The 277,390-nt window shown below is 38.2% G+C and overlaps 2 protein-coding genes, 1 non-coding gene and 5 pseudogenes across 4 annotated transcripts; 3 read left to right on the forward strand and 5 right to left on the reverse strand.

The window, feature by feature from the left end:
* Positions 1 to 1,281: 1,281 nt before the first annotated feature.
* On the reverse strand, positions 1,282 to 140,977 carry TEX11 (testis expressed 11). Its single transcript, XM_019747905.2, has 29 exons — positions 140,852 to 140,977; positions 136,921 to 137,076; positions 127,190 to 127,274; positions 124,629 to 124,708; positions 114,776 to 114,856; positions 114,565 to 114,684; positions 109,154 to 109,234; positions 97,539 to 97,624; positions 89,358 to 89,412; positions 85,870 to 85,965; positions 77,111 to 77,192; positions 74,661 to 74,739; positions 72,678 to 72,829; positions 70,310 to 70,395; positions 67,128 to 67,265; positions 58,317 to 58,419; positions 54,168 to 54,292; positions 48,342 to 48,427; positions 45,673 to 45,729; positions 42,986 to 43,026; positions 41,691 to 41,777; positions 40,222 to 40,292; positions 38,468 to 38,584; positions 28,756 to 28,828; positions 13,752 to 13,901; positions 12,188 to 12,296; positions 11,092 to 11,212; positions 1,980 to 2,147; positions 1,282 to 1,353 (listed from the first exon to the last, which is right to left on the reverse strand). The coding sequence occupies exons 1-29, from the start codon at positions 140,975 to 140,977 to the stop codon at positions 1,282 to 1,284; spliced, it is 2,883 nt and encodes a 960-aa protein (XP_019603464.2).
* LOC109455950 (keratin, type I cytoskeletal 18) lies at positions 8,034 to 9,267 on the reverse strand (annotated as a pseudogene).
* LOC109455951 (putative ribosome biogenesis protein RLP24) lies at positions 130,469 to 131,014 on the forward strand (annotated as a pseudogene).
* A 4,318-nt stretch (positions 140,978 to 145,295) lies between the features above and the next one.
* On the forward strand, positions 145,296 to 146,383 carry LOC109455973 (large ribosomal subunit protein mL39; annotated as a pseudogene).
* Positions 146,384 to 154,223: 7,840 nt separating this feature from the next.
* LOC109455955 (actin, cytoplasmic 2) lies at positions 154,224 to 156,101 on the forward strand (annotated as a pseudogene).
* Positions 156,102 to 161,167: 5,066 nt separating this feature from the next.
* On the reverse strand, positions 161,168 to 166,908 carry SLC7A3 (solute carrier family 7 member 3). Of its 2 annotated transcripts, XM_019747918.2 has the most exons (12): positions 166,221 to 166,908; positions 164,841 to 165,240; positions 164,368 to 164,526; positions 164,021 to 164,198; positions 163,727 to 163,839; positions 163,378 to 163,600; positions 163,066 to 163,205; positions 162,866 to 162,968; positions 162,470 to 162,636; positions 162,118 to 162,284; positions 161,667 to 161,775; positions 161,168 to 161,530 (listed from the first exon to the last, which is right to left on the reverse strand). In XM_019747918.2, the coding sequence occupies exons 2-12, from the start codon at positions 165,208 to 165,210 to the stop codon at positions 161,400 to 161,402; spliced, it is 1,860 nt and encodes a 619-aa protein (XP_019603477.1). In that variant the 5' UTR covers positions 165,211 to 165,240; positions 166,221 to 166,908; the 3' UTR covers positions 161,168 to 161,399. The 2 variants fall into 2 exon arrangements, with proteins under 2 accessions (XP_019603477.1, XP_019603478.1); XM_019747919.2 differs by lacking the exons at positions 163,378 to 163,600; positions 163,727 to 163,839.
* LOC109455956 (charged multivesicular body protein 1B2) lies at positions 166,032 to 170,624 on the reverse strand (annotated as a pseudogene).
* On the reverse strand, positions 170,096 to 170,169 carry TRNAK-CUU (transfer RNA lysine (anticodon CUU)). Its single transcript has one exon. It is a non-coding gene; the product is annotated as a tRNA-Lys (tRNA).
* Positions 170,625 to 277,390: the final 106,766 nt, after the last annotated feature.

Consider the following 277,390-nt stretch of genomic DNA (forward strand, 5'->3'; position numbering starts at 1 on the left):
CTTGTTAAGAGCAACATGCTCTAACCAACTGAGCTAACTGGCTGCCTCGGTACTAAAATATTTTAAAAACACGAATCAATAAATGGAGAAGAAAATGCTCTACCTAACAAATGCCAGTAAGTGAGAAGGGAATGATGGAAATTTAAATATCCACCTTTAGCAACCATCACAGTAAAAATGAATTGAAGCCAAAAGTGGTGAGTGCAAGTTTAATGAGAGACACAGGAGTTGGTCTCAGAGTATCTTCCACTGAGTACCTCGTAATTACTTACTAATGAATTACTAAGTACCTGGTAAACACCATCTGAACTTTAACCAGTGGTGGGACAACGTGACATTGTGTCCTATTAGCATGCTGCACTGAGAAGAATGCCTCACTTTTGCGGTATGTCTCCCCAAAATGCATAAACTGAATTTAATCATTAGGAAACGCCAGACACATGCAAGTCAAAGTTCCTGCTACAAAGTAGTTAGCCTGTACTGTTCAAAAATATCAAGGTCATGCGGGACAGGGAAAGACCGGAGAAGTGTTTCCATTTGCAGGAGATGAAAGAGACATGACAACTAAATGCAACTTACGAGGGGCTTTATTAGGACAACCGGTGAAATCTGAATGTGGCCTATAGATTAGATGGTAGCATTGCTTCATTGTTTATGTCCTAATTTTGATGGTTGTACTGAGTCTCAAAGGGCATCTGGGACAGAGAAAGCTGACTTGCTATAGGGAGACAAGCTCCTGTTCAGTGTGAGCAAGGGCTTTTTGCCCATCAGACAGCAATTTCGGAAGTTCCCTGTCATAGGATTTGTTCTGATAGGGACCAGACAGCCAATTGTCAAGGATGCCACAGAGAGATTTCCTGAACCCAATCAGTGCTGGGCCCAGAGGCCACTGAGGTCCATCTGATGAGGAGCCTGTGGTTCCCTCTTATCTTCAGGTATTGGGATTTGAGCATTTGTAGAAGAAAATGCACCTGTTTTGGACCGGGATGGGCATTCATTTGTGTTCAAATGGGGCATGAATCATCTTACTCTCACAGGGGCTCTTTCAACATGTAATTATTAGCATTTTGGAAAATTCACTTGTCCCCCAGGAAAGAGCTGGTCACAGCAGTAAAAGTCAAAGTGCTTTAATTTCAGAAAATGTCATTTTATAACATGAAACTAGAACTTGAGAAGACAGAAACAAAGCTCAGAGATAGTCTGACAAGAATTTAAACATTGAACGCCGCAGGACCATGCAGCATCTTGCAGTCGCTGTCGGCTTGTCTGCTCGCACGCCTCTCACTCTTCACGGAAACATGAGCCCTTGTTTTGTTCTAATGCTCTCACGAGCTGACTATACAGAATGTTCATCTGGGGAAAAGAGTGGCAAATAGATTTCTTGAGAGGAGAGGAAATGTGGAAAAGCTTTCCCATCTCATGGCGATGGCATGAGAGTAAACCCTCCCCCGAGCCACACTGGGGAAGAGGGATCCCACAGCACCAGGTCCGTTTACTCGGGACAGGCAGATACGCAAACCATTAACAATCCGTTGCTCTATTCAGTAACAAGACTTTCTCTCCATCAAGCCTCTCCTGGTTAGCGAAGGGCTTAGAAGTCTGCCACTCAGAACAGTTCCTGGAGAAAATTGCTTTCCCAACAGTCACCGTTTGCACAGAGGCCAGTACTTCCCTACATGCACTGGCATGGGCAGTGAGTGATGCATCTTTCCAGAGCCCATTCCTGGCACCCCTTTTAATTAGCTTCCATTTGCTACCCCTAAGTCCGCCCCTGTTCACCATGCTTCCTGCTTTTCACTCTAAGAAATGACTCTTCACAGCCCCCTAAGTTTTGCAGTTCTCTGGAAGCACTGAGAGGAACAACCACCCAAATCCTTTCCCAGCCAAGGAGGGTAGGATTGAGTCCTTACTGAGGGCCCAGATGGACCTCTCTGCCTCGACTCATGCCACCCACCACCGCGAGCCCTCTCCCTCCTCACCTGAGTTTCATAGTTTCCCTTGAGGGGGGGGCCAAGGCGGGCAAGGAAACGCAACCCCAGGCCACACCATTTTTCAGCAGATACACACATGCCGCTGCCATACATATATATTCCAGTGTTCCAGGACTTGACCATGAGCATGAGAATCTCCATTTCTGGGTAGGCTTCCTGAAATCCAAGAACAGTGGGTTGACAGTTATCACGGTCACAATCATTGCACCACTGACTATACCTGTGCTGCATCCCATTATTATTAAATAAACAATGGGAGCCACAGCCTCCACGAGCAATTCTGTGCTCCTGGAGAGCAGGAGGGGAGCACCTTGAAGGTTTGGCAGCTGCAGAATGCTCCAAAGCAAGAACTCATGAAAAGACAAAGTGAAAAAGCCATGCGGCCCCCGTGGTCTGAGGCCTGGTCTTCCTGTGTCCTGTCTGGGGTTTCCCTTGGTGCTGTCCTCTGTCAATCACCTCCCCAGTACCTACCTCTAATTTGCAGAAGGTTGTCAAGAAGCAGTGTTATTGAATCTCTTAATTTCCTTGACCAGAATCAGTCTGTGTTTGGAATAGAAATTATATTAATCTTTATTGTTTGCATGTATGTATATATAGAGATAGATAGGTAGGTAGGTAGGTAGGTAGGTAGGTAGGTAGGTAGATAGATAGATAGATAGATAGATAGATAGATAGATAGATAGATAGATTTCATCTTAAGGAATTGGCTCACACAATTGTGGGGACTGGCAAGTTTGAAATCTGTGGGGTAGACCAGTAGGCTGGAAATTCAGGTAAGAGTTGATGTTTTGATCTTGAATCTGAACTCTGTAAGGCAGGCCAGCAGGCTGGAAACTTGGGCAGGATTTCTAGGTTATAGCCTTGAGGCAGAATTCCTTCTCTAGCAAATCTCAGTTTTTGCCTTAAAAGCAAAAACTCATTGTGGAGGGTAATCTCTTTTACTTAACGTCAACTGATTGTCATTTTTAAGAAACGTTAATCTTTAGTGTTGACAGTATTTACCTAGATATGAAAAAAGGGCACATTGCTATGCCGGTCCCTTCACTTTCTGAGTGGCTGATCACAAGATTCTGCAGTAGTGAGAAGGATTAGTGTAGCGAGCCACTTCCTCAGTTCTTGTCTGAGCTGGATGGCAAAGGGAGCATTTATGTGCTCACCCTATGTGCTCACCCTGCCCCCCCCTTAAAGCCCTTGGAAGGGGAAATGCAATATGAGACTTAGGCAGCAGGGGCAGTGTCAATGACATTCTCTCAGCTGTATTCCTTTCCCTCTTTTGGATCTATAAAAATCATCATGCAGAAAAGACTATGAGAATGAGGGTGTTCGGAGGGACAAGACAAAGCTCTGAACCTAAAGGACACACAGCGCCTTTGGGGAGACCGGGCATCCACGTGGAAGGACTACACCAGGTGCACGATTAGGGGCCAGAGCGACACAGCAGTAGGTGTTCTAGTTCAGTAAAAGAAACAAGCATGGGGTGACGTCAGAGGAGGTCTATCCAGTCTTTCTGCTTGAAATGCCACCCCATCATGGTTCACTTGGCAAACTTCTATTTTTTCTTCAAATTCACAAGCAGAGTGAGTTACTCCTTTCTCTCTGTTTCCAGAGCAAGTGTAACATTCCTCTAATACAACTTCTCAGGTTGTTTTGAAACTGTTTATATATTTATCTCTTGCAGACTGTTGAGCTCCTAGAGTTTCAAGAAATTTCTCTTGATCATCTTTGTATCCTCGGAGTCCAACACTGTGCCTGGCACACAACGGGAGTACAACGTATGTTTGCGGAATGAATCAATGAATGAATGAACAAATGGATAACTATCTAGTCAAATGCAGCCTCCGCAGTGAGGCTTCCCCTGACTCTCCACAACTGCTGAGCCCCACCACGCTGTTCACAGCACTTCAGACACTGTACTGGCTGTGTCCTCCCAGAGGCTGGGCGTTTGCTCCTCCAAGGCAGAATGCATCTACCTTTGTGTGTTCACAGCCTGGCACAGTGTCCGACAGTGTTGTGATTTTAACAGAATGAGTGAACACACAACCGAACAAGAAACATGTTCTTGGGACCGGACCGGTGGCTTAGGCGGTTAGAGCTCCATGCTCCTGACTCCAAAGGCTGCCGGTTCGATTCCCACATGGGCCAGTGGGCTCTCAACCACAAGGTTGCCAGTTCAATTCCTCGACTCCCACAAGGGATGGTGGGCTCTGCCCCCTGCAACTAAGGTTGAACACGGCACCTTGAGCTGAGCTGCCGCTGAGCTCCCGAATGGCTCAGTTGGTTGGAGCGCGTCCTCTCAACCACAAGGTTGCTGGTTTCAACTCCTGCAAGAGATGGTGGGCAGCGCCCCCTGCAATTAGCAACAGCAACTGGACCTGGAGCTGAGCTGCGCCCTCCACAACTAAGATTGAAAGGACAACAACTTGACTTGGAAAAAAGTCCTGGAAGTACACACTGTTCCCCAATAAAGTCCTGTTCCCCTTCCCCAATAATCTCTTTAAAAAAAAAAGAAACATGTTCTTAGGGTAGACTACATACCAAACTAAAGAGCTCCTGCACAGCAAAAGGAACCATCAACCAAACAAAAAGGCAACCAACCGAGTGGGAGAAGACACTTGCAAACCACATCTCTGATAAGGGGCTAATATCCGAAACATATAAATATCTCATACAACTCAACAACAAACACAAACAAATAATCCAATTAAAAAATGGGGAGAGGACCTGAACCAGACACTTCTCCCAACAAGACATACAAACTGCCAACAGATATATGAAAAGATGCTCAACTTCAGTATCTATTAGGGAAATACAAATAAAACCACAATGAGCTATCACCTCACCCCAGTTAGAATGGCTATTATCAACAAGACAAATAACAACAAGTGTTGGAGAAGCTGTGAAGAAAAAGGAGCCCTCATACACTGTTGGTGGGAATGCAGATTGGAACAATCACTATGGAAAACAGTATGGAGTTTCCTCAAAAAATTAAGAGTAGAATTACCATATGACCCAGCAATCCTTCTTTTGGGTATCTACCTGAAAAAGCTGAAGACATTTATCCATAAAGATGTATGTACCCCTATATTCACTGTAGCATTATTCAACAGTGGCCAAGACATGGAAACAACCAAAGTGTCCTTCGATAGATGAATGGATAAAGAAGATGTGGTATATATACACAATGGAATACTACTCTGCCATAAGAAAATATGAAATAGTGCCATTCGCAACAACATGGATGGATCTTGAGACTATGCTAAGTGAAATATATCAAAAAGTCAAGACCCATGTGGCTTCACTCATATGTGGGGTATAAAACTGAAAGCAACAAAGGAACAAGTCAAAGAAACAAAAACTGACACAGACAACAGTTTAGTGGTTACCAGAGGGTAAGGAGGGAAGGGGGTGGTAGATGAGGGTAAAGGGGATGGAAAGAGAACTGACTCTGGGTGAACACACAATGTGATACATAGATGATGCATTACAGAATTGTACACCTGAAACCTATGTAACTTTACTAACAATTGTCACCCCAATCAATTTAATTTTTAAAAAATAAAGAAAAAATTAAACAAAACAGAAACAGACCTATAGATACAGAGTACAAAACTGATGGTTACTAGATGAGAGAGGGGTTGGGGGCTGAATGAGTAAGGGGAGGGGATTAGAAAGTATGAATTGGTAGTTATAAAATAGTCCCAGGGATGTTAAGTACAGCATAGGGAATACAGTCAGTAATATGGTAATAACTATGTATAGTGGTAGGTGGGTACTGGACTAATTGGGGGGATCACTTCATCAATTACATAGATGTCTAACCATTATGCTGTACACCTGAAACTAATATAACATAATACTGAATGTCAAATGTAATTTTTTAAAAAGTCCCAGGAATATACAATACAGTATAGGGAATATAGTGAATATTATTCTAATAACTATGTACATTGTCAGATGGATAATAGACTTATTGGGGTTATTTGTGAAGTGTATAAATGTCTAATCACTATGTTGTTTTGCACACCTGAAACTAATTAAAAAATTAATAACAGGAACAAAAACACTCGTAGACACAAACAGAAGTTTAGTGGTTACCAGAGGGAAAGGGGGGATGCGGGATGGTAGATGAGGGTCAAATATATGGTGATGGAAGGAGAACTGACTGGGTGAACACACAATGTGATATATAGATGATGTATTATATAATTTTACACTTGAAACTTATATAATATTATTAACCAATGTCACCCCAATAAATTTAATAAAAAACAATCTCGAAGGGTTATATACTGTACGATTCTAAATCTCAAGTTATATACTATACGACTCAATTTATATAACATTCTTGAAATGTCAAAACGATAGAAATTTGTAATAGATTAGCGGTCACCAGGGTTTAAGGAGGGATTGGGGGCAGGTTGGAGAAAAGTGCGTAGAGGTATAAAAGGGCAACGTGAGGACCCTTTGTGGTGACAGAAAAGTTCTGTGTCTTGACTGTAGTAACGTCAACGTGCTGGTCGTGATACGGTACTGGAGTTTTGTAAGATGATACCACTAGGGGAAACCAGGTAAAGGGTACATGGGATCGCTCCTGCTGTTGCTTATAACTGCATGTGGATATACACTTATTTCAAAATAAAATGAAGAAAAACAACCAGAGCAATCTACTTTCTCTTAAAACTAATCGAGAATATATACGTACTCTCGACTCCGTAGGCTCGCCTGCTCAAGCGTGCAAGTCATCCTTTCTGCCTTTCCATCGGCAGAAAGTTCTGAATACCAACGGGGGCCTCTCCTTAGGACTGAAATTTCCTAGCAAGTACAGGCCAAGATGTGTCCTCTGGTTGAGAGAGTCCCGGAATTGAGGTCAGAAGACCTGGGTTCTAGTCCTGCCTCTCATTCATTAGCCACATGAACTTAGGCAAATTGGTAACTTGACTTTTTTGAATCAGATGATGATATCAGCACTCTCTCCTTTGTAGAATTGCTGTGGGTGGAGGAATCGTATGAAAGAATGGATGTAAGAATGCTTTGTAAAATGTAAGGCTTGGTACTGGGAGGCAGGAGATTTTATATTTGTGCGATAGCCATTTTGCCACTGTGTGGAGGCACTTGATAAAGGTTATCTGCTCAATAAATAATGAGTGAGTGTCTGGCCGTTAGAAAAGTCAAACAAGGGCAGAATTTTCTCGCAAACATTTAAAACAAGGGAGATGCACAGCACATTCAATCAAACAGGGAAAAGCAGCATACACTATGTAAGAGTCAAGAGGTTTATTAAATTAACCTCTGCATAAAAAAGCTAACTATCCCATCAGGTTTCAGGCGATGAGCAATAATGGATGGGAGACTTTGCAAAAAACCAGAAAAATATTAAGCTGTCTAGGAGGCAACTTAAGAGCCAGAGAGATGGAACAGTAATATATCAGACACAATAAAAGTGGCAAAACCAAAATACTCAGAGTCGTTTTGGCCTTATATAGAAACTATGGGAATCAATCCATTTGGATTTATAGTGAAGTTTAATTTTAGTTTGCATGTTACTATGGCGAACACATCTGAAGGTCTAGATGAGGCTCATGGCTCAGAAACTGAATTTTCTCCTCTTCCCTAAAGAAAGTAGAAAAATGCATATCCAAAATGTTCATTGCTAAAGTTATTTTGTGTGTTTTTTAACTTCCAGTTCCACAGGCCATAACCACACAGCTCCAGGACACTTCAGGGCGGTGCACGTTGATGCTGCTTTGCAGCAGGTTGTCGCCCTGATGCACTGTCTTCCCACCTGTCAGGCTTTGCACGTAGTTATACATGAAGAAGCGGTTGAGCATAGAGCAGAATCGCAACCTTGGACACTAACACAAACTCAAGTAATGCCTTTCTATGTGACTTGAAGCCAGCCATTTAACCTTCTTAATATGTCACAGCTCCCTTGTAATGACAATACCACCTGACAGGCAGACAACCTGTTCAAGTTTATAACACATTATTTTTTTGTTTTTGATATTCATTGACCTCTGAACATTTTATTGACCTACTACTCCCCTAAAAGGTGCCATGCTTCTGCTGCCTCAGCACCTCAGACCCCACTTTGCCGTGCACAGTCCTGCGGGTGCTGGGCCTTTGGATGGACTACATGGAGTTGCTGTGCAGGGCGTCACCAAGATCCCAGTCTTCCTCTTTTGCCAGCAGGCTTCCAGCAGGTGGTGACGTCAGCCTCCAGCTTGCCCCTGACATTCAGCAGGGCCGCGCAGTCCTGGGTCTGGAGCAGCTCTGACTCCAGGTACAGCAGGATGCCAACAAGCGGTTCCCTGTGCATGGCACAGCGTGTCCCCACCTCCCTCAGGCTCTGCTCCAAGCTGGCCTTCAGATTGCTCATCGAGTCCAGGGGGATCTCCAAGGACTGGCCTGGACAGGACGTCTCAGCGCCGTGAGTGTCATCTCAGCAGCTCCTATCTCAGCAGTCTGTGAGGTGACCACTGCGGTGCTCTCCTCAACCCACTGGGACCCGCACTTGCCTAGCTCCTCTCGGTTCTTCTGAGCCAGCTCGTCATACTGAGTGTGGATGTCGGCCACGATCGTGCTGAGGTCCTGAGATTAGGGAGCATCCAGCTCCATGGCCAACCCAGCGTTGGCAATCTAGTTTTGCAGACCATTTACTTCCTTCTCATGGTTCTTCTTCATGAAGAGCGGCTCCTCCTTGACAACCTCAATCTCCGTCTCCAGCTGCAGCCGAGTGATATTGGTGTCATCAGTGACCTTTCGGAGCCCACTGATGTCACTCTCCACAGACTGACACACGGCCAGCTCTGTCTCATACTTGACTCTGACGTCATCAGCAGCAAGAAGGACATTGTCAAGCTGCAGAATGATGCAGGCATTGTCCACAGAACTTGCAAAGATCTGAGCTCTCGGGTCCTCGGTGGTCTTGAAGTAACAGCCCCAGTCTCTGACCTGGGGCCCCTTCTTCTCCAGGTGTTCCCAGATTTAGCTCTCCAGGCTCCGATTATCAGCCTCTAGGCCCCTCACCCTCTCAGGCAAGAGGCCAGGCGGTCATTCAGGCATTGCATAGTCTCCTTCTCAGTCTGGATGGCCCCTGGCCATCCTGCAGCCAAGCCCCCAAGCCCCCAGCCACCGGTGGAGTGGGATACAGAGATCCGGGAGCCTGATTCCCTGCGCCTGCATACACGCTGGCTGTGCTGTGCTGCTGCTTGGGCGACTACTCAGAGCCTAGGGGCCAAGAGTTGGTGGAGAAGCTGGAGCGGGTGCTGAAGCTCATGCTGTTCTGGGAGGAAGGCGAGGCCAAGCCTCAGGTTGAGGATGCAGCAGCACACACAGCATTGTTTCAAGTGATCTTAAAACCCCAAATGGAAAACTGAAGTCAAACAGCAAAAGAGGGATATCCATACGCTAAAACAGACAAGAAGCCATTAGACCCTTATCTCACACCACAAACAAAAACGAACTCAAATGGATCACAGACCTATTTGTAAGAGATAAAAGTATAAAAATTTCTACAAGAAAACTCAGGAGAAAAACTTTGTAAGTTTGGGTAGGCAAAGTTTTCTAATCATGACCAAAAACTTGACCCATAAAAGAAAAAAATGATAAATCTGACTTCATCAAAATCCAGAACTTTTGCTTTTTAAATGATGCCATTAAGAAAATGAAAACACAAGCCAAAGACTTGGAGAAAATATTTACAAATTATATATTTGATAAAGGATTTGTATCTGGAATATATAAAGAACTCTTATAGCTGAATGAGAACCCAATTTTAAAAATGGAAAAATAATTGAATATACATTTGTCCAAAAGAGACATACAAATGGCCAATAAGCTCATGAAAAAAAATGATCAATACCACTCACCATCAAGAAAATGCGAATCAAAACCACAATGAGCTACGACTGCACACCCACTAGGAGGGCTGGATTAGAAAAAGAGGGACAGTAGCAAGTGTTGGTGAGGACGTGGAGAACGTAGAACCCTCATCCACTGCTGATGGGACTGTAAAATGGTGCAGCTGCTTTGGAAAACAGACGGCAGCTCCTCAAAAAGTTACACACAAAGTTACCATATGACCCAGAAATTCATTTACTCAAGAGAACTAAAAACATGCCCACACAAAGACTTATATACACAAATGTTCACAGCATCATTATTCATAATAGCAAAACAGTGGAAACTCAAATGTCCACCAACTAGCGAGTTGATAAACAAAATGTGGTGTATCCATTCAACAGAATATAATACTATTTGATTTATTCAGCAATAGGAAGGATTAAAATGCTGACACATCCTTGTCACTCCAATACATTTTAATAAAAGAAATACTGACACATGCTACAACATGGTTGAACCGCAAAACACTAAATTGAAAGAAGTCAGACAAAAGAGGTCACACATTGTATGACTGCATTCATATGAAGTGTCCAGAGAGAGAAAATCGATAGAGACAGAAAGCAGATCAGTGGTGGCCTGGCCCTGAACCTGAGACTGACCACAAATGGCAAGAGGAAACTGTTTTGAATAATGGAAATATTCTAAAACTGGATTGTGGTGACAGTTGCCTAACTCTATGAATTTACTGCAAATCACTGAATTGTACACACACCATGGGTAAATTTTATGATATGTAAATTACACCCTAATAACACAGGGTGTAATTTACCCGAATTACATGCACCGAACAAAACAAAACACACACATACACAAAAACATCAGAGGGACCAAAATACAGGTCTTCAGTGTTTCTTCTACTCTACTACCTCCTCTGAGAAATGGCGGAAATATCCATGAGCTTTCTCAAAGAGTTAGTATCGTCACGGTGGAAGCAACAATTCTACCAGGTTTTAAAAAGACAAAATAATTCAAAAAGCCCGGTGGTACTGCTATTTTGACATAATTCACAGTATACCTGCATTAAAAATGTTCTACTTTGAACTATTTCCATTTCATAAACTAGGGAAATTTTGTAGTGTCTAGCTACACTGTAATAGGATTTTATTTACCCTAAAACTTATCAGAAAGCAATATTCTATATAACGTCTAAGACACAAAACAGCTCAGATCTTTAAAATTAGTTGAAAGTTTGACTTACGTTTTGGTTGATAAAGCTCAGAGCATCTTCAAAATAGCCCCAAACTTCTTCGAGGGGACAGAGTTCTGCACTTGGGGCCCCATCTGGTACTAAGAGGTTAATCAAGCTGTGCATACATTTGCTGAAATAAAAAAAAGAGAAAACTCATCCCACAAGGAAAGAAACCATTGGCTTCACGGCTAAGATAAGTGAAGTCCAGATCTCATCTCACACTAAGAACCTCAATGTCTGTTCTTCCCTCCAACTTCAGAAGACAAGAGTTTTGAAGCCAGAAATGGGGCTGACCAATCCTTCCTTTTATTATGCCTGTGGTTGTCTTTCACTGGTTTTCTTAGTTTCCTACACTAAGGAGTTGAGGGTGTTTACTACATTCTACGAGCTGGTTCAATCGGCAGGCACTTTAAAGCATCTTGTTACATCCTCAAATGGGCAATGGATCTGGGATTTAAATTGGGAATAACTCCAGGAGAACTGTCTCTCAAATCTCAGAAAAGGGAGATTGCAATACTGTTTTCCAGAAAAAAATCACACATCTATTTTTTCCCCATGTCTAGGGATGGAAAACATAAAATCTCCAATAAATAATATTTTATATTATGTACAGCATTTGTTGGCCTTTAAGGAAAGGTGCTTAGAAATAAAATCTGAGGCAAAATAGCAAAATGTTAACACTTGTTAAATTTGGGTGGTGGATACTTTGTTGTTTGTTCTATTAATCTCTGTACTTTTCTGTACTTTTGGCATTTTTCGTAATGAAACGAAGAAAAAAGGTAGAAGAAAAAAGGTATTTTAGTAGATACATAAACTCACACAAAGAAACAACTTTTCCTCATTTCCTCCTTTGGGAAAACCAGACTCCTTGACACAGCTAATTAATTCTTGGTCCATAATAAATATTATATAATATTACATACTATATAATACATAATATAATATGGAGCTGTGCTGAAGACTTTCCAGTCCAGGAGTTACAGGAGTGCCTCAATCACCTTTTAAGTTGGGCCAGTTGAGTAGGACTAATGACGTGTGAGGCACCGACTACAGCTCTTTCCGCTATCAAACAGCCTGGATACAGTGTTGAATTACAATTACTAACCTGTATTTGAAAACATCAAATGATTCTTTCTTTTTGTGGAGCAGTAACGCCATTTTCAAGGCCTTCAGAGCGATGGAAGGATAGTATGCAGGCGTTTCCATTGCTAATGCTATAGGAAGGGAAGATAAAAGGTTGTGAATCTCATCATAATCTCATGCATCACAGTTTTTATCCCAGGCTACAACTTGCTTTCTCTCAAACAAAAATGACCTCAAGTAGATGAACAAAAACAAACAAACGCAAACAAGGAATTGTATAAAACAATGAATCCATGGTGGCTTTCAGAGATAGCTTCTACTTTCTGGGCAGTAGGATCACTAGGTCGTCCTATCTGTTTCTGTGACCCTGAGCACAGTCATACAGGTGAAGCAATAATCTTATGAAGCAGAGTCAAGGAGGGCACACTGAGAAGGAAACAGAAAGCAGGTCAGTAAAAGGGCGGCCATCAAAACCAGATTTAGACGACAATATACTGTTTTTATCTGATACTAAAAACAGGAAACACTTGAGTGTCCAAGATAACAAGGCCTAAAAATACCAGATGCATTTACCCGGCCTCTAGAATTGGAACTCCTTCCTACAAGGAGCAGTGGTCACCATCACATGCCCATCAAGTATACGCCATCTGCTCCATGTGTCTAGGAATTCTGCCTTGGCAAGACAAAGAAAGGCACAGGTGACTTCTGTGCACTTAGGACTACCTAGGACCTTTATGAAACACACTCAGGCTCCTGAGGAGGGTGACAGATAAAAAGAGAATAAGGCCACTTCTGGCAGGACGTCCCTGTAGAGGCTCTGGCCCCCCAATACTACTTACAATCCAAGCAGAAATTAGAGGGTGGCAACTGTGTTACAAAATCTCCCCAATATTTCTCTGTACACTTTAATAAATCGCTATGGTTGCATCACCTCTGATTACTGAAGCGGTCCATTATCATTTCTAGCAGCTGAGCAAAACTAAGTTGGAGCTCCCCCTACTGTGTAGTTATACAGGGGTGCCAAAAAATGTACACAAGTGGACAGTTTGGTCAACATTGCTCAAGCAGTAGTTCGCCGTCATCAGAAGTGTCTGGACATCGATGGGAACTACTTTGAGCACCTCTTGTAATTGCAGAAGTCAAACGTGACTTGTATTCATCTTCTGTGATCGGTATATATTGAGTATTACAATTTTAATACAGTTTTCCTTTCTTAAAATGTATATGCATTATTTTGGCACCCTCTGCATAATTCAATTGCATGCATAGAATAAAAACTTATCACTACTGATTGTTATTGCCTGTTACAAGCAATGGACTTCGCCAGGGTTTATAAGTACAACGAACAGAAGTGATTATGGTTCATGACCCCAAAGAGCTTATAATCTTATATAAAAAAAAGATAAATGCACAAATGATTGTAATACAAACTAGTTCAATGATGCCATTAGAAAAGGAAAAACCAAGTGCTATCAGGAAACGTGTTTTTTTCCCCACCTGGAGGTAATAGAGGAGAACAGAGAAAAGAAATAGTAGTACAATTTCAATGGGTACTAGCCTTCCAAAAACATCAACATAGTTCTTACATGCGATTGTTTCCAGTGTTTTACTTTCTATGTCAGGCTGTTCCCACACTGGCTCCAGGAAACTGTCCAGTAATGGATCATTCTGTTTGACTTTAACTTCAAACTCATACAGGAGAAGCAACGTCTCACATGGATCATTTGGGAAGTTCCCTAAGAAAGAGGCAAAAATGCAACATTTTCTGTGATTACATTTCATTACTCTCTCCTATTCTAATCTCTCTTCTGGGGACATTTTCCTGTTGAGGAAAATTAATTTGACTTACAATTTGGAGGTCATCTCAACTTCTGTAGATACTTTTTTTACATTTTGAAATCTAGAAACTCACCAATGTTTTCAGCACCCTGTATTGCAATCACTAGCATTGCCTACATTTCCTACAATTATTGCCATGGGGTTCTGAAAGTGCCTGGAAAAGTCCTGCTGCTGCCTATTTCAAGTCCAATGTTTCCCTGTCTAGCTTTGATGACTCAGTTAACCAGAAGATGCAGTGTTGTACAAACTAACTATGGTTTTATTTTAAGCAAAGGGGAGTTTCCAAATTGTTTCATAGCATCAGTCAGCAATATTTCTTGGGTATCACCATGGGCAGTGTCTTGTATCAGGTGACATATACCATACTATATGAGATGGTTTCCATTCACTGTTAGACTGAACTTGTAAAAAAGTGCTGAGGTATAGCATACATACAGTGAACTGAATGAGGTGAATTTGTCTTAAACAGATGATGAATTTTCAGATGTTTAAATCCATGTAACTACTGCCCTGATCATGATATAGAACAATTCCAACACTGTGTTCCTTTCCAGTCAGTACCACCTTAGCAGACTTAACAGCTATTTTGACTTTTGTCACTATTGATTGTTATTGCCTGGCCTTCAACTGCATTGCTAGTACATATATAACCAACTTCTGAATATTGACCTTGTATCCTATAACTTGCTAAAGTCATTTAGTAGTTCCAGTAACTTTTTGTAGATTCTTTGGGATTTTCTATATAGGCAATCATGTCACCTGCATGTAAATAGTTTTATTTGATTTTTCACTCCACAAGCATACCTCGTTTTACTGCGCTTCACTTCAAAAAGTGAAAACTAATTAATGTAATACACCAGGTCAATAAAATAAGAAATAGAAACTACATAATGAGAAAACTACAGACGAATATCTCTGATGAATACAGATGAAAAAATCTTAAACAAAATTCTAACAAATCGAATGCAACAATGCACTAAAAAAATTATTCATCACAACCAAGTGGGGTTCATCCCTGGGGCACAAGGATGGTTCAACATCCGCAAATCCATCAATGTGATACATCACATAAACAAAATAAAGGACAAAAATCATATGATTATATCAATTGATGCAGGAAAAGCATTTGACAACATACAACATCCATTTATGATGAAACTACATAACGATCTATCTCAATAGGGTCAGAAAAGCATTTGACAAAATCCAACATCTTTTCATGATAAAAAAACAATTAACAAACTTGGAATAGAAGGGAACTTCCTCATCCTGATAAAGGGCATCTATGAAAAACCCACAGTGCGGTGGCCGGTTAGCACAGTTGGTTAGAGTGCAGTGCTGGTAGCACCAAGGTTGCCAATTCGATCCCTGCATGGGCCACTGTGAGCTGCGCCCTCCTTAAAAAAAGAAAAAGAAAGAAAAAAAAAAGAAAAGAAAAACCCACAGCTAACATCATACTTAATGGTGAAATACTGGATTTTTTCCTTTTAAGATCAACAACAAGACAAGGATGCCCACTCTCACCACTGCTATTCAGAACTGTTCTAGAAGTTCTAGCTAAAGAAATTAGTCAAGAAAAAGAAACAAAAGACATCAAGACTGGAAAAGAAGTAGTGAAACTATCTCTATTCACACGCAATGTGATCTTTTAAATAGATCTCTAGGGAGTCCAGTAAAATACCATTAGAAACAATAGACAAGTTTAACAAGATCAGTATACAAAAATCAATTCTATTTCTATACAATAGTAATGAATAAACTGAAAATAAGATTAAGAAAACCCATTTTCAATAGCATCCAAAAGAATAAAATACTTAGGAATAAATTAAACATGTACAAGACTTGTGCATTGAAAGAAATTTTAAAAGATGTAAATAAATGGAAAAATACTCCATATTTATGGATTAGAAGACTTAACGTTGTTAAAATGGCAATATTCCCCAAATAATCTATAGATACATCACAATTCCTCTCAGAATTTCAGCTGTGTTTTAAATTTTTTCAGAAACATTAAGAGTGATCCTAAAATTTACATGAAAATTCATGTGAATTTTAGGGGCCCAGAATAACCAAAACACTCTTGGAAAGGAAGAACAAATTTGGAGGACTCACACTTCCTGGTTTCAAAACTTAATACAAAGCTATAGTAATCAAGACAGTGTGATACTGGCATATGGACAGACATATAGGTCAATGGGATAGAAATGACAATCCAGAAATAAAATCGTGTGCCTATGGTCAACTAATTTTCCCCAAAGAGGTATAGACCATCCAATGGGGAAAGAATAGTTTTTGTTTTTGTTGTTTTAATTATTTAAAAATGGTTCCAGGGCAACTGGACAGCCACATGGAAAAGAATGAAGTTGAACCCTTACCTCACACAACATACAAAAATTAACTCAAAATGGATCAACGACCTAAATGTAACAGCAAAAACTGTAAAACTCTTTAGAAGAAAACCCAGGAATAAATACTCATGACTTTAGATTTGGCAGGTGATTCTTAGATATGATACCAAAAGCACAAGCAACAGAAGAAAAATAAATTGTACTTCATTAAAGTTTTAAAAAATTGTGCTTCAAAGGATGCTATCAAGAAAGGGAAAAGACCACCAACAGAATGGGAGAAAATATTTCCAAGTCATGTACCTGATCAGAAACGTGTATCTAGAATATATAAAGAACTCTTATGACTCAATAATAAAATGACAAATAACCCAGTTAAAAATTGGGCAGAGGGTCTGACCAGACATTTCTCCAAAGAAGATATACAAATGGCTAATAAGCATATGAAAAGATGCTCAACACCATTAGTTGTCAGGAAAAGCAGTCATCAGGATATCAAAACCACAATGAGATATCACTATACACTTACTAGGATGGCTAGAATAAAAAAAATCAGATAATACAAGTATTGACATAGAAGTGGAGAAATCAGAAGCCTCATACACCACTGGTGACAATACAAAATGATGCAGACACTTTGGCAAACAGTCTGGCAGTTATTCAATTGATTAAACATAGAGTTACCAGGGCCGGCCCGGTGGCTCAGGCGGTTAGAGCTCCGTGCTCCTAACTCCGAAGGCTGCCGGTTCGATTCCCACATGGGCCAGTGGGCTCTCAACCACAAGGTTGCCAGTTCTTCCTCGAGTCCCGCAAGGGATGGTGGGCTCTGCCCCCTGCAACTAAGATTGAACACGGCACCTTGAGCTGAGCTGCCTCCCGGATGGCTCAGTTGTTGGTTGGAGCATGGGCTCTCAACCACAAGGTTGCCAGTTCAATTCCTCGAGTCCCGCAAGGGATGGTGGGCAGCGCCCCCTGCAACTAAAATTGAACACGGCACCTTGAGCTGAGCTGCCGCTGAGCTCCCGGATGGCTCAGTTGATTGAGTCGTCCTCTCAACCACAAGGTTGCCGGTTCGACTCCCGCAAGGGATGGTGGGCTGTGCCCCCTGCAACTAGCAACGGCAACTGGACCTGGAGCTGAGCTGTGCCCTCCACAACTAAGACTGAAAGAACAACAACTTGAAGCTGAACAAAACCCTCCACAACTAAGATTGAAAGGACAACAATTTGACCATTGTTCCCCAATAAAGTCCTGTTCCCCTTCCCCAATAAAATCTTAAAACAAAAACAAAAACAAAAAAAAACATAGAGTTACCATATGACCTAGGTATATACCCAAGAGAAATGAAAACATGTGACCACACAAAAACTTGTGTACAAATGTTACATCAGCATTATTCATAATAATCAAAAGATGGAAACAACTCGTGTATCTATCAACTGATGAATAAATAAAAATGTGGTCTATCCATACAATGAAATATTATTTGATCATAAAAAGGAAGTACTGATACATGCCACATGTATGAACCTTGAAAACATTATGTTAAGTGAAAGAAGTCACAAAAGTCCACATATTATATGATTCCATTTATATGAAAGTGCAGAATATGCAAATCTACAGAGATACAAAGCAGATTAGTGGTTGCTTAGGGCTCCTGGGAGAAATGGGGGGGATAGGTGATGTGATAGATCAAGGGTGTAGGGGTTTCTTTTTGCGGTGATACAATGTTCTAAAATTTACTGTTGATAGTGGTTACACACACCTGTGAATATACTAAAATCCATTGAATTATACACTTTAATGTGTGAACTGTATGGCATATGAATTATATCTCAATAAAGCTGTTTTTAAAACTGAATTTATACTGTTAACATTCCTCTGTGCCTGACTTCTTTTGCTCGTGATGTCTGATATTCATTTATATTTTTGTATGTGTCAGAAGTGCATTCCTTTTTTTGCTTAGTAGTATTCCATTGTGTGAATATACTGAAATGTATTTAACATCCATACATGCTTCTATCGCAGCAATGACCCAGCAACGCCACTCCTAGATATATACTCAGGGGAAATGAGTGTACCTGTTTACCATAATATGCACCAGGATGTTCAGGACAGCTCTGTTCATAAGAACTAAAGATTTGAAACAATCCTAGTGTACATCAACTATACCAAATTCATTTATTTTAGAACTTTTAAAAAAATCAAACAGATACAGAAAATGTGTGTGTGTGTGTGTGTGTGTGTGTGTGTGTGTGTGTATTTTCATATTGAATTCCTGGGATAAACCTTACTTGGTTATATATTGCTGGATGCAATTTCCTAAAATTTTGTTTAAGATTTTTCATCTGTCATTTAAGACATTGACATGCATTTTTCTTTTCCTGAAATGTCCTTGTCAGGTTTTGGCATCAGTCATGCTGTCCTCATAAAATCAATGTTACCATTTTTTCTATTTTCTATAAGAGGTATTTTTACAGGATTGCTATTATTTCTTCCTTTACATTTGGGAAAATTTATACCAGTGAAGCCATTTTCTTTGTGGGGATGTATTTGAGATCAAACTTCTTTAACAGGTATAGGACTATTAAAATAGTCTAAATACGACTATTTAGACCCTCTATGGGCCAACTTTTATAGATATACTTTACAAAGAATTTGTCTGTTTTGTCAACATAGTCAAATTTATTGATATAACGTTATTCACAATGTCCTTATATTGCCATTTTAATGTCTGAAAGGTTTGCAGTGATGCCTACTTTCGAACTGATAGTAGTACTTTGTGTTCCTTCTTTTTATTTCTTGATCCAGCTCACTTGGAGTTTTGCAATTATAGTAATCTTTCTGAAGAATCACCTTTTAGTTTTGTTGATTTTCTCCATTGTATGTCTTTCCTAGTTCATTGTTTTCTGCTCTTATCTTTGTTTGTTCTTCCTTCTACTTTCTCTGGTTTAATTTGCTGTTCTTTCCCTGGATTCAAGCTGGAAACTTGACTGTCAACTCTATCTTTTCTAATATATGCATTTAAAGCTATAAAGTTTCCCTTATTTAAGTTGTATCTCACAAATTTTGATGTCATATTTTCCATTTTTGCTACGTTCGATATATTCCATAGTTTCCATTTTGATTTCTTTGACTGATGGGTGATTTAGAAGTGTTTTTTAGATTTTCAATAGTGGGGGTTTTCTAATCATCATTCTGTTGTTGACTCCTACTTTAATTCTACTATGTTCAGAGAATATACTTTACATGATTTTAACCCTTTGAAATTTGTTGAGACTTGCTTTTTAGCTCAGCACATGATCTACTTTGGTAAATGTCACAAGTGAACCTGAAAAGATTGTGTGCTCCATAGGTGAAAGGTATAGTGTTCTATATATGTTATCAACTAGGGGTGAAGTGAAGTTTAAGGTTTGGGAAACCTTCTAGAAATCAATAATGAATGTTTGTAGATGAACTATAGTACACACCTAACTCTGATCAGGAGTTACTGTGCTAAGATAATTGTACAGAAAAATTTCCAGATTCACATCTGTACTTTTACAAAAGAAAAATCACAATGTACAAAAGCAAATATGTTAGCAACAGGAACACATGACTGACACTTGGTCAGGCACTTGGGAGAAGGAATAGTATGTCTCACCATAATGAACCTGCCTCCTGAACCTGTGACCCTGACTCAATTTCTTCAGTGACTCTATAGACCTGGAATCGAAGTCCTTCCTCACCGCCATTAGGGCTTCACTTTGTATTATAGGGTCAGCTTATGTTGCCTACGAGCATAACTGGAATGGAGTGCTACCCAAAACGAAGATTTTTAGGAGCAATTTCTATCAGAGATACTTGGGTATCTTTAGATAATTGTTTAATTTCCTTTGGGGAAAAACGTCCTAAATTCACGTTCTTCTATTTCTGTGGCCTAAGTCCCGGCCCAAAATGTACACCAGAAAGTCCACTCAAGTTTTGTCATTCTGTTTAATGTGCCTTAGGATCAGCTCCAATTGCCCTTTTCCTTGGGTAATCTAAAAACTGTCATCTCTGAAAATTTCTAATCCATTGAGAACTAATCTCTGAGCCAAAAGTAATTCATGACTGGTTGGTAGTTATTAAGCCAATGGAGGAGCCCAGCAAAAATTGTCTGCTGAAGGAATAGTCATTTAATTATAGTTTTGGTGTTTACAACTGAACAGGTAAACATGATTTCTAATTCCAAAAATGGTATCTTTTATCAACTGCATCTGGATAAATTAGAATGACCATTCCATTTCTGGGCTGAGGAGACCATAATATATAAGTATGTAATATATAAAAATGTAGGCAATGCTCGACCTAGCCAGCTAAACTGATTTTCTGCTGGTAGAAGACCCATGTTGGGTTATGTTCTAAAGTGCTTAGGTTCGCCCTGTTTGCCATAATCACTAAGACTTCTGACGATGACACTAGGTGAACACTTTAGAGCCAGGTCAAAATTGTAGAACTGGAGGTAAGTGAAATTCTTCCTTGCAATGACTTATAAAAACAACCAAAGGCTTTTCTCCATCTTCATGTTTTTGAGATAAAAAATTTACTATATTACAAAATAAATAGCTTAAAGAAATCTAATCACTAAGATTACTTCTAGCTTTAACTTTTGATGACTCTTCATATACAGAGTATGACTCCTAGGAATAAGTGGTGATGTGTGTTGTAAAGAAAAAAATACAGATTATGAGGGCAGATAGTGATGAGAGTTGCTATTTTAGAAAGGGTGTGCTTAGACAAGACCTCCCGGAGTGGTGTGACATTTGCGCAGAGGATGTAGGGGAGCAAGCCACAAGAATATCCAGGAGAAGAATGTTCTGGACAAAAGGAATGGCAAATACAAAGGCCCAGAGGCAGGGACATACTAGTTATCATTGAGATATAGTAGGGCTAGAGTATAGTGAGCTGAGAGGCACAGTGATGGGAGATGAGGTCAGAGAGGTAACCAAGGGTCAGATAGGTAACCAAGGGTCAGATAACCTATGGCCTTGTCGATCAGGGTAAGGACTTTGGATTTCATTTTAAGTCCAAGTAAATGAAAAGCACAAGAGGACTGACATGACCTGACTTATAATACTCCAGCTGCTGTGTGGCTATTGCATTTATAGGGCAGCAAGACGGAAAGCAGAGAGGGTAGAAGGGAAGCTAGTACTGGCCTGACTTATTGTTGGGAAGGGACACACCACAAATCACACTACTTCCAGCCTCACCTCCCACAGATAACACTTGAATAACAAATAATTCCAGAACTAATAATGGTCTCATACTCCTGGCTTTTGTTTATTCACTTCCCACAGCTTTCCCTACTCACTCTGCAAGAGTAAGCTCAAATACTACCTTTTAGAATGGATCGTTTCTTCCTCAGTGGTCCCACATACTTTGTTTTCCTATTAGTGAAGTTATTTTGTTTTGCTTTGTATACATGTAATAGATTATGTTTCTGACTCCCTTTCTCCCCTGTAAATATCTTAAGGACAGAGACAGAAACACATTTCCTTATGTTTCCACAATACCTAGTAGCCCCTAAGAGTTTAATAAGGACTTTGTAGAATGGATGTGGTAAGCTGCTTTCCTTAGGTCACTAACATAATGGCATATCAGGATTAATTATTTTGTAAAAGCCAATTTCCATAGCAGTAAGATTTCAGTCACTGTTTATACAGTTCTTAATTAACTTTGATTTGGAATCGATTTTTAAAAGGTTGGCATTTTCCAATTTTTCCCCAGGAGCTTATGATTCACCAGCTTTGCACTTTCCCTTAATTTGTCTATTTACCGTTGGTAGCTTAATGATTTATTTACATTACTCACATGCTGGGCTTATAATTTTAGGCATTATTTTATTGGAAACACTCAAGCTTAAAAAATATAAACCTTTAAAAGTCTGATTCATTTTTTCTAAATGTATTTTTGTTTTAATTATTAAAATACTACATGTTCATTGAAAAATTCAAACAATGCAAAAGTAAAATAAAAAGTATAAGTTTCCCAAACTCACGAATTCTTGTTCTAAGAGGTAGAAAATGTTGAGTTTGGTGTGTATCCTTCCCAGACATTATATATGACATGGGCATTCAGATATATGTGTGTATATATGTATATATATATGGATGTGCTAGGTACTGGGTGTGCACAGGTAAGCAAAAGCAGACATAGTATCTGTCCTCATGGAGCTTACAGTCTAGTGCATATGCATACAAATACATACACATATGTTTTCAAAATAAAAGTGGAATGAGAAAAGGCCACAAAAAGCACAATATTCCAAGTAAGGAGCACACCCCAAGGTGTAAATCCTTTATCAACATGAACAGAGTTCATAGGCCGGTGGAAGGACTGGGTCTGGATTTGGTTTGGTTCTGAGAAGCACAGGAGAAAGGGCTGAAGAGTGAGCAGCTAGCTAGTCAGTGAAGCAGTGGGGAAGAAAGAACCTTTGTGCTATGAGAAGTCTTATGGGTACCCATCTCCCCTGGTTGGGAAAATGTAGAGATTCTAAGAAATCACATGCACAGCAACCCTTGATCATAAGTACTGTTATAAACTTCTGTTAACCTGGATCATGGCCCTTGCCTCCTCTCCACATGAACCTGCTGCAAATAGCTGGTCTAAGGAAAAAGTACCACAATTAAAGATAAGTTATCACAACTCAGTAGCAAAAAAACTAATAACCCAATTTAAAAATGGACTAAAGACTTAATAGACATTTCTCCACGAAAGACATCCAAATGGACAACAGGTATATGAAAAGGTGCTCAACATGACTAATTATCAGGGAAATGCAAATCAAAACCATGGTGCAATAGCACTTCATACCTGCTAGGATGACTATTATAAAAAAAATTTTAAAAGAGACAACAAGTGTTGGCGAGGATGTGGAGAAAGGGGAACCCACATACACTGCAGGGGGATTGCAAACTGGTGCAGTCACTATGGAAAACAGTATGGAGGTTCCTCAAAAGAATTAAACATAGAACTACCTTGTGACCCAGCAATTCCACTTCTGGTATTTAGCCAAAAGAACTGAAACCAGGATCTCAAAGAGATATCAGCCCTCCTAAGGTTCACAATAGCTGAGACAGGAAAACAACCTAAGTGTTCACTGAGGGATGAATGGATAAAGAAAATGTGGTTTAGACATATAATAGAATACTATTCGGCCTTAGAAAAAGAAGAAAAGTTCTGTAAAATGTGACAACATAGATGGACCTTGAGGACATTTTGCTAAGTGAAATAAGACAGTCATAGAAGGACAAATACTTCATGATTCCACTTACAAGAAAAATCTAAAATTTGATCTATCACATTCATAGAATCAAAGAATGGAATGGTGGTTGCCAGGAGCTGGGGGGAGGGGAAATGGAGAGTTGCTAATCAGTGGGCATAAAGCAACAGTTAAACAAGATGAATAAATCCTAAGAGATCTGTTTTACAACACTGTACCTATAGTAAACAATACTATATTGCACACTTAAAACTGTTAAGAGCGTAGCTCTCATGATAATTGTTCTTATCACAACAAAATAAAATTTTAAAAAGATAAGTTATCAAAAAAGCCCAATATAAGATACTACATGAAAATGGGATGAGAGGAACAGGAAGAAAGAAGGGTAGGTGGAGAATTCTCACCAGAGAAATGTTGCCATGAAGCAAACGAAAATTGTGACATGTCACTATGAATTTTAAAATACTAACCATCCCTATAAAGTAAGAATATGAAGCAGGTATTCAAGAACTCAGGGAAGAGCTGGTACACAAAAGAAAATGAAATATGAGCCATTTTAAAGATAAAGAAGAAAATGGGAAGAAAAAAATAAAACCATCACAGAAATAAAGGTAAAACTGGATGCAGCAAAAAGAGACACCACTTGATAAATAGTAAGGGGTATAGAAAACAAGAAATAGGCAAGCAAAATGAAACAGAAACTGAAATTGGTTCTAACATTTTCATGTTAAATAAAATCTGACCCTTGTTCATTTTATATCTGTATGAGAGTCATGGTTATAGCTTTAAAAAATTATCGACCAAAATGCCCAATGAACACCTTTCCTGTTGACAGAAACAACAGGAAAGTTGTGTTGCTGCAGAAGTGCAACACATGGAATGCTTAAACTCATCTTTTCTTGGCTCCTAGATTGAACTGCCAATAGAACTTTGATGGATCACTTTTTTTCTTTTCTATTGACTTTATGTTTTGTTTTTGGTTCTGGTTTGTATATACTCAGTAAGTTATTCCCTCTTGGTAGCAGCAATGACTGGGAATGTGGTTTTATGGTCTGACCATTTGGCCATTTCTCTAAATGGATTAATGGATTATCTAGCCTTTGGGTAAGAAACAATAGACAACTTAATTTGTTAAGCTTTTTTGTTGTTCTATTTGACCATTTTAAGCGCAAATTATTTCATGCCTGCTGGACTGGTGAGTTTTGTGTTTACTCTTGACATGTAGCTGAAGTTGCAGATCTGAACCTATAAAATCTCTGTATGTCTGTGTCTACGTGACAATAATTGAGAAGGCCTTCACCTTACATTGTGTGAGTGTGAATTATTTTCCTATCTCTGGAGGATATTCATAAATTATATTATAAAATCTCCTACATTAAAGGAGCTCTGTTCTACTTGGTTTACAGACATTAATAAGCACCTACATACAAATATTCTTAAAATTTCCACGAAAAGAAACTTAACTTCAAACTAAAGGTTATTCTTACAAAACACTTCTAACTCAGAAACATTTTTAGAATCCAAAGTTAAGGTAGATCTTTGGCAAGTGAGATTATCTTAATAATTTTGGTTTAAATGAAAGACGTATCTTTTTTTGGTGATTTATTTGTGTCAAGTATAAAATAAGCATACATTTTATTTTACTTGGGTCTTTTTTTCCTAAATTTATACAGGTTTACTGATTAAATAATGTTATATATTACTCATATATAACATTATGAAAAATGCAAATTGTGTTCAACTAAAATTAAATCATTATTCTAAAACTTTTTATTTCAGCAGTAACTGTTTTGTAGTATGTTAGGTTTAATTTAAGTTGATTTCCAAGATATTGAGTTAATTTAAAATTTTGGACTGATACTGAGTTAATTAGTGAATAATCACTGATACTAACATACCTTTCAAGTAAAATAGAATACTTAAACATTTATTACTAAGCATAGCTTTAAGTTTATATACTTATTGCTTCTTATTTTTATATGCTATAGGGAGACAATATCTTTGAGGCATGTTAATGAGTGTTCATTTTTCTCTTTAAAAGGGATGGGTGTGGCCATAGAAAGCTGTGTTATTTGTGTTCATGTTCTCTCCTAGTCTGCTATAAATGCTTATGGGTGAGCTATAGTTCTCAATTACAACCAAGTTTTCTCTTTGAAATAGAAATTACTTTGGTTAAAAGTTACAATTAAAACAGAGACCAAAAGGATGGTTACCAGAAAGGAGGAGGTGGGTGGATGGGTGAAAAGGGAAAGGGGAATATAGTCAATTATATCATGGTAAGCTTGCACGGTGACAGATGTTAACTAGAGTTAGTGGGGTAATCACATTGTAAGGTATGAAAATGTCAAATCACTATATTGTACACCTGAAACTAATAGAACCAATATAAGACTGCATATCAACTATATTTAAACACAAATAAATTTAAAAAAACAAGTGGTCGAGATTGTATTATGAGAAATAGTGACAAATGGATATGTGATTTTGTTTTTAAAGGAAAATGTAGTTTATTCTTAAATCAGTGGTTCTCAAACTTTGTTTTTAGGATGCCTTTGCACTCTGAAAAAATAATCAAGGACTTCCAAAGAGATTTTTCATAGGTATGGTGTAACTATTGACATTTACCATATTAGAAATTAAAACAGAAAATTTAAATATATTTACTGATTGAATTAATTTAAGATGAACCCACTGCATAACATCAATTAAAAAACATTTAAAAAATTAAGGAGATTGTTTCACATTTTTGAAAAGCTCCCTAATGCCTGACTTACTGGAAATAGCCAGATTCTCATATCTGCTTCTGTATTCAATATATTATAGCACCACACATCACGTAGCCACTAGAAAACTACGTATTTTAGTGTTATTATGAAAATAGTTTTGACCTGACAGATCCCCTAAAAGGTTGTCAGTTTGTTCCGGAATATAAAAGAGCATATTGAAGGACAAACTTGGAAGATAAATTTTACTTGCCTTGGTTTAAACCTGAGTCTGATGTAAAGCTCTGTAATGTATTATAATGTAGCAATGTTATCTTGAATTTGATGGGCTTGCTTCTTTACTGATTAATGCCTTTACTTACAATATGAGTATAATGACATGTATCCACCATTATAGTCTCATTGCCCTAAAAATTTTGTTCTATCTATTCATCCCTCCCTCCCCAAATAACCCATGGCAAGTGGCGATCCTTTTATTGTCTCCATAGTTCTGTCTTTACTTGAATGTCATATAGTTGGAATCATATGGTATGCAGCCTTTTCAGATTGGCTTTTTTCACTTAGTAATATGCATTTAAGTTTCCTCCCTGTCTTTTCATGCTTTAATAACTCATTTCTTCTGAGTTCTGAATTACATTTCATTTTTTGGACATACCACAGTTTATATATTCATTCATCTACTAAAGACCTCTTGTTGCTTCCAAGTTTTAGCAATTTGCATAAGGCTGCTGTAAACATCCGTGTGCAGGTCTTGAATGGACATGAGTTGGCATTTCATTTGGGTAAATACCAAAAAGCACGGTTGCTGGATTGTATGGTAAGATTGTTTTTAATTTAGCAAGAAATTGATAAACTGTCTTCCAAAGCGGCTGTCACACTTTACATTCCTGCCATTAATGAATGATAGTTCCTGCTGCTTCACATACTCGCCAGCATTTGGTGATGTCGTGTTTTAGATTTTTGCCATACTAATAAGTGTGTGGTCATTTCTCATTGCTGTTTTAATTTGCCATTCCCTAATGACAAATGGATAAATGGATGACAGAGACACATATCTAAATATATAGAAGAAATGGATTTTTCAGTAGACAGCTAGCATTCTCACATACTTTTAAAATAAAAGTCATTGAAGTTTTATGAATTTCACTCTAAGTACTTACTACTTTAGCACTTCAGATTCAGTTATGAGGAATTTTCATTATTATTTTCTAGATAGTCTGTAATTTCCCATTTTTAAAATGTCCAAGTGGCAAAGGGTTTTGTTTCTTGATTCCATTATTAATTTCTACTGTTATTGCACTGTGATCAGATAATGTCATGTTTTATTTATATGTCTTGGAATTTATTCAGGTTATTCTTATGATCAATTTTGTAAATGTGCAAAGGTCACATGAAAAGAAGATGAGTTTTCTATATTCAGGCTATAGAGTATATTTCTATTAAATCTTCTATACTAAGTATATTATTTAGGTATTCTCTAGCCTTTCTTTTTGTTGTTTTTATTCTTTAAATCCTAATCAAAGATTAAGAGAGGTGAATTAAATTTTACGTGTTTATGTTCTTCCTTATAATTTCTATAGTTTGATACTGAAAATCTATCAAAGATATCACACAAACAGAAAATGACAGACCAATAATTTAGAATTATGAGGAAACCAAATTCATCAATATTTTAAAAATAATAACACACTGACCAAATAAGGTTCATTCCAGAAATGCAAAGATGACTGAATTTTAGGACAACTATTATAATTCAACATATTAATACTTCAAAAGAGAAAAACCATGATTATCTCTATAGAACCTGAAAAGGCATATACTTCAATTTGATATCTGTTGATTTTTAAAAATTCTAACTCAGACAGGAATAGACACAATATTTAAAAAGTTTACTTTATGAGTTGTGAATGTCTAATCACTATGTTGTTTTGTATACCTGAAATTAAAAAAAAATAAACAAAACAGAAACAAACTCATTTAAAAAAGTCTATCTAAACCGAAAAGCCAGTACTATCCTTAATGAGGAAACAGCAGCAAGATACTACGTAATTTTGAAAAATTTACTACTTTGAGTATTTCATAACAAAATGTTAGCAGTATCTGATATCAAGTATGTGGTTTGGAAAACTACGGCAGCCTACACTCAGTGTTAAAGGCTGATTAAATTAGACATTAAAATCTACTGGCATAAGAGCAATAACATCATATGGAACAATAATGATCCTAATTTTATAATCAATACTATACTTCCATAGAAAGCAAGGTAAAAAATATTGTTACTCCAAGCAGTGTGTCACGGAGTCAAAATACAGACATCCAGTGGGGAAAAATTAGGTCTCAGAATTATTTAACTAGTTATCAAATAACCCAAATTTGTGGGTTATTCAGATTTCAAACACCATTCATAACTGCATTACCAAACTCCCAGTTCCCACTATACCTGTTTCTTTCAGGAGATTCCAGATTTCTCTGCATTTATGGATCTGCTCAAGTGCACGATTCAGTAACAAGGTCTATTGGGCAATAATGTAACAAAAAATTAGTTTCAAGCAAACAAAACTTTAAACAAATTAAAATAATTTTGATATCATTTTCATTAAAACAGTTAAAAATAAAGTGATAGAAAAATTATAGTTTGAACATTTTGGAATTTATATAGAAATATTAGCCTGTATTCGTACTTTTCCTTAATGTACTGAGAAAATAAAGATTAAACATAAAATCTGAGTATTAATTTCTTTCATAATCTAGGTCAGAAGAGAAGCGCTTCCAGAATGGTGGTATGAGAAACCACGAACCCTCTCCCCATTAAACAACCGTAACTGAAAATTATGGTGAAAATTATAAAACACAATCATGTAAAGTCTCAGGAAATTGCCCTAAGGGTAGGGCATATAGCAAATCTATTCCAAGAAATATACTAAGTCTCAGAACAGTGAGCATCTGTGGCAGTTGAGCCTCAATCTGCTTACCAACCCCCTGCTCAGTGTGATGGAAGCGCTACTTTAGGTGAGTGTGGCCAAGAAGATGGGGCTTCCTTTAGCGTCAGCTTCCAGGCTGCCAGCACTTGTCATCTCCCCTAAACCAGTTCTGTACTGCAGACGCTCTATTATAAACAAGCGTAACTGGGAGGCCTGGAGCTCTCTTCCTCTACCCCGTCCCCACTCCATCCCAGGCACGGCAAACTGGGAATATTAAGTCTCAATTGCCCTCACCTTAGCTTGCTTAGAGGACTGGGTTTCCATGCTGGGTGAGGTAAGCCAAGAATGCCAGGGACTACGAATCCTGCCCAGCCCCCCATTCATAGAGCTGGACTGTCACTCTGATAGAAATGGGCCACTGTCCCTGCCTCCAGCAATAAAACAAGGGGTACAGAGTTTCTGCTCAGGAGGAGAGGCCATTAGAAGAGTGAGCATTGTAGATCTCCCAAAAAGGACACTGACTTTAATTGGAACAGAGCATGGCAAAGTTCACATCTAAGGGCACATGGAGATTTTAGTGTTGAGTAATTAAGAGGACGCTGGTAGCTCAATGACATCAACAAGCAAAAGAGTAGACCAGCTAGAAGTTTACAGAGAGAAACTTCTACCAGGGGAAGAGAAAGCTAAGAAGATCCCTTCCCCTTCAAAGGGGCTTTACTTTAATTGGATTAGACTGTGGAGCAATTTATGTCAAAGAGCATTTTCAATCTCTCTCTCTCTCTCTCTCTCTCTCTCTCTCTCTCTCTCTCTCTGTCTCCAGAAGCTTAACAGGGAGATCAGGGAAAGTCAGTCAAAAATAATACTGTTAAAAACCACTTTATCCCTTTGGAGAACAGAGGTCAGGGTGACTGACCATACAGGCAAAGACTGTGACCTCTGAGGAGTGATGTAAGGAGCAGTACTGCTGGGGAAAATAGACTTCACTGAACTAGCCCAGCCAGGTCACTCAACAAGTCAACAAGCAAATACTAACAACAACAAGCCCCCAAGGGGGAATTAGTATTCAAAGATGCTCCAATATATGATCTAAAATGTCCAGTTATCAGCAAGAAAAATGAAGAGATATGCAAAGAAACAGGAGCATCTGACCCATATGCAGGAAAAAGCATAGGCAACAGGAACGGACTTTGAAGGGGTCCAGATACTGAACTTAGCATCCAGATTTCAAAGCAGCTCTTTTAAATATGTTCAAACAACTAAAGGAAACCAAAGAAAGCTCTGATGACACTGTCTCAGCAAATATAGACTCTCAATAAAGAAGGTAGTGCGATGACACATTCAAGTGATGAAAGAAAATAACTAAGAATCTAACATCCACGAAAACAATCTTTCAGAACTGAAAGCAAAATAAAGAAATTCCCAGATAAAAGCTGAGAGAATCTGTTGCTACCAGAACCATTTGAAAAAACTGCTAAGAGAAGTTCTTCAGGCTGAAAGCAAGTAACACCAGGTAGCAATTTGAATCCAAATGAAAAAAACAAAGTCCACCGGTAAACGTAATTGTGTAACTATAAAAGACAGTAACATTTATTCTCTTAACTTTTAAAAAGCAATGGTATACACTCCAATAAATTTAATAAAAAATTTAAAAAGCAACTGTATAAAACTATATATATATACACACACACATATATACATATATATGGATGTGTCTATATGTGTGTATATATATATATATATATATATATATATATATATATATATATATATAAAATAGATATCCACAGACCATTACACCAGCCCAAGAAGAATACAGTCTTCTAAAGCACATATGGCACTTTCTCTCGGATAGACCATATGTTAACTAGGCCACAACATAAATTTCAAATAAATTGAAAATATCTTGAAGTTACCCAAAGTACGTACTCTGACCACAGTGGAAAAAGATTAGAAATCAGTAAGAGAATAAAATCTGGGAAATTCACAAACATGTGGATATTAAACAACATTCTTAAATAAACAACAGGTCACAAAAGAAATCACAACGAAAATCAGAAAGCACTTTTGAGATGAATAAAAACACAATGTACGCAAACTTAGGGATGCTGCTTAAGCAGTGTTAGGGTCCGAATGTGTCCCACCAAAATTCCTGTTAAAATCCTAACCCCAAAGGTGAAGGTATTAGCAGGTGGGGCCTTGGGGAAGTGCTCAAGTCACGAGGGTAGAGCCCTCATGAATGGGATTCGTGCCTTTTATAAGAGCTCCCTAGCTCTTTCCACCATGTGAAGACATAGCAAGAAGGTGCTGGCAATGAACCAGGAAGAGGGCCCTCACCAAAGAAGGCACAACCACTGATCGCTGGCACCTTCATCATGGACTTCCAGCCTCCAGAACCGTGAGAAATCAATTTCTGTTGCTTCTAAGCCACCCAGACTGTGGTGTTTTGTTACAGCAGCCCAAACAGACTAAGACAGAAAACTGGTACTGGGTGGGGGGGCGCTGCTGTAACAAATACCTAAACATATAGAAGCAGATTTGGAACTGGGTAATGGGTGGAGCCTGGAAGTGTCTGGAGGTGCATGCTAGAAAATGTCTAACACTCAAATATATGGTGATGGAAGGAGAACTGACTCTGGGTGGTGAACACACAATGGGATTTATAGGTGATGTAATACAGAATTGTACACCTGAAATCTATGTAATTTTACTAACAATTGTCATCCCAATAAATTTAAAAAATAAATTAAAGGAAAAAAAAGAAACTGTCTAACACTGCTGTGAATGGACTAGTAAGGGCAATTCGGGTGCAGGCCAAGAAAGAGAGCTGTAGAGAAAGCCTCACTCAATCTTAGACAATACCGAAGTGGTTGTAAACAGAATGTTGCTGGAAATATGGACAGTACAGGTCATTGTGACATGGTCTCAGATGGAAATGAGGAACACTGGAAACTGAAAGGCCATTTTTTTTGTTATGAAGTGGCAAAGAGCTTGACTGAACTGTGTTTGTGTCCTAGTGTTTTATAGAATGTAGCACTTATGAGCAATGGAATTGGATATTTGGCTAAAGAAATTTCTAAGCAGTGTTGAAGAATCAATTTGGTTCCTCTTGAACGCTTATAGTAAAATGTGAGAAGAGATTAACGCTTTAAAGGTAGAATTGTTAATCACCAAGGAAGCAGAATATTAAAATTGGGAAAATTCTCAGTGTATCAATACAGAAGGAAAGAAGAAAGCTTGTTAGGGAGAGAACAGCAAGGGTATGGCTGAGTTTGATAAGAAGATTGCTGTGGATCCAACACCTTAACAGAAGCTAGGAGTTATTAACCAAGATGATGTGGACATTGGTCAGCCATCTAAACAGAAGCCAGGGCCTTACTGGCCAGGGCAATAAGAATAACTCTGAAGGCCGTTCAGAGATCTTTGGGGCCAGCCCTCCCATCACAGGCCCAGTGTGCAAGGGCTAGAGGGGCAGAACCATTTCAAAGGAGGGCCCACTGCTGCCCAGCACCATCTCACCTCCTGGGCGCTGCCCCTCAAATTCCATGCCATGCTCCTCAGCTGCCCCAAGTGTAGCCCACACTGCTGTGGCTCCTTCTCCAGAAGGCACAGGTTGCAAACCTCTGAAAGGCATCAGCTTGGTGCCTTCTCCTTGGTTTGCAGAGTGCAAGAGCCGGCGCTGTGGCTGCCTCCACCTATATTTCAAAGGATGCCCCCTGTGGGGGTGGGGCCATGGCAGAAAGCTCCTACTAGGGCAGTGCTGGTGGAAACTTGCACCGGTGACTAGGAGAGTTACGGTGTGGGATTCCAGCCTGAACCCTAACCGGTGAGAACTGCAGTGTGGGCTGCATCTGGCAGAGCCCCCTAGAGGCTTGGGGGCTCAACCGCAGTGCCAGTGGACCCTGAATGTACGGTAGGGCACCAAGCCAAGGAGGATAGTTCTCAAGCCTTGGGATTTAATGTTGTTTGCCCCATTCGGATTTAGACTTACCTCGGACCTGTTACTCCTTTCCCCCTATATCTCCCTTTTGGAATGGGGATGTCTATGCTATATCTGTCCCGCCATTGTTTTTGTGGAAGCATATAACCTGTTTGGTTTCACAGGTTCACAGCTGGAGAGCAATTTGCCCGAGGAAGAATTTTACCTTGTGTCTTACCCACATCTGCTTTAGATGATATTAGATAACACTTTGGATTCAGACTTTTGAGTCAATGCTGGAATGAATGAAAACTTTGGGGATATTGGAATGGAATGAATGTATTTTGTATGAGAGAAGGACATGAATTTTGGGGGAGCCAGGGGTGTAAGGCTAGTCTCAGTGTGTGCCCCCAAATTCACATCTTGAAATCCTAACCCCAAAAGGTGATGGTATTGGCAGGTGGGGCCTTTAATAGGTGTCAAAATCAGGAGGGTGGAGCCCTCATGAATGGTATTCGTGCCTTCTAAAAGAGGCTCCCGGGAGGTCCCAAGCCCTTTCCATCACGTGAGGATACAGCAAGAAGGTGCCAGCTGTGAACCAGGAAGAGGGCCCTCACCAAAGAATGTGACCATGCTGGTACCTTGATCTTGGACTTCCAACCTCCAGAACTGTGAGAAATAAATTCTGGTTGTTTATAAGCTACCTACTCTGTGGTATTTAGTGATACTATCTCAAACGGACTAAGACATATTGCTTAGAGGGAAATTTATAGCTGTAAAAGCTGATATTACCAAAAAAAAATCTCAAATCAATAACCAAACTTCCACCTTAAGAAACCGGAAAAAGAAGAGCAAACTAAACCTCAAGCAACCAGAAGGAAGAAAATAATGAAGATTAGAGTGGGACTTAATGAAATATAGACTAGAAACATAATAGGATAAAAATGAAACCATAAATTGGTTCTTGATAAAGATCAACAAAATTGATAACCCTATATAAAAACTGATCAAGATAAAAAGAGAGAAGACACAAATGACTAAAATTAGGAGTGAAAGAGGGGGCATCACTAAGACCTTACAGAAATAAAAAGGATGATAAAGGAATACTATGAACAACTGTAAAACAACAAATTAGATAACTTAGATTGTAATGGACTCATTTCTAGAAACAAACTACTGAAACTGACTCAAAAAGAAATAGATAATCTGAATAGACTACATAAAAGAAGTAAAAAATTTATACTTTGAAAACCACAAAACATTGTTGAAAGAAATTAAAGAATAGAATAGAAATATGTATGGAAATATATTCCATTTTCATGGGTTAGAAGACATAATATTGTTAAGATTGCAATAAATAATCTTCAAACTAATCTACACATTCAGCATAATCCTTATCAAAATCCCAGCTGGTTTCTTTGCAGGAATTAACAAATCAATCCTAACATTTATATGAAAATTCAAGGGAACCAGAATAGCCAAAACAATCTTGAAAAAGAAGAACAAAGTTGATGGACTAACACATCACTACTTCAAACGTTATTACAAAGCTACAAAAAATCAAAACTGTGTGCTACTGCCACAAGGCTGGACACAGACATCACTGGAATAGAACTGAGGTTCTAGAAATAAACCTTCTTTACGGTCAATTGATTTTCAACAAGGGTACCAAGATAATTCAATGGAAAAAAACAGTTTTCAACAAATGGTCCTGGGACAACTGGATTTTCAAATGCAAAAGAGTAACATTCGACTCCTATGTCATACCCCACACAAAAATTAGCTCAACATGGATCACAGACCTAAATATAAGCACTAAAAATAAAAATATAAAACTCTTAGAAGAAAACAGGGTGAATCTTCATGATCTTGGATTAGGCAATGGCCTTAGACATGACACCAAAAACACAAGCAGCATCAAAATTAAAAATGTTTGTGCCACAGCTAGTAACACCAAGGTTGCCAGTTCTGTCCCTGTATGAGCCACTGTGAGCTGCACCCTCCCTAAAAGATAAATAAATAAATAATAAATAAATAAATAAATGTCTGTGCTTCATAAGGCACTAGCAAGAAAGGGAAAAGGCAACCACATAATGGGAGAGAATAATTAAAAATCATTATCTGATAAGAGTCTAGTATCAAGAATACATAAAGAACTATTACAATTCAATAATAAAAAGACAAATAACCCCATTAAAAATGGGTAAACATCTGAATAGACATTTTCCAAAGAAGATATATAAATGGCAAATAAGCACTTGAAAAGATGCTCCACATCTTTTGTCATTAGTCATTACACCATTAGGAATGACATCATTAGTCCTTAGGGAAACGCAAATCCAAACTTCAATGAGCTAGCACTACATACTCAGGAGGATGGCCACAATCCAAAGGACAAAACAGCAAGTGGTGGCAAGGAGGTGGAGAAAGTGGGACCCTCATCCACTGCTGGTGGGAATGTCAAATGGTGCAGCTGCTTTGAAAAACAGACTGCAGCTCTTTAAATGCTTCAACACAGCTACTATGAGCCTAGCAATTCCACTTCTAGGTATGTATTCAAGAGAAATGAAAATACATATCCACACAAAATTTGTATATGCAGCATTGTTCATAATACCTGAAAATTGGAAAAACCCCAATATCTGTCAATGGATGAATGGATAAACAAAACGTGGTATATTCATACAATGGAATATTATTCAGCCATAAAAAGGAATGAAGTACTGATTCATGGGAAACCATAAAATACTATTGAAAAATTATAAAAGGAGCTGGTCAGAAAAGACTATAGGGGCTAGCCCAGTGGCTCAGGCGGTTGGAGCGTCATGCTCCTAACTCCGAAGGCTGCCGGTTCGATTCCCACATGGGCCAGTGGACTCTCAACCACAAGGCTGCCAGTTCGATTCCTCGAGTCCCGCAAGGGATGATGGGCTGCGCCCCCTGCAACCAGAAAACGGCAACTGGACCTGGAGCTGAGCTGCGCCCTCCACAACTAAGACTGAAAGGACAACAACTTGAAACTGAACGGCGCCCTCCACAACTGAGATTGAAAGGACAACAACTTGACTTGGAAAAAAGGCCTGGAAGTACACACTGTTCCCCAATAAAGTCCTGTTCCCCTTCCCCAATAAAATCTTTAAAAAAAAGACTATAAATCATCTGATGACATTTCCATGAAATGTCCAGAAGAGGCAAATCTCTAGGGACAGACAGTAGATGAGTACTTGCCTAGGGCTGGTGGCAGGGACGGGGAGTCACAGCTAATTGGTAAGGGATTTTTAGAGTGAGGAAAGTTCTGAAATTATATTGCGTTGATAGTTGCACAACTTTGTGGATATTCTAAAAACCATTAAACTGTATAGTTTAAATGGGTGAATTATAAGTATGTGAATTATACCTCAATAAGTCTGTTAAAAACAATCTGGGACAGGGGTCAGGATACTCTGTGTAAAAGGTCAGAGAGTAAATATCTTAGGCTTTGCCAGCCACATAAACTCTCTTCCACATGTTTTTTTCTTTATTTTAATTTATAACCTTTTGCAAATGTAAAAACCATTCTTAACTCTTGGGGTATAGAAAAACAGGCCATGGACTTGATTTGGCCAGCTAGCAGTAGTTTGTCCATCCCTGTTCTAGGAAAAAGATGTGGTTCCTTGATAAATTACAATTACTTTATTTTTTAAAGAATCCCTCACTTCCTCCTGACTCATACTCAGGAGAGTAGAGACAATATTGACAGGATTACGCAGTCTATCCCTGGTCCTTCATCATCTACTTATTTGGAAATACTCCAACTTATGAGGATTTAGAGAACAAGGAACAGATGTATTTAAAAGAATTCAATAAATCCTCATTAGAGAGACAGAACATGATTCATAGGGACAAGACTTAGATGGTGAAAGGCAGAAGTACATCTATAATTATCTAAATAGATATCCTTTCAAAAGCAAAGAAGATTATAGAAAGGCTACTAGGTTAGAGCGTTCTTTGGAAACATAAAGGTGTGCAAGAGAAAGAAAACAGAAAAAAAGAACAGTCGTTCGAAAAACAATAATTTAGGGCTGTACTTAAGAGTTGGAGAAATTTCCCTCAATTTGGTCTCTATTCACCGAGATACAAATTTTAACAAAGTCAGAACTGCCAACTTAAAGAGAAAACTTTTAAAAAGTGAAAAGCACTATGCAAAACCAAGATGTTATTAATATTTTTCAGTAAAGCAAAAAACCCTACTGAGAGTAAAATTACATTTGCCGTTACTTGTTAAGAAGCAAAATGGTTGATTCTGGTTTTGCTCTGGGGCACACAGATTCTTTTCTCATCTTCTTTTACAATGCAAACGTTTCTACAAAGAGGCCCCTGTACTCCGGGGGTTATCCCGAGTGCTTAGCACAGTGCTTGGTACTCAAATGGTTTTTGAATTGAACTCAACAAGGGAAGAGAAAAGATGGAAAATGCGTTGGCAGAGATCTGTGAGAGTCTGTTCCAGGTCTAAGGAATCATACGATAGAAGAGATGAACAGAAGGAACAGAAGAAACAGCAAGAAGGATTTTATACCAATTGGAAAGAAAAGAAGCTGGCAAGTATGGGAAATTGGGAAGGCTTTTTTTTTTTTGCCTAGGTAAGAGAAAAAAGTAGAGAGATCTAAATCTTAAAATCATACCAAAAAATGCTAGTGGGCCAACCTGGAGACAATTTTCTTGTCTAGAAAGAAGGAAGGTAAAGAATAAAGGCCAAGCAACACACTGGCGTATGGAACACTGAGATGGTGACATTGGCATCTCCCCAAAGGGATGGGGCTTAGGAAGCTGAGAGTGGAATTCAGGCAAAGGTGGAAATTCCATCTTCTTGCTGTTAAAATTGAGTTAATGACAAAATATTTAAGGATGTGGGCCAAAGAAAGCAAATGCAATTAAGTGAAGAACCAGAAGCCACATAAATAAGTTCACATGGCTGTCAAAGCTGTGGGTTCTTACAGAATGTGTGAAAGGAAAAAAAGAGAAAAAGTCCTGTGGACCACATATGATCACAGGGAGATGATGAAGATAAAGACTATTTAAAAACAGACTCGGAAAGAGTGGTCCAAGGGAAGGGACATTTTAATAGAAGAGATTTCAAACTTGCTGCAAGAAGAGACCAAGCCACATGCAACCTTTCCGCAGGAAGGAATTGGCCATTACAAACCTTTGAAATGCAGATGCTGCTGGAAGGGAGGAAAGGATTCTCTACAGAGAGTAAAAAAGGAGCGCAGCAGGGAAGGCAAACACACCCAACAGCACACTGAACTCCTGTATTTTACTTGAAGTTTGCACATTACCTGTTCAAACGGTGTTGAAGCTCTTCTCCCTTGCTGTAGGTCAAGTGAAGACGCCATCAGTAAACATGTTTTCTGTGAGGTCAGAACTACTTCATCACAAGGACAAAACTGGGATATCTGATAAGCAATAACCAGGACACCAATGAACAGTGAGAATTCTGCCAGGTGAACACAAACAATCAGAATGAAAATCAGCAACATTCTGTCTGAATGAGAAAATTCAGCTGGAAAAACACATCTCACCTTAAAAATGATATAGACTACAACACCGATTTACGGTTTTAATTTTATATTACTTTCCATTGTTTTTAGCACCTTTCTAGAGGTAAAATGCTTCATTTCTTCACAATTTTCCTACCTTTTCCAGTGATAAGTGTTGTCATTTGGCTCTGCATTTCTACCTAGTGATCTACTTCTTGGTTTATGTTGTAATTTCTGTGTTTTTTCCCCTTTCCATTATATAGAGCCGAAATGAGTACATATATTGTCATCATTGAAAGAGACGACGTCACATCTTGACAGGCATTAGACATAACCTCACCATTAAACCGTGTTCTCCAGCTTTCGAAACGAACTCCCTGCTTTGTACTTAAAGAAAACTCTAGGCCACTTGGGATTCTTACATGGAATCCTACTATTGCTATCACAAATGTCAAAACTAAAACTAATTCATTCACCTAATTAAAATGGCAATTATACCTGAACTTCCACAGACTATTTCTTAATCTCCCCAAATGTTTAGTGATCGTAACCATCACCATCACTGAGAATTAACAGCATTTCAAGACACCCAATGTCTCAAAGTCTCAGGTTACTCGTATATAAGATGAAGAAGCAGGTGGCCAGATGGCTCAGTTGGTTAGAGCGCGAGCTCTGAGCAACAGGGTTGCCGGTTAGATTCCCACATGGGCCAGTGAGCTGCGCCCTCCACAACTAGACTGAAGGATAACGACTTGGAGCTGATGGGCCCTGGAGAAACACTATTCCCCAATAAAATTTATTTTAAAAAAAATGTAAAAGACAGATGAAGAAGCTGTGCTAAATTCTCTCTATAGCTCTTTCCTCTCTATAGTTCTTTCCAGGTCTAGAACCCTTAACATCTAATCTATCTCAATAGATCAGACTGTAGACTCCCGAATGAGTGATATTCCTCAGCCCTTCTGCCTCTGCCTTTCTTCTCTTCAATACTTGTTCATCTTCCTGGCATTTACCTCTACCTTGGAAGCTAACAACTATTTAAAAATGCTTAAAATTGCAAAACAAGCTCACAATCTTACACACAGAACCTGCTGTAGGAAAATTATAAAGGGGGCCCAAGCTTCTTAGCATCCTTTTCACCCCCTGTTGTCCCCAGATACCTATTCTCTATTCCTATAAACTTGTACCTATAACCCTTCCTAATGTTTTGATAGGGACAACATTTTAGAGTACTCCCTTCCTAAAGATAGTGTGTTTTAACATAGGCCTCCAGGAGACTGAAATTCCTTCAAAGGTAAAGGACTACGTCTCCTGTGGTAGAACTTCAGGCTCTATGATCCTTGTTAATGACATTTTGGTACAGGGATGCCTGCCTCATGTTCTCACATTATACCCCATAGGGATCAAATTGTCCTTAGGTCATTCCTGCTTAGACGTGTACTGAAAGTTCCTAGATTAAGAGTCAATTCCACTCTATACTTAGCCCTTGACAATAACCATAGTGGTGATCTCCTTGTTGTGGGCTATATACGAGACACTTAGCAGAAGAGACTTACCTTGTAAGAAAGCATGAAAAACTCTCTCATTCTTACCAAGTCTTTGGCACATTGCACAGCCAAGTTCCAAGCTGAAAGTTAACATGAAATAATATAGTTACGAAAATCTACTGTTTAATCTGCACCATTATAATCCCTATACCTATGTCTTTAATATTAATATTCTAATGAGGGGTTTCTCAGAGGTTAAAAAAGCTAAGTTTAGGTTTTTAGAGAAATTTTTTCCAGGTAAATTTGGAGACTTCTATCACTTTCAATCTTCAGTTCTAGGCCAATGACCAGTGGAGGTAGTGCTGATTAAAATAACAAAACAAACAAACAAACAAAAACTGGGGGACATACAATAAATTCTTAGCACAGATGCATCTAAAAAATGAGGATCACCAAGGAGCTCACCAACAGGAATTGCTGAACAAAAGTTAAAATTTAACAAAGATCATGGTACATTAGAATCAAACATTGAAGAAAACTGCTGGAAAGATTTACATCTTCCATAGAGCAGTGAGAACCCCCATTAGGCAACATTTGGCATGATCTTCACCTTGGAAAATCAAGATTGGAATTCAGTAAAAGAAGTATTAGAAAATAACTTTTCAAACTTCCAAAAATGAAAGTCATTAAACCTTTCTGCAGTTCAAATGTTTGTTGTTTTCCATGATTTGCCTAAGTTTCTTCGAAGTCAGATTGCTGTATCTATTCCCTTTTCTCCTAGATTAGAGCCCCAGTAAAGGCCACAAAGTAGAAAAAGGTCCATGCGGAATCAGTCGTTTGTGACATTGCTGCTCAGTTTCTCTTGCTTACTTATCACTGTAGTAGCTGCTTCCACAAAGCTCCTAATTGTACAGATTGATGAATTTTCACAAAGTGAATACATCTACGTAACCAACCCAGATCAAGAACGGTCTTGATCATTACCAGAAACACAGAAGCAATCCCACCAACACTCTATAAAGTCCAACCCCCTTCAAGGCTAACCACTATCCTGAGTTCCAACATCGTAAATTAGTTTTGCCTGCTGTCATATTTTTTACTATATATAAATTGAATCATACAATATGTACTTAATGTATGGTTTCTTTTGCTGAACGCTATATTTGTGAGATTCATCCATATTGTTGTATGTAGTTTTTTTTGATGAATCACACTTAGAGATAAATTGGGCATTGTAGATCAAGTTTAGGGGCATAACCTTGGGGACCTGCAGCTATAATTCATCATTTTATTCTTAGACCCATTTCTATAGAAAAAGAAGAAAACTAATCTTTATTGAATACCTACTATGTCCCAGGTACATACACTATTTCTTTTACAACCCTTAATAATCCTACAAAGTATATACTAATTGTTCTCATTGTAAAAATAATTACCCTGAGATTAAACAAGTTATCCTTGTACCCACAGAAAGTAGAATTTGAATCCGCATCTTGTGATTCTACTACCCCAGTGTTTCCCACAGAATTCCCTTTTACCTATTTTTCGAAACCAATGAGCTTCATTAACCATCGAGTCTGAAGGCGGAGCTGTTCCAGGAAAACACTGACTAAGTTTCAGGAGTGCTGCATCAAACAGGAAAATTTCATATTGAGGTCTTTAACTTTATACTCTAGCAAAGTTGTTAATCCTGCTTTAAAAACAGTCGACCATAAGTTTGAATTTAGAAAGTTCTTTTGTGCGTATGTGCATACCAAAGGTAAATTAAAATGACAAAAAGCATTATTAAGCCCCCAAGAACTTGTTAACCCAAACTTGGAGGAACAAACACGTCTTTGGAGAGATTTTTAATTTTAATTAGAGCAATCGTTCAACACCAGAGGTAGAAAGATATGATTTACATATAAGGAAATAAAGAATCCAAATAATCTCATTAAAAAGGCTGAAATGGAGACAGAATTGGAAGAGTATGGATAGGTTGGCTATGGGTAGTATGGATGATATTTACTGAGCTCCCGTGGCAAGTACAGTACAGAGCCAGAGGTGGCATCATCAGAAAGCATTTACTACATACCACATGCCCATCTGAGAGACAAGAGTGCCAACCAGCAACGTTTCTCTCCTTTGAAAAGCTTTTATTTCTAAACCACTTTGCTACATTTAACACCTGTTGACAGGTATTTGAGGTATAAAATTGAACTACTGCAATAAATGGAATAGAGTTTCTAAGACAGGGAGTTTGGGGTACATCTAGGACATAAGGAAATAAGTGTGAGCAGCAGAAATGGGAAAACCTGTTAGGCAAAAGGGGCATCACTTCAGAGAGCATGGAGTTAGTAAAGGAATGAAGGGGACAGGGAGGAATTATTAGTAGACAGGGAAGAGGCCATAGACTTGGGTAGATAGATGGATAGCTTCAAAACAACAGAGGAAACCATCTGATTTGATTCAAGGGACATGACAATTAGCAGGGCTCAGAACATTTTCATTTGTCTTTCACCTCTTCAACTACTAGCTTAGGACCAAGTAGCAATAGGGAAAGGAGGGAGGGAGGGAAGGAAAGAGGGAGGCAGGGTCTTTAAAACAAACTGGAAAAAAATTGGAATAAAATCAGAGCTGAAATCACATTTGGAGATGAATGCTAGTGATGAAAAATTTCTCTGAGCTTGTGAATAAAGAAGCCAAGGTAGACTGCTGTGAGAAATGTTAACAAAAGCATGAAGCTTAACTCAAACGTGAAGTCTGCGTCAGTGTATGCAATGTACTTGAAGAATTCAATAGAGGACAGAGGCAAGATGGACTAAAACAACCAGTGGTCCAAGGAGATATTTACCTGTATTCAAGCAAGTCAAAAGTCGATCCATTTCTTGCATTCTAAAAAATAAAGAACAGAGTGCTTTGCTACTGTTCCAAAGCTTTACTATAGAAAAGTGCCACAAAGAGACCCTACTTGTGCCCGAGAGCTGTGCAAAAATGTAAAGTTGTGAAGTTTGGTGGTCAAGGCTCCAACCTAGCAAACCCTCAACACTGTTTCCCCATCTAGGATACCATTCCTCATGCCGTCCTGAGCTTTCCCTCTTCCTGGTCTACACTACTCTCAGCAAAGCATTTCAATGACTGATAAGGTTTTACATTACAGAGCCACAGAATTTGAGAGTAAGTAGTGATCTCTGTGATCTTCAAGCTTCTTTTTGAAGAGGGGAAACTAAAACCCTTGTTTCAAATAAAATTTTATAAAGTCTAATATGCAAGAAAAACAGTGCAGCTGTTCTGGTTAAACCGGTGGCGGGTGGAGGCCTAGAGCCTCACCTTCCTGTAAGTCCCTGAGGCAATGACACAGAATTTCCAGGGTTCTGAGGAATACAATGTAGAAACCACTTATTCATTCCAGACTCTTCATTTCACAAATGAGAAAACAGATATGAAAATTAGGAGATGGTTTGTCCAAGATCATGCAAACTACTACTACCCAGGTCTCTTGACCCTTTGTCAAGCTTCTTTAAGGGGCAAATAAATTTTAACAGAGGAAAACATCCCATTTTACTTAAACAAAAGAATGAATATGGAAGTATTGGCAAACTCAAGTAAGGATGGTTACAAGAAATAGGAAAGAGCATACTGTAAGACTGGCCTTATCAGGAGAAGGTCTAGTATTATGTAATAAACACTGCTTCAACAAATGTAGCAGCTTTCTCAGGGATAAACATTAGAATTCTCATTTATATAAAGTAACTTCTTAGAGTAAATTTTATTAATTTGAATTTCAGCTGAGCTTAAGTTCTTCACTATTAAATTCAGTGACTACATAAAATAACCTAGGAAGTGTCCATTAATGCAAATAAATAGTGCAAATTAGAATGAGGATATGAAAAGGGGATGCATAGTTTACTTAAGAGACAAAGTGCTTTTAAAATTTTAGCACACAAGTTGTTAATACTTAGGTAGATACTGCTAATTAAAAACCATAGTATTTTTAGAAGAGAAAGGGACTTTAGAAATTACCCAGTCCAGCAATTTTTTTTATTTAGCAGATGAAAATAAAGCTTAGAGTTCAATAAATTTGAATTGCCTAAGGTAAACCAGAAGTTAGTGAAATAGCTGAAATTAGAGCTCTTTCTTTGTCTCTACCCATTGAATTAGGCGTTTTAAAAACAAGTTAGTCTAATCAATTTGTTAAATCAGGTCCTGACCTCTACTAGAAAACACTGCTAGCAGATGCTCTTTATTACTATATTTACTTGAAAACAATAACGGTACACTTAAAAAATATTCTGTAATTTAAGTGTATCATTAATTCAAATAGCATCTCTTTCCTTTTCCCCATCTCCGTATTAGTTTTAATGAGTGGGGTTTGACTGTGCTTCAAAATTACCTGGACTATGAAATGAAGCGCCTTAAGTCCAGAGATAAAGATCTTCTTGTAAAGAACTGATATTCAGTCATTTAAATAAACTGAGTGGCTATTATGTGTCAGATACCACGTGAGGTTCCAGCCAGGAAAGATAAACACAAGAGCCCCTTGAGGGCTAGGACTATTTGTAGTTATCTTCGCAAAAGCAAAGTAGAGATACACGAAAAGCAGAGTTTTTGTCCAAGTAGAGAAAGTGGAGATACTGTGTTTCCCCCAAAATAAGACCTAGCCGGACAATGAACTCTAATGCATCTTTTGGAGCAAAAATTAATATAAGACCCAGTCTTATTTTATATCATATCATATCATATCATATCATATCATATCATATCATATCATATCATATCATATCATATCATATCATATCATACCAGGTCTTATAGTAAAATAAGCCTGGGTCTTATATTAATTTTTGCTCCAAAAGACGCATTAAAGCTGATTGTCTGGCTAGGTCTTATTTTCAGGGAAACACGATAGGTGAGATTTCTCTGAGTGTTATCCCTAATCAAGACCTTGAATAGACTTTTCTTTCCAGTCATTAGGAGGCAGTGAATTTTGTGAATGAAAACACTGGTGACCCAATTCTTCCACTAATTGTTAAGTTCTTGGTATCTTATGCCAAAGAAAACTGTGAGCAGAAAGATGTTTAAATATTCCTAGCTGAGCTGAAATAGAATAAGAGTCAACAAGCCAACCAGGTAATATGTTTCTGTAGGAAAGTAAAGGATAGGTCCATGTTTAAGTCTCCTGTTAAGAAAGAAGGAAACAGACGCAATATCATAATGAAATCATAGCTGACATTATTGAGGGCTTAGCTAAGTGGCTGGCACTCTTCTTCTAAGTGTTTTACACATGTCTACTTATTGAGTCATCACAGCAACCCTGTAAGGTAGATATTATTATTATTCCCATTGTACAGATGGGGAAACAGAATTCCAGGTTACACAACTAATAAGTGGCAGAGCCAGGATATAAACACAGGAAAACTGGCTCCAGAGCCTATATTGATCTTACCCACCGTACTATACATCTCTCAATATAAAATTTATATTGAAAGTTACTATAATTTTTCTAATGGTGAATATATTGCTTCTGTTGAAATAACTTACTTCTCTTCAGATTCCGGCATTTCAGAAACTTTTGGATAAGCAAGACGAAACAAACACCTGTATGATAAAATATGAAAAGATCATGCTTAGGAAGAAACATGTGGAAGAAAATACACAAGTTACTAACCTTCACTACCCCGGGAGGCAGAAGGGAGAAAAGAGAAGGTAAGGAGGAGATTAATTTTATTTTATTTATAGATCTTTGCATTGTTTTAATGGTTATAATGAAAACATACCAATTTATAATTTTGGAAGAGTAACTCAAATAATTTAAAACAAATGTGTTGCTTATGACAAATTAGTAAATAGTCCCATAGTTTATAGCATTGTCCCAAGTCACCTGCTAGAACATCAAGGTATGGTATACAAGTCTTTACATTTTTCTTCCTATAATGGAACCTGGAAGTAGCCTTTGGGTTCCACATAAACTGGGATGACTAGTCTTTGAAGGGATCTGGCAGCATAATGACAAACTGACAAAATGATCTAGTTTGTGAAGTTTCAAACCCTAAACATCTTTTTTTAAAAATACCACCTATCCTGAATGATTTTAGAGATGTATCTGACTGAAGGCATGCAAGTATCTCAAGACTCCTGATACTTTTATTTCTACGACTCCATTTCCCTTCAGAAGTGTGTCCTCAAGTGCAGTTGACCAACAGGAGAACCACTATAGAACCTTCTGGCATCCAATTTTTCCCATGTCCTGACCTCACTTTCTTCTGTTTCACTACTGTATGTAAAAGTTCCCTTTTGATAAACCATTTACCTTCCTAAAAACAGAAAAGGGGGAAAATCAGGTTCAACAGATATCTTTTTTTTTTTTTTTTTTTTTACTTTAAGCATCAAATTTCCAATGGCCTTTTTTACAGAAATAGAACAATCCTAAAATTTGTATGGAACCACAAAAGACCCCAAATAGCCAAACCAATTTGGCTATTTGAGAAAGAACAAAGCTGTAGGGATCGCACATCCTGATTTCAAACTATATTACAAACCTATGTAATCAAAACAGCATGGCACTGGCATGAAAACAATCGCACAGACCAATGAAATAGAGCGGAGAGCCCAGAAATAAACCCATGCATCAACTAATATTGCACAAGGGACCCGAGAATACTCAATAGGGGAAAGACAGTCTCTTCAATAAATGGTTTTGGCAAAACTGGATATTCACGTACAAAGAATGAAACTGGAACCCCATCTTACACTCACAAAAAGTTCACTCAATATGGATTAAAGACAAATGTAAGACCTGAAATCATAAAACTCCCAGAAGAAAACATAGGGAAAGAGCTCCTTGACAATGAATTTTTTGGGAAATGACACCCAGAGTACAAGCAACAAAAACAAAGTGGGAATACATCAAACTAAAAAGCTTCTATGCAGCAAAAAAAGAAAAAAGAAAAAAAAAGCTACCAACAAAATGAAAGCCAACCTATTAGAGTGGGAAAAAATAGTTGCAAACCATATATATGATAAGGCGTTAATAGCCAAAATAGGTAAGAAAATCATGACTCAAGAAGAGCAAAATGAACAAACAAAAAAACTCCAAATAATCCCTTTAAAAAATGGGCAAAGGACCTGAATAGACACTTTTCCAGAGAAGACACACAGATGGCCAACAGGCATATGAAAAGATGCTCAACAACACTCATCATCAGGGAAACGCAAACCAAAACCACAAGGTATCACCTCACACCTGTTAGAACGGCTATTACCAAAAAAGTAAAAGGTAACCCGTATTGGCGAGGATGTGGAGATAAGGGAACCCTCGTGCACGGATGGTGGGATTGCAAATTGGTGCCACCACTATGGAAAACAGTATAGAGATTCCTTAAAAATAAAAAAATATACAATTATCATATGATCCAGCAATCCCAATTCTGGGTATACATTCAAAGGAAAAGAAATTACTATCTTGAAGGGATGTCTGCACCCCCATGTTCATTGCAGGATTATGCACCATAGCCAAGACATGGAAACAACCTATGTGTCCATCAATGGATAGATGGATAAAGAAGTGATACACACACACACAATGGAATATTATTCAGGCCTATAAGAGAAGGAAATTCTGCCTTGTGACAACATGGATGGACCTTGAGGGCATTGTGCTAAGTAAAACAGAAAGACAAATACTGTAGTGTCTCACTCATATGTAGGATATTAAAAAAAAATTCACAGAAACAGTAGAATGGTGGTTGACAGGGGGCTGAGGGAGGAAATGGGCAGATGGTGGTCAAAGGGTACAAACTTCCAGTTATAAGACGAGTAAGCTCTGGGAAGCTCATGTACAGCATGGTGACTGGAGTTACTAATACCGGACTGGATACTTGAAAGTTGCTGAGAGTAAATCTTAAATGTTCTCACCACATACACAAAAAGTGCAATTTTGTGAGGTGATTTTGTGCACTAACTTTATTGTGCTAACCATGTCTCAGTGTTTCAAATGATCAGATTGTACACCTTAAATTTACACAATGTTATCTGTGAATTATATCTCAATAAAGCCGGAAATTTTTAAAAAAAATACAAAACAGTTGGTATAGTAGGCATTGACTCAGCCAGATCCCAACAGCACTATTTCAGCAAAGCTTACTGGTATAGACCAAGAGTAAGATGAACAGGGGAAATCTTTTCCCATCCACAGAATAAGGATTACTCACTTTAAAGATGTAAGGGCTTGTTGTACGTCTTGTGAATATTTAGCCAAATATTGCAAAGCTTTTTCCGCCGCAGTTTGTTGTCCATTCTAAAAAGGACAAATACGTTAACATCTCAAAGTGATACTTACAAAATGTTATATATATTCCTGTCCACTAAGGACAAGAACAAAATCTAAACTTGTTTATTTTGTATTCTCAGAAGTACTGCTACTGCAAGATGGTAGAAGGAACATAAACCTTGTTGACAAAAACAGAGCAGGCTAGTACTGGCCCCGATCCAGAGACACTCCCAGCCTTGCCAACCTTTGCATCCACTGCACAGATCTTATGGTGTTCTGTATTCCCGCTTATTATAAAGCAGTAACCAAAGAACCCCAGGCGCTCAGGTCACTCTCATTTTCAGTACCCTAATCTCCCTGTAAGGCTCTGTAAATCCCTTCTTTTGTCCTCCTTTCCCATTGCTCCCCAACTCCTCCAATCCTTCCACAATGCTTTCTGAAATTCAGTTCATTATCAGCAAGATCTCATCTGAGAATCCTCTTCCCTAAACGTTCCTTTCACATTCTTTCTCTAATGAAAATCTAGGTTTTGCCAAGGACACAGCTTCCAATGAGGCCCCTCAAGGGGTAGCTGTTTTTTGTTTTGTTTTTTCACCTTGCAGGCAATTTCTTCTCACTTCCTGATGACTTATCTACTGCTCACAGCTATTTTCTCCAAAAGCTACTCATGTCTTAATTTGTGGCATTTTCAATATATAGACAGATGATGATTGTAATATCCTAGTTTCTTATTTCCTTGAGTTCCACCCTGCCAATTACCTTAGCCCTTCACGGGACCCTGGCTTACAAATTAATGCAATGTCTTCATCTCAGGGCTGGGACTAGGGTGAGCCAGGTGAGGTGAATGAGGCTCCCAGAGTGTAAGATTTAAGGAGGCGCTCAGCTCAGGGCTCAGGGTGTGCAAGGACCGACTGGGCATGTGCGTGGCCCTGCGCATGAGTACCTCCAGAGGTGCTCACTTCCTCACTCCCTCCGCTAGACCTGTACCCCGCTGTTTCGGGAGTTCTGCTTTCTGACCACCGACTCCTACCTTTCTAACTCACTTCCTCTATTACTCCAGCAATCTGTCAACTGCACTAAGACCTCCAATCCATTGAGGCTACTTATTTGTCACTGTCCCTCATCCCCTTGATGTCCTCCTCTGTACTATTTTAAATTCCACAGGGATTAATCAGAACCACTCCCTCGTTCCTTGATTTGCCTGCACCTCTTTTGCTTCACTGTATTCTTCCGGAAAAACCACAAGCCTGGCTAAATCCAACTTTCTACTGACTTTTGTGCCTGCATCCATGGAGCTGAAAGTGGCTGGATAAAAACACATACAACTATTTGCTTTATTTTCAAACTCCATCAAATGATCCTTAATTCTGCCAGGCAAGCATACCACACTAGCCTTGTCATTCACTTTCTTGCTTTTCTGGATGATTAGTTTATACCTTAGCCTCTCTTCTCAACCCCCCCCCCCACTTCCGTTCCCATTCTTGCTCTCAGGTGACAACCTGTTCCTACTTCACTGAGAAAACTGAAGCAGTCAGGAAGAGAACTTCCAGATTCCCACTACACCACACCCACTCACACACCAGGAAGCACATCACATACTCTGCCTTCTCGGCTGCTATCATAGGTGAATTATCTGTTTCTTCCTAAAGCCAATCCCTACTTGTACACACTTGTGTCTGTCACCTCTTGCTGGTTTAAGGACATTGCCCTAACGATTCTCCTATTTCCCTCTCACTTGTGAACTTTTTGTTCTCCCACTGGGTCATTCCGATCAGCATATAAACATTCTCATACATCCCATCTCAAACCTCTTGATCCTACTTCTCTCAACAACTACTGCCTGATTTCTTTCCTTCCCTTTGTAGCAAACTCCTCTAAAGAACTGTCTATACTTACTGTATCTGATTCCTTTCCTTCAATTCTTTCTTGAGCCTACTCCAGCCAGGCTTTTGTCCTACCACTCTACCAAAACTGTTCTTTTCAAGCTCACCAATGACCTCCATATTGTATACTCCAATGGTCAATCCTCAGCCCTCATTGCATTTGAACTACCATGTTTCCCCAAAAATAAGACCTAGCCGGACCATCAGCTCTAATGAGTCTTTTGGAGCAAAAATTAATGTTAAGACCCGGTCTTATTTTAATATAATAACACCGGCTCTTATATAAGACTGGGTCTTACATTAACTTTTTGCTCCAAAAGACACATTAGAGCTGATGGTCCGGCTAGGTCTTATTTTCGGGGAAACACGGTATTAACAATATTCAACATAATGATGGCTCTTTCCTCCTTGAAACACATTTGGCTTCCAGGACACCACATTATCCTTGTTCTCTCCTACGTCACGGGTCACTCCCTTTCCTTCTCCTTTGTTGGTTCCTCTTCTTTTCCCCAAACCATTAATGTTTGAGGGCTCCAGGCTCAGTCTGTGGTCCTCTGCTCTATTCTGTATATACTCTGTTGGTGATTGCACCCAGTCTTATAGCTTTATATACCATCTATATATTAACGACTCTTATTAAACTTTTCTCTCCAGCCCAGACCCCTTTCCCAAACTCCAGTCATGTATCCACATAGAGACTCATAGATCTCTGTTTGGAAGGTCTAATAGATACCTCAAATGCATCATGTCTAAAACTGAACTCCCGATTTTCTTCCCAAACTGCTCTATTTGCAGCGTTTCCTAGTACAGTTGATGGCAACTCCATTTGACGACCCAGTGTCTTCCTCTTATACCCTTCATCTAATCTATCAGCAAACACTGTCGGTCTTACATAGAAAGAAAAACTAGAATCCAACCATTTATCATTTATCTCCATTGTTAGCTTCCTTATCTGAGTCACCATCACCTTTTCCCTGAATTACTACAAAAACTTCCTAACAGGTCTCCTTGCTTCTACCTCGGCTCTCTTCCGGTCTAGTCTCAATACAACAGCCAGAGTATTTCTGTTAAATGAAAGTCAAATCATGTGACTGCGTTAAAAACCCTTTAATGGTCCCCCATTTCATTCAGAGTAAAAGTCAAAGTCCTTTCACTGGCCTATAACCATCTACATAATCCAGACTCTCCATTCCTCTCTGACTTCATCTCTCACTAACCTCATTTCATCCTGACCATACTGGCTTCTGTGCTATTCCTGGCACCTACCTTATGGCCTTTGTACTGGTTGTTATCTCTGCCTAGAATACTCTTTGCCTTCACTACGTAACCCTGTATATCTACAGGGTTAATGCCCTCACCAATTTTAAGACTGCACAAATGTCATCTTCTTGATGAGATCTATCCTCACTACCCTATTTAAAATAACTCAACAATCCCAGCTGACACCCACTCCTGGTCCTTTTTATTCTGCTCTATCTTTCCTATATCACTTATCAACCTCGAACATATTATACAATTTGCTTACTTACTATTCTTATTGTTTATTGTCTTCTCTCTTCCTTCTTGAATGTAAGCTCCAAGAAGACATATCACTGTTTCATTTAATTATTTAACCCAAGATGGCAGAACAGTGCCTGGCACATAGTAGGTGCTCAGTAAGTGTTTGCTGAATGAGTGATATCCTCACTAGCACTTCAAATGCCATTTATAAAGCAACTGTAGTGAGTGAAAACTGGATTCCATACTTGTTTTTTTGTAGGATACATTCCATTTCCTGGGTTTCATCATGCATCCTGCCTTCCAACCTCTAATTCAAACTAGTTTTTTCCCCCCCCGATTCTTTCTCCTCATTAAAATCATTTTCATTTTCAGAAACACAGTTCCATAACTCTTCCACTGGCTTTCATCTGCTTTCCATATCAAATGCCAACTTGTAAACCTTCCTTTAAAAAGATATTTGCCTCTGGGTTCCCCACTACTGAGTTTCTCTCGTTTCCTCCTCCTCCCCATTCTACATAAACATACCCTGTATCTGCATCTGCCAAATATTTTTCTTCCTCCAAGAGTTCTATTATCCTAATTATTACCTCAAAACATATATCATTCATACTGTATTTACCAAATACTTTGGGCAAAATATTGGGCTAGGTGCTAGAAATATGGTCCTCAAGGATCTCACAAGTCAATCTGGACAGACAAACCATGCATTAGCAACACAAGGAAGTATGCATGATAAAGACAAAATAACTAGCATACATGTTAAAAATTACTGAAATTAAGAATAGGAAGAGAGCACTGAAAACTGGAATTGATTTGGGAAGTCTGTACAGTGGAGGGAAATCTTAGATTGATTGGGCTTTGAAAAGGATAGTGTTTAAATTAAGTAAGAACATTTTTTAAAGGATTGGATGGTATGAACAGACATGGAAAAAGGAATGTGATGGGCCTGTTTGAGAGACACTGTGTTTGGCTGGAGTGATGGAGAGCTTATGTCTCCGCCATTCTAGATCTTGTGCCTAATGTAATGGTGGCTTATATTACTATGATGTACAGATGTAGATGTGAACAAAACCAACTCCAGCTCTGTGTCCTGGATTTCATTTCATTTTTTAAGTTTCATGCTGTGACCTTTGACCAACCTCACTGTCCTGAGTAAGCATATCAAAGCCTTCCTAGTTGATGATTATCTATATTCCTTAAAACGTAGCCATAAATACTTTTTTTAGTAACAGCCAGCCAGAATGGCATGATAACTGAGATAAATATTAAACTGGTAATAGTATGAATTACAAACAATCCTCTATCACAAGACCACCAAGAGGTATGGCCCCTGGCACTATTTCATTCTTTGTCCCTTTGTCCTGTCAATCATTAGTACCCAAGTGATACCACAAAAAACTACTGTAACAGGGTTCTAGTAGCAGAGAATAATCTACAGAATTGCTGGATCATCTGTTCTGCTCTGACACAACCTTCCCATAAGTAAATTACCCTATAATAAATTCTGTTATAGTCTATGGAGTTGCCTGCACCATATTTTCGGTCTTAAGATACCTTCTCATTGTGGTGGCCATTAACCTTTACCTCACCATTGGATATAAAATGATGACACAGGAGAGTGATATAAGATAAAGCAGAAGAGATAGCAGCTGTGGCCCAGTTGTACATACGTTAATAAGAACAGAAACACTATACCTGTAGATCAAGCTTCACAGATTACAAATCACACATTCAGCCATCTTCTCAGTTAATTTTCACAAAAATTCTGGATAGGTATTATCTTTATTTTGCAAAGGATAAAATTAAGAATCAAAGAAGTGAAGCACTTAAATGGCAGAGCCAGTACTCCAATCTAGTCTATCACCGAGTCCAAGAGCTCTCCACAATTACTGCAATGCTTTTCCTAATCCCATGTATTATGAAGACCAGGATTTTGCAAATAAAAAAAACTTGGGTGCAAGTATTTATTACTTCTAAAGTTGTTTTGTGGTTAAAACCTAAAAAGGTCCACAGGTCTTTAAACTGGATATTTCCCCCTCGAACAGATGAGAAAGAGAAGTTTCCAAATCATAACTAACATATTTGTTTGCATGGTGTACCATTTTAAATCTGGAGTTTCATTTAAAACTTAATGTTTTGCTATATTTATTGTTCCTGTAGTTTTAAGCACAAACCTGTTACCTCACTTTGTTTCATTTACTTTATATTACAGTGAAATGAAGAGAAATAAAGCAATTCTGCAACCAAGCTTGGTGTGATATGAGGCAAAACAGTAAAGGAAGTCAAATAAGGCCTCTCCTGTGACTAACTGATGATGATTCCATTAAATGTCTCTCAAAATGAAAAGGAGGTAAAAATCTCATAAATGGATACATAAGAATTACCTCTAGCGCAAACTTGGCAGCCAAACTGAGGAGCATGATAGATGCACTTCTATCTGGAAGTAGTTCATTCTTTTCTGGATCTTCACTTGCCAATAAATTATCTAAAGTAGTAATTGCCTGCAAAGCTGAAAAATAAGGAAACAATTCAAAAAATGAGATATTCTTATCAAAGATAATAGCTGTCAGTGGTTAATTATATCACAATGATTTTGGAGCTCAATTTATGAGCACTAGTATCTTTAAAATATTAGTTAATTTTCATAGTCATCTAAATTGCTAAACTGTCAAGAAGGACTTTAATGTCAGAAAAATGCCCAACTGAGCAATTCACCTCTATGAATTTATCCCATAGATATCTATGCAAACATGAACAAAAACATGCAAATATGTTCATATAGCAATATTTATAAACTATGAAAGCAACCTAAATTCCATCTACAGTGGATGGGCTAAATAGTTTTTGGTACATCCATAAAATGGAATATAATAAATACAGAATGAAGTTTAAAAAAAAAAGAATGGTGGTACTATATTCCATTATGTCTTAAAGGTAGACTATGATAAGCTAAATACACGTACTAAAGACCTTAAGTAACAAATAAAATAACAAGGCAGTTATAGCTAATAAGCCAAAGTAAAATAAATGTAATCATAAAATTCAATTAATCCAAAAGAAAGCAGAAAAAAGGAAAATGGCAACAAAGAACAGATGGGACAAATAGTAGACAAATAATAAGATGCTAAATTTAAACCTAGCCACATCAATAATCATGTTAAATATAAATGGTCTAGATGACCCAATTAAAAGGCAGAGAGATAGTCAGACAGGATTAAAGAAAGCAACTTTTAACTGTGTGCTACCTACAAGAAACACACTTTAAATATAAAAACGAAATTGGTTAAAAGAAAAAGGATGGGCTAATAAATACTGCAGTAAAGGTAATCAAAAGAAAGCTGGAGGGCTATATCAATATCATACAAAATAGATTTCAGAGCAAAGACTTTTACCACTGTTAAAAGGTGATTTCATGATGATAAAGGAATCAATTCATTATGAGGACATAACAATCCTAAATATTTATGCACCCATTAACAAAATTTCAAAATACAAGAAGCAAAAACTGATAGAATGGCAAGGACAAATGAACAAATCTATAATTATAGTCAAAGATTTCAAAACCCTCCCTCAATAAGTAGAACAAATAGACATAAAATAAGCAAGAACATAGTGCATTTAACACTATTAATCAACTTGACTTGGTTGACATTTATAGAACGCTTGACCCAACACCAGCAAAATATACATTCTTCTCAAGTTCACATGAATATTTACCAAAAAGACAATATTCTGGGCCATATAACAAGCCTCAATATATTTAAAAGGATTCAAGTTATACAAAGTTATGATCTTTGACTACAATAAAGTGAAATTAAAAATTAAAGTTCTCTGGAAATCTTCAAATGTTTGGAAAATAAGCAGCACACTTCTAAATAACACAAAAGAATCAAAAGTCATATTGGAAAGCATTTTGAACTAAATCAAAATGAGAATACAACATACCAAAATTTGTGGATTGTCACTAAAACAGTACCTAGAAGGTAATTTATAGCATTAACTGTTTATATTAGACCAGAAAAACAGGTCTTAAATCAATGACCTCAGCTTTCACCTTTGGAAACTGAAAAAAGAAGAGCGAATGAAACGCAAAGTAAGCAGAAGAATGAAAATGATAAAAATCAGAACATAAATAAATGAAATCAAAAACAGAAAAAAAATAGAGAAAAATTAATAAAACCAAAAGCTGGTTCTTTGAGATCAATAAAATTGATCAACTTCTGGCCACTCTGACAAGGTGAAAAAGAGGAATGAGAAAGGTGACATCTAGCTTTTATAGATGTTAAAAAGAGAATATTGAAGATATAATGATTAACTTTAGATTAATAATTTCAACTTAGATGAAACTGACAAATTTCTTGAAAGACGCAATCTACCAAAGCTCAACCAGAAAATAATAGATAACATGAATAGCCCTATATCTATTAAAGAAAATGAGTTAATGATTAGAAACCTTCTCATTAAGAAAACTCCAGCCCCAGATGGCTTCACTGGTGAACTCTACCAAACATTTAAGGAAGAGATTAATACCAACTGCCCAACACAAACTCTTCTAGAAAACTGAAAAGGAGGGTATTTTCCAACTCATTCTATGAAGTCAGCATTACCCTGATGGCAAAACCAAAAACATTACAGGAAAACAAAACTACAGACCAATATCACTCATTGGCACAGGTACAAGTGTTCTTAAACTATTAGCAAATCAAATCTAACATTATATAGAAAGGGGAGTACATCATGAGCACGTGGAGCTTATCCCAGGAATGCAGTGGTGGTTTAACAGTTGAAAATCAATGTAATTGATCATATTAGCAAACTAAAAAGCAAATAAACAAACAAAAACTGACCATTTAAATAGATGCAGAAAAACCATATGACCAAATTCAACACCCATTCCCGATTAAAAAAGAAAAAACAACCAAACAAACAAAGAAAACTCCCAGGAACTGGAAACAGAAAAGAACTTCCTCAATCTGATAAAAGATATCTATGAAAAACCTCATATTTAGGGGTGGCCAGATGGCTCAGTTGGTTAGAACACAAGCTCTGAACAACAGGGTTGCCAGTTTGATTCTCACATGGGCCAGTGAGCTGCACCCTCCACAACTAGATTGAAGGACAACAACTTGACTTGGAGCTGATGGGCCCTGGAGAGACACTGTTCCCCAATATTCCCCAATTTAAAAAAAAACCTTCATATTTAATAGTTAAAGACTAAATGTTTTCCCTCTAGAATCAGGAAAAAGCCAAGAATGTATGCTTTGTCAAACTTACTCAACACTGTATAGGAGACACTAACAAATACAATAAAACAAAAAATAATAAACTGCACCCAGACTGGACGGAAGAAGTAAAATTGTCTTTATTTGCAGACAACACGATTATCTAAATAGAAAATCTGACGGTTATGTACAAGAAAGCTACTGGAACTAATAAGTAAATTTAGCAAATTTGTACAATATAAGATCAATATACAAAAATAATTTCAAGTGTGGCTGGTTAGGTCAGTTGGTTAGAGTGCGGTGCTCATTGCACCGGGGTCGCCAGTTCGATCCCCACATGGGCCACTGTGAGCTGCGCCCTCCACAACTAGATTGAAACAATTACTTGACTTGGAGCTGATGGGTCCTAGAAAAACACACTTAAAATAAATAAAAGTTTTTTAAAAAATCATTTCTATTTCTACATATTAGTAGTAGGAATCTAAAACTGATTTTTTTCATAGTGCCATTTAAAACAGCATAAAACATGGTCTACTTAGGGAGAAATCTGAAAAATGATGCGTAAGACCTGTGCACTGAAAGAAGAGATCTCTAAGAGTAATTAAAAATTTAAATAAGTGGAGGTATATAATTTGGTCATGGATTGGAAGACGACAATTCTCTCCAAACCAATCTATAGATTCAATGTATTCTTAATTAATATTCACCTTTGCAGAAACTGAAAAACTGATTTTAAATTTCATAGGGATATACAAAGGACTTAGAATAGCCAAAACAATTTGAAAGAGAAGAACAAAGTTGAAGGACTCACAGTGCATGATTTAAAATTTATTACATAGCTACACTTTATATATATATCGGGGGGTGCCAAAAACTGCATACAAGTGGACACTTTGGTCAGCATTGCTCAAGCAGTAGTTTGCCGTAATCAGAAGTGTCTGGACGCTGATGGGAACCACTTAGCGCACCTCTTGTCATTGCAGAAGTCACACGTGACTTGTATTCATCTTTTGTTATTGGTATATATTGAGTATTACAATTTTAACACAGTTTTCCTGTCTTAAAATGTGTATACATTTATTTGGCACTATATATATATATATATATATATATATATATATATATATATACACACACACACACACACACACACACACACACATATATACATATATATAAACACATATATATGTATATATATAAACACACACACACATATATATAAACGTTATTGTATTTCTATTATGGTCAAAGAGGATTATTTATTATTTGTGTTAACAGTCAAATGTAACTCATAAATAACATTTATACCTCTGTCAGAGTTGCCATCTATAATTGCAATCTTGAATGAATAAAATTGAGTGAAAACATTTGCAGGATCATATTGTTCAGCTTCTGCCAGTGCTTCTTTAGCCTGAAAAAAAAATATTTGGTCTCTTTTATAAAAGCTTTAAGGAAGACCTTACTGTATTTTACTAATATTATTAACATAGTCACAATGGCTGAGCGATGCTCGAAAAGACATGAATCTAAGAAAAGTCTTTATAGAACTGTTCTGTTAAAATGCTAAAGAGACAATGAGTTCTACTTCTGAAAATAGGGTGCATTATATATGTCAGACCAACTCTCCTACTGAAAACAAACATGTTGGATAACATTTTTTTTTAAATTTCCTTCTGGTTTTTTTTTCTAAATATTGTTTTATATAGTTAAGAATATACCATACATGTAACTTGCATTCATACACACACACACGCACACAATAATCTCCATAAATATTCACAAGTATTTTTTCATATCATAAAAAATCCTCTATGAAACATAACTTTTAATAACACATGTTCCCTCATCAACTTTACCAACATTATAGCCAACATTTTTAAAATCCCACAGGCCACTGAAAATACATGCAAAGTAATTACCAAGCAAAATCTAAGAAAAAGTGAATTCTCAGAGAAGTAATCAGAGAATTAAAGCCATTTTCCCCCCCGTGGGCTTTAGTAAATCTAGGCAAGTATTATTTTTAGTTTTAATGGACCTTATTAGGCCAGGGAAACAGACATCAAGGCCCAAAGGGTCACACTCTTAGGCTAAGGGCAAACCAGAAGTAAACCCACTCCTGCAGACATCATCAGGGACTGCAAAAAAGTTACCTTGGTTGTAAGAAGAATGCAGCAAAACAGGGTGGAGAGACCCAATCCCTTAGGGATTACACAAACAGACTCTCGCATGAATTTACAGCCCCAAATTACATTATATGGGAGGCCAAAAGACCTCAAGCCATGGATTTAGATAAAACTAATTAGTTTTATATAATCCAGACAGAAAATTAATAAAGAAATAGTGAACTTGATTAACACTATAGACCAAATGGGTCTGACACAGAGAACATTCTACCTAACAGCACCAGAAATCAAGCCAGTAAGTAAGGAGTCTATCCTTTTAGGACAACCATTATAAGAATAGTCACAGTAAATAATTTCCACTGTAGTAGAAATGAGTAGCCAGAGCTCAGGAAAAATTAGAGATAGAAGATATAAAGCACCTCAGAAATGAAGGCTAACAAGAAGAAACATAAGAATAAATATAGCCAATAATACCATAAGAGAACAGAAGGCAAAAAGAGGAAAAACTTTAAAGTTAAGGAGAAATGAAGATAATATATATTTTACCACAATAAAAGATAAGCATTTTGTAAAGAAACAAAGATAAACAAAGTGATCTACAGATTCAATGCAATCCTTATGAAAATCCCAATGGTGATTTTTGGTAGAAATTTAAAAAGAAAAAAAAAACCCATCCTAAAATTCGTATGTAATCTCAAGGGACTCTGAGTAGTCAAAAACAATGTTGGAAAAGAAGAACAAAGTTGGAAGACTCACTCACACTTCAAAACTTGCTACAAAGTTACAGTGATCAAAAGAGTGTGCTACCACGTTAGGCATTAAGCACAGACATATGAGCCAATGAAATAGAATCAAAAGCTCAGAAATAAACCTCACATACATGGTCAAATGGTTTTCGACTAGGGTTCCAATACCATTCAATGGAAAAAGGACAGTCTTTTCAAGAAATGATGTTGGGGAAACAGGACATCCACATGAAAAGAATGAAGTTGGATCTTTATCTTGTATCATATACAAAACTTAACTCAAAATGGATCTAAAAACTACATGTAAAAGCTAAAATTGTAAGAGTCTTAGAAGAAAACATAGGGGAAAGTCTGCATAACACAAGATTTGGTAGTGATTTTTTTTTGGGGGGATGTGACACCAAAAGTACAGGCAAGTGTTTGTGCTTCAAAGAACACTACCAAAAAATGGAAAAGACAATCCACAAAATGGGAAAAAGTATCTGCCAATCATATATTAATAATGGGTTAATGTCCAGAATATATGAAGAACTCCTATAACTCAACTACTGAAAAATAAACAACCCAATTTTAAAAATGGGCAAAAGAACTTGACATTTCTCCAAAGAAGATACCCAAATGGCAAATGAGCACGTGAAAAGATGTTCAACATCATTACTCATCAGGGAAATGCAAATCAAAACCCCCAGAGACCACTTCACAGCCATTAGGATGGCTATAATAAAAAAACTAGAAACAACAAGTGTTCATCAGGATGGAGAGAAACAGGAACACTGGTTGCCAGGGGCTGGGGCTTGGGGGAAGTGCTGAGCTACTGTTTAATGGGCACAGAGTTTCCGTTTTGCCAGATGAAAAGAGTTATGGAGATGGATGGTGGCAGGGTTGCACCATACTGTGTATGTACTTAATGCCACTGAACTGTACACATAAAAACTGTTAAGATGGTAAATTTTCCCACAATTTAAAAGAATCAATTGTATTTCTGTATACTAGCAATGACCAATTGGAAATTGAAATTAACAAAGTGAGATCTTTTGCAATATTGTCAAAAACATAAATTCTTTGGGATGAAGTTAACAAAATATGTGCAACATTTTTATGCTCAAAACTTCAAACATTGATGAGAGAAATTAAAGAAGACCTAAACACAGAGCTATGTTGTGTTAATGGAATGGAACACGATATTGTTAAGATGTTAACTGCCCTGAAATTGACCTATAGATTCAATGCAGCCCTAATAAAAATCCCACCAGACATTTTTGTAGTAATTAACAAGGTGATTTTACAATTTACGTGGAACTCTAAAGGACTTCAGAGTAGACCGAAGGTTCTGAAAAACAACGAAGTTGACGTACAACTTAATGTTTAGAGAATCACTCATGTTCTTGCATATGTCAATAAATTATTCCTTTTTATTCTTGAGTACTATTCCCTTGTATGGATACACCACAATTTGTTTATCTATTCATCTGTTGATGGTCATTTGGTTGTTTCCAGTTTGAGGCTATTATGAATAAAGCTACTATGAACATTCAAGGTAGAAGTCTTTGTATGAATATTTGTTTTAATTTCTCTTGGGGAAATATCTAGAAGTGGAATTGCTAGGTCTTATGGTAAGTGTATTTCTAAGTTTATAAGAAACCATCATGCTGTTTTCCAAAGGAGTGGTGCCATTTTACGTTCTTGCCAGCAGTGTATGACAGTGCCAATTCATCCACATCCTTGTCAACATATGGTACTTTCAATCCTTTTTAATGTTAACGATTCTAGCAAGTATGCCATGGGTTTCATTTTAATAAAGTTAAATTTATTGTATTTCTATGGTTTACATTTATTGTGTGCTAAGAAATCTTTGCCTGCACCAAGATGGTAAATTTTTCTGCTATAATTTATTCTAGAAACTTTATAGCTTTAGCTTTTGTGTTTAGGCCTATGATCCATTTTGAGTTAATGTGTGTGTGTGCATGAGAAAGGGGGGGGGGAGAGGGAGAGGGAGAGGGAGAAAGAGAGGGAGAAGAGAGGATGAGGGAGAGAGATCAAGGTTCATTTTTCCCATATAGATATCATGTTGTTCTAGCACTAGTATTGAAAGACTCTCCTTAGCTAATTGAATTAGCCAGACCCCAAAAAAGTACATACTGTCTGATTCCATTTATATGAAATTCTAGGCAAGATAAATCTAATTGATAGTGATAGAAAGCATACCAGTCATTGCCTGGGGCTAGGACTGGAGATGGGAACTGACTGGGAAGGAGCACAGGAAATCTTTTGGGGTGATGAAAGTATTCTATATCTAGATTGGGCTAGTGGGTGCTCTGGGGTATATATTTGTCAAAATCATCTAAATGCATACTTAAAATGAGTACTTTTTTATATAAATTATACTTCAACAAATTTGATTTTTAAAAGGAATTAATGATTTCTAAGAGTCCCTTTAGTTCTAAAATTCAATGATCTAAGAATTTACAAACTACACAAAGTGTTTGCCTGTTACAGATTTTATCAGATTATACTGACATCTTAGGACAATATGGTTGGAAGAGACCTCAAAGTTCTCTTAGTCCAAAAACTCTTCTGATGCTTGAATCTCCTCTATACCATTCACACCAAGAACTCATTCAGCCTCTGCTTAAATACCTTCAGGGAGAAGAAATTCACTGTATCTTAAGAAAATCCATTTCAGTTTTTGAACAGGTCTAATCATTAGACAGAGTTTCCTTATGATGACCTGAAATCTCACTCCTTGTAGTTAGTTCTCGCCCATAAAAACATGCATGAAATAAACTTAATTCTTTTATTCCTTGACAGCCATTCAGTTATTAGGAGGAAGCTATCATGTTCCTCCTAAATGTTCCATTTTGCAAGTTTAACATCCATGTCTCCTTGAGCTATCCTGCAAATAAAATGGTTTTGAGTGCTGTCACCATCCTGAGTGCCTCCCTCCCCCTTGGCACATTAGGGTTTGTCAATATCCTCTTTCAAAAGTGTTGCCCCCCAGTCCAACACAATATTTCAGATATGCTGTAACTAGAGCAGAACACAAGGTGATTACCGGTCTTCTTTTATATATTCTATTTCTATTGACGCAACGTAATTGAATGAACTTCCTCAGCATTATTGGCTTATGTTGAGTCTACAGTCAACTAACAACCCCAAATGTTTCACAATTGCTGTTGTTAAGCTACATTTCATCTACTCTGTTCGTGTCTAGTTGGTTTTGGGTACAGGATGTTTGTTGTTCCAGGTTTGTCTTCATCTTGTTAGAATGAACTCATCATTTCACCCAGTGAGGTCCCTTCAGATTTGACTCTGTCTTCTAACGTATTGGTTACTCTTTTTAGTTTCAGGTCATATGAACATTCAGTCCATATTCATGAATCCTCATCTACATATTTTTATTCTAAATTGATATGGAGTATACCATACAATTTGATATTTGACTGTACACTTTTATTACTTTCTAATTATTTCATACTTGTAAATCCTGTTTCCACAATAATATTTTAAGCTTATCTATAGAAAGAATCGTGTCTTCTCCTTATTCTATACTACCAGGCACAGATTAGGCATTCCACAAATATTTGTTGAACTGAAACCTCAATTATGGTATTTTTACTGTATAGCTGTATCAAGAATGAGCCACTACTGACCTTCATCTCATGTTTACTTAAGTGCTAAGTTTCTTTACATCCCTCTGTACAGATACATTTGTGGCAAAGCCTGTACCTGCCGAAGCATCACAAGATCACTTCAAAATCAATGACAAGCTGTTAGAGCACAAACAGAGGCCACAGTGCCATCTAGTGAACATTACTAGTTTACTTCTGTTGATCACAAGTTCATTCTCAGTTCTGTAATGGAAAGGCAAGCTTTTTAGAACTTCACATAGTAAACAGAACAGCTATAAAGCCAGCACATGAGACATGGTTGTTCTCACTTTAGGTCATATAACTATTCTATAAATAGCCTCATCTTGTGGCTGCTGTCAGTCTTATTCCCATATTGGCCTTTGGGGTTGTGCTTTGGTCTTACCAATCTACAGCAGTACTAATGACACTCGTGGACCTAAACTACAGTTGCAAGCTGAGGACGGGATTTCCGTACTCAGTTACAGGATACTCAATTGTACATTACCATGAACTTACACAGACTATCACAACAACAATCTATTACCCATCTCTTAACAAAGTTAAGGTTTTTATTATGATTTACAGCAAAATCCCATTATATCAAGTTGTGATGAATTGCTTCTCTACTTAGAACCCAAGTTCATTTTCCCCATACTAGGTCTGTCCTTTCAAGCCTATGACCTGCACAAACCAAACATTTAAAAATCCTCAAAATAATATAATAAAATTAGGGCACTGGACTTAAGGTACTATGACCTCCCTCAAAGGCAGAGTTTACGTCTATGAAACTACGTAGTTTAATACCGTCTCATATAACATACAGGGGATCCTCAACGGATAACTGCAATTGAAAATTTACATGTATGCAGCTTAGAAAAGAACAAAGAAATTACCTATATTTGATGCATTATCTCAAAACAATGTTGCCAAATGGATAAATGAATCTGTAACATGATCTACTGAGAGTTTAGAGCAATATATTATTCAACTGCTTAGACTTGCCCAAATATGATTCAATATTTAATTTTAAAGCAAAATAAAATGAAATATGTTTCCCTCTTCTCAAAGAAAAAGGAACTAAACTAGAGAAAAGAATAATGGGGTAAATTTTTAAACAATATACTCTCATTCAGATCTGATAATCGAGGGCACGCACAGATCTTTATCACTTTTAATTTCCAGTTATTCACAGTAGCAAGGACAGAAATAGCATGAACAAATGGAAGTTATATGTCAGAGGAAATGGGCTGACAGGTATTTATTGAGTCTCTATAACTATTTCTTAAAGTAATGAGTGTTTACTATGCATTAGGCTTTGCATTAGGTTTCAGGGAAAATAAAGACACGGTTCCTGTCCTCAAGGAGGTGGTAATCTAATAGGGAGCTAGGCACGTATACAAATAACTAGAATACGAGGCAGAACATAAGTGCCTAGGTATAAACAGCAGTGTTACAAAGTCTTAGAGGAAGAGCAAGTCTCAGAAATTTCCTTAGGAAGCTAAGACTGTCATTAAGAGCTAGATTTTGAAAACAGAATTTTATAAGGTAGGGATGCAGGGAAGAGGTAATTTGCAATGGAGAAGCATAGGAAAAGGCAGAGAGGTAGAAAAGCATAGATCATGGTTAGAAAATAGCAGGTACTCCAGTTGAAGTCAAACAGGACACATGTAAAGGAAATAAAATAGGATTGTTTTATTTAAAGATTATGGAGGACATTAAGTAGTAAGGAATTTGGTCTTTACTTACAGGGAACCAGCAAACATTACTGAGAAAGAGACAATCAGAAGATTATTCCAATAGTCTTAGAGTTAATGAGGGCTTGGACTAGGGTAGTGAGGTGAAGATGGAAGAGGAGATAGCTGGTAAAAATATTGCAGAGGTAGAATTGACCAGACTTTGGCACACGATTGAATATAGGGGGAAAAGAAGGAATCCATGAATCTAAGATTTCAGTCTTCAATAGCTGGATATATACTCAAAGACAGTAGAGGAGTGAATGTGGGCAATGAGAGAAATCAGGGCTAGAGATACAGATTCAGGAATGAAGAATCGAAGCTAAGAAAACCGTGGATGTATTACTGAGGGGAGCATGTACAAAAGATAGAAAAGAAGGGAACAGAGAATAAATTCACTCAACAAATTTTTACTGAACACTTACCATGTGTCAAGCATGGTTGTGAGTATTAGGGATAAAATGGTAAACATGATAAAAATAGTACCTGCCCTCATCCAACATTTATTTGGTGAAAAGAGAATAGCCAGTAGCAGAAATAGAAAAGGAATAGGCAGAGCAATAGGATTAAGAGAAGATGTCATGGAACCCAAAGACAAAGTTTCCAGAGGTAAGAAGCGGTTGACAGTTATACTGTTTTGTGCTAGAGAGATCAAAGGGCAAGGAGGACTGAGGAAAGATCATTAGACTTAATCATTTAAAGGTCGCTAGTGATCTTCGTTAAGAGCAGTTTACAGAATCATAGATGCAAAAGTCATCCTCATGTCTTCTTTCTTTCCTATCCTACATCTGGTATATCAGAGAATTCTACCAGATTTACTTTTATAATCTCTCCAGAATCTGACCACGTCTCAGCATCCACACTTCTTCCACGCTGGTCCATGACACCATTGGCTGTTGCCTGGATTATTGCAATGGCCACCTAACTCGTCTCCCTGTTTCCACTGTAGCGCCCACCACAGTCTATTCAACACAGAGGCCAGAGTGACGTTATTAAAATACAAGTCAGATCATGTCACTCCCCTGCCCCAAGCCCCCCAATGGCTCCCCATCTCACTTGGAGTTAGTAACATAAATCTTTACACTAAACTATAATATGTCTTTCTTACACAATCTGTTTCCACTACTTCCCTGAAAACATCTCCTACTTTCCCTAATATTCCCTCTGCTCCAGTCACACTAGTATTTGTGCTGTTCCTCAAATAACCCATGTATAGTCCTACCTTTGCACTTGCTATTTCCTCTGTATAGAATGCTTTTATTTTTTTTGTCAGATATCCACATAGCCAGATCCCCCATTTTCTCAGGTCTCTACTAAAAAAACACCTTACTGAGTTCTTCCCTGGCCACCCTGTTTAAAATTTCAACCCTTCAGAGGCTTTGGTCAAGATGGTGGAGGAGGTAAATGGGGTGATCACTTCCTAAGTTATACAGATGTCTAATCACTATGTCGTACACCTGAAAGTAATGTAATATTGTATGCCAACTGTAATTGAAAAATAAAAAATGTATTAAAAAAATAGATAGGGCCAGCCTGGTGGCTCAGGTGTTTGGAGCACCGTGCTCCTAACGCCGAGGTCACCAGTTTGATTCCCACATGGGCCAGTGAGCTGCACCCTCTACAGCTAAGATTGTGAACAACAGCTCTCCCTGGAGCTGGGCTCCCGTGGGCTGCTGTGTGCTGCCATGAGCGGCCGGTGGCCAGCGTGAGCTGCCGTGAGCAGCCAACCAGCGACCGACTGCCTCAGCCAGGGGGACCACAAGGCTCATAATACCAGCATGGGCCAGGGAGCTGTGTCCTACACAACTAGACTGAGAAACAACGGCTTGAAATGGAGTGGGGGGTGGGGAGGCAGAAGAAGGGGGAGAAAATAGATGAATCAAAATACCTTATCAACTTGCTTCAAACGCAGGTAACAGGAAGCTATGTTCCTCTTCAGCTTGGCCAAGTTCAGATCCCTTTGGTCACATTCATAAACTCTCAGAGAATAACAGTACCAGATTAGGGCATCAGCGTAATTTTGTACCTGAAGTTTAAAAAGAAATAATACAATCACACATATATCTCTACATTTAACCCCATTTTTTCCAAGTCACCCCTAGAAACAAAAAATGGTTTTGTTTTCTTTTTCAGGCAACTAAAACACAACAACCTCACTAGTTGAGTTCTAAGTACATTTAATTATCATTTCTTCCTTCATATTAGGAATCTCACAGAAACCATTAACAAAATTAAAAGACAACCTACGGTATGGGAGAAAAATATTTGCAAACCACATATTCAATAGGGGGTTGATATCCCAAGGAACAACTGCAACACAATAGCAAAAAAAAAAAAAAAAAAAAAAAAAAAGGCAGAGGATCTCAATAGACAACATACAAATGGCTGACAGGAACACCAAAAGGTGCTCAACATCACTGATCATCAGAGAAATGCAAATCAAAACCACAATGAGATACCACCTCACCCCAGTCAGAATGGCTATCATCTAAAAAGACAAGACATAACAAATGCTAGTGAGGATGTGGCAAAAAGGGAAACCTTGTATGCCATTGGAGGGAATGCAAACTGCTATGGACACTTATGGAAAACAATATGGAGGTTTCTCAAGAAATTAAAACTAGAACTACCATATGAGCCAGCAATCCCACTTCTGGGTACACATCCAAGGAAATGGGAATGGGAATGGGAATGGAATAGAGAGATGTCTGTATTCCCATGTTCACTGCAGCATTATTCACAGTAGCCAAGGTATGGAAACAACCTAAGTCTCTGTTTACTGATGGATGCATAAAGAAAACATGGCATATATAATGGCATATTGTTCAGCTATATAAGAGGGAAAACCTGCCATTTGCAACAGCTTGAACGAACCTGGAAGACATAATGCTAAGTGAAATAAGCTAGACAAAGACAAATACTGCATGGTATCATTAAGTGTGGAATCTAAAGAAAAGAGTCTAACTCATAGAAATAAAGAGTAGAATGGTGGTTGCCAGGCGTTAGGGAGAGGTTGGTGAAGGGTACAAATTTTCTGTTGTAAAATGAAGAATGCCTGAGGATCTAGTGTATAACATGGTGACTATACTTGATAATACTGAATTGTATAATTGAATTTTCCTAAGAGAGTAGAACTTCAGTGTGTAGGATGAATTATTTCTCACTACTGAGACGAGACTTTTCTCAGTTCTCTACCCAATGCCCCACGAATTAGAGGTTTTCTAGTCTGGCTGGTATGGACAGGCTCTATGCCCAGAACTGTGTGAGCCCCAGGGACTGTTATGTCTAATAGTTTCAGATGGTTATTCCCCTGGCTTCCGACATTTTCATTCCATATTGCCCTGGTCAGTACTCTGTTCAACACTGGAGGAGGACTCTCTGACCACTGGCATGTTCTTTCTGTGTTGTGCTCTCCTCTCTGCTATTCTGTGCTATGGACTCTAGCTGCCTTGATCTCCTCAGACGCTCAGCTCCATCTCCTCAGATTTGAAAGCCTGCTAGGATCCACTTCAGTTCTTCCTATACTGCAGCCTGGAAACTCAAGGCACTAAGCTGCACAAATGCGGTGCTCAACTTGTTTATTTCCTATCTCCCAGAGATCACGCTCTGTTGTCTGATATCCAGTCTCAAAAAGCATTTTCAATGTATTTTGTCTTTTGTTTTATTGTGGTTTTTTTTTTGGGGGGGGGTGTTCAGGCAAGGACATGAATGTGGTCTGTTATATCTTGGTTAAAAGGGAAGTCTATTGTAACTTTTTTAAACAATATATCCCATGTTTTCACACAAACGCACAAAAATTAGAAGGAAATATACCAAAATTTTATGAGTGATTAGAGTAGGCATGTCTATACAGGTACCCCCCATATAACATGGTTCTTAGGTTCCTAAAAAATGCCATGTTATTCGAATCCATGTTATACGAAACAAAGAACTAAGCCCCCAAAAAGGGGGTTAGGTTCCAAAAAAATTTTAAACATACTATTATGTTTTTATAGTTAAGAGAAATATCTTTATTAAAGCAATTTTCACCAAAAGTGTAACATATTAATATGTATTAAATAATGTTTTCTTTGTCATCACTACTAAGCTTTTACTATGTTCTGTGTTTTTCGGGGATTTCTCTAATTCTCAAACCGTGTTAGAGTGAAACCGTGTTATAGAAGTGCCATGTTATACGGGGGTTACCTGTACTTTTAAAAGCTTATCTGTAGTTTCAAATGTTTCTGCAGTAAACCTGGATTATTTTGTAAAGAGAAAAAATATTACTACTTCCCCACACACACTTTTTATTGAACCATCACTTCTTTTTTTTGATGTCTGCAACTTACTTTTATTTTCATTTATTAATTATTTTAAATTAAAGTTTATTGGGGTGACAGTGGTTAGTAAAGTTACATAGGTTTCAGGTGTACAATTCTGTGACACAATATCTATATATCACATTGTACCACAACTTCTTAAAGGTTTTTTAAGAGCAGTTTTAGGTTCTCAGCAAAATTGAGAGGATGTACAGAGATCTGCTATGTGCGTACCCTCTTCCCCCCTCCCATCATCCAAATCCTCCACCAGAGCAGCACATTTGTCACAACTGGTGAACCTACATTGACACATAATCACCCAAAGTCCATAGATACACTAGGTTTCACACCTGGTGTTGTATATTCTACGGGTTTAGACAAATGTACATCACTGCAGTATTATTCAAAGTATTTTCACTGCCCTAAAAATCCTGTGCTTCACAACACAATATTTAAAGGGCATAAAACCCCTATGAGTTTCTCATTCCTCATGTTAAAATAAATTACTTCTCTACATCCTTATATCAGTTATATCATTTCCCTATACTGTAAGTTCCCAATGGGAATGAATCCCATCATAGTATTTTAAAATAAACTCTTGTCCAATGCCCATTAACACTCTACATTATAAATATTTAATGAGTAAATGGTACCCAAACAAAGAGTGATTATTATTAAAGTATTTGATGCTCTATGGTTTTTATAGTGAACACATTATTTTATTTGTTGGAGTGGATAAAGAATATAAAGAATGAAGAGATTATTCCCAAACCTCAAAACTTCTGGCAGCTTTTTCCCACAGAATGTCATGTAAATAGCCTAATGCTTGTATTGTCAGTTGTCTTCCTGTTTGGTGACCTGAAAAAAAAAAAAAAAACAATCTTAAAGCAAGAATCAAGATCTATTACATTAAATAAAAAGAGCTAACTACATTCAGAACCCATAATCTTTAAGTAATAGCTACAAACACAATCACTTTCAGACAGGTTTTCGTCATCATTTGTAGGTTTGGTAGCAAAATTGATTATACAACACAGAGTTTGGTAGAATCACAGTAATTCACGCATCACTCTGTGATAGTTTTCCAGCCTAGTCTCCCTTTAACATACTTTCCGCGTCCCAAATTTGGTCATCATCTGGTGCCTTAATGTTATTGTGAATGAACAGGCAGCAATACTAGCAATCATTAAACAGAAGTGCTTATATTATTATGTACTAACTAGATCAGATCAAGTTCACAAGAAAGGCCAATTATACCTTAAAGCCTTTGTAAAATACTTTAAGACCATGTTTACGCATAAACTTTATTTCTTTAAATTGTAACTTGTGCCTGATTGTTTTTGGTCCAGACATTTACAATGTTCAAATATATTGGCACACATTAAGGTGAAGTGTAAAACAATAATAGAATTCTATACCCACTTCTCTTTCACCCCTTTGGCACTATCAATTTCCACAAAAGTCCTTATTAAAACAGAGAGTCTCTGACCCCCACACCCAGACAGCAGATGTAGTTTGCTCCATGACTTAGTTAAAAATACTCACATGCAATTTACAGATGATGTATTACAGAAGTGTACACTTGAAACCTATGCAATTAGACTAACCAATGTCAACCCAACACATTTAATAAAAATTTTAAAAATACCCACATGTGAGTAAAAAGCTACTTAAGGTATCTACTTAAATTATTATAATACTTTGAGAGCATAAATGTATAATCAGCTATCACAATAAAACTTTGGTTAACTGTAATCTTCAGAGAATTAGTGATGCCGGATAACCAAGTTTTCTAGTTAGCTGACAGTTTACTTTCACTAAGCAAAACATTGTTTATTTTAAAAAATCTAAATCATTTTATTAATTTCATAATTTTTCTAAAAATGTTTTATGAATTATGCTTTTCCAAACGTACCTTCTAGTTTTCTGAAGCACAATTTAACCTTTGCTTGACCATTCAAGGCCAACAACACTAACAATTATTATGTTTTATTGTACTATTAATATATCACAGTGACGCCTTTGGGAATTATTATAGAGTATAGTACAGATTATTACATATTTTTTTAAATATTTGAAACTTTTATAAAATTTGTAGTTTTTTTCCTTACCTCACGGTCAGGTTAGCTGTACATTTCCCTGTAGACCCATTCATTCTTTGTAATATGCTACCATTAAGATGATAAGGTTTGGAAAACCAGATGACCAAGCTTATTAAAATTGGGTCTAAAAATAACTGGATTCTTAGTGAGGGTCTGCAGGGAGGGTGGCATCAGTAAAATATGGTTCACGGACTCTAAAGTTCAAAAGGGTCTTAGAGATTATCTAGTCAAAAGATTTCCTTTCAAAAAATATCTATAACTTTGTTTTTATAAAAACATGGCACATGCTTATAAAAATTCAAGCCGTCTGGTAAAATACAAAGAGAACAACACATCACCTAAAATGCCATCTCTCAGAATAAATCCCAGTGTTAACACTTAGTGACTATCATTCCAGTTATATCTCTATACATGCATAGAGTTGGAAGAATACATTGGGGCAAGAATTTTCTAAGAAACGGATCATACTATCTGTGCTCTTCAGGATATAGGGCTGTACAGAAAAGTGGGGGTGAGGAGAATGCTAACATGTGGCTCTACATCTCTGCTTTAACCAGAGCAGCTCCAGTGTATTTTATTTGAGGCAGGGTTCATATAAGATTACACCATAAAATGATGTAAAAAGAAGTTTAAAACCACGAATGTAGCTCACAAACTTCATTTCAGTTGGAAAAAACCAGGATCCAGAGATTATTGACTTGCCTGAAGGTACACAGCTAATTTGAGATCACACTGGTAACATGAAATTGGGCTTCTAAACATCACAATTTCCCACTACAAATGAGTTTTAAAGCTCAGAGGTTTGTCTGTTTTTGTTGATGTTGTTATTTTTGCTTAGTTTCTCATTCTAGCTTGCCAAACAAGTGGAATATGGATAGGTGAGGTGTTACAGTTAAAGGTTATTAGAGAAAAAAAGAAGGGAGTGAGAAAAAGGAAAAAAATCTGTTGACCTGAGAATTTTGCTACTGTTTTGATATCTATCTTAGAATTACATGCATATTAACACCTTTCTAAAATACCTATAGAAATCCTACTGACCTATAATGATTTCTTCAATCTTGTCCTTGGCAAGCAGTTCTTCCTTCCTCTGAAAAAGTATGTCAATGTGGAACAGTAAAGCTTTTCCAATATTTTCTGATGACTTAAAACGTTCACAGACAATCTTCAGGAAATAAAAGCCAAGAGATTCTCTGTGGGATGAGACACAGTTGTAAGTGGTATGAACAGAGTAACTTGTTTCTTGATCAATGGAACTAAAGTTTATTTGAGTATGAGCAAAACAGTTAAGATAAAACTATATCTGGGCTTAGGTAATATTATTAAAGGTTTAAGCCTGTTTGTCACAATAAATGATTTTATTCCATTTCTGTGTAAAAATGTAATAATGATAATCCCCTCTTCCACAGGTATTCCAGAAGCTGAATGACGTTTCATCCAAGAAGTCATGTGTCAGGTAAGAGACTGGTCATACAAGCAATGGTTGGCAAGCTATAGCTTGCCTGCCAAAGCCAACCAGCCACCAGTTTTTGTAAATGAAAGTTTTATCAGAACACAACCACTTTCACTCATTTATCGATTGTCTATGACTGCTTTCACACTCCAACAGCATATTCAGTAGGTGTGACAGAGACTTTAGAGCTCACAAAGCCTAAAATACACTATTTACCACCTGGCCCATGGTCTAAAATAGTGGTTCCCAGAACCACCTGGAGAACTAATCAATACAGAGGCCTGCGCTTGTGGAGTAAGGTGGGGCCTGGCCTCTATATTTTTATCTAGTTCCCTAGTGATTGTATTTTTAATAGCTTTATTGAGGTATAATTCACATACCACACAATTCATCCATCTAAAGTGTACAACCCAAGGGATTTTAGTATATGTGCAACCATTACCACAGCTGTGCAACCACCACCCAATCAATTTGAGAACACTTTCATCACCTCAAAAAGAAATCGAATACCCATGAGCAGTCACTCACCATTTTCTCCCAACTCCCATAGCCCCGCACAACCACTAATCTACTTTGTGTCTCTATGAATGTGCCTATTCTAAAACTATCATATAAATCGAATGATATGAAATGCAGTCTTTGTAGCTAGATTCTTTCACTTAGCATAATGTTTTTAAGGGCTCATCCATGTCGTAACATGTATCAGTACTGTTTCTTTCCATTGCCAAATAAACCAATACTCCACGGTATGAGTATACCACATCTGTTTATCTATTTATCAGTCGACATTTTGGTTGATTCCACATGGGAGTATTAAGAACAATGCTGCTAAGAGCATTCCTGTACCAGTGTTTGTACGGACATATGTTTCTTATTTAACTCAGGAGGGGAACTGCTGGGTCATATGGTCCGTGACTCTCTATTTCACTTACTAAGGAACTCCCTGACTATTTCCAAAGCAGCTGCACCCTGTTACAGTCCCACCAGCAGTGGATGAGGCTTCCAATGTCGCCACATCCTTCTCAGTATCTGTTATTATCTGTCTCTTTGATTATAACCACCCTAGTGGATGTGAAGTGGTATCTCATTGTGGTTTCAATGTGCATTTCCCTGCTGGCTGAGATGTTGGAGCATCGTTTCAAGTGCTTTTCCCCAGTAATTCTGATGCACACTGATGTTGGAGAACCACTAAGAGGTCTGCAAGTACTTTTGACATTAATGAGCCCACGAAGATAGTGCACTTGACTGTACCTTCCTGTTCCACCTGACACTAGCCTGCAGGTTAACCTAGCATAACTCCTGTTTTATACAGCTGTGACTATCATATTCCCTTTTCATTTTATTTTTTTTAATTTAATATAATTTTTAAAATTAACTTGACTACGGATGCTTTAAATCATTAAGCAAGCAGTTTCATCTTCTAATTTGATCAGCACAATGGCAAATATTGTGCTCTGTGAACGTGGATGCAGACAGACAGAGTATACATATAGATACATATTCAATATGTGTTCATGGAAACCTTAGAAAAACGTTAGTCTTTAGAGAACAGAAAATCAATTCTTCTGTACCTTTCATGATCCATCAGCAGTTTAACAATGTTCAGATAGAAGTCTAAAGGCATTGCAAGATATAGCATGTCCATGACAGCTAACAAAGAGAAAAAGTGAAATAGTCATATCAGTTTCATTTTTTAAGAAGCTTAGCTATTTTCAATCATTGTTCTCTGTTCAAAATGTCTTTTCTAAATGTTTGCCATATACCATGTCTTGCCTAACAATTTATCAGAGTCTTTTTATGAAGTAATAATACCCAATGCTAGAGAGAGTGCAGTGCCACAGGCACTCTGAAACAGATGGCAAAGTAACCTGGTACAATCCTTTAGAAAGCAACGTGGCAATACTATATGATAAGAACACAGTGGTTAATAGCTTGAGATCTGAAGTGAGACAGACCTATATTTGAAACTACCTGCTACCTGTATGGCCATAGGCAAGTTACTTAGATTTTTCCACACCTGAGTTTTGTCATGTGTAAAATGGGGACTATATCACCAATCTCTTAGGGTGATTGAGAGGGTTACATGAGATAATATATGTAAATCACATGTCAAAGCACCTAGTACTTCTTAGTAAGTATTCAATGACAGCTGCTATTACTATTATTCCCTTTACCTCAGAAATTGTACTTCTGAAAAGTCATCTGAAATAAATATGGGGAAATGTTCATAAAAAAGATATTAAAAGCAGTGTCGATTATAATAACAAGAAAAAGGAAATACACTCTGAGCGTACACTGTAGGGCCAGGAATGGTGCTTGGTGATGGGAACCCAGCAGTGGACAAAACACAAAATTCCTGCTGTCAAGGAGCTTATATTCCAATAGATGATAGACTATGGATATTTTCCATACTTACCAAAGAGTTCCTTAATGGGTATGTGCTATCCTTTCATAATTAAAAAAAACAAACTGTAGTTTTTAAAAATGTCTACTTTTTCTGCAACAGAAAATACCAGTGAAATTCTAATGCCAACAGTTAGGTTACCATTCTAAGAGTAAAATACTTTTGTTAGCAAAGAAATGAACAGATAATAAAAATGCAAGTTTCATACATTCTCTCAATACAACAAAGTAAGAGATAATTTTATTATTTTAAACTATAGAACACTTAGATTCAGGGAGGTCTCCCAATTCATAATCTGACATTGCAACTTCATTACTCTGAATATCAAGAGTATCTAGATTGAGTCAAGTAAAAAGAATGTGGGAGTAAGGAATAATTTCACTTTAAAGTCTGCTTCTTATCTACATATTGATAAAAACTGTAATGGGGAAATCCAGTCCAAAATTAATTGACTTCAAGCTAGGCGACTCCAATAATCTCTCTGGTCTTTCCACATTGTATTAGTTTGGGTAAGCCTGTTCCTTTAAGTGGTCAGTTGGTTTGTTTATTCTCCTAGTGCAAAATAAAGTGGAGTTGTCTTTCTGGTCCCTAACATTTTTGACCTGTGTATACTGCGAGAATGCTGTTACCTAGAGCTGCAGAATCCTCTGTACATTTCAGCTGCTGAGGTCTCTTAGTGATTGGTTAAGATTCTAGAGGTCACAGAAAAGTTTCAGCAGTACTCAATTAGCACTAAATTTGGAGCTACTTCCAAATTTGATTATTGCCCTACTTATTACAAATTATTATTATGTGTTGCATAATCAGTTATAGACTAACAACATATCATGCTACACAGTAATAATGCAGCTCTATAATACTATATTTTATATAGTAAAAACTAAAGCATGTATACATTAAAAGAATTTAGAGTAAGCTATTTTTATGACTAAACATAACTGACATACTGTTAAGGTGCCAGTATGCACAGAGAGATTCTTTTGCCTCACTTAATACATCTATATAGTAGTAATAACAGTGATAATAACTACAATATTATTACACACTATGCACCAGGTATGGTGCTAATTGCTTTATATACATTTTCTCATGGATTCTCAAAACAATACAATGAAGTAGACATTATTATATCGCTTTGAAAGATAAAGAAACTAAAGCACAGAAAAGTTAAGTAACTTGCCAAATGACCTACAGCTGTATATCAGGATGTTTACTTTGCTTTGTGATGCGTATATTCTAGTCCTTTGAGAATTTTGAAAAACAAATAGCAATGTTTATAGAAGTAATTACAAAGAGCACAGCATTACAGAGGCCTTTTCCATCAATAGCTAATCTTTCTTCATGGTAATGGACAACTTCAGGAGGTTGCACAGTTGCAACTCTCTGCTAGACTAAAAGAAAACCATTAGCTTTTATTTAGCTCTTTTTAACTACGTATTAAATTTGCTACTATTCTCTCTTCTTTCTCTTTTTCTTCCTGGTTAACAATCTTCTTCCTTTCCTATATGATCAATTCCCTTCTCAGTCACCATCAAATTATACTATAAAAGATCTTATATTTAACAAATTGGGGGTGATATTTCAAAATTGTGTGCTCTTCACACACAGAGATGATACCTTCGAGGAGTTCTTCATTAGTTGTTTCGCCGTTCAAGATGATTTTCATCTTTAAGAGAAGCCCAGCTGGGTTTACATATTCCTATTTTAAACAAACAAATCACAGTGATGTTAAATTGTAGAATGTCAAAGACAATTCTCAAGTAATTGCCTGTTTTACTCAACCACAGCAGGATGACTCATGATCAAAGGAAATCAAAGTTATAAAAAATCAGATCATAACATCCGGTCTATCCCTGAGGATATTTTCTAATATTTTATTCAATCTAAATGAAATAATACAAGGAAGAGAACATAGAAACATTTCCACCAGTGGCAAGCACTTAATGGCAAAGTCAATACTTAAATTGTGTGAATGTAAGCCCATATTCTTGTCTTGGTAAGCAAAACCCCACCATCAATTACAACTGTTTTCTTTTGAGATTTTAATAACAGCTAAGGTACTTTGCAAACAATGGTTGAATGAAATAGAAAACACTGTTTTTTCTATAGGCTATGCCTGTCATATTTGCTACTCATAACAATGTACTCTGAACGGTTTTCCAAGTCCTTGTTAGCTGGCCCTAAGCCATCTGTGATCTCTTGCCTGGCTCCACTTTTGCCTGACGGAGTACATCTTGAAACAGCTGGCTAAGATTAGAAGTGCAGTACAGGCCCTCAGAAAAGAACTTTTCTCTCTACGAAGTCAATTAACTTCTACGCGAACACTGCACTCACTAGGTCCAAACTCTACACATGATTATAGTTATTCATATGTGCAGTGCCTTAAGAATGGAAAGTTAGGGAAAGCCAGCACTGGCGTTAAATGGTTTTGCAAATATAGATGACATTAATACAAAGAATAAACTAAGTTTGCAAATTGTAATTGATTGCATTACTACGCTTCCTAACAGGCATGTTGAAATACCGTTTCCCCGAAAATAAGACCTAGCCGGACAATCAGCTCTAATGCGTCTTTTGGAGCAAATATTAATATAAGACCCAGTCTTATAGTAAAATAAGACCCGGTATTATAGTATATTATATTATATTATATTATATTATATTATATTATATTATATTATACATATTATATGTTACACATATTATAGTATACATATTATACTATGTTACACATATTATATTATATTATATTATAATGTTATGTTATATTATATTAGACCCAGTCTTACAGTAAAATAAAACCAGGTCTTATATTAATTTTCGCTCCAAAAGACACATTAGAGCTGATTGTCCAGCTAGGTCTTATTTTCGGGGAAACATGGTATGTCTCAGGTTCAGTTCCCTTTTACCTTCAGAGATGTACAGGTCTCCCAGATCTTGGCAGGACCTGTTTTCCTTGAGCCTACTATACACACACAAGTAAACATTTTGATTTCATTACCAAACAACTCCAGAGAATGGACAATACTTTGCCTTCACTGTATCATCATCTATTCCACTTCCACAATCATTTGCACTGTAGTGTCCATCCTTAATGTCTCTTGAAACTACACTTTCAGAATTCATGACCAAGTACATGTTAAATCCATCAGCTTTCTCCCTACCATCAATCTCCTTGTCTTATCTGTCATTTTTCTCACTGTTGCTTCTCACCCTTAGATTTCTCTTTGCTTTTTACATTTTTTTCCTTTTTACCAAACAGTTATTGGAAAACAGGATCCAGGTATAACAACTTTTCAAGGCAAGTACTGTCAATATTGTTTTGCAGATGAGGAACCTGAGGCCCAGATGAAGTAACTTACCCATGGTCACAGTTGGGAAGTGGCAGTGGAAATCTGAATTCAGATGTCTCGGACTCTAAGGGCCACAATCTTTCCACTACAACATGCTGCCTCCCTTGAAGCTCTTTCTACCGTGGCCTGCCTATCACTGCACTGTCCACTTCTCTTGCAAGCTCTAAAGATAACTTCCATTTTTTGAGGGGGAAGTATAACATGTACACACACACAATTATATAAAACATGTATGTATAGTTGACAGAAAAATGATGAAACAAACACCCATGTGCTTACCACGTAAGAAACAGAACACTATCAGCACCTCACAGGCCTCCAAGGTACTCTTGCCCATTTGTATCCTCCTCACTTCCCCACAGAAGTAAACATCACCTTGAATTTATGCAGTAATTTCCTTGTTCTTCTTTATAGGTACTCAACATATTGTTTCATTTTGCCTACATGTCCACTTAATTCAAACAGAATCATAATATGTATAAATTCTTGTGTGGCTTGCTTCTTTCACTCAGTATGATGATTTTAAGATTCATTTACGTTGATGCATGAAACTCACTTATGTGTTTTCATTACTGTACAGTGTGCTCTTCAAACAATATTCTCTACACTAGCATCACCTGGAAACTTCTGAGAAACGCAGGCCCCACTCCAAACCTACTGAAACTGTGGAGGTGGGGCCCGGCAAATAAAGTGTGTGTGTGTGTGTGTGTGTGTGTGTGTGTGTGTGTGTGTGTGTGTGTGTGGTTTTAGGAAAATGTGTAAAATCATTATTATTGATTTGCATCAGGAAAAATTTCCATTTTGACATAAATTCTAGTACCTATTTAGTCAGGATTAAATAACAAAATTGTGTTTTAACAGTCATTCTAGTTAATACTCAAGCACGCTCAAGTTTGAGAAGGACTACTCTGTTGTATTCCATTGTATTACGATAGTTTATTTTCCTATTCTACTTTGGACATTTGAGTTGTTTTCAACTCAATTGCTATTATGAACAATCCTGGCATCAGCTTTCTGCATATGTCTGCTGGTATACAAATTCAAGAACTTTTCCCCCAAAGTATATAACTAGGGGTGAAGTTGCTGGGTGGTTCAACTTTATCAAGTAATGTCGAACTGTTATCCAAACTAGTTGTATCAACACTCACAAAACTACGAAGAGAAGGGAAACTTCCTCAACCTAAGAAAGGGCATCTATGAAAAACTCAGAGCTAACACCATACTTGAATGGAGAAATACTGCAAGTTTCCCCCCTATGATCAGGAACAAGACAAGGATGTCCATTCTTGCCACCTCTAGTGAACACTGTAAAGGTCATTCTCTCCAGGGCAATTAGGAAAAGAAAAAGAGATAAAAGGCATCCAGATTGAAAGGAAACTTTCAATTTGCAGATGAAATGATCTTGTATATTGAAAATCCTAAGGAATCCAATAAAAACCTATTAATGCTAAAAAAGGAGTTCAGCATCAGTACTAGGCTTATCATGGTGATCACTTTGTAAGTTATATAAATGTCTAATCACTATGTTGTACACCTGAAACTAATATATGTCAAATGTAATTTTAAATTTTAAATAAATAACGAATTCAGCAAAGTTGCAACATCAGTATTTTTTAAATCAAATGTATTTCTATATACTAGGAATGAATAATCCAAAAGTGAAGTTAAGAAAATAATTGCATTTATAATAGCATCAAAAAATAAAATACATAGGAATAAATTTAACAAAAGAAGGGCAAGAGTTGCAGACTGAAAACTAGAAAACGTTGTTGAAAAAAAATTAAAGAAGATCCAAATAAAAGAAAACACATCCTATATTTCTGGATTGGAACTTAATATTGTTAAGATGGCAAACCCCAAATTGATCTACAGATTCCGTGCAATCCCTACCAAAATCCCAGATGGCTTCTTTGTGGAATTAACAAGCTGATCCCAAAATTCATATGAAAATGCAGGAGATCTAGAATAGCCAAAACAATCTTGAAAAAGAACAAAGTAGGAGGACTCATATTTTCAATTCCAAAGTGGTATACCATTTAACACTGATATCAGTTGTGCATAAGCATTCCCAATGTTCCACATACTTGTCAACACTTGGAATTATCAGACTCATAAGATTTTGCCAATCTGATGGGTATTTCACCTTCTACTAAAGACAGCTTCACAGGTGAATTCTACCAAACATTTAAAGAAGAATACCAATCCTTCTCAAACTATTCCAAAAAAAAATTTGAAGAGTAAGGATTGCCTCCAAACTCATTCTATGAAGCCAGCATTACCCTGATACCAAAAGCAAAGACACTGCAAAAAAAAAAAAAAGAATCATAGTCCAATATCCTTGATGAACACAGATGCAAAAATTCTCAACAAAATACTAGTAATCCGAATTCAACAATACACGAAAAGATCATACACCATGATCAAGTGGGATTCATACCAGGGGTGCAAGGATGGTTCAATATCTGCAAAATAATTAATGTGATACATCATATCAACGAAACCAAGGATCAAAATCATATAATCATCTCAATAGATGCAGAAAAATTATTTGACAAAATTTAACATCTATTTATGATGAAAAAATCCTCTCAATACAGTGGGTATAGAAGAAACTTCTCTCAAAATAATAACATCTGTATATGACAAGCCCACAGCTAACATCATATTCAATGGTGAAAAGCTTTTAAAGCTTTTCCTCTAAGACCAAGAACAACACAAGGATGCCCACTCTCACCACTATTATTTAATACAGCATTGGAAGTTCTAATCACAGTAATCAGACAATAAAAAGAAAAGGCATCCAAATTGGAAAGGAAGAAGTAAAACTATCACTATTTGCAGATGGCATGATACTATATATAGAAAACCCTAATGAATCCTCTCCAAAATTAATAGAATTAATAAGTGAATTCAGTAAAGTTGCAGGATACAAAATTAAAATACAGAAACCTGTTGTTTCTATACACTAATAACGAACAATCAGAAGGAGAAATTATGAAAACAATCTCATTTACAGTTGCATCAAAAAGAATAAAATACCTAGGAATAAATTTAATCAACAAGGTGAAAGACCTGTACTGTGAAAACTGTAAGACACTGAAGATAGAAACTGAAGAAGACACAAATAAATGGAAGGATATACCACACTCATTGATTGGAAGGATTAATATCATTAAAATGATCACACTACCCAAAGCAATCTACAGATTCAGTGCAATCCCTATCAAAATACAAATGGTATTCTTCTCCAAACTAGAACAATTATAAAATTTATATGCAATCACAAAAGACCAAAACAACCTTGAAAAAGAACAAAACTGTAGGTATCATGCTCCCTGATTTCAAACTATACTATAAAGCTGTAATAATCAAAATGGTATGGTACTGACCCAAAAACAGACACACAGATCAACGGAACAGAATAGAGAGCCCAGAAATAAACCCCTTTTTATATGGCCAATTAATCTATGACAAAAGAGGTAAGAAAACGCAATAGAGAAATGAGTCTCTTCAATAAGTTTTATTTGGAAAACTGGACAGATATATGCAAAAAAGTGAAACTGGACCACTTTTTTACATCATATACAAAAATAAACTCAAAATGGATTAAAAACTTAAATGTAAGAGGTAAAACCATAAAAATCCTAGAAGAAAACACAGATAGTAAACTATTTGACATCAGTCTGAGTAATATCTTTTTGGATGTGTCCCCTCGAACAAGGAAATAAAAGCAAAAACAAACAAATGGGACTTCATCAAACTAAAAAGCTTCTGCACAGTGAAGGAAACCATCAACAAAATGAAAAGACAATCTACTGAATGGGAGGAAATATTCACAAATGATATATCCACTAAAGGATTGATACTGCCCCCTAGAAGAGGAACTCATACAACTTAATAACAAAAAGTAAACAATCTGATTAAAAAATGGGCAGAGGACACGGAGAGACCTTTCTCCAAAGAGGACAGACAGATGGCCAAAAGAGATAGGAAAAGAGGCTCAGTATCACTGATCATCAGGGAAATGCACATTAAAACTACCATGAGATACCAACTCACTCCTGTCAGAATGGCTATCATCAATAAATCAACAAACAACAAGCGTTGGCGAGGATGTGGAGAAAAGGGAACCCTCATGCACTGTTGGTGGGATTGCAAATTGGTGCAGCCACTATGGAAAACAGTATGGAGGTTCCTCAAAAAAATTAAAAATAGAACTACCGTATGATCTAGCAATTCCACTTCTTGGTATTTACCCAAAAAAATCCAAACCACTAATTTGAAAAGATATATGTACCCCTATGTTCACTGCAGCATTATTTACAATAACCAAGATATGGAAGCAACCTAAGTGCCAATCAATCGACTATTGTATAAAGAAGAGAAGCAACAAAAGAACAAGACAGACAAAGACAGAAACAAAAACTCATAGACACAGACAACACTTTAGTGGTTACCAGACAGTAACGGAGGGGGGGGAGGATGGTAGAAGAGGGTAAAGGAGGTCAAGTATATGGTGATGGAAGGAGAACTGACTCTGGGTGGTGAATACATAATGCAGTATATAAATGATGCATTATGTAGAATTGTACACTTGAAACGTATGTAGTTTTGTTGACAATTGTCACCCCAATAAATTTTAATAAAAAAAAAAGAAGAGGTGGTACACATATGCAATGGAATATTACTCAGCCATAAAAAAGAATGAAATCTTACCATTTGCAACAAGATTATATCTATTATTCACATCTCTTTTAAAATAAAAATCAATGATTTAAACAAAAATAGTAAGATGGTATTATGGATTTTTACAGCACATGTAAAAGTAAACAAGATATCAATAGCATAAAAGCCAGGCTAGGAGGTATGCAAGTAAGCCATTATGACTTGTAAAGGTAGACCAAGATAAGATATATAGTAAAAACCCTAAAGAAACCACTACAATAACAAAGCAAAGAGTTATAACTAATAAGCCAACAAAAGAAATAAAATCAAATCTTAAAAATTACTCAAATAATATGTGATATGACAAGGCCCCTATAATTACTCTTCTTTTTCAAAAGTTCCTTGACTAGTCTCACTGTTTGTTCCTCCAGATGATCCTCAGAATCTTTTCATCATATTCCAAATAAATTCTTCAAGAAGTTGGAATAAAAATTACATTGGACTCAGAGCAGCCAGATGGCTCAGTTGGTTAGAGCACGAGCTCTGAACAACAGGGTTGCCGATTCAATTCCCACATGGGCCAGTGAGCTGCCGCTGAGCTTCCGGAGGGGCGGCCGGATGGCTCAGCTGGCTAGAGCGCGAGCTCTCAACAACAAGATTGCTGGTTCAATTCCCATTTGGGATGGTGGGCTGCGCCCCCTGCAACTAAAGATTGAAAACAGCAACTGGACTTGGAGCTGAGCTGCGCCCTCCACAACCAGATTGAAGGACAACTTGGAGCTCATGGGCCCTGGAGAAACACACTGTTCCCCAATATTCCCCAATAAAAATTTTTTAAAAAGATAAATATGTAAAAGATCAACGTTATTTCTTTAAAAAATTACATTGGACTCATAAATTATTTTGAAAAATAATTACTCAAATAATCCAAAAGAATGCAGAAAAACAGGAAAGGGAGAATAAAGAACAGATGGGACAAATACAAAATAAATAAGATGATAGACTCAAATGTAAACATAACAATAATCATGTCAAATGTAAATATTCTAAACACCCCAATCAAAAGGCAGAGATTGTCAGATTGGATTCGACAGATGAATGGATAAAGAAGTTGTGGTATATATACACAATGGAATACTATTTGGCGGTAAGAAAAGATGATATAGGAACGTTTGTGACAACATGGATGGATCTTGAGAGAGTAATGCTGAGCGAAACAAGTCAGACAGAAAAAGCAGAGAACCATGTGATTTCACTGATATGTGGTATATAAACCAAAAACAACAAAAGAACAAGACAAACAAATGAGAAACAGAAACTCATAGACACAGACAATAGTTTAGTGGTTGCCAGAGGGTAACGGGGGCGGGGGGTGGGGGGTGGGAGATGAGGGTAAGGGGGATCGAATATATGGTGATGGAAGGAGAACTGACTCTGGGTGATGAACACACAATGGGATTTATAGATGATGTAATACAGAATTGTACACCTGAAATCTATGTAAGTTTACTAACAATTGTCACCCCAATAAATTTAATTAAAAAAAAAAAAAGCAAGACTCACCCATATACAGTTTACAAGAAACATACCTTAAACTAAACAGAAAAAAGTGGAGCAAGATACCCCATGTTATCACCAGTCAGAAGAAAGCTGAAGTAACTATATTAATAAATGACAAAGTAGATTTTTAAAAGCAAATGCAGTATCTCTATAAAATGAGATATTACTCTACACTAAAGGCCTCAGACATACACACATGAATGACTCTCAGAATAATTATGCTGAGTGAAAGAAGCCATACAAAACAAGAGTATATTTTCTATGATCCCATTTGTATTCGTTTCCATTCATTTTCATGCTTCTAATCTTGTTGAAAAAATTCTTTCTAAAATGTGTATATATGTCTTATTGAGTAAAACATATTGATCTTAACTGAATCTCTCTTTGAATGGTCATCAGCCTGACTATTGGTGTTCCTTATCCAGGAGTGTAGAGGTATGTATGCACGTACGTACATATGTATGCATGTACACATGTACGTGTGAGCATGAGTGGAAAGAAAACCATTTTTAAACTTAATTCCATTATCTGCCTATTTTATCATTTCCTCCTTTACCCTAAAAAGCTCACAGCAGAGAGAAGCCTTTCTGTTTTATACAAAATAATATTTTTTAAGTATCTGTTGTCAATGAGGTATATTTTATTTTTCTTTTCTGTGCTGTAGAAAGAGTGTTACAATCTTTTGTTAAAAATACCCTAGGAATACTGAAGCAAACGTCTAAACTGGATTTCAAAATGTGAACCAAAGCTTTAAAATATTCGTTAAGCTAATATTCAAAGGTTAAAAACCTCTTATACCTTGTTTGCTAGGTTTATAGCGTGGAGAGCCTTATCGTAATATTCTCTGTCGTCCCAATCCAAATAAGCAGTAGCTAGTAACCGTAGAGCTTTGGCCTATAATTACAAAAAGAAAAAAGTACACAATTGCGGGTTAAATTGCAATGCAACAGTTAACTAATACTTACACGGGGACAGGCATCTCCTCAAAGATAAGTCATCATGAAATAGCATTTCCTTAGGTAACCATATAGTCTTGGGATATGTCTCCTCATTATGCTTCCCACACCAAATACTGTCTAAGAATTTTATAGTAATAGCTTATTTAAATTTAATATTGTGTTAACTGGATTATTTTCTTAACAATGTTTTAGCATTAAAGTACTTTATCATCCCTACTTTAAAAATAAAGGAGGCTAAGGCACGGCAGTATTTAATTTAGTCATCTTACCACCTACTATATAGGTAGCATTTTATTAACCCCATATCCAAAGAAGTAAATAGAAAGACATAATCCCTCTCTCAGACTTTATAGCTTAGCTGACATTAACCAATTGGACCAAGGCACACATACCACCATGGCAGTAGGAACAGATATACTTTCCTACAGAGAAGATTTCTCCCAACTCAGCTAAGTTTTAAAAATAATAAAGTAGTGCTGAATTAAGTCAGTTTCTCCAGCCAGGTCTACATTGGTAAGGGGAGTAACTCTATTCGGTGTGGACATTTTAACTACAGATTTGCATTTTGAGCAAAGGAGTGCTCTTTCCATGAAGAAGCTGCCTCGAAGTATAATAAGGACAGTAGGGACATGCAAAGGTGATCTTCTAAGAATAAAAAATACTTATGTTAAGCACATTAAGGCTGTGAAACCAGAGAAATGACATTTAGGGTGCCATATCTCTGAGTTTTTTAATTCAAAAAGCAAGATAGTGGGGCTGGTCCGGTGGCTCAGGTGGTTGGAGCTCTGTGCTCCTAAAGATGAGGTTACCGGTTTGATTCCCACATGGGCCAGTGAGCTGCGCTCTCTACAGCTAAGATTGTGAACAACTGCTCTCCCTGGAGCTGGGCTGCCGTGAGGAGCCAGCAGCCAGCGAGAGCTGCTGTGAGCGGCCCACTGGAGACCGACTGCCTCAGCCAGGGGGAGCGCAAGGCTCATAATACCAGCATGGGCCAAGGAGCTGTGTCCTACACAACTAGACTGAGAAACAACGGCTTGAACCGGAGTGGGTGGGGGAGGCGGAAAAAAGGGGGGAAAAAGCAAGATAGATCAAGTAAGATGAATATAATGTACTTAATATCATCATTATTGTGGAACAACTCTCAACTTATAAACACTCCCCAAAGGCTTTTATAAAGCAAATATGCCATCTCTGAGCTATTTCATAATAGTAAAATGGTCAAATAATCAGAAAAACGTAACAAAATGGATGAATCTCAAAACTATTATGTTAAGCAAAAGAAGGCAGACATGACAGTACATACTGTATGATTCCATTTATACGAAGTTGAAGAAAAGCTGAAAATAATCTATAGCAATAGAAGTCAGAATAGTGGTTTTATCCCGGGGGTAGGAATGGCTATTAACTGGAAAGGGATCAAGAGAAATTTTGAGGGTGATAGAAATTTCTGTAACTTTGTGTAGCAGTTACAAGTTACAAGATATATAGATATATTAAAGTTAATCAGACTGTACACTTAAGATTGTACAATTTAGTATATATAAATTATACCTCAGTAAAGTATTGCTAGCATGAAAGAAAAACTACTTCACCAACCATACTTTAATAAAAATACTTAAAACCAAAAAAAAAAAAAGAAAAGAAAAACTACTCCATAAACTACCTCATAATCTTACACCTCCATACTTCTCAGTATGACTATTACATTTCAATCACAATTAAATACTGTCTTCTGTCATTTCCTACTCCAAACGTCTTCTCATCTAGACCCCCTGCCTGGTCTTCCTTTCCCCATCCCTTTTACCTGTGTGGACCCCATCTACTTTTCAAGGTTTCCACCACAAGGCTTCTTCAACTGCTCTGCTCAACCTTCACAGCCCCCTTTCTGCATAGCCTTCTACATACTCAGGTAGGTACCACACAGTTTATCGCTTATTTTTCCCAAAATGTTTCACTTGCACTCATTTTTTAAATCTATTTTTGAAATTTTAATTGAATTATGAAGTACAAAAAAGTCCAAAATCACAAGAGTACAGCTCTAAATTTTCACAAAGTCAACACATGTATGTCAACGATACAGAAATCAAGACATAGGACGTTGACAATAACAGGCTCACCTCACGATTCTTTCCAGACACTATTCAAACAAGGGTAACAAATCACCTGACTCTCCAACACCATGTATTAGTCTGCCTGCTTTTGGCATTTCCATTTATGGAATCACATAGTATGTACGACTTCACATCTTGCTTTATTCAACACTGTATGTCAGAACACCCATATTGTTGCAATTTTTGTATTAATAGTTCATTTATTCTCATTGCTATATAATATCCCATTCTGTCACACTATCACAATATATTTTCATTTATTTTTCATTGTGATAAAATACACATAACATAAAATTGGTCATCTTAACCATTTCTAAGTGTATGGTTCAGTAGTATTAAGTATACTCACATTGTTGTGCAACCATCACTACCGTACATCTGCAGAACTCTTTTCATCTTGCAAAATTGAAACTCTGCACCCATTATACGATAGCTCCCATGTTCCCCTCCCTCCAAACCCCTGCAGCCACCCTTCTACTTTCCGTCTCTATGAATTTGATTACTCAAGGAACTTCATCTAAGAGGAACCTTACACTATTTGTCTTTTTTGTGACTGGCTTATTTCACTTAGCACACTGTCCTCAAGACTCACGTGTCAAGAGTTTCCTTCCTTTTCAACACTGAGTAATATTTCATTGTATTCACTTCATTAGTTTTATACTTTAAACATAAGCTATTTAAGGGTAGAGGCCATGTTTTATACTTCTTTTTTATTCCCCATCTATCAGATTGCTAGATATATATAGGTATTCACTTACATTTGATTGATACTATTGTGGTAAGGAGCAGAAATGAATGAAACAAATTCCATTTTGCTATGGTGTGTATTTAATTGGTTTTACATCAGATTTGTTTACATAACCACGTTTTTCTTGATTAAATATTAAAATTAACTCTCATACCAAGCACGTTCTATCTGGGGTGGTTAGGGGAAAACCTAGAATTTTGTAACGTGCAATAATAAAAGCTAAAACTTCTATATAGCCAAACATTGTTTAAGCACATTATATATATATTAATTCATGGGTACAAGACTCTATCTGTAGGGTAGATTCTATTGGTATATTGATGTTACAGAAACTAATGCACTGAGACATTAAATGATGTGCCCAATAGAAACTCTACTCACAAATGAGGGATAAACTTTTAATTCTATAACAATAACATAAACTGTATTTCTTCAACCTACTTACGCAACATTTAACATGATCCTTACCAGCATTTCTGGCTCAACAGAACTGTTTTCTATCTTCCCAACATCATAGCTTTGGCTATCATTAGAAAAGAGAAAAAAATACATAGATACATATTAATTTCAGATTATATTTTTTCAAGATTATATATTACTAAGAAGGCATGAAATAATTATCCTTTATTCCAACTTTTCTATTTTGCACTACAACAGATTAATACATGAAAATCAATTATATAAAGCAATACTTGTAACTGTAAAAAACCACAATATCCTCAGGCTATAAATCAACATTATAATGATATTATTGCTCTTTTCCATTTTGCTATATATAAACATACTACATTAAACTAGTTTACATGTGTATATAAGCTCTTACTTAACAGGCACATTTTAAATTCTAAGAAACATAAATATGTTTTAAAAATAAAACAAATACAGGAGTTTTCACAGAAACAAATGCTTAGCAATATTTATTAAGCTTCACAACACCCTTATGAAACACTACTAATTCCATTTTGTAGCTGAAAAAACCAATTTAGCAGTTAAGTGATTTCTAATATTTCCTAGATTGGTACTGAAAATGAGAGTGAGAGCTTGGGGAGTAGTGTAATTTGACTTTCAGTTTTCTGCTTTAATTACCAAACCATATTATCTATGGGACATTCCGATAACCACAAATAATATATTAATGTGAGCCTCAGGGTTTCAAAACCTAAAACTTAAAAAGCAAAACAAAGATCACTCACCATGAAATTGGTATTCCAAGGGAGAATGTCAATAAAATTTTGGTGAATCGAACTAAATTGAAGACGTTACTTTGAAATATTCCTTTTTCAAAAACTCAAACTGAGTTTTCAGCTTGCTAACAAGGAAATTATAATGCTGGCCTAGTCTCTGTAAGCCCTATCTCATAGAGGTCTCCTTTGGTCCATTAAACCTTCCACATCCAGTTTTTAAATAACCAATGAGGATGGAACTTTTATAATGCTGGTATAAGGAGTTCTTGGACCCTCTCCCCAGTGAAACAACCATTTTCCTGGAAAAATCATTAAAAATAAAAGACCATTTAAAGTCTCTGGAAAGTGTCCGAAGGGTATATACCAAATGGGAAAATATTTATTTTTTTAAAAATCAACTAAATCTCAGTAAGAACAGGGAGAGTCTGTGGCATTTAAGCTCCTGTCTCCTATCCACACCTGCTATCCACACCAGCTCCCTGTGATGGAAGCTACTCAGCTGTGTGCTCTCAGGAGGGTAAGAATTCCCTCTCTCTCCAGCTCCTAGACTCCTGGGCTACAGTTTCACCTTGGGAGGGACAGGCTGTGAGCCTCTTCCCCAGGCCTATGCAGTGTGAAGTGCTATTAAGAAGGCAAAACACCTAATTTGAAAAGACAGAGCAAGCATCAGAACCAAACGTGGCAGAAATGTTGGACTTCAACACCCCACTTTCAGTAATAGATGGAACTAGGCAGAACATCAAAAAGGTTACAGAAAATATGAACAATACTATAAACCTACTAACCTAACAAACATCTATACCACACTCCACCCAATAATAACAGACTATACATTCTTCTCAAGTCCACACAGACCATTCTCCAGAATGGAATATTCTAGGCCTTAAAAAGCCTCAGTAGACTTAGGATTGAAATCAGACAAAGTATGTTCTCTGCCTACATGGGATTAAATTAGAAATCAAGAAAAGAAGTTACATGGAAATTAAACAGCACACTCCTAAATAACCAATAGGTTAAAGAATAAAAAACACAAGGGAAATTAGAAAATACCTTATGCTGAATGAAAAGGAAAACACAACATACTTATGGGATGGCACTAAAGCACTGGTTTGGGGAAATTTTATAGCTATGAACAACAATGTTAAAAAAAAAAAGAAGAAAGAGCTCAACCTTCCACCTTAGGTAAATGAAACAGAACAAACTAAACCTAAAACAAGCACAGAGGGGAAAAAGTCATAAAGATATCTATTATTGTTTTTCGGTTATCTATTTCATTTATTTAAAAACTCAAGAAAACCAAAATGTGGTGCTTTGAAAAGATCCAACAAACTGATGAACCTTTAGCTACACTAAAGGTTAGCTAAAGTGTAACTAACCTTTAGCTAATAAAGGTTAGCTAAAGTAATTTGTAGCTAAATTTGTAGTAATTTGTTAACTAAAGTATTAAAATCAAATTACTAAAATCAGGAATCAAAGAGAGGACATCACTACTGACCTTTGTAAAAGACTACTCCTAAAAGACTAGAGATCTAGTGCCACAGCTATGTGCCCTTGTATAAATCTCTTAATATCTCTAAATTTCCATTTCCTTATCTGTACAAAATGAAGTTGATGCATTATCAGTCTTTTTCATACTACAAGCAGGAGAATCACTTTTTCAAGCAAAACCTTACAAGGACATACTACACAAGAAATTGATTAAAGCCTAACTTCTCTGAAGCAAGACGGGGATCTTAGAGAAGTGTGGGTAAGTCTCCTCTTCCTCTTAAAGGAGATTCTGAAGCTCTGCTGGCTGAAGCTCTGAACATAGTTTCTAAATTATTGAACTAGATGATCTGTAAGGATTCTTGTAGCTCTAAAGTGTTATTTATAATAATAGCATCTTCCTATTAAAATTGCTATTTGTTATATTTCCACCAGATGGTGCTAATACATTTTCCATTAAAACAGGTGGTATATATGAGCATTTCTAGTCAATAATTTTATCTCATCCATGATTATATAACACCCTTAACTTTCAAAGTACTGTTGTGTTACTTATGTTACTTTCATTACAAGCCGGTGACACAGATAACATTACACCCATTTTTCAGATGAGGACATCCCAGTACACAGTACTTAGGTGAGTGACACAAAGTCACACAGTTCATTAGGAACAGATTTTCTACTGCTAGCTCTGTAATCTTTCCCTAAATCACATTGTCTGACTATCCAAAATATTGTCAAATTCTCAAGGTCTCAGGGTAAGAACAGAAGGGAAAATAAAGAAATGAACATTAACTAGCCTTAAAACTGATAAAAACTTCCTTTGGGCTTATATATTGAAGCACTAATGCTTGTGCGTACAAGTACATTTGTATTTCCTTTGTTCTTTCCTTTACTTCTTATTAGAAGACCTCTGGTGACATATATTCCTATATTACCATAGTAAAGGCTAAATATTGATAAATAAATGCTCTCCTTAATGTAAACCTAAGAGCTATTTTTAAATCCAGCATGGAAAGTACCTAATCTGGGTTCACTAACTCTAAGCACTACGGATTTAGAAAACGACACTATAATTTTTGCTGAATTCTTCTCTTCTGATTCTGTAAGAAATTCAGAAAGTTTTATAGAAGAAAGAGACACACTTCTCTTCCCACTTGAGGATACTACATCCAGGGTAAAAACTATTCCCAACTAATAGAAAGGAACTCACATTAGCTACCAACTCAGACAGGTTAAGATTAGTTTTAGAGAAATTAAAAATACTGTTCGGAAAGGGGCTCAAAAATTACTCCTCCTCTAACAGACTGCCAACCAAATTATTTATTTTCATCCCCAAAATCTGGCAACATTAAGCTTAGGTTGCTGGGGGTTTTTAAGAAAATATAACCTGTAACCATGTTCTGAGAAGGACGCTGAAGAAATCATGCTTTCTTTGGATCCTGAGGAAAGAAAGGCAGGACAGAGTTCTCACACAAGTTGTTGAGAAGTACTCTCATTTTTGTTAACCTACAAAGGACTCTCCTCTTCAGGAATTTATAAGCACTCAGTCTGACCTGTAGGTCAAAGAAGTAGGGTCTTTTAAATTTCATTTATTAACTGAAGGCAACAAAGGAACAAGACAAAGAAACAAAAACTCATAGACACAGACAATAGTTTAGTGGTTAGCAGAGGGTAAGGGGGGTGGGGGGTGGGACATGAGGGTAAGGGGGATCAAATATATGGTGATGGAAGGAGAACTGACTCTGGGTGGTGAACACACAATGGGATTTATAGGTGATGTAATACAGAATTGTACACCTGAAACCTATGTAACTTTACTACCCATTGTCACCCCAATAAATGTAATAAATAAATAAATTTAAAATGAATAAAAAATTTATTAAGATCAATGTTAGATTATTTTTTACAGAACACCTTCAGAGTGTTATGCAATTCTCCAGGTTTTTGTCCAAATCAAAGATCTTCTGTCATTTTCCTAATTTATCTCACTGTCTCTAATATTACAAGAGATTACCAATTAGGAATTTCCCTGTGTATACGCTTTGAGTTGGTTTCATTTCATTAATCTTCTTTATTTACAATCCATTTTGAAAAAATCCTCAACTCCTTCAATCCTCCAAATACATTTCAACAACTCTCACGTTTTTCCTGTCATTTAATATATTAAAAGAGCTTTTTAAAATTGTTTTTGAAAAAATTTAAAAACAAAGTAAAACGTTAATACTGAGCATTTATGAGTGTGGGATTATGGGGGACTTTTTCTTTCCACATTACATATTTTGTGATGTTTAAAATTTTATAATTAGCACATATAATTTCCTTAATCAGTAAAGAAGTTTTCAACATTAATTTAATATAGCCATGGGTATTGCCTTTCATTTTGACTGTTCTCCCCTAAATTTAATTTGCCATAGAAAACAGGTCTTCCTATAGCAAAAGGAAAAATGTGAGCCTTCCAAGTGTTTACCAGTCAGAAGCTCCAAGGAACACAGTTAAGTGAATTAGAAAGAACTACTAGAAGTAAAAAATAAAATAAAATAAAACAAAAAGTACCCATTATTAAGAATATGACTAAGGTTTGGAATTAGGGCATTTTCCTCCCCGGGGGTGGGAGGGGGCCGGGGGATGTGCAAAATCTCTGCAGTAAATCAATGTAACCCCAAAGCCTTTGGAGACGGACTTATTTGTATTTGTTTGGTTTACAGTGCTTCTTGTAGAATACTAATTAGTTACAGAACAATTTCTGTACACCTTTTCTAAAAAGCCAAGTTCAGCATAACGTATGTTCAAATTATTAGTTAAGACTTCCAATGATAAACAGTAAATTTAAATTCCACCAGGGCAACTGAGAGGTCACTAACAAATCCCCTAGATTGTGGAATAAAGTTCTGTATCAACAGTCTCTTCCCATTTAATTATTCTTGCCTTCTGCAAACAGAGGAGCTCAACATAGCAAGAACTACAAAAGGCAAGAAATAGGAGAAAAAATTACATTTGATTAAACAGAAAGCCTCTTAAACGTATTTATAAAGCTGGCATTCTGATTTCAAAGGCCTGAAATTTTATATTCTAGAGAGTCCTAACTGAATTTGTCATTGAATACATCAAGGCAGGGACCTTGACACCACAGTTAACTAAAGGACTCCCAATGTCATTCCCACGTACAGTGACCTTCTCTTAATCTGTGACATCTCTAATAAGGGGACGTGATCAAAAGAGTGTGGCAGAACCACGGAGAGCAGCAGCTGTTCTTGAACTTTTCTTAGCAAAAGAAAAGGCAGGGAAAAGACAAAAACCGAGAAAGGTCTAAAACAGATCTGTTAACAAGAACGGAGGGGAAGAAAAGAGCTTTACAAACCATACCCACTTACCACCCTTTGTGTTCTAGGCTTCTATTTCAACAAAATTGTAATATATTACAGCAATGTTGATACCCTATCATTTGTGTGAACATGGGGTTTTTCCTTTTAGACTGAAAGGGTACTTCCAAATTACATATAACCTCTCGCTTAAGATATTCACTGTCCTCAAAAGAGTTAAGCTTGTAGGAGGAAGTACACTCACTTTCCACAGCCTCCTTCTGGTATAAATTTTACAGAGAAGGGTGCTTAATTAGCAGCTATTCATTCCTGCTTGTATCAGCAACACTCCCAATAGTTTTCTCAACACATGGACGATTAAAGCATGAAGAAAAATTGTTCTAAAAATTATTAGCATATGATAGAAGATGTGGATGTTTATCCTTATGATAGATTTACCTGGGAACTCAACAAGTAATCCATGTTAGATTTCAATGTGATCAATTTTGGAACAAAGTAGTGAACTAGCCACATCAGTGCCCATTTGCAGTAAATAAGCAACATATTGCCTAGAGATAGCAGCAGCAGCTACCATTTACTGGGCAGTTTCTCCTTCTCACACATGTTGAACATTACAATACATGCATCATTACATTTAAGCTCTAAAATAATGCTAAAAAGTAGATATCACAACAGTCAATTTCACACTGATGTCATAGGTAATTAAATTTTGACTGAGAGTTGATCTAATACTAGAAAAACTACCCATTCTGCTAAAATTCCTATATTAATACTGATAATTATTTTGCCTCTTTTAAAACACATTAAATTTTTTTCAAGGCATTTGAAAATACTTTTAGCAAGTCATTTATACATCTCCAAAACATGTGGAAAAATAATCAGGCAAAGAGATTAAAATTGTATATACTAATTAGGACTGGAATTCTTCTTGTTTTCCCCAATCTCATTCTAGTGAAAAGAACACAAAGATTCACAAAATAGTGATGCTCTATAAATCAGTTATTAGAAAGATTTTTTAAAAAATTTTATTTTATTAAATTTAGTGGGGTGACAATTGTTAGTAAAATTACATAGATTTCAGGTGTACAATTCTGTATTACACTATATGACTGCAGATCAAATTATATTCCTAAAAACATAGCCACTAAATATGTAGTAAAAATGTGATATAATTAGCTTATGGCATGGCTATCAGTCATGTCCTGTCACCGTATTTTCCTTCTATAAGGTTTTCTAAAACAGGATGACAGGCAAGAGGCCAATATCCCATGGCATCTGTGGAAATATCCTACATGTCATGCCACTTCAAGCCTCAGCCTACTCTTATGACCCATTCCCAGAGAACATTCACCCTCATTCTTGGCATAAACTTCAAGCTCACCTCCATAGACTTAAGCTTCCAGAAGCCATCTATGCACCAGCATGCTTTTATTATTATTATTATTGCGCTTCCCATTCCTGTCTTCTTGACATGCTAGTCTTTTGATAGGTTGGTGCTATAAACTCTGCGTGCTCTACCCTCAAATCCTGCCAATCAGAGCTCACTCATCATTCGCTTTATAAAAAGGTTGTTCACTTAAAGGAAACCTGTTGCAAAACCTATGCTAAACTAGTTAGCTCCTACGGTATATTTTAAATAATTCAATTTATAAAATGATTTATACTACAATTTCAGGTATATTGCATTCTCAGTTGAGACATGTATAGCTCTTATAACTGCATGAGCTTGTTCTGTTAGGCATAGTTCTTTTATAGCGTTTGATCAATCTTTGAGCACTAAAGTCTTTTACATAAACAAGTTATTTGCATAAACATTTTGTTAGAGATATATATAGCTGTGAGTACTATAATCTTAATGACCATATTTGTATTTATTTCACTAAGGGCAAATGTAAATTTCCACGATAGTTAAAGTAATCATGGGAGTAGCTCCAAATAACCAAAACTAACCCTATTCTCAGAAAAGGAAAACATTCAATGAATTGATTTAATATATTTTACTCCATGATGCCCTGATATGAAAGCACCTTATGGAACATCTCCAGAAAAATACATTTTTCACATAAAATCATTTATTTAACTAGAAATTATTGAGTGTCTATATGTGTGAGAATCTGTGCTGGGCATAGGTATTCAGTGAAAGACAGGGTTATTGCATGTAGTTGCTATAGTTTTACCCTATTCCCTTGGTATTTCCAGATTCAACACAGCAGTACAAATTTTAGTATAGTACTGAGCATATAGTAAGTGCTAAATATATACTTACTTGACTGATATTAAAATACCAAAATTCATTTAGACTAATAATTTTAGCTGATCCTACTCCCACCCACCACCGCTTCCCCCTCATGCTCTGGGGTTGGCAGACAGCAGTATGTACCAAGGCAAAGAAAAACATTCCATATTCTTGATGGAGATACCAAGGAGGAATGGAGGGAGAGCACAGTCTTATGTTATGTTAAGAATAGAATACACTTTTCTATCAACTGGCAACATGTAAGAATAATAAACAATACATGTTAAAGGAGTAAATAAATTGAGCATGTCGGCTTTGAAGTCAGACAATGTTTAAACTGCCAAGGCACCCTACAGTAAGTATAAACTGAACTTTACGATAATATCCCTGTATTTACATTCATTATTTTTGTTTATGTTACCTCAGCCAGAAAGCACACTCTTCAAATTTATTCTGCAAGTAGGTTTCTACTCCAAAGTTGTAACAGAGAATATGAAGGTATCTGATCTGCAATATTAAAAAAAAACCACATGTCAGATTCATGATTTCAGGAACATTAAAAAAAATCTACAGCAGTTCAGAGTCTTTAGACATACTTAAAGAGTTCTATACATCAAAATAACCCACTATTCCTTGTGAAAACCTCTCTATTTAAAGAGGAGCTGAAAAACATTCAGGTTGGCATTAGTTATGTATGGAAAAGTAATACAATATACTAGTAACAGAACTTGAAAGGTCCTTTATAACAGCAAGTGGAAAACCTAATCATTGCCAAGCAAAAGGACAGGCTAAAAAAGGCATTATGTTAGGGAATATATTCAAAGCCCCCAAAAATTCACTGAGGGGAGGAAAAATTATTTTTCCCCAAAATTAAGACAACTTTAAATAATTCTAAAGTTCTGAAATTTGCCCAAAGCATTTATCTAGCCACAAGACTTATTTAGAAATAATTATTTTAATGGACCCTCTTTAACAGAAATTTTCTTTACATAAATTACCACTGAGCTAAAAGTAGGAACAAGTATGTGAATGATGCCACAGGAAAATACTCTTTTATGGATTAATGAGCACCTCAGTCCCTGCATCTTCCAGAATTTTCATCTGTCAAAATACTGGCAAATGGTGTACGAGAAAAAAAATTAATCTAATAATTTATCCAAATATCCCCTTTAGAAACCGTCTACCCAGAATCTGATTAGACCCATGTAAAGGAGTCCTTTATAAGTTTTACCTGAGTAAGACTACAGAGCAGATCCTCAATTAGGAATCCAAGATCTGAGGCAAGTTATTCATAAATAATATGTAAAGACCTGTCTTGCTTCTAAAAAAGTTTCCCTTTGAATTACAGTACATTCAGAAGTTCAATATGCATGCCTGAGCACATCAGACCTACTGTATATTTGAATCTAAAATAAAGAATAGTCTTGGTAATGTGCGTCTGGCAAGAATCCAGAAGTATTTCAATGCATTCTTGACATTTCAGCAGAAAAAGCTTAACTCATTATATGCCCCAGATCCCACAGGTTCACACAGGGACACACCAATTATGGAGCTAGACTGGAATAATGCAGCTCACACCCACTTGCTGCAGAGAGGCCTGCGACTAATTGTACAGAGGAAAATGGAAAAGAAAGCTTTTGATGAACATTTAAGTGTACTGAGTCTTTATTCAATTTCCTCAGTACTTGTCTCTGTCCTCATAAAACCTGCAAGTGGACCCATATTAAATGCTACTTCCTAGGAGAGAAAAAAATACGGAATAATAAACATGACAACATACCTGCAAAATACGAAAATATCTTTCAAGAGACCCACAGCATATTTTCAACATAATGACAAAAAAAATTTTCTAACTACCAATTCTGCCCCGTTCACTCATTCATTTATACCTTCAGCAATATTTACTAAGCATTTCCTAACTATTAGGTAGTATTTTAAGCATTAGAGATACATCAGTAAACAAAACAGACATAAATCTCTGCTCATGAAACATTTCTAATGGGGTATGAAGTGCTAAGATTCATGAAAGTATCTCTTTAAAAAATATGTTTCTAGCCTTTTATGGAGTGCTAACATCTCATTTTGCAAGCAATATACAATAGCAAAAAAAATTCAAAGAAGGTAGCTCTGTAAGGTTATTGTATATTGGGTTTTACTAATGCATTATGGGAGCTCCAGGACCCAGGGGATCTCTAGGACCTCCAGCTACTGCTACATCTCCTGCCCAGAAATGATAGCTGCAACCAAATACCAATGCCAAGATGAGATTATATAGATGATTTTTAAAACTTAATTAGATACTGATGCTAAAAATGAGTTTGATCACTAACTACTCAGTTTGTTACAAGGCCTTTTATTTTTAATTAACTAGATAACTTCATTTTCTGAAAATTACTTTGTAAATTGGGTTTTTAAAATTCAGAAAAAGCAAACCTCCTATTATTTTTCCAGTCTCAAATTCCAAGCTATTTTTCTTTGTGATTTTGTTGTTGTTTAAACATTTATAGGTCATATATTTTTACATTTTTTTTCTATTTATAATAGTGTAGCAATAATTGAATGTAATTGCCTGGCTTTCTTCCTTATTGGCTTTAAGACATTCACCTTCCAATCCCTCCCTCCCTCAGCTTTCTCTAACCCTCAGATATCTCAGTAATGATCAATAGGTCATTAGTTATTTTTCCTGGCATTCTAAGATACAATTTTCCAAACACTTTATTTGCCTCTGAACAATACAGCATTACCTTCTGCCTTCATGTCAACACCTTACAGTAATTCCTAATCTAGTTTTGGGATACAGGAAGGATGTCTTCAGAAAAAAAGTTAGTTGGTTACTTAATTAAGTCCTTTTAAGTGAATAACACTATGTTAGCTTTTCCAACCTTTTTATCCAATCATTTCCTGTCATTATAAGATTTCCTGCTCTAGACTTTCAGGTCCCTTGTCTAAACCTTAAGCCCATCAAAAACACACTAAATACTTTCACTGACCTTTAAAATTAAAAATCATGAGTTTCCTAACACTATAGTTCTATCAAAAAAGTAAAATAACTCTTAACTGTCCAGACTAAATGGTCTTTTACTAGTAGCCCCATCCTGATGTAGGCTTAATTATTCTTCTATCACATGGCCTGTGTCCTCTAACTCAGCTCTTTCCTCTCTCCTTTTCCTCTTCCCTTTATCAGCTTTAACACTGCAATGCTACCAAAAGTTTTCTCTCCTTACACACCACCTAAGAATCTCCTCTCATATCTTTCAATATACAATTCAATGTCCATTAACTCTACAAAGCTTATTCAAGAAAGGTCTCTGTCCTCTAGCAATTTATAATGTGAAATAGACAGCAACCGAGGCAGAAAAAAGAGACAGTAAAAACATGCAAATGCAAACAATCCAAGAAACTTCACAGATAAAATTATCAGAATTACTAAGAGAGTTCAGAGAAGTTGCTAGATATTAAACAAACATTTATAAACAACTGCATCTTATATACCAATGACAAAAAACTTTTAAATATAATCTTTAAGTATCACTTATGACAGCAACTGAATGCGAAATATCTTTATACAGAAAATTGTTCATCAAACTTGATAAGCTGACTCTACAATGAATATGAAAGAATAAAAGGCCCAGAACAGCTAAGACAATATTGAAGAAGAACAAAGTAGAAGGACTTGTCCTATCAAGACTACACCAGGTTGAATAATGTCCCTTCTCCCAAATTCATGTCCTCCTGAAACTAGTGAATATTACCTAATTTGGAAACAGGGCCTTTGCAATGTAATCAAGACTAGGTCCTACTGGATTAGGGTGACCCCAAATCCAATATGACTTGTGTGCTTATATCACTGAAAAATCAAAGTGTAATTCTAAACATTCTACAGCATTCCTCCAACCCACAGGAAGGTGGGAGAAAGTAAACAGAAAGAAAAAGCAGGAAAAAACAAAAGGAAAACCAAAAAAGCCAGTATCAAGTTCCTGTTAAAGATGCCAGACTGAGCACACACAGTTACTCTGCTCTCTCCTGAAAACCCCAGTAAAACGATAGTGAAGGGAAAAAATGAATTGTGGTTAAAAAAAAAATAACACGACAAAATTTACCTCTTAACTACATTAAGTGTACAATTTAGTAGTGTGAACTATATTCACGTTGTGCAACAGGTCTCTACTTTTCATCATGCAAAACTGAAGCTGCCCACTGAACTCCTCATTTGCCGACCACCCAAGCCCTGGCAACCACCCTTCTACTCTCTGTTTCTATGAATTTGACTACTTTCAAGACCTCATGTAAGGGGAATCACACACTATTTGGCTTTTTCTGACTGGCTTGTTTCACTTAGCTTAGTGTGTTCAAGGCTCATATATTTGACAGGATTTCCTTCCTTTTTAAGGCTGAATAATATTCCACCGTATGGATAGACAACATTTTGCTTATCCACCGATGGACACTCAGGTGGCTTCCAGCTCTTGGCTGCTGTGAATGTGGCTGCTGTGAGCATGGGGGTGCACAGAGCTCTTCAAGAACCTGCTTCAGTTCTTTCGGGTGTATGCCCAGAGGTGGGATTGCTGGACTACACAGCAATTCTATTTTTCAATTTCTTGGGGAACTGCCATACTGTCTTCTAGAGCAGCTGCACCATTTCACATCCCCACCAACAGTGCACAGGGTTCTAGTATCTCCGAGTCCTCATCAACACTTGCCATCTTCTGTTTCTCTGATAGTGGCCATCCTAATGGGTGTGAAACAATATCTCATTGAGATTTTTATTTGCATTTCCTCAATGACTAGTGATTATCTGCATCTTTTCATACACTTGTTGGCCATCTGTGTATCTTCTCTGGAGAAATGTCTATTTAGGTCCTTTGCCCATTTTGTAAATCAGGTTATTTATTTCTGTTGTTAAGTCGAAGTTCTTTGCATATCCTGGATATTAACTCCTTATCAGATATAAGATTTATAAATATTTTCTCCCATTCCATCGGTTGCTTTTCAACTACGTTGCTTGTTTCCTTTGATGCACAGAAAATTTTAAGTTTGATGTAGTCCATCTTGTCTATTTTTGCTTTTGTTACCTGTGCCAAATCCAATGTCATAAAGTTCTTCCCATCTTCTTCTAGAAGTTTTATAGTTTTAGTTTTTATAGTCTTACATGTAGGTCTTCAATCCACCCTGAGTTAATTTTGATATATGGTGTGAGGTAAAGGTCCAACTTGACTTCCCCATTGAGCGGCCTTGGCACCCGTGTTGAAGATCATTTGACCATATATGCAAAGTTTATTTCTGGGCTCTCTATTCTGTTCCATTGGTCTATATTTCTGTCTTTATGGTTGTACCACAGTGTTTTGGTTGCTGTAGTTTTGTAATATGTTTTGAAATCAGGAAGTGTGAGGCCTCCAACTTTATTCTTCATTTTCAAGATTGTTTTGGCTATTTAGGTCCCTTGAGATTCCATATTCATTTTCGAAGTTTTTTTTCTGTGTCTGTAAAAGATGCCACTGGGATTTTGACACTGACATGACACTGAGTCTATAGATAGCTTTGAATAGTATAAACATTTTAACAATATTAAGTCTTCCAATCTATAAACACAGGATATCTTTCCATTTATTTGTTCCTGCTTTATTTTTTTCATCAGTTTGTTATAGCTTTCAGTGTACAAGTCTTTCACCTACTTAGGTAAATTTATTCTTCAGTATTTTATTCCTTTTGATGCTATTAAGTAAAAATTTTTTAAAAGGCACAAAACCACTAGGATAAATACAACAGGACAGCATAACAAGATCACATTATTTTAGAAGCTGGAAAATAAATGGATAAATTAGTAACTGACTTAGTATAAATGAGATAGCAGAATACTATACTAGCAATGTGGAAAGCTGAGAAGCAACCCAATTTATATTGCCATAACCACCTCCCAATTACAGCAGTTGGCACCCAAGATACCTTGCAAAGGTGAAGAATTGGTTGAAGCTATGTTTGAGATGGATTTAGACCATCATGTCCCCTTCCTCATTCAGATAAACAACTGCAACAGACTGCAGGTTGCAAAACAGAGGATCTCTGACCTTGGGGAGATGAGGCACAATTGAGGGTAGTGGTGCTGTACTGAATAGAGGGTGATTAAGGAAAAATGTACAAACTGAGTATCAAGACCCAAGTCTTTGTTCCCTCCTCCTTGACCCCCAGAACCCAAGAAGCCAGGTACTGGATCTCTAAGGGATAGACTGGAGGAGGCTTCTATGGGAAATTTGACCAGCCCAAGAGAAAAGATCCAAGGACACTGAAATTAGCAAGCAGCCTACCCTACAGAACACCTCATCCACATGAAATTACAGAGAAGACCTAGGAACAGAGCTTCCAATGAGATTTTTAGTGTTTTGTTATTAAAGATAAGCAGCTAGTGATCATTGGACATTTGAGGAAAGCATCTAATAGAAAGGCAGAGACAAAACACACATGCACACAACACAAAAAATCACCTTGGAGAAAAAACAGATTATGCAGAGAACAAATATGGGGGAGAGAAATTTGTCAATATCTTCTAAGAGAGAAAATAATATATTGCAAGCCTGAAATAATAACAGGATGCTATGCAACAAATAAGTGCTGGCAAGGATGTGGAGAAAAGGGAACCCTCATGCACCGTTGGTGGGATTGCAAATTGGTACAGCCGCTGTGGAAAACAGTATGGGGGGGTCCTAAAAAATTAAAAATAGAGCTACCTTATGTCCCAGCAATCACACTTCTGGGTATTTATCCGAAGAAAACAAAAACACTAACTTAAAAAGATATATGGACCCCTATGATCACTGCAGCATTGTTTACAATAGCCAAGATATGGAAGCTAAGTGTCTATCAACAGATGACTGCACAAAGATGTGGTGTGCTACGCTGTACCTGAAACTAATACAATAGTAAATGTCAACTGTAATTGAATCTTTTTAAATAACCACCTCAAAAAACATAATACAGCATAGTGACTACGGTTAATAATACTGTACTGCATATTTGAAAGTTGTTAAGAAAATGAATCTTAAAATTCTCATAACAAGAAAAAAAAATTTGTAATTATGTATGGTGACAGATGTTAACTAGACTGATTGTGGTGATCATTTTGTGGTGTATACAAATATTGAATCATTATGTTGTACACCTGACACTAATACAGTGTTATGTATAGATTATACTAGGTTGGTGCAAAAGGAATTGCAGTTTTTGCAATTATTTTTAACCTTTTAAACCTCAATTACTTTTGCATCAACCTAATACCTCAATTTTTTAAAAAATAAATCAATTGACAAAAAAGATGTGATAGATATATGTGCATGTATATATTCATACATGCGATGGAATATTACTCTGCAATAAAAAAGAATGAAATCTTACCATTTGCGACAACATGGATGAACCCAGAGGGTATTATGCTAAGTGAAGTGAGTCAGACAGAGAAAGATAAATACAATATAATTTTACATCTAGTTAAACTATAAATGTGATGGTAGAATGAAAATATGCTTAGACATGCAGAGTCTAAATAAACCTATATCCCTTGCTACCATTGTCAGGAAGCTACTGGAGAATATGCCCCACAAAAATGAGGGATTAAAACCACAAAAAGAAAGACACAAGAATCACAAAACAGAGAGCAAACTGAGAGAGAAGTGAGGGGAGTTCCCAAGTAAATGGAGAAGGAAGATCTCAAACCACAACTGTGTAACATGACGAGAAGAGCAACCTGCCCACATTAGAGCAGGTCAGAAACCGTGGGGCAAATTCCTTCAAGCAAACTGATAAAGTAACTAAAATATTTCAATATATTCAAAAGAAGTTTACTTAATTAGGGGAGAGAGAATATTGGAGAAGAGATCATATTAAGTACATGGAAAACTAATTGATTAGGAAAACCAACGCAATTATTAACTCCAGAGGAAACAAAATGCTGTTCAGGCAAGAAAAAGTAATCCTAGTACCCTATATGGTTCAAATGAAAATAGCATTCACATAACATAGCAGTATAAACACTGAATAGTAATCTAACCAAAATTATGGTATAACCATGTAGAGAAAATAGAGTGGCAGGAAGTAGGCATATGTGTGGTGGGGTAAGGGGAGACTGAAAAAGATTTAAATTCATCTTTTAAAGTGGCAAGTCAATAGATGATACCTAAAACTGAAAAATCAAGAACTGGCAGTGTAAGAACACTATTTAGAGATATGGAGGTAAATATAAAAAGACCCAGCTGAAATAACTGAAAGTAGCTATTCTGCAAGATTAAAAAAAAAAAAAAAAGTGGAGGGGTATGGGACTAGTGATTTTGTAACAAGAATTGTAGAATTATTTTTTCTCTTTAAACTATGTGTTAGTGATAAAAATTTAAAAATTACATGTAAAAGCAGGCATAGAAAGTAAACCACACACATTTAAAAGCAACAATGATAGAAGGAACTAAAAATAAACACAGATTTGTTAGAAGCATTAATATTCGAATGGCTATGCCAAGAGCCTGACTGCAGCCCAGAACATGAAAAAGTTGATCAAGCTTTCCATATGCTGTAGGTGTTTAGTTAAAAAGTATATAACTCACTTAAAATTTAATGGAACATGTCATTACAAAGATTCCAATGAGTCATTTTTAAGGCTCAAGTGATTTTGAGTTTGGAATGAAAGTCGATACCTTAAGTAAGTTACGCTCTCCCAGATACACAAAGCAGTGGGTGGAAAGGGTCAGAGAAAGTAATTACATCCCAGCTAGCCATGACAGGCAGAAAACTGAATTTTACTTCCAGAGAAATAATTCATTTGTGTGCCATGAGATTAGATTTTACTACAGAGAGAGGTATACAAAGTCTTATATAAGTGTTAAACATTTGGCTACAAAATGGTAAGTATAAATAGGCAAAAGAGTGGTAATAAAGTCTAGGCATCCTAGACTTCATTTAGAAGCTTTGTGCCTCTACAGAAGAACAGGAATGAAATCTAGCTGAATCTTGATTTAATTACTTCAAAGGGTTTAAGAGACTAATCAGCCATTTTCCTTGTGTAAATGAAGTTTCAGTGAAGTAAAACTCTACACAGAAAATAAATTCTAGAGCAAACTAAAAATAGAAAGATAAAAGCAAGGCAAACACAAATCAACTAATGAAAATAAAATTCTAATTAAAGTTTCAAATCTTGAGGAGAAATAGGGAAAAACTAAGAAAACAATCTGCTAACAGGTTTTTGCTATAAAAATATAAACAGACACACATACACTCTGGGCCATGGCCCAGGGTTTCGGTAAATTGAAGACTAGGCATTTTTGTACTGAAGGGACATTTGAGACCATGTTGTCATACACTCATTTGACAAATGAGGACACTGATTATCAGAGCAGTGAAGTGTCTCACCACTAGCCACACTGGTAAGTATCTCCTTCTACAATGCTGTACCTATATCACAAAACTTGTTTTGAGTAATTATAAGTCTTAAATATCAAAGAAAGTCTCTCTGTTCTACTTACCGAAGTAGGTAAACATATGCAAACATTTTTTTAAATAATTGTTCATATAGGAAGAATTTTCCAAGTCTCACTAAACAAAGTTCAGTTACACAAAATATCACTACGACCCAATTATTCCAGTTAACTGATTTTTCACTATGTACCTATAGAATCTAGGCACTAAACCAATTATTTCCAACCATCTCATTATCTGATTTCACGACACCTCCATCAAACTCCTAGAAGTGTTGTGTGGCATATATTTACTTTAACATAGACGCTAACTTTAACTTGCTTTAGAGTAGGTTTTTCGGTTTCTGATTTTTAAAATAAAATCAATTTCATAAATTCCTCTTCCAAGGACTAGAGACATCGTCATGTTAAGTCAGCCATGCCTCGTACCCAGTTTTCATGCACTTTCTCTTCTTTGTAACAGTAGCCAGCTGAATTACATACAGGCTTGTTAGGAACTTCTTTTTATAGTTCTATAATTTTCCAGAGGGGAAAATTACAGAGACTCTGGGGGCTACATGGTTTCCTTGATAAGATTCTACGCAAGCATTCTAGTATAAGAATGTATTGTTCATCTACACAGGGGACGAGCATAGAAAGTCAGAGCCCAAGGAGGGTGAGAGAACATCTGTTAGATTGGTGCAAAAGTAACTGCAGGTTGTACAGTATTGTGAATGTACTTAATATCACTGGATTGTACACTAAAATGGTTAAAATGGATAATTTCATGTTTTCAGGGAATTGCAATAAAAATATATTATAGAATATCAAGTAATAAATATAGAAAGATGAAATTATAAAAGTAGCCAGTTGTCAACCATCATATTACTAATTTAGGCAATAAATATCCATGAATAGTAAAAGTGGGATGAGAAATTGGATTTTAAATAGTCTCAAAGTATCACCCCACAAAAGACTTATGAATAACAAAGAGAAAATACGTGTGTTTACCATAGAGAAACCTGTAAGATCCCATTTTAATCAAGAAATCAAAGTTAGCACCACCAATAATAGAATAATGGATCCTGTATGCCACTCAATTGGAAGCCATGAGAACACAGAATCACTTCTGTGATTTTCTGGCCCCAAATTCATAACCTGGTTTAATCAGGAGGAAACTTTGAACAAACCCAAATTAAGTGTGGGGGAATCAGGGAGATGTTGAAGGGTACAAATGTGAAACCAGTCCTGGCCATCTAATGCACAACATAGTCAACAGTCCTGTATTATAAATTTCAACATTGCTAAGAGACTAGATCTTAGCTGCTTTCAACACAAAAAAGAAATGATAATTTGTGACCTGATAAAGGTGTTAGCTAACGCTATTACAGTAATCATATTGCAATATATAAATGTATCAAACCAACACACCACACACCTCAAATTTACACAACGTTATGTGGCCAATTTATATGGGAATAAAACAACTTTTTAACTAAAAATAAAATTTAAGCTATGTTCTATAAAATGACTGGTCTGTAATCTTCAAAACTGCCAAGATCATGAAAGTCAAGGCAAGAGTGAGGAGGTGTTACAAATTGAAAGAGACTGGAGACCAGGTACAGTCCTAGATTGAACCCAGTTTGTATCAAGGACAGTACTGGGAAACTTGAATGGGGTCTCTGGACAAAGGGTGTACAGGAGTTCTTTTTTTTTTTTTTTTTAGCCCATCAGTAGATGACTGGATTAAGAAACTGTGGTACATTTATACAATGGAGTATTACACAGCCATAAAGAAAAATGAAATCTTACCATTTGCAACAAATATGGATGGACCTAGAGAACATTATGCTACGTACAGCAGTTCTTTGAAGTATTCTTGTAACATTTTTGTAAATATGAAATTGCTTTAAAAATTTTAAAGCTGAGAAGAGTACCTAGCATGTAATTGGCAATATAGTAATATTTACGGAATCCAGTTCTATATTATAACACAGAACTTAGAGAAAAAGTAAGGTCAATATCACAAGCAGGTACGATTTACGGAGCCTTGGGAACATTCTCCCTGTCTCTGTTATCTCCCAAAGATATTCTTGTTATCGATTCCCTCTGTGATAGTAAACACTGAAGTAGGCATGGGCACTGAAACAGGGGAGAAAGAATGGAAAAGGGAGATAAAGTAGAGAAATAAAAACTTATCAACTCTGGAATTTTGATGAGATGCAGTCTGGGACGCAGGCTTTATTTATCCTATCAAATCTCTGACACCTCCAAATCCCAATATAGAAAAATACTATGGCAGTGATCTGATTAACTGCTGTCAACCTTATCAGCAGGGAAATAAACTCATTTTTTTCTTTCATCTCAGAGCATGAAATGTGAGGAAATATTATCAGAAAGGTTTGACAATAAAAAGGAAAGCAAAGAAATGTTAAGAAATAACCCATATTGTTTTTTAAAACACCCTTTCTAGTAAAGAAGCACACAAAATATTTCAAAGATCAACGCAGTGGAACTGAAAGGGTTGCAGAAGGCAGCAATAATTCTTCCTAAAACTTGATATATTTTCAAACTCTTGAAGAATAAAAGCAGAGGTTTCCCTTACCATTTTAGGGAGCCTCATCAACATATCCTTACAGCGCATGACACATGCAGATGCTCTTTGAAAATCATCTTGAGCAATTGCCTGGGAAAGGAAAAAAAAATGTCAATAACTGGTTAAAATGAAACAAGCTATTTGTCTATAAGTCAATTTTAATGTATTTTAACTGGTGTTAAAAAGCCTTCATTTGTTTTCTAATTCTTTTCGCAACACTAGTTGGTCTAGCTAAACACAATAGCCAGGTCAAAATACAGAGAAATAAGTGACAAGAATCATGGGTAACACAGAGTTGACACTGAATGACTGGGAGTCACTTCCTTTTTCTGGAAACGCCAGAAGTGATGTAGAATCCTATGTTATTATATGATGGTATAATGCCATGTCTAGTAGACGCTTCCACAGCTTGAAGAGCTCTTGTATTTATCTCCACATTAGAAAACAGAAGAGTGTTGTCCTAAAACAGGCTCACAATAACCTCATGGTCTCAACTGCTGTGAACGAATGTCTGCTATGAAAGGCAATTTAGTGCTCTCTGGTCTTGGATTCTGAAGAGCTCCTCTGATATTTATTATGCATAACCTTGAAGCTCTGGCTGCAGTTTCCTCATCTATAAAATGAGGACACTGTAGTAGCTTATCTCTAAGAGTCCTTTCAGCGCTACCATTCTATGACTGAACACCCTCAATTGAACAAAAACATCAATTTCACATTATGTAGGCACTTGTCAAAAAGGCTTGTTTTAGTCATTTAAGAATTTAGCTGCAAATATATGGTGATGGAAAGATAATTGACTCTGGGTGGTGAACACATGATGTGATATATAAATGATGTATTACAGAATTGTACACCTGAAATCTATATAACTTTACTAACAATTGTCACCCCAATAAACTTTAATTAGAAAAAAAAAGAATTTAGCTGACAAGGCCTATTTAAAAAAAAAACAAACCATGGACATATGCAAGAAAATAATTTTATAGTGTACTTTGTAGGAGAAAAATATCCCTACATTTGCTTTTTTTTCCCTCTTCCTTATGTGGTGTCAAATATTCTTGTGCTTTAGATAAGAAAATTAATTGAGTAGAGAAGAAAAATTTCAAAATATAAGAAGCCAGCTTCTCTCCAGTTTTCTCCTCTACCTGCTAAATATTAAGCTTGACATCTTACTAAGTAGATTCTCTCCTCTAAGGCTTCAATACTACATTATGTTAAAGGAGAAAATAAATCGCAAACACAAGAGTCTCAAGAAGCCAAATTTCAATTATCTACAGATATAAAATAATATTCGTATCTATACAAATAAATGATGAATACTTGGCTGATTGATTCATTATTCAAGGTGGAGAAAATCTTTTGATAAAAAACAAATGCTGAGTGATAAACCCCATATTGGAGGAGGGTGGTTTCTGTTCGTATAACATATAAAACAATATAAGCCTTTAATGCTCAAAGAATCCGTAAGGTGTCTATCATTAACCAGATTTTAGACGATATCAAAGCTCTATAATTCAAACTAGTTTTGAAAATTCATTCACATGTACGGCCAGAAATCAACAATTCAAATCCCAAAGATTGAGAATTCAGACAAAGAAGTCTTAAGGAAAAGGCAGCATAATGTCTTTAAAAATCACATGCGCAGGTCCCATTACTGGGAGAACCTGGTTCACTAGGTCTGGGATGATGCCCAGCCTATGCTGATATCATACAAAGAAAACGGGCTTTGCATTCCCAGCTTTTCCACTTCATTGCTCAGTGACCCTAGGCAAGTTACAACCTCTTGGAGCCTCAATTTCCCTAAATGTAAAATAGGGATAGTAATTTCTACCACATAGGATTGATCTTAGGAGGATCAAATGAGACCACAGATGTAAAATATTCTGTAAACTGTAAGGCAACATACAAAAATGTGAACAATTTTAGCAGTCAAAACTACCACCAGTGCCAAGAATTGGAACCAAGGAGGTTATTTGCTCTTATGTGGTACACCTCTGTGAAATCATAACCTAGCAGATCTGTAAAGTACCATAACTTATACTGATGGATTAAGGAACTTAGGCTTGCCCTTCCTTGGAAGAGAAAAGAAAAGCTCCAAGGTTGGAGATGCTCCATCATGCAAGGAATTAAATGCTAGACTGACCATCACCTACTATGCTGCTAAGTGATGATGACAACACAGTCAATCTAAAGACAGTAAACTCTGCCGAATGGACCTACTAAAAGTTTATGCTAACTTCAACCAGACTATCGCTTCAGCTCAGCAATCAAAAATGTTACAGCTCCCGGTGCATGTCAAGTGTATTAGTAGGTACAACTTAGTTTCCTTCTCTGTTGATTTCCTTGGGTCATTTTCCACACACATGTGCAAGCCCTTTTTCATATTCTTCAAGCGCTCCGTAGCATGCCACATCCTGCTACTGCAGCCTGCCCAAAATTACTCCACCTCCCACCTTAATAGAAAGAACTCATGAGCTCCATTATCCAACATCTAATTCTCCTCTGCAACTCAAAATACCTTATGTCCCTTTCCTTACCAGAAACAGTTAGTCTTGTTAATTTTCACAGCAAAGATGGATGTTCATCCTTTGTTTTACTGTGGAACTTCATTCATATTTCTTTTAAAGCAATTACCCTGTTGTAATGCATCTGTTTCCACATCTACACCTCCCACAAAAGTTACCTTAAGTTCCTAGGAGAGAGGTACCACATATGACAGTTATTGACCTTTTTGTCTCTAGTGCACAGAGCACTGACTCATCTAGCAAGCACTAAATAAATGTTTAGCCCTCTCTACACACACGTGATCAGATTTGTTTCCATCTCCTTCTGGTTTATGCCCCATCGTTTAACCTCCCTCCTCTTTATCCAACTCCTCCAATCTTCTTCTCCCTGTTTTTTTATGTTCCACCTATAATATGCTCATACAGTGGTTTCTATTTTGAAAATAAACTTTCTTTGACCATGCTTCTCTCAGTAGCTACAACTCAATTTTTCTTCTCATTGTCAAACATCCTGACACAATATACTTTATTAATGGCTCTCAACTTTTAGCATATAACAGAATTATTCAGAAGGCTTGCTGAAACACAGATTATTGGGCTTTTACCTCCCGGATTTTGAACAACTGGGCCTGGGGTGGCACCCAATAATTTGCATTTCTAACAGGTTCCCAGGTGATACACATATTTGTGCTGCTGGTCCAGGGACAATAGTTTGAGAATCACAGCTCTTGAACAATCCTACACGAATAGTTCTGAGTTTTTGATTTCAGGACTCCTACAACTCCTAAAAATTATTGAGGACTCAAAGGGATTTTGTTTATCTAGGTTATAGCTATCAATATTTACCATATTAGAAATTAGAATTACATACACTTTGAATGGCTATTTTACCTACGCATAATTTTGTCTAACAACCTGAGTTGGTAATTTGGAATACATTGGTTGACTAGGTTATGTAGATCCACCAAAGGTTGACACATCCCAGTATAACATGTCTAAAAAAGAAAAATCACATTCGTCCTCACCACTCTTATTCAATATGGTATTAAAAGTCCAAGCTGGCACAATAAGGCTGGAACAGGAAATACAAGGTATACAAATTGTAAAGAAATAAAGCTGTCCCTATCTATGGATGGCAGATAGTCTACACAGACAATTCATAGATCAAAATACTTAATATTCCTGCAATGGAAATAGTCCTCAAATTGACCAGATTCAATGCTATCTCTATGAAAATCCCAGCTGGCTTCTTTACATAAGTGGAAAAGCTTATCCTAAAATACATATGGAAATGCAAGAGACACAGAATAGTCAAAATAATCATGAAAAATAACTAAGTTGGAGGAATCACACTTTCTGATTTCCAAAACTTTACTGCACAGCTACTGTAATCAAGACAGTGTGGTACTGGCATAAGGACAGACATATAGATGAATGGAACAGAATCAAGAGTATAGAAATACACTCCCACATTTATGATCAACTGATTTTTGACAAGGGTGCCGACACCATTCAATGGGGAAAGAACAATCTTTTCAACAAATGATGTTAGGACAAATGGATATCCACATGCAAAAGAATGAAGATGTACACCCACCTCACACCATAACCAAAAATTAATTTGAATCAGATCATAGATATAAGTATTAAACTGTAAAACTCTCTTAGATATGGAGAAACTGGAGCCTTCATGCACTACTGGTGGAAGTCTAAAATGGTACAGCCACTGTGGAAAACGGTCCAGCAGTTTCACAAAAAGTTAAATATAGAGTTACCATTTTATTCAGCAATTCTACTCTGAGCTATATGTCCAAGAGAAATAAAAACATGTACACAAAAACTGTGTACATGAATATTCAAAGTAGAATTATTCATAATAGCCCCAAATTGAAAACAACTCAGATATCCATGAATATATGGATAAACAAATGTAGTCTATCCATACAATGGAATATTTGGCCATAAAAAGGAATGAAGTACTGATACATGCTACTCCATGGATTAACCTTGAAAACATGCTAGTGAAAGAAGCTCATCACACACTAGTATTTATTGTTATGATTTCATTTATACGAAATGTCCATAACAGGTAAACCTATACAGATAGAAAGCAGATTAGTGGTTGACAGGGGTAGGGTCGGGAGGAATGGGGAGTGACTGGTAACAGGTAGGGGGTTTCTTCTTGGGGTGATGAAAATATTTTAAACTTAGATGGTGGCAAAGATTGCACAATTCTTTGAATATACTAAAGCCATTGAACTGTACATTTTACATGTGTGAATTTTATAGTATATGAATTATATCTCAATAAATATGTTAAAAATAGAAATAAGAGGATTATACTAAATGATGTTTAAGGTCTTTCATTTCTAGAATTTCATAATTACAGAACACAAACTCATCACAGCTTACATTTTATCAACTAAAAATGCACACCTAACTGTATAGAGATAAATGGAGGAAACCCAAAAGCCAAACAGAGGTAAAGTACAACTTTGAACACTGATAGCGGCCGACTTTTAGAAAACATCAGCAAAAAACTCAGAACAATTGCAAATGAGAAGGCTCATTTCAGGCAAATATTTTAGGCAGACTGTGAATGTAAGCGAGTCACAAACAGAGACAGGTGTTTCAAATAGAGGCTACTGCCATAGATAAATGATAAACATGACATGCAGTGTTAAAATGATATTTAGTTATATATCAGTTTTTCCAACCTCACCCACCCCCACACAGATAATCAATCACTATCAGTAATGCTACCTTCAGATATGAAACGGAGATAAAAAGGGTCAAATAACATCTTCGAAAATGCCAGTGACACCTGACCTTTTTCTAATAGGTTACATCTCATCACTTTTGCATATATACGTACAAAATGCCTTGCTCTAAGGTCCTGGTGACTATGATACCTACCGACTCTGCTTGGTACGAAAGCACTTTGAAAACGTCTCTCTCCACAGCAATCTTCTGCGCAGTCAGGTGGGCCTCAGTGGAGCTCTTCTGCATTATATTGTTATATAATTGTTCCAGACCCTGGAAAATAAAACAACAACACGATAAAATAATAAAAATCACTGCAACTATTACTAATAATTGCCACAACTAAAAATAAGTGGTAACTTACAGCCATGGTAGCTTGAAAAAATTCATCAGCCATCACAGGATTTCCAACATCCACCCATCCTTTTCCTGTTTTCATAGTCATCTGGAAGACAGAAATTAGAAAATAATGTTTTTTTTAACTTCTATTTATTTTTTTAAGTGTGTTTTTTCAGGACCCATCAGCTCTAAGTCAAGTAGTTATCTCAATCTACTTGTGGAGGGCGCAGTTCACAGTGGCCCATGCGGGGATCGAACCGGCAACCTTGATGTTATGAGCATTACGCTCTAGCCAACTGAGCCAACCAGCTGTCCCTAGAAAATAATTTGTTTTAAAAAAATTACACCTCCTCCAAACTGGTTGAGGAGAGTACTAGGGAAAATATCTAACTTTCTCTCCATATTCAGTAGTGTAATCCACAGAAAACAAAAAATGTAACAGCATTTATTACAGTTCTGTGTTTTGCTTTGAACTCTGTAAGAGAAACAGTCTTAAGAAAAGCAAGAATAAAAAATTAATAGACTTGAAAACATCTTCTAAGGAAATATTAAAAGACAACATTGGGATAATTTAGATAGGAAGATAAAGTTTTGAAAAATTAATGCTTCACATACTTGAAGAAATATGTTAAGCCTTAAACTACAAGTCAACACATGTGGGATCTAGTTTTTAATTACATCTCTAATAAAATTTTTATTAATCCAACAAATGTTCATTAAGTATCCTTTATATGCCAGGATCCCTGAAGGAACTCCCAGTATCACAACTGACAGACATCTAAATAAATAGTTGATATGTACTATGCACAAATGCTATAGAAGCAAACAAGGACTGAATCAAGATATAGGCAAGATGGAGGATTGAGCACACACTACAGCCACCCTTTCTACAGTAAATCCCTAGAAATTGTATGGATATATTTACATATATAATTTTACATACTATACATTTTATGATAAATTTTTGTATAGTATATAAACATATTATAAATTTTACTATAAATTTTATATACTACAAATCCCTACGCAGGATATATGTGATATCACATACACATTATAATATGTATATCACATATTTTACATATATATGTGATTTTTAGGGATTTATATATATTCTCTACAAATAAGGGAAAATGTATACGTATTTTTCTTATTCAATAAGAGTCCTGGAAAATAAGGGGCATTTTCAGTTGACCTGCATGAATGAGAAACTTCTGAAAAATAGACAGCAAATGGGATGAAGCTAAAATTCACTCACATACCAAAATTCACAAAAATGCAAAATGTGGAAATATTCTGGATGTGAACAGTAGGAGTATCAGGCAGCTCAATTCCCCACAAGAGGTATCTTCTCCCTCCTCCCCAGGGGGGAACAGTGAGTACAATCACTAAGCCTGGAGAAAAATAGAGTTCCAGGTGGCTAACAACCCAGGTCAATGCAAAACATCCAGTCCTATCTCTCTCCATCAGTAACGGGATTCAGATTATAGTAACTTGTGTGACACGATATTTGCAGAAAGCTACCAAGGAATTGAGTGAAACCAATACTATGAAAGGACATCATACTCAACAAACAGAAGAATACCTGAGGAAATAAAATTAAGAGAGCAAGCATATGGAAACATAAAGAGAAATATCATTATTATCCACAGAATTAAACAGTAGTCACAATCAATAAAATGTTCCTTTTAGTTTTCATTCTTTGAAGTCAACAAAGCCAAAAATGCAAGTGTTAGAGGTGACAAAAGTTGGAAGGTTAAAGGCGAGTAAAAGTAGAGAGAATGGTAAAGGTACTAATACTTCAGAGTGGAAAGTAAAGACACTCTCCACAATTGATGGAAAAGGAAATAAAAACTTAAAATATGTTATTTAAACTTTCAAAAAGTAGCCATCAGATAAATTAAAAATAGTATAATTTAACTAACAAAAACAAAAGGGGAGAGTAAGGGGTAATATAAGAAAATATGAGATAAATCTTCATCTATCATACCACAAAAAAACAGATCATATAAGCTGATGAAACAAGATTTGAGAGTGATTTAAGCACCATGATGACCCCACCTCTTGGGTTCTCCCTTTAAAGTTACAGTAAGTTGGACAACTAAATTCAACAAAGGATTCCCTGCTAAACACACAAACACATCTGAGGGATCCACAGATTGAGATAAGTGCAGGTAGGCAATTCAGAATGAGCAGAGGAGGCAGGATGAGGGGAAGGACAGAGATGGGAGCTGCAGATACAGTCCAGTGCTAACTATGGCCCCAGCTGACATGGTTGTGGAAGTGTTGGGTTGCAGCCTATGCTGAGAATCACAAAGGTCCATAATGGCAGAACTAGAACCCAGCCTCAGTGGCCAGCACCTCCTGCAGCTAAACCCAGTAACGGGGCAGAGAAGCAGCACAGAGGTGTAGTGGCCACGATCTAGCAGCCACCCATTACCAGGGAAAAAAACAAAGCTGCAAAAATTCAAGACCTGAAAAACTCAATAAATGAGATGAAGAATTAATTAGAGAGCAAGAGAAATACAGAAGACCAGATGAAAGAGAGAATCAGTGATCTTGAAGACAGAAATAACTGAGGTGGAAGAAGAGCGAACTGAAACTTTTTTCAAAAAATGGAAGAACTCTCTGAGAACTATCTGACTCCATTAGAAAGAGAAATATAAGAATAATGAGTATGACAGAGGAGAAGAGAAGAGAAGCAGAAGGAGAATGAGAAGAAGAAGTGAACTGACAGCCTATTCAAACTAATCAATTAGAACTTCCCAAACCTAGAGAAAGAAATGAACCCTCAAATTCAAGAGGCTAACAGAATACCTAATTGTCTCAATGCAAAAGGACCTTCTCCAAGACACATTATATTAAAACTGTCAAAAGTAAATGACAAAGAAAGACGTCTCAAGGCACCAAAGGAAAAAAATTTGTAACCTATCAAAGAAATCCCGTTAGTTTATCATTGTATTTTTCAGCAGAAACTTTACAAGCTAGGAGAAAGTAGAATCAAATATTCAAATTACTGAAAGAGAAAAATCACCAGCCAAGAATAGTATGTCCAGCAAAGTTATCCTTTAGACATGAAACGGAAATAAAGGCTTTTCCAGATAATCAAAAGCTGAGGGAATTTACAAGACCCGCATTACAAGAAATGTTGAACGGAGCTCTTCTACTTGAAACAAAAATATAAAAGGATATAAAACTGTGAGTGAGATGACAGACAAAAGCAGGAAACAACAACTTTATTTCAGAATAGGGTATTAAACACTTAATTAAAACATAAAAGTTAAAGGGGGGAAAGCATTTTTAAAAAGACTACAGCTTCTGCAATTTGGAAACAAACACATAGCATAATAAGGGATAACTTATGACAACAAAAACATAAAAGGGGAGAGGGAAAAGGACTGAACTTGTACAGGTGAATGAAGTTAAGATGCAAACATCAGAAAAAGGACTATAGTAGGTATGAAACCTTTTTATATAAACCGGATGATAACCACAAAACAAAAATCTAGAACTGAGACAGATAATGAGGAAAGAGGAAACAGAAGAAAAAAATCATAGAAAACCACCAAACTAAAATAGCAGACAGATGGAAGGAGAACTGACTCTGGGTGGTAAACACACAATGTGATATATAGATGATTTATTACAGAATTGTACACTTGAAACCTATGTAACTTTATTAAACATTGTCACACCAATAAACTTTAATTTTAAAATAATGTTTAAAAAAATGAAAAAGAAAAATTTAGCAGGCAGAAACACAAGGGAAAAGTAACATTGGAGATACAGAACAACCAGAAAACAAAAGGTAAAATGTCTGTAGTAAGTACTCATATAACAATAATCACCCTAAATGTAACTGGAATGAACGTACCAATCAAAAGGCACAGAGTAGTGGGATAGGTTAAAAAAACAGACCTTACTATATAAAAAACAGACCTTACTATATGTTGCCTTCAGGATGTGCATGTCAGCTACAAAGACAAATATAGGCTCAAAGTGAAGGGGTGGAAGATGATACTCCAATCAAATGGCATCGAGAGAAAAGTGAGTATAGCTGTACTTGTATCAGACAAAATAGATATCAAGATAAAAAAGGTAACAAGAGACAAAGGTGGACATTTTATAATGATAGGACAATTCATCAAGAAGACGATATATATACATATATATGTATGTAAATGTATATGTATGTATATATACAGAGGGTGCCAAAAAATGTATACACATTTTAAGAAAGGAAAACTGTATTAAATTGTAATTCTCAATATATACCAATAACAAAAGGTGAATACAAGTCACGTTTGATGTCTACAATTACAAGAGGTGCTCAAAGTTGTTACCATCAGTGTCCACACTTCTGATTATGACCAACTACTGCTTGAGCAACGTTGACCAAAGTGTCCCCTTGTATACATTTTTTTGGCACCCTCAGAATATATGAACCCAACCTGGAAGCAATATATATAAAGCAATTACTAACAGACCTAAATGAAGAAGCTGAGAAAAATACAGTTATAGTAGGGGACCTGACTACCCCATAGATCATCGAAACAGAAAGTCATTTTAAAAGATGGAAGAACTGACTCTGGGTGATGAACACACAATGGGATTTATAGATGATGTAATACAGAATTGTACACCTGAAATCTATGTAATTTTACTAACAATTGTCACCCCAATAAATTTAATTAAAAAAAAAAATAAAAAAAAAAATAAAAGATATTAGCCTTAAATGACACATTAGACCACATGGGTATATGCTATATTTATATAGCTCTCCAACCCAAAATGACAGAATACACCTTCTTCTCAAGTGCCCAAGGAACACTCTCAAGGATGGACCACATTTTAGGGCACAAAACTAGTCTCAAAAAATTTAAGAAGACTGAAATCATACCAAGTATATTTTCCAACCACAACAGTATGAAACTGGAAATTAATTATAAGAAGAAAGCTGGAAAAACAACAGATATGTGGAGTTAAACAACATGCTACTGAACAACTATTGTGTCAAAGAAGAAATGAAAGGGATCAATCAAAAGATAGACAAATCAAAATGAAAATACAACATATCAAAATTTGGGGGATGCAACAAAAGCTGTATTAAGAGGAAAGTTTATAGCATTAAAGGTCTACCTCAAGCAACAATAAAAATATTACATAATCAATCTAATATCACACCTTAAAAAACTAGAAAAAGAATGAACAAAGCCCAAAGTCAGTAGAAGTAAGGAAATAATAAAATTAGAGCAGAATGAAATGAAGAACAAAAAGATAATGGAAAAAGTTAATGAAACAAAGAGCTGGTTCTTTGAAAAGATAACTAAATTGAGAAACCTCTGGCTAGACGCACTAAAGAAAAAAAATGACAAGACTCAAATAAATAAAATCAGAAATAAAGGAGAAGTTACAATAGACAGCACAGAAATACAAAGGATTATACAAAAATCCTATGAAAGGCAATATGCTACCAAATTCAATAACCTATAAGAAATGGACAACTACTTAGAAATGTATAACCTTCCTAGACTGAATCATGAAGAAGTATAACAGAGAATCTAAATAGACCAATTAATAGTAATGAAATTGAAACAGTAATCAAAAACCTCCCCAAATAAACAAAAGTCCAAGACCAGATGGCTTCATTAGTGAATTCTACCAAACAGTCAAAGAAGATTTAATACCTATCCTTCTCAAAGTCTTTTAAACATTGAAGAGACAATACTTCCTAATTCATTTTACAAGGCTGACATTACCTTGATATCAAAACCAGGCAAGAACAACACATACAAAAAATTACAGGTCAGTGTCTCTGATAAATATAGATGCAAAAATCCTGTACAAAATGCTAGTAAATCAAACACAACAATACGTTAAGAAAATAATATATCACGATAAAGTGGAGTTCATCCCAGGGGCATAAAGATGGTTCAACATATGCAAATCGATCAATGTTATACACCACATTAACATATAAAAGATAAAAATCATATGATCATATCAATAGATGCAGAAAAAGGATATTATATATTTGGCAATATACAATACCCTTTCATGATAAAAAACATTCAACAAATTGGGTATAGAAGGAACATACCTCAACATAACAAAGGTTGCATATGACAAACCCTCAGCTAAAACCATACTCAATGGTAAAAATCTGAAAGTTTTTCCCCTAAGATCAGGAATGAATCAAGGATGTCTACTCTTGCCACTGTTACTCACACAGAACTGGAAGTTCTATCCAGAGGAACAGGCAGGAGAAAGAAATAAAAGGCTTTCAGATTGGGAAGGAAGAAGTAAAACTGTCACTATTTGCAGATGACATGATTCTATATATAGAGAATCCTAAAGACTCCACCAAAAGACTATTAGAAATAATAAACAAATACAGTAAAGCTGCAGGATACAAATTCAATATACAAAAATCCATTGGGCTCTTATATACTAACAATGAAATATCATTAAAACGAAATTTAAAAACCAGAAAAAGAAATCCAATTTAAAATTGCAACAAAAAGAATGAAATACCTAGGAATAAACTTAAAGGATGTGGAGGACCTATACACTGAAAACTACAAGACATTACTGAAAGAAATTGAAGACTCAAAGAAATGGAAAGATATTCTGTGTTCATGGATTGAAAGAATTAACATTGTTGAAATGGTCATATTACCTAAAGTAATATACAGATTTAATGCAATCCCCATCGAAATCCCAATGGCATTTTTCACAGAAATATAAATAGAACCAAAAAAAAATCCTCAAATTTGTATGGGACCACAGAAGACCCCAAATAGCCAAAATAATCTCAAGAAAAAAAGAACAAAAACTAGAGGTACCTGACTTCAAGCTATACTACAAAACTATAATAATCAGAACAATATAATATTGGCAGAAAAACGGACACACAGACCAATGGAACAGAATTAAGATCCCAGAAATAAACCCACATAAATATAGACAACTAATTTTCGACAAAGGAGCCAAAAATGTACAATAGAGAAAGGAAAGCCTTTTCAATAAATGGTGCTAGGAAAATTGGAAAGCCACATGCAAAAGAAAGAAACTAGACTGCTCTGTCGCCGTGTACCAAAATTAATTCAAAATGGATTAAAGACCTAAACATAAGACCTGAAACAATAAAATACATAGAACATAGATACCAAATTTATGGACCTTGGTCTTAGAGATGATTTTAACAATTTGACACCAAAGGCAAGGGAAGTAAGAGCAAAAATAGATGAACAGGACTACATCAAAGTAAAATCTCCTGCACTAAAAAGGAACCATCAACAAAACAAAAAGGCAACCAAATGAGTGGGAAAAGATATTTGCAAATAATATTTCCAATAAAGGGCTAATATTCAAAATATATAAAGAACTCATACAACTCAGCAACAAAAGAACAAACAATCCAATTAAAAAACGGGCAGAGGACCTGAAGAGACATTTCTCCCAAGACGACATACAAATGGCCAACAGATACATGAAAAGATGCTCAACTTCAATATCTATTAGGGAAATGCAAATAAAAACCACAATGAGATATCACCTCACCCCAGTCAGAATGGCTATCATCAACAAGACAAGTAATAACAAGTGTTGGAGAGGCTGTGGAGAAAAAGGAACCCTCATACACTGTTGGTGGGAATGCAGACTGGTGCAGCCGCTATGGAAGGCAGTGTGGAGGTTCCTCAAAAAGTTACGAATAGAATTACCATATGACCCAGCAATCCCTCTCCTGGGTATCTACCCAAAAAATCTGAAAACATTTATCCATAAAGATATATGTGCTCCAATGTTCACTGCAGCTTTATTTACAATGGCCAAGACATGGAAACAACCAAAGTGTCCTTCGACCAATGAGTGGATAAAGAAGTTGTGGTATATATACACAATGGAATACTTCTCTGCCATAAGAAAGGATGAAATACTGCCATTTGCGACAACATGGATGGATCTTGAGATTATCATGCTAAGTGAAATATGTCAGACAGAAAAGGACAAGAATCATATGATTTCACTCATATGTGGGATATAAACAAAAAGCAACAAACAAGCAAACAAACAAACTCATGCACACATGCAATTTGGTGGTTACCAAAGGGGAAGGGAGGTGAGGGGAGGATGAAGAGGACAATGGAGGCCAAATAATATGGTGACAGAAGATTAGAGTGGGTGTTGAGCACACAATGGATATACAAATGATATATTATAAAATTTTACACCTGAAAGTTATATAATGTTATTAACCATTGTTACCCCAATACATTCAATTTTTTAAAAAAAAACACATTTAATTATGATGGTCTAAATTGTGCCCCCTCAAAATTCCTATGTTGAAGTTCTAACTCCCAGGACCCCAGAATGTGACTGTATTTGGAGATGGGCCTTTAACAGGGTGATGGAGTTAAAATGCGTACAGTAGGGTGGGCCCTAATCCAGCCAGACTGGTGTTTTTATAAGAGGAAATGTGGACACACAAATGGACGCCAGGGATGTACACACACAGCGGAAAGGCCATACAAAGACAAGGCGAGAAGACTGCCATCTGCAAGGCAAGGAGAGAGGCCTCAGAAGAAACCAACCCTGCCAGCACCTTGATCTTGGACTTCTAATTTCCAGAGAAAATAAATTTGTGTTGTTTCGGCCACCCAGTCTGTAGTATTTTGTTATGGCAGCTCTAGCAAACTAAAACAGTAATACAAGCATACATATGATTAAGATAGATGGAGATAACCAGGAGAAATGAAAGCAGAAATGGTTACAAGTAACAACCTTAAAATGGGAAAAGACATACGCATGAGGCACTTTGTTACAGCACACAAATGGCCATCGAAGAGGGCTGGTTGAATATAATAAGGTACATGCACCAATTAAACATTAGGTGACTGTCAAAAATGAGGACTGTCTTTTTGTACTGCCATGGAGTAATCACTAGAATGTAATGTTTAAAGAAAAGTGTATATATGGAATGCTATCATTTATCTAAGAACCTTGGGGCTTGGGAGATATGAATACATACCTGTTTGCTTATATTTAAAAACCAAAAGGAAATAACTATACATGGTGTCAGGGGGCTGCACCTATTGGGGGGATCTCTTCGTAAGTTATATAAATATCTAACCACTATGCTGTTTACCTCAAATTAATAGAATATTGAATGTGAACAATAATTGAAAATTAAAAATTAAAAATAGGATAAACAATAAAATAAAATAGTTAACTACAGGGACAGGGAGAGAACAGCGTGGAGAAGACAGAGATAGAAGCTAGACTTATCTGAATATACTTTCTTGACTAGATTTGACTTCAAAACCATGGAAATAGTTTACATAATTACAGAACAAAATTCAATCAACATGGGGGGAAAGCAATTGCTAGAAATCAAAAGCAAATAAAAGAAATTGAACTTAACTATATATCAAGTCGATGGCTTAATCACAGAGAAAGAAATTATTTCAAGTAATTTTAAAACAATATTTTAATAATACTAAAACAATCTTTTGACTGTAAATCCCTAGTGGGATATAGTCTAAGAATAAAAGAGCAAAAAATTCTTAAACTGTTTTTGAAATCATTTTTCCAGGGTAAGGAGGGATGGAGCAGAGAACTATTACCTTTTATTACTTTCATTACTTTTCATAAATCCTGAATTATAAGTTCAATATTTAGTCCACTGAATCACTGTAATGACAACTATAATACTGCTGAGACCTTTCACTGTAACAGATATAATCATCATAAAAGAAACCGGGATAGCACTAAAGGATACAGACTCCCTCCAGGTTTACACCAACTCCAAGCACCTTCAGAGGACTAACCACTAGCTCACTGCAGCGGCATGTTCTCGTCACTTAATCAGGACTTACCAAAATCTGTCTTCGAAGAGCTTCTTCGGAAGCAGCTGAACCTTCACACATCGACATCAACCTGCAAGCAACATGCCGTACTGCAAAACAGTAATTAGATCATGAACACAAAACATTCATTCTCCTTTCCTATACACCTATAAAGAGAAAAGAGCAGTGAAGTGAAACAAGTTTTGCTGCTAAAAATACGAGTTTTAAAGGCTTTAAAAAACACCAATTATCCAAAATAAATGACCTGAGATTTATCAAATGAGTCATTTGCTTAATGCTCCAGTCAGACAGATATTTGATTTTCAAATTTTAATTTCTGCAGCTCTTGAGCCCCAAAGACTCACTGAAGACACCTGATGCCATGTGATGCTCTTGTATGAACCTGGCAGCAAAATAATTCTAAGTGAATTGAAATCTAAAGCTATTCAACATCTGATGAAATTTCTGAACATCATGAGTTTTAGACTATTCTCCTAAATTGAAACTTTCTAAATACATGCTATGCTGTAGATGACGTAAAAGTTCTTAAAGTATAACTTAGAAAATACAGATGTCTTCATGATACGGTTCAGTTCCCCTAAAAATAGAAAAGTCTGAATAACTACAACCTCTTTGTGTAGTTTCTTTGATCATAAAACATATCCAATTTTTTTAAAAGATAAGCTCACATATAACTGAACTAGTTACCTTGATGTGAGATCTCAGCAGCCATTACTAACACTTACGCCAATACCATTTTTAATGAATATTCGTTTGAAAAAAGATTTGCCCAGCTGAAATTACAGGGCAACTGAAGGAGTCAGATTTTTATTAGCCATCATGAAATGTAAAATCTATTCATCCCTTACCAAAGGTGATTTGTCTCTGGAAAAAACTTTCAGTAAAACAACTTGCAATCGTGTATTTACATTGTCTTGCATTTCCAGTTTCTAAAAGTTTATTTTTCCAAAGTTTACTTCTACTTCAGTATTCTCAAAGACACTGATAGCTCAATTATTTCCCCTCCCCAAAGATATCTTCAGCACCTCCCTCTCAATTTACTGCTCTCCTTACACCTTCAAACACATCCATCTCCCTCCCTTGGAAAAAAAATCAACCCCACTGTTTCAAGCCTCCATCTCGTTTCTCCTCTTCGTTTCCTTGCCTAACTTCATGAATTCAATGGTCCATCTCCATCCCAGTTCTGCTACTCACTCATCCCCATAAGCCCCTGCCATATTGTTGTATCCTTACCACTTTACTAAAATTGCACTACCAAGGCTCACCTTCCCTGACTTCAAAGCAACATTTCACAATGATCATAATAACTTTTTTGGAAAACACTACTTCCTTGGCTCCCCCCATCCTGGTTCAGCTTTGAGCAGTGTCCCGCTGTGGGAAATGTCTGCGTCTAAGAACTTTGCTCCCATCCCCACGTTCTTGATCCAGCTGTTTATAGTTATCACCAACAAGCTTTCAGGCCAAAGGCAGCAGAGGGCGAGACAGAATGCTACTCCAGTACCAAGATGTTTCCTCTGCGGCTGCTGCTCTGCCCTTGTCTCCTCAGCAGCCTTTTCTGGGCCCTTCTATGTTATAAACATCTTGGTTAGACGCCTGCTGATTGACTCCTTACACCTGCCTTACTCTGCTCCATCAGTGCCCACAGCTTGATCCTTGAACTGACTTTAGACAACACACAGTGTTGTATCCTCTGGCATTTGTGAATTGTTTTCCTTGTTCATTTAGCTTTAACCCATTCCTTCCCTGATTCTCAAGCATAATGTTGCCTGGAATTTTTTATCCTGGAGTCTAACAGGCAAAATTCATTCATCCTTACAAAGCCAAGCAGTCCAGAGAGTCACCTTTTGATTTGTTGCCTCAATGTATCCTTTATAATTGAGCAACGTAATTTCCAAAATTGCATTCACTGTCACCATCCTTGCTGGAAATCAGTAACTGTGACCACACTAGACCATGACCATTTAGCTAAAGCACTGGAACTTTGCCAATGAACCACATTTAATGTAGCCAAGCAGATGAGTTTGGTTTGGGGCTTTTGTTTTGTTATTCTTATTTGCTCTCACAGGTTAAAAAAAAAAAATTTCTCAGTAACTCAGTCCAGTGTTCATCAACCAACTTCATGAGGAAACTATTCTTTACAGATTTTTAAATCTAAATCCCTCAAGTAGCAACATTTTTCATTCTATTATTAATGGAGAGAGGAAACTACTACATAGTTGACGGTCCCTCAGAATCCAGACCTTCTCTTCTCTGGGGAAGATAATCTGTGTCCTTTAACATTTCCTCAAGTTCTCATTTCCCCATCCTTTAATTATCTTTGTTGTTCACCAGCAGCCTATTTCTTGCAGTGATGCTTTTAAACTTTTATTAACATGGAGCTAATTTCTGAAAAATCAGTTAAAACTGAAGGAAGCTGTGTGCTTGAGAAACCACTAATTATGGGTTGTTTCCCTTACTCTTAACAAATTTCTATGTGAGAACTGGTCAAAATATCATTTAAACTGCAAGAACACAATCTGATATATAGTAAGACTACTTCTCACAATATGAATCACAAAATATATACGTACATTTAGCTTTGTCATCGACAGTTATAACCAAACCTACTCTCTTGGTAACTGCCCAATTCCACAGGTTCACTGCCATTTCTTCAACCTGGACAAGAGAAACAGTTTCTTAGCCAGTTAAAACACTGTCCACCTCCAAAGATACATTCTTTCTTGCATGTTTTATGCTTAGTGACTATTGTGGGTCATTTACAGTTCCTCCATAATCTAATCACATTCCCCCTTTCCTCCCCTAAACTTCCCCACTATTGAGTGATGATCTCACTGTCCCATGAACACAACGTGTTCACTCCTATCTGTGCACCTTTCTTCATACTGGTGGCTTCACCTGGTTCACCTCCCCCATTCTCTTTATGTAACTCAAATCCAGTTCAGTCTTACCGGGAACACCATGGGGTTTTCAGCAACCACTACAGTCTACACTGTAGCTATTCCTTGAATTCTTATAGTCATTAAGTTTCACATAATTGGAGCACATGGTTTGGTGGTTGCCAGAGGGTAAGGGGGGTGGGGGGTGGGAGATGAGGGTAAGGGGGATCGAATATATGGTGATGGAAGGAGAACTGACTCTGAGTGATGAACACACAATGGGATTTATAGATGATGTAATACAGAATTGTACACCTGAAATCTATGTAATTTTACTAACAATTGTCACCCCAATAAATTTAATTTAAAAAAAAAGTTTCACATAATTGAACAAGCAATTATGCTACTTTGTATCATTTATTCTTTAACTGTTGAGTTATACTCTTATTTCCCAACTAGGCTCCTTGATATCAAAGCTGATGTCTCATACAACTTATGCAGCACTTATTGTACCTGCCAAAGCACTAAATAAAGAATACATACTCAAATAATAAAATTTATTTTCTTATGTTTTGCTCAAGAGACGAGGGGGCAAAGTGTCTAGCAGCTTCTTTTGGGATTTATCTTTTTACCATGTGGAACCTAGTCAGCTGGACGCAAAAATAAATCAAGCTCAAAGCCTCTCAAGGATAAAATGAAGACACACAAAAAATGTGTAATTTGGGACAAGTTGGTTTCTGGCAAGAGACCTCTGAAGAAAATAATTCGTCCCGGGTAGTACTATTGCCTGAGACCAATATGGCATAGCTGTGGCCAAAATCTCCCAGGGTGCTATGGTGACTATAATAGAAGCTATATACCATTATCTGACAATAAACATATTGGTAGTAATATGACTAACAGGAGTACTAACTGGATAAACCAAAAAAAAAACAAAAAACATACTTTATATACAATAAAGGTACACAATTGTATTTTAGTTTTAATTATTTTCTCTAGTGTCACTTTTCTCACAGTTCCACATTTTTCTGATGAGCTTCCCTTTAAACAGATTAGTTAGCATTGCTGTCATTTCACTAACTATTCTGGGGCTAATTCTAATGCTCATCTCCATCTCTCTCACAGTATCCCCATGCCACAGTCAACCGAATGATGACTTTCACATCAAGTACTATTTGATGTGTTTCATCAAAAACACATGGAGTTTGGGGAGGCCGGTTAGCTCAGTTGGTTAGAGCGTGGTGCTAATAACACCAAGGTTGCTGGTTCGATCCCCACAAGGGTCACTGTGAGCTGCGCCCTCCTTAAAAAAAAAAAAAAAAAACCACACACACGGACTTTGATTCCAAATTTCCCAGAGGAACAAATGGTATTTAGGGGGGAAAAGAAACATCCACAGTAAAACAGCATAAAGAAGCTGCCATTTTTGGTATTTCAGAAAGCAATTTGACAATATGTAAAAAAAAACAGCCAAAAAATGTTTGTATCTTTTGATAGAGTAATTGCTTTTCTGAGACTATCCTACAGACACAATCCAAAATGTTCGGGGGGTAATATTTGCACTTAATAGTGTTCCTCCTATCATTTACAATAGTGTAAAGTTAGGAACAATATAAATATGCAATAACAAAGAAATACATAGATGAATTATGAAAAATCCACTACATGGAATATTATTCAGCCATTAAAAATAGTGGTCATGCAATCTGGAAGAAATGCATACATTCCTAGAAACATACAATCTCCCAAGGCTGAATCAGGAAGAAACAGAAAATCTGAACAGACCAATAACCACTCATGAAATCAAATCAGTAATCAAAAGCCTCCCAACACAAAAGCCCTGGACTAGCTGGCTTCACAGGTGAATTTTACCAAACATTCATGTAAGAATTAATACCTATCCCCAAACTATTCAAAAAAGTTAAAGAGGAAGGAATGCTCCCAAACTCATTTTACAAGGCCGGCATTACTCTGATAACAAAACCAGACAAAAACATTACAAAAAAGCAAATTAAACGTCAATATGCCTGCTGAATACAGAGGCAAAAATCCTCAACAAAATTAGCCAACCAAATTCAGCATTACATTGAAAAGATCATACACCATGAATAAGTGGGATTTATTCCTGTGATGCAAGGCTGGTTCAACATTCACAAATCAATTAATGTGATACATCGTATAAACAAAATGGAAGGATAAAAATCATATGATCATATCATCGGATACAGAAAAAGCACTTGACAAAATCCAGCATCCATTTATGACAAAAATTCTCAGCAAACTGGGAGTGAAGGGAACATACCTCAACATAATAAAAGCCGTATATGACAAACCCACAGCTAACCTCATACTGAGTGGTGAAAAGCTGCAAGCATTTCTTCTAGATCACAAACAAGACAAGGATGCCCATTCTTGCAACTTTTATTCAACACAGTACTGGAAGTCCTAACAACAACAATCAGACAAGAAAAAATTTTTAAAAAGGCATCTGTCACACAGTCTCAGCTCCCGCTCCCCGCACAAGAACGCAGGACATGGTGAGGCCAAAAAGGAACACCCACGGAGCCACAGATAGGGGAGTCATACCACTATAGTCTCGCTGGTGGCTGGGCTGGAGACACAGGAAGCAGGAGCCACACAATATGCTGTCCACTTCTCTGCCAACCAACCCACCAACCCCCTAGTGTAGCCACGGCAGTTATATTAGTGGCTAATGGCTAACCGGTAACAGCTGATGGCCAACCAGTCACAGCTGATGGCCATATACTACCCAAGCTAGCACCTTTCCACGTGAGGCCGAGAGCCTGGAAACTGCTCTCTGGGACCCTGTCCCCACAGCATCCAAATTGGAAAGGAAGAAGTAAAACTCATTATTTGCAGATGACATGATACTACATCTAGAGAACCCTAAAGAGGACACAGAAAAGCTTTCAAACTCAGCGTCTGGATGGTGGATCCCCATGCGTGTTCAACATGCATATCGAGAAGTGTTACTTCTGTTAGGGGCCCATATACCCCAGCCATAGTGTCATGTTCATCCACAACAACTGCAAGGTGTTCGGATTCTGTAAATCCAAGTGTCATAGAAACTTTAAAAAGAAGCACAATCCTCGCAAGGTCAGGTAGACAAAAGCATTCCATAAAGCGGCTGGTAAAGAGCTTACAGTGGATAATTTATTTGAGTTTGAAAAACGTAGAAATGAACCTGTCAAGTACCAGCAAGAGCTGTGGAAAAAAAAATCTATCGATGCAATGAAGAGAGTCGAAGAGATCAAACAGAAACGTCAAGCTAAATGTATAATAAACAGGTTGAAGAAAAATAAAATACTACAGAAAGTTCAGGACATCAAAAAAGTCAAGCAAACCATTCATCTCATCCGGGCCCCTTTTGCATGCAAAGGAACGCAGCTGGAAAACAAAACGGTACAGAAATTACAACAGGATGTGGACATGGAAGTTGTTTCTGAAAATCTTACTACTGTCTGTAAACATTTCTATGCATTGGAAAATCTCTCTTAGAACTTCTAAATTATTGATTTTTCATTTAAGGTGACTCAAATGAAAAGATAATTAAAAATACATCTCTTCTATTAATACATTGCTATCTACAAAACATCACATATCATGGATGATAGATTGCATCTCAATGTGAAACATTCACTGATGCCCTTAGGTAAATCATAAAAATTCTATAAATACAGAAGTGATTGTGGACATAAAATAGTCATGCCACTTGCATAATGGCACTAAGCAGGATTTATGCAATAACTAATGACAAAAATTCATGGCCAGTGATACATAAAATAAAATTATCTTTGCACTATAAAAAGAATCCACAAAAAACTATTAGAACTAATAAATGAATCAGTAAAGTAACAGGACACAAAATTAATATTCAGAAATGGATGACATTTTTATACAACAATAATGACCTCACAGAAAGAGGAATTAAAAAAGCTATCCCATTTATAACTGCATCAAAAAGGATAAAATACCTAGGAATAAATTTAACCAAGGAGTTAAAAGACCTATACTCAGAAAACTATCACACTAAAGAAAGAAACTGAAGAAGATACAAATACATAGAAGCATATACCGGGCTTACGGAGAGGAAAAATTAACATCAATACAATGTTCATACTACCCAAAGCAATCTACAGATTCAGTGCAATCCCTATCAAAACACCAATGACATTTTTCACAGAACTACAACAAATAATCCTAAAGTTTATATGGAACTACAAAAGGCCCCAAAGTTGGAGGTATCACATTACTAGATATCAAACGTATACTGCAAGGCTACAGTAATCGAACAGCATGGTACTGGCATAAAAACAGACACATAGATCAGTGTAACAGAATAGAGAGCCCAGAAATGAACCCACACCTATATGGTCATTTAATCTATGACAAAGGAGGCAAGAACATACAATGGGGTAATGACAGTCTCTTCAATAAATGGCATTGGGATGACTGGACAGATACATGCAAAAAACAAAACGAGACCACTTTCTTACACCATATACAAAAATAAACTCAAAATGGATTAAAGACTTAAAACCATAAAACTCCTAGAAGAAAACATAGACAATAAATTCTGACATTGCTCTTAGTAATATTTTTTCTAATGTATCTCCTCGGGCAAGGAAAACAAAACAAAACAAAAAAATAAACAAATGGGACTACATCAAACTAAAAAGTTTCTGCACAGCAAAGGAAACCATCAACAAAATGAAAAGACAGCCTAATGAATGGGAGAAGATGTTTCCCAATGATACATCTGATAAGGGGTTAATATCCAATATTAATAGAGCTCATACAACTCAACACCAAAAAAACAAACAGTCCAATGAAAAAATGGGCAGAGGGCTTGAACAGACATTTGTCCAAAGAGGACAGAGACCGTGTTTCCCCAAAAATAAGACCTAGCCAGACAATCAGCTCTAATGCGTCTTTTGGAGCAAAAATTAATGTAAGACACAGTCTTATTTTACTATAAGACTGGGATTTATAATATAATTATAATATAACATAATGTAATAAATATAATACCAGGTCTTATTTTACTATAAGATGGGGTCTTATATAATGTAATATAATATGATATGATATATGATATATGACATGACATGACATGACATGACATGACATGACATGACACCGGGTCTTATATTAATTTTTGTTCCAAAAGATGCATTAGAGCTGATTGTCCAGCTAGGTCTTATTTTCGGGGAAACACGGCAGATGGTCAATAGACATGAAAACATGCTCAACATCACTAATCATCAGAGAAATGCAAATTAAAACCACAATGAGGGCGGCTGGATGGCTCAATTGGTTAGAGCACGAGCTCTGAACAACAGGGTTGCCGGTTCGATTCCCACATGGGCCAGTGAGCTGTGCGCTCCACAACTAGATTGAAGGACGACTGATGGGTCCTGGAAAAATACTGTTCCCCAATATTCCCCAATAAAAATTTAAAAAAAAACACAACCACAATGAGATATCACTGCAAGTCTTTTTTCTGTTTGAAGATTTTTACAATAAAAATGTTAGGAAAAGAGAAGAAATTGCCTTTTTAACAGTGCCAAAAATACTACATGTACACTATAATTATAGCTATAAAAATTTTAAATATGGAAATTTTAAAAGAAACTACATTAAAATGAGTGTAGTAATATTGAAGTGGTGTGAGTTCGAGTGATTTTTTCCTCCATTTTTCAAACTTTATATAAAGTTTTATTACTTTATTTTTTTGTATTTTTTCCATATTATGTTTCAAAGAAAGGATAAGATTAATTATGACTATAAACACTTCATATTCACAAAATTCAGATTTATTCAGCAAATATGTACTGGGCACCTGTATGGCAAATGTGCTAGGTATATATAAATGTGTAATGATAAACACCGTAAATATACGTAGTGAACAGAAGTAAACAATATGAAAGATTAGGCTTTCCATAACCAACATGCTGTATACCTAAAACTAATATAAAATGATATTGAATGTCAACTATAAAAAAGTAGTCTCAGGGATATAAAGTACAGCATAGGGAACATAATAAATAATACTGTAATGACTACGTACAGTGTCAGATGGGTAACAGACTAATTGGGGTTATCACTTTGTGAGGTATACAAATGTCTAATCACTATGTTGTTTTGTACACCTGAAACTAATAAAAGAAAAGGAAAAAAAAAGATTAGGCTTTCTAGAAAGTAAACAAATTGAAGGCACTTCCAAAACCAAACAGACCTTCTTGTAAAATAAGATGAGACTCTTTCCCTGAATCTCATAATCTTGTTTCACTAACAAGCACAGTAAGAAGTTATAATTTAAAAAGAGACTTACACATAAAAGAATACACTAAAAACTTTAGAACTAAGACAAGTTCAGCAAGGTTGCAGAATACAAGATTAATATACAAAATGAACTGTATTTCTATACACTAGCAATGTAACCTAAAAATTAAATTAAGAAAACACACTGTGATATATAGATGATGTATTACAGAACTGTACACCTGAAAGCTGTGAACTTTACTAACAATTGTCACCCCAATAAACTTTAATTAAAAAAAGAAAACAATTCCATCTACAATAATACCAAAATAAATAAAATATGTAGGAATAAATTAAATAATAAAACTTACACTCCAAAAATAAAAAATTGTTGGAAAAAATTAACGAAAACTTAATAAACAGAAAGACTTAATAAAAAACTTAATACCAATATTATTAAGATGATAATACTGCCCAAAATGATCTACAGATTTAAGGCAATACCTACCAAAATTCCAGCTAGCTTCTTTGTAGAAATCAACAAGCTAATCCTAAAATTCATACGGAAATTCAAGGGATCCAGAATAGTCAAAACAATCTTGAAAAACAAGAACCAAGTTGCAGGATCACACCTCTGAATTTCAAAACTTACAACAAGCTACAGTAATCAAGAGTGTGGTACTGGCATACGGACAGACATAGATCAATGGAATAGAAGTGAGAGTCCAGAATAAATCCTTGTGTTTATGGTCAACTGATTATTGACAAGGGTGCTAACTAACATAGGGAAAAAATAGACTTCCCAACAAATATACTGGGACAACTTGGTATCTGCATGCAAAAGAATGAAGTTGGATTCCCTTAGCCACACTATATGCAAAAATAAACTCAAAATAGATCATCAATGTAAAGGTAAGAACTAAAACTACAAAACTCTTACAAGAAAATATAGCAGTAAATCTTCATGACCCTGGGTTAAGTAAAGCCTCCTTAGATATGACAGCAAAAACATAAGCAATAAAAGAATAGATATTAGACTATAGAAATTTAAAACATGCTTGCTTCAGAGGATACAATCAGGAAAATGAAAAGACAACACACAGAATGGGAGAAAATATTTGCAAATCATGTATCTGACTTGAATCTAGAATACATTTAAAACTCCTATTACTCATAGTAAAATGACAAGTCAATTTAAAAATGAAGGCAAAGGATCTTAAGAGACATTTCCCAGAGAAAATATACAAATGATCAATAAGCACATAAAAAGATTCTCAACATCATTAGCCTTCATGGAAACACAAATCAAACTTCAATGAGATACCTCCTCACACCGATGAGGATAACTACTATTAAAAAAAACAAAACAGAAATAACAAGTGTTGATGAGGATGTGGAGAAATTGGAACACTTGTGCACTGTTGGTGTAAATGTGAAATGGTGCAGCCACTATGAAAAACAGCATGGTGGTACCTCAAAAAAAAAAAAAAAAAAAAAAAAAAAATAGAACTACCTTATGACCCAGCAATTCCACTTCTAGGTATATATTTTTAAAAAAAATGAAAACAGGGACTGGAACAGATATTTCAACATCCGTGTTCATAGATACATTATTCACAATAGTCAAAAGGTGGAAGGAACTCAAGTGTCCATGGAGTGATGAAAAAACAAAATGTGGCATATACATACAATGGAATATTCTTCAGCCTTTGACAGGAAGGAAACTGACACACGCTACAACATTGATGAACCTGAGGACATTATGCTAAGTGAAATATACCAGTTACCAAAGGACAAATATTCTTAAGATTCCACTAATATGAGATACCTAGAAGAGTCAAATTTATAGAGGCAGAAAGTAGAATGGTGCTTGCCAGGGGCTGGGGAGGAAGGAGAATGGGGAGCTGTTCTGTAACAGATACAGAATTTCAGTTTTGCAAGATGAACAGAGTTCTATAGATTGGTTACACAACAATGTGAATGTACTTAACATTTAAACTTTTTACATTTAAAAACAGTTAAGATGGTAAATTTTATGTTATGCATATTTTGCCACAATTAAAAATAAAACACAAGATACTAATTCACACCCACTAGGATGATTATAATCAAACAGACAGATAATAACAAGTATTGGTGAGGATGTAGAAAAACTGGAACCCTCAAACACAGTTGATGGGAGTGTTAAATGGTACAGTCACCTTTGAAAACAATCAGGCAGTTCCTCAAAACTTTAAACAAATTTACCATAAAAAGATTCCAAATTTACCAGCAGTTTGACTCATAGGTGTATACCTAAGAGAAATAAAAACCTGTACATGAATGTTCATAGCAGCATTATTCACAATAGCCAAAAGGATTAAATAACCCAAATGTTCATCAACAGATGAATGGATACACAAAGTGTGGTCTATCCAAAGAATGGACTATTATTCAACCATAAAAAGTAATGAAGTACAGATCCCTGCTACCACATTGAAGAACCTTGAAAACATTATGCCAAGTGAAAGAAGTCAGTCACAAAAGAACACATATTGTATTACTCCATTTATAGAAAATGTCCAGAATAGACAAACCCATAGAGACAGAAAGTAGATTAAAGGTTACCTAGGGCTGGGGGAGAGGGGAAGAAATGGTTCTTTGGTGGGGGGGTGATGAAAATGTTCTCAAATTAATTGTGGTAATGGGTGCACAAATCTGTGAATATACTAAAAAAATCACTGAATTTTACACTTGAAATAGGTAAATTACATGGTTTGTGATTATATGGAAATAAAGCTATTATACGTTTAAAAAAAGAGGGAGGTTTACAATAAACTTTATTCTCACTTTTCCATATGTGAAGTTACCAAAATGTAAGGCTTTGCCCAAAGCAAACGTTCCAAAAAGTATTTCAAATTAAGTGACAGACCCTCATTTAAACACCAGAAAAAATACTCTCCAAAAAAGCACCCCTGAAGGCTTATATTCAACCTAGTTCTCCACTGGTTTCTAAAACTATTTTCCCTAAAAGCATCATTAGGCTTTAAAATCCAAAAATGACTTCTATGTACTTAGCAATGGTTTATCAAGACTACTTTTTTTACTTATACATTAATTACAATGATCAAAACGTATCAAAGAAAATTATTTGTACCAACCTGAGCATCCTGTATCTCAGCCATAGATTCCCTGTTGATATTTTCTACATCCATGAAGAGTCTATCTATTGCCTCAGGTATGCCAGGTGAATCTTCACTTGTAATCAGCTTTTCAATGACCTCTGAAAGAACAATAGAGGATAAAAGTGCTATGAACTATGACCATCAGGGAAAAGTAGAAAATCATTGAAATCTAGCCCTAGATCTTTGATCAAATAAATATAGCATGAAGAAACTTTGAATGATTACCTTAGAATAAAAATCAACTGGAGAAAACATTTCTTTTAGCCAGAAGTACAGTACAATTTTCAAATAAAATTTGTTTCCTTGGAATCACTTGTTTATAACAATCATCATTGTTGTACTAAGAAAGCAAAATGCACTTCACAAATAGTAATGTTATCATAGATCATCTTAAAACTACAAAATAAAAATTAATAATGTCTTCAAAACTGGAAAATGTAGAAATTCTAAAGGCAGATTCAGATATGTGCCCTGTAAAACTGAAATACTTAATACTTTGAAGCATTAGACAGACATAGCTAACTTATCCTGTCTCTGAAGTCTTGACCTTACTTTGTGAGAAAAAAATGACAAGTTCAATTAGTGACAACATTAGCCAGTCACTGAATCTGTACAAATGATGTCACCATTTTCTGAACAGTGTTAGAGAGGCTGTGGAGAAAAAGGAACCCTCGTACACTGCTGGGGGAATGCAGACTGGTGCAGCCGCTATGGAAAACAGTATGGAGGTCCCTCAAAAAATTAAGAATATAATTATTATACCTCCCACCAATCCCTCCTCTGGATATCTACCTGAAATATTTGAAATATTTTATTCCTAAAGGTATATGTAGCCCTATGTTCACTGCAGCATTATTTACAGTGGCCAAGACATGGGAACAACCTAAGTGTCCTTCAATGGATGAATGGATAAAGAAGATACGGTACATATATACAATGGAATATTACTTGGCCATAAGAAAGGATGAAATACTGCCACTTGTGACAACATGGATGGATCTTGAGAATATCATGCTAAGCGAAATAAGCCAGACAGAAAAAAAAATAAAAAAACAAGAACTATATGATTTCATTCATATGTGGGATATAAAACAAAAAGCAACAAACAAACAAAACAAACTCATAGACACAGACAACAGAGGGTGGTTATCATAGGGGAAGGGAGGTGGGGGTAAGATGAAGAGGGTAAAGGGGGCCAAATAAATGGCAGTGGAAGAAGACGATACTTGGGTGGTGAACACACAATGCAACATACCCTTGACGTATTATAGAATTGTGCAGTTGAAACTTATATAATGTATTAACCAATGTCACCCCAATAAATTTAATCTAATTTAAAAAAAAGAAAATGTGGTAAATATATACAATAGAATATTACTCGTCCATAAAGAAGAATGAAATCTTACCATTTGTGACAACATGATGGACCTTGAGGGTATTATGCTAAGTGGAATAAGTCTGAGAAAGATAACTACCATAGGATCTCACTTATATGTAGAAATTTAAAACAAGCAAAGAAACACCAAGCTCATAGATACAGAGAATAGGTTGGCTGTGGCCAGAGGGCGGTGGGGGCTGGGGGGGGAGGTAACATGGGTGAAGGGAATCAAAGGTACAAACTTCCATTATAAAATAATTCATGGGGATATAATATACAAAATGGCAACTACAGTCAATAATACTGTATTGCATATTTGAAAGTTCCTAAGAGAGTAAATCTTAAAAAGTTTTCATCACAAGAAAAACAAAAATAAAAATAAAAAATCTTTGCAACTATGTATGGTGATGGACTTACTGTGGTGATCATTTCCCAATATATACAAATATCAAATCACTATGTTGTATTTGTGACAACATGGATGGATCTTGAGAGTGTAATGCTGAGCGAAATAAGTCAGACAGAAAAAGCAGAGAACCATGTGATTTCACTGATATGTGGTATATAAACCAAAAACAACAAGAGAACAAGACAAACAAATGAGAAACAGAAACTCATAGACACAGATAATAGTTTAGTGGTTGCCAGAGGGTAACGGGGGTGGGGGGGTGGGAGATGAGGGTAAGGGGGATCGAATATATGGTGATGGAAGGAGAACTGACTCTGGGTGGTGAACACACAATGGGATTTATAGATGATGTAATACAGAATTGTACACCTGAAATCTATGTAATTTTACTAACAATTGTCACCCCAATAAATTTAAAAAATAAATAAACAAAAAAAAAAAAAAGTCAAGGCAAGGAAAAAGGCTGCAAGTATAGGTATTAGATAAAAACAGTCGGAAAGTGCTCAATGTATTTTTTCTCTAAAAGAAAGGTTTATAATTCTATGATATCTTTTTTAAAGTTGTCTGATTAAAGGTAATAAATGTTTATTGAGGAAAGCTTGGAAAATATAGAGATAAATAAATATTATGGTATCATCTTTAAAAAAAAAATCACTATGTTGTATACCTGAAACTAATCTAATGTTGTAAGTCAGTTATACCCCAGTTTTTTTAAAAAACTAGGAAAGTTTTGAAAATGATGTTTTAAAAAATCCATGTAGCGTTTAAAAAGATTTTTTGAAATGTTCTGAAAAGAAAAAACATTTTTTTTTAATTTGAGTTCCTTTTTGTAAAAAAAATCCAAAGGTATTTTAGTAGAATACCAAATACAACTTCTGGTCACATAGTATATGAGATTGTGAAGACATTAATTTTGATTTGTGCGTGTTCTCTTAATCTTTTATATAATTCATTCTTTGTAAAATAATTTGGTCCTTTCAAAACGTATTTTCAGTGTCATTCAGCTGAGCGATTTGATTGACACCAGGTGAGGCAATGACAGAAAGGGTAAGATGCAGTCAGCAAAGCCAAGTAAGGAGTAGAGATCACATAGCTGAGTAGCTGAGTTACGCTGTGAAGAAGTCTTGCTTCTGGCAGAAGCTCAGAAAAGAGCTTCTCTAAATGCAGCCTATTCCTGAAATCTGAACACAACAAACATGCTGTATTAAGGTTATATCAAGCAAGATGGTACATTTGGAAAGAAAATGATTAAATTATCTTCCTGGCTACTAAAATAAACTATGATTTACAATATGATTTCAGTCAATATAATTTAAATGAGATTCATCCTAGTTAAAACTGGGAGAGGTGAGGTGTCACACGATTGGGACAATTAATTCTGATCGGGTAGACAGCATTGTAGGTACAGTACAATAGAAAAGAAACATTTTCCCTGTCCTTGAGGAAAGGAGCTTCTGCTACAACGTGGAAAAAATCTATCAACAGTCCTGCCAAGTCTCTCCGTGTGATCTCCGTCAGCTCAACCAGTCATTCAAATGCCAGAGCAGCTCAAAGACCAACCAGGGTCAATTCAAGATTTTACTCCCAGTCACAATGATTTTCTGCAACTTCCTTTGTGAGAAAAGAACCAAAAATGAGAATAAAATGAACATTTGCATAGTGCTTTGTAGTCTCAAAGCTTTTCACATGCATTCTCATTTAGTCATCAATCTACTCTGGAAGCGAGATATTTTTATTTTATAAGATGTAGAAACTGAGGCTTAACAAAGTGTCCTGACTTCTCAAAGGTGACACAAATAGAAAGTTAAAGTAGCAAGCGAGGACCTGAACTCAGGCTTTCTAATTTGAAATCCTATCCTTTCCACTATACTAGTTCTGTCGGGAAGAGCCTGGTACGAGTGACATGCCAGGGCTCTGAGACAACAGCAAAACAGCCAGGAGAGAACAATCATAGTGCTGTAATTCTGATTGTGGGCTAAGAAAAACTACCCCAGCAGAGGCTGGTTTGAATGAGGACTGCCGAAATATCCAAAGCAGTGTCCAAAGAGCAGGGCAAACTCTTGGCAAACAGGTTTAGTCACAGACTAAAAATCACATTGTAAATCATACTTTCTACATACGGTCAGAGAGACCGTCTTTTTCATATACAATGTTCCAGGAGATCCCCACCGATGAACTGGGTCCGGTACAAGAGAATACACGCAGCAAGTCATAAGGAAGAAGTCAGATGCAAGAGCATGCACCATAGTTCCGAAAGAATGGCCACAGCAGTGTACTGCAGCTCGGCACAGCATCTTGGTCCTGGAGGGCAGCTAGGAAAGGACGCAGGGCAATCTAACTCGGTGAAAATCATGGCAAGCAGAAATGCCCACAGCTCCAAAGCTCAACGGGTACCTAGAGCATGTCCTTAGCACATTAAATCTCAAATCTGATGGCCAATGTGACTTCATTCCAAACCACCCTCTTCCCTACTCCACAATACTGCTATTCTTTGTTGCCAGGGACAGAACTGGCTCAGGGATGACAGCAAACCTAAACCCGGACTCATCAGGAGCTAAATCTATGTCAAGTTTTGGAGGGAAACGCTGGGAGGAACAGAAAGATCTGACAATAGCATGCTAACCAAAAGGAAGCTGCAGCTTGATTCTGGTGAGGAAACACGTCCAGTCGCATTCAAGGCACTATACTTTAGAGAATAAAGGACAGAATTATACTGACACTGAATGTATTACATCAGTAGAACTCTCAAAAGAGCCACAATCAATCCTGTCAACCAAACACACAGTGTGTAGACACAGCAATGAGTCCAGGCATTTTATATCTTTCACAATCCTGCAAATGCAAGGCCCATAACCCAAGTCACTTTGCCAATGCATCCAACCCTACCCCTAAGCACCTACTTCACAAAGTATCTGTATAGATTACTCTTTTACTGTCATTTGTAGCTGAGCCCTGCTTTTCCGGACTAAGAATCTTCTATTCAGGTAAGACCTGGTTTGTTTTAGTACCATGGTTACCAAAGGCTATTTCTATCTATTTAAACAATTTTAATCTATTTCTGTTTACTGAGTGTTAACAATGTACTGGGCACTAGAAGAAAGACTTATCCAAGACACTTGCTCAGTAGATTCACATTTAATCAGACCAGAAACAAGTGGAAAGTTTGGGGATGCAGTAGAAAGACTGTAACAACACAGCTGGATTAAGGCTGAATGGATTAGCTAGCCTGAGTATTAACATTGTAGCAACTCTTCCCAAAGAGGTATTTGAAGGAAAAAAGAAGTCTAAGCCTACTCAACTGTCTCTGTGGTTTCTTATCTCTATACTATTGTAAACTACACACAACACACATAAAATAAAACTTGCTTGCAAAAGAGGTCAAAAGTTTAATAAAATCAAAAGACGGCTCATTTTCCACACAAGATATCTTTAGCCTTTCTATTCCTAATAGAATGCACTAGTTATTTAGAAGATTGCTAAGCAAAATGTCAGAAACAATTAGGCATCCTATGAATTGTTTTTGATGGTGATGAAATAATACAGGAAAGCTTTATGTGCATTTCCAAATCATTATCAGAAATAGGGTCATCCCTGTGATAGTGTCGCTGTTCTTGTGGGCAACACGAATGAAACAGACAAGAGCTCTTTCCTTCACTAAACATTTAATGATAAGGTATTTGCTAAGCACCAAGGATACCAAATGTAAACAAGACATAGTTCCTTCCCTTGAGCTTAGTCATTTCCACACAAGATATTCAGGGATACACATATATCACTCCTCCGATTTTTCAGTTATAAGTCACCTTAAAATTCTAGTAACACTCTAATTTGACAGTTGATGAAAATAAAGCATAGATAAGTTAATTAACTTGTCCAAGATCAAAGCTATTGGTAGCACAGCGTGAACAGAATTCATGACAACTGCAGTCTCTACTCTGGCTGGTGTCTACATTTCTCCTTTTAAAATTCAACAAACATTTATCAAATGCCTGGTATCAGGAAAATACTGGGCATCTTGCTAGGAATACAAAGATAAGTGAGGCAGTCTACGCCATTAAGTGGCTCACACTATTAAAGGAAATTAAAATGAAAAACTTTACAATGTAATGTAGTAAGTGCTGTGAATACAAGATGCTACAGGAATGAAAAGGAAGAATTGAGTAACTGCCCATTTGAGAGTTGGGCTATAAGGCTTCGCTGAGGTGCTATTTGAGGTGGGTCTTAAAGGATGAGTTGGAGATTTGCCAGGCAACATACTAGAGGGAGAAGCACAGAGGCGTGGAAAAGCACAGCGGGTTCAAATAACCATACGGAGTTGTGTACGGCTGGAGAAAAGGGTAAAGAAAGGTTCCAGGAAACACCATTAAAAAGGTACAGAGAGGTCAGAGCTTGAAACATATTGTATAACATACTATGAAGGTTAAATTCTGTTAGTTATTCCACCTCTTTATTTCATAAACTGTATTATTTCTACCTATGTATATACCAGGTGACCCCACCAAGTACCTCAGTGAGATTTCTGCACAGGTCATAGAGAAATTATGCTGATGACTCAGAACTATGTGGCCCTCTCTTGGGACATTTCTTAATAACTTTGCTATTCCTAAGCTGAGGCTTCCATTGTAGCATTTAAAGGAATGGGGGGGGGGGGTTCAGGAAGGCTTCGAAGTAAATCAAGTCCTTTGAAAAAGGCAAGAGTTACACGATCTGAAGGAAACCAGAGTACATATAAAGTCCTTTGAGATTCAATGAAAGTCTATTATCTTGAGTGAATTTTCCAACTGAAGTTTTTAGTCTAGATTTGCAGTCTAACATGGCAGCCACCTGCAGCTACTGAGCACTTGTAATAGGGTTAGTCCAAGTTGACATGTGCTATAATTGTAAAATACACACCAGATTTCAAAGATTTAGTATTAAAAATAAATGTAAAATAGCTCAGTAACTTTGTATACTGATTACATGTTGAAATATTTTTGATATGTGGGGCTCAAAATATAGTATTAAAAGTATTATTAAAAATAATTGCACTTGTTTCTCTTTACTTTTTAAATGTGGCTACTAGAAATTATTTTTAAATCACATGTGTAGCTCACATTATATTTCTACTGTACAGGGCTGGTCTAGAATATATTTTGTGACTGACTTCTGAGGATTTGAGGAAATAAACTAGTTAATATCTACCTCCCTAACAGTCATCACTGATTTAATAAAAAAAAAAGTATAAACTTGGATATTTTAACGGACCATAAGGGTATTTGTATAACAGCAAAAACAAAGATGTTAAAAATCTAGAATGAGATTTCTCTCCAAATTAACCACAGCAAAGGGAGTTACAAAGGTTGATAAACAGTTGCCATTCTTTAAGAATAACCCTAATGTTGAAAAGGAAAACTGGGCTAAATTATCTTGGTACAAATATTCTTCCAACACCACTCAACTTTTGGCTTTTCCCATGTTACCTCACCTTCTGTTATGGATGGCTCTGGTGCTTGCCAAGATGAGAAACTTTTTCTGAATCAGGAAGGACAGTTTTAGGAAACCCAGTTTCCAGCCCCTTTGCTATTGTTTCGTAAATTAAGAATGTGGCCTTTTGTAAATCTGTCCTCCAGGAAGGAAATACTCTAGACAATCTGTTGAAACCTGGTTACAAAGGCACTTTACATCTCAGCAAATCCACTCCTAGGTATTTCCCCGAAGAAAAATGAAAACCTAAGTCCTAGGTATTTCCTCCAAGAGAAATGAAAACCTAAGTCATTTTTTAAAAATGTATACATGAATATTCTTACCAACTTTATTCATGATAGTCAAAAATGTCCATCAAATGACACATGGATAAACTGTAATATATTCATTCAGTGGAATGCTACTAAGCAATAAAAACTAGCTACTCATATATGCAACTATATGGATGAACCTCAAAATAATTAGTTTAGTGAAAGACACCATAGAAAAACAGTACATACTATATGATTTCACTTATAGTCTGCAGTGATAGAAATCAAAACAGTGGCTGCCTGGGGTGCACAGTGGTGGGGGGTAGATTAACTACAAAGGGCCGTGAGGGAATTTTCTGAGATAAGAATATTCTATTTCTTAATTGGAATGGTGGTTATGTGAGTTACAGTTGCCAAAAAAAAAAGGTATCAGCTATACACTAATACTGTGTGACTTTTCTTACATATGTAAATCATACCTCAATAAAGTTGATTTCTGAGAGAAGGAAAAAGAAAAAGGAAGGAAGGAGGGGAGGGGAGGGGAGCGAAAGAAAGAAAAAGGACTATAGAGATGAAATCCCTAGAGATTGGAGGTCAGGAGCAGGAGAGCAGTGTGGTGTCAAACTTTGTTCAAAGTCAAGAAGGCAACCTTCAAGGTCAACAGGAGGTTTGTCCCCTTTGACCACCTTCATTCATTTTCATCACTCCCCATCACCCGCCAAAAAAACTGTAACCATGTCAGGTGAGGAATGTGGTAACTAACCTTTGCGTGGTGATCCTTTTGCAATATATACATATACAAAATCACTATGCTGCATACCTTAAACTTACACAATGTTACATGTATAACATGTTATATCTCAATAAAGCTGGAGGGAAAGGTGAACTGGGAACGGAAGTGCTTATACAGAGAGACCTAAGAGCCCTTCCAAGAAATGAACTAGAAATTCTAAGTCTAGGGATAAAGCCAAGAATGGAACAAGACAGTTGCCAGACCTTGGATGCAACTGGTGGCGGGACTGGCTGGAGAGTTATAGTAACATTGCCAGCTTCTCAGCTATCACCAACCAAAGTGATAGAAATGCAAAATGGTCTCTTCAATAAGAGAAAAACAGGCAGGTATCACTAAGTCTCCAAACTGAGAAGACTGAAGTTAAACACGTTGGAAAACTAACCCCGGCACTGTGTTTGTGATGAATAAAAACATTTGAATTCCTTATAGTTGTGCCATGCATTTAAGTGAGTGGTACTGCAGGGAAGTCCATTCTGGCCCTTGTGGATGGACAGCCGTGGGACATGTACAAGCCTTTGACCAAGTCCTGTGAAATTAAATTCTTACTTTCAAACATCGTGATCCAGAAGTTAATAAGACTTATTGGCGGTTCTTGTGCCATGATGAGGGGCTGTGATATAGAGGGCATTCAAAGACGAAGATATGGTCAGTTTGGTCAGAGCACCAGAAGTTCCTGTAATTGCTGGAGCCTTCTGCTATGATGTACTTTGGGATAAGAGACTTATTGAAAGGATGCCAAAATAGAGAACAAAAGATGTGTGTGCTTTAATTTACAGAGATCTTCCATTTGAAACTCTGGAAGTTGATGCAAAAGTGGCATTAGAAATATTTCAACACAACAAGTATAAAATAGACTTCCTAGAAGAGAAGCCATCTCAGAACCCTGAGAGAAGAGCCAAGCTGCACAGTTTTGGTGATTTCAATGATGTGCGTGAGGGCCCTCTTGTTACAAGGACAAGTATTTGTTTCCAGTATGATGTGTCAGCAGTTCACAATCGTCAAGTCTTGTTTGAAGATTCCAAGGTCTCTCTTTACCTGTTCACTTAAGAGCACATTTTTCGAGATGGGATAATGTACTGGGAAGGTCTTGGAAAATGGTAACTGAAGATCAAACTAAACCTACAGAGGGAAGTGCATCTACTTAGTAACTTCCTAAAATTTAAACAAGTATCGTAAATTAAAATAAAACTTTTCTATGTAAAAAACAATTAAATCTCCAATCACAGAATGGGATTAATGTAAGAAAAGGAATCAGATTCTTGCATTTATGTATTCAAAACTAACTGCACTAATATATGCAAGGCAAGATGTAGCTTAATAGCAGCATGTATTTAAAAAAAAAATACTGAAGGTCTTTCAGTAGCAAATTGGTCAAAATGAGTCATTAGTGTGGTTTAACTACCTCAACCCCAAAAAAGAGAAAAATTCAATCTTAGCTCCATCAGTATTTAAAGAGAATGATGATCACTCCCAAATCTGAAGAGAAAGATTATTTTGTACTGATCATATCAAACCTAGAGAACTGTGTTCTGTTGTGGGTACCACACTTTAAGGAATAACATGAAAAGAATAGAACATGTTTGGAGAACAGCACACAAAATGATGAGGAGACTAGAAACCATATATGAGGAATGAGTAAACCAACTAAGAATGCTTAATCTGAAGAAGAGACTTCCTAGGGGACATAAGTATCTTCAAATAGTTGAAGAGCTGACCTCCAGAAAAGGAGCTAAATGCGCCAATGGGTATAACTTAGACCAATTTCTATTCCTTCTTGGCCATGAAACTGATTGGAATTGTTGGTACAAAAAGATGGATGTTGGGGCGGCTGGTTAGCTCAGTTGGTTGGAGCACGGTGCTCTTAACAACAAGGTTGCCGGTTTGATCCCCACATGGGCCACTGTGAGCTGCGCCCTCCACAACTAGATCAAAACAATTACTTGACTTGGAGCTGATGGGTCCTGGAAAACACACTTAAATAAAAGTTTTTTAAAAAAAGATGGATGCTAAGTCAATTGTCCCTATGAAGACAATGAGCTAAGGCTATCACATGGCCTTTTGTGGTCCATTTTCACAAAAACCTGACTAAAAGGTTATGTGTACAAAAGACAAAACTCAAATGGCCAATAAACCTATGAAAATACACCCAATTTCACTAGTTATCAGGGAAGTGCAAATTAAAACAACATCCACATAAGATGATGTTGTAACATCATCAGGGAAAATGAAGCTAGCTGAAGGGTATATGGGAACTCTGCACTATCTCTGCAACATTTCTGTGAATCTAAAATTATCCCAAAATATTAATTAAAACAACACCCCTCATACCTGCAAATTTTTTTAAGTCTGACAATACCAAATATTAGCAAGTATATACGGAAAAGAGAAAGAGAGAGGGAGAATAAATTGTTAAAAACTACTTTGGACAGCAACTTGGCAATATTTATAAAGTTCAAGATGCTCATGGCTTTTGACCTGGCAGTTCCACAGTCAGCAGTTCCACCTCAATGTAGACCCTAAAAGACCACTGTCACTATAGGGCTGTTGAGCATTTGAAATGTGGCAAGATATACTGTAAGTACAAAATATGTACCAGACTGCAAACTTTGTACCAAAAAAATGTAAAATATCTCATTAACAACTTTTGTATTGATTACAGGTTGAAATGATAATATTTTGGATATACTGAGCTAAATCATTTGTGTTGTTAAAATGAATTTCATCTGTTTAACCTTTTTAATGTGGCTACTAGAAAATATAAAATTGTGTTTGCACTATGTTTCAATTGGACAGCACTGCCCTGAAGCCTCACCTACCAGTGCTCAAGAAATAAATCAGTTTAGTGGGTAATCATTACCAGCAGTTTTTAATGAAAAAGCATAGAACAGAACATATTATAGTCTACTGCATGTAACAAGGGTAAAATTGCTTCATTAACTTTTGATACAGCATGTATGTACTGGGATATGATGTAAAATATCTTTCCTTGCCATGGGTGGTGGTCAAAAATGTTTGAAAAGGGGGAGGTCAGTTGGCTCAGTTGGATAGAGTGCGGTGTTCTTAACAACAAGGTTCCCGGTTCGATCCCTACATGGGCCACTGTGAGCTGCACCCTCCACAACTAGATCGAAACAACTACTTGACTTGGAGCTGATGGGTCCTGGAAAAACACACTTAAATAAATAAAAGTTTAAAAGAAAAATATTTGAAATGCTCCCACTAAACTCTCCAAAACGCAATGTTCATTGTTGTGTTGTTTGCAATAGCAAATATCTGAAACACTAATACACCCAATAAAAGAGACTGAATAAATAAATTGTGGTATACTTTTTATATTCAATGTAGTACTAATCAGCAGTGAAAAATAAGTGAACTAAAGCTAAAATATCCATATGGGTAAATATCCAAAAAGATAATGCTGAGCAAAAAAAGACAAGTTGCAGGAAAAAAATCATATGATACAATTAATGTAAAATTTTAAAAGATGAAAAACTAGTATATAGTGATCTTTTAGTTCTTTGAAACATGAAATATCTGAAACATATGGCAAACTGTTCAGATTCAACAAAACTTACTGATAGGTATACAGGTGTTCATTATATTATTCTCTATACTTGCCTGAGTTCTTCGAATATTTATGTAAATAACATACTTAAAACTCATAATCCCTATTCCATGTTTATATCTTTAAGATACTATATCCTAAATTAAAACTTAAGATAGGTGGTAGTGGGCTTTGCTGTTGTTTTAAAATGACAAGCATTAACAAAATATTGACCTAAACTTTTTTAAATCATAGATTTGTAGCCACCCTGGTTAAAAGGAAATGCCATAAATTCTCCCATATCTGGCATGGCTGAGGAATCTGGTGTTCTGGTGAATCAAATTGCTTTTGTTTATTAAGAATTCCCATAAATACCCTACATGGATTACCAATTTTCAAAAGAATTAAGATACAATAAAATGCACTTAAACCTGAAATTACACAGAATTTATTTTTCACTGATGATTATGGAAAGTCACTTCAGGATCTTGCAGTTTTTTTTTAATGTACTTTTGATGCAGTAGATTTCTATTTCAGATTAAACCAGTGTTATTTTGCATGCCATAAAAACCCTGAGAGAACAAGCTATGAATTGTGAAGTCTGTTTCCCTATACTACTTTATAAAAGGGTCCCAGTGTCTTAAACATCTACATTGTTTTCCTGGTACATTAATGAGAAAACTTGGAGCTACGAATACTCCAGGGAGATAAAATTCAGAAACAAAATACATTTAGAAGATCTTAGATAAAGCAGAAAAGTTTGACATTTTCGTCACTATCATGTAAAGCTATATACCTTTAAAGTCCATGGAACGAAAATCAACATTGTCCATTTTTAAATCTCTGGCTCAGGCCTATAAAATAAGAAAACATTTTAATATTCTGTTCTTTATCCTCCGATTTTTCAATAAATTTCTTTTCAGTCAAATTTTACCAGTTACTTGTTATTCAAAGGGAAAAAAATGCTGAGGAAATGAAAAAAAACAACAACAGAAAAAGTAGTTAGTGAGGGGCAGGGCCAGGCCTTCAGTGACTTCAACATGCCTGAAGGAAATGTTCATCCTAAATTTTTTCTTACCATAATCTGCCCAGCCAAGTGGAAACCAGAGCTCAGGGTCCCGTGATTGGTCTGGCTGGTGCTCACTGCCTCCTTCTAATTGGTTCAAAATCCCCCTCCCCACCGCCAACCGTCCAATCACTCACGGTTCTCCCCTCCCCCACTTCGTCAGCCCCAAAGGTCAGCTAGCGCCTCAGCGCCCCTCCCCCAAAGGTCACCAACCGTCTGTCATGCTTGGATGGAATTTCACTTCCAAACTACCAGAAGTACTATCTCCCGCCAACAGTACTCACCCACCAACTGCTCCCCATATTTCACTCAAGTCAAAAAAACACTGTCTTTGCCCGTCTTCTGTCGCTTGAGAGTCACCTACGGCCGGGCGCTCCGTGATTCCAAATCATCGCCTCTGGGCCACTCTTAAAAAGTGTTGATCTAATGGCCACATCTTCTTGCTAGTTATAAACCACTCAACTAACTGGTCCCTGACCCTCCTCTAAGCCTTCCTACCTACTAAAGCACTCACCTCAGCCGAGACCGCCAACATCACAACGTCTGTCTTCACCACGAACAACGCTGCGCTCTTCGACGCTAGTAAAGCTCCTCCCCCGTTGTGACGTCAACCAAAGGCCACGCCCATTTGGCCTTTGCGCCCTGTCGTAAAGCTTAAACCCTAAGGCACACTCTAGGCGTTACGTCCTAGGGATGTGGGTCAGAGGGCCAGGGTGAGAAATCACTAAGTATGGTGCTTACTGCAATTATTGAGGGAACATTGTGGACGGCCAGGAAGGATTACAGGAAAGAGGAGAGCAGGCCTTTAAAAGAAAGAAAAGGGGAGGAAGAATAGAGAGAAGGGGAGGAGGGATGGAGAGAAGGGGAGGAGGGATGGGGAGAAGGGGAGGAGGGATGGGGAGAAGGGGAGGAGGGATGGGGAGGAGGGATGGAGAGAAGGGGAGGGATGGGGAGAAGGGGAGGAGGAAGGGGGGGGAGGGATGGAGAGAAGGGGAGGAGGGATGGGGAGAAGGGGAGGAGGGATGGGGAGGAGGGATGGAGAGAAGGGGAGGAGGGATGGGGAGAAGGGGAGGAGGGATGGGGAGGAGGGATGGAGAGAAGGGGAGGAGGGATGGAGAGAAGGGGAGGAGGGGAGGAGGGATGGAGAGAAGGGAAGGAGGGATGGAGAGAAGGGGAGGAGGGATGGAGAGAAGGGGAGGAGGGGAGGAGGGATGGAAAGAAGGGGAGGAGGGATGGAGAGAAGGGGAGGAGGGATGGAGAGAAGGGGAGGAGGAAGGGAGGAAGAAAGTAAACAATGTTGCCCACTGGTTATTCAAGACTGCAAAGATCAGAAATATCAGAAATTGAGACAGAAAAACCCTGCAGTTCTAACACTGTTTCTGCTACCTTCTCTTGTCAAACCTAAAAGAAACTGGGTAGTGTGGTAATTCTATTCTTAAATTTTTGAGGGACCTCCATACTGTTTTCCATAGTGGATGCACCAGTCTGCATTCCCACCAACAATGTATGAGGGTTCCTTTTTCTCCACAGCCTCTCCAACACTTGTTATTACTTGGAGAAGAGGGTAAAGGGGGTCAAATACAAGATGATGGGAAGGAGATTTGACTTTGGGTGGTGAGCTCACAATAGAATATATAGATAATGTATTACAGAATTGTACACTTGAGACCTATATAATTGTATTAACTAATGTCACCCCAATAAATTTAATTTAAAAAGAAAAATAAAGGAAATGACCTAATGAATCCCCCACAGGCTCACAGTCAGAACAGGAGTCTGTCCCATCTCCAAACAAATTGTTTTGGGGATGGGAGTGGAATAAATCAACAAGTTTGATTGCTGCTAAATTTGTGGGTGATGCTTGCAGCCAAGGAGTTGGCTTCTACTGAAATCTCCATTCAGAGGCAATAGTGTTAAGGCATAATGCCTCCAAATTTGGACAGCAACCCAAAATCAAAACATTAACAAGCCTCCCATTTCTTAACACACTCCTCTTTTAAGCCTGGTGGAAAGGGCAGTAGAGTATCCCATAGTTGACTGAGTCCTCATGCACCATATGCTGTATGACCCAGTGCTAGCTACTTAAAATCTCAGCTCCTCAATTTCCTCATCTGTAAAATGGGAGTAAAAGTAGTTCTAGCCTTCTAGTTCAATGGAATAGTGTACATAAATCATCTAGAACAGTGGCTGGCATGTATAGATACTTAACAAATGTTAGTTCCCATTATCATTCCCTATTTCCTGGTTGGCAAAACCAGGGCTCCCAACTTCCATCATCCCACCCAGGCCCCTAGCTCTACCATGACTTCTTTGTTCATGGCTGAACAGATGAACAAACAGGGCAATAATTAGACCTCAGTTCTCAACTCCAGAGCGGCCCTTTCACATGCATCTGAGAGCTCCTAGTGATTAACAATGTCTGTAGTAGAATGCATGTTATATTATCCAAGATTATATTAGGCATACAGGAATTAAATGACTCTACTGATTAATACTGATTGTAAATATGACTCCAAAGTGAGGAGTACGGAGCTGACAGTACTACACTGAAAGAGCCAGTGAATAAAGGAAAATATGCAGAAATAGTGAAAACTCTTATGTTGTGTGGGTATCTCCAATGCTTTTTTTTTCCCAACCAAATGGCCTCCGTAGATGTTACAAGTAAGTGAGAATTAAAAGAGACCAAAAAAAGAAGTAAAAGAAAGAGAAGAGGAAAGACGATGAAAGAAGCAGGTGCCTATTGAGGAGGATATGCAAGAGTGAGTGCAGTAAATGTAGTTAAGTGGCGCTCGGCATGCTGGAGGTATCCTCCCTTCCCCTGGCATAAACTACAATTTTTCTGCTCCTACCCTTTAACAAACTGATGCAGAAATGGTGAAATAGACAGTGCTTAAGGCAGGTGAACAGCTTGGACACTAATAAGAGCTGATTAAGACTCTCATTAATAGAATGGATTAAAGGGGAGAAAGCAACCAAGAATGCAAATTAGTTAATAAGGTAGCATTAAACCTTGTTAAAAGAAGAAAAATACTTTCAGAATAAATATGCAATTATAGTCAGGAAAAGTCTAAAAACGAAAGTAATAATGCAGTAAGGGAGAGGGGCTTGTTCTACCAGATATTAAAACTACCATAAATAAAATTATATGATAATACTGCAGACAAATGGAACAAAATAGAGTCCAGAAACAGACCCAAATATATACAGAAATGATTTGGATCAGTGGGGGAAAGAGTTATTCAGGAAAAAAGGATTGAAACAACTGGATAGTCATTTAAAAAAATAAAACAAGCTCTCGGCCTTAGCGTCATCTTCTTGGATAGCTCCGCACCATGAGAGCCAAGTGGAGGAAGAAGCGAATGCGCAGGCTGAAGCGCAAAAGAAGATGAGGCAGAGGTCCAAGTAAACCGCTAGCTTGTACACCAGTGGAAGCCACAGGAGCAGAAATGAGGAAAGCCAGAGGCCAGGGATACTGGAACAAATTGTTGGACTGCATGCCTAATATCTAGGACTTCTCAATGGATCTAGAACATACATTGCCATCTGTTCCCGGCTACCACCTTTTGAGAAACCCACTTTGCTCGTACAAAAACAGTCCTTTGCTCTGGACATGTGACATTCTGGACAAGTTCTATTCTCAGTTGTGGCTGAATGTAATGTGTACAGTAAATCATCTGCTGTCTTAGCTGAAGAAAAAATAAATAAATAAATAAATAAACAAACAAACAAGATCCCTGCCTGACTTCACATACCAAAAAAAATGATGTATTAATCTTAAATTTCTGAAAGAAAATGTGGGTGAATATTTTATAAACACAATGGCAAGATCTAAACATGACCTGAAAACTAGAATAAAAAGGAAAAATAATGATAAGTTTTACAACATAAAATTTTAAATCTTCCGAATGGCACTATAAGCAAGGTTGAAAGACAAACCATAGACTAGAGAAAGGACTTTTCAACATATGTAATGGATAAACCGTTAACCTCTCTAACATACTAGGAGCTCTTAAAAAGAAAAAGGCAACACTCTAGCAAATAAATCTACAAAGGACATGATCAGACAATTTACACAGGAAGAAATATAAATAGCCAATAAACACATGAAAAGATATTTAACCTCACCAGTTATCAAAGAAATGCAAATTAAATCAAGGTAATTTTTTGTTTCATTTATCAGATTGGCAAAGGTTAAAAAGATTAACAAAACCTCAAATTGGCAAGAGACACAAAACAGGCACTCTTATGCGCTACTGGTAGGAGTGCAAACTATTGCAACTTTTCTGGGCGGCAGGTTGGCAATGCGCACCAAAATCTTCAATGAGTGGCTCGCTCGCTCGCTGGCTGCAGCTGGCTCCCGTTCCAAGTCCTCTCACCGCTCACAATGGAAGAAGAAATTGCTGTGCTCCTCATTGACAATGGCTCTGGCATGTGCAAAGCTGGCTTTGCTGGGGATAACGCCCCACAGGCGATGTTCCGGTCCATCACCAGGAGCCCCTGACACCAGGGCATCATGGTGGGCATGGGGCAGAAGAACAGCTACGGGGGCCAACGAGGCCCAGGCAAGCGCTCCATCCTGACCCTCAGGTACCCCATCCAGCATGGCACTGTCACCAACTGGGACGACATGGAGACGATCTGGCACTACACTTTCTACAATGAGCTGCATGTGGCCTCAGAGGAGCACCCTGTGCTGCTGGCCAAAGCCCCCTGAACCCCAAGGCCAACAGGGATAAGATGGCTCAGACCACGTTCGAGACCCCAGCCATGTACGTGGCCATCCAGGCCGTGCTATCCCTGTACTCCTCTGGCCGCACCACTGTTGTTGTTATGGACTCTGGGGACAGGCTCACCCACACTGTGCCCATCTACGAGGAGTACGCTCTCCCCCACGCCACCCTGCGTCTGGACCTGGCTGGCCAGGACCTGACTGACTACCTCATGAAGATCACAGAGCATGGCTACAGCTTCCCCACCACCGCAGAGCAGGAAATCGCCCTGCTATGTAGCCCTGGCCTTTGACCAGGAGATGGCCACCGCTGCGTCGTCGTCCTCCTTAGAGAAAAGCTACGTGCGGCCGGCAGGACTGGCAGGTGATCACCATCGGCAACGAGCGGTTCCGGTGTCCAGAGGCCCTCCTCCAGCCCTCCTTCCTGGGTAGGTGTCAGGAGCTCCACTTGAGGCTGCTGAGAGGCCTGCACTGTCTGCCCTTCAACTTGAAAGGGAGGCACGCATGCTAAAGGAGAGTTTTGTCTCTTAGGTATGGAGTCCTGTGGCATCCACGAGACCACATTCAACTCCATCATGAAGTGTGACGTCGACATCCGGAAGGACCTGTACGCCAACACGGTGCTGTCTGGTGGGACCACCATGTACCCCGGCATCGCCGACAGGATGCAGAAGGAGATCACGGCCCTGGCCCCCAGCACCATGAAGATCAAGGTGAGTCAAGTGTAGCTGTGGCGGGCTGGGAGGCCTTGTTGGGAAGGCAGTGCCACGAGCTAAAGCCACGCTCTTGTCTCCCCAGATCATTGCCCCGCCGGAGCGCAAGTACTCGGTGTGGATCGGCGGCTCCATCCTGGCCTCGCTGTCCACGTTCCAGCAGATGTGGATCAGCAAGCAGGAGTACGACGAGTCGGGCCCCTCCATCGTGCACCGCAAGTGCTTCTAGGCGGACTGCGAGCGCATGCGCAGCGTCTGCTGCAGGAGTTGCCGGAAGTCTGTTTGCCCTGGCAGACGTGCTAGCCTCATGAAACTGGAATAAGCCTTCGAAAAGAAATTGTCCTTGAAGCTTGTATCTGATGTCAGCACTGGACTGTAGACCTGGTTGCTGATTTTGACCTTGTATTCAAGTTAACCGTTCCCTTGGTACATGTTTAATACCCTGTGCATATCTTTGATTTAAACCCCTAGTGCACGCGGCTCGGTCACTTGCTGGCTGAAGCGAGGACATGTTTATGCGAGAGAAGCCCAGTGGCTTGGTGATCTGCGAGACCATGCGTTTCTGGATCTGTGCAGGGTATTAATGTGCAGAGCCGCCTATTCCAGGATTTCTCCAGAGGCTGGCAAGAGTCCTGAACCAGTTGTCATTTCTGTCCTGCCGGTCTGACGGGGGTTGGGAAGGTCCAAGTATTAGGACCCCTTTTCTTTTCTTAGCTGATGTTTTCCTGCCAGAACACGTGGGTTGTTACTTCCCTTGAGTTGGAAAACGGTTTGCATTTACACCTGTAAATTTATTCATCCTTTTAATTTACGTGAGGTTTTTGTACGCAATTCTCAATTCTTGAAGAGATGACAACAAATTTTTATTTTCTACTGTCATGTGAGAACATTAGGCCCCAGCAAACACGTCATTGTGCAGCACTTAGAAAAAAAATCCTAAATGCGTGTACCTTGTTACCCAACAATTCCTTTTCTAGGAGTTTTCCTAAAGAAGAAATTGGAAAATTTTGCAAAGGTAGATTAACAAAAAAGTTTACTGAAGCATTGTAAACCACTTAATGTTCACCTAGTTAAATGTGGACTCGTTATACAGTTAGGATGTATTAGCACCATGGAGTGGAATACTTATACAGCCTTTAAAAACACTGGCAAATGCCTATATCCTACAGTTGAGTTTCAAAAAGAGAAAAGTTAGCAACTGCTTAAAAAAGATGTAATTTGAGTGGCTAAAAAAATTCTTGGGATGGTTTCCACCTGGGTATGAATGGGGGAGAGAGACGGAAGTGGCCACAGGGACCAACTAATCCCACTAATATGTAAATTGGGAAAAAAAGAAAGGAAAAAAGTTTACTCAGGAGGTATATAATTAAGTCAAATGGTATGCACATTTGAACATTGTCCGGAAGAGCATTTACCAAAGTGTTATCAATGTTTATCTTTGAGTAGTGGGATTTGGGAGAATCTTTACTTTTGTCTTTATATTTTTCAGTTTTTCAATTTCCTACAATGAACACATTTTTATGATTAGGGGAGAAAAAGAGAAGCTATTTTCATTTTTAGAAATCCACAGGAAGATGAGGGAGTTTTTATCTGATGGGCATGTGTTTTCGCAATAAAATGTGAGGCAAAGTCAACAGCAGAGTAGGAGGGAGAGATTGGCAGAATGTGACTAGGTAAGAAACGGTTGTTTCAGAGAGCAGGGGACTCTGAGAAAAAAAGGATTCCCAGCACAATTGAGGGCTTAGTGAAAGTTGTCTGATTGCCTCCACCAATCACGTGAAAATATGGAGATGTTTGGATTCCTCCGGGTGGGGTGGAGGGGCATAGTTCTCTGGGACTATTGACTGGAAAGCTGAGGGTATTTGCAAGAGAGATAATGGTAATATATTCAGGAATTAAGTGGGAAAGGGAGCAAGCAAAGGCTGGAGGAAACTGATAAAAAAAAGACAGAAAATGTATGTCGGGGGGAGAGAATGAATTGGAGGACTCATGAGGTCAAGGAATGGTTGCCGTGGGGATACTGGAGCAAGGGAGCTGGGGAAGCTTGGGGACTTGTGGACAGAGAACTTGATGTTTGAATTAGTGATTTCTGAGGTGTACATTCTGGCAAGATCTAGGGTACAACCACGTGAATGAGTAGCTGAGGTGTGATTCCTTGAACCAAATCACAGACACTCTCTCCCTCACATATTATAACACACTCATCCACACACTCCTTGCTCTTCAATTGCAGGTCCTGGAATTATGGCCTTCAAGAATCTGACTGGGTGGGGAGGGGCTGGTAGATGAGGGTAAAGGGGATCCAAGATATGACGATAGAAAAAGAACTGACTCTGGGTGGTGAGCGCACAGTGTGATATATAGATGATGTATTACAGAATTGTACACCTGAAACCTATGTAACTTTAGTAATATTGTCACCCCAATAAATTTTAATTAAAAAAAAGAGCCTGACTGGAATCTACATTTCCTGCCTTATTTTTCCACTTCACTCCCTCAAAATCCTAGACTCTAGGCAAACTGAATTATAAAATTTTCCATCTTCTTGCCTTTGTGCATAAGGTTCCCTCCTTTTGAAATGCTTTCCCATTTCTCAGATTACACATTTCACCTATCCTTTAGGCCACAGCTTAAAAGCCTCAACCTCCATGAAGACTTCCCAGCACTCCCTTGTGTGAATTCTTATAGCACTTCTCACATACCTCTATGTTGTGTCTTTGTGGTTATTTGGGCCAATTTTATCTCTGACTCTTTGAGGAGATTAAGATTAGACTATGCCTAAAGCAATTTTCTTTTCCATCTCCAAGCACAGCGTCCTACAGAGATTCTTTACTGTGTTAACTGCCTAAGTGTTTCCAAAGTGTGGTATACATGACTGTTTTAGGTTATTCACAGCCAAATGTTTTAAAACAGTTGGATATTTCTTTTAATGTGCATTAGGAAAATATTTTGCTTTCTATTTATGATACCAGTAAAATGTTTTCTTTTTAAAATAAGTGTATTTAAGCTAAACAAAAGCAAGGTCTTTTTTAATAGTACAGGAATTACACAAGTGGAGAATTCATGGAGATTAGACTAACCTGTCGGACAAACACCTCACTGAATGAAAGAAGGCTAGAGAACCAAATCACACAACTACTGCCTCCTTCACAAGTGGTTTATTGTTCACTGACAATTTTCTTTAAGTATATAAATACAATTGCCCATCTTAACAAACAAACAAATCTGTCCCTCCACTCTCTACAGCTGTTGCCCTGAAATGCTCGCCTATAGCCTATGTCCCCTTCCTTACTCTCCATTCATTCAAGCCCCTGCAATGAGGCTTCCACGCCCACCATCTGACCATTATCCATTAACAAAACCCATGACCCCTCCTGTCCTCAGTCATTCCTTCATCTCCTGCAGAGTCCTCCTCCCCTATCCCTTAAATGTTCGAGTTCCCCCAATCTTTTACTAGTATTTATGATGACGATTGTACTGTAATCATCATAATAGTGATAAAAGTAACGTTTGTACCTCCTGAAAAACTGGAAAAGTACAGAAGAGAAACCAGAGGTGAACAGTTTGTCTACTTTCCCAGAAAAGAAAATTATGAATACTTCCTCTGGTTCTTTCACATAAATGTTTCGCACCTTGGGGTTTTGGTCTCATTTTGTTGTTTCTACTTAACAGGGTACCTTGGAGATCTTTTCACATCACCTCTTGGCATATATGTCTATTTAGTTTTTTAAATGGCTGTACAAGGTGTTCCACTGAATGAAAGTATTGTAACTCAGTTAACGTTCCTTGCTGGTGCCCATTAGGTAGCTTCCAAATGTCACACAATTATGAGTAACATCGTAGTAAATACCCTTACTATATGTAAGATTTTTTTTAATTCCTGTAAGTGGAATTGTCAGCTCAAAAGGAACGTTTTTAATTCTTGTATCATCAAATTACCCTCCACAGAAGTTACAAGAATGTATGTCCCCACCATGCATAAGACTGCCTGTTTACCCTCACTTCTGCCAACCCCTAATCAAGGAAATATGTTTTGCCAGTCTGTAAGGTGAGAACTGGGATCTCACGGCTCTTTTGATTTGCACTTTTTTAACTTATGAGGTTGAGTGTTTTTCTTATATTTGTTGGTGTTTTATCTTCTTTTTCTGAAAACTATTTATATCCTTTACCCATTTTTCTATCAGGTATTCATCTCTTTCTTACTATTTGTCAGAGTTCTTTGAATATAAAGGAAACTACATAATTTGTTCTACAAGTTTTTATTTTGCCCCAAGGCAGTCTTTAGCCCTACACAGCTTCTGTCCTGAGTTGATGACTCCTGAATCTGTTGCCCCACTCCATGTTTCAATTGATTACGTATCTTCACTTATTATGAAGCTAAACTCATGCATGTTTATAAAGACAACATATCTAGAACTGAATTCATCTTTCCCCAGATATGCTCTTCCTCTTATGCTATCTTGGGTAACAAATTTGATTATTTACCCAGAAATATAAATCATCCATTTCTATGTAATCTCTTACATCCAACTGATCCCAAACCCTGGAATATTTTGCCCAAATGACTGTAATGCCCTCCTAACTAACTTCACTGGCAATGTCACACAGTGGTTAGAGTAGACTGCAGTCAGACAGAACTGGGTTTGTGCCCTGGACCTGACTGTTCCAAGTTATGTGACCTAGAGTGTATTTCTTACCCAAAACCTGTTCCCCCTCTGTGAAAAGTAATGATCATAACATCTACTTCATTATTGCGAGGACTAAATGAAATTCTATGTACAGTATCTGGCATATAATAAACTCAATAAATGGTAGCTATCATCTCACTGCTCTAGCTGTCACCACCCTCCTCCAAGCCATTCTCCTCGCTGCTGCCAGACTAACAGATCCAACCATGCCCCTTGCCTGGAATCCTCCACTCCACACACATTTAAGAAATCTGCATTTCTTGGTAGCATATACAAGGCCATTCATGGGGTCTGTTATCCTTTGCAAGCCCATATACACTACCCTCCAGCCACATTAACTGTATGGCACATCCCGGAACACAGTATGCTTTTCACATTTCCACTGGTCCCGGCACACTCTTCACTGCCACACAAGCCCTTCCCAGCCTGTCACAACACTGATTCAATACTCTGTCAAGCATGTCCTTCTTTGAGTTCCCGCAGTGCTCTGCACTCACCTTGCCCTGCTGCAAATCACTGCTTTGTTTACCTGTGTCTCTCCCACTAGACAGTGAGATCCTTGAGGGTAGGGATGTTTTATTCATGCTTGTGTCCCCAGCAACCCAGCTAGGACCTAGCATTTCATAGGAGCCCCGTGTTTGTTGAATACATGACTAGTTCTTGGTCTGAGCAGTTCAGACCTGTTCCCTTACTACTTCTGTAGTGATCATTGTCTATACATATATACAACTCTTTACCAAGCCCCCCCCCCATTGTCCACTTCTCCTCTCGGGCAGTGCCAAACACCCCAGCCAAAATTTTTATTGCTCAGGCAGTCACAGGAGCGTGGGACTGGTCCAACTCCAAGGGGTGGAACAGAAGACAATGGCCTCAGTGTAGGCCCTGGCCAATGCCAGTGTTGAGGTTAGAGCCCAGCCCCAAATCCCAGAGACAAGTGTTTCTATCTACTTATTCAGAACCTAACCTTTAGTATAGGGAGGGGAAACATCTCAAGATCACTCCTTTAAGTGACTAGACTGGATGGCTATTTACACCACCCTCCTCCAACCCTGAGCCAACAGGAAGCACACACACACAGGCACAACAGATACTTCTGTGGTGACTGGAGCAAACATGCCACTTATGTGACACTCTCCACACTGCAAGTCGGGCTCCACATCATCTCTAGCAAGCACAGAACAAGACACAGTTTTTCTAGTTTCTTTTAATAATTTTTAAAAGGCCAGTGAGCAGCTACAGACACAGTTGAAAAGTAGACAAGTTTCCAAACAAAGATAAGAAACAGGAGACACATCCTTCACTCCACAAAGCAAAGCTCTATTAATGTCCTCCCACCATCTCATTGGAGGCCTAGCTCTCCATGTGGTCAGGAGTTCTCTCCATTATTGTGCAGGGAGACGAGAGAGCATTCAGGAGAGATGTCAAATCGACGGTGTACAGGAACGGCTGAGATCAAGGCCTACAGTGGGGGCCCTAGACTTGAGTGGGGGTTGGCCACCCTTAACCTCTTCCAGGCTGTGCCGAATTCCATAGCCGAAGTAGATAACAAACCCTAAGTGGGGAAAGGTAGCTATGAGGTGGGGAAATAGTGACCTGTAAAGGCTAACAGGTCTCCTACTTGAAACCAAGAGGGAAAGGAGTTGGGGTAGGATACCCAAGAGGCCAACTCTTCCCAAGTGGATACCTACCAATCAGCATCCAGACCCCAAATCGGGCCCAGGTGCCAGCTGTCATCTGCATCATAAGGTAAATATTCACAAAGATGCTCAGTAGTGGGAGGAGAGGCAAAGCAGGGACCTGGGAACAAAAGCAAAATCTTCTTTGTACATAGCGCTCCGCCAGGTGACCTAAATGAGACCCCTGACGACTACTCAGGCCGGGAAACAGTGCAATTCCTACCCAACTGTGTATTTCAGTGTCCACCATTCAGTGTGCCTCAAACGGGACTGCCAGGAACATGCAGAGTTTGGGGAAAGGAACTAAGGAGGGTCAGAGAAGAAGTCTTTGGCCTACGTGTCTCCTAGAGCCTTCCTTCCTTGTCCAATTAGAGAATATCTGTGAACTTTTTCAGACTACAAGGTATCTGGAGCCTATTTTCTTCCAAGACAGGTTGTAGGGGGAAAGAGGGAGGTCATTTACCTTAAAGTGAAGGGGAGTAGAGCTCTGTGGCTGTCTCCAGATGACCCCAGTAATCCCAGTAATGAGCGTCAGGAGCACCACAACCACTGCAATCCACACGAGGTCTCCAGACAGCAGCGGAACCGACCACTGGGCTAGCACCAGGCAGAGGACACTCACCAGTAGAGCTTCAAGAGTCAGGTTGAGAAACATCAAAAACAACTCTTGAGACCAACGTGTTAAGATATCAGGCACGCCATTCCAAGAAGGGTCACCCTCTCCCTAGTTCCCCCTCAGTCACCAAATGCCACACACTGTCTCCTCACATCATGCCAACCTCAGAGACACCCCAGAGAAAAACTCCATTGCTCACCAAGCAGTGAAGAACAAACATAGACAACTTGGCCAGAGAGTGGAGAGGGGATGGAGTTGCGTGGACAAAATAGTCCCTGTAAGGTCAGCTTTTCCGCTTCAGGGGGCGTCTCCTCCTGCAACTCCAATTCATCTTCCTCATTCTTCATCTCTGGGTCAGGCTGATACCTGGGGTTAGAGTAAGAAGGCAGCAGTAAGAACAACCCTTAACCACGTCATCATCTCCCACGCAGCTTAACCGTCCTCGTCACCGTGAAAAGTAGCTCTTTGGGGCAGGGAGGGACATCCACAGTCCTCAAGGAGAGTCAGGATGATGGAGGCAGAGGAAGGAGGAGCAGATCTCCATCATTCCTCCTCCAATAAAAACCCAAATCACAGTATGCGGAGGGAGTCTCACCTGAGGATGAGAACACAAATAGACACCAGGGAGTAAGCAAGCAGGGTCCCAATTGACATGAGGTCCACAAGGTCAGTGAGTTCAAAGAGGAACGCCATTAATGCTGAAATTGATAAGCAGAAAATAAATGAGAAAAGGGAAGAGGCAAAGTTAAGCAAGTTGGCAAAACATCTAGGGGAAGGGCAAAAATGATTTTTCACCTGCGATAACGCCAGAGACCACAGTGGCCACGATGGGGGTGTGTGTGTCGCTGTGGATCTGGGCAAGGACTCGGAACAGGAGGCCGTCCTCCGCCATTGCGTAGATCACCCGAGGCATGGGGAACATAGAGCCCAAGAGGCTGGAGAGAAGAATGGCCAGAGTAGCATTGAGTTGACTGCGATCGCTCTCCCCAAGCCTGTGAGGTTAAGGAGTCTCCACCTTCTCCTCACAGCCCTTTTAGGGACGCTCTCTGGTCCTGAATGCCATAGCCTGAGACTCGGACAGCACAAGGGAGCACATTTGACACTGACCTGGTAGAAAGAGCACACAGGGATCCAACAGCCACAACATAGCGGGCAGGGGCCCAGCCAACATGGAGAAATGCCTCAGGCAAGGGGCTCTCAGGTTGAAGCTGGTAGTAAGGCATCATTAGCGTGAGTGCCGAAGAGACACCAAAATATGCCAAAAAGCAGACGAACAGTGAAACGACAATGCCCATGGGGATGGAACGCTGGGGATTCTGGGCCTCTTCCCCTGCAGGAAGGGGCACAAGGTTCGGAATCAGGGCAAAGGCTCACCTCTACCACCCCCAATCTGCATGCGGCCTGAGCGCACACGCACTGTGCCCAAGCCCCCGACACAAAGCAAAGACTGTGTTACCAGTGGTAGCAATGCAGTCGAAGCCAACAAATGCATAGAAACATGTAGCTGCTCCACGCAGAAGCCCCTGGACCCCGAAAGGCACAAATCCGCCAGAGCCCAGAGGGCCCAAGCTGGAGGGGAAGAATGATGACAAAGGTAAGGGCGTGTCCAGCCAGCTCCCTGCCCTTTCTGGAATGTGCGACACTTAGCTAGATGTCCAAGGCCTGGGCTCCCACTCTTCCAGTCGCTCAGTGTGTACCCCCTGGCCCCATCATATTCACAGGTCTGCATCTCCTGAGGGAGTCTCCTAACCTATAGGTGTCATTGACTCCAGCCACAGCCAGTTCGTAGTCCTTTTCCGTGAGCTTCCAGTTGTGCAGGTCTCCCTTAATGAAGCCAGAGACGATGACAAAACCAAGAACCAGAAGGTTCACGGCTGTGAACACTTTGGTCACCAGGGCCGACTCACTAGCCCCCAGAGCCAGCAAAGCTGTGGGAAAAAGGCATTCGGGACTCAGCAGGTCCCCAGTCCACACTTTGTTTCCCCACCTCTGTGCAGACTGGTCCTTCCCAGCTTCTCTTTTTTCCCCACCGAGCCCTTTTCTCAGGCCTAGTCCCTCCTAGCCCCGCCCCGATCGGTACCCTGTCCCTTGCCTCACCGGTAAGCAACAACACAAGGCCCAAAGCAAAGAAGTCCGGATACTCTGCGAGGACGTGAGGGACGTTCAGTGAGATGCTTCCTTGCAGGGCCTGAGAGATGTGGTTCCCAATCAGGTTGTCGAAAGCCGAGCTCCAGGCCCGGGCCACACTGGCTGTACCTGGTGGAGCAGCGGGAGAAACATGGGGTCAAGTTTTCTCCTTCCTCTCCTCCCTCTCCCATACCAGTCTCGCAAGAATCCCGCTGTTTTCACCTAGTCGTACTTTGTAAGAACCAGAATTAGTCAATGAAGGAAACCAGGACAGAGGTAAGCAGAACAAACAAGTTCTCCACACCTTGAACCCTCCCAGCGCCCCAGCAAACACACACATTTAAGGGTAATGGTTCCTGCGATGACTTCACATTCCACCCCAATTTCCTGACTAAAAAGCCCCCTCATTGGCTGTGCAGTTTCCAAACTGCCCACCATCTCACCGATGACATAGGAGAGGATGAGATTCCAGCCGGTGGTGAAGGCCCAGAGTTCGCCCACAGTGACATAGCTGTAGAGATATGCAGAACCAGACCGAGGGACGCGGGCACCAAACTCCGCATAGCACAGTCCAGCCAACACAGAAGACAGGGCGGCCACCAAAAAGCAGATGACAATGGATGGTCCTGCTTTATCTTTGGCCACCTCGCCAGCCAGGACATACACGCCTGCACCCAGTGTGCTGCCCACACCCAAGGCCACTAAATCCAGAGTGTTCAGGCATCTGGCAAGGCGAGACTCAGCCATGCCTAGGTCCAGTGAACGTCTGCGTACCAGCTTTCGACCAAATCTGCGAAGTGCCTTCCACAGCATTCTAGCTGGAATTCAAGAGGATGCTAGGATCTGGTGAGAAACCAGACAGAAGCTCTTCAGTAGGGCTCATTATCCCTAAGCTCTAAGAATGAATTACAATACCCCCTCCACAAGCACAAGTGCTAAGGGGGGTATGGGGGGGGAGGCTACTGAAGAAACAAAGGCAAGTCACTTTTCCTCTAACCTCAGTTTCTTCCTCCACAGGAATAATACCGCCCAGGTTTGTGCAAGGACTCATTTCAGGAAAGGCATGTGAAAGCCCCCTATAGGAAGTACCGTGGCCTAGTACCTCCTAAGTGCTCCGTGAATATTAGACTCTTCTTTCTCACGGGGAAACTGGGGGATTTATCCTAGACCCCAACTCAGGAACCATGGAACCTAATATTAATGTCTGCTCCCTGGCCTGTAGCTCCTTGGGAATTAAACAGAGGGGACCTGGGAGGGGCCGGCCAATGTGGGAAGAAGCCCAGCATCCACCTTCCTTGCCCCCAGGGCCACTCCGTAGGTGTGGTTCCTAGCTCCCCGGAGGAAGGGGGAGCGACCTGGTCAGCAGATCAAAAGTGAGCAGAGTCTCCATTCCATCCCTCCCCACCAAGCCCACACCGCGGAACTGCGTGGCCATGGCCCTGGGGAGTAAGCAAATGTCCCCCCATTTTCTCCCGCCCCGCTAAGGCTGACCTGCTAGCATCAACAGTGAGGCGGGGCTTCGACATGTAAAGATTCGGAGACGCGCCCCGAGACGGGCCCCTGAGCAGCCCGAAATTGTTCACACCGGAGAGGAGGGGCTCCTCACTAGGCCCCCCGACTCAGCTCCCAGATGCTCATGCCCCATCTAGAAACGTTCTGGGGCGGAGGTGGAGAGGGGAGCCTTGGCCCCGGGGCCGGGGTCTCGCCAGCAACAGGTCACGGCCCCGTTGATGCAACTGTAAGCCATGGTTGCCAGAGAATCCTCGGCGTGCCCTGACCTTCGCCGTCCCCCTCCGACGCACGTGTCGGCCCCCAAGGCTTACCAAAAGCGGCTGCAAGCCGGGTCGGCTTCGGCGAGGCTGAGTTAAGGCGAGTTGGTTTGGAGGTGCAGAGTTATGCTGCTCAGGCTTCAAGCTGCTGCTTGGGGTCCTTGCGCGCCAAGAGCCCCTTATATACCCCCGGAGGCGGAGCCAGTAACGTCATGGAATCCCACCCCCAATCCTCCTCCTTACACACAACACACACAAACAAACGCGCGCGCACACCCACATGCACGCACACACTCCTCCGCTTTGCAAAAGGGATTGCGTGGGGCCTGACCCTGTTTCCCACTTGGTACAGCAAGACCAGCGTGGCGAGGAGCGAGAAAGGGGGAGGGCAGCCTTTCCACGTCGCTTACCTTGAGCAGGACAATGAGACGCTTCCTGGCCTGAGACCCCCTGGGATTTTTCTACCTTTGTGCCTTGATAGTCGGAATCAGTGATTGGCGGGGGTGGGGGAGGGAGAGAGGTGGAGAGGAAACAACACGGGAGAGAGCCCCCGACTTCTTCTCTCTCAGCCTTCCTTAACTTGCTTTCCTTCACCAGGTTCCCTCACCCCTGCAGTTTTTCCCAAGGACCCTGTCAGATGATGGACAGCCATCTGACGCTGGCCCCTCAGCTCTCACCTTCAACTGTGGGTGTTCCTTTTTTCAATTTATTTTTTATGGAAGAGGATTTCAACCCCTACCTGTACACAATCCCATTTAGGCTTCTAGGCTCCATCTCACCACAGTGCATCTCTGGCTACGTGTAAATGTTAAATTATTAAATATGAAATTCTGACAATATTGAAATATTGAAGGAGGGAGCTTATTTAATTTCGTTTTACTAATGAGTAAGCCGAGGCTCAGATGCATGGCTTGCCTGACATCACACCCTCATTATTTATTCACCACCTTACTGATAAAACCTGGCCCGGTGGACTTCACTACCAGCCTCCCGTAGGTACCAAACCTCATTTAAATGCGCAAGGAGAGGAGGTGTGACACCAAGCGAAGCCTAACAGGGAGAAGCGCCAACACAGACACAGGCCCTTTTAGGTAAGGAGTTTCTGGGGACCACAAGAGGAGCGGAGGAATCAAAGAATGATCACACCGGGGGTCAGACCCATAATGCCTTCCAGCCCAATAACTTCTTAGTCGGAAGGGAGCGACAAGGGGTGTGAAGCAGTAGTTCTCCACCAAAACGTCTCAGGGATCAGAGACGGACCCAAATATCCTTGTTTCCTTTCATCCATTATGAGTATGTCACCAACGAACTCTGTCTAAAATCTGAATCTTTTTTGAAGTAATTGGTTATTTCCAGCTAGCTACTGCTCCATTTGGGCATTCCTTAAGTATTTATTGAGCACTGACTGTGTATAGCATCTTGAGCAGCAATGAAGCGACTTCAAAGGAAACAGAGAATAAAATCCTTGCCTTCCTAATTTTAAAACCCTAGTTAGGGTGAGAAAACACAGTAGAATTGCAACAGCATTACATAGTGGTTAGGAGTGCAGTCTTTGGAGTTAGACCTACCTTACATTTCAGGCACAGCCACTGTAACCTGGAGCAAATTTTCTAACATCTCTGAGTCTCAGTTTCTGGATATAATACGTACATTTCACAGGGTTTTTGTGCTGCTTAGATGAGATCACGAAGTCAAGTCGTCCTGCCTGGCACAGGGGAAGCATACAGTAAAAACTGAATACATATTCAGAATAATATATTGGTGTGTATGGTAATGATTTGGTTGCTTAGAGTAGGTGATGGATTCAATTCGGAGACTAATTGACAAAATGGTGGTGTAAATATTCAAGGAAAGAAGCCATCGGCACAGATTGGAGTACATCAAGAGCAGAGCCCTCTTAGATTATAAGGGGTTGAGGATAGAAGTTGGCAGAGACTTAAGCTGAGCCTTGAAGCATGAAGGGGGATGAGCTGCGGACCTACAGGGAGGCATGAAGTCAGGGAACCATGTAGAGACCAGCTGAGCAAGTGCAGTGTTTTATAGGCAGCAGTGGACGATTAGGTCGAGTAATGGATGACTCCCTCTTGGAGTAATAGGTGTTATAAATTTAAGCCCAGTATGTAAACAGTAATTCTTATCATTGGTCATACACTCACACCATTCAAGTCTAACAGTGGACTTAACAGGCACTCTGTTATTCAATAAAAACTTGGTCAACTACTTAGAAGCATCAGGAGGTACCCTCCAATTCTAGCATTCCAACATTTGTGAACAGCTACTCTCACTCACCTATCCATCCCTTTCATGAATTTGTACACAGAATTTAACCATATTTTCTTCCTCAGCTCTTATTTTGTCAGAAGTTCCACAGTGTGTTCAATCACTGTGGACTTTCTCCTATTTCAAAATCTCTTGTGGTACAATGGCCAGGTGCAAAACATTGAAATTTTTATTTGTTTTTATTATAAAACAATGTAGCAGTAATGCAAACTGCAAAAAAAGTCACGTATAATTCCTAACAAACCAACTATTTGTTTTTGCATGCTCTGTTATGGTGTGTGTGTATGTCTGTGTGTGTGTGTGTGTGTGTATATAGCATAGTCTATATACATATTTGTCTATATATTATATATATATGATATTGAGACAGTTTAGCTAGCATGTCTTTAGGTAGACAGCGAGGTCCCTAGTAGAATAAACGAAGACAGCCATATCCTAAAACTCCAGATTTTGAAATTCCTCCTTCACTCCAGGACAAAATGTCACAAGGCCTTGAGGTTAATCATAAAATTCCTTTTGGCCTGACAAATGGAGCAGATCTGATAGATAAGAGTGGGTTATTTTGCTAATTCCTTCAGGATGGGCAAGCAGAACAAACCTGGTAGAGGAATTTCATTAGAAGGGGCCAGTTCCCTTCTTCAAACAGCTCCCCTTCCCCAAACAGGCAAGGGACCGTACAAAACTAAGAGCTTTTGCCTCAATCACTGGGCAACCCCATTAGGGAACCTCTCCCGCTCGGGAGCTCTGACAGTTTGCTTTCAATAAACTATCCTTTTTTTAAAATTCTGTGCCTCTCCTGGGTCCGTGTTTCCATTCTTCGGTCTCATGAGACACGATCCTGGCGCTCACTCATTCACTCCAAAGTCCCCTACATCATTTGGGGACTCACAGAGACACATTCCCCCTTCAGTATCACATATTAAATTGACATATAATTGTACATTCCCTTTTTCATGATCGAAACTTTTTTCAAATTGATACTCGTAATTTGAAAACATGTGTTAGTGGGTGTATAATATTCCATAGCAGCGATGCACCATTATTTTTTTCTGTATAAAAATCTTTATGCTGTAGTACTTTGGTGCTAGATTTTTGATGTAATTTTTTAGTAAGATGTTTTATATACAACAAGCTAGTGCTATCTTGGTTAAAGACATCTACAAATAAAAACACTCCTCACGCTTTTCAACTTAATATACAAACCCGTAAAATCTGTTATGGTGGAAACTCCTTGGGATTTCTTAAAGTATTAGAAAGTGCAGCATGTCAAAAGAAAAGAGTTATATATTAACAGCATTGAAGCACTCCGTAATATATGGTGGTCTTACTGTAATTGGAGGGCAACTTATCCATATACACACACAAAATCTTTCAGATGCAGGTAAAGTCAACAAAAGCACCAGTTCTTTAAATTACACGTTACCACATAGATAAGAAGTCTCTCTGATAGTTCGTCCTGTGGAAGTGACAATTGTGCCAACAGACCCTATCTGACCTTGTGTAGTTCCATGTTGAGATCAAGGTCAGCTTCATCTGCCATTTCTTTTTTATTTATTTGTTTATTTTTATTTTAAACGTGTTTTTCCAGGACCCATCAGCTCCAAGTCAAGTAGTCGTTTCAATCTAGTTGTGGAGGGCGCAGCTCATAGTGGCCCATGTGGGGATCGAACCCACAACCCTGTTGTTAAGAGCATCACACTCTAACCAACTGAGCTAACCGGCCGCCCCCATCTGCCATTTCTTGAAGTAGTATATCCACGTGGTTTTGTGGTTGTGGTGTTAGGGTTGTAGCACTACTCCTTGTGTCTTCCATTTGCTGTGTTTGAACATCAGTGCTTCAAATTTGTCCATCAAGGCCAAAATCTTTTCAAGGTGCTTACTCCTCTATGTAGAATCCATGGACTTAACTACACTTGCTGTGGACTTGGTTACCTTGCCCATTGTGACTGCAGCTTGGACTGTGGCTGCCACAGCATCAACCCGAACACTCATTCTCAAGAAATTAATGGCTTGGTTCTGCTGGCAAACCGCATTCCAATGTGTGTTCTTGTAACTTCTGTATTGCCTTTCCGAATGGCCTTATCAGCCTTTTCTCCTTTATCGCATTTCTTGGCATGCCTATTAAGTTCTTTTGCTGCCAGACTTCAAGTTAAAGAGGTGTGTCTCCATATTGGACATGGTTCTACAAGTTTCCTCAGGAGGCGACAGCCCAGGGCAGCAACGTGGATTTGCTGGGAGGGCTCTCTGAGTGCTCTCTTAGTCCCTACCTGTGGTAGCCGGGCCTCTAGGTTTGCCTGGTGTAGCATTATTTATTTAAACATTTATTCATTGTTTTTCCAGTTTTCCTTTATTCTGAGAAACACCTTCATTAGTACCCCGTCACTATTTAGTTGAATTACTTTCTTAGGCTTCATTCCTAAGAGTGGGATTATTGAGTCAAACATAATGGACATACTTATAAACTTTGATACGGTTACGGTGCTTCGCCAAAGGATTTTTATCAATTTACAGTGCTATCAGCCATGTTAGAATAAATTTCTAACATAACTATCATTTAAACAAGTTGTTTGCTAATAAAATAAAATAGAAGTAGAAAGAAGTTCATTCTTGTGTAATTAATCTTTCTTTTGGAAATTGTTTATTGGTATATTTTCTTTTTCCAACTTAGTCATTTGGGTCTTGATGCTTTCCTTATAACTTAGAATGAATTCTTTATGTAGATATTAACCTTTCTTCTATAATACTTGATTCAAATATTTTCCAGTGTTTGTTGCTTTTATTTACAAAGTTTAAAATTTTTTAACTTTTTATTGAGGTATGATATACAGAGAGAAATGTGCACACTGGTATCATAAGTACACAGCTCAACACATGTTCACAAAATGAACACACCCATGTAACAGCACTCACATTAAGAAACAAAACATTATTAGTACCCCAGAAGCCTCCTTCATGCTTCCTTCCAGTTACTACTCCCCACCTCCAACAAGGGTAACCTCTGTCCTGACTTCTAACAGCCTACACTTTTTTTTAACCTGTTTTTGTACTGTATATAAATGGAATCATACAGTATGCACTCTTTTGTTAGTTGAGCTAAAATTCATATACCATAAAATTCGCCCTTAATTGCAAAGTGTTTGTAGTTTTTAGAATGTTCAGAGTTGTGCATCCATCACTGCAATCAATTTCAGAAGATTTCTATCATCCCAAAAAGAAACCTTGCTCCCATTCTCAATCGTTCCCCATTTCCTCCCAACCCCCTTACCCTTAGGCAACCACAATTCTACTTTGGGTCTCCGAACACTTCACATAAATGGAATCATACAGTATGTGGTCTTTTGTGAACTGGCTACTTTCATTTAGCATAATGTTTTCAAGGTTCATCTATGTTGAACCATGTATAAGTACTTCATTCTTTTTTATTGCCAAATAATATTCCACAGTACGAAAATATTGCATTTTATTTATCCGTTCATCGGCTGATGAATATTTGGGTTTCTATTTGTTTTTTACTATTATGAATAATGCTATGAACATTAGTGTACAAGTTTTTCTGTGGATATATGTTTCAAATTCTTTTGAGTGCATACTTAGGAGTGGAGTCCTGGGTCATATGGTAACTGTGTTTAACTTTTAAGGAGCTACTAGATTGTTTTCCACAAAGGCTGCACCAATTTACATCCCCACTAGCAGTGTATGTGGCTTCCAATTACTCCACATTCTCCCCGATACTGTTATACTCCATTATTTGATCATAGCAAATAATGGTTTTGGTTTGCATTTCCCTAATAGCTAGTGATGGTGAACATCTATGCATGTGCTTATCGGCTACTTGGATGTCTTCTCTGGATAAAAATCTATTCAAATCCTTTGCCCATTTTCACTTGGGCTATCCTTTTGTTTAGTTTTAAGAGCTGTTTATATAATTTGGACACTAGACCCTTACCAGATATAAGATTGGCTAATATTTTTGACCATTCTATGGGCTGTTTTTCACTTACTTTACAGTGTCTTTTGATGCACGAAGTTTTTACTTTGATGAAGTCTAACTTAACTATTTTTTCTTTGGTTGCTTCTGTTTTAAGTGTCATAAGTGAGAAACGACTGCTTAATCCATGGTCACAAAGATTTACAGCTGTTTCCCTCTAAGAATTTTATGGTTTTATCTCTTATATTTAGGTCTTTGATTCATTTCGAGTTAACTTATGTACATTTTGTGGGGTAGGGGTCCAAATCCACTCTTGTGTGTGGATATCAAGGGTTCCAATAACATTTATTGAAAAGACAATTCTCTCCTCCGCTAAATTTGTCTTGGCACCCTTGTCAAAAATCAATTGATCACAATATGAGGGTTTATTTATGGACTCTCAATTCAATTTCACTGATTATATATATAATGAATGCACACACAGAGGGTGCCAAAAAATGTAGACACATTTTAAGAAAGGAAGAAGGGAAAAAACTGTATTAAAATTATGCTGATGGTAACCACTTTGAGCACCTTTTGTAATAGCAGAAGTCAAACGTGACTTGTATTCATCTTTTGTCATCGGTATATACTGAGTATTACAATTTTAATACAGTTTTTGCCTCTCTTAAAATGTGTATACATTTTTTTGGCACCGTGTGTGTGTGCGCACGTGTGTATCCTTCTGCCACTACCACATTGTCTTGATTACTGTAGCTTTATATTAATAGTAAGTTGAGAAATGTGAGTCCTCTAACTTTGTTCTTCTTTTTCAAGATTGTTTTGACTACTCAAGTTTCCTTGAATTTCCATATGAAATTTAGGATCAGCTTGTCAATTTCTGCAAAGACAGCTGGAAGTTTGATGGGTATTACCTTAAATCCATAGATCAATTTGGGGAGTAGTGCCATTTTAACAATATCAAGTCTTCTGATCCGTGAACACGGGGTGTCTTTCCATTTTCTAAAGGTCTTCTTTAATTTCTGTGAACAATGTTTTGTAGTTTCAGAGTGTATGTTTTGTGCTTCCTTAGATAAATTTATTCCTAAGTATATTATTCTTTATGATATTGTAAATGGAATTGTTTTCTTCATTTTCAGTTTGTTCCTTGTTCCTATAGAAATATAATTGCTATTTGTATATTGATCTTGCACCCTGCAACCTGACTGAACTCACTTACTGTTTCTAACAGTATTTTAATGGATTCTTTAGGACTTTCTGCATACAAAAGCATGTCATCTGCAAATAGAGTTTTACTTCTTCCTTTCCAATTTGGATGCCTTTTACTTCTTTTACTTGTCTAATTGCTCTAGCTCAAACTTCCAAGTACAATGTTGAATAGAAGTCGTGAGAGTAGACATTCTCGTCTTTTTCCGATCTGAGGTCGAAAGCCTTTAGTCTTCACCATTAAGTACGATGTTCACTGTGGGTTTTTTGTAGGCGTCCTTCATCAGATTGAGGAAATTGATTCAACATTAACTTTTTGAGCTTCATCCATATGGTTGTGTGTCACTGGACATCGCTCATTCTCCGCTGTATGAACATTCTACTGAATTTTAATTGCTGAACACATGTGCACATTCCTGTTAGGTGTAAACCTAGCAGTGGACTTGCTGAGTCACATAATGTGAATATATTCAATTTTTGAAATTTTATGTTCAAAATTGTCAATCTTGATTTCCAAAGACTATTAATAGCATGGGATAATACACTGAATTTTAAAAGAATTCATAAGTTCATAGTGATACATAAAAAGGCGGGGAGAATCTCTTCTTTATAGAAGAATGCCAGCTAATAAACGTTAGAATTAGGAAATCACCATCTCACACTCATCAAAGCAATAACTGACACAGAGAGCAATAATCAATAGATGACCTTTGAGTATAGGGAAATGGGAAATTCAGACTAACTATTGATTACAAAGGGAAAGATCCTTGTATTAGTCTGCTATTTCTGCCATAACAAATTATTACAAACTTATCGACTTAAAACAACACAAATCTATTATTCCACACTTTATATAGGTCAGAATTCTGGCACTACATGGCTAGATTCTTTGCTCAGAGCCTCATGGGGATAAAATCAGTGTATCTGCATTCCTTTTTAGACCCTCTGGGGAAGAATCCACTTCCAAGTTCATTCAAGTTGTTGGCAGAACTTAGTTCCGTGCAGTTGTAGGATTAAGGTCCCCATTTCCTTAACATGTATTCTTCTCCATCTCCAAGCGACAGGGCATCGAGTCCTTCTCCTCCTTTGAATCTCTTTGACTTTCCCTCTTCTACTTTTAAGGGCTCATGTGATTACATTGGAGATAATCCAAGACAGTGGTCACCTTAATTATATTTGCAAAGCCCTTTTTGCCATGTAATGAAACACATTTGTGGGGAGAGAAGATCATGGGGACCAAAATTCTGCCTACAACACAACCTCTACAGTGAAGATATTTGGGGGGATCCACCTTAGCCAAATGATCAAATGTAGCATCACCGGTAATGGGACAAACTGACATTAAGCGCCTCTAGTACAATGTTGAAGTAGTGAGAGTAGACTTCCTTGTCATAAATGCAAAGCATTCATTTAATGTAATGAGAAGTACATTGTCATCCATGATATATTTTTGTCAAAAAATTTTAACCTAAATCTAGTCATGAGGAAATAATCAGTCAAATCCAGATTGTGAGACAGTCTAGAACACAAAAGACACTGGCCAGAACTTTGCAAATGTCTTCAAAGATATTATAAAAGAAAAAAAATAGGGGGACTATTCTAGATTAAAGGAGACTAAAGAGACATGGCATTAGAAACAAAAAACTCATAGACACAGACAACAATTTAGTGGTTACCAGAGGGTAAAGGGGGAGGAGGGTTCTAGAAGAGGGTAAAGGGGGTCAAATATACGGTGATGGAAAGAGAACTGATTCCGGGTGGTGAACACACCATGTGATATATAGATGATGTATTACAGAATTGTACACCTGAAACCTATGTAACTTTACTAACCATTGTCACCCCAATAAGTTTAATTAAAAAAAATAAATAAAGTATACATTCCTCAATGGAACTTTGAAATGAAAAAAACAGCTATAAAGGATATTATTGGGGTTTTGGAGGGTAATATGAATGTGTTAGATGATGATACAATGTGGACCACCCATATGGTGTCAATATTAGCTTCTCTGCATGATAATGGTATTGAGGTTACGTAGGAGAATGTCTTTGCTCTTAGGAGATACGTGCTGAGTATTTAGAAATGAAGTGTCGCAAACCCACAAACAGTTCAGCATAAATAATGTGCGTATGTGTGTGTGCACATGGACACACATGAAAGTGTGTGTAGAGGGAGACGGGGAAAGCAAACATGTCAAGTGCTGAAAACTAGCGAATCCAGGCAAACGGTATTCATTACACTGCTCAAATGATCCACAAGTTTGATTTTTTTTTAATTAAAAGTTTAAAAATGATCAGCTTTTTGTAGATGACATTTCCCTTTTTCTACATAACTCTAATCCATTTGGAATTTACTTTGGTGTGACAAATGTATACGTATATGTAATATGTACATATGACATTATATATAATATATAAATAATTTGAACTTTTGTCAAGATACAAATCAATAACACAATTCATTATTCATTCTTTTCTTAACTGTTTGATGATGCCTTCTTTATCATATAAATTCTTAAATATATTAGCATATAGTTCTGGATTTTCTATTTGCAATTGATTTATGCCAGCACATTTAGTTTTTAACTTAAAAATAACAAAAACAAAACGTGTTTATGAGAGAGGAAGTAAAAGTCCACTCCCACCCAGTGTGATACCCCACCGCTAACAGTTTATTTTGCTTTCTTCCAGATTCTGTGCTTATACAAGAAAATATATGCATAATATAAACACATATATGCTTTTAAAAATACAAATATGATTACACTATACATACTTTTCTGCTTTTTACTCTTTTACTTTAAAAGTTATTTTGGGCTGCTTTCTAGATCAGTACTCATAGACCCCCATTCATTCCTTTAAATTGGCTCTAGTGTTTTACAGTATGGATGGCCCATCATCTATTTAACCAGTCTCCTGTTTATGGACATTTGTATAGTTTCTAGTTTATTTTCCCAGCACATTTAAACAATAGGTACTTGACCATATTTTAGCATTTGCTAAGGCAAGACTTGCTCCTTTCAAAAAGTACTCCAAACAGTTTCTTTTTCAAAGTGAAACAGTCATTTTACAGTCATTTCTGCTATCAGGCTTGCTTTGAAAATGAGAATTTGTTCCAAAGCGATTGATATATCAGGCAACCATTTGAGCAGAATGTGAATTTCACTTTTGCTTATGTGCAATTTCGTCTGTGGGAAACAGTAAAGGAATGCACAAAACTGCCCCCAGATAAAGCTAGCTGCGCAGGAAGACTCAGAGGAACACAAGCTCACACTGCAGACAGCGACCAGCTCCATCAGCTCACCGTGTGTGCGATGAGTCACAACCATCAACATCTGGTATTCCAACTTTCCCTCAAATTGCCCATTCCTCTCCTTCCACCAATTCACAATAACTCCCAAGCTAAAACCATTCAATGCCCACTTCCACAAACAAACTAGATCTTTTTCAAGGTAAAGTGCCATATTTACTGTAGTATTTATGTATTTCTTATTTAACACGTATAGAACTGATACCATTTTTATTAACTTCCTATCTTTTCTTTTTTGTCACTGACAAAGATTCTCAGTGCTGTCCCTCTGTGATATTGTGATTTAGAAGACATATATAGTTAGTCATTCAGATGACCAGTTCTCATATAGATTTGGTCTTCCTCCACAGTTCCTGGCTCACAGCTCCCTAAACCCTAGGAATTTCCCAAGAGTTTAGAGTGATAAAGGTGTCTTTTGTTATGTTAACAAGGTGACCTTTGGAAAGCTCCTAAGGATGGGGGCTGGTTGCCCACGGAGCCAACCCAAGATTAAAGTGTTGGAACTTTCAGTCCCATCCCCCACCTCCAGCTCCGCTGTGGGGAGAGGGGCTGGAGGTTGAATCAATCGTTATGACTTCTTAATGAAGCTTCCATAAAAAAGACAAAAAACTAAAAAGGACGGGGTCCTGAGAACTTGCGGGTTGGTGAACACTTGGAGATGTGGGGACAGTGGTCCCCAGCGGGCATGAAAGTTCCACACCGCTTCCCACCTACCTGGCTTTAAGCATGCCTTCCATTAGCTATTTCCGAGTTATGGCCTTTTACAATAAACGGGTGATCTAGTAAGTAACGTTTCTCTACATTATATCAGTCACTCTAGCAAATTAATCACAAGGAGGGGTATGTGGGAAGCCCTGATTTATAACGAGTCGGTCAGAAGTGCAAGTAACAGGGCGGATTTGAGATTGACATTCTGAGTTGGAGGGGGTCGTTGGAACCTCCAATCTATATAGAACCATTTGGTCAGAAGCACGGATAAGAAGTGTGTGTGGTAGGGGGCGGGCAGTCTTGTAGATAGTGTCAATGTAAGAACATCAAACCTGTAGAGAATTTGTATAAAAATGTATTTGAGCCAAACAAAAGATACACCTGGAAGCAAGATCTCAACAGACTGAGATCAACGCTTCCTACAAAACCAGTTGGCAGCTTTTTTCATGCATTTGAGATTAGGGAGGAAATGTAAGGAAGATTACACGGAGGTGTGAAAGAGCAAGGCGGAGATGGGATTACAGGATAGTTAAGATTATGTGCTCTCTTGACGGTGGTCAACCTTTAGAAGGAGGGTTCTGAAGGGTGATCAGGTATTAGAAGGAGGGGTCTGACCCGGGGCATTTCAAAGGCATGTTAACCTAGATGCACAGAAACAATGGACTTGGCTGCTTAGGGCAAAGATAAGCCTTTTAGTAAGGAAGTTACATGCCTGGGGTGTGACTGCCCACCGTGACCTGTCCAGTGAGGGGGTTATGAGCAGATCCCCCAGAAGGTTACATTCCACAGAACCCCCTTTTCGTCCACAATAGCAGCAGAATTGAGTTGAATTGTTGTACACCCGGCTGGCTACTAAGAATTGCTTGTTGATGTGGGTGACCCGCCCCCCCTTCCCATCACGTTGGAACTGGATCTCAACACAATTTAGCCTCTACCCCCATCTTCCCATAAGGCATGTGGTTTTTATGGCACAATTTTGCATAGCTGGGTGATTTTTAGAAATGCATACGTTGCTTATAGCAGAACTGACTGTATTGAGTTTCAAAAAAAGTTTGTTGAGGTTCTAAATGGAATTAGTTTAAAATTAATTCATTTTAAAACTAATATTCTTATTTAGCTTTTCTATCCAGAAACAAAAGATGTCTCTTTATTAAAGTCATTTTATATTTCTCAGTTAAGGTTTGTAGTTTTTCTTAGGCCATACATATCTCTCATTGAGTTTATTTAAAAATATTTCTTGCTATCATGCACCAGATCTCTTCTACTGTGTTTTCTATCTGGTTATTCAAGGTGTACAAAATTGCTACTGATTTTTGTATATTTCTCTTATCTTGGGAATACTTAGTCATACAACCACATCATCTGCAAGTCATATTTTTGTCTCTTTTCAAATATTGATTTTTCTTATTTCTGTTCCATATCTCATTGCACTAACCAGAACACCCAAGACAATATTAAATAATAATGACAATAACAGGCATCCTTATTTTATTTCCAATTTAAAAGGGACTAAGTATGGTGACTGTTGGTTTGGGATTCTCTCGACCACTTTAAGAAAATGTCCTATTTCTATTTTTAAAAATTATTTTATTAGTAATGTATGTTTACAACATTGTCGCACACAAGACGTTGTCTTTCATTTTCAATTCTCTTTTGTTTGGCATTATGTTAGCCACCAGTGAACATTTCAAACCTAGGCTTTTGCCCGTGCTGTCTCATGCGAAGTGCCCCTCCCTTCTTAGTTTAAAAATGCCTACTCATGTTTCAAGACTGTATTACACAGTCTTATTGCAAGTGACAGAAATCTAACTCAGACTAGCAAAGCAAAACAAGGGACTACATTGGTTCATCTAACTGGGGAGTGCAAGGAAAGGTTTCACTCTAAGAACAGGGTTCAAACAATGTCATCAGTGCTCTCTCTCTCTCTGCGGGCCCTGTTTCTCTCTGCTTATCTCCTGCCACAGGTTCTATCCATGTGGCAACCTGTGAGGCAGATATATCTATCAGATGAAACAGGATTCTTTGGAAAGTAACCTCACAGGGTGACCTGATCATAAATTCCTATCTGGGCAGCTCAGGGTGGGTAGTCACGCCCCAGGCCTGGAACTTCTTCAGTGAGAGGTTTTAAACCAGTTCTGTCCATTGTTTCTGTGCTTCTAGGTTAATACACCTTTGCGATGCCAGAAGTAACATCCCTTGAAGGGGGTATTCACCCTCAAGAGAGCACACAATCTTAACCATCCTGTAATCACTGCCATTATTATTTAATATTGTCGTGGGTATTCTGGCTAGTGCAATAAGATTTGAAACAGAAATGAGAAAAATCAATATTTGAAAAGAGACAAAAATATGAATTGCAGATGATGTGTTTGTATGTCTAAGTATTCCCCAGATAAGAGAAACAGACAAAAGTCAGTAGCAATCTTGTACATCTTAAATAACCAGTTGCTTTCTCCCACTGCCATGGACATCCCCTCCTTAATCTCAAATGCATAAAAGAAGCTGCAAAACTGTCATACCCAGAGCATTTGAGATCATGCTCCCCAGCATATGTCGTCAGTTTGGCTCAAATATACTCTTATAAAAGTTCTCTATGGCACCAGTATCACAGAATTGTACACCTGAAACCTATGTAATTTTACTAACCATTGTGACCCCAATAAATTTTAATAATAAAAAATCCTCTTTGGGTCTGGTTGTTTCTTATGTCGACAATATGCATATGGTGTATCCTCACAATTTGTAATCTAAGAAAGACTCTCAAGAGCCCAGTGTCTTTGTCCATATACCAACCTCATAGGATGACTCTGGCTGGTCATACTTATGACCTGTGTCCTCACCAGGGCTATGGGGCACCATGAGTGGTCAGGCATGGGTCATGTGCCCACCTCTGCACTCAGGGGTAGAGTGGAACTCATGCACAGTCCCAAGAGAACTGTATGTGACAGAAAGAGGGACAGGTCTCCACAGGTCAGAGCAGGCAGGTGTCTGCTGTTAGCGAATGAACATCTTCTCTTTGTGCGTCCTCACTCCTCCTCTCAAGAAAGAAAACCAAGCATCCTGACTGATGACTTTGACAGAAAGTACTGGGTATGCATGGCTCTGCTGTTCCTGCGTTCCGGCTTATGAAGCCATGCTGCCTGCAGAGAGGGTGTGTCCTGAGTTGCTCTGTGAGGGTCACGTGGATGGGTTGCCCAACTAGGTGAGTAAGTGTCCCTAACTCGGGGAGTGTTTAAAAGGCCCACTTGGGGGGAGGGTGGCGGTGGGTTAGTTCAGTTGGTTAGAGTGCGGTGCTCTTAACAACAAGGTTGCCGGCTTGATCCCCACATGGGCCACTGTGAGCTGCGCCCTCCACAACTAGATTGAAACAACTACTTGACTTGGAGCTGATGGTCCTGGAAAAACACACTTAAAATAAGAAAAGTTTTTTTTTGAAAAAAAGCACCACTTGGCCAAGGAGCTAAAGCTAGGTCCACTCACAAGTTTCCTCAGTAAGAACGCTGACACTTTCATTTCCATTTACTGGTCTCCTCTGCCTTATTTCTCAATTGGTTAGAAAGTATGATAGGGAAAAGGTGACATAATGTATTGGCTCCTTAAATCCTTGACATGCACTAGAGTCCAATCTGAAATGTCGCCTCAGCGGGGCTGTTCCTCCTACGCCTCAGGTAGTGCTAAGCTCTGTTCTGTCTCAACAGCTGCACAGCTCTTCAGATATAAAAGAACAACCGTGTTCCCAGTGTTTCTTTCCCACACGAGGCAGGCCTTCTCAGATGCAGAGCCCATTTTATTCCTCTCCTAACCCCAGCACCTAGCATCTTGCTAAGTTGGTGGTGTTTCAGAGGGGAAAAAAAAAGGATATTTCCTTTTCAATTACCTTTGCTATAAAAGCTTCTCAAAAAGTTTATTGAACTTTACTTGGATTCCATTCACTAGTTTCTCATCTATATGCCTACTTATTACCTTTTAATAAACTCTTAATATTAGGAATGCTAATCCTCTAATAAAAACCATAGTGCCCTTCATCTAGATTGTCTCCTGAAGTACAGATTCTACAAGTTTGCCTCATGGAAGGAGTTAGTGTGACCCCAGGACCCTTGAACCAGATAAGACAATGCACCCAGGGTTGGTGGTAGAGGTGAATGAACCAGTTCCTTCTGAGGAAAGGGCAGAAGTACGCAAGTTTCAGAGCTGAGAGCTCTGTGGGAAGAAATAGCCCCGGAAAGACAACAATAAGAAGGCATAAAGAGACCACTGTGTAAGAAATGGAGGTAATTATAAAGGTAAGTGGAAACATTCGCTTCGTATCTGTGTGCTCATACAGTGAGACAAAGCATCATAGCAGGGAGAACCTGGTGCATAGCAATACCTCGTTCCTGCTTTGACATCTCTTCTAGCCTGGTCTATTAGAAAGCAAAAAATAGCAGTCTGAAATACATGATACGGGTGCTGTAATTTAAATATCTTCGCAGGATGGGGATTTACAGTTAGATGTCAAAGGAGGGGCCAGATGAAAGGTTCTCGAAGGGCTTCATTGTTGGGCAGTGGAAGGTGGCATATTCACAGTCCAGAATCTAATCCCCAGGTTTTCAGGTTTAAAAACAAGTCATTTTTTTTGGTTTTGGCTTACTTTTATTGAGGTATAATTAATGTAACATTATATTCATTTCAGGTGTACCACCAATTCTATATTTGTATATATTGCAAAATGACCAGCACAATAAGTCCTGTTAACATCTGTCACCATACATAGTACAAAATTGTGTTCATGTGATGAGAACTTTCCAGACATACTCACCTAGCTACTTTCAAATATGCAACATGGTATTATTAACTGTAGTCACCATATTGTGCCTTATATCCCTAGGACTTATTCATCTTATAACTGGAAATTTGTACCTTTTGGCTCCCTTCACACGTAAAAACAAGTTGTTTTTAACCATTTTACTCAAAGGAGAGCCAATCAAAATAATCAACCTCACTAGTGCTTGACTTAGAACAGAAAGCAACTTATAACTTAACAATTGATACCAATTATTCTGACACATCTATCCTTCTTTTCCCTTCTTAAAAGTAAGTTGACTTAGTAATAGAATTAGAGGAAAAGGCGAATTTTTAAAATGCAACTTTTATCTCATTTTCTCTTATAGAATGAATACATGTTCATGGTAGAAAATTTGGAAAATAACAGAAACGCATATGAAGAAAAAGTTTAAGATATTCATAACTCCCAAACCCTATAAGAACCACTGCTAATATCTTTTAGCATTTCCTTCCAATCTTTTCCTGCATATATTTATGCAATTAGGGTCACACTAAATATTTTATCCTGCTTTTTAAACTCATATTATCAAATATTTCCCTTGTCGTATGTATTGAACTCTGTTCCTCCAGAATCCCTATGTTGAAGTCCTAACTCCCAGGACCCCAGAATGTGACTGTATTTGGAGATGGGCCTTTAACGGGGTAATGGAGTTAAAATGCGTACAGTAGGGTGGGCCCTAATCCAGCCTGACTGGTGTTTTTATAAGAGGAAATGTGGACACACAGAGAGACACCAAGGATGGTCGCACACTGAAAAAAAATAACCCCAAACCTAACTGCTGATTTTCACAGCCAACTGTGGTGGGCACTCCTCTTCCCAGCACTGGTGCTCTGGGCTGAGGAGGCCTGTGTGGGGCTGGGACCTCTCACTCCTCCAGGATGACCACCACAGCCGAGATATCCCTCCCGATTTTTAACTGCCACACATAAGTGTAAACCAGCCCATTCCATGCCTCTTCCCCTCCTACCAGTCTCAACGTGGTTTCTTCTGTATGTCCTTAGTTATAGGGTTTCTGTTCAGCTAGACTTCGGATCACTCTCAATGATGGTTGTTCTGTGGTTCAGTTGTAATTTTGATGTGGTTGGGGAGGAGGCCAGCACAGCATTTACCTACTCCACCATCTTGACTAGACGCTCAACATACCTTTAAAATGAGAAAATAAATCATGACAAATTAAAAAATATATATTTTTCATGCAATAATGTAAGCAAAGACCAAAAATTGTGATAATACACTATCATGACCAGAGTATGAGGAAATAGATACTCCTTTATATTACTGGTGGAAGCAACTTGGCAACATCTATCAAAGATATTTATATTCACACTATTTGACCCAGCAATTGAAATTTATCTTACAGATAAACTAGCATAGACAAGGGGTTATTAACTGCAGCACCATTTTTTTTGGGGGGGGTACACTTTCTTTTTCATTATTATTATTATTAGTTTCAGGTATACAAAACAATGTAATAGTTAGACATTTACACCCCTCACAAAGTGATAACTGCCCTCCCCCAATATATTGCCCCTCTGACATCGTATATATCTATTACAATTCCATTGACTCTATTCCCTATGCTGTACTCCATATTCTGTGAATATATATATATATATATATATATATATATATATATATATATGATTATAGTTGACATACAATATTATTCAGCTTCAGGTGTACAGTGCAGTGGTCAGGCATCTACATCATCCCTGAGGTGGTCTCCCTAATGAGACAAGTGCCCATCTGATACCCCACAAAATCTTTACATTATTGATTACATTCCCCAAACTGTCTTTCATATCCCTGTGGCAATATTGTGGTTACCAGTTTATGCTGTCTAATCCTTTCCCCTTCTCCCTCATCCCCACCACCTCCCATTTAGCAACCCTCAGTTTTTCCTCTATATCTCTGAGACTATTTGTTTACTTTGCTCATTTATTCAGTTCTTTAGATTCCACATATAAGTGAGATCACGGTATTTGTCTTTCTCTAACTGACCTATTTCACTTAGCATAATGTTCTCTCGGTCCATCCCTGTTGTTGCAAATGGTAAGATTTCATTCTTCTTTATGGCTGCGTAATACTCCATTGTATAAATGTACCACAGTTTCTTAATCCAGTCGTCTACCGATGGGCATTTCGGTTGTTTCCAAGTCTTGACTACTGTAAATAGTGATGCAATAAACATAGGGGTGCATAGATTTTTTCGAATTAGTGTCTTGGATTTCTCTGGATAGATACGTAAGAGTGGAATTGCTGGGTCACAAGGTAGTTCTATTTCCAGTGTTTTGAGGAACCTCCATACTGATTTCCATATGCAGCACCATTTTTAATGGTAAAGTATTTTAAATAACCTAAATGTCAATCAGCATGGAACTCATTGAATAAAGTGTGGTCCTTCCAGTGGAACACAATGGAGTTATTTTAAAGACGAAGGAGGTTCCAAATGGTAGTGAGAGGAGTTCTGCAGATTTACTCCCAAATGAAACAGCCAGATCCCAGTCAAAGATTATGGTATCTTCCAGGGCCAAGAAGACCAATGGCTACCCTTTCCAGTGCTCTGCTCATAAAACACGGCTCTCACTTCAAGAGGCCTGTCCCCACCCTCATCTCCAGAGTAGAGGCTCAGAGATTTAGCGTCGGAGGAGAGGCAGTCTCCAAAAACTATACAAAATCCAGTGAACATCATATTTAATGGTGAAAAGCAGAATGTGGGGGGTGGGAGATGAGGGTAAGGGGGATCGAATATATGGTGATGGAAGGAGAACTGACTCTGGGTGATGAACACACAATGGGATTTATAGATGATGTAATACAGAATTGTACACCTGAAATCTATGTAATTTTACTAACAATTGTCACCCCAATAAATTTAATAAAATAAAATTTAAAAAAAGAAAAAAAGAAAAGCAGAATGTTTCCTCCCTATGATTGGGAACAAGACAAGGATGTTTATTCTCACCACTTCTATTCAACATTGGAAATGTGAAATAGAACAATTAAGCAAGGAAAGGAAATAAGATGCGTCTAGACTGGAAAGGAAGAAGTAAACGATCTTTACTTACAGATGACATGATATTGCATAGAGAAAATTCCAAGAAATCTACTAAAAACCAATAGAACTCATAAGTGAGTTCAGCCAGATTGCAGGGTACAAAATCAATATACAAAAAACAATTGTATTTCTATATAGGAGCAATAAACAAATGGGAAATGAAACTAATTTTAATTCTATTTATAACAGCATCAAAAAGAATAAAATACTTAGGAATAAATTTATAAAAAGAAGTGCAATACTTACACTTGGAAAATTACAAAATATTCTTGAAAGAAATTAAAGAAGGCCTAAAACATGGAAAGATATCCCATGTTTATCAATCAAATAACTTGGCGTTAAATGGCAATACTCTCCAAATTCATCCATGGATATAGGGCAATACCCATCAAAATTCTACCTGCCTTCCTTGCAGAAATTGACAAGCTGGTTCTAAAATTCATAAGGAAATTCAAGGGACCCAGAATAGTCAAGACAATATTGAAAAAGAAAACACAAAGTTAGAGGACTCACACGTCCCAATTTCAAAACTTACTACAAAGTTACAGTAATCAATACACAAGGACACAATGTGTGTGTGTGTGTGTGTGTGTGTGTGTGTGTGTGTGTGTGTGTGTATATATATATATATATATATATATATATATATATATATATATAATTGAGAGTCCAGAAATAAACCTTTACATTAATGGTCAACTGATTATTGACGAGGGTGCCAAGACAATTCAATGAGAGCCAGAATAATCTTTTCAACAAACTGTACTGGGACAACTAGATATTCCAATGCAAAAGAATGATTTTGGGCTCCTACCTGACACTATGTACAAAATTAACTTGAAATGGATCATAGACCTAAATGTAAGCACGAAAAATATAAAACTCTCATAAGAAAACATAGGTGTAAATCTTCATGACCTTGGATTTGGCAATAGATTCTTTGATATAACACCAAAAGCATGAGCAACAGCATTAAGAATAGATAAATCAGACTTCATCAAAATTAAAAACTTTTGTTCTTTACATGACGCCATAAAGAAAGTGAAAAGACAACCCATAGGAGGAAAATTTGCAAATCATTTATCTGATAAAAGACTTGTATCTAGAATATATATTAAAAAAAACCCTCTTACAATCCAATAATAAAAAGATAACCACTTCACATCCACTAGGATGAAGGATGACTTTTATTAAAAAAGAAAACCAGAAAATAACAAGTGTTGGAAAGAATATGGAGAAACTGGAACCCTCCTGCATTGGTGGTGGGTATGTAAAATGGTATCTAGCCACTGTGGAAAATAGTATGGTGATTCCTAAAACAATTAAACATAGAATTACTGTATGATCCTGCAATTCTACTTCTGAGCATATATCCAAAAGAAGTGAAAGTAGGGACTCAAACAGATATTTGTACACCTATGTTCATAGCAGTATTACCCACAAGAGCCAACAGGTAGAAAAACTCAAGTGTCCATCCACAGATGAATGGATAAACAAAATGTGTTCTATACACACACTGGAATATTATTCAACCATACAAAGGAAGGAAATATTGACATATTCTACAACATAAATGACCCTTGAAGACATCATGCTAAAGGAAATTAGCCAGTCACAAAAGGACAAATATTATAGGATTCCACTTATATGAGGTCTCTAGAAGAGTCAAATTTATAGAGACAGAAAGCAGAATGGAAGCTGCCAGTGGCCGGAAGAGAGTGGAAGGGAGAGTGAGTGTTTAATGGGGGTGGAATTTCAGTTTGGGAAGATGAGAAAGTTCTGGAGATGGATGGTAGTGATGGTTGCTCACCAGTATGAATGTACAGAATGCCACTGTGCACTTGAAAATGGTTGGCATGGTCAATCTTATGTTATGTTTATTTTACCACAATAAAAAAACAAGACAAATCACTGAATTTAAAAATGGGCAAAGGATCTGAATAGATATTTCTCCAAAAAAGATATGAAATGACCAAAAAGAACATGAAAAGATGCTCAACATCTCAACCTTCGGGGATCATGCAAATCAAACCACAATGAGATACCACCTCACACCCACTAGAGTGGCTATGATAAAAAAGACAGACAATAACAAGTATTGGTGAGGATGTGGAGTGATTGCAACACTCACACACTACTGGTGGGAATATAAAATGGTGTGGCCTTTGTAGAAAAGTCTGGCAGGTCCTCCAGAATTACTATATGATCCAGCAAATCTACACCTACGTGTATACCCAAGAGAAAGGAAAACATATGTCCATAAAAAAGTTGTACACAGGGTGGCCAGTTAGCTCAATTGGTTAGAGCGTGGTGCTAATAACACCAAGGTTGCTGGTTTGATCCCCACATGGGCCACTGTGAGCTGTGCCCTCCTTAAAAAAAAAAAGTTGTACACAAATATTGATAACAGCACTATTCATAATAGCCAAAAAATTTAAACAACTCAAATGTCGATCAATTGATGAATGGATAAATAAAATGTAGTATATCTATATAATCAAATATTATTCATCAATATAAAGAAATGAAGTACTGATACATGCCATAACACGAACCTTGAAAACTGTATGCTAAGTAAAAGAAACCAGTCATGAAAGACCACATATTGTGTGAGTCCATTCATATGTAATGTCCAGAATAGGCAAATCTATAAATACAGAAAGAAGATTAGTGGCTGCCAGGGCGTTGAGGGTTGAGAGGAAATGGGGAATAACTGCTAATGGGTAGAGGGCTTCTTTTTGAGGTGACAGAAGTGTTCTAAAATTGATTGTTGTGAGGGTTGTACAACTCTGTGAATATACAAAAGAACCACTTACCTGTACACTTTAAATCGGTGAATTGTATGGCATGTGAATTATAGCTCAATAAAGCTGTTTTTTTTAAAGATACAGGTGAAATTGTTTTTTTAAATGAGGGAGCTCTTTAGGTTTGGATATATATATATATATATATATATATATATATATATATATATATATATATATATATCTCCAATAGATAGTTATATAATACAGAGATAGTGGAACGAGGGAAGGAAGGAAAGAAGGAAGGAAGGAAGGAAGGAAGGAAGGAAGGAAGGAAGGAAGGAAGGAAGGAAGGGGGAGGGAGGGACGGAGGGAGGGAAAGAAGGAATAGATATAGCTAGATGTCAAATTCATATTGTTAAGTGAATAAAGATGCAAGATGGGATGTAAGATTGCACCATTTCTCTAAAAAAGAGGAAATTTATACACACGCAATTGCTTATATATGCATAGTTTATCTCTACAGCTTTTCTCAACCATGGTTCAGTGAACAAAGTCCTATAGACAATTATTTATGTGATAATTTTCTCAATTCTCCCAAGAATTGCATGGGCGATAAAATTATTCATTACATACAGTGGATGCCTTAGGGCCTGATGGCTGGGCTGTAAAAGGATACACAAGAAACTGAAAACTCTGGGATGGGGATGGAAGGGAAATTTTTCCTGGTATGCCCTTTTAGAGCTTTTGAATTTTGAACCAAAAGAAAATATTAATACAAATTTTAAACGAAGTTTACCTATGAAAACGGGAAGAAAATAAATCTAACTAAAGTTGGATGTAGAATTAATGACCTATACTTTTTCTCACAAGACAGTAGCTACCAAAGCATGTTTACTAGCTGACGGTGAGAATCTGCGATGGAGATAGAAAGGGTGAAGAAGTAAGAAAGAGAAGAAATAATACTGGCCCAGCCGGGACCCTGTAGAGATGGGAGGACGTAGGACTCTGAGCAGAGGCAGAAGGACAGCGTTTCTCAGAGGGAGAGACACAGGAGAGGCTGAGCACAAATGTAACTACATTTTGAAGCAGAGGAGCTGAGGTGGGGCGGCAGTTTTCTTCCTGAAGGGGAAGTCAGAGCCTCTTCAGAATGGGAGGGAATGGGGTTGGGGCAGGCGCTCTGAGAAGGGAGGGGAGGGAGACTTTGAAACAGCCCGTGTGGGGCAAGGGGACAAAAGCTGCCTAGTGAAGGAAGAGGACTGCTGGTTCCTTGTGCTTGGACTATTTCATTGCAGGCGTCATGTATTTCCCTTGGGGTTCTACATCCAAGGATGGCCGCTGCTGGCTGTGGTGAGAGTTTGGGTCAAAGAAACTAAGATGGGAAGTTTTTTTTGTTTTTTAATATAAGCATTCATATTTATTATCAGGCTCTTATAGCTCCAATATGTATAATAGCTGCACACATACATATTTCCTATTACAGGAAATTATCCCATAAGAGAAAAAAATGGAAGGGACTAACTTTATCCTAGGAAAGTGAGAACATTTTATAACCATGCCCAGAAAGTTTCACAAATGAAGTCTTTAACATCTGTTATATGTAGGTAGCAGTTAACGCCAATTCTGTTCAAAATGTGCCCAGCCCTGAGAAAGAAAGACCTGCAAGTAACTGCAATGAAGCCTGCGTAACAAAGCCTGACCAGAAACTACAGACTGAACTCTCAGTGAAAACCACTCAAAAATCCTAAAAAAAATATTAACCCATACATTACAGAAGCACATTAAACAACATAATCTTCCTATATTTTGCTAAGAAATTCTTTTTTCTGATCTCTTAAAGTGACTGTTGTACACCTATGCTCTCTTCGAACCTCCCCAATCTCAGCTTCTCAGCTGATGGCCTTGCTTCTTTTTTTCTTTCTTTCATTATTAGTTTCAGCATACAAAACAATGTAATAGTTAGACATTTACACCCCTCATAAAGTGGTAACCCCCAACCCCCAATCTACTACCCCTCTGACATCGTATATACGTAGCTGTTACAATTCCACTGACTCTATTCCCTATGCTGTACTCCACGTCCTGTGACCATATATATATATTTGATTATAGGTGACATTCAATATTCTTCAGCTTCAGGTGTACAGCGCAATGGAGGGCATCTACACCGTCCATGCAGTGGTCTCCCTAATAAGACAAGTGCTAAGATGGGAAGTTGTCAGGAGACCTTGTCACATGAGGACTGACTGAAGAAGCTAGAATTACCAAACTTACAATGAATTTAAAGAGGAGCAGATGAAAAGAGAGCCACAGATAATAGGTGAAACGTGATTGTTTGCCCTATAAAAAGGGCACAAGTAGGAGACCTTCTAGCTCTAAGATTCTGCGATTTGCTCCTTACTATTGCTGTCTTCCCTAATAGACTATAAGCATTCGCTGGTTGCTAAGTGAATCTGTGTAAGGACTGAAAACAGCCCAGCACTGGAGAGATGGGGGTGCAAACACAGCGGATTAAGGAGTGAATGAAAGGGGAGGAACGGGAGACAGTAAATCTGAAGGGCACAGTGATAATATCTAGTAGCACATTTCATCGATTCAAATGTGCACATTTCTTCATGCTCCTAACATTTCTGAAATTGGGATGCATCTTATCACTGGTGGAATCGCACCACTGCTGTTGGCCAGGCAGCAGTTGCTGAGGTAGCTGTCATTGGCTGACACCTGCTGGTAAAATCAAGAAAGCACCACCATCAAAACCTGCACAATAGTTGTGAGCAACTTGGAAGAAACTCCAGGAAAACAGAACACTCCCCCCTCCCCGGAAATACTGCATCATCAGTGTTCTTAATGACAAAGAGTACTATTACGTGTAAAATCTGGGACATGTTGACTGAGCCAAAAAGGAATTCGGAAGCGCCAGTTTCCAAATCTAAAGATGTTTTAGAAACACCTTAACCAATTTATTTCCATCCAGTATTCTTTGCAATGTATGCATGCACAAGAGCGATATATAATAAAAATCCATCTCTAAATAAGTCTTAAAGAACACTCTCAATAATTACAAAGTATAAATTCTGAAAGCTAAAATAATGTCGTGTTATAATTTAATTGGCAATATTCTGTTCTTTCTTAGTGGTGCATTAAACAAGGGTTTATCTTATAGTCAGTGATGTTACAGTAATTCTACATCTTAACAGTACCTATTAATTAATAGTACCTACCATATATAGTAGGTGCAAAAGATACTTATCTATTGGACATTAACAGATGCATTCATTCAGTCACCAAATACTTACTTAGAGTTTACTGCATGCCAGGTACTGGATGCTGGATATACACTGGTGAATAAGACAGATATAGTCTTCACTCTCACTGAGCTTAACTACCAGATAAGACAGCAGTTCCAAAACTGGTCCCTCAAAATTAGTTCCTCAAGATACTCCAGCAAAAAAAGAGTTCTGTGGTGAGATTAGTTTGAGAAATGTTCATACTAAATTCACTTCTTCACAATGTACAGTATCACATTAAAGGCTTTCTAAAAATCTTGTGGTAAAGAAACTTGCTGAATTCTGTGTCACTCTGCAGATTCTAAGCTTATAAATGATGTAAACCCAGAGTTAGAATTGTGATACATAATGTAAAAAGAACTACAAATCAATCGAAAAAACAGAAACAATATTGGCAAAGGACATCAACAGGCGATTCACAGAAGAAATGACATCTCAAAAAATGCTCAACTCACTCACATTCAATAAATACAAATTAAAACAATGAGAGGGCAGACTGTGCCCACGTGATTGGCAAAGATGGAAAAAGATGAACAACAGTGTTGTGAGGATTTGGGAAAGGAGATCCTCCCACTTACTGCTCCTTGGAGTGTGAGTGAGTCAATGTTTTAAGAGTGCAATTTGGCAACATCTACCACTTTTTCTTCTATGTATTTATCCTACAGAAATGCTTGCACAGGTGCCAAAGATGTACATACAAAGGATGCCCACTGCAGCGTTTTTTGAATAGTGAAAAAACTGGGAAGAACCCAAATGTCCATCAATTGGGCATTTAATAAACTATATCTCATCCACACAAAGGTCTACCATGAAGCCATTATAAAGATGAGAGTTCTCACTGAAGATGTCTGACTAAAGATACGTGTTTATCTCCCTCCCTTTTGACATCCCATTAAAATGGTAAGAAAGGAATAAATCCTTAACAGTGAGGAAAATGGGCTTAACAAATTTCTGGAAGATTGGAAATGTGTCAACTGATGAAACAGAATGGAAAAAGCCAGTGTACCTGGCAGAATCCCAGAAAGGCTCTGATTTCAGAGCTGGCAAGTATTCAAGGTCAAAAAGTGTGTGTGTGTGCCTGTGTGTGCACGCGCGTGCTTGCTTATGTGAATTGAAAGCCTGTCTATGCAACAAATGCCCTCATTGGCTCCCCATGACCCCCTCACCCATCATCTCCATATTCAGCAGAGTTAACCCAATCTTTACCTCCCAGAAAAAAACAATTCAAGAAAAGAAGAGGACTCAGGAGAGATAGAATGAATGCCTGGAGAAAACTAAAGGTTAGTATAGGCGTTGGTGCCCCAGGGCCAATGAAAACTCTTCTTAATCTGGCATTTGGGGTCCCCCAGCCCAAAGGCAACTTCCAAGCCCAAGTTCAGTCACAAGCGCTGACCAGTTACACAGACCTGTAGTCTAATCCCATATTAAGGGCAAATATCTAGTGAGCAAACGGATCTACATACCTAAAACAGAGGAACCTGTATCAACTACCTATTCTTTCATTTATAGACATGAAGAAACAATCCAAGACCATCAGAAATACGAAAAAACAGCATTATGGAAAGAATGGCCCAAATAAGCAAGTAGAATGAAGCCCAGAGGAACAGATAATTCAAAGAGAAGGTTTCTAGGACATACTAAGACCAAGGGGAAAAAAAAGACCCTACTCAGACACTACATCATTTTACACTATCAGAAACAGAACTTTGTAAATGCTTCCAGAAAGAAAAAGTAGGTTACCCACAAAGAAACGAAAAACAGATTTCTCATTAGCAATACTGGATGCTAGAATAACACTTTAAAATTCTGAGGGAAAATTATTCTGAACCTAGAATTTAAAACCTTAGCCAAATCACCAGTCAAGTATGAGCACAAAAAGATATTTTCAGAAACGTAAGGACTCAAAAGAGTACCTCCCGCACACCCTTTCTTAGTGTGTTACTTGAAGATGTACTCCAACAAAACCAGGGTAAGTCCCAGAAAGAAAAGACATGGGAAACAAGAAATAGTAGACTTCATTCATGGATCCAGTAACAGGAAAAAAAACCAAACAACAAACAAATCCAGGATGAAAACTGTGAAGTAGGCCTGGAAAGCAACCAGTCCAATTTAGACCAAGAAACCAGAGTGCTACAGAAAGAATGTCTTCAAGAAGAACGAAAGAGTTTCCAAACAATGGCTAGATTAAGAAGCTGGAACATCTTAATGATTTGAAGGAGTCATTAATATTTCCTCAAAACCAAATATAAAAGGCAATCAGAAACTCCAGAGAAAACAAAAACTATACAAGAAAATAATGCAGAAATATGAAGCAAGATTTCCATTCCTGGCTATAGGGTGAACTAGGTATCTGAACCAGCAGTCCCACAGAAAAGCACTTAAGCCACTGGATAAAACATAAAGCACCTTATTAAAAGCATCAGAGAACTGGTCAGAGAGTAAGGAATTACGATAAAATAAAAGGGAACCCATAAAGACATGTGAAGCATAGAAGCTGCTCTTGCCCTGGGGGCATTTGTAAAACCTGGTGCCCTCAGCTAAAATATTTGTAGACTCCTTAGGTCCAGCCAAGGTGGAGAGTATAGTGGAGGTGGAGCCCTCTTTCTGCACCCCCGGGTTTCGGCTGATCCTGAAGAGACTACAACCTCAAATAAGGACAAAGGAGAAAATATCCTCACCAAACCCCACTGCCCCAGCTCCCGGGGATTGAGGGAAAGGCTGCTTTGGCTGTTCTGAACAGAGTAGAGGGGAGAATGGTGCCCCCGAGAAACTGAACAAGAAGCTGGTCCTTGCTCACATTTACAGCTCCAATACACACCACCTAGTGGTCAAAAAGAGCCTCGAGTTCGTTAACCCAGCCCCAGACCACTGCCCATAAATGCCTAGCAGAAGCAAACCCTTCCTGAAAGAATGCTCTTTTACCCAAAACCTCAAAAGATTCCCACAAAAATTTTTCTAAGTAAAATGAGCAGCTCACTATCAGAAATTACTTAAACAAACTTCTCTCTAACCAGAAAGGTTATTTAAAAAATATATTGAAAAGACCAATTTTTGACAAGGATGTGGAGCAATCTGAATTGTGATAATTACTAATAAAGCTACACATACGTCTACTCTCTGACTCCGCAATTCCACTCCTAGGTAAACATTTGGCGGAAGTTAGTGTATCTAGCCATGGGAAGACAGGTACAAGAATATTCATAGCATCTTTATTTATAAGAGTCAAACATTAAAAATGACCCAAATGTCCATCACCAGGAGAATAAATGAATAAATGGTGGCATATCCATACAAAGGTATATCCTCAGCATCAAAAAGGAAAAAACTATTGATACGGGCAATAACATGAATGGATTGCAGAAACATGCTGAGAAAAAGAATGTGGACACAGAAAAGTACCTAATGTTTGGTTTCATCTACATGACATTCTAGAAAAGGCAAATCTATAATAACAGGAAGCAGATGAGTGGTTGGCTGGTGCATTGGGTGGAGAGGGTTTTCTGTAAAGGGGCCAAGGGAACTTTCTGGGATGGCAGAAATGTTCTCTCTTGATGGTAGTGGTGCTTACAGGGGTGCCTTCATTTGTCAAAACTCATCAAACTGTATGTGTACAATAGGCACATTTTATTATATGTAAACAATATTTAAAAAGATGAGGAAAAACTTTTAAAAACTTGTAAAAATGAGAAATATAATAATTGCAATAAAAACATAATGGACAGGATGATTCTTGGAAGATGGTGAGGTCACATAGTTTTTCAATCCCCCCAGGTTCCTCTTTAAAAACAGAGAAAATAGGAGAGCAAAAACCAAAGACCCATGGACAATATCTGCAACAAAGCTAGGTATCAAGATATCCTCAGGAACCCTGAAATATGAGGAAGGGGGACAAGCTACCAACAGCTACAAGACGTGTGTTATCAACAACTGTACAAAAGGAAGCAGGGGAAGCAACGGGGTACCTGAGACCAGAGAACCCCAAACAGCCAAAGCAACTCACTGGGAAGCTCAGAGTGCCAATTTGAGGACAGCAGCTGAAAATGGGAGAGGTTTTGCATGTTCCAATGACAGGGCTGTGGTAAGACCTAAAGAAGCTTGAACAATCTGGGCTGGGGGCAGTGTGAGCCCTATGAACTCCCCAAACTAACCAGCCAGAGCTCCATTCTAGGACAAAGCCCTGCAAAGAGGAGAAACTGCTGGGAACAGAATCCAAAGGAGGCAGCAAGAGAAGGTCCAAGTCAAGAGGGAAGGGAGCAGCACCATTTTTGAAATATTATACAAAGCAACAGAAGAGGGAGCTCAAAAGCCATGAAATTAGAAAAATCTACTCTATATCTACCCTACTCCTAAAAAACAAAACAAAACAAAAACCAAACCTTTTCATGTAAAAATGAGCAACAGAAAAGGATCACGTTTCCATTTGTTATAATCAAAAGAGAATCAGGGTAACATCTTTTGATAAGGAAAGCACAGAAGAAATGTAACACTATAAAACATGAAAATTATAATCTACAATTTTAAAACAAGTAAAAAGACATTAAGAAAAAATATAAGCTATGAAAGAACAACATAAATCAGAATTAGAAAAACTCAAAAGTTAAGGTAATAGAACTAAGGAAAGAATTGGGAATAAAAGAAAAAAATCACCAGTGAATTCCAAACTAGAAGGAGCACAACGGTGAATAAACTCAATACATAATGACTTAGGAGAAACAGACAATGAAAAGGAGGAATTTGAATTTGAGAAAAAGTGATAAATTTATAAGACAGTTAAAGAAAAACCCAGACACATAGAAGAAAACCAAAACAAGGGAACAGAACAAATAACAAAAACTATAAGAAACTTTCCTGAGATAACTTTTGAAAAAGACTTGAAACAACATTTAAGAAGGCAATTTGTTTAACTGAGGAAATCGACCCCAAATGACCATATCATAGTAAAATTACTGGACATTAAACAAAAAAATAGTATGTATCCAGGCAAAAAGAACAAGGGAAAGAAAATGAGCCAGTCATCAGATATGCTGACAGCAATGATTTATGCCAGAAGAAAATAGTTACACATGCAAGATACTCATGGAAAGAAAATGTGAGCCAGCGATTATATATCCAGCCAAACTGACTGGTATGGGCTGAACTGTGTCCCCCAAAATTCAGGTTGAAACCCTGACTCCCAGGACCTCAGAATGTGACTATATTTGGATACAGGGCGTTTAAAAGATGATAAAGTTAAAATGAGGCCGTTAGGGTGGGCCCTAGCCCAATCTGAATGGTGTCCTTCAGAGAGGAAATTCAGACACACAGAGACACCAAGGATGTGCACGCGTGAGCACAGAGAAAAGGCCGTGTGAGGGCACAGGGAGAAGACCGCCATCTGCAAGGCAAGGAGAGAGGCCTCAGAAGGAATCAAACCTGCCAGCACCTTGATCGTGGACTCCTAGCCTCCAGACTGTGAGAAAATCAATTCCTGTTGTTTAGGCCACCCAGTCTGTAGTATTTTGTTATGGCAGCTCTAGCAAACTAATCCACTGAATTTCTAGAATAGAGGCTACAAACTATTATCCACATGCAACCATTCAGGAAGATCGCTCTTGTGAGCCCTTCCTGAGGACTCTACTAGAGAATAAACTTTGGAAAATGAAAATGACCAGAAAGACATTGACGTAAGGACTGACAGTGAGCATGAAATAAGTACAGTAAACACATCTACTTGTAGAACTAAGATTCAATGACAGTTCTAAGAGAGTACAGGATACAATTGCTGCAAAAGGCAGGGAATGCGGAGAGGACATACAAAACACATTTTCTGTATCTGTAATCACAACGTTCGTAGCAGTGTTAACCTTGCTATTCTGAGACAGTTGTGTATGTGAGCGGGATGAAGCAAATGAGTAATTGTGTGGTGTCCTAATTCTATTATCCCCTATGTCTTTGGGAACCAAGATTCCCAAGTATGAAAGAAAGGAGATTCAGATATAAGGTAGAAGTTAAGGAAAACCCTATAGGCCTGAATTTCAATTAAAGTATCTGTGAGCACACGACACAGTTTTTCTTAAAAGGCTTAGAAACTCTGACCCGACCTGTAGCTGTGAGCATTGCTAGCAACCAAATAGTGGCCTTACATACCATTTCCCATTAAAAGGAAACCTGGGCTTTCTGGAGAAGTAGCTGATTCCAGGTCTGGGGCAGGAGATGTACAAGGCAAGTCTGAAATATCAAATATGTTCAGATCCATGAGTTCACAATGACTCAATTCTTGTTAATAAATACATAAATGTATACACATTAGCTACACAAAGGGCTTCTAAAGTTGTACAGTAAATAGTTAACAGGGCTTATCTCAGGACCAGAATTACAGAGAATTTTTCTTTCAAGGCTGCAACTTTCTAGATTGTTTAAAATTTAACGAGCATGTGTTATGTTTGTAATTAGCAAAAACAGTGATTAAAACATTTGAAAACAGAAAGAACTGTGATGATTATGGCGTTCTTAAGAATCAGTTTATAAAATGAGGCATTCTCATGGACTTGATAACGAATACTAGGCTTTGGTAAAAGATAAAAGTTTCCTACACTGATTTTTAGACTGTTTTTGTATTAGTGCTCAAAATTCACAGTTTTGACTACCTAGCAGGCTATTGTTAGCAATGAAAATTCATATACCTTCACACATGGATTTCTGATCAGGTGGTTCAGTACTTAAAAAAAAAGTGGAACCCCATCTTAAGCTTGAGCATTTTCTTCCCTTCTGCTTTGGTGGGGTGTGAGGCTCAGAGGAGTACCCAGATAAAATACAGGATGGGCCAGTCAAATTGGAGTTTCAGATAAATAATGAATATTTGTAATATTTGGGACATACTTACATTCAAATTCAAGTTGAACTGGGCATCTTGGTTTTCTGTTTGTTTGTTTTTTCTAAATCTGGCAGCCTGACCTCCAAGGGATTCTGATCCATGCTGACGTTTGAAAACCACTGGGGTAAAGGTGAGAGCACGGGCCTTGGATTCAGATAGCTCTGACTCTACCACCTTAACCATGGATGGAATCCCACAGCTATGACTGGTATCTCCATATGACAAAGGAGACCAAGGGGGAGAGAGCCAAAGAGCATCAGGCCCTGGAGTAAGTTTGGAAGCAGAAACAGCCTGGAAAATTTCATCAGGATGTTCCAACACATTCCGAGTGATTGAGTGACCACTACTCTCGTGCCCATGTGGTACTGGGCTGTGAGCCCCTAAAGCAGTGATTGTCAACCAGGGCTGATTTCGACCCCTGCTAGTGTCTGGAGACATTTTCTTTTCTTTTAAAAGATTTTATTGGGCAAGGGGAACAGGACTTTATTGGGGAACAGTGTGTACTTCCAGGACTTTTTTTTCCCCCCGAAGTCAAGTTGTTGTCCTTTCAGTCTTAGTTGTGGAGGGTGCAGCTCAGCTCCAGGTCCAGTTGCCATTTTCTCGTTGCAGGGGGCACAGCCCACCATCCCTTGTGGGAGTCGAACCAGCAACCTTGTGGTTGAGAGGACGCACTCCAACCTACTGAGCCATCCAGGAGGCAGCTCAGCTCAAGGTGCCGTGTTCAATCTTAGTTGCAGGGGGCAGAGCCCACCACCCTTGCGGGACTCGAGGAATTGAACTGGCAACCCTGTGGTTGAGAGCCCACGGGCCCATATGGGAATCGAACAGGCAGCCTTTGGAGTTAGGAGCACGGAGCTCTAATAGCCTGAGCCACCGGACCAGCCTGGAGACATTTTCGGTTATCACAATATGGTGGGGTGGGGTGGGGTGGGGAGGGTGTGCTACTGACGTGATGAGTAGAGGCCAGAGATACTGGTAAACATCTTACAAAGCACAGGAAAGCCCTTCCCACAACAGAGGATTATCCATGTGAAAACATCAAGTTCCAAGGCCGAGAAGCCCTGTGGACAAAGAGCTCCCCACTTACCCCAAAGCTAGAACGAAACCTTTGTACATTCGCGCACATCTGGAATTGGGAAAGCTACTAAATTCTCTAAGCTTTTGTATCCTAATCTCTACAATGATTTACCTCACCGAGTTATTGCAGGGATTAAATCAATGAGGGAATTCAAACATTTACTGAGAACTTACATTCCTCCTCCATCTGCTGCTGAAATGCTGAATGTGCAGGGTTTCTGTTTGGCTCTTTTTTCACTTTATGCTGTTTCAAGGATGACCTTATTTTTTAGACCCCAGTTAGATGATGTTGCCTGTCATCCATGAACTGTCAACTCCCAATCTGCCATCTCCTGGCTCTTTGGAACTACACACTCATATTTTGACTTGCCTACTAGACAGGTCATGTAGATGTTCCTGGATGTCTCAAGCATGTTCAGCATTCAATTCTAAATAAGGCAATTTATAGAAATTCAAGTGCCAAAGACATATCAAAAGATGCAAAAAATCATTGGAATGTCTAACACCATACAATTTATGTAAATTAAAATAATACACACATAAAACAACAAATTGCATTTTATAAGAACACATTCAAACAAAAGGATATACATTAAGGACCCGTTGGCTGTGGGGTGAAGAGGTGATGGGAGTGGGGAATGGGACTAACAAGGAGAGATCTTACATGGGGCAGTGATGGTAATATGCTATCAACTAAGGAATATAATTGACTCAACCCACAGCTTTGAGGACCTCCCCCAAATTAATAACACATTGTCTTTGACCCTACAGTCTGTTCCCAATTTTTTGCCACTAACAATAATGTCGCAATAAATATTCTTTATATGTATATTTTATGTTGGTGATCGGACTTCTAAAGCATATATTTTTAATTGTGGTATCTCCACATATGGAATAGTATGCAGTTATTAGAAAGGATGGGTTACAAAGAAATGCATGCCAAGACACATCATAAATAAACTTCTGAAGATGAAAGACAAAGAAAAAATCTCGAAGTCAGCCAAGGAGAAAAGATGCTCTACTTATCTGATCATCAATCTGAATGATAGCAGATTTCTTATCTGAAACCATACAGGCCAGAGGGAAGAGGCACATAATTTTCCAAGTGCAGAAAGAAAAGAACTGTCAGATTAGGGCAGGAATATACAAGATGAGCCTGGTTCATCCTGTAGTACCCAGAAGTAAGGAAGTGTTCAAAAGAAAAAAAGAAACACAACGATAGGGGCATGTCCAGGGAACAGAGGAGCCAACTAAAAGAGTTAACAATGGTCAAAGCTACAACAATTTGAGTAACACAATAAAGTGGTATTGAGTTATAACCTGAAGCATGAAATAAATATCCATGAGTCCATGCTGATATAAATAAATGATTAACTGGATGGATAAATACATACATACATACATACAAATATACGTACATGGGGGAAGAGACAAGTCTCTCATGCAAAATTCTAAGTAGTTTTATGTAGATACTTTGCTCTCAAGGAGGTAGGAGGTGGAGCATAACCCTGTACTCCTTAAATTTGGGTGCACACAGTGATTTCCAAGAGTACAATATGGGAAGGGGGATAAAAGAGTAACTCCACAGTGCAGGAACCTAACAAACACCACCTCAGCCAGGTGTGTGAGGAGAACATCAAAAGTGATGTCATTTTGATAGCCCTTGATACGATGTGATAAAAATGGTACTTCGCCTCTGTGGTTTTCCTCCCTGAAACCCAAAACCCCACTTTAGTTGTACCAGACAGATTCCAATAGAGGGATATTCTACAAAATAGCTGACCAATACTCCTCAAAATTATCAAGGTCATCAAAAGCAATAAAAGTCTGAGAAACAGCCAAGAGGAGCCTAAGGAGGCCTGATGACTAAATGTTATGTTCTGAATAGTCCCTGGAACAAAGGACATTAGGTAAAAAATAAGGAAATCTGAATAAAGTATGGATTTTAGTAAAAGGTGTCAATATTGCCACATTAACTGTAACTAATGCAGGATAGTAACAGTAGGGAAACTGGGTATGGGGTCTACAGGGACTCTCTGTACTTACCCTCCTAATTTTTCTGTAAATCTAAAACTGTCCTAAAAATAAAGATTAATTTAAGAAGAACTGTCAACAACATATTCTATCTGGCAAACTATCCTTCAGGTAAAGGAAAACTGAGAGAATCTGTCGCTAGCTAACTTCTTTTTACAGAATGCTTAAAGGAAGTTCTCTAAATAGAAAGGAAATGATAAAAGAAGGCCTAGAACTTCAGAAAGGAAAGAACACCAGGATGGGCCAACATAGGGACAGGCTATCCTCTTCGTGAGTTTCTTACATCATATTTGAGGTGAAAGCAAAAATTATACCACCCTCTGATATGGTGGCTCAATATATGTAAAGCAAATACTTAAGGCAGATACATATTTTTAAAGTGGGGAAGGTAAAGGGATCTAAATGGATGTAAGGTCCCTACACTTCCCTGGAAGGGCTAGAACACCAATCCTAGTAGACTGTAATAAGTTTCGTATTAATACTGTGATACCTACACAGCAACTAAGAAAGCTATATAAAGCAGTGTGTTCAAAAATACCATAAATAAATCAAGACTGTAAAAAATCGTTCAAGTAACCACAGGAAGGCAAGAAAAGAGTTAAGAGAACAAGAAACAGAGGAAACGAACAGAGAACAAGTAATAAAATGGCAGATTCAAGCCTTAACATATCAATAATTACTATTACAGGTTGAATTGTGCCCCCCAAAAAAAAATATATTGCAGTCCTAACCCCTGGTACGTGGGCATGTGTCTTAGTTTGGGTTGCTATTACAAAGAACTATAAAGCGGGTGGCCTGTGAAGAACAGAAATTTATTTCTCACATTTCTAGAGGCTGGAAATTCAAGATTAGGGTGCCAGCACAGTGGGGTTATGGCTAGAGCCCCCTTCCAGGTTGCTGTACCCTCACATGGCAGAAAGGGCAAGGGAACTCCCTGGGGTCTTGTTTGTTTGTTTATTTATTTATTTATTTTATTTATTTTTAAGGATTTTTATTGGGGAAGGGGAACAGGACTTTATTGGGGACAGTGTGCACTTCCAGGCCTTTTTTCCAAGTCAAGTTGTCCTTTCAATCTTAGTCATGGAGGGCACAGCTTACCTCCAGGTCCAGTTGCCGTTTTCTAGTTGCAGGGGGCACAGCCCATCATCCCTTGCGGGAGTCGAACTGGCAACCCTGTGGTTGAGAGGACGCGCTCCAACCAACTGAGCCATCCGGGAGGCAGCTCAGCTCAAGGTGCCGTGTTCAATCTTAGTTGCAGGGGGCGCTGCCCACCATCCCTTGCGGGATTCGAGGAGTTGAACCAGCAACCTTGTGGTTGAGAGCCCACTGGCCCATGTGGGAATCGAACCGGCAGCCTTCGGAGCTAGGAGCATGGAGCTCTAACCGCCTGAGCCACCAGGCTGGCCCCCTCTTTTATTTTTTATTTTTATTTTTTAAGGGGGGGGTGCAGCTCACAGTGGCCCATGTGAGGATTGAACTGGCAACCTTGGTGTTATCAGCACCACGCTCTAACCAACTGAGCTAACCGGTCACCCCCAGGGTCTCTTTTAAAAGGGCACTGAACCCCCATTCATGAGGGTTCTACCTTCGCGACTTAATTACTTCCCAAAGGCCCCACCTCCCAAAACCATCCCATTAGTAATTAGCTTTCAATATGAATTTGGGGAACACAAACATTCGGCCCATAGCAAGTGTCTTTGCAGATGTAGTCAAGTTAAGATAAGGCCATTAGGGTGGAGGCAAATACAATGTGACAGGGATCCTCACAACAAGAGGGAAATGTGGACACAGACTCGGAGAGAAAGAAGAATACCATGACCCATGAACACACACACAGAGGGAAGAGGGCCACGTGACATTGGGGTGATGCTGCCATAAGGCAAGGACTGTGTGATGTGACCACAAGCTGCAAGAGGAAATGGACGATTCCGCCCAGAGCCTTCAGAGGGAGGTGGCCCTGCCAGCACCTTGATGTCTGACTCCTGGCCTCCAGAACTGGGACACAGTCATTTTTCTTTTTTTTTTAACCCACCAAGTTTGTGGACCTTAGTCACAGCTGTCCTAGTAAAATTATACAATTGATTCAAATGAAAATTGGTCAAAATTCACCAAATTAACAGACTCAGTGGATTTAAAAAAAACGCGATCCCAGTATATGCTGTCTAAAAGAAACTCACTCAACACACAATGACATAGGTAGGTTGAAAGTAAAAGAATATAAAAAGATAAACCATGTAAACATTAATCAAAAAAGCATGGATTAAATCGATATACACTGACTTGGGAGTATATCCACTGAAGTGTTAGTAAGTGAGAAAATCAAGTTGCAAGAATATGTGTGTATACACACACACATATATACGTATTTTAAATCAAAATCATATATACATAGACACACATCTATGTATGTATTATATACATAAAAGCATATACACTCATAATAAAGGTGTGAAAGGCTACAAAATTGGTCCCCTCAGGGTTACAAGGGGAAGGGACGGGAGATATGAAAAGGGAGAGATTATTAACTTTATCTTCTTATATTTGGGGATTATTTCACTTGTTCCTGAGAACATATTATATTTGTAATTTTAAAAGAATTTCAAATAAGTAAATCTTTTTAGGGGAAGTTTCCCCCTGAAACCTACTTTTCCTCTTATTCTCTACTTTGGTGAATTGGTACCACCACTCACTCCCAAGACAAGAGACCTGCAAATAATTCTAGATCCTTCCTTTTCCGCAATCTTCCATCCTTCCACTTAATCCAGATTTTAATTCATAAATATCCCCTACCTTCCCCTAATTAACCATAAGTCCTGTTGATTCCAGTTCCTAAATCTCTTTTAAATCCCTTCCACTTTTCACCACCCCTGCTACTACTAAGGTGTTTTTTAGTTCAGGACTGTATCATCTCAACAGCCTTTAAAATAATCCCGTTTTATTCTCCCACCCAATCTGTCTCAGACAATGCTTTCAGAATCATCTTTCTAAATAGTTATAGTGTACCCCTGTTGATGCACAAATGAATATATTTTTATTTTAATAGGCATACTTCTACTTTAATATTCATAAGAAAATATAGTAAACTCATGATTTCAAAGATATTATTGCCCAAATTGAAGAAATTAAAATGGCGAAGGTGAAGCTGGAAAACATTGGTCTATAAGGATAGAGCCCAATGATGTGGTGCCATTCGACCTTTTCAATTTTGTCATCATAAATGCACCATTCCAATTAGAGAGAACTTTCTGACGGCCTCCAAACCCGCCATGTTCTTCCATCCCTCCCTGCCCTTCCTCATGCTGTTTTCCTCCTACCTAGTAAACGCCTCCTTTTCCTTCAGTGTGCAGCTCAAAGATTTCTCCTGTGAGGAATTCTTTTGCACGTGAGTGTTTATAGCACTTTATTCACAATTACTGAAAGCTGGAAGCCACGAAGATGCCGTCCAGTAAGCGAATGGACGAACTGTGGTCCATCCAGACAACAGTGTACTACTGAGTGATAAAATGGAATGAGCTATCAAACATGCAAAAACATGGATGAATCCTAATGTGTATTTCTATGTGAAAGAAGCCAGTCTGAAAGGTCTACCTACAGTATTCCATTCAGGTGACAATCTAGAAGAGGCAAAACTATAGTGAGAGTAAAAAGATCAGTGATTTCCAGGACTTTGGGGAGGAGGAGGACGGTTGAATAGGTGAAGCACATGGTGAATATTTAGGGCAGTGAAACTGCCCTCTGTGGGGCTGCCCTGGTTGAGAAACGTGTAAAGTGTCCACCAGGGCAGCCCCACAGAGGGCAGTTTCACTGCCCTAAATATTCACCATGTGCTTCACCTATTCAACCCTCCTCCTCCTCCCCAAAGTCCTGGAAATCACTGATCTTTTTACTCTCACACACGTTTCTCAAAACCTATAGAACTTTACAGCACAAAGAGTGAAACTTAACGTATGCAATTGAAACAAAAATCATTTAGGAGAGCAAGGGATACAAGGTCAGAATGCAGAATGTGAAATAAGAATTGAACTGCATCACAAGTTCAGGAAACAAGCCAACCTGCGTAACTGTGTAAATGAGTGATGTCTGTAAGGTTATAGGCAAAGGGTCTGTACTAACCACTCCATCCCAGTTGATACAGCTGTTTCCCACGTGGGTACAGGCTAGCAATTCTGCAACCACTGTACACGTACACGTATACTGGAAGTGAACACTAGGTAACCACAGGATGGATTGCAGAGCCAGGCTTCTCCCTGTTGGAGCGGGAGGGTACAGATGAGCAAAAGGGAGAAGTTAAAATAGTCCATGTGGTGATGGCGAAGAACTGGAGACATCACTATGAACTCATGTTTAGCTTGATACAGATACATTTGCAAATATTTATACATGTGCTGTTAAATTAATTAAACAAAGAGGCCAGCAGACTGAAGTGGCTTTAATGTGGAGGTGGCCGAGGTAAGCAAACCAAAATCTAAACCTATAAATGCCTCAATGTTATGAAATCAAAATGGTAGGGACAAACACTCACGAACAGCAAGCCAGGCTTTAAGCTATAACAAATAAAACAATTTCCTTACTTTGCTTCCACCTTTTCTCCACCCCCGGTTTGGCTCTGCCTGATTGGAAGGGATTTTTGCTCAAACAAACTCCTCCCAATTCTGATATGCCTCAGTTTATCTTCCAACAGCTTGGTGTGAGAAGAGGGAATGAAGGAGACCCTCTACGGCCCCCAGGAGCAAGGAGCCCCCAGGTCAAGGCACCCGCTGAGCCCTGGAGCTCCTCGCCCCCTCACTGCTTCTGGAGGCCCTGGGCAAGCCCTCCACCACCACCAACCCCTCAGCCTTTGCATTATGAGGTTTCAGACTCCATTTCTTTCTCCGGACTGAGTCTGACCAAGAAACCATACTGGGGTGAAGATGCTTTTTCTGCCAGCGGTCCCATAGCACCTCTATTGTAGTGCTTGCACTTTATAAAATGGTAATTACTTGTTCATATTTTTGTGTTTGCCATGAAGTCATGAACTCTTCCTGGACAAGGACTAAATCTTACCCAACTTCTTATCGCAAAGTCTCACAACATACCTGGCGTAAGTAAGTCCTCATAAAATGTAAGGTGACTGAAAGGATTGAAGTCAGGAATCTAGGGTCAAGGAGAGCATTCCCTAAAGGTAAATATGCTTTGCGTGTTACTGCAGCTTCCTGTCTTCTTTTGGACACCGCCCTGGTCACCAGGAAAAGAACACAAAGGTCAGAGTGATGGAGCTTTCAGGGATATGAACAAAACAGATCAGAAAGGTTTAAGGTCAGGCCAGGCTTGCCCCAAGTGGCACGAGGTTGACTGTTCTGCCCAGCCACTTCTGTCTGCTTTCTGACAATATAGGGTGAGCAAACTCTGGAATTGTGGCTTCAGCCTACTTCTGGGGTCAGCAAAAGTGTACTGGATGTGAGATAACAGAATGGATATTACTCTGCAGAGGCTTCATTCCTGTGTTGCAGTTTGGAGCTCTCTGGGTTGGCATTTCACTTCTAGGTGAGGCACAGTGATTATAAAAGGTTATTCGTGATGGTGGAGGAAAGAGATGCAGGTGAGGGCAGAGAGGGAGAACTAGATTGACTATCATCATGCAAATCTCACACGGAAAACATTTAAACACTTCGGCTTAAGGTCAGCCATGATGATAGCCACACTTCCTGTAGGAATGCTGACAGGGCAGGCAGAGAGAACTGGAGAAAGGTTTCAGGTCTCTTACGTGACAGTCTTGGAGCTATTCCTCCCTCCAAAAGCCCGTTCTTCTCTTTACACTAAATACAGCCCTTATGGTTTACTATGTCTGTGTAGTCTTTGGTTACACATCCTGACAAAGGGCTCAGTGCATAAGGGTTGCATGTTTCCAGCTTCCTAGGGGCTCCTTGTCTTGGGAAACAGTGCCCACAGTCCATGAATAGGCAATGTGGCATTGCTCTGCCATGAAACTCTTAACATAAAAGGGTTTGTATTGAAAATTAGTCTTTGATTTTTTACTTATTGTTTGTGGAATGGGACATGGTGCCAACCAAGAAGCACTAGATAGAATGGGACCTCAAGTCCATTTATTAAGTTTTTTTTCCTTTAGCTACTTGATTCTGAAAGCCAGACAGGATTTAGCAGATGCGAGGGTCAGGGGAGGGAGCGTATCAGATGGCTCATTATAGAAAAGGCAAATATGAAGGTATCTGCTATACATAGGGACTAGGAAGCTGTAAACCCAATATCCAATATCTTCAAAGATGTTTTCCATTGAAGAAAGAAAACATGGAATATGAAGTCCTCTAGGTGATCTTATCTGTACTCACTCTCTAAAGCAGGCTTTCTCAAGCATGAATGTACATATCACGGGAAGCTTTAATGACCATGACGCATAAGCTTGTTACAAGGCAGATTCCTAGATCCTAACCCATGAAATGGACTAAGTCGATCTGGGAATCTGTATTTTACACAAGCACACCAGCTAACGCAGAGGGTCCACACCTTGAGAACGTGAGCCTAAGGGTATAGCCTCATTCTTAGCACACGGATCAATGATTCTACATTTCTTCTTATTCCAGCTTTCTGTTTTTTAGCAATCTTACCCATTGAGGTAGTTACAGTGTCCATGGATAAGATTGTTAAAGACTCCTGAATATTTATTTCTACCCTCAACCTCTCTGAGTTTCAGAACCAAGGTTATTACTACTTGCAAGATACTATCTATGTGCCTTGCCAGCACATCAAACTCAACATGTTCAAAACTGAAGTCATTAGTCATTCCATGAATAGCAACTTCTTACTATGTACCTGAAACCATGATAAAGATCTAGGATAGAAAGACGAATTAAAATATAGTCCTTGTCTTTGAGACGCTCCCATACTATACACTGTGATAAAACAGAATACATTCTATACTAGAAGTATGTATACAGTATTATAGGGACACAAATGCCAGAGCAATTAGTTCTGCCTGGGAGGTGGAGGGTTGGGTGGTAAAGGCTCCACTCTAAGGGAAGACATTATAGGGAACACGTCCCTGAATTCCCTGACAATACATTCATAAAGTATATCCTCTGGCCATTCAGCTATTGGGAATTTACTAATTTTATACCAATTTGTATTAGATTTAGAATTAGTTAGTATGGTTGTTTCCATGTCTTGGTCACCATAAATAAAGCTGCAATGAATATTGGAGTACATATACCCTTACAGACAAATTTTTTCAGATTTTTGGGGTAGATACTCAGGAGAGGGAATGCTGGGTCAAATAGTAACTCTATTCTTAATTTTTTGAGGAACCTGCACACTGCCTTCCTTCCTTAGCAGCTGCACCAATCTGCATCCCCACCAATAGTGTAAAAGGGTTCCTTTTTCTCCACAGCAACTCCAACACTTGTTTTTTCCCCCCCTTCTTCCACCTTCCCCCGCCCCCCACTCCAGTTCAAGCCGTTGTTTCTCAGTCTAGTTGTGTAGGGCAAAGCTCCCTGGCCCGTGCTGGTATTCTAAGCCTTGTGCTCCACCCGGCTGAGGCAGTCGGTCAACTGTCATTGGTCGGCAGCTTACAGCAGCTCATGCTGGTTGCCGGCCACTCACACTGGCACACAGTAGCCCACGGCAGCTCATGCCAACCTCCAGCTGCTCACAACAGCCCAACTCCAGGGAGAGCCATTGTTCACGATCTTAGCTGTGGAGGACGCAGCTCACTGGCCCATGTGGGAATGGAACCGGCGACCTCGGTGGTTAGGAGCACGGTGCTCCAACCACCTGAGCCACGGGGCCAGCCCTCCCACACTTGTTACTATTTGTCTTATTGATGATAGCCATTCTAACTGGTGTGAGGTGATATCTCATTGTCGTTTTTATTTGTACTTCTCTGATGATTAGTGATGTTGAGCATCTTTTCATTATGTCTAGTGGCCATCTATATGTCCTTTTTGGAGAAATGTCTATTTAGGTCCTCTGCCCATTTTTCAATTGGGGGGAGTGTTTATTTTTGTTGCTGTTGAGTTGTATGAGTTCCTTATATATTTTGGATATTAGCCCCTTGTCAGAGGCATTATTTGCAAAAATCTTCTCCCATTTGGTTGGTTGCCTCTTTATTTTGTCAATGGTTTCTTTTGCTGCGCAGAAGATTTTTAGTTTGATATAATCCCATTCATTTAATTTAGATTTTACTTCCCTTGCCTTTGGGGTCAAATTCATAAAACCCTCTTTGAACCCAAGGTCCATAAGTTTAATACCTTTGTTTTCTTCTATGCAGAGTGTCCTTCAATAGATGAATGGATAAAGAAGATGTGGTATATATACACAATGGAATACTATTCTACCATAAGAAAAGATGAAATGGTGCCATTTGCGACAGCATGGATGGATCTTGAGATTATTATGCTAAGTGGAATAAGTCAGACAGAAAAAGTGGCAAACTATATGATTTCACTGACATGTGGGATAGAAAACTGAAAACAACAAAAGAACAAGACAAACAAATGAGAAAAAAACCTCGTAGACACAGACAACAGTTTAGTGGTTACCAGAGGGTAAGGGGGAGGGAGGTGGTAGATGAGGGTAAAAGGGCTCAAATATATGGTGATGGAAGGAGAACTGACTCTGAGTGGTGAACATACAATGTGATATATAGATGGTGTATTACAGAATTGTACACCTGAAATCTATGTAACTTTGCTAACCATTGTCACCCCAATAAACTTTAATTAAAAAAAAAAAAGAACATGAAAAAAGAAAGAGTTAGTATGATGTAACTGAAGGATGCTATTATCTAATGAAGTATAATTTAATCTACCTGGAAACATGATGTATTAATAGAAAGAAAGTGGTCTATATGCCACCAAGGCAAAAATGGAGCAGGGAAAGACTGCATCAGTGTGTCTCCAGTGCGTGGAGGGGGGACCTGGTTGGTAGAAACAAGTACTAATAGTTATCATTTACTCAATGCTGCTTATGTTCCAAAGACTGAACAGTATATTTCATACGGATGATTTAGCTGAATTAACACAACTTAACATGTAGGTACTATTACTAGCCACATGTATGGTGGACCATGTGACATACATATCCCTTTATTGGAGTTAGGCACAATATGTTTTTGTTTTGTTTTGTTTCTAAACCACTGCTCTTTATTTCAGTGGTATGATACTAGAACTTAATCATGTTTATACAGGTGAATGGTCTTTTTATTACAGTAAATATACATAACACAAAATTTACCATTTTAACCATTTTAAGTACACACTTCAGTGGCATTAAGTACATTCATGCTTTTTAATCTTCCTCAACTGAAACTCTGTACCCATGAAACAACAGCTCCCCATTCCCCTTCCCCCAGCCTCTGGCAAGCACCATTCTGCTTTCTGTCTCTATGCATTTGACTAGTCGATGGATCTCATATGAGAGGAATCAGACAGTATTTGTTCCTGTGTGACTGACTTGTCTCAGTATGTCTTCAAAGTTCATCCATGCTGCAGTATTATCAGAATTTCTTTCATTTCAAGGCTGAATAATATTCCATTGTCTGTACACAGCACATGTTCTTTATCCATTTATTCATCGATGGACACTTGGGTTGCTTCCATCTTTTGGCTATTGTGAATAGTGTTGCTGTGAGCATGTGTGTGCAAGTATCTGAGTCCCTGCTTTCAGTTCCTTGGGTATAGACCCAGAAGTGAAATTGCTGCTTTGTATTTTTAATCACATTTTATATTTTGTTTCTCAACTCTCTTTTTTCTTCAAATGTGCTACTTTTAATTAGGAAAAAAAGTTATTAAGAAAGATTAAAATGTTATACACACTTAAGAAAAAATAATTAATACAGTGGTATTTCTAGTCTATTGGCCACAGAATTCAAGTTAGTTTTGAATCTGATCATCTTTGGGTGAACTGACAAAACTAGGTTTCTGGGCCTACAAAAGAACAGATCAGATGCTGGTCTTGGAAATGCCATGAAGATAATGGAATCTTTTTTTCTTTTTTCTTTTCTTTTCTTTCTTTCTTTTTTTTTTTTTTTTTTTGAAGATTTTATTGGGGAAGGGGAACAGGACTTTATTGGGGAATAGTGTGTACTTCCAGGACTTTTTTTCCAAGTCAAGTTGTTGTCCTTTCCATCTTAGCTGTGGAGGGTGTCGTTCAGCTTCAAGTTGTTGTCCTTTCAGTCTTAGTTGTGGAGGGCACAGCTCAGCTCCAGGTCCAGTTGCCGTTGCTAGTTGCAGGGGGCACAGCCCACCATCCCCTGTAGGAGTCGAACCGGCAACCTTGTGGTTGAGAGGATGCGCTCCAACCAACTGAGCCACCTGGGAGGCAGCTCAGCTCAAGGTGCCGTGTTCAATCTTAGTTGCAGGAGGCAGAGCCCACCATCCCTTGCGGGACTCGAGGAGTTGAACTGGCACCCTTGTGGTTGAGAGCCCACTGGCCCATGTGGGAATTGAACCAGCAGCCTATGGAGTTAGGAGCATGGAGCTCCAATCACCTGAGCAACCGGGCCAGCCCGATAATGGAATCTTGAAGGCTCAGTCTGCTGACTCCTTTCCGATCTCTCTCTAAGGTGCAATGTTGGTGACTCCAACTTTAGGAATAGTGAATACAAAATCTAGAAATAAGGGATTCTCTATCTTCTTTCTTTTTTTTATTTATTAAATTTATTGGGGTGACAATTGTTAGTAAAATTACATAGATTTCAGGTGTACAATTCTGTATTACATCATCTATAAATCCCATTGTGTGTTCATCACCCAGAGTCAGTTCTTCCATCACCATATATTCGATCCCCCTTACCCTCTGATATGTGGTATATAAACCAAAAACAACAAAAGAACAAGACAAACAAATGAGAAACAGAAACTCATAGACACAGACAATAGTCTATCTTCTTTCCCATCATTATTTTCCTGAATTAATTTCAGAATTGGAAGAAGTCAATAAGTATAATCCACCTGAAATGAATGAGTCTTCTGAAAGTGATTTTAGTGTGTACATATTTGGCCTCCAATGGCATTAATTAGGGTATGGATCCCTTATGACATATAATTACCAAGGTGGTGGTTATTTATATAAAGTAATATTTCAGAGGATAATTTCCAAACCTTCTAAACCCACTTATATCTGGAAAGCTGTCTTCTCTATATTATAGAGCAGGAAACCCTACCATAGGTTGCATCTCAGGCTGATTACATAGCTCAGAAGCTCTTAAGGTCAACTACAAATATGTCAAGTAAAATCTTCCTTGAAGAAAAGTACACTGGGGCAATAACTGCAAATGGGTATGGGGTTTATTTTTGAAGTTATAAAAATGTTTGAAAATTGAGTGTGGTGATAGCTGTACAACTCTATGGATACACTACAAAAGTTAATTGTATACCTTAAATGGGTGAATTGTATAGTATGTGAACCAGGTCTCAAAAAGGTAATATTTTCAAAAGATATCAAGAAAATGAAAACACAATCCTCAGAATTGAAGAAAATATTTGTAAATCATATATCTGATATGATTTTTTACCTATATCTCAGAATATATAAAGAAGTAATCCCTCTCCTGAGTATACACCAAAAAAATCTGAAAACATTTATCCATAAAGATATATGTATTCCGATGTTCACTGCAGCTTTATTTATGGTGGGCAAGACATGGAAACAACCAAAATGTCCTTCAATAGATGATTCGATAAAGTAGATGTGGTTTATAGACACAATGGAATATTACTCTGCCATAAGAAAAGATGAAATACTGCCATTGCGACAACATGGATGGATCTTGAGATTATTATGCTAAGTGAAATAAATCAGACAGAAAAAGTCAAGAACCATATGACTTCACTGACGTGTGGGATATAAAACTGAAGGCAACAAAGAAACAAGACAAACAAATAAAGAAACAAAAACTCAGAGACACAGATGACAGTTTAGCAGTTACCAGAGGGTAAGGGCTGGGAGGGGGGTGGTAGATGAGGGCAAAAGGGATCAAATATATGGTGATGGAAGGAGAACTGTCTCTGGGTGGTGAACATAAATGTGATGTATAGATGATGTATTACGGAACTGCACACTTGAAACTATGTAATTTTACTAACCATTGTCATCCCAATAAATTTAATTAAAAAAAGAACTCTGACAACTCAAAAATAAAAAAAAGATAACCCAATTAAAAAAAAACAGATTTCAATAGACATTTCTTCTAACAAGATATACAAATGGCCAACATGCACATGAAAAGATGCCCAACATCACTAACCATTAGGGAAATGCAAATCACAACCACAATGAGATATCACTTCATACCCACAAGAATGGCTATAACCAAAACAAGTGCTAGGGAGGGTGTGAAGAATTTGGAACCCCCCCATATACTGCTGGTGGGAATGTAAAATTCTACAAGCACTGTGGAAAACAGTTTGATAATTCCTCAACAAGTTAAATATAGAATTATTACATGACCCAGCAATTCCATTCCTATGTATATACCCCAAAGAATTAAAAACAGGTGCTCAAATAAAACCTTGAACATATGTGGTCATAGCACATATAACTAGTCACAGTAATCAAGAAGTGGAGACCACCCAAATGTCCCTCAATGGATAGATAGATAAATAAAATGTGGTTTAATATTCTATGCAATGGAATCATAAAAAGGAATGAAGCACTGATCCATGCTACAGTGTGGGAGCCTTAAAAACATCACACTAATCATTTTACAATGTATACATTATCACATATACCAGGGGTGCCAAAAAAATGTATACACATGACTGGTATTCATCTTTTGTTATGGGTATATATTGAGTATTACAATTTTAATAGTTTTTTTTCCTTTCTTAAAATTTGTATACATTTTTTGGTACCGTGTGTGTGTGTGTGTGTGTGTGTGTGTGTGTGTGTGTGAAACATCACATTATACACCTCAAATATAGACAATGTTTGTCAATCATACCTCTATAAAGCTGGGGAAAGAGAAAAGATCACCCTAAGTGAAAAAAGCCAGACAGGGCCGGCTGGTGGCTAGGGCGGTTAGAGCTCCGTGATCCTAACTCCGAAGGCTGCCGGTTCAATTACCACATGGGCCAGTGGGCTCTCAACCACAACGTTGCCGGTTCAACTCCTCAAGTGTCGCAAGGGATGGTGGGCTCCGCCCCCTGCAACTAAGATTGAACACAGCACCTTGAGCTGAGCTGCCTCCCGATTGGCTCAGTTGGTTGGAGCGTGGGCTCTGAACCACAAGGTTGCCAGCTTGATTCCTCGACTCCCGCAAGGGATGGTGGGTAGCGCCCCCTGCAACTAAAGATTGAATATGGCACCTTGAGCTGAGCTGCCTCCCAGATGGCTCAGTTGGTTGGAGTACAGGCTCTCAACCACAAGGTTGCCAGTTCGATTCCTCGAGTCCCGCAAGGGATGGTGGGCAGCACCCCCTGCAACTAGCAATGGGCAACTGGACCTGGAGCTGAGCTGCGCCCTCCACAACTAAGACTGAAAGGACAACTTGAAGCTGAACGGCACCCTCCACAACTAAGATTGAAAGGACAACAACTTGACTTGGAAAAAAGTCCTGGAAGTACACACTGTTCCCCAATAAAGTCCTGTTCTCCTTCCCCAATAAAATCTCAAAAAAAAAAAAAAAAAAAAAAAAAAAAAAAAAGAGAGAGAAAAATTTAAAGAAGCCAGACACAAAAAAAGATCATATATTGTATGATTTCATTCACATGACATGTCCAGAATAGGTAAACCCATAGAGATAGAAAGCAGATTAGTGGTTGCCCGGGGCTGCTGATGAGGGAAAATGGGGAGCGACTGATTAATGGGTACAGGTTTCCATTTGGAGCGATGAAAAAGTTAGAGGTGATGGTTACACAATATCATGAATATAGTTTGTATCACTGAATTGTATATTTAAAAACAGTTAAAATGGTAAATTTCATGGTATGTGTATTTTACCACACACAAAAAAGAAAAATTCAGACATGTATAGGTTGTTATTAAGAAATAACAATCTATAAATGAGATATAGGCTTCATTATGTCACAGCTTGGAAAATAAAAGTATAGTGGATCTAACAAGTTAAGATATAGGAATGCAAAAGTGTAACCCTGTAAGACTAACTGCTGATTGAAATCTTTTATCATGTAAAAACAATCTTAGTAATGGAAAAAAAAAACACCTTAGATGCCATCCTAATCTCTCCTACAGTAAAAAAAAGATGAGCACACAGAAAAAAACATGAACAAAGCTATGTTTGATAACAGATGTCAGGTCCAACACGTAAAGAGCTCAAAAGTCATCACTCCTGGCCTCACAACAAGGAAATAGCTGAACAAGTTGAAAATCAACAACTATTCTTTGGTTTATCAGAGAACTGAGGTCACAGGGCAAAACGCTGTTCCCAAAAGTGGAGACAGGTGAATACAGAGAATCACAGCTTTTGAGAGCAGAAGCCTACCACTGGAGCTAGTAGTATGATAGGAAACTTAAGCTGTAACTGACCAATTGCTGGAAGATGTTTTTGGACAAGTATGAGAGTTAAGAAATCCAGAGTGGGGGACCAGTCCTAGGGAGGCCCGACACTTTCATGAGTTTTACCTATATGAGCAACACTAGGTTCTCAGTGTGAAGATTGGAGAAAAATTCCCTGATGATTTTGATGGAAGAGGCTACCAGTTTGAAACGTGCCCAGAGTATTCTGTTCTCCTTAACAAAAGCCTGCACTAAAGGTAATCAATGTTACCAGAGCCTAACCACCTTGGGCTTTACCAGAGCCTAGCCAATCTGTTGGAATGGAAATACCCAACTCCAGCCCCCTCCTGTCTCACCTTAGTTGGAGTGTGTGTATGAAATGAAAAGCACTTGTAAAGATCAAAACCCAGGAACACAGATTCACTAAAAGATTGAGACCTAATCACAGGAATATAGAATACTTCCCTGCCTCTGACACCATACCACCACATCAGTTAGGCTCCTGTATAATAACAGGGGATTATAACTGGAAGAACTGCATATCTCAGACCTTATTTAAGAAGAACTCTCTAGAGAAATCCAAAGCCAACAGGGGAGATAAAAACAAGGATATCAAAGGAAATTTTACCTCTGACACAAATACAGTAAACAGTAAACCCAGCCTAACTTCTAGCCAGATAAACATAAAATCCACACAATAAATGCCAATTTACGTGAGTTCATTTTGTCTAGTACAGGCACACCTTGGAGATATCATGAGTTCAGTTCTGGACCACAGCAATAAAGTGAGTATTGCAATACAGTGAGTTGTATGTAATCTTTTTACTGGTGAAGGGTCTTGCCTTCAGTTTGTAAAAAACACATCTGTGAAACCCAGTAAAGCAAAGCACAATAAATGAAGTATGACTGTACATCATGTCCAGCTCTCAACAAGATATTACAAGGCACACAAAATGGCAACAAAACAAAACAAAACAACCCCCCCACACACATATTATAGTATAAAGAGACAGAGAAATCATCAGAACAAGGCTCAGTTATGGCAGAGATTTTGGAATGATCAGAACAGAACAGGAATTTAAAATAATTATTGCTAAGGGTTCTATTGGAAAAACTGGACAACATATAAGAACAGATGGGTTATATAAACAGAGAGATTGAAACTCTAAGAAAGAATCAAAAGGAAATGCTGAAAATCAAAAACATTATAACAGAAATGAAGAATATCTTTTATGGGCTCATCAGTAGATAGGACATAAATGAGGAAAGAATCAGTGAGTTTGAATATATGTAAATAGAAACTTCCAAAACTGGAATGCAAAGAAAAAAGAATGAAAAAGACGAACACACTATCCAATAATTGTGGGACAATTACAAAAGGTGCAATATATGTATAATGGGAATACCAGAAAGAAAAGAAAGAGATAAAGGAACAGAAGAAATATTTGAACTAATAATGGCTGAGAATTTTCCAAATTAATGAAAGATAACAAACCAAAGATCCAGGAAGCTCACAGAACACCAATCAGGATAAATATTTTAAAAATCTACACCTAGGTATATCATATTCAAATTACAGAAAAATCAAAGTCAAGATCTTTAAAGAAGTCAGTTAAAATAACACCTTATCTACAGAGGAAGAAAGATAAGAATTACATCAGACGTCTCTTCGGAAACCATGCAAGCAAAGGAGAGTGTAATGAAATATGTGAAGTGTGAAAGAAAAAACCACCAACCTAGAATTGTGTATCCAGCAAATTTATCCTTCAGAAGTGAAGGAGATCAATGAGAAAAATAACCCAATTTAAAAATAGACAAAAGACTTGAATAGACACTTCTCCAAAGAAGATATACAAATGACCAATAAGCACATGAAAATATGCTCAACATCACTAATTATGAGGGAAAACAAACCAAAACTACAATGAGATACCACTTCACACTCATTAAGATATCAGGATCGCTACTTTTTAAAAAAAAAAAGAAAAATAATGACAAATGTTAGCAAGGATGTGGAGAAATTGGAACCCTTATGCATTGCTGGTAGAAATGTGAAATGGTGCAGCATGGCAGTTCCAAAAAAAATTAAACATAGAATTACCATATGATACAGCACTTCTAGGTATATACCTCAAAGATTTTTAAATAGAGCCTTGAACAGATATTTGTAAACCCATTTTCATAGTAGAACTACTCCCAATAGCCCAAATAGGGAAACAACACAAATGACCACCAACAGATGAATGGATAAATAAAATGTGGTATATACATACAGTGGAATATTATTCAACCTTAAAAAGAAAGGCAATTCTGATACACGCTACAACATGGATGAACCTTGAGTACATTCTGCTAAATGAAATACTCCAGACACAAAAGGACAAATATTGTATGATTCCACTTATATTAGGTACCTAGAGTTGTCAAATTCATAGAGACAGAAATTACAATAGTGGTTTCTGAGGGCTGGGGGAGGAATGGGGAGTTATTGTTTAATGGGTATAGAGTTTCAGATTGGGATGATAAAAAAGTTCTAGAGATGGATAGTGGTGATTATTGTACATCAGTATAAATGTAATTAATGACATGAACTTTACATTGAAAAATGGTTAAAATGATAAATTTTAGGCTACATATATTTTACCACAATGTAAAATGAAAAAAGGAGACAGCTCTGTATATATGGACATGGAAATAGCTCTACATAGTTTGTTGTAAAAAACTAAAAGACAGTAGAAAAACTGTAGATCTTAAAATCCTATAAAAATGTTTACAGAAATGCTTTCCTTAGTTATTTCCCAGTTCTAAAGTTGTACTTTGTCATGTTCCTGTTAGTAACACACTTGTAAACCACTTCTACAGATAACTAATCTCATCTCTTAGATGACAATTCTTATTAAAAAAAAAAAATTCTATGAGTAATTCTTTTTCCAAATTTTTAGCTTTCAACATACTCATTATAGTACTAATCATTTTACCTGACAATATCTATTGACTAATCAATTCCCAGTGATAATTATAAGACATTCATGTCCAGAAGCAAGGAAGAAAAAAATTAGAATCCATGAAAACAGATGGTTAGTGATATGCCTCCAAATCTAGGACATATGGAAAATGAAAATGTGAGACTCCCTCGTGAGTCCCAGAGTCAATAACATTAATATAATCGATACAGTGTGTGGCTTATCAAATAAATACTGTAGAAATCTTAGTGGGACCATTTGGAATCTGACAGAAGGAAGTGGTTAAATAGGGTTGGCTATATGCACAGCTGTTCCACATAGAAAAATGGCTAGAAGAACATATACCAAAATATTAATATTGATTATCTCTTGGGAGTAGAGTTACCAGTTTTCTTTTTGTTTATCTGTATTATCAAAAATTTCTAAAATGAATGTGATAACTACTATAATAGGAAAATCCCAAACAATAGAACTTATCGAGGACATTATCAAAATTGTGCTGTAGGACAACCCAGCCTTTATTTTCCCACAAAGATCAACAATTAGACAGCTATCAATGAATAAAAATGGCTCTGAGAGAACTCTGAAGTCCAATTAAGAAACTTTAGCAACACAGTGGAATGAAAAAACCTGAGAATAACCTTACAAGAAGAAAAGAAAAAAAAGAAGACAGCTTCACTTTGCCTGCATCAGTCCATCCCCCCAGTATTGCTCAACACCAAGAGGGAACTTCCCAGCTAGAAAGAGTTCCCCTCGCCAGGAAAGGAAGAGTGGGGTGACCAGTTTCTCCAGATTTTTGGGCACCACATGAAGGTCCCACTTCAGTTTCACCCTACTTGGACAAGCAAAGCTGAGATGTATAGAGATGGCTAGGAACAAATCCCAAAAAGTGGGGGCTACCAATGCAGTCACATAGTGGAAGCAATCATGGTTAACATTGACCTGCTCTGCAGACAAACACAGATTTCGCCATTAAATAAACTAACAGCTAACATAACCGCAGTGGACCCCCCACAAATGTCATTATCTTTAGCCCCACAGGTATTCACATTCACTGACGCCAGCCACCTGAGTCCCTCCCCACTCCCCTTCCCACTGGAACACAAGAACCTCACCAGCAGCCATCCCAGGCCTCTATAGCTACTTGAGTGCAAGATGACAGCCTAGACCTCCACAGCTACCCCCATTGCCGTGTGTGTGCTCAAGGCTAGCCCCTCCAGCTGTGCACTTGCACGTTGCTGGCCTGATGTCTATCACTGAATTCCACTGCAGTGAACACACCCTAGGGGAGACTGTGCAGCCACGGAAGAGCATGCCAACAGCCAAGGCCCCTGCAGCTGTCAGTTAGCCTACAGTTGGCCCTGGCTTTTGCTGCCCTGGTCCTTATCACTGCATGTACGTCTGTATCTGGCTGCTGTCACTACAAAGGCATCTGCAGCTGACTCCCCTAGCTAAATGTGTGCAACCACTGGCTCTGGCCACCATTGTTACATGCCCTGGTCCCTAGCCGCAGTAACAGGAGGTGCAGCTGACGACATTAGCAGTCCCTGAAGCCCCCACAGTGATCATCAAGGACCACAGAGTTGTCGATGCTGTGGAACCCAGCTGCCTGAGCCAAAGAGACATCACACTTCCCTGCCATCACATGCCCCTCTACTTGGCACCTTATACCACTAGACTGATAGTCACAGTATACTCAAGCAATCTGTGAACCCCAGGCAAATGGCTTCCCTTACCAAATGCAGTCCATAAAGTCTGGAAGAGGTGACTGCTTCTTTAAGTGTGCAGGTACCTGCACAAGGCTACAGGGATCACAAAAAATCAGGGAAGCATGATTCCACCAAGGGACTATAGTAAACCTCCAGTAACTGGCCCCAAAGAGACAGAGATCCAGGAATTGTCCAAGAAAGAATTCAAAATCATTGTTCAAAAGTTGCTCAGAGTGTTACAAGACAATGCAGATACACAATTTAATGATATTTTTAATATACTAGAACAAAATGAAAAATTCAACAAGAGAAAACATAAAAAAGAACCAAACAGAAATTGTGAAGCTGAAGAATACGACTGAACTAAAGAATTCAATAGAGATCTTCAACAGCAGACTTCAACAGGCAGAAGAAAGAATCAGTGAGGTAGAAGACAGATCAATTCAAATTATCCAATCAGAGGAGAAAAAAAAAAGTATGAGAAGGAGTGAAGAAAGCCTACAGGACCTATGACACACCATCAAGAGAAATAATGTATACATCATTGGAGTCCCATAAAAAGAGAGGGAGAAAGTGGTAGACAGCTTATTCACAGAAATAATGGCTGAGAACTTCCCAAATCTGGGGAGAGATTTGGACATCCAAATTCATTCAGTTCATTGGTCATCCCAAAATTTCAATCCAAAATGATAATATCCAAGAAACATAATAAAACTACCTAAAATCAAGAAAAATAGAGAATTTTAAAAGCAAAAAGAGAAAAAAAAAATTCTCATACAAGGGAACCCCCATAAGGCTATCAGTGGATTTCTCAGCAGAGACCTTACAGACCAGAAGAGACTGGGGTGATATTTTCAAAGTGCTAAAAGAAAGAAACTGCCAATCAAGAATACTTTACTCAGTAAAGTTATCCTTTAGAAATAAAGGCAAGATAAAGACATTCTCTAATAAAATTTGAGGGAATTCATCACCACTAAATGTGCCTTATAAGAAATGCTGAAAGGAGGTCTTCAAGTTGAAAGAAAAGGATGCTAATTAGTAACATGAAAACATATGAAAATATATAACACACTGGCGAGAGCAAGCATAGAGACAGATTTAGAATACTCTAATACTGCAGTATGGTGATGTGTTACCTACTTAAATATACTGTAAAGGTTAAAGGAGAAAATTTATTTAAAAAAGCTACAGCTTCAACAATTTGGTAATGGGTACAAAACATAAAAAGATGTAAATGGCAACATCCTAAACATAAAAGGGGGGAAGTGAAATGATAAGATTTTTTGTATGTAATTGAAATTTTTGTTATCAGTGGAAAACAGATTGTATATATATAATGTTTTATGTAAGTCTTATGGTAACCACAAAGCAAAAACGTACAGTAGTTTACAAAGATAAAGAGAATGGAATCAAAGCATAATATTATGGAAAATTATAAATTCACAAAGCAAGGCAGAAAGAGCAGAAAGGAACAAGGAAAGTACAAAAGAGCCCGAAAACAATTAATAAGGTGGCATTAGTAAGTACCAACACAGAAAAACACAGGAGCAGGGGGTTTCACTGGTAAATTTTATCAAACATTTGAAGAAGAATTAATGCCAATCTTCCTCAAAATTGAAGAGAAGCAAACACTTCCAAGCTCATTTTATGAGGCCAGCAGTATCCTGATACCAAAGCCAGATAAAGATACTACCAAAAAATAAAACTATAGGCCAATATCCCTGATAATATAAGATGTAAAAATTCTCAACAAAATATCAGCAAACAAAATTTAACAGCCCATTAAAGAGATCATATACCACAATAAAGTGGGATTTATCCCTGGGATGCAAGGATGGTTCAATATATGCAAATCATTGACAGAATGAAAGGTATAAATCACATGATCATCTCAATAGTTGCAGAAAAAGCATTTGAAAAAATACAAAATCTTTTCATGACAAAAACATTCAACAAATTGGTACAGAAGAAATATACCTCAATATAATAAAGGCCATATATGACAAGCCTACAGCTAACATCATATTCAGTGGTGAAAGTTTGAAAGTTTTTTCTCTAACATCAGGAACAAGACAGGACACCCACTCTCACCACTGTTATTCAACGTAGCACTGGAAGTCCTAGCCAGAGCAATCAGGCAAGAAAAAAAAAAAAAGGCATCCAAATCAGAAAGGAAATAGTAAAACTGTCTCTCTGCAGATGATGTTACCTTATATACAGAAAATCCTAAAGACTCTACCAAAAAACTGTTAGAACAAATAAACAAAATCAGTAAAGGGCAGGATACAAAATCAAAATACAGAAATCAGTTATGTTTCTATACACTAACAATGAAACATCTGAAAATAAAGAAAACAATCCAATTCACAATAGCATCAAAAACAATACAGTACTTATGAATAAATTTAACCAAGGAGGTGAACGATCTCTACACTGAAAACTACAAGATTTTAATGAAAGAAATTGAAGATACAAACAAATGGAAAGATATCCCATATTAAAGGATCAGAAGAATTAATATTATTAAAATGCCTGTACTACCCAAAGCCATCTATAGAATCAATGCAACCCCTATCAAAATTCCATGTTTCACAGAAATAGAAAAAAATCCTAAAATTAGTATGGAATCACAAAAGACCATGAATAGCCAAAGCAATCTTGAGAAAGAAGAACTAAGCTAGAGGCATCACACTTCCTCATTTCAAACTATACTACAAAGCTATAGTAATCAAAATGATATAGTATGGGCATAAAAATAGACACATAGACAAATGGAACAGAGCCAAGAATCCAGAAATAAACCCTTACATATAGTCAATTAATATTTGACAAGGGAGCCAAGAATACTCAATAGAGAAAGGATAATCTCTTCAATAAGCAGTGCTGGACAAACTGGATATATACATGTAGAAGAATGAAATTCTTTTACCAGTCACAAAAATTAACTCGAAGTCAATTAGAGACTTAAACATAAGACCTGAAACTATAAAAATCCTAGAAGAAATCATAGGGGGAAAGCTCCTTGACATTGGTCTTGGCAATGATTTTTTGGATATGACACCAAAAGCACAAGCAACAAAAGCGAAAATTAGTAAGTGGGATTATATCAACCTAAAAAGCTCTGCACAGCAAAAGAAACAATCAATGAAATGAAAAGGTAACCGACAGAAGGGGAGAAAATATTTGCAAATCATATATCTGATAAGGGGTTAAAATCCCAAAATATGTAAAGAACTCATACAACTCAATAGTAAAAACAAAAAACAAAAAAACCCCACCACCACCAACAACAAAAAAACCAACCAACAAACAAAAAACAAATTGATTTTAAAAATGGTCAGAGTAACTGAATAGAAATTTTCCCAAAGAAGACATACAAACAAGTACATGAAAAGATGTTCAACATCACTAATCATCAGGGAAATGCAAATCAAAACCACAATGGGATACCACCTCACACCTGTTAGAATGGCATTTATCAAAAAGACAAGAAATAACAAGTGTTGACAAGAATGTGGAGAAAAGGGAACCCTCGTGCAGTGTTGGTGGGAATGTAAATTGGTGCATCCACTCTGGAAAACAGTGCGAAGTTTCCTCAAAATGTTAAAACTAGAACTACTATATGATTCAGAAATCCCACTGTGGGTATACGAGGTATGATAATTAAGTTCGCGAATTTGTTGCAATGAGGTTGCTAACCTTTTTTTATATCAGAGGGATTATTCATTATGAATTTGTACCAACTGCACAAACAGTTAACCAAGTTTACTATTTGGAAGTGCTGAAAAGGCTACGGGAAAAAGTTAGACAACCTGAACTTTTCACCAACAATTCATGGCTCTTGCATCACGAAAATGCACCAGCTCACAGCGGCACTGTCTGTGGGGGAGTTTTGAACCAGTAAACAAATAACTGTATTGGAACACCCTCCCTACTCACCTGGTCTGGCCCCCAATGACTTCTTTCTTTACCCAAAGATAAAGGAAATATTGAAAGGAAGACATTTTGATGACATTCAGGATATCAAGCATAAAATGACAACAGCTCTGATGGCCATTGCAGAAAAAGAATTCCAAAATTGCCTTGAAGGGTGGACTAGGCACTGGCGTCGGTGCATAGCTTCCCAAGGGGAGTTCTTCCAAGGTGACCATAGTGATATTCAGCAATGAGGCAAAGAGCACTTTTTCTAGGATGAACTCGTGAACTTAACTGTCAGAACTTATATAGTCAAAGAAAATGAAAACAGGATATTGAAGAAGTATCTGCACTCCCATGTTCGCTGCAGCATCATTCACAACAGCCAAGATATGGAAACAACCTCAGTGTCTATTTGGATGGATGGACGGATGGATGGATGGACGGACGGACGGATGGACGGACGGACGGACGGACGGATGGATGAAGATGTGGGATCTTTGCAACAACATGGAAGAACCTTGAGGATATTATACTAAGTGAAATAAGTCAGACAGAGAAAGACGAATACTTCATGCTATCACTTATATGTGAAATCTAAAAAAGCCAAACACAGAAACAGAAAGCAGAGTTGGGAAAATGGAGGGATGGTGGTCAAAGGGTACAAATTTCTGGTTATAAGATGAATAAGTTCTGGAGCTCATGTACAGCATGGTGACTGTAGTTAATAATACTGGATTATATACTTGAAACTTGCTAAGACATTGCATCTTAAATATTATCACCACAAAAAAGAAATGGTAATTATGTGATGTAATGCAAGTGTTAGCTGTAACTGTAGTGGTGATCATTTTGCAATGTATAAGTGTATCAAATCAACACACTGTCCACCTTAAACTTACACAATGTTGCATGTCTATATCTCAATAATGCTGGAGGGGAAAAGTTACCAAAGAGATGGTTCATTTTAATAGTAGTTGAGTTCAGTTGCAGTTCCTAGTAGCTTTTTCAGCTAGGGAAGTGAACAAAATGTTCTGTGACAAAGTAACAGGGTAGCTCAGACCCAGAAAGAGACTGTAAACTATGATAAGCATTCTCTAGAATACAAAAGGAAATAATGAACAGGAGAACAAGCTTTTGTTCTCGTGTCTCTCTCCCTCTCACTTCTTCTCTGGTTTTGATCCATACTCTGAGCATCCTAAGTCAAGTCACATGTCGTGGTCACCAGAGGAATCTATAATATAAGGAAGAGCATGTCTCTAGACTGTTCTAATATCAGCTGGGATCATTTACTACCACACCTGCTAAACAGTCCTGCCTTCCACTCTCTTCCCACTGCAGATCAGTGCAACATCTATGCTGCTTTCAAGATGATCTTTACAAAATAGAACAGCTACTCTTTTGACTCCCCAGTGCCTACAAGATGAAACACAAACTGCTCAGTCCAGCGTATTAGGATCCAGTCTAGCTTCAGAGCCTCGCTTTGTACCGCAGCCCCTCCTGATTACTAAGTTTCTCACCATTCCACAAACACACTGGCCCTTTTATGTCTCCATGTCTTAACACATTGTAGTCCCTCCTCTTAGAATGTTCCTTCTCTTTCTTCCCCACCAGACAACGTCTTAGATGTTTGAGAAGAGGGAATTTACTTTTTTTTAAAAAAAATAAATGTATTGGGGTGACAATGGTTAGTAAAATGACAGAGGTTTCAAGTGTGCACCGTCTGTATATAACTTTTTTCCCCACAGCATCCCCATGTGTCTGACACATGGACTGAATAATCCATGATTGAATAACAGATGTCATGCCTTAAACCACACACTTCACCTTCAGCCACACAGATTTCAAGCCCAACACACATGTTCTCCCCTCCATGTCTTTGCCCGCACTGTATCCTTGTAACTCTCAGGGGGGGAAAATGTGTGTATGATTTCTCAGGAAACAGAAACTAGCTATCACGTATTGAGCAGTTTGGCTAAGCAATTTATATTCGTTAGCTTATTTTCATCCTCAATCAATACTGTGACCTAAGTACTATTATCATGTTACAGATTAAAAAGCCCCGAGGTTTAGAGGGTTAAATAACTTTTCCATCTTGTAAATGGTGGGATTTAAATGCAGGTCTTCAAAGCCTGAACCTTTGTGTTTCAGACAATGTGTATCACACACAAATGATGTCTGTGTCCTCTGTGTTCCCACAGTACTCGCTTCAGCTCCCCGTAACAGCAGTCACCACACTCGGATGCAGCCTTTCTGTTTGCACAATATCATCCCCACTGGACTGTAAGACCCATAGTGACAGCAACAAAGTCTCACTAATCTTTTCTCCCCAGGGTGTTTAGCACATTATAAGTGCTCAGTAAATGTTCACTGTATGAATGAATTCCAAAACCTATCTCTGGCAGTAGCCTTTGGCTACTGCCTTGATTTTCCTCTTCTTGCTGTATCCTTCCATGATTCACTCAACTATAAGCATCGAATGTTGACAACTTGGTAGTGTCTAATGAAGGTTGCCTTCATATGCCTAGTGACTGTGTATGAAGTGATCTGCAGGGGACCAGAGCAGGACTTTTGTTCCAAAAGACGCATTAGGGCTTCTGTTCAGGGGATGTCATCCTGAAAAATCAGGCTAGGGCTGATTTTCCAGTTAGGTCTTATTTTTGGGGAAACAGTAGCTTCAGTTAAAGTAGTACTGGAACTGCTTTCTTAGGTGGATAAATGTCTTTTAACTTGGGAAGCTCTAGGATAAAGCACAGATATACTTGAGGGACTCATTATATGAATATTTTTTGTGTTAAAAAGGTGATTTTGCATATTTGATGTTTTATATATTTGTCACCTGAGGGTGTATCTGTTCTGGTAAAATGAGATCTTTATGACCAATTGGAAATGTTTGAGCAATTTAGATGTTTTATTTTCAGGTGAAATCTTACTAAATTCCTCTTTTTTAACCCAGCTTTATTGAAGCATGCTCGACAAATTGTATATATTTAAAGTGTACAACATGATGATTTGATATATATATTTCACTTTGTGAAATGATCACCACAATAAGGTTAATTGACATCTATCACGTCATACAGTTACCTTCTTTTTTGGTGTGGAGAGAACATTTAAGATCTACTCCCTTAACAAATTTCAAGTGTACAATACAGCACTGACATCTATAGTCATCATGCTGTACATTAGGTCCCCAGACCTTATTCATCTTATAACTGAATGACTGAAGGCTTGTACCCTTTGACCAACATCTCCCCCACTTAGCCCCTGGTAACCACGATTCTACTCTGTTTCTATGAGTTCGATTTTTTTTTTCAGATTCCACATAAAAGTGAGACCTTATAGTACTTGTCTTTCACTGTCTGGATTATACTTAACATTATGTTGCAAATGGCAGGATTTCCTTTCTCATGGCTGAATATATATATATATATATATATACACATATACATACACATCTCACATCTCCTTCATCCATTCATCCATTGATGGACACTCAGGCTGTTTCCCCATCTTAGCTACTATGAGTAGTGCTGCTGCAATGAACATGGGGGTACAGATGTCTCTTTGAGACACTGATTTCATTTCCTTTGTCTATATACTCGGGAGAGGAATTGCTGGATCATATGGTAGCTCTATTTGTAGTTTTTTGAGGCCCTTCCATACTGTTTTCCATAGCAGCTTACATTCCCATCAACAGTGTATAAGGGTTCCCTTTCCTTCACACTCTGACCTATATGTATGTCCTGTCTTTTTGCTAAAAGTCAGGGGCTCTTATTGCACTAACTTTCTCTTTCAGCAGCCTCATCGATGTACCGTCTCTGGGACTCACTCATGATCTCAAGCCTTTGCTCCTTCAGCTATGCTTATGTTGTCTAGCGACTGCTGCCTTTGCCGACTGTCTTCAAAAACTGTCTGCATTTCCACACCTCCCATTCAATTTTGTTTTATTTGGGAAATACTTTAAACAAACAAAAAAGTGTAGAGAATAACATAATAAACACCCATGTACCCACAACTCTGTTAAATACTAACATTTTGTCAAATTCCCTTACTATGTTTAAGAGGTACATTACTGCTACAATTTAAGTATCATGTGTACCTATCACTTCCTCATTCCTCTTCCTACGTTCCCAGATGTAACCACTATTTAGACTTTGATATCTCTTATTTCCTCACAGCTTTTGATATTTATACTACACACATATGTATCTCTAAACAGTACGTAGTCATGGGACATGTGGGATCAATGGCCCCCAATGAACCATGCCTCCCTGAGTCCACACCCTTGGGTAGTCTCCCCCCACAGTGACTCTGGACTTGGCCACGTGATTTGCTTTGGCCAACGTGATATCTACAAATGTGATGCAAGCAGAAGCTTGACAAGCACTTGTGCACTGGCGCTTGCCATCACATGAATAGGTCCAAGCCTTCTGGACAGGGAGGGCACATGGAAGAAAATCCAGGCACCCTGTGAGTGAGGTCATCTTAAATCATCCAGCCCCCCAAAGGTGCCAACTGACTGCCACAGCTTGAGTGAGCCTAGGCAAGACCAGCAGAAGAAATGCGCAACTAAGTCTAGTTCAAATCATCTACAGAATTTTGAGCAAGTCGGTGTTTTAAGTGATTAAATTTTGGGGTGACAGCTTTATGTCAATGGTATTATATTATACAAGGCATATGACAAGCACATATCACAATCTGCTTTTTTGCTTCTTTATATTGAGTTTTCCATTACATATATATGGAAAATCATATTAAAATTGTAATACTCAACATATACCGTTAACAAAAGATGAAAACAAGTCACGTGTGACTTCAGCAATCACAAGAGGTGCTCAAAGTGGTTCCCATCAGTGTCCAGACACTTCTGATTACAGCGAACTACTGCTTGAGCAACGTTGACCAAAGTGTCCACTTGTATACATTTTTGTGGCAACCCTGATATATATATATATATATATATATGTATATGTATATGTATATGTATATGTATATGTATATGTATATGTATATGTATATGTATATGTATATGTATATAGCATTCATCTTCTAGCAATTCCATGTTCTGTACCTATAGTTCAGCTGTACCAGTCTATTTTCATTGACAAGAATGGGCCCTGCTGTTTGACCTGGGTAATTTCCTTTCCTTTTTTCCTGAAACGCCCTTCCTAACCATGCATACTTAATAAATGCTTATTTAGTCTGTCTCCATTCAATTACCTTCTTTGTGAAGATGTCTCTAATTTTACTCTCCATTGTTACACTTTGCCACATTTTCTCTGTCTATGTTTCCCCTACTACCAGATCGTCTTTATTCCTTAAGAGCAAAAGCCACATCTTATTCATATTTTTGTTCTCAATGTGTCACACAGTGTCTAGTACATAGTAAGAGGTCAATGGCTATTGAATGACTAAATAAACCTCCTCTCCAGGTGTATTCCCTACTATCCTTCCAGTTCTGTGACCACACATCGCACTTCCTAGCCTGTCTGCCTTGCTTCTGCCAACCTCTGTGTCTAGAATGTCTTCCATCACCTCATCTGAGCTGAAAACCTTCCTATTTGTCCAGGGCCAGATTACTGTCATCTCCTGTTGCTACCTTTTCTCATCACCATGGCTGGAAATGATCCTTTTCTTGTCCTGTTCCCTATTATATCATGAGATTTTAGGGTCAATAAGATCCAAAGATCAATGAGATCTACTCTTTATCCTCAAGAACTCTCTGTCTCCTGTGGGGGTCCTTAACCTAGGACAGTGGTTCTCAAAGTCTAGTGAATAAAAGTACCCTCCTAGGGGGACTGTTCAAAATCTTTGGGGCCCACCTCCAAAGAGCCTGATTCAGTCACTGGGGGTGGGACCTGAGAACTGGCTTTTAAACAAGAGTTCCAGGTGATTACAATGCAGATGAGTGCATCCGCACTTGCCCTTTGGGAAATTCATGGACTGCATGAAATTACATGAAAATTGTAAAAAATATGCATAAATGTGCATTTGCTTCAGAAGAGTCCACAGTTTATATTACACCATGTATGACCTCCAAAAAAAAAAAAAAAAGGTGAAAACTTACTGATCAAATGGAAAACAGATTTATTAACTGACAAGTCATAAAACAATTAAGCAAAGTGGTAGAACAGAAACATACATAAAGTGCTGTGGGAACGTAGATCAAGGAGCAACTAAGTGTGCCTGGGTAGCTAGGAAAAGCCTCACAAGAGAGGGTAACATTTTAGCAGAATATTCCAAAGTGAGAACAAGTTTGCTAAGTGGAATAATATAATACTAGTATTCTAGGCAGAGGGAACAGCATATGTAAAGATACAGAGATACAAAAGGGAAGTTTTACATTCAATATGTTTAGAATATTTGTGAGAGGAAGTGCATGTGTATTATGAAACTAGAGACCATGTATGCCAAGTTAAGAATTTGAACTTTATCTTGTAAGTAACAGAGAAACAAGTTGTTTTCCAATGAGGTAAATGTCACATAACATAAAATTCAGCATTTTAAGGGATACAATTCAGTACATTCACATCGTTGTGCAACCATCACTTCTATCTTGTTCCAGAACACTTTATCACTCAAAAAGAAACCATGTGCCCCAGTAAGCAGTCCCTCCCCAGCCCCTGGCAAACATTAATCTGATTTCTGTCTCTAAGGATTTGCCTAACCTAGATATTTCATATGAATGGAATCCTACAGTATGAGGCCTTTTCTGTCTGGCTTCTTTCACTTGGGATTATGTTCAGTTCATCCATGTTTAGCATGCATCAGTACTTCATTCTTTCCCTTTTTTGCGACTAGTATTCATTGTATGGATAGACCACTTTTTGTTTAACCAATCATCAGTTGATGGACATTCGGGTTGTTTCTACTTTGGGCCTATTGGTGAATAATGCTGCTTTGAACATTCACCTAAAAGTTTTCGTTGGAAAACCTGCTTTAAAAGAAAAACCTACTTTTAATTCTCTTGGCTATACACCTAGGCGTGGAACTGCTGAGTCATATGGTAATTCCGTATGTAACGTTCTGAGAAACCTCAACAGAGACTTTGAAGCAAAGCAATGATCAGTGGATAGTAACTACAGCAAAGTGTAGAGGAAAGCTGGAATTTTTATTGCTGCTGCTGATGTTAATTGAGGTGAAAAATCTAAGTCTGAGGTACTAAGTCTAAACTATTTAGGGAAGAAGAGTCCAGTAGACAGTTAGAAATACTAAATTGAATCTTGAAAGAAAGTTATTTAAATTCACTGGTGTAGATGAGATTTCTCACAGATGATGTGTAAGTAAGACAAACAAAAAGAATCAAAGACAGAAATCTCCTTCCTGGGCTATTCCTTAACCCAGCCTCTGAACATTCCCTTGAGTACCAACCTTAGCCTATCCCTCTTGTTATAATCTCCCTAAGCAATCTCATATATTCCATGCTTTTAACCATTACCTAAGTGCTGATAGTGCTTTCGGCTTCAGCTCTTCCCTGTGCTTCGAATTCTTATACCCCATTGCCTGATGAATACCTCTTCTTGAGTACCCCTAAACATGTCTGAAACTGAACTTACTGTCACCCTGACCACCAAACCTGTTCCTCCTATAGTCCCTATCTCAGTTGGTAGTACCATTTTCCTTCTAGGACAAGCAAGAAACCTAGAAGTCATCCTCTTGCTCAACAATGCCACCACCCACATATGTAAATCTTACTTCTCACTAATGTTTTATTCTACTCTTCTAAAGATCTCTAGAATCCATCCTCTCCAATCCGACAACTGCCTTAGTTCAAGCCCTCATCATCTTGTATATAGTATAACAATTAAATCCTCACCAGTCTCCCAGCCTTGGATCTTGGCCAATTCCCATTTTACTCCCACCCACCACATAGCCACCATAATTATCTGCTTAAAATGAAATTCTGACTATTATGTTTTCTTAAAACCTACTTGAAGCCCTACAGGGCTCTTCTCCAATAAGCACCGCACTGATAAGGGTTAGCAGTTCTCAGCAGTCCCAGCCCCTACGCTCCTTATCCTCATCTGCAGCCAGTCATAAACTGCTACTTCTCAGTGATGTGCAAAGTTTGAAAAAGTCAGAAAATTAATCTGCAACAGTAACTTACTTTAGCTCTTCTTTTAGAGTAGGAGAGGCAGACGATATCTTGCAGTGTGTTGAGAAGAGAACAAATGGGAGGTAAGGAAGGAAGGGCAGACTCAGATACCCAGTATCAATGTTTTCACAAATGTATCAAAACAAAATGAGAGGGAAAGGAAAGAGAGAAATTACAGTTTGAGAATAGGCAGAATATTTGTTTCTGGGTTGAGAATTTGAGAACATCTGTTGATAGGGAGGAAAGAAACAATGGAGAGGAAGAGAAGATACAAGAGAAAGGAAGACAGCTGACGCAGCAAGGTCATGGAGAAACAGAGGGAAACATGAAGAGCAAAGGTAGACAGTGTTTTTCCCCATTTCTTATATTGTTTAACTTTTCATAATAAGCCTGTGTCATTTTCATAAAACCACCAAATTCATTACTTTAAGTAAGAAAAAATGGTAAAATAGTTAGCCTTAGACAGGAAGGTCTTAGTCTTAAGTGAAGAAGGTAAAGATGGGAGTCACCACTAATCATCTTGGAGGCAGAGAGAGAAAATTTCTCACTTGATGACCAGTATGTTCTCTGAAGTGGAAGACAGGCTCATGAGATATCAAGAAGGCCACAGTGGAGAACTCAAGAAAAAGGGCAAGTTCTTAGAAGAGGTAAACAGGTGAGTGACAAAGAGTTGATACCAGATAAGTAAAACCTGCAGAACAGTACAGCAAACCCAACTAAGGTTGGGAATGCTAATTTTGCAGTAGCTTCTATCTTCAGGACTGTGATTTTTACACCACCAAAGTTGGGAATGTCAGGAGCATAAGCAGTGAGAACATATGGCTGAATTTATCCAAGATTAAGCTGTGTAGGGAAATTTAACTTTAATGCAAAATATATGTTTATCCCCCCTACTAGCTATACCTCATTGACCTTTCTATTCCCTAGGCCCATGTATATATCATACTTTCAACCATTTTGTAAGGACCCTTGACTAGAGGATTTTCACACAAGAAGGAAAAAAAATAATACTAGTCATTGTGCTTCCTCCTATATTCCACAACCCAGCTGATAAGAATGGTTCCCCTACAGGTAGCAGCTTCACTCAACAACTTCTTGCAATAATTCTGATAAATATACAATATTCAATTGAAGTGACCCTGGCCTTAATATAGTATGTTACTTTCCTAGGTCATTTCGGGGGAAACAAAAAGGATTTGTAATTTCCTACCTACACGCTTCCCCCAAACTATCAACTATCCCAAACTTATCAGTATCAATTTTCGGTGTTACCAACAACTACCAAAACCCTCCTGTGTCCATTAAACACAGTCTCTAACAAGTCACTGTGCCAGCCAGAAGGGAACAAGGAGATAAGCTAGAGGAAAATTTGAAATAAGTTTTTTAATCTAAGGTTTTTAAATCTATCTTAGTTCCAACATATCCTAATACTCCTTTTATGAAGAGGAAGGTTATTTTCTAAAACCTAATTAAATACAGAGGACCTCATGGTGTATCAAAGCCCAGAAGGCTACACATTAGATGCATCTCTCATTAAATACAACCACTACAAAAAATAATTAAAGAAATTAAAATGTTACACTAGAAAATATTCACTTAATACAAAACAAAGCAGTAAAGGAGGACTAGAGAAACAAAAAAAAAAAGAATCATAGAAAAAACTTAAATGGCAGATATAATTTAACTATATCAATATCATTAACTGTGAATGAATTAAATAATCTTATCAAAAAGCAGCTATTGACAGATGGATTAAAATAACAAGACCCAACTATATGTTATTCTATAAGAGAAACACTTTAGACCAAAGGTACAAATTGGTTGAGCAGCGGCCAGATGGCTCAGTTGGTTAGAGTACGAGCTCTGAATGACAGGATTGTGGGCTCAATTCCCAAATGGGCCAGTGAGCTGCGCCCTCCACAACTAGATTGAAGACAACGAGCTGCCGCTGAGCTTCCAGAGGGGCAGCTGGATGGCTCAGTTAGTTAGAGCGCAAACTTTCAAAAACAAGGTTGCCAGTTCAATTCCCACATGGGATGGTGGGCTGCGCCCCCTGCAACTAGAGATTGAAAAACGGTGACTGGACTTGGAGCTGAGCTGCGCCCTCCATGGCTAGATGGAGGGACAGTGACTTAGAGCTGATGGGCCCTGGAGAAACACACTGTTCCCCAATACCACCCAATAAAATATATTAAAAACAAAACAAAAAAACCCATAAAAAACAAATAGGTTGAAAGTAAAAGAATAGAAAAATATATACCATGCAAACAGAAACCATAAGAAAGTTCGAATGACTAGACTAGTGTAAGATAAAATAGACTTTAAAATTAAAATGTTACTGGAGATAAAGAGAAACATTTTATAATGATAAAATCATCAGGAATATATAACAATTGTAATATATATTCACCTAACAACAGAACCCCAAAATATGTGAAGCAAAATTTGCCAGAATTGAAGGGGGAAAGAAACAATTCAATAATAATAGTCGGAGACTTCAATATCCCCCTTTCAATAATGGAGAGAAAAACAGGACAGAAGATCAGCAAGGAAACTAAAGACTTAAACAACATTATACACAAACTAGACCTAACAGGCATCTTCAGAGCACATCAAACAGAAGAATGCACATTCCTCTGAAGTACACATGGAACATTCTCCAGGATACATATATGCTAGACCTCAGTAAATCTAAAATGACTGAAATTGTACAAACTATGTTCTTCAATCACAATGGAGTGAAATTGGAAATTAATAACAGAAAGAAATTTGGGCAATTTAACAAATACATGGAAATTAAACAATGCATTCCTGGAAAAGCAAGGGTTCAAAGAAGAAATCACAAGGGAAATTAGAAAAATACTATGAGATGAAAAAAATGCAAGCGCAATATAACAAAACTTATAGGATGCTCCTAAAGTACTGCTTACAAGGAATTGTATAGATATAAATGCTTACATTAAAAAAGAAAGATCTCAAGTCGGACACCTAACCTTTCACTTGAAGACACTGGAAAATGAAGAGAAAACTAAACCCAAAGCAAATGAAAGGAAGGAAATAATAAGGATTAGAATGTAAATTAATAAAATAGAGACTAGAAAAACAATAGAGAAAATCTCCAAAATCAAACAAATTGGTAACCACAAGATTGCCATGGGGATACGAAAGACAGTTTTGGGAATATAATCAATAATGTTATAAAGATTTTGTAGGGTATCAGATGGGCACTTGTCTTATTAGGGAGACCACTTCAGGGATGGTGTAGATGCCTGACCACTGTGCTGTACACCTGAAGCTGAATAACAATGAATGTTAACCATAATTCAATATATATATGGTCACAGGTTGTGGAGTACAGCGTAGGGAATAGAGTCAATGGAATTATAACAACTATACACGATGTCAGAGGGGTAGTAGCTTGGGGGAGGGGTGTTATCACTTTGTGAGGGTGTGTAAATGTCTAACTATTGTTTTGTACACCTGAAACTAATAAAAAAAGTTCGTTCTTTGAAAAGATTAACAAAACTGCCAAACCTTTAACTAAATTGATGAGGAAAAAAGGAAAAAAGATGCAGATTACTAAAATCAGGAATGAAAGTAGGGACATTACTACTCACATTAGAAATATTAAAAAGACTATTAGGGAATACTATGAACAACTGTATGTCAACAAATTAGATAACCTAGATGAAATGGACAACTTACTAAAAAGACACAAAGTCACTAAAATTACTCAAGAAGAAACAGAAAACCTCAAGAGATCTAAACAAGTAAAATGACTGAAATGGTAATCAAAACACTTTCCACAAAGAAAATCCCAGACACCGATGGCTTCACTAGTGAATTCTACCAAATATTTAAGGAAAAGTTAAAACCAATTCTTCACAAACTCTTCTAAAAATATATATAAGAGGAGGGAACACTTCTCAACTCATTCTATGAGGTCACTATTACCCCAATATCAAAACAAAAGACATCACTAGAAAATTACAGACCCAAGTCTCTTATGACTAAAGACACACACACACACACACACACACACACACACACACACACACACAGATAAACAAACAAAAAAAACAACCCACACTTGCAACATAAATCCAGCAACATACAAAAAAGATCATAAACCATGACCAAGTAGGATTTATCATAAGAATGCAAGGTTGGTTTAACATTCAAAAATCAATTAGAGTAAAACACTATATCGATAGAATAAAGGACAAAAATCTGATCATCTCAATAAACATAGAAAACTGACAAACTTCAAAACCTCTTCATGATTAAAACATCCAATAAAGAAGCAACAAAGGGAACTTCCTCAACCGGATAAAGGGCATGTATGAAAAACCCACAGTTAACAAAATATTTAATAGTGAAAGATTGATTGCTTTTCTCTAACTTCAGAGGGAAGACATGCATGTCTACTCTTGCCACTTTTATTCAACATTGTACTGGAGGATCTAGCCAGAGCAATTAGGCAAGAAAAAGAAACAAGGCATCCAGACAAGAAAAAAAAGTAAAACTATTTGTAGATAACATAGTTTTGTATATAGGAAATCCTACAAAATCCACTAAAAATGATTAGAACTAATAAATGAATTTAGCAGGGTTGCAGGTAAATATACAAAATTGATGGTATTTCTTTTTTTTTGGTAATATCTAAAATATTTTTAGATTATTATTATTTAATTTATTGGGGTGACAATTGTTAGTAAAATTACATAGATTTCAGGTGTACAATTCTGTATTACATCATCTATAAATCCCATTGTGTGTTCACCACCCAGAGTCAGTTCTCCTTCCATCACCATATATTTGAACCCCCTTACCCTCATCTCCCACCCCCACCCCCCTTACCCTCTGGTAACCACTAAACTATTGTCTTTGTCTAAGATTATTATTACTTTTTAATTTATTTTTTAAATTTATTGGGGTGACAATTGTTAGTAAAATTACATAGATTTCAGGTGTACAATTCTGTATTACATCATCTGTAAATCCCATTGTGTGTTCACCACCCAGAGTCAGTTCTCCTTCCATCACCATATATTTAATTGATGGTATTTCTATACATTTGCAAAGAACAATCCAAAAATGAAATTAAGGAAACAATTTCATTTATAATTACACTAAAAAGAATAAAAGAATTATAAATTTATCAAAAACTACAAAACTTACACTCTGAGAACTATAAAACATTGTTCTAATAGCTTGAATAAGATCTACATAAATGGAGAGACATCTTATTTTACAGATTATTAGACATAATATTGTTAAAATGTCAATACTCTCCAAATCTGTCTACAGATTCAGTGCAATCTCCATTAAAATTCCAGCTTGTTTCTTTGCAGAATTTTATAAGCTGAACCTAAAATTCGTATAGAAATTCAAAGGACCCAGAATAGCCCAAAAAATCTTTAAAAAGAAGAACAAAGCTAGAGGACTCACATGTCCCAATTTCAGAACTTAGTATAAGCTACAGTAACCAAGACTGTGGTTCTGGAATAAGGACTGACATATAGATCAATGGAATACAATTAAGAGTCCAGAATAAACCCATGTATCTGTGGTCAACTGATTTTTGAAAAGGGTGCTAAGTATATTCAATAGGGAAAGAATTGTCTTTTCAACAACTGGTGCTGGGAACACTAGATAGCCACGTGCAGAAGGTGAAGTTAGACCCTTACCTCACATTACATACAACATTAACTCAAAATTGATCAAAGATCTAAATGTAACATAGGTGTACATCTCTATTACCTTGATTAGGCAATGGATTCTTAGGTATGACACCAAAAACATGAATAACCAAATAAAAAAATAGATACGTTGTACTGAAGAAAAATTAAAAACCTTGGTGTTTCAAAGGACATATCAAGAAAGTGAAAAGACTCTGCCACTCCATCAGTTGAGAAGACAGTCCATGTCAGATCCCAGGGGAATAAGAAATGAGTTCCCCGACTCTGGGTGGTGAACACACAATGTGATATATAGATGTATTACAGAATTGTACACCTGAACTCAATGTAACGTTACTAACTATTGTCACTCCAATAAACTTTAATTAAAAAAAGAAAAAGATGGGGTGGCCAGTTAGCTCAGTTGGTTACAGCATGGGGCTAATAACACCAAGGTTGCTGGTTCAATCCCTGCGTGGGCTACTGTGAGCTGCACCTTCCTACAAAAAAAAAAAAAGAAAAGAAAAGAAAAAAGAAAAAAAAAGAAAGAAATGAGTTCCCCAAATATAAGCAGGGGCTGAAGAGCTTGGACAAGGATAAAAAGGTTACAGCTGTAAACTGCATCGAAATCAGTTTTCTTACAGTTTTGAAGTCTAAGACCTCAAGGATTATGAAGAATATCTCTCCAAATGCAATCAGTTTATATAACTTTATTCTTGAAGGGAATTTCACATTCCCAGATTTGAGAATGCTCAGAGAGAATATAAACATCGGAAACGCTGCTTGGCTTAGGACAGGGGTGTCTAAACTGCAGCCCACGGGCCAACTGCGGCCCACAATCCGTTTTTAATTGGCCCACAGCAAATTCAAAAAATATATTTAGTTAAATAAACCAGGTGAGGCAATACGTACTTCACCTCGAGTGAGTGGCCCGGCTGTTTGTGTATTTTACCGCGTATGGCCCTTGGTAAAAAACGTTGAAAAAAGTTTGGACACCCCTGGCTTAGGAGAATAGGTACTTTGGGTAAGCAGAAGTACAGGTAATGGAGCCATACTTATAAAGAGACAGCTCAGTGGGGAACCACTTTTTAAAGCACAAAAGTTTATGTGGGGAGGAGAATTCAGAGTATTATTTATTTAGACAATAATTTGTGTTTTATTCTCCCTGCTGTAAAGTCAACCCTCTCCATTCTAAACTAGCCACACCACGTGTCCAGAATCGAGGTTCCCTAACCCAAGGACCTCAGGTTATGTGACAGAACCTAAAGCAAAAAGTTACCAAACACATAGAAGACAAAAATTCCCCAGTTCCTGTCATCAGATCTTGTTTGAGAGATGGTAATGCATCAAAAAGTGTTGGTATAGAAAGTGGCTCAAAGGTATGGGAGCAAATGACTCAGATTTTGAGGAAATAGTTATGCTTCACCAGGACAATGAGGAAAGAAGGTACTAGACTTCCAGGGAGTGATAAAAAAAAGTGAAAAGACAACTCATAGAATGGGAGAAAATATCGTAAATCATATCTATGTTAAGGGACTTGTGTCTAAAATATATAAATTCTTACAACTTAATAATAAGACAAATAATCCAATTTAAAAGTTGACAAAGGAGACTCCTAATTTCCAGTCTGGCATATAAGGAGTTTAGAAGTTGCCACTCCATCCTAACAAGTAAAGAGCTGAAAAAACTGAAAAATCAACAACTCTTCCCAGATTTGTCAGAGAAGTGAGGTCACAGGGCAAAGCACTGTCCCCCAAACTGGAGAGACAGACAGGCAGATACAAAGAATCACAAGGTACTGGAGCAGAAAACCACAAGCAGAAACCACCCCAAGAATCAGTGCTGTGTTAGGAAAACCTGAACTGTAATTGACACAATGCTAGAGGCTCGGAGTGGACAATCTTGAGAAATTACAAATCCAGGGAGACCCCATCATGGGGGTCCCCACACTTTTGTCAGTTTTACCTCTAGGTTCTCACAGGAATGACTGATGAAAAATTTCCTCAGGATTCTAGTAGAGGGAAAGTAATAATTTTGAAATATGTCAGACCATTCTGTTCTACCTAACAAGACCTACCCTTCCGAGCAACTATTTTATCAGAGCCTAACCAACCTGGGGGAAGGGAAATACCCAACTCCTGTCCCCTCTAGCTACCCTCTACCAGCTAATGGGGGAGAGAGAAACTGAGACACTTAAGAAGTTCACAGCCCAGGGCCATAGGCTCACTCAAAGACTGAGACAAAATCATAGGACTGAGTATAAAAAGGCTTCCCCTCCCAGCACACCTTACCAGTACATTACTACGTATAGGCAGATTTACCAAAGTTCCTTTTACCTCGTACATCAAATCTGGCTTCTAACAAAAAATTACAAGGCATACCAAAAGGCAAAAAAAAAAAAAAAAATCATATGAAGAGATAAGGCAAACATCAGAACCAGATCCAGATATGCCAGATGTTGGAATTATCAGACCATGGATTTAAAACAACTATGATTAATACGTCAGGGGCTCTCATGGAAAAAGTAGATAACATGTAAGAACAGATGAGTAATTTAAGCAGAGAGATGGAAATTCTAAGAAAGAATCAAAAAGAATTGCTAGAGATAAAAAGCACTGCAATGGAAATTGAGAATGCCTTAGACAGGCTCATTAGTACACTGGACATGGCTGAGGAAAGAATCTGTAGACTTGAGCACATACCGATAGAAACCTTCAAAAGTGAAAAAGACTGGGGGGAAAAAACCCCGAACAAAATATCTAAGAACTGTGAGTCAACCAAAAAACGTGTGATATATGCATAATGGGGATACCAGAAGGAGGGAAAAAAAGGAACAAGATTTTTTATTTTTTTTTTAATTGATCTAAGGTAAAGGTTTGCTGAAAATAACAACAATGCATTCAGTTAAGTACGCTTATGCGTGTACGTATATGCTTATGACAAGTGAAATTAAGGACAGCAATGATACAAAAGATGGAAGAGAGGAATTAGGATTAGTTTGTCATCGTAAGACACTCACACTACCTGTGAAGCAGTATAGCTTTATTTGAAAGTGGACTTGGATTAGCTATAAATGCATACTGAAAACTGTAGGGCAACCAGTAAAAAAGTTTTTAAAAAAATACAGGAGAACTATAATTGAAATCCTAAGAAAGGAGACAAAATGAAACCATATGAAGGCCTCAATTAAAACCACAAAAGACAGAGGCGGCCGTACCTGGCGGTCCCCAGTGAGCCTGTTGGTCCTGTGGGTTCCGTGCAGCGGCGTCTGAGGAGGCGCGCGCGTGGTCCCTGCGGCTGTCTGGGCTGTGGGAGGACAGAGGCGACGCCATGCAATGCCTGCCTCAGCACCGCCAAGCCACGGCCGTTCTCTCAGTGGGTGGAGATGAGCGGGCCTCCCAGCGTCACCGGCTGCAAGGAACCACCACAGCCTAGCCTAGCATGTTGGAAATGCGTGAGAAGCACCCCATGGGGACGATGGGTAGCACCGAGAATGGGCAAGAGGCGGTGGCAGCGGTCAGGGCAGAGGTGGGCGCTGGAGGCGGGTGCTGGAGGCAAGTCCGTGTTCGGGGCCACAGGCAGATGCTGGAGGCGAGTCTGCGGTTGGGGCTGGAGGCAGGAACTGGAGGCAACCCGAATGGTGCCTAAGGTTACCAGATGAAGGCCAGCAAGAACAAAGACACCCGCCGGGGGAGCGGGGGGGGTGGGGGGGGTGTTCGTTGGCAGCCTGAGCTAATATACAAGCAAAAAGGACCTAAAGGATTATTTTACCAAATTTGGAGGGGTCATTGACTGTACAATAAAAATGGATCCCAACACTTGCAGGTCAAGAGGGTTTGGGTTTATCCTCTTCAAAGATGCAGCCAGTGTGAAGAAGATCTTAGCCCAGAACGCGCACAGGCTGCATGGTCGTGTCATTGACCAAACAGGCCATGGCCATGAAGAAGGACCTGGTAAAGAAAACTTTTGTGGGGGATCTGAATGCCAAAGCCACTGAGATACCCATGAATCCAAAGTTGAACAAAAGAGGAGGCTTTGTTTTCATCACCTTTAAAGAAGAGTAACCTGGAGAAAACATGGATCGACCTGGAGGACATTATGCTAAGTGAAATAAGTCAGACTGAGAAAGACAAATGCCATATGATTCCACTTACATGTGGAGTCTAAAAAAGCATAATAAACAAACAAAACAGAAACAGACTCATAGATATGGAGAACAAACTAATGGTTGCTGGACAGGAGAGGGTTGGAGGATGGGTGAAGGGATTAAGAAGTACAAATTGGCACTTACAAAAGTGACAGAGATATGAAGTACAGCATAGGGAATATAGTCAATAATATGGTAATAACTATGTATGTTGCCAGGTGAGTACTAGATTTATTGGGGGATCACTTCTTAAATTATGTAAATGTCTAACCACTACACTGTACTCCTGAAACTAATATAAAATAATATTGAATGCCAACTATAATTGGAAAAAATTAGTCACAGGGATGTAAAATACAACATTGGGAATATAGTCAATAATATTCTAATAACTATGTACAGTGTCAGATGGGTAATAGATTTATTGGGGTGATGACTTTGTGACGTATATAAATGTCTAAACACTATGTTGTTTTGTACACCTAAAACTAATATAATATTGTATGTCAACAGTAATTGAAAAATAAATTTTTAAAAATAAAAAAGAATAGGAACCTGTGAAGATTCTAAAGAAAAAGTTCTCCGCTATCAGTGGAGATAAGTGTGAAATCAAGGTGGCCCAGCCCAAAGAGGTCTAGCAGCAGCAGCAGCAGCAGTATGGCTCTGGGGGCCACAGGAACTACCACCAAGGGAACAGACACAGCGGTGGAGATGGTGAAGTGGAAGAAATCAGACTCAGAGTTGGAAGCAGGGCTACCTCAACTACTGGAACCAGGACGGTGGCTATCAGCAGGGCTCCAGGTGGCCACAAGGACTTACCCTGTGACCACGATGGCTATGGCCTGGCTCTGACTAGTCAGGGTAGTAGGAAAGACAGGCAGAGCCAGCAACATGGTGACCATCACAATAACTACAAGCCAGACTGAGGCTTCAGCAGGAGTGCCCGACTGACCACGCATGCTTCATTTGGCTAGCAAGTGAACAAACAATTCTGCACCAAATTTAACTTGGCAACCAGTGTCACCTTTTTCACCTTTTAATTTTATATTTTTTGTGTCAGACATTTCCTGTAACAGAAGTGTTAATTTTACTGTACGTTTGGATACCTTTTAGGAATCTAATGTATTGTATGGTGTCCAGATTTTGCCACGACCTGGATATTGAAGCTACCCAAGTTTCTGAAATAAAAATGTAACCCCTTAAATAAATAAATAAAACCACAAAAGACAGAAAAAGAATGGGAGACAAAAACAGGAAAAAAAGGGCTGGCCCGGTGGCTCAGGTGGTTAGAGCTCCATGCTCCTAACTCCAAAGGCTGCCGGTTCGATTCCCACATGGGCCAGTGGGCTCTCAACCACAAGGTTGCCAGTTCAATTCCTCGAGTCCCGCAAGGGATGGTGGGCTGCGCCCCCTGCAACTAGCAATGGCAACTGGAACTGGAGCTGAGCTGCACCCTCCACAACTAAGACTGAAAGGACAACAACTTGAAGCTGAATGTCACCCTCCACAACTAAGATTGAAAGGACACCAACTTGACTTGGAAAAAAGTCCTGGAAGTACACACTGTTCCCCAATAAAGTCCTGTTCCCCTTCCCCAATAAAGTTTTTTAAAAAAATAGGAAAAAAAGAACAAGTGCAACAAATAGTGAACACTGGTGAATACGGTAAATACTACCACTTTGAATGATAATGGTCTAAATGTACCAATTAAAACACAGAAATTGTCAGAGTGGATCAAAAAATAAGACCCAGCTATATGTTGTCTACAGGAACCCCACTTTAAATATAAAGATATATACAGATTAAAAGTAAATTGATGGAGGAAAATATACCATGCTAACAAATAATCAAAAGAAAGGAGTAGCTATATTAAATATTATACAGGGAAGACTTCAAAGCACGGAAAGTTATCAGGGATAAAGAACATTACAAAATTATGAAAGGGTCAGTTCTGAAAGATCCTTAGCATGTATGAGCCTAACAGCAAAGCATCAAAACATGTGAGGCACAAACTAATGGCACTGCAAAGAGAAATCGATGAACTCAGTATCTTACTTGGAGACTTCAATACCCCTCTATCAGAAGTGGACAGACCCAGCAGTCAGAAAACCGTTAGGATATAGTTGAACTCAACACCATCATCAAGCAAAGGAATATAATTGACATCTATAGACCACTGCATCCAGCAACACCAAAATACACATTGTTCTCAAGATCACATGGAACATTCACCAGAAATGATCACATTCTGGGCCATAAAACACACCTCAATAATTTAAAGAGAAGAATTTAAAAGAATGGAAATGATGCAATTTCTACTATCAGGCCATCATGGAAATAAACCAGAAATCAATAACAGAAAGATAACTGGAAAATCCCAAAACATATGGAGCTTAAACAACACACTTCTAAATAACACATGGGTCAAAGACGAACTCTCAAGAGAAATTTAAAAATATTTTGACTAAATGAAAATGAAAACACAACTTATCAAAATAGGTGGGATACCGCAAAAGCTTAGAGGGAAGTTTATAGCATTGAATGCCTACATTAGAAAAGAAGGAAGATCTAAAATCAATAATCTAAATGTCTACCTCAGAAAACAAGAAAAAGAAGAGCAAATTTAAATCCAAAGTAAGCAGAAGAAAAATAATAAGTATTAGAGCGGAAATCAATGAAATTGAAAACAGGAAATCGATAGAAAAAAATCAATGAAACCAAAAGCTGGTTCTTTGAAAAGATCAGTATGCTGAATTATACAATTGAATTGTCCACTTGAAATGGGTAAATTGTGTGGTATGTGAATTATACCTCAATTAAAAAGCAAACAATCCAATTGCAAAATGGGCAGAGGACCTGAAGAGACATTTCTCCAAAGAGGACATACAAATGGCAAATAGACATATGAAAAGATGCTCAACATCACTAATCATCAGAGAAATGCAAATCAAAACCACAATGAGATATCACCTCACCCCAGTTAAAATGGCTATCATCAACAAGACAAATAGCAACAAGTGTTGGAGAGGCTGTGGAGAAAAGGGAACCCTCGTACACTGTTGGTGGGAATGCAGACTGGTGCAGCCACTATGGAAGGCAGTGTGGAGGTTCCTCAAAAAATTACGAATAGAATTACCATATGACCCAGCAATCCCACTCCTGGGTATCTACCCAAAAATTCTGAAAACATTTATCTGTAAAGATACATGTGCTCCGATGTTCATTGCAGCTTTATTTACAGTGGCCAAGACATGGAAACAACCAAAGTGTCCTTCAATAGATGAATGGATAAAGAAAATCTGATATATACACACAATGGAATACTACTCTGCCATAAGAAATGATGAAATAGTGCCATTTGCGACAACATGGATAGATCTTGAGATTATTATGCCAAGTGAAATATATCAGACAGAAAAAGTCGAGAACCATGTGACTTCATTCATATGTGGGCTATATAACTGAAAGCAACAAAGGAACAAGACAAAGAAACAAAAACTCATAGACACAGACAATAGTTTAGTGGTTACCGGAGGGTAGGGAGGGTGGGGGGATGGTAGAAGAGAGAAAAGGGGATCAAACATAGGGTGATGGAAGGAGCACTGACTCTGCGTGGTGAGCACACAATGTGATATATAGGTAAGGTGTTATAGAAATGCACACTTGAAACCTATGTGATTTTACTATTGTAATTTTTTTTTAAAAGCACTATTCTGGAAGGAAAGTGTATAGAAGACCTAGTTTGTTGCAAACTCAGGAAACAAAGGAAGTTAGCCTCCTTCACATTGGCCTAATTAGCACTCAGTGCAGCCTGATCTCCAAGAGGTTCTGACCTTGAAACTCCTTGCTGCAAGCTGCTCTGACAAGAAATGACTAATCGCATACCCACCTGTGAAGACTATTCATCACATTATTGAACACCCATCTCATTAGCTCTCCATTCCACTACCTGATAATAGTGACTAGATACTGAGCTCCAAGTATGTGCCAGGCATTATGCTATACACTTTATATATTTTTTCATTTAATTCTTACAATAACCATATATGCCTCACTAATCTAGTTGATAGGTAAAGAAACTGAGGTTCAGAGAAGGTAAGTAATTTTCCCATGATCACACAGCTAGTAACTAAAAGAGCCAAGATTCATTCTCTTAACTATTAAACATTAAAGAAATATTTAAAATACATTATCATCTCTATATAGCTAATATTTCATTAGAAAAAAAGATACTTCATTACAATTAAACTTCTATCTACTTTAACTTCAAAGCATACTTCCTTCCTTTTTATTGCAGTTCAATCTAAGTTTCTTCATTCTTGAAGTCAAGCCAGATCACAAAACAGACTTAGTTCTCACAGTGTTTATATGTCATGGATACCACTCTACTGAAATTATATGTAACCCCCAGGGTTCTCTCCCCCTGTTTTGCTGCTTATGACCCAGGCCTTAACTTCTCCTCTAAGGTCCAAGATTCATATCTATATTTTTCCATATTCACCTTTTCTGCTTTTGCCCTTTCTTCTTTTTTTTCTCTAAAGAACCAGAAACTAGTCCATAGGGACTACTCACCTGACTAGACCAGATGACACTGATTGCATCATAAACTGGAATTCTGACAGCCTAAGAGCTCAATATTCCATGTCGCAAATGACTGAGAAGACTATACAGGCAATAGCTTATCTGTGATCTCTTTTCTGATGGCTGCTAGAATGACAAAAAAGAAATATTACAATTATAAGGGTAGCCATTAAACACATTGATATTATAACAGTAGAAACCAATGTAATAAGTCCCCAGCATAAGTAATTTTTCTGCTGTTATCAACCAATACCAAATACACAGTATTAATATAAAAACAGCTAGCTCTAAGGCTCCTTGCCAACTAAACAACTCCCCACCTCCATCCCATTGCCAGCAATTATGCACCTCAGTATCCAATTATTTCAATGTTCTTTCAGTTCATAACAAATGCCAGCTAGAACTGAAAATGTGCCAAATTACCATCACAGCAGTTAATCTTCTTAAGGTTTTCATGACTAGAGCTCTACATCCCCAATTCAGTCTCATTTTTGCTTTACCTTTTCTCTTCTCCTGTCCTTCTAGCTGAACTACATATCTTACTTATACATAGACACAATCATATCAAATAGAGTCTGGGCAATTGAGAGTACAACCTCACACTAAAATAGATCCTACACAGCCCTCTATATATTGTGGGTTATAGATGGTTCTGGAATATATAAAAAGGTGATTCCCAAAAAATCAATACATTTTTAAAGCTCCAATTTTCTAATTACAAAAAGACCAAAATTCATCACAGTCTACTGGCTGCATTTCTGCCAAAAGTATGACCTACAGTCAACTTCAATTCCAACAGCGTAATTCGTTACCTATCAACTACACACCAAATTTCACATTTGTTATAGACAAAATATTCCAAAGCTGTCAAATTGCTTCCCAGCTACCAATACCAGTTGCAAAATTTCCCTAAGATCTAAACAAAATAAGATCAGTTTCCTTAGTACACCATCCAACTAACAATATTTTTTAAACAATAACTAGTTATATTCTAGTTTCAAACTACTCACAGATTCCAGTATTATTTTCTATTATACCCTAATTGCATACTATGCTTAAGCAACAAATAAAAGAAAGAAGAGGAGGAGGAGGAAGAAGAAGAAGAAGAAGAAGAAGAAGAAGAAGAAGAAGAAGAAGAAGAAGAAGAAGAAGAAGAACAACAACAACACCACCACCACCACCACCACCACCACCACCACCACCACCACCACCACCTATCCACCATTTCCTAAACCTTTTTTGCTTTGGTCTTGCTCATCCATTCAGCCTTTATCTCCTCTCCTTAACTCTGGGGGTCCCAAATTCTACTGTTTCCTTTGTAAAGCTCTTAATTGGAAGCTGCTCATTTCCCTTACTCACCTCTCCCATAGATCAAGATCAGGTTAGCATGTTCTTCACTGGATCCTCAAAGTATTATTTTACCATCTTCCCTCAACAGCCCATGTTTCTTCAAAGTTCATACTACTCAATTGTATCACCCTTTCAATGTTAAATGTCAACTTGCAGGTCTCTCACCTACATTCACCGAGGACTTTGGGAACACCTATTTCCCTTCCCCCTTTTCATCCTGAAAGCCTGCATCATCCCCCTTGATGATCTAACACCCAAACCTCACAGCTTCCTTCACAAATTTTATTCTAATTTCTTCATCTCAATTCCATTTAAATTTTCCATTTCTGTAGTGACACCTGTAAAGGCTCTCCCTCCAAAACCAAACATACGGTTCACTCTCAGAACTACTTGTTTTTCTACCTCTCCTACACCTTACGCTCCTTGAATTAGCCCTTCAACTTCCTGAGGCCTTTAGTTTATCAAGCCTCTTATCTATTTTCCAAGGACACCATGTCCCTGTGGACTTCACTTCCTTGTCTACCTAGGAAAGACTTCAGGGACAGTGGGGCTTCTATGACAGTAACCAGCACTCCCAATTCACCTGTCCCCTTGATTTCCCACAACACCCATTCTCCCAATACCTACCCACAAATCAACCCAACTATTTGTATTTTCCAGTCCTGTTTACAAATTACAAACTACTACTGAGTAAAATCCTATACTACTGATCACTAGTCTCCCCTCCACCCAATGTATCTTCCACTGCCACCAGAATGATCCTTTACAACATAAACTAAGCAGGACTTCAGGAATGGCAGAGTGAGGGGCTTATCAAATCCTCTCCCCTAAAAAACAATGATATAACTGTACAACATTGTCAAAAACAATCATTTCAGGACTATGGAAGTAGACTGAAATTAAACAATAAATTAAGAAGTGTTTAAGAAAACCTATTGAGCCTTGGGTAAGGACAGTGGGACTCTAGGGTGTTTTAGCTTAAGGCTGTTCCCATCCCTGCTACCACAGCTCCACTGGAGCTTATTTCGCAAGGGCAGGGCAGGGCACGCCTTAAACATCAACAACTTGGCTGCTGGAGGGGAATTACTTCTTGAGAAATGAGCACATAAAAGCCCTATGCCCAGGGGTGTTGAAAATAGCAAACTCCTTAGATCAGGAAAACCCAACATCACAGCTACTTGAGGTCACAATATTGGTTGGGGCAAGAAATCAGACAGCCATCCTGCCCCAATTTATCAGAAAGATCCAGAAAATAAGACAGCCCTATAGTGGGATCTGCTAAGCTCCCTCATATTCCTAGTGGTCTAGAAGGCTATGAATATGTGCAAGGCTTCACTGAAGCTCAGGGCACTGGAGAAGGCCCTAGTTATCTACATTTCCCTGGCTGAATGTGAAGACTTGTACAGGCGCAGAGGAGACATAAGAAGGCCCAGCAGAAAGTAAAAATCAGGGAAGACCTATAAACTCCCTGAACTTTATGCTTCCCAACCCACACACAATTCCATCAATAAGGACAACCTCTAACAAATCACTGACTGTCCACTAAGCTATCCTGACCCAGGTATGACACCTAAGTAAGCAGGCTTAGAAATAAAAAGAAGTTTAAAAAAAAACAGAGCAGAAACATCAATGCGCTACATTGAAGAGGAGACAGAATCTACAGTAGTCCAGGCACGTCAATAAACAAATAAAAAAAACTAGACAAAACCACAACAATTTCTGGAGGAGTAGGGATCAGAACCTGAGCTTAAACTTTTGAGGAACTACTGTTTTCCAAAATGGCTACACCCACTAGGGTGGCTATGAAGAAAGAAAGAGAGAGAGAGAGAGAGAGAGAGAGAGGGGAAGAGGAAGAGGAAGAGGAAGAGGAAAGGAAAGGAAAGGAAAGGAAAGGAAAGGAAAGGAAAGGAAAGGAAAGGAAAGGAAAGGAAGGAAGGAAGAGGAAAGAAGGAAGGAAGGAAGGAAGGAAGGAAGGAAGGAAGGAAGGAAGGAAGGAAGGAAGGAAGGAGAAAGAAGGAAGGAAAGAAAGGAAGAAAGGAAGGAAGGAAGAAACAAAGAAAGAAACAAAGAAAGAAAGGAAGAAAAAGATGGACAGTAAACAAGTGTTGGCAATGATGTGGAGAAAACTGGAACCCTCATCCACTGCTGGTGGAAATGTAAAATTGTGTGGTTGCTTTGGAAAACAGCATGACAGCTTCTCAAAAGGTTAAACACAGAGTTAACTACCATATTACTGTGGACAAAAAAAAAGGGTTCTATAATAAATCTAACTGAAAGTAACCCCTTAGGGTGACCTGATCATAAATTCCTAACTGGGAAGGTCATGGTGGATAGTCACGCCCTGAGGCCTATAAAAGGCTTAACTTTGCCTCAAGCCAACTCTGCCCATTATTTTTGTGCATCTAAGTTAACACACCTTTGAAACGCCTCTTTTTCAGACCCCTTGGAAGTGTAACCACCTTCAAGAGAGCACATAATCTTGTTAACTATCCTGTAATCCAATCATAGAGATTTCTCTGACTTGCTTTCTCCCATGTTCATGGGATCTTTCTTAAGGTCCCTCCTTAATTTCAAAGGTATAAAAGGAATTGCAAAATTTGTTATTCTTTGGAGCATTTGAGATGTTGCTTCCTGGTATGTCATCAGTTTAACTCAAACTCTTAAAAAATTCTCTACACGTTTGGACATTTCTTATACCGACATTACCCAAAAAGTTGGGGGGAAAACCCCATATGTCCATCAACTGATGAATGGATAAACAAAATATGATATAGTCATACAATGGACTACTATTCAGACATAAAAAGGAATGAACTAAGTACTGACACATGCTATAACATTGATGAACCTCGAAAACACTATGCTAAGTGAAAGAAGTCAGACCAAAAGGCCACATCGTATGATTCCATTTATATGAAATGTCCAGAGTGGACAAATACATAGAGAAAGAAAGTAGATTATTGGTTGTCCTGGGCTGGGGGAGGAAGAAAATAGGAAGTGACTGCTAACCAGCAGAGTTTCTTTTTGGCGTGATGAAAATATTCTGGAATTAGATAGTGGTGATAGTTGAACAACTTTGTGAATATACTAAAAACCACTGAGTTATATACTTTAAAATGGTGAATTTTATGGTATGTGAATTACATCTCAATAAAAAAAAGAAAAAAACAATGCTAAGTGAAAGCAGCCAGATGAAAAGGCTATATAGTGAGTGAATGATACCATTGATATGAAATCTAGAAAAGGCAAATCTATGGAGATAGAAAACAGATTAGCAGTTGCCTGGGGCTGGGGGTGGGAAAGGGGAGTGACTGAAAAAGCATACAAGGGATCATGTAGTCTTATGGATATGTTCTAAAATCAGATTGTGGGCATGGTTGCACAACTATATAAATTTACAAAAAAATCATTAAATTGTATACTTTAGATGGGTGAATTTTTCATATACTATGTAAATTGTACCTCAAATAAAGCTGTTGTTAAATAGGAAAATATAAATAAACCAGGACTCCTTAGAGAAATGGCAAGTCTGGGGCCAGGAAATATACAAGATAAGCTTTGTGTCAGAAATCAAGCAAGCTATGGAACCCTAATGAGGAGTGTCAGAGGGATGCGGGAGGCAACACTTGGGCAAAAGATGGGACAATTTGAACATTGACAAGAATAATGAGTGCATTCAACTGAAACACACTGAATACACTAAAAAACACAAGTTCGTGATAGAGGGAGAACAAACACATACAACTCATTAGATATCACTGAAAGTAAGCAACTAGGGCACCAACTCTTTATTCTGAAAATTGGTAATCAAGTTCAAGATCAAGAATTATGCATCCCTCCTGCACTCTCTGTACAGGTAACCCAGTAGCCCTAGTTGATGAGGGAAAATTTACTTGCAGAAGAATTCCAGCTAATTAATGTAGAAGATAAAATTAGGAAATCACCATTTTGAAACTCCTAGAGAAATAATTAATTCTGCCAGTGATCATCAAAGGGTTAAACCATTAGATGAAATGTTGATGGGATCAGGCTGTCACCTGTTCATCAAAGGTGGACTAGACACGTACCTCCAAATGTGAGTCAAAGTGAATTACACAGCAACTCCTGTGAAGTATTCTTTTTTTTTTTCAAATGCAATTTTATTTTATTTTTTTAGATTTTGTTGGGGAAGGGGAACAGGACTTTATTGGGGAACAGTGTGTACTTCCAGGCCTTTTTTCCAAGCCAAGTTGTTGTCCTTTCAATCTTAGTTGTGGAGGGTGCTGTTCAGCTTCAAGTTGTTGTCCTTTCAGTCTTAGTTGTGGAGGGCAAAGCTCAGCTCCAGGTCCAGTTGCCATTTTCTCGTTGCAGGAGGCACAGCCCACCATCCCTTGTGGGAGTCGAACTGGCAACCTTGCGGTTGAAAGGACGCATTCCAACCTATTGAGCCATTCAGGAGCTCAGCAGCAGCTCAGCTCAAGGTGCCATGTTCAATTTTAGTTGCAGGGGGTGCTGCTCACCATCCCTTGCGGGAGTTGAGGAATCGAACTGGCAACCTTGTGGTTGAGAGCCCACTGACCCATGTGGGAATCGAACCGGCAGACTTCGGAGTTAGGTGCATGGAGCTCTAACCGCCTGAGCCACTGGGCCGGCCCCCTGTGAAGTATTCTTGACTAAAACAAACAAAAGTTAAACCTGAGTATCATCAAGCTTCTAAAACTAACTTCCATTATTAAAAAAATATGGGTTGGTGTATAGAGGAAAAAAGTAAATGATAGCACAAGAAAGAAAACAGACAAATCTAAACTTGCCTAACTGAAACTGTGCCCCTTGACCAACATTTCCTCCATTATTCCTTTCCCCCTTGATTGTGGTAAATATTTTACAAGGTATACCTATATCAAGTCATCAACTTGTACGCCTTAAATATATACAATTTTTCATTGTCAATGATATCTTGTCTTAGTATGTCTGGACTGCTTTAAAAAGAAAAAAAGCACTGTACACTAGGTGGCTTATAAACAACAGACATTTCTCATAGTTCTAGAGGCAGGAAAGTCCAAGATCAAGGTGCTGGTAGATTGTCTGGTGAGAGCCCACTTGCTGGTTCACAGACTATCCTCTTTTCACTGTGTCCTCACATGGTGGAATGGGCAAGGGAATCTTTCTGGGTTTTCTTTATAAGCGCACTAATCCTATTCATGAGGGTTCTGTTCTCATGATCTAAATACCTCCCAAAGGCCCCACCTCCACACACCATCACCTTGGGGGTTAGGTTTCAACACATGAATTTTAGGGGGAGGGGCACAAATATTTACTCTATAGTAACCTCAATAAAGCTGGGAAAAGAAGCGATAACAATCAAATGTAATATACAGACCTTGTTGAATCCTTATATGAACAAACCAACTGTTAGACAATCTTTTGAGATAATCTGAGAAATTTTATAATGGGCTGGGTATTATACGGTATTAAGGAATTATTAATGTTGTAAGATAATATAATGACAGCATGGTTATATAAGAAAGCATCTGTACTTTTTAGACATGCCTACTGAATACACAGGGGTGAAATAACATGATGTCTGGGATTGGCTTTAAAATACTTCAGCAAATTTTTAAGATTAGAAAGAGGAAGAAAAAAAGAGATAACTGAAACACGACTGGCAAAATCTTGATAATTACTGAATGTGGCTAACGAGTATATGAGGGCTCGTTATACTATTCTCTTCACTTATGAGTACAATTGCAAATATTTAATATTTTTTCAAATTCACAAATCTGACCATGTAACTTCCAAGCATAACATACTTTCAGTGGTTCCCCAAGGTCCACAGAGATAAAGTCCAAATCGACAGCATGGTCTATAAGGCCTCCATAAAGTTAGTCTTCCACCTCACCTCTTACTGCGCCCTAAATTCCAGCCACGAACCCTATTTCACACCTCCCTGCGCCTGCATCTCCTGCTTCCTCTGTCTTTGTTATCACACTTCTTCCCCCATTTTTCAGGCCTGAGAAGAGTTTTCTGATTCCAACACAGGTCTCCTGTGTGAAGCCTTTCTTGACCTACAATATCCAGTGGACTTTGGTTTTGAACCTTATTCTCCTGTCACATGACATCTGGGGTAGCTGCAGCCACAGAGCCTTTGCTTAGGTTCGAGCTCCTGTACCCAGGACCTCTGATGCTAGGATTCCTAGAGGCTTAATACCTAATCCTTTCGTGGCTCTCACGGCTGTTCCCCCTGACACACCTCAGACTCACTGTCCTGGGCCACAGCACTTCAGGAGGCACTCACTCTCAGGGTCAAGCAAGTAGGACTGGCACTACAGGCACCTCAGGGACCTCACCCTAGTCCTGGTCGTGGCCCTTCCTCAGACCTTGAAGTCCTAGCGTTAAATACCTTTGTCTTATCTTTCACCATTCTCGGCTCAGTTTCACTCACTCACATCCAACTCTAGTTCCCCTCTAATGCTTGGCATATTGAAAAACGTACCTCTCTCCATTTGTGAGCTGAAAATTTGTCCTGATCATGGGCATTGGTTGCTGAGTACAAGAGCAGCGTGCTGTTATACCAGTCACAGAAAAGGAAATAGCTTAAATCCTTACTGAAATTAGATATAAGAACCAGTGCCATCAAATTCGAAAAGCTCTTGAAAGTACTCAGCAGATCCCTTCAAATCACCATAAGTATCCATCTACCTCTTCTTCCTCTAATTAAAACTGCCTTTCTCTCAATTACTAGCACTCAAGTTAAACCTTAAAAACATATGTGATTTTCTTTTGTTTAATCACTAATATAACAAAAATATTTTCTATTTTTCATTACTTATATGTAACGTTTCATTTACACTGTGGATTAAGTAGTCTTTTATTCGTATCTGGTATTCTGGAAACACAACCACCACTTATAAGTGGTTTGTCTGATAAAATTGTTCAAAACTCCAAATCACTGGGGCCGGCCTGGTGGCTCAGGCGGTTAGAGCTCCATACTCCGAAGGCTGCCGGTTCGATTCCCACATGGGCCAGTGGGCTCTCAACCACAAGGTTGCCGGTTCAATTCCTGTGCCCCTGCAACTAGCAACGGCAACTGGACCTGGAGCTGAGCTGCGCCCTCTACAACTAAGACTGAAAGAACAACAACTTGAAGCTGAACAGCATCCTCCACAACTAAGATTGAAAGGACAACAACTTGACTTGGAAAAAAGTCCTGGAAGTACACACTGTTCCCCAATAAAGTCCTGTTCCCCTTCAAAACAAAAAAACAAAAAAAAAAACAACCCCTCCAAATCACTAATTTAGATGAACTTTAAAAAAAATATACAATCACAAAAGAATTAAACATTTACCTTACTAATCATATCTATTTAGGATACCAAACAGACCTAGTGGGTAAGGGAAAGTTCTTTACAAAAGAATTCCAGCTAATACATGTAAAAAGCATGATAGACTTAGAAAAATCACCAGTGTGAAACCCGTTATGAAATAACTGATTCAGATAATGATCATCAGTGGATGCTGAAACCAGCAGGTGAAAGACAAATGGGGAACTAGACAACGCAAAGAGCTCCATCACCACATCGCTAGAAGTGGAACAAGCAGACACTGGAGGAGCACGTATGAAGGTTGGGGTTCTATAGGAAGAGAGCATGGCATTCTCCAGGAACGGAAAACAGGCTTTCGAATGACTGAGATACAGAGTTTGAGCTGGGGTGAGTTGATAAATGAAGGTGATGCAGGAGGGGGGCCTTGTGAGCTAATCAAAGAATTTTGGACTTTTTCTTAAGGGGAGTAGGAAGTCACTGAAGGGCTGTGTTTTTTAACGTGTTCTCTGGCTGTAGTGTGGAGAATGATTCGGGGGTAGAAAAGAGTGGGGGCACATAGATAATTAGGAGAGAGTTGCAATAGTTCAGGTGAGAGGGGGTGGTGGCCTGGATCTGGGTAGTGGCAGTAGGAATAGAGAGAAGTATACGGATATAATGGATATTTAACGAATAGACCTGAAAGGACTTGGTGGTAGAATAACTAGAGAGGGTGGTATGAAGGTTTCAGGCTTGGGCCACTGAGTCGATGGGGGTACCATTCTCTAAGGTAAGGAACACAAGAGGAGGAACAGGTTTAGACAGAGAAGGGAAGAAGGAACCCAGTATGGGAAATGGTGAATTTGAGATGCCTATTCACATAGGCAGAGTGATACATGGGATCTGAAGCTCAGGATACAGGTCTGGTTTGGACATACATTTGTCTGCAGTGAGTGTATAATAAGCAGTTGAAGCCACGAGAATGGATAAGCTAACCCTAATATAAACCAATAAACCAGCAAAGCATAACACATGTGCCCATAGCCCCATATCTTCCACCCCTCACAATTCCAGGCCAATGGCAGAAGAGGAGCCAGATCAGTGAATTGAAGAGTAGGACGTGAGGAAATAAAAGGTGAATGATGGGAAAAAAGGAGAGATGACAGGTAAAGAGGAAAATGAATTTGTATAGCACATATCCATGTTGTCCAATTCATCCTTTACTAGATTCATTGTCCCATGTTATAATGTAAATACACAGTATTGCCTTCTCCAAGAAATGCCTCACATGCACATCTAGTCTTCCCAGTAAAACTATAAGCTCTTCATGGAGCTTTTTATAAAATTTCATTGTACGCCCCACTACATGCACAGAAGTCAAAAAGCTGTTCAAAAATGATCTCCTAGGTATGCAGGCAATGTCTTTGTGGCATCACAGTGGTCAAGGGTATGGCGCTCAGCGAGCCAACCTGGCCAATCCCACAATTAGCTGGATTAATGCCAACGTATTGATTCACAAAGGGAAACACATACATCTCGAGGCCCAGGGTCTGGTTATCTGTACAGGGCAGTCAGTCCTTCTTGGGGAAGGGCGGGGGAGGCAGGCAGATTCAGCAAGCCAGACTATATGTTAAAACATTGATTTGTGAGCACATTTTTAAAGAAGTTTTTAAAATTTAAAAAATTTTTAATCTATTTTAATTGGGGGATATTGGGGAACTGTGTGTTTCTCCAGGGCCCATCAGCTCCAAGTCAAGTCATTGTCCTTTAATCTAGTTGTGGAGGGTGCAGCTCACTGGCCCATGTGGGAATCATATCGGCAACCCTGTTGTTCAGAGCTCACACTCTAGCCAACTGAGCCATCCAGCCACCTTGTGAGCACATTTTTAAAACAAAAGGAGTTTATATCCACAAAAGCCATGTACCCATCAAATTATATGAGCCTGATAAACTAACCAGAACTGGGGGCAAGAGAATTGGTGAAAGGAAACTTACTCTTGCCTGTAATGTTTTAATATCTTTTACAAGAAGAAGTATTCACATATTACCTAAGTAACTAAAAATAATCAAAAGAACCTCCAGAAAAGGCTAAAAAACACAAAATATTATTCTTCCCCCTTCCGGGCTCCTTGCAGATAACCGCCCTTCATCCTTTTATTCACAGATCACTACCGTGTTTCCCTGAAAATAAGACCTAGCCGGACAATCAGCTCTAATGTGTCTTTTGGAGCAAAAATTAATATAAGACCCGGTCTTATTTTACTATAAGACCAGCTATAATATAACATAACATAACGTAATATAAATATAATATAATACTGGGTCTTATATTAATTTTTGCTCCAAAAGACGCATTAGAGCTGATTGTCCAGCTAGGTCTTATTTTCGGGGAAACACGGTATCTCAGATGGTCAAGTTATAAGGCAGTTAAGTAAGTGAGCATTTCTTTGCATTATTACATTTCATTCTCTTCATCCTGAGACTACACTCTGGTCTTTGATGGAAACTTGAAAAATAGCTTAGTCTCATTAAAAGAAAACTTTGAAGCTCTCTCTTAGGGTAGGTTAATTCTGTAGATGTATGCTTTCAGATAGCTACTTTTATCCATTACACTTTACTTCATTCGAAGATAATGACCTTTTCCCATCCTTATCTGCAATTCAGGAAACACCCTTCTATAATGCACCCTTCCTCCTTCTTAATAAGGTGTATAAGTACTTGTTCACTAATATAGTAGATTTAAAAATAAGGGTACATTAATAGGAGGTTTTTGTTAGTCAGATTTCTGAAGCTTGAACTAGATGACCCCTAGTTTCATAGAGATCATGAAGATTTGATGATTTAGGTAGGATGGCCTTGGCTCCCTGAAACATTTCTCTTTGCCCTCTGGTACCAAGGAGGACAAAGACTGAGCCAGACCAGGCCAAGTCCCACACAAGAATAAGTTTCGTCTATGTAAAAAGTCCCCATTTTACAAAAAAAAAAAAAAAAAAAGTCTCCTTATGATCTTGAATAACTGATCCTCCCCATGAAAAAACCAGAAACTGGATCTATTTTGTGTGTTTTGACAGATCTGTTGGCTCAGATACTATATATGAGATATGACAATTAAGTTTGCAAACTCATCCTAGAAAAAGTGCTACATATCTCATTGTTGAATCTCACTATGGTCACCTTAGAAGGACTCCCCTTGGGAAGCTCTGCACCGATGCCAGCACCTAGTCCACCCTTCAAAGCAATTTTGGAACTCTTCTGAAATGGCCATCAGAGCTGCCATCGTATTACCCTTGGTACCCTGAATGTCATCAAAATGTCTTCCTTTCAATATTTCCTTTACCTTCAGGTAAAGAAAGAAGTCATTGGGGGCCAGATCAGGTGAGTAGGGAGGATGCTCCAATACAGTTATTGGTTTACTGGCTAAAAACTCCTTTTGGTTTTGTTCATCAGTGAGCTCCTTCGGGACCATTTTTGCACACACCTTTCTCATGCCAAGATTTTCAGTTAAGATTTTCCTAACTGTTTCTCTATCGCTGTTTACTGGGTCTACTATACTTTTCACAGTCAGCCAATGATTCTGACACACAATTCAATGAATTTTTGCAAGGTTTTCATCAGTTCTGCTCATTACTGGCTGCCCTGACCTCTCTTCATCCGTGACGCGTTCTCTCCTTTCAGAAAAACGTTTAATCCATCTGTACACTGCCATTTTCTTCATGGCATTATCCCTATAAACTTTGACTAACATGTCCCTGATTTCACTTCCACTCTTTCCAAGTTTAACAAGAGATTTAATGTTTATTCGTTGCTCTAATTCAAGCTCAGACATTCTCGTGAGGGCACACAAAAACACACAACAACAATAATTAACACCACTCAGAAAGGCACCGCCACATGTCGACACAAACACAGCTGTGAGACACTGATATACCAAGGTTATGAAACCTTACTGAGCTGTTTGTACAGGGCTGCCAATGTAAGCACACGGTGGCAAGTTCGCGAACGTAATTGTCAGACCTCGTACATCAGCTGAAGGTAGGTGAACAAAAGCAACCCTGATTTGATGGATTGATTTCAACATAAGAGAAAGTCTCTATCCAGGCTGAAAAGACTTGAGCTCCACCCTGCCCTTCTTGATATTTTTTAAATAGTTACTTGTCTGAAGACACTAATGGCATACTGGCATACTAATCAAATTTGCAGCTGATAAGCTGGAAAAAGATAGCTAGCACAATTGGATGACATTCAAAATTCAAACTAAGCTTGACAAGCAGGAATAATAAACTAAATTTAACAAGCTGGAAAGAGAGAGATCAACTTAAGGACTTGTGCTAGATCCTAAGACACAATTGTGCAAGTACCCAATGGATGAGCATAGCAGCAAAGTTAAAGTATTAAGGATTTCAACTAGATATGGGCTCAACATAAGTCAACAGAGTGGTCGATGCAGCTGTCAAAAGAAAAATAACAGAAGGATAAAAGCTAACTTAACCTTAACCTGCATGAATAGTAGCATGGGGTCTAGAACAAAGAAAGTCATTGACCCACTCCTCTGTACTCATCAGAACATGGACCTGAAATAATATATTTCATTCTAGATGCCAGTCTTTAAAAAGAGATATTAATGAACTGAAGTATGAACAGAACAAAATAACCAGGATGATGAGTAGATCTTAAAACTCTGCCATGAGAATAATGGCAATAAAGGAGGTGCAGATGTTTAGCAAAGAGAAGACAAGACAAGAATCCAGTGACCGCTGTTTGCAAACATAAAGGGCTGTCAAGTATCAGAACAGCCCAACAACGGAATAGTCTATTTCTGGAGCAATTTCCAGAATAATGAAGTGTTCAAGCACAGACTTAGACAATCACTTGGTGGGGATACTGAGAGAGATTCAAAAACCTGGGATAATGCCTACGTGTCTCTGCTTACAAAGCCCAAAAGCTATGATACTTCAGTAGCAGTAAGTATGCCTATCACCCAGATCTTGGTTTCTAAATATCATTCCTCACATAAGGCAGCTTACGTGCTCCTTGGAGAAATAGCTGATCCCAGGGCAAGGGTGGGGAAAATTCAAGATAAGCCTGAAATATTCTTGCTGTCCCAGAAAGTAAGGAAGTGCTAAAGAATGGTGGGGACATGTCAATCAGCTTGAAGGGGTTCCCACTAGCCAAATGTGGGCCAATTTAAGCATCAAACTGAATAATGCCAGCCAAACATTATAACGCATGCACTAAATCAGAATCTATGTGTCCATCCTGATAATCTATCAATACCAGGGTTGGTTAGAGGGAAAGCTCTTCATTACAGCAGAATCCCAACTAATGGATGTAGAACGAGACCTATACTTAGAAAATCACCGCTTTTCAAACATCATAGTAATAACTGATTCAGGCAAGAATCATCAGTGAAGGTTAAAAACTATTGGGTGAAAGTTTAATGAGGAACAAGACATTTATACAGTCTCAAAGTATCCTCTTCCCACAAACTGTATATTAATTTCAAAGGGAAAAACAGTAAATTTACAATGGAGAAAGCTGGCACACTCCATTTTAACCAAATAGTCAAAGTTAACATCACTGGTTGTGGGACAAACTACGTAACATCATGTACCTTCTACTGTAATGCACTGAGGACATACCACTTCTGTGGTATTCCTACAAAACAATGCATAGTCTGAAGCTAATTATAAGGAAACATCAGGAAAGCCCAAACTAAGGGACATTCTGCAAAATAACTGGCCTGTACTCTTCAAAAATGCCAACATCATGAAAAAAAAAGAAGACTGAGCAACTATACCAGATTAGACTAAAGTGACATGACAAATGAATTCAATGTAAAACACTGGATGTTTTTCTGGACTGAGGAAAAAATTGCTATAAAGGACATTAATAGGACAAAGGTATAATCTAAATCTGAATAGTAACAGTATGGTATCAATGTTAATTTTCCTGATTTTGATCATTATATTGTTGTTTTTTAAAGAGAATGCCCCAGTTCTTAGGAAATACATGCTGAAGTATCTAGGAGTATAGGGAATTGATGCCTGTAAATTACTCCAAGTGATGCAAAAAAGTATGCAGAGATGGGGATAGAATAAGAAAGCAAATATAGCAACATGAATATAGAATATTTTCTATTTTCTATATTTCTACATTTTCTTTCAAAATATAGAAAAATTTACGGGGGTTGCTGGTTACCTCAGTTGGTTAGAGCACGAGCTCTTAACAACAAGATTGCTGGTTCGATCCCCACATGGTCCAGTGTGAGCTGCACCCTCCACACTAGATTGAAACAACTACTTGACTTGGAGCTGATGAGTCCTGGAAAACCATACTTTAAAAAAAAATTACGAAACTGGGTAAAGAGTATATGGAAGGGCTTTATACTATTCTTGCAACTTTTAAGTTTGAAAACTAGATCAAAGTAATAAGATTTTAAAAGCTTTGAATGATAGAAAAAGGGAGAACTATACTAAATGTTCTGTAAAGTTCTAACAAGACTATTAGCAGGAGCCAAATTCTGAAACCAAAGCTTTCGGGAAAGAAGACAGAAAGGTTCCTGCACTCAGAAAGTTTACCGATGAGAAACAGAGATAAGTAAACAAAAGATTACAAAACAGTATAAAAAGTAAAAGAGGCTAAATAAAAAGAGAGGCATACCATTAATGAAGACTTAAATAAATGGAGACATATACCCTGTTCCTGGCTGGGAAATCTCAGTAATGTAAAAACATCAACTCTTCCCAAATTAAGCTGAAAATTCCATGTAATCAACTAAAATCCATGTAATCTCAACAAAAATCTGAAGATCTTTTGTGGAATTTATTGATTCTAAAAATTTTTTGGAAGGAAAAATGAGCTAGATTAGCCAAGAAATGTTTTAAATACAACGAGGGAAAACTTTCCCTATCAGGTATCAAAATTTATGATAAGGCCATAGTAGTAATTTTAATGTTGATGTTGATATTGATAGTGATACTTGCATAAGAACAAATGGATACATCAGTGAAACAAATGGGATGATCCAGAAACAGATTCAAATGTATGAGGGAATTTGGTATATGATAAAAGTGGCATTTGAAATCACTGGAGAAAGTCAATAAATCGAGTTGGGACAAATAGCTACCTGTTTGAAAAAATAAAGTGATAGCATTATCTCAAACCACTCACAAAAATTAATTCTAGAGAGTTTAAAGAATAAAACCTTAAAAACCAATTTAGAAACAACCTGTGTCGGACAAAGATTTCTTAGATATGAAACCAAAAGCATGAATCATAAAAGAAAATGTTGATAAATTGAACTTCATCAAAATTAGGAACTTCTGCTTTTCAAATGATACTGGTAAGAGAATGAAGACAAACTACAGAGTAAGAGGAAATGTGTGCAAATCACATATCTGATAAAGGACGTGTACCCAGAATATATAAGTACTCTCAAAACTCAATAATAACAAAACAGATCATCCAATTTTTAATGGGCAAAATATTTGAAGAGATACTATACCAAAGGTGTTCAACAATCATTAGTAATTAGGAAAATACGAATTAAAACCACGATGAAATACCATTACACACCTATTAGAACATCTTTAAAAACAAAACAAAAACCTGACACTACCAAGTGCTGGGGAACTAGAAGTACCTGGAACTCTCATTCATTGCTGAAAGTAATGCAAAGTTGTACAGCGCCTTTGGAAAACAAATATACATTGATGATAGCCCCCACCTTGGCATTCATGCAAGTGAAATGAATACTCATGTTCACACAAAACCCTGATGCTGGTGATTACAGCCACTGTATTTGTAATCACTACACACTGGCAACAAATGTCCCTCAACTGGGGACTCTGGCAAAACAAACTGTGGTACATCCATACATTGGAACCTACTCAGCAGTAAAAGGAACAAACCAACGACACAAACGACAGGGCAGGTAAAATTTAAGGGCAGTACATGGATTGAAAGAAGCCAGTCTCAAAAGGTTATATAGTGTATGATATGATTTAATTTAGATGGCAGTTTTGAAAAGGCAGAACTCTAATGACAGCAAACAGGCAGTGAGTACTAGGCGTGGACTCTGAAGGGGGACCGAGGAATTTTTGGAAGTGATGGAACTATTGACCATGATGGTGGTTACACGACTGTGCATTTGCCAAAACTTGAAGAAAAGTACACGAAAAAGGATGAATTTTACTATATGTAAATTATACCTTAATAAAAAAAATGAAAAAAACATCCTAGCACACACGTGCACACACACATACACACACAGAGAAATGTGAGAACAAAGGGACACAGTGAAACTTTTGGGGGTGAGGTACATGTTCATTATCTTGATTGTGGAGATCGCTTCATGGGTGTGTACACATGTCAAATTCAGCAAATTATATTCTGTAAGTATGGACAGTTTATTGTGCATCAATTCCATCTCAATAAAGCTGCTAAAAAAGGAAAAACTTATGAGAAGAAAATATAAGTGAATATGTTTAAAACCTTGGAGTAGGGAAAGCCTTCTTAAGCAAGACCAAAAAAGCAAGAGCAAAAGCCATAAGGGAAAACAATGATATACACTCAGACCTCGTTTTATTGCACTTCACAGATACTGCGTTTTCATCAGCATCAAGACAGACACCCCCACCAGCAAAAAGATTATGGCTCACTGAAGGCTCAGATGATGGAGAGCATCTTTCAAGAATAAGGTACTTTTAATTAAGGTATGCACATTGTTTTTTTAACACATAATGCTAGTACACTGAATAGACTTCAGTGTAGGGTAAACATAACTTTTATATGGATTGGGAAACCAAAAAATTCGTGTGACTCGCTTTATTGCCATATTTGCTTTATTGCAGTGGTGTGCAACCAAAGCTGTAATATCTCCGAGGTGTGCCTGTATATGACTACATCAAAATTGAAAGTTTCTATCCTAAAGACATTGTAAATACATACAAAAGAATGGCAGATTAGGGGGACATATTTGTAACATATACAGACGACTGATAAGTAATATCCAAAATATAAAGAACTCCTACAAATCAATAAGAAAAAACAAACAACCCAATAGAAACATTACCAAAAGTTTTAATAAGCAACTAAGAAAAGAGGAAATGCCCATATCAATAAATATATCAAAGGATGATAAATTAACTCACTAAAAATCAGAGAACTATGAATTAAAACAAGACATTGCTTTTTGCCTAACAGATTAACAAAAGACTTAAAAGACTGGTATCAAGTGTTGGCAGTGATATAGGGAAAGAGGTGTTCCCACATACTGTTGTTGGAAGCACTCATTCCAACAACCATTTAGTGAACAATTTTGTACTATTAAAATGTAAAATATGCAAACCCTTCAATCCAATAATTCGACTTTTCATTGCCTACCCTAGAGAAACACTTGCATATATATCCATAAAGAGTTAATGGGAAAAACCAAAAACCTAGAAACTATCTCTCAGTGATTCTCAAACTATGGGTGGTAAAGGACCAGTTTGTTATTGTTTTTGTAAACTTCCAGTCGGAAGGACATTCTGACACCTGCTACAACACGGATACACCTTGAGGACATGATGTTGAGTGACACACAGCAGGCAGAAAAAGACAAATGCTTTGTGATTCCACTAATATGAGGTCCCTAGAGGAGTCAAATTCATAGAGACAGACAGCAGAATGGAAGCTGCCAGGGACCGGGGAAGAGGGGAAGGGAGAGTGAGTGTTTAATAGGATGGAATTTCAGTTTGGGAAGATGAGAAAGTTCTGGAGATGGATGGCGGTGATGGTTGCTCACCAGTGTGAATGTACATAATGCCACTGTGCACTTAAAAATGGTTAGAATGGTCAATTTTGTGTTGTGTTTACTTTGGCACACTTGTAAAAGGAAGCGGGCAATGGTATAGGCGTAGCCCAGAATTCAGTGCAGCGTGTCCTGTCAGAAGCACTGACCCACCTCACTCGCTCAGGCATACTGCTGAGGGAAACAGCAGGCTGCAGAACACTACAGAGTATGATATCACCTATGGAGGAAAAAGAAAAACTGCAGTTCTGGTTTGAAATATGCAGAAAATGATCTGAAGAACAAATACAACCTGTTAACACTGGTTTCCTCTGGGACAGGGGCCGCATCGGGGCTGGCAAAGGAGAACTACCTATAATGTTTGGCTTAAGTAACAAAAACATATTCATTGTACTACTTGAAGAATTAAATTGCTTTTTATAAAAAAAATTAAAAGGATGGATCAACTACAGAAAATCTACAGTACGGTTAGTAAGAAGGCACTGGTGCTGTGGGGACACAGGGGACACCCAATCCCAGCCTGGGGAAAACAAGGAGGGCTTCCTAGAGGAAGCAGAAAGGAAAGCCTGAAAGGAGTTTTGAAAGACGAGTAGAAACTACCCAAGAAAAATATGAGTGGGAACAAAAAATGAAGAGGGTATTGTATGTGCGGAGGCGTGAGGTGGGAAAGAACAGCTTTTTCTCTGGGAAAGGGAACTATTAGGTTGGTGCAAAAGTAATTGCGGTTTTTGCAATTATTTCCAACCTTTTCAATCGCAACTACTTTTGCACCAACTTATAGTTTACCAGGTGTGAAGCCCAGAACCAACGTAAATGAGTAGAGGTTTGGGCTTTTACACTGGACACAACAGGGAATTTGTAAAGCTTATAGGAGTCACCTATAAGTTTTACAAAGATCATTCTAGCTGCTGTGCAGAAAAATGTACTGGACAGTTAATTGTGGACATAAAACGGCCACTTTGAAAGCTACTTTAGCAATCTAGAACAAAAATGATAAAGGGGGTAGGGATTGAAGGGGTGCAGGCAAGGAATAACAGAAGGGTCTTTTTAATTTTTAAAAATTGTCAATTACAGTTGACACTCAACATTATTTTATATTAGTTTCAGGTGTACAGCATAGTGGTTAGACATTTACATAATTTATGCAGTGATCCCCCAATAAGTCTAGTACCCAACTGGCACTATACATAGTTATTACCATATTATACACTATATTCCCTATGCTGTACTTTACATCCCCATGACTATGTGTAACTACCAATTTGTACGTCTGAATCCCTTCCTCTTTCTCACCCTGCCCCCCAGCCCCCTCCCCTCTGGCAACCATGAGTTCAGAGCGTTGTTTGACACTGGACATTTTAAGTGTGAGCCGGGTTTCCAAGTGGACATGTTCAATGGAGAGTGGATTATCCAGGTCTGGAACTGGGGAGAAAGGCCTACCAGAACCATGTATCTGGGAACCAGGTTAGTGAAACCATGAGACTTCAGTCTCTTCTGTACCATAAACCTCACCCTCTCTACCGGCTCCTTTCCATCATCACTTGAGTAAACTCAAGTCTCTCTCAACTTTAAGGTGAAAAAAACCTTTCTCCACTCCATCCTGCTATTGTTTACTCCTCATAGAACAACAGAGAATTCCTGAATGAGTTGGTGCTCAGTGTCCTTCCCACTTGCCATCACTCCACAAAAATAGTGACTGCAAAGGCCACTAAACCTAACAGATGCCTTTAGTCCTCATCTTATTCTGGTCTCTTAGGAGCATTTAATACAGTAATAAATGTACTCCTTCCTTCCTTCCTTCCTCCCTCCCTCCCTCCCTCCCTCTCTCCTGTTAGTACTCTGTTCCCTTGGCTTTCAGGGCACCTCACCCACCCAGTTTTCCTCCTATGTCTCTCCCCATTCCTCAACTTCCTTTGTGAGCGCCCCCTCTCCTACCTCATACTGCCTCTATATCCAACCAAAGCCAGTTAGAACATGATTGGAAAATTATTACGGAAGGGTTACAAATTCGATTGCAGGTAAGCCTGGGAGCCTAAAACAAAAATACTTCGGGCCAGCCCGGTGGCTCGGGTGGTTGGAGCTCCGTGCTCCTAACTCCGAAGGCTACCGGTTCGATTCCCACATGGGCCAGTGGGCTCTCAACCACAAGGTTGCCAGTTCGATTCCTCGACTCCCGCAAGGGATGGTGGGCAGCGCCCCCTGCAACTGGCAACGGCAACTGGACCTGGAGCTGAGCTGTGCCCTCCACAACTAAGACTGAAAGAACAACAACTTGAAGCTGAACAGAACCCTCCACAACTAAGATTGAAAGGACAACAACTTGACTTGGAGAAAAAGTCCTGGAAGTGCACACTGTTCCCCAATAAAGTCCTGTTTCCCTTCCCCAATAAAATCTTTAAAAAAAAAACACAAAAAAACAATAACACTTCTCTCCCTACTAAAAATCAACATCAAATGAATAAGCATAGTCCTCTGGTGAAGTAACCCACTGTGGTAGGCTAAACGGCAAACGGCGTCCAGGTCTCAATCCCCAGAGTCTGTGAACATCTTACCTTATGTGGCAAAAGAGACTTTGCAGAGAAAAAAAGATGTTGAAGATATGATTAAGTTGAAGACCTTGAGATGGGGACGTGATCCTGGATTATCCTGGTGGCCTCAACATAATCACCGGGGTCCTTATGAGTGAACGGGAGGTAGGCAAGTCAGACAAGGAGATGTGAAGACAGGAGTAGAAACTGGAGAGGAGATTGCTGGCTTTGAAGATGGAAGGTGACCATGAACCAAGGAATGCAAGTGGCCTCTAGAAGCTGGAAACAAGGCACAGATTCTCCCCTAGCGCCTCCAGAAGGAACACAGCCCTAGCAACACATTGATTTTAGCCCCCTAAGACCTATTTTAGACTTCTGAGCTCCGGAGCGATAAGATACCTTGTTTCTCCGAAAATAAGATCTGACTGGAAAATAAGCCCTAGCATGATTTTTTCAGGAGGACAGCCCCTGAGCATAAGCCCTAATGCATCTTTTGGAGCAAAACTTAATATAAGACCCAGTCTTATTTTCCGGGAAACACGGTAACAAGTCTGTGCTGTTTTAAGCCACTAAGTTTGCAGTAATTTGTTACAGCAGTGACAGGAAATTAACACACTCACTTTAAAGGGAAAAGAGGAGGGATAAACTGGATCCTAAGGAAAAGACAGTTGGCCCCAAGAAAACTCTTAGGACTTGCCATCCTAACAAGAAAAGGCTCGAGGAACCTCTTCTCCAGAATCAGTCTAGAGAGACCACCCTGTGATTTTGTGCTGTCTTGCCTTACGGGCTGCTTGTCTGGATGGGCTAGCTGACTCTGCCCCTTTTACCCTCCAGAAGAGACCTGGCACTAGGTCTGCTTCTTCCCTTCCTCTTGGCCAAACCCATGAGGATTTCTCTAGGAAGCTGATAGACTCACGTACATGCCACCTCTTCACAGCATTAGAATGGAGGCCAGGAAAGAACCGGTGTGATACAGGAAGTTCTCACTGATTAGTGGATGAGAGCTGGGTTTGGGGGTGCTGGGCTCTGAATGGGATCCTTCTTTACAGGAAATTCCCCTCCATCAGCTGTGTCCCATTGAATGCAGCCAACTACTGAGGGTGGAACACATCACGGACAAGATTTCAGTTGAGGAGTCCTGCAGTCACAATCCTAAGGTCTGTCGATTCTCTGCTGTGTCCTAAGACAGACAGTTGTTTAGAAACAAAAAACAAAAAAATGTAGGTTTCTCACAGCATCCACAAAAATAAATCCTAGTTAGATTAAAGATGTAAGCAAACACACGGAAAGCACTATACAAGTATTAGAAAACACAGTCTTAGAAACAGCATATGGAAGACCTCGTTAAACAAAACAGAGAAGTCAAAAGCCAAAAAAGAAAAGATTGATAAGTCTGATCTCGAAATTCAAAACTTCTATTTAATAAAGTAAATTATAAACAAAGCTAAAAGGCAAGAGACCAACCGGGAGAAAATATTTGCAATATATATAACAAAGGACTGGTATTTTTCTTTAATTATCCTGGACAAGAAAAAGACAATATGGAAAAACAGGTAAAGGATATGAGCAGGCATGTCACAAGAAAAATTCAAGCGGCCAATAAACATATAAATGGATGTTCAACTTCCCCATTAATCAGACTACTGAAAGTAAAATAATGAGATTCTGCTTTCTACCTATTATTGTGGTGATATGTAAAGTTGGTAATATTCAGCGTTGGGAAAAGTTAGGAGAAGCGAGACTCTTACACCTGCTGGGGGAGTATAAGCTAGTAGAACCATGCCAGAGGGGCATTTGGCAGTAAGGACTAAGATTACGAACGCACATCATTTTCGATTCCACTCCTAGGTAAGTGCCCTAGAGCAAACAGATGGTGACATGTTCTCAAAATGTGGTCCACAGATCCCAGGGTTTCCCAAGACCCTTTCAGGGGGTCTATGAGATTCAAAAGTATTTTCATCATAGTATTGAGACGCTCTTTGCCTTTTTTACTGTGTTGATGTTTGCACTGATGGTGCAAAAGCAAAGGTGGGAGGAAAAGAAAGAGCAGAGGTGGGTAAAACTGCTGGTTCCTCAGTGCAGGCCAAGGCAGCGGCAGCATTGTTTCACCACCATACACTTAGGAATGTCCCTGATGCAGCCGTCAAAATGATGGACTTATGCACATGGTTTTCGAATAGTCTCTGTACCAGAACAGAAAGTGCAGACAAAGCACGCTGAAGCACAACGGTTGCCCAAGGAAAAGCACCTGTGAGATTGAGTTGGGAGCTGAACGAGTCCCTTTTGCCATGGAACATCATTTTTCTTGAAATAACAACTGACAGATAAATTATGGCTATTCAGATTTGAGTATTTGGCTGGCATTTTCTCGAAAATGGACAAAGTGAGCCTGTCACTTCAAGAAAAACAACCGACAGTATCTGGCAATGATAAAATGTGAACTTTCAGGCAAAAATTAGAATTTTGGAAAACTTGCACCTCCACCATAGGTTTGACAGCTTTCTGACATTTAAAAGTCTTCTGATGAGAGCAGTGGTGACATTAATGACTGTAATTTTTTGGCACTGCATAATAATGCATTAACTGTGTCAATATCTGAAAGGTCTGCAGAACTCAGTGAACCGATATTTTCCAAATTGTCAAAGCATGATGTCATAAAACCACGCGCAGGCAAAAGATCTATTGAAGTACAAGGTAGACCAATGGCTTTTAATGTAACAAACTATGGAAAGAAAGTTGGTTGATATGGTTTCCAAATCCATCTTAATCTTTAAGAAACCACTACCATGTTTCCCCAAAAATAACACCTAACTGGACCATCAGGTCTAATGCATCTTTTGGAGCAAAAATTAATATAAGACCCAGTATTATATTATATTAGACCCGGTCTTATATTATAGTAAAATAAGACCGGGTATTATATAATATTACATATTACATTATATTATACCCGGTCTTATATAAAATATAATATAGTATAATATAATACTGGGTCTTACATTAAATTTTGCTTCAAAAGACACATTAGAGCTGATGGTCCAGCTAGGTCTTATTTTTGGGGAAACACGGTACTTGTTGAGGAATGTAGTATTAAAGAATATCCAAAATTATCTGAAAAGGCTATTAAAATACTCCTTGTTTTTCTAATTGCACATCTGTGTGATATACTCCAACTAAATCATAATATATCAAATGCAGAAGCAGATATCAGAATCCAGATGTCTCCTATTAAGTCTATTAAAGAAAATGGCAAAAAATCTAATACAATTTTCCTGGTTTTTTTTTTTTTTTTTTTTTTTTGCTTTGGAAAAGTTAGTTTTCATTTAAAATACTATTTATTTTAACATGTAATGGGCTTGTTGCTATTATTTTTGATGAATAAACATTTTAAAATTCTATCACTTATCATTTCTAATACATTGAATATAGATAGAAACCCACATACACAAATTTTCTTAGGAGTGTAAAGGGGTCCTGAGATCAACAAGTTTGAGAACCACTGCCATAAAGAAAGTCTGACAAGGACTCATGTGTGGGAAAGTTCGTAGCAGTGCAGGCTCACCTCGTTTTATTGTGCTCCGTTTTAGCACCCTTCATGGGTATTGCGTTTCTTACAAATTGAAGGCAAGACCCTCCACCAGCAAAGACTCACTTTATTGTGATATTTGCTTAATTACGGTGGTCTGGAATGGAACCCGCAGTATCTCTTTAGGTGTGTCTGTGTCTGTACTGCCTGTAAAAGCAAGAAACTGGGAAAAATCTAGTAGTCTATCAATAAGGAATGGTTAAATAAGCCATTGTATAGCCATTCTGTGGCATATTGTGGCATTTATTAAAATGAAGTAAATCTAGATGTAGCCAAATAAAAATGTTTCCAAAACATCGAATGAAAAAACTTGTGCTCGCTTCGGCAGCACATATACTAAGAGGGTAAGGGGGATCAAATATATGGTGATGGAAGGAGAACTGACTCTGGGTGGTGAACACACAATGGGATTTATAGATGATGTAATACAGAATTGTACACCTGAAATCTATGTAATTTTACTAACAATTGTCACCCCAATAAATTTAATTAAAAAAAAAAAGAAAAAACTTGCAGGATACGTAGTTATGGTATACTTTTTGTAGAAATAAAAATACAACACAGTTTCTAAAACAAACAAACAAACAAACAAAGACCTGGAAAGCTGCCAGGGTATATACCAAATTGTTAACAGTGGTTGCCTTTGGGAAGAGGGGGAAGAGGACCTAGGACCGTGGGTAATGACCAAAGTGTACCTTAACCCCATCCATGTGTAACGTTTTGAGGGTTTTCTTTTTCTTGCAAGGAGGATGCACTAGTGTAATTAAAAATAATTAGGAAAAAGGAATAAAGCAACTGGTCAAGCCCACTGCTATGAGAAAGAAAGGGGACTGCGCCCAGGCTGAGAGGGCCAACGTATTTGATGAGTCTAGGAATGAGCCACTAGGGGTGAAATCGGGTGACGGAGCTGGTGGCTGGCTGAAATGGTGGCCACCTGGACGGCGGAACTTTCTGGGTCAGACACCTCCTGCTCCCTTCCTGGGACTGAATACAAAGAAGGTCTTCAGGGCCGCAGAGCTCAGCCTCTCCCGCTTCCGCGGTCACGAACCTCGCGCTAATGCCTGCAAACGCTTTGGCCATTCCTGGTCCCTGATGCCCACTCCCGTCCACATCAGAGGCAGAGCTGGCTGACGGCTAAGGCAGGGCCTCCCTAAGCACCAGCCCCAAGACTACGACCTCAGTCGGGGCGGCACACCGAGACACTCTGAGACTCCGGGAGCGTGACGGGCTGGGGAGTGTGATAGAGGGTAGCTAGGTCCGGGGGGAGTGGGGGACACAGTTACCAAGTGAGTCGCGGTAGGTGGCAGGCAACCCGCAGACTCTTCCAGGTGCTGCCTGGCAGGCTTCGTTTTCGAAAGTAGCGCCACAGCGTTCCCATTGGTGTTCCACTCCAGCCAACCAGCAGGTCTCCCTGTGACCCACTCCTAGACTAAGAGGCCAATCAGAAGAGGCTATGTGCGTCGTATTCTGTAGGATCAATTAAAAGCTTGCTCACTTCTGACTGACGTGTGGACAGCCAACGGGAAGGGCTGACGTCTGGTGATTCAACCTCCTGTTTCACCATCTAGATCTAGGACCCTGTCTTTTTCCCATCGGTGCCTGGAATCCAGTTGGATCAGGGAGAAATAACCAAAAAGGAGGTGCAGGCTGGAGGGATGGTGGCCCAAGATGCAAAGTAATATTTCCCCGAGTTTCCAAGAAGGTCGGCCCGAGGAGCCTGTGATTCGAATGTCAGTGCTGCTCTGGGCTTGACCTCAAGTATTCCAACCTGAGAAAAGTGTTGGTCGTGAGAACGCCTCAGATGATATTGCTTTGCCTGCAGGCTGATTGCTTCATTTTCCCCCAAAGTCAGGTGGGAAGAAACCTGGGAACATTCAGGGCCTTTAATTAAGAGTGTTGGTTTATCTACAGTGAAGAGTGGTAAGGATGCACAATTAGCAGCAATAAATACTGCTTCTAGAACAACCCAAATGAAATGTGTGGATAAATTTTTAAAAACCTAATAGTGGTATAATTACAATTAAACGTACCAAAAAAAATGCAAATTAAAACTAAGAAATATCATTTTCCCCGAATAGTTTGGATAATTATTGTTTAATATTTTGCCACTTTTGGCAAAGAAACTTTTTGTGGGGAAACAGCAATTTCTCCACTTCAGGTGAGGAGACAGAAATCCTAGTTTGCTGTTAAGTGGGAGCCTAAACTGTACCCTTTAAGAAGGCAACTTAGTAGTACCCATCAAAATGTAAAATGTGCACATCCTTTGACCCAGCACTGCTCTAAGAATCTAGCCTACATACATGCCAAGTACATGAGCAAGGTTATATGTAGTATTACTTGTAGTAGTGAATGATTGGAGACAAATTTCCATCAATAAGTGAATCATGAAATTGCGATACAACTATACTATGAAATGTTATGCTGTCATTTTTAAAAAGGAGGTAAATTTCCATATACTACCATGAAAGGAAGTCCACAATATGTTTCAAAGTGAAAAAATTAAGTTGCAAAATAGTACACGTAATAGCCCACTTAAAAAAAAACTATATACAAGCATGTGGATATTCATATCATACATGTATATTGTGTGTATATATTCATATATACATGTTTATATTATTTATGCATAGAAAAAGGTCTGGGAAGACATATACCAAAATAAGTTATTCTTGGAGAGTGGGAATAGGAAGAGGGAATGAGGAGAAATCTCACTTTTTACACATTTATGTTGTTTGAATTTTGTCAACTAGCATTAATCACTTTTGAATTTTTACCACAAAAATTTTTCACAAAATAGGCACTTTTGTAATCAGAACAATCAACAAAGTTATAATTTATGTAATGCAAATAAGAATAATTTCTTACCGGTATGAGGTGACTATTTCATTTAAAAATTTCAGCTAGAAGACCTAGAATAAAATTTCAGCTAGAAGACCTATAATAAAATCCAACACCAAGTTTCAGTGTGGTCCCCAGGACTTGATAGAACAGGATGTTGCAAACAAAATTTAATCAGGTTAAGTGAAGTCACTAATTGCTGGGAGAGAACACTACGCCACAGCAAACTCCATCATATGGGGGAAATTGTGATTTCACTTTTTTGGTGGCATCACCTCCAGGCTTTACTCCTTGGCAAGGACTGGAAATCATCAGAATTAGAGATTTAAGATACTTCAAATATCACTTAGTCAAATCTCTTCATTTTATAGTTGAGAAAATAGGCCTGGAGTGGTGAAGCAATTTGCCTGCCTAAGGAGCCCGATACCACAGAGAGCTCCAGAACCCAGCCGGCTATACCAGACCTATTATTCTTTCTACTTCTTTTCAGATCTTCCTGAGTCTTCATTCTGATGACATATTAGGAAATAAGTCTTATAAGTATCAGACACCTCTATATTTAAACTTTAGAAAAACGCACAACAAAATATATATATCCCTCCATGAGCACAGATGATCAAAAGTTGACTGTATTTGGACAAAACACATTGGTATGATAATAGCAGTATATTTTCTTGAAAATATACAAATTTCTGTGAATCTAACAATTTTATTGCTCACTTTAGAACTACTGTTTTATCCAATTTCTGATTGTTCTTCAATTGGCACTACCTCTCAATCCTTTACTTTCAGTTTCTCTATATCAAGTAGTTGGTTATCTACTGTATACAAACACTTAAAACCACCAGAGGAAGTACCTAAAGGAAGCCTGCCTTGATTTAAAGAATCCTTTTGTAATGTCAATAATTACCCCACTTGGTTTGTTTTGTAAGGAATGAGTTTTCTGTTCTCAAAAGCATAGATAGAAAGATAGAGCTAGATAGACAGATGATACAAGGAAGAAAATAAAATTAAAATAGGGAGCAATTTTGTACAAACAAGGCAAAGCAATAATAAGAATGAGGGGTGGGGGTGGTTGGGAAGGGAGTGGCAGAGAACCACAACCTAAATTAGTCACAAAGCGTTTATATTTTAAAAGTGAACTTGAATACTGCCAGGTATAAATGGACTAACAGCCACCTAACCTTCAGGCTATAATTAAAGTGGGGTCCAGTTTTAGATTCCATGACACGTCAGGACCTTGGAGAGATTTCAGAATAATAAAGGTAAATGGGTTCATAATGAGCCAAGTGAGAAAAATTAGAACTATTATTGTGTCTGAGACGACTAGGAGTGACTCAACAGTCCTCAAGGATATGAAGAAATAGCCGTTTCTGTGAGCAGCTGGTCTGGATTCCACAGCAGAAAGTGGTTTTACATAAATTATTACAATATATATTTGAAAATAGAAGTGTTTTGCTTAGGATAGCTCACCCAACAAAAACCCAGAAAGTCTGAATGCTGTCCATCTGTCCCACCCTTTACTTGCTCAAGTTCTTATCTCAAAGAATGGGTCAAAGTATAGATAAGGCATCTTTGGAATGTGAACATTTAGACTTCTGGGTCTGCTACTATGTTCAGAATTCGTTGCTAACCTGTTCCCTAGGTCCCAGTGTAAGGGTGTAAGGTTGAGCGCTTTCACGCTATGGGGAAAGGGAATTAATTAGCAGTAAACACCTAGATGCACGCATGAACTTGAATTCCTCATAAAACTATGTTTTCTCCTCAGTGTTGATGGGTAAAAAGACTTGGATTGAGCGTTCTTTTGGGACCCCATTACTGTGCTAATGGCCAATTTGACTCCAAAGAAAGGGAATTTACCTGATTTTTAAAAAAAAGACTGGACATATAGTTAGATGTGCCTGGATGTCATGCAGGGACTCGCCTCGTGCTCCCCGCACCAGAACGCAGGATGAGGCCTAAAAGGAACACCCACGGAGCCATGGGTAGGGGGTTCATACCACTATGTTCTCGCTGGCGGCTGGGTTGGAGCCACAGGAAGCAGGCTCCATAAGATGCGTGACGGGCCCGTCTGCTTCTCTGCCACCCAACCAACCCACCCACCCCCTAGCTCAGCCACGGGCAGTTATATCAGTGACTAATGGCTAACCGGTTACAGCTGATGGCCAACGAGTCACAGCTGATGGCCATCTACTACCTGAGCCAGCACCTTTCCACATGAGGCTGAGAGCCTGGAAACTGCTCTCTGGGACTCTGTCCCCGCACTGGACCTCTTATTTTGTGCCTAGCATTTTCTCGTCTTGTATAGACATCTCCTGAACTAAGGTGTAAGAAGTAGTAAGGTCATGAAAAAATAGAATGTAATCATGTTTTTATTTGTACCATGACCACCCACCCTGTCCCCAGCCCAGGTTTCAGTAGAAGGCTGGGCACATAGGAGGTTATTAATTAGTACTTGTTAAATGAGGATCATCTCTCCAACATTTTGTTGATATTTTCTTATAGCTGCTTTTCTAGTTATTCTCTCATTATCTAATACTGCTGCCTATGAAGTTTGCATTTCTCTCATGACTCCTCATATCTCACAGAAACATCTATTCTCCCTATCCCGTCAGACATCTTTAGTTATGTAATTCCCGAACTACCCAAACCTTTTTTTTTTTTTAAAGAAGGCAAAGCTCACAGTGGCCCATGCGGGGATCGAACTGGCAACCTTGGTATTATCAGCAGCACACTCTAACTCTATAAACAACTGAGCTAACTGGCCACCCCTACCCAAACCTCTTAAAGTCCCCAATTCTACCCCACTCCTCTACTTAACCCAAGTATAGTTAAGTCACCTTAGTTCAGGTTTTGACCATGTCACTTTCCATCCCTTCTTCCCATGCTCAACGACATGATCAAAACTAGTTTTGACTTCCCACGCGACCAGACTCTTCCTTCATCTCATTCCAAACCTCTCCCCAAAACCCACCTTGTGTAGTGAGCCATTTCAGAACA

This window comes from Rhinolophus sinicus, chromosome X (assembly GCF_036562045.2).
Source record: "Rhinolophus sinicus isolate RSC01 chromosome X, ASM3656204v1, whole genome shotgun sequence".
In the NCBI taxonomy this organism is placed as follows: domain Eukaryota; kingdom Metazoa; phylum Chordata; class Mammalia; order Chiroptera; family Rhinolophidae; genus Rhinolophus; species Rhinolophus sinicus.

What these genes read in the sequence shown, in the direction of transcription:
- TEX11 (XM_019747905.2), bottom strand. Translation starts at nt 140,977, where the DNA reads ATGGTGCATGCTCTTGCATCTGACTTCTTCCTTATGACTTGCTGCGTG. An exon ending in CTGCCAAGTTTGCGCTAGAG is followed by an intron (nt 48,428 to 54,167) that starts GTAATTCTTATG and finishes TGTCCTTTTTAG; the next exon opens with AATGGACAACAAACTGCGGC. An exon ending in TTTGATGTTTTCAAATACAG is followed by an intron (nt 11,213 to 12,187) that starts GTTAGTAATTGT and finishes TTTTTATTTCAG; the next exon opens with CAAATGTATGCACAGCTTGA.
- SLC7A3 (XM_019747918.2), bottom strand. Translation starts at nt 165,210, where the DNA reads ATGCTGTGGAAGGCACTTCGCAGATTTGGTCGAAAGCTGGTACGCAGA. An exon ending in GGAGTCAATGACACCTATAG is followed by an intron (nt 163,840 to 164,020) that starts GTTAGGAGACTC and finishes CTTCCCCTCCAG; the next exon opens with CTTGGGCCCTCTGGGCTCTG. An exon ending in TGTTTGTTCTTCACTGCTTG is followed by an intron (nt 162,285 to 162,469) that starts GTGAGCAATGGA and finishes TGACTCTTGAAG; the next exon opens with CTCTACTGGTGAGTGTCCTC.